The following is a 251663-nucleotide window of genomic DNA, read 5'->3' as shown; positions in this document are numbered from 1 at the left end:
TTTTTTACAACATGCCAATATTTCGCATCAGTCGTAGCTGGAGACTCAAACTGAAACCTGTATGCGTGCTTAAAGTAAGAACTCGATGGGGCTTACCTCTGGGTAGAGGCTTGCAAGGTAACTTCCAGAGTGTCACAATTTTGTGGATGGGCATGCAGCCTCTAAAGTGGATTTGGTGCTCTTGTGCAGCAAACTCACTGCCCCCACCCCCCACAAACAGCACCATGGATTTTTTTATTTTATTTATTTTCAGTAAGGAAAGTCATGGTTGCTGAATTGCAGAGTTGGAAGGGACCCTGACCGTCATCTGGTCAAATATCCTGCAAAGCATCCTGCTCACAGTTATCCCTGGGTGGGCTCGAACCACCAACCTTCTGCATAAGAGCCAGAAGCATTAACCCACGCTGCCACAGGCTCCACACATGCTTAGGTGAAGTAGTTGGATAATTTCCCCTCAAACAAATCGGAATGAGTACTTGATGAGCAGGACATATGGTAGAGCCCTAAGGTTTCACCTGTAAATTAGTGTGAGTATCTTTATTAATTAACCGACAGATTAAGGCTGCAATCCCTAACCCCATTTACCTGGGAGTAAGCCTGATTGAAATCTCATGGACTTCTGAGTAGAAATGGGGCACTTCCAGACCATCACTATTTTGGGGTGGGATTCAGACACACAGCTGCAAATTCAGGTTGTGCAGTTAGTCAACTGGGAGGTCTTCGGCATCAAACCCACTACACATAAAAAAATCCAGCGTGTGTGTAATTTGACTTTATTGGGGGGGGGAGGCTTCATGTTAGTGGGGGAAGAACCGAGTTATCTGTGATGCATTTGGTCAGTTAAGTCTTTTTATTTATTTACTTGATTTATGGGGGGAACAGGTGCCCCACCCCCACCCTCCTTGGCTACGCTCATGGGATCCAGACTTATTGCAGTAGGGATAGTGATAGAGTAAATGTACCCAAAATTTCAGGATGACACTTCCTTTGGTGCAACATCATCTAAACTCCCTGCAAGCAAATAAGGATGAATGCTCATTAATGGCTCTTCCATACTGGGCCAGTCTATACTTGGGCTTAATGTGGATCTTGAGATTCCCTACAGTGGCGTAGCGTGGGGGGTGTTGTGCCGCACCGGGCACAACATCTGGGGGTTAGGGTTAGGGGGCGCAAATTACTTGCCTTGCCCCGGGTGCTGACAACCCACGCTACGCCACTGATTCCCTATGCTCTGAAAATCCAAATAGGAGAGTTGTACTGACTGCATAGGGAATCTCTGGGTTTAGGGAGAAGAAAGTGGGGCGGCAGAACTAATAGGTAGGGGGAAACACGTTGAAAACAGTATAGCGACAGTGCCTGCCCATGTTAATTAGGCTGGGAATTCTAAAGGCTAAGGACTGAAAGACTGACACATGGTCCTTGTAAAAAGACAAGCTCAGTTTAGCAAGGGAGTTGAGATAGGCTTAGTACAGTTTACTTGAATAATTCCCCTTCTTCTGTTTCACAGCTGGGATTAGTAATGTTTGCTGAGGAAGCCAGAAGCCAAAACTTTAACTAAGCAGTCATAAACCTGTTTCTGTGCGGTCATTCATTTATTTGCAAATATTATAGTGTTCTTTGACAGTATCTTTTTAGTATCTAAATCCTGCTTGATTGCTTTATTGTTGCTTACAAGAGGTAGATGTGACTAACTGGGAAACATTTCATTAATTGCTGTGTTGTTCTAATGAGATTGATTTACTGTATATTTTCTCGTGGTTGTTTATGTTTCAATGGGATCATTTACTCTGTATTTTAATTAGGAATATTTATATTTTAATATCTGTGCACTGGTTTTCATATTTTGCTTAGAAATCTACCTTAGAATTAAGTAATATATAAATTATTATATTATGTCATTCTTACTGTACACCAAAAGCCTTTTTGCCCTTTCTGGGGCAGCTTAAGCAAGCAAATCTGACTTCACGCCGGCCCAGTATACCTGAAGGAGCGTCTCCACCCACTCCACCCACATCGTTCTGCCCGGACGCTGAGGTCCAGTGCCGAGGGCCTTCTGGTTGTTGTGAGAAGCCAAGCTACAGGGAACCAGGCAGAGGGCCTTCTCGGTAGCGGCACCCACCCTGTGGAACGCCCTCCCATCAGATGTCAAAGAGAAGAACAACTACCTGACATTCAGAAGACATCTGAAGGCAGCCCTGTTCAGGGAAGTTTTTAATATGTGACATTTTAGTGTATTTTTGGTCTTTGTTGGAAGCTGCCCAGAGTGGCTGGGGAAACCCAGCCAGATGGGTGGGGTACAAATAATAAATTATTATTATTATTATTATTATTATTATTATTATTATTATTAAGGGTCATACCTTTTTTAAAAAAAGAGGGGGGGGACTTAAGTCTTGATACGGAAGGGGGGGCATGTCTTCTTCACCTCCTTCTTCACTACAATATATCCATTTATTTCCAATTGTCAATGTCAAAAGGGACTAAAATCTATAAAATTCATAGAAAATCACATGTCTTCTTCACCTTCTTCTTCGCTACAATATATCCATTTATTTCCAATTGTCAATGTCAAAAGTGACTAAAAACTATAAAATTCATAGAAAATCAACATGCCAATTTGCTCAATTTCTCTAGGACTCCATGACACCTCCCCTGTCCTCCATAATCCCTCAAGCAAGGTGTCAAGACCCTAATCCTGTCAAATCACTCTGCCAAGCCTTTCTTCCGGGCAATGCCAGGTGGCAGACTATGCATACATGGACCATTGTCTTCTCATCACCGGTACTCAGGATGTGCTTATCTACGCATATCTCCAGCTCTGCATATTCCCCCCTCCCTCCTCCATATGTTAATCCTGTGTAACCCAACCTCTTCTTAATGTATTCATGATGTAACTGGGATATATTTTGCACTGTATTCTGGGACATGGAGGGAAGTTTCAAAAGTTCATGTCACCCCTTTCTCGCTGTTCAATCTCGCCTTGAACCTGTTGCGCAATAAACTTGGATCTTCTGCAGTTTGCTCCTGTCTCCGGCTGAGCTCCTTTTCCTCCGCAGGGACCCGCGGACTTAGTCCGACGAGCTGGGTGGCAGAGCAGCCTTGCACCCAGATTTTACCGTAACAGTCTTTAAATGAGATGTTTGTTTGTTTGTTTAATAGAGGATTTGTACTCACCATTCCATCTGCATAAACCAGCTTACTACAGAAGTAACATGCCAGTGGCCCCCAACCCTTTGGGGCCCAGGGGACACATCTGGAAAGCTAAGAAACTATTGTGGGCATCACAAGCTCCCCATTTAACAAGAGAAAAGCTAGCGATGCTCAGAATGCACCCAAAACAGGCAAAACAAGTACATGGTTTCTATGCTAGACAAATAAAACAGAGACAAACAATGCAGGCAACCTACAACCAATCAAAAGTGAAAGCTGCCAATACTCTTACTTAAAATTAAAATGGGGAGTGGCAGAGTTGAGGCAGATGCAGGGCTGCTTGCTAACTTGAAAAAAACATTGGGGGGCCCAAGTAAGCCCCACCCCGCATAATTGATCACATGGTGTGGCACACACATACTACAGTGGTGCCTCGCAAGACGAAATTAATTCGTTCCGCGAGTCTCTTTGTCTAGCCCTATTAGCGGCTTAGCGGATTAGCGCTATTAGCGGTTTAGCGGCTATTAGCGGCTATTAAAGGCTTAAGGGATTAGCGGATTAGCTGCTAAAAGGCTATTAGCGGCTTAGCACCTTAGAAAAAGGGGGTGGGGAGCGAAAAAAAATCTCAAGACTCGCAAGACATTTTCGCCTTGCGAAGCAAACCCATAGGGAAATTCGTCCTGCGAAGCGCATTGAAAAACGGAAAACCCTTTCGTCTAGCGGGTTTTCCGTCTTGCGAGGCATTCGTTTTGTGGGGCACCACTGTATTTGAATGGCAATGCCCATGAACTTTTGGGGGTCCTGACCCCCTCAAATATTTTATTGGGGCCCCCTGAAGACCATGCTGCCCATAGGCACAATGTTGTGTAGAAATTTCTCATTTTCAATCGTGCATAATCTTTGCCGCCCCTTCTCCAGAAAAGGAAAATGGATGTTCCATGCCACATTCTAGAAGGAAACTGGGCAAATGCTGTGTGAGAGAGTAAGTACAAATAAACAAATAAATAATTCATTATAATGATGAACAAAGCAAGCAAACAAACATGGAAAGTCTTAAAATTACGAAGCAGAATCTGGGGGGAGAGCATCAGCTGGTGGCCCAGATCTCCTGCCCCTGCTCCTGCCCCATTTTTTAATTATTTAGTATTTAAAAAGCTGCTTGTAGAGTAGCTGGGCACAGCACTTGTGAAACGCCAGCCACCCACCATCTTAAATTCTATGCAGAGTTGTGTGTCAGGCGGTTAGCACAGAATAGGACCATCATAAAGTAAACACTAGAACTACCCTGGTATCTGAGAGAAGGCACCAGTTACTGTGGAAATAACACTGCCACGCTGTGTGATTGCTTCCATGTCCCCCTCATGCCTGCTCAACCTGCATAAAATGAAAACCTATTCTGACAAATTCACCACAAGCCTGCAGCTCTGTGAAAGGAGCCCTTCCAGGCCAATCCTATGAAGGCAGAAAGGGAAGTTAACATCTGCCTTTGTTTACCACAGTGTGGCTTTTAATCCCGGTTGGTGATGTGGGTGTAGAAAGAAAGGGAGTCAGCTGCCTGGGAAAGGATGGAGAGGAGGAAAAGTTGCCAGGCAAGGCAAGCAAGGCAGGCAGGCAGACTGAAGCAACTTGTTCAGAAGGGGAAAGGTCACAGCTCAGGGGCAGAACAGCTGCTTTGCATGCAGAAGGTCCCAATATCAATCTCTCAATGCCTTCTCCAGGTGGGGCTGGGAGCGATGCCCTGCCTGAAATCCTGGAGACCCGCTGCCAGCCACTTTCCCCACTCATGGGGAAAAGAGGAAATCTGTTATAGAATAAAAAAAAGCAAATGTAAAATGACCAAGCAGGTGGGGTGGGTGGGAATACAGGTGAAACTCGAAAAATTAGACTATCGTGGAAAAGTTCCTTTATTTCAGTAATTCAACTTGAAAGGTGAAACTAATATATGAGATTGACTTATGACATGCAAAGCGAGACGTGCTTCTACTTCTCAGAGGTCCAATCTTGCTCGATTTGCAATCCTTGCTTTGCTGATTTCACTGAATATTCTAATTTTCTGAGATGGTTAATTTGGGGTTTTCATCAGCTGTACGCCATGTTCATCGCAATGATAACAAATCAAGGCTTGACATATCTCGCTTTGCATGTCATGAGTCGATCTCCTATATTAGCTTCACCTTTGAAGTTGAATTACTGAAATAAAGGAGCTTTTCCACGATATTCTAATATCCTAATATCTATTCCACGAGTTTCACCTGTATGGTATGAGTGGAATGTGAAAGGAGAATGGGAGAAGAAATTACTGTACAGCAGATGTGTTAACAATATTGGGCGGACACGTGGAGGCGGGAAAGAAGAATATGAAACAAACCTTCTTCTCTGTTTAGTGCCTTTAGCTCAGCAAAGAGTGCCTAAAACAGGGAGGGTGGGTCACAACACCTCCAGAGCACTTAACTTGAAGGAAGCTGAGGGAATGCTGCAAGGAAAGTGCTGTGGCAAAGAATTAAGCCATTTCCAAATACAGGTCAGATACAGGATTAGGTGCCAGATAAATATGCCAAATTCTGCCTCCATTTTGAAGCTGGTTCTGCCCCCCTGGCCCCACATTGCAAGGCCAGTGGGGTGGGCCTCAGTCTCAGTTTTTAGCAGTCTCAATGTGGGTCCTGGACTGATGCTATGATAACTTGGTATAAGGCAGCATCTTCTGTCCCTAAGGATCGGTCAGCTTGACCATGTGCCCTTCTAGGGATGCAGTGAGGCCTGACCCCAGCATGGCATCCTTTTTAAAAAAAGTGTGTTTAATCTGGACATGCTTACTTAGGAGAAAAGGCAGGTGTAGGCCCCTGAGCTGCAATGTGTTCTCTTTCCAGATTGGGGCCCTAGGCAAGTTATATGCTGAAAATCACTCCCCTGCCTGCTATTTGCTCCCAAAGAGTAGTTTGAAATACTCTTAAGAAAGAACACCAGAAAGAGGGTTGTTTTTTTTAAGTACAAAAACCTGGCGCATGGCACCAATCCATCTCATCTGGAACACCAAGTGCCTACCTATATCCAGAAGGGTGCATGAGTAACAATACATGACACACTTTGGATTTGGCAAACTTGCTAAAAAACAACAGTTGGTTACAAACGTTGTAGACATTTGTACCCGCCTATGGGCAGACACAGTGCACAATGATGCTTTGATACTAACAACAACCACATACACACACCACTCATCTGACTGGGTTACCCCAGCCACTCTGGGCGATAGCAGTATTTAAGGAAATCTGATAGCTTAGGGCGCCTTGTAAGAGGAGCAGAGAACCTGCGGCCTGTCATGTGTTGCTGGACCACAACTGGCTGGGGATGAAGCTGCGGGTCCAGCAACATCTGGCAGGCCACAGGGTCTCTATCCCTGCACTGAAAGATTATTCCGTTTTGACAGATCAGTTTTCCCGGACAACTCAGTCTCACAACCCCAAATTGAACATACCGCCTGATCTCCCAGCATTTACCAACAACTACAGTTCATGCACCTGACTTGTGACATGTTAAGTCTTTGAAGTCATTACAAGGTGCTGTTGCAAAACTGTACTGCTGTGTTTCACTCCCAGACAGGTGGCTTATTCCAGGTAGGTATTAATTGCAGAATCAGTGTTCCTCATGCCTGCAATTTTATTTTATTGCAACATCCAGATTAAGACACTGGCACCAGAAACCCAGTCGGAGTTCTCTCCCACCCTCAGTTTAATATGTAATTAAACAACATCAGCACCTTCCCCCCAACCCTGTTTGTGATATCACAATGACCCATTCACCCTTTCTGTTAAGACAAAACCCAGGAGAGCCAGTGTGGTGTAGTGGTTAAGAGCGGTGGACTCGTAATCTGGGGAACCGGGTTTGCTTCCCCGCTCCTCCACATGCAGCTGCTGGGTGACCTTGGGCCAGTCACACTTCCTTGAAGTCTCTCAGCCCCACTCACCTCACAGAGTGTTTGTTGTGGGGGAGGAAGGGAAAGGAGAATGTTAGCCGCTTTGAGACTCCTTAAAGGGAGTGAAAGGCGGGATATCAAATCCAAACTCTTCTTCTTCTTCAAAAGACTTCACAGATCTGCTGTAGCCTTAAGAATCCTATATCAGCAGCAAGATGCCAACTTATCCTCAGTGGAGAGGTAAGGATGTACAGGTTTAGAGAAGGTGGTGGTGGGAATGGGTACAAGTAGCAATAAAACGGCAAAAGCAGAAGCCCCAGATGAGCCTTCCAATAAGCATACTGGCAACTGCAGTACTTGGGAGATAATATAATCACCCCAATTTTGCAATGCTAATTAACACCTGTAATGGAAAGGGAAACCAACCAGGCCAGTATTTAAGGACATCTGGGGCAATGTTTAATCCTTTACTTTGTTGCCGACACCACATTTCTGGACTGGGAGAACATCCCCACCCACTTGCAGGACAGAAAGCAGCACATCGTATTTCAAGGCCTGGTTTTTAAAATGCAGTACATTCTCACCTCAGTTACGCTTCGGTCTACATCTTCGTATTTGCCACCAGCTTGGATGGGTTTAAAGTACAAATTAATGCTGCGTAAGGCTATCAATGGCTACTTGCCATGAGACCTGTGTAAGACCTCCCTTGTTGGAGGCAGCATGCCTCTGAGTACCAGCACTTTTGGGATCACAATTGGGCGAGGTATACAGGGCTGGAGCTGTTTAGAGCTTTAAAAGTCAGTCCCAACACTTTGAATTGAGCTCGGAAACATAATGGGAGCCAATGTAGGTCTTTCAGGACCAGTGTTATGTGGTCTCAGCAGCCACTCCCAGTCACCAGTCTACCTTTTGTATTCTGGATTAGTTGTAGTTTCTGGGTCATCTTCAAAGGTAGCCCCACATAGAGCGCATGGCAGTAGTCCAAGAGGGAGATAACCAGAGAATGCACCACTCTGGAGAGACAGCTGCAGGTCAGTAGGGTCTCAGCCTGCATACCAGATGGAGCCCTGGACACAGAACTGACCTGCACCTCCATGGACAGCTCTGAGTCCAAAATAACTCTCGGGCTGCACACCTGGTCCTTCAGGGGCACGGCTACCCCATTCAGGACCAGGGAGTCCTCCATAGTAAATCTGGCTGCAACAGCACTCTCCCCCATATGCAATTCCCAGCAACTGGTATTTAAAGGAATACTGCCATCAACCAGTGGAGGAAGAATACAGCCATACTGATTAAAACTATTGATAGCCTCTGGAGTAGTGTTGTTTAATGGTTAGAGTTTTGAACTAGGACCTAAGAGCCCAAGGTTCAAATCCCTACTCGGGCACAAAGCTCACTGTGTGACTTTGGGCCAGTCATACTCTCAGCCAAGCCTTCCTCACAGGGTTGTTGAGAGGATAAAATGTGGAGGAAAGGTTGGTTATAAATGCAATTAATCAACATATGTCAGGGTTGGGTTTTGCGCTGCAGTCTAGGCTGAGCCAGTAGTCAGGAAGAAATTGGCAGCCCAGCACCAAAGAAGAACCAAAAGATATAGTCAAGGGGCATGGTCCAAGGTTAAACTGGGAAGCCATAGCAGTCAAGGATGCAGGAATACTCTTGTACTGCAAGCAAAACCCAGCTGGAATAAGAAGTCCTTCCTGTCTAACGCAATCCATTGGCCAACGTGTGTGGCCAGTCAGGCAAGGGTCTGAAGATACTTCCATGAAACACTGCTAACCTGCAGTTCAAAGCTTCACCACATAGTACAGCTACACAGCAGTCCTGACACAAAAAGACAACTGATAACATATTGTGTGCACTGGCGATTTATTAAGGAACTTACAGATTTTGAGTCTCTTTCCAGCTGCGATGGGCAGTTATCTCAGTCCCAACTGTAGAGTTGGAAGGTGACTCTGAGGGTAATCTAGTCCAACCCCCTGCAATGCAGGAAACTCAACTGAAGCATCCAGGACAGAAGGCCAACTCTGCTCAAAAACCTCCAAGGAAGGAGAGTCCACCACCTCCCGAGGGAGACCGTTCCACTGTGGAACAGCTCTTGCCATCATAAAGTTCTTTCTAATGTTAAGTGGGAATCTTCTTTCTTGTAACTTGAATCCAGCGGCTTGGGTTCTAGCCTCCACAGCAGGAGAAAACAAGCTTGCTCCATCTTCCATGTAGCAGCCCTTGAGATATTTGAAGATGGCTATCACATCTCCTCTCAGTCTCCCCTTTTCCAGGCCAAATGTACTCAACTCCTTCAACCGTTCCTCATATGGCGAGCATGCCCAAAGTCCAATATGGGGGCCTAATCTGGCCCCTTGGCTGGTTTTACCTGGCCCCTGTGGCAGTTTATTTATTGGGGTTAAATCCCCCCCAAAAGCTCAAGAAATTCAATCCTTTAAAAAGCTCAATAACTTTGGTCGGCCCTCACGCATGTTCACTTCATCAAATCTGGCCCTCTTTGAAAAAACATTCGGGCACCCCTGTGATATATGGCTTGGTTTCCAGACCCTTGACCATCTTGGTCACCTTCCTCTGCACATATTTCAGCTTGTGCTGCTAAGAACTGGACTTGGCCTTGTGCCTCTGTCCTTGGTGGAGACAAAGTCATGGGCAGCATTCTTCATTCCTTTCACCCAAAGGCGGTTTGTAGAGAGAGATCAACCACCCTGGTAGCCCAGGAGTAGGCAAACAATAGATGGCTGGATGATTTGCAAATATCTGTAGTTCCAGCTGTATTAACCGCAGCAACAAGCCCTACTGATGTAGAGCTAGAGGTCTAATGGGAGTAAATTCCTGGATCCTGATGCAACCCATTTAAACCCCTCTTCATCCAGAATTCACCCTGAAGCCTTTGCTCAAGGGGTGGAGAATCTTAGACAAAGGAGCCGAATGTGATACCATGGCCCCCACCCCCGCTCCCTAGGCTGCACCTCACCAGCCCTGCCCTGAAACGACCTTTCAGGTTTTTACCTGACTGAAATGTGTCTTGGAACTGTGTTAACTAATGTCTCTTGCTTGCCTGGGTGGAGACATGTGAGGGGACCTATGACTTCAGTGTGGCTGGAATGCAGTGTATCTTGCAGCGGTCACATCCATCGATCCACCCACTTGCCTCTGGCGTCGCCTACACCTGGAACAGGTTGATCTTTGGCCTGCAAAAAGGTTCTCCACTGCTGCTTTAAATACACCTGGCCTCAGTTCTGCCTGTGACAGGAGTGGGGGGACGTGCCTAGTCCACTGGTCAACTGTGACCTTTTGGCACGCAGGGGCCTTTCGAAGCCCCTTTCAGAACACTATTTTACTCAGTGCTTTGAATGGGGCTTCTGAAGACCCTGCAGATGATAAAACAACCAGTCTTTAGAAGCGCCTCTCAAAGCACTATCCTGCACTGCACTGGGAAAGGGGCTTTACAGGCACTACAGATGAGCTGAAACAGGCTCTTGGTATTTCCCACGCTTATTGCACCATCTGACCCAAGGTGTCAGGAAGATGGGCCTAATCAGGACTGCAGGCAGCAAATATCCCAGCCCTGGTCTATCAAACGGGAATATGCCAAGAATCCGCCTTGCTGGGCTGCTGTGCATTTATGTACAATCCACCATTTAGCGTTTCAGGCCTCTTCTCCGCCGGAGTTTTCAGGGTTTCAAATTTCCTTCCTCCCAGTGTTTTCACTGCTGTTTAAATGACCGAGGAGGCTTTGTGTTTTAAAACACTGTCTTACCATTTTAAATCGTCTTGTTGGAGTGGCAGGAAAAATGCAGAACATGCTGCCAACTGAATTAATAAACTTTCTGGTTGGCCAAACCGTGGCTGCTCAGCTGATCCAAGGCAAGCTGTGGTTTAACTTCTGAGACCCGGAATCTACTTCATCTACTGCTTCTTCAATGCCTGCCAGTGACCTTTTCCCCAGCAGAAATTTACACCGGAATTGCCGGAGGTGGCAGAATACCGATTTCGTGGCGGAGGGAGTCCATGGTTTGCTCCCAGCGCTCCTCGTAATAGAAATTCAGGATGCAGTTGACGCTGCTTCCACTCCGAACAGCCCATGGGATGAGCTCCGTGGTCAGAACACGCAGCTTCCTGAATGGATGGAGACGGAAATCCTAAAGTTATTAGTTTGTTTTGATTCCATTCCCGAGTCACTTTCCCACAAAGTATCTTGAAGCGGAAAATAAATTACTGTAAATTCCGGCGTATTAGGTGACTGGGCGTATAAGACAACCCCCCCCCCAATGGGCAGCTGCCAATTTGGGGGGTCGTCTTATACGCCCAGTCTTATAGGCAGCTTCGCTAGGCGGCGACAGTGGGCGGCGGGCTCCGCGCCGGGAGGAAGCTGCCCAGCAATGCTAAGTCAGCTTCGCTGGGTGGCTTCCTCCCGGTGCGGAACGGAACCTGCCGCCCACTGCTGCTGCCCAGCGAACCCACACCCGGCATATTATTATACCCGGCGTATAAAATGACCCCCGACTTTTTAGAGGATTTCCCAGGGTTAAAAAGTCATCTTATACACTGGAATCTATGGTAAAGGTAAAGGTAAAGGTACCCCTGCCCGTACGGGCCAGTCTTGACAGACTCTAGGGTTGTGCGCCCATCTCACTCAAGAGGCCGGGGGCCAGCGCTGTCCGGAGACACTTCCGGGTCATGTGGTCAGTGTGACATCGCTGCTCTAGCGAGCCAGAGCCGCACACGGAAACACCGTTTACCTTCCCGCTAGTAAGCGGTCCCTATTTATCTACTTGCACCCGGGAGTGCTTTCAAACTGCTAGGTTGGCAGGCGCTGGGACCGAACAACGGGAGCGCACCCCGCCGCGGGGATTCGAACCGCTGACCTTACGATCGGCAAGCCCTAGGCGCTGAGGCTTTAACCCACAGCGCCACCCGCGTCCCTGTAGGAATCTATGGTACCCAACATAAAAAGCCAACTACAAACAATTCCATGTGGTGGTGGGGAGAGAGATTCAATTCAGAAACAGCCTGGGGCAAAGGTCTCCCCACAGAAAGGCTCTGTTGAAAAAGTAAGGTCCGTGATGGGCACCAGATGACACCTGCCTAGTAGACAGGTGGGGAGGGTACTCTGAAGGTTAGGTGCTGCCATGCTAAAGACCTGATTACAGTCATACCTCAGGTTACAGCCACTTCAGGTTGTGGTTTTTTTGGGTCGCGTACTGCGAAAACCCAGAAGTACCGGAATGGGTTACTTCCGGGTTTCGGCAGTCGCACATGTGCAGAAGAGCTAAATCGTGCTTTGCGCAAGCGCAGAAGTGCCGAATCACAACCCGTGTGTGCGCAGACACGGGTTGCAAATGCGCATCCCGCACGGATCACGTTCGCAACCTGAGCGCCCACTGTACTATATTGTACAGAACAGACTTCCTGATAAGGGGGCATCTGCAGGAAGACCTCTTTGGCTTGCTTTGACAGGTGAACTGAGGATCTGAGGAACGATGCCCCTGAATACCTCCTGTTGGGGAACAACAGTGGGAGAGAACAATGTGTCACGTCCCTAGGGGGCTTCCCATTAGAGCTCCTGGTTGGCCACTGTGGGATATGGGATGCCGGATAAGATAGGCCCAGCAGGGCTCTTCTTACATTAAAAATTGCTTAGGTAGAACGTCCTGTGTCAGTTCAAAGTAGACTCAGATTCCTTCTTTAGTTGACCTTTTCCCAAACTAGGAAGTCCCCCTGTAATTTTCACTGCCCTTTTTTGAATCTCCAAACATAAAGGAGTTGATTGATCTGAGGCGAATGTTTGAAGGACGGTCCAAGGCTTTCTGGCCTGACAGCCACACTACAGTGGTACCTTGGTTTGCATACGTCTTGGTTTGCATACGTCTTGGATGACAAACACATCAAACCCAGAAGTGCTTGCCTTGGTTTGCAACCTTTTTTTATTACTATTACAACCCATTTTGGGGGGGATTACAAACTAATTTTTTCTTTGAGGCCCCATTGGCGGAAGCACACCTTGGGTTACAACCTGTTCTGATTTACAAACGGACCTCCAGAACGGATTATGGTTGTAAACCAAGGTACCACTGTGTCTGTTTAGCAAACTAACAATGGGCAAAATGTGTGCATGGAAGTTGCATTTAAAGGCTTCAGAACATACCGGGCGTTAAGGCGGAGTGGGCCAAATGCTGCTCCCAGAATGCACATGGGCAGGCCAGTCTGGACTGCCTCAAACCACTTTACCACGACTTCCCCTGAGAAAAAGCACCAGGAGATAAAAGGAAAGAAAATCTTTGTCACAACCAAACTATAAAGCTTTTAAGTCAATGGCATGGCCTACATTTCATTGGGCTGATAGGTGAACGGAAATACCCAGGCAACTTTGGAACAGTGAAATGTCTTCCTGAATTCTAAGGCTTCAAAATTTCAGAAACAGCGATGACCTGTTCGGATACTTCTTTGTATCCGTAAGGGTCAGATATTAGTTTACAGCAGATTTCATGAATTTTGCAAAAACAACAATGATGTTTTTTAAATTACATTTTAGGAATGTTGGAAGCTGCCTTAGGGGAGAAAACATTAGAATCTGACCCGTGACCCATCTAGCTCACTGCTGTCTACACTGGCTGGCAGTGCCCCCAAACAGTGCCTTGATGCCTACCAAGGCTGGGCCATTTTTAAAAAAAATATGTTTTTGGGGTTTTTCGGGGGTGGGGAGTAGTGGCCTGTTCTTTAGAGACATGTTGCCTGCTCCCCGCTCACCCTTTTGGAGGAAACATTTGGAAACATTTGCCTGTTTCAGGGAAGCAATTCTGAGTATCCCCCGTTTTTTTGTCTGTGAAATGGGTATTTAGTGGTGCCCAAGATAGTTCCTTATGTTTCCAGGTAAGTTCTTAGGCCCCAAAAATTTGGACAGCCCCAAACAGATGCTCTAAAACACAAGCTGCTGTCCTGTCTGCTGTAGGATACCCTGTGTTGTTTCCAAAACTTACAGAAGACTGTTGTCACATCTTCAAGGCCTTGCTTAAGGCTTAAGGTCTGGAAGCTTTGAAAGTATGGAAGTAAACAGAAGCCTTTAACTAAAATAACTGGCACTATGGTTGCAGTTTCACCCCCCATAGGCTGCTGAACTCATCTGGGGTGGTAAGGGGCAGTGGTAGTCAACGTGGCAGAAAAAGCGAAGCAAAAGTGCATGAGGGATCAGGTGTCCAAGCATCCAGAGGTTTTAAAATAACTACTAGGGTGCCGTCGGGGACTTGAAGGAGTTCAAAGCCCTTCTGCAATTTCAGTCAGGCTTCTACTGATACAGTAAAGCAGATAAAAGGGCAAATCTCTGAATGACTCATGGCCTCCCTCCTATAAATCCAGAACATTTGTGTTTAATGGATCAGGGTTGATTGCACAATGCCCCCATCCTCCATAGCCCACATTTCCTAGCCCTGCTCCAGTTCTCCTCTCCCTCTAGCTCAACCACCCCAATGACTCATGACGTGGTTGGATCCTAAAAGTAGGTGAAAGGCAACTGCCACCCAACCTGTGAACACATTAATGCACGACCTATGGCTGCTATGTGCTTCTTAAACGGTGCCAGAAGGTTGTGGCGGATATTGCTTCACACATGTTCCATTTAGGCAGCAATCCTAGAGACACTTAAGCTGGGAACGAGCCCAACGGGAGTCATTTTTGAGCACGTAGATTTGTGCTGTTACTGTCTGATTTATTGCCAAGATACAAGCAGTAATTAGCTTCAACCAGAGCCAGGGCATTTTCAACACTGGCTCCGGCCTGGTGGAACGCTCTGCCTCATGAGACCAGGGCCCTGCAGGATCTGATTTCTTTCCACAGGGCCTGTAAGACAGAGTTGTTCCACCTGGCCTTTGGCTTGGAATCAACTTGATCCCCTTCCCCTCTTTCCTTTTTCCTTCTGTGATGGAACTCCTGTTTGGGGACTTCCCTGGCTTTTTTCTGGCCCATGTAGGACCAGTCTGGATAGCTGGCCTTGGTGAAGACTTGATGTTTTCATACCCAAAAAAGTTTCTGATTTGAGTTCCTACTGAAATGAGGCTGCATTTTAATGTTGTATTTTAATCTTGTTTTTGTTGTACTTTAATCAATTGTTTTTATACCGGTGTTAGCAGCTCTGAGCCCTGTCTTGGCTGGGGAGGGTGGGGTATAAATAAAATTTAATAATTAATAATAATAAGTAATGCTTCTTCTTGCAGATATGACACCCAATACTGTAAACTCTTACAACTGATAAGAACACACAATATAAAATAAACTAAACCAGGCAGAGGTTATGTTGTGACCAAACCAGTGACCAGAACTGCTTAGGAATTACATCTGACCACGAGGCCATTTGTGAAACTGGAGGAAGTGATTTAACACCTTGCTTATTAGCATTAATAGCAAAGGGGCTCCTCTCTCCTGCCTATTGCTCTCTGTCACCTTCTCCACAGATGCTGATCCCCAGATTCTACTTCACCAACTCCGTAGAGTAAAATGAATGTGCTACATCCATTGCCAAGCAATGTACATACACACAGCTTCAAGTGAGAAAATGCTTAGATCCATGTGGATAACTGACCCATATTGGGACAAAAAAAATCTTAATTTCACATATAGTTCTCGAACGGCTCCATTTTCGAACATTTCGGTTCCTGAACGCCGAAAGCCTGGAAGTAAATGCTCCGGTTTTCTAACGTTCCTCGGAATTCGAACGTCTGACGCAGCTTCCGCCTGAGTGCAAGAAGCTCTTGCAAACAATCGGAAGCCGCACCTCGGTTGCCGAACATTTCAGAAGGTGAACGGTCTTCCGGAACGGGTTATGTTTGACAGCTGAGGTTTGACTGTACACTGATGAGGGTATGAACAGGCAGTTACTGATTAGGAACGAGATATTGAGGTAGTAGCAGGTAATTTGATGAAGCCACTGACTCAGTGTGCTGCAGCTGTGAAAAAGGCGTTTTCCACGATAGGGATCATTAGGAAAGGAATTGAAAATAAAACTGCTGCTATCGTAATGTGCTTATGCAAATCTATGGTGAAGCTGCATTTGAAATATGGTGTCCGGTTCTGATCACCTCCCCTCAAAAAAGAACCCTGTGGAATTGGAAGAGGTTCAGAAAAGGAGAACCAAAATAATCAAGGGGATGAGTTGCTTCCCTATGAAGAAAGCGTACAGTGTTTGGGGCTGTTCAGTTTAGAGAAAAGGCGAGCAAAAGTGAAATGACAGAACTATGCATTAGGCATGGAGAAAGTGGGGAGGCAGAATCTGCCCCCAATAACACCAGTCGTGTACACCCAATGAAGCCAAATGTAGGTAAGATGGTTGAAAAGCTTTGCAGGAATGGTTTTAACTGCTTTTAGTACATGTGTCTTATCTTATTTTCATCTTTTTTGTGCACCGTTTTGATGACCCTAGGTTGTGAAACAGTTTCCAAACTTGTAAAATAAAGGAAAATAAAAGCGACGTAGTAATCAGGGTGACCAGATTCAACTCAGCCATAAGAAGCCTTGTCTCACCGAGCATATTGGTGGGCATGCCAAGAAGGGTGTGCATCAGATCATGGACCTCTCTATACCGCTGGACCACATAGGCCAATTCTTCATCATCTACAAACTTAGGAGGCATCCTGGTGTCTGGAGAGATTCTCTGCCAACCAGGAAAAAAGAAAAAGTAGGCTCATGTGCATCCACGACTAGGGAGAGGCTGCAGCTCAGTGGCAGAACTTTGCATGCAGAAGGTCCCAGGTTTGACCCAGGTGGCAGCAGAGCGATGGGGAAAGACCCTGGAAAGATGCTGCCAGCCAGAGCTCTGTTGGATCATTAGTGATTAACCATTGATATTTTAATATATGATCTTTGACATTCTCCCTTTGGAGGTAGTTCTAGATATGTGTACACAGGTATGCTGACAAATTTGTATTATTTTAGGACAGGGGTTGGCAACCTAAGGCCCATGGACCACAACGGGCCCACAGGGGTCATTTAACTGGCCCACGAGCCGCCCCCAAACTGAGCCACCCGCTTGGTGAGTTCCCACGCACTGCGCTAAACCAGCGTGGTGCAGGGACTTGTTTTTGCGGCGCCGGAAATAGCACCTGCACAGATGCTGGAAATTGCGCCTGTGCAGACGCAGGTGCCGAAAATCGTGTCTGCGCAGATGCCAGAAATGGCAGGCACACGAATTTGCAAACCAGCCCACGGAGGGATCTCCCTGGAATGAACTGGCCCAGGCAAGGTAAACCTTGCCAACCCCTGTTCTAGGACATTGGCACCCAGTGACTCAGAGACTGAAGACACTGAGGACATTTAATGTAACATCACAGGATCAAAAGAGTGTGGTTTTGGGTGGAGGGAGAGGAGATTTCTTATCTATGTTTTCTATGCTTGGTTGTATTTGTAATGATGATATATTATTATATTATAATTATTATATTTACACATACACACACACATATATAAAACAATAAAGATTACTTTTCTGAAAACAGAAAGAACACTAAACCACTTGACATCAAATTTGGCCTGCGAGGCTGATCCAGAGAAGGACGATGGAGCCAAAAAGGATCCCAACCCCTGCTCTGCTGGAAACCTAGCCTTAAGAACTACTATACTCACATTATCGTCCAAAAACCGGACATACTCTCGGCCAAAGGTCCCGTCCGGAAGCCCCCGAAGTCCACGGATATCTAATGTGGAGAGGCGTATCCGAGGCCGTTCTCTGCAAAGGAAGGCAAATTGGACGATGGTTGGCTTAGCCTGTGAAATCCAGAGGGTTAGCTGACCTTTTTACAGCCCTATAGTTCTATTAAGGCACTGAAGCATGTAATGAGGGCAAATTGCCATACCTTTCTGTTAGGAATCTGTGGCCTGCCAGATGTTGCTGGAGTCCCTCTTCCCAAGCACCCCAGCCAGCATGAGAAATGGTCAGGGATGAGGGGAGTTGCAGTCCACTGGTATCTGAAGGACCACAGGATCTCCCATCCCAGCTTCAAATAGTTCAGAAATACTGAGCTTGAGCACAATCCAACTGCATCTAAATCCCACCAACATCGATGGCAAGAGCTGAGAGTGCAACCCTTCAGGGCTGAGCGTTTAAAGTAATGTCTTATTGTTACTTTCTGTACTGGATCAGATTATAATAAGACGTGTGTTCTTTGCTGTATATTTTATCGCTGTAAACCACCTTTTGCATAGCAATATAGAAAGGGGGTATACAAACTGAAAGTGAAATGAAAGTGAAATGGCTGGATCCATTGCACAAGTACAAAAAGCCCCATGGAACTGACTCACAAGTTAGGTGCATGCACAGGTTTGCCGTGTAAAATGGAGTAAAAGTAGCTATTAAAACAAAATAAAAATCCAAAATCCATTTCATGGCAATACGTTTATTAACTTAGATGTCGCAAGCCAGTGTGCAGTTACTGTTAGCATATGAAGCCCTTAACAACTTGGAACCAGCTTATCTGAGAGATCGCCTTACCCCACCCAACTCTTAGATTGGCAGAACTGGCACTACTAAGGGTGCCACATAATACCCACTCCACATTTGTAAGAATTCAAATGCTCTGTTTATCCATCCATTTATCAATCTATCACCAATCAGTAGATATTAGAAAGACACTTGATCATTTAGTGTGGCAGCACCTACACTTTGGAACTCCCTGCCTATTGATATCAAGCAGGTATCTTCACTAAACTCTTTTTGGCCCCTGCTTACCTATCTGGAGGCTTACAAAGTCCAGGTAATTTTAATCGGTTTTAGTATTTTAACTTTTGCATGATTGTGATTTTTTTCTTGTTTTATCTTTTGTAAAAAGCTTTGAATTTTATTTTTTATTTTTACAATCAAGTGGCGTATAAATTCTATGAAAATAAATAAATAAATTCCATTCCCCACCCCCCAACAGTTGTACAGCAATTCTGCAGCAACTGAGCACAGCGCTCACTAGGCTATCTCTTTTTAAAAGCATAAACACTACAAATGAGGAGTGTATTTTAGGATTGCAGACATAAAATCCCAAGTTATAAATGTGTGCTTAATGTATGCTGAAGGCGAGTTACTAATCCTCATGTGTGAACTCGAATAGATGTCCCCAAAGAGTACTAATCCCTGTAACTTAGGGGTGGAGAGCTTGTGGCCCTCCAAATATTTGCTGGAGTCCAATTCCCATCATCCCTAACCATTAGTCATGCTGGCTGGAGCTTATGGGAATTGCAGTTCTGCAAGAACTGGAGAGTTGCATGTCCACGAACCCAGCTGCGACAGAATCTCTTCCCAGCTACAGACTAAAAACAAACCGAAACAAACACACATTCACATACTGCAGGATCCGGTATCCCTCTGGGTCATTCCTCATCCTCTCCCTGAGGTTTCTCAGAGCTAGGTACCCTGTTGTCTCCCCGAGGACGGCCACCATATCTGTAAATGGAACCAAACAAGAGAGGAAGACAGTGAGTTAGCGTGAACAGAGCTCAGGACAAGTCACAAAACTCACCGGGATGAAAACTGGCAGAGCAAATGAATGAATTTGGTATAGCAATGGCATTCATCAACGCAACAGCCTTCAAAAAGCCACCACTTTTAAAAGAGATTCAGTGAGCATGTGTGCAATAATGGGACCCAGGAAGCCCTTCCTGGCCAGCCAACAGAAGAGGAATAGTGGCAAATTTGTGTATGCGATGGAGTCATGGCTGTTATTCCACAGGGACCGCCAAGGGCAGGGATTTCACTGAGAACCTGGCAGAGCAGTCTTTGCCAGCCAAGTTCTCTCCATATGTTTTAGACTGGAACTCCCATTAGGCCCAGCCAGCATGGCCAAGGGAGTTGTCGTCCAAAATAACTGCATGGGGGGTCAGGTTGGCATAGAGTTTGACTGTGAGAAAGAGCTATGTTTGATAAGAGATAAAATAGAAGTTTAGCCAGCAAGTGCTGGAGAATTTTTTTGGTACTGCTAGGGAGGCATTTGCAGACCCCATGCCCATCAAAGCTCTTACGTGGCTTTTGGGCAAGATGTTGATTCCTCTGTTCCCAAGTTGCTTAAATCCATTAGGGTTCCCAGGAGCTGACAGCTCACCAAAGTACCTCACCAAAGACTCTTGAGTAAGCTTAGCAGTCAAGGATTAAGAGGAGAGATCCTCTTGTGGATGAGGAACTGGTTAAGTTGCAGCAAGCAAAGGGCAGGAATAAATAGAGTTCTCCAAATTAAGAGACGTAGAATGTGGAGTCTCCTAAATATCAGTATTGGGACCAGTGCTTTTAAACTTGATCATATATGTTCTGCAGTTAGGGGTGAGTAGTGAGGTGGCCAAGTCTGCTCATGATGCTAAATTGTTCAGGGTTGTTAAAACAGGTAGAGATTGTAAAGAGCGCCAAAAGGCCCTCTCCAAACTGTGTGAATGAGCAGTAAAATGGCAAATGTAATTCAGTGCAAACAAGTATAAAGTGATGCATGTTGGGGCAAAAAAAACACCCCTTAATTTCACACAGACGCTCATGCAGTCTGAACTGGTAGTGACTGACCAGGAATGAGACCTTGAGGTTGTCATGGCCAGCTCAGTGAAGAGGTTGACCCAGTGTGCAGCAGCTGCGAAAAATGCAAAGTTCTATGCTGGAGATCATTATGAAAGCAACTGAAAATAAAACTGTCAATAACATAACGCCCTCAAAGAAATCTATGGCATGACCACATCTGGAATACTGTCAGCTCAGCGGGTGGGATTCTAAGGTTTTGCAGAAGTACAAAAACCCCACGACAACACAAAAACCGCTCAACGATGACTGAATGCTCAGCTGGCATGGAATGTGGGCTGCCAGACGGAGTGGGGGGGAAACCCAGAAAACTGGGGCTATTGAGGGGGACTGGAAAGGAGTATCCTGGGGGAAAGTATGACTGTCTGGCATCCAGAACAGGAGCACTCAACATTGTTTAGTTATTGGGCCCCCCTCTCCATCCATGTATACCTGTCAACTGAGGTTAGCACTTCCTGTTTCCCCCAGAAAGTACACAAGATACGTGTTCAGTGGTACCTCAGGTTACATACGCTTCAGGTTACATATGCTTCAGGTTACAGACTCCGCTAAGCCAGAAATAGTACCTCGGGTTAAGAACTTTGCTTCAGGATGAGAACAGAAATTGCGCGGTGGCGGCAGCGGGAGGCCCTATTAGCTAAAGTGGTGCTTCAGGTTAAGAACAGTTTCAGGTTAAGAACGGACCTCCGGAACGAATTAAATACTTAACCCGAGGTACCACTGTACTTCGCTTGCTAGCAAAACTAAATGCACACCTTGCACAAAATGACAGGCCCCAGCTCACCATGCCGGTAGGGATTGTAGAGAGCCATGAATGCTGAGCCAGCTGCCAGCAGGCCTTTCTGCAGAGGACTGGTGGGGATGTGTCCTGGATATAATGGGTAATACTTTTCTTCTCCTGTGGGGCTGTCAGTGGCTGATGGCTGGTCAGTATGGCAGAGGACACGTCCTGTACCTGAGGAAAAACAGCCCATTCAAAGGCAGGGAGGAAGAAGGATGAGCAAGGTGAACAGCTGACCTTCCTTTGCCCTATTTACTGATGCTAGTGGCAAGAAGCTAGTGTGACCTCTCAGGTATCACCAGAAAATGAGGATAAAAGCAAGCACAGATTGTTAGAAGAGCTTGCAGCTTGGGTAAATTAGACTGAATTTCAGTTTCTGGAGTTAAAAGGCTGTATTCATGCAGGAGCTACTTATACACTGAGATAAAAAAAGAGAAAATAGCAGACATCTTATCTCAACACATTGGGAGAGAGAAAATAGGCTCTGCAATCTAGGGATAGATTTAACCTAGACAGAGAGGCTACTAGCAAGGAGTGGCTGGATCACTGGACAAACAGTAATATTGAATTTATTCTGTGTTTGCCAAATTGTTGGAATTTCTGTCATTTTTTTGAATTTTACTGATGTGCTCTGTATTTTGGTATATTGGTATGCTGATGTTTAGAATATTTGCTGCAAGACTCTTTGGGCGCAGTTCATTGTGGAAAAGTGGCACAAAAGTTAGCACAATCAACCAATCAACCTCAAAATGTCATCCCCAATGTACAGTTGGCCTTGGTGAAAATTTTGATGTTTTCATCCCCAAAAAGTTTTTGATTTGAGTTTCTACTGAAATGAGGTTGCATTTTAATGTTGTACTTTAATCTTGTTTTTAAGTTGTATTTTAATCAATTGTTTTTATACCTGGCGTTAGCTGCTCTTGGCTGGGGAGGGCAGGGGTATAAATAAAATTTATTATTATATTATTATTATATGTAAAAGGAAACAACAGCAGCTTCAACATCCACATAAGAAGAGCCTGCTGGATTAGGCCAATGGCCCATGTAGTCCAACATCCTGTCCTCATAGTGGCTAGCCAGATACCTCAGTGAGAAACCCACTATCAGGACTCAAACACAAGAGCTCTCTCCCCTCCTGTGATTTCCAACTACTGGTATTCGGAAGCATTCCTGTCTCCAACCGCATCACTAGAGCATAGCCATGATGGCTGGTAGCCATCTATAGCCTTATCTTCCTCCATGAATTAATTCAGTCCTCTTAAATCCATCAAAGTTAGCCACTGCCACCTCCTGTGAGAGCAAATTCCACGGTTCAACTATGTGCCATGTAAAGAAGGCTTTCCTTTTACTGGTCCTGAATCTTCCATTTAGCTTCGTTCTGGAGTTACGAGAGGGAGAAGTTTTCCACTTTCCACTTTCCCTACACCTAAAGCAGTCTCATAAACTTCTGTCATCTCTCACTCGCCTTTTCTCAGAACTGAAAAGCCCCAAATGCTGCAGCCTTTTCCTCCTGTGGAGTCGTTTCCTCCCTCCCTTGACCTTCCCTAACTCCATAGCAGGATGTGATCTTAGCAGGGACCAGAAAACAGGGACAGCTATGTATGAAATGAGCTGGGGGTGAGTGGGAAAGGGAAGAGGCTGAGGACTACAATACCTCAAGGACCGTCTTTCCACAAATAAACGCTAATCATCATGTGAAGCCCTTCTTAATGTACTCTCCTTGAGAGATCCGGAGAACAGCAATATGAGAATGAACCCTTTCGTTTGTGGAATGCTCTCCCCAGAGATTCACCTGGTGCCTTTGTTACATAGGTTTGGGAGCGAGGTGAAAATATTCTGCTATAACCATATATCTGGCCAATTAAACAATCTTTTTAAAACTGTTTGTAGGAGGGATTATTGTTATTGTTTGTTGCTGTAGTGTGCATTTTTGTTTTTACACTGTAAACCGCCCTGTGATCCTCGGATGAAGGGCCGTAGAGAATCCTAACAAATAATAATAATAGAGGAATAAACTGCAAGTGCACTTGCCTCTGATCATGCAGAGATCAACGGCTCCTCTCAGGTCCCCTGCAAGGGGCAGGAAACTTCGGCTTCTCCTGGGTAGCAGCCGCAGCAGCGCCAGAGCCATAGCTAGTTTTGCTTTATTCCCTTTTTCAACAAAAACTAAGTCAAGAATCCCAAAACGAAACACGCATTACCTTCTGCGGCCAGCAGGAGCTACCCGAATACTGCTCCTCGCAACCACCCACCCCTTTCCGCCTTACTCCCTGGTCTTTTGCGCTGCGCCTCCTCTCCCCACTCGCCCCTTGATTCCTCCAAAACTCTCCTTTTTCTGCGCCTTTCCTAGCTTCGCAGCAGCTCTTGTTTCCGGGAGGGCTGCATTTCGTGACGGACTCACGAGAGCGGCGCCCACCGTGAGCGACGGGCGGAGGTTTCTGCGTTTCCCCTCCCTAGTTCCGCAGCGGCGCTCGTTTCCGAGAGCGACGGCTGCGTTTCGCGAGGCGCCTTTGCGAAACACGGTGGGCAGGCGTTCTTTCCGCTTAGCGTCGGCGGCGCTTGTTTCATGAGGCCCCCAAGATGGCGGCTCCGGGGGACGTGGTTGGAGGTTACGCCTCTTGCCCTCTGCGCATTCCGCTTTCCGGCCTTGGCGGCAGCGCTTGTTTCCAAGCCGGGCTGCCTTTCGTGACGGACGCAAGATGGCGGCGCCCACTTTGGGGGACCACTGAGAGTGCTACGCCCGTAAGCAGCGCCGGCGGCAGCGGGAGACGCTACAATGCGGTTGGCGAGGGTTGGTTTGCATGGGGTCTTCGCCGTCTACAAGCCCCCCGGCGTGGCGTGGATGGCCGTGCGGAACTCCGTGGAGACCCACCTGCTGAGAGGTGAGCCTTGGAAGAGGTTCGGCCCCGTTTCCTTGCTTCATGCTGCCTCCGAGTCCCGCTCCTTACCATGCAATACAGAGTGTTCCGTAATAAATGTGCTCTTAACCAGGGTTAAATAACCAGGGTTAAATAACCAGGATTATTTAAATCGAATTTTTAAAATAATATGCTTTTGGAGGAAAAATATTTCTAAAGTTAGTTTTCTGTTTAAGTTACATAATAGCCCAGAGCCTATTCATCTGGAAATAAGGATTTAAGTTTTTCATGTGTGCAAAAACTCAGTCTTAAGTTGTTGTTTTTAATCGTCTAACCGCATCAGTTAACAAGCGTGGATACATATGGTATCATGTTATTGTTTTAGTTAAATAAGTTGTTTAAATTGTTATTAAGGAAATTATTATTTTTCTCCTTCCAATAAAGTACAGCAGAAAAGTTGTCCAAATATAAACAATAATTTCATAATTATCTATGTATTTCTAATAGTATAACCAAATCAGTAATTTTTGATATAATTGTAAAAACTACTCTGAAAATTCATTATTCCAAAAATTAAACCTTTATCTGGTTGTCAGTCCCTTCTCCCTCCTCGGGGAAAAGCCCCCAAGAGCCGCCACACACCCTTTAAAGAGCGCGCAGCTCTTGCAGGCTTTTGCTGGAGGTGGGGGAAGGGACAGAGGGCAGCCCCTCATTCCCTTCCCCCACCTCCCAGAAAAGCCCCCAAGAGCCGCACTCCCTTTCACGAGCCGTGTGGAGCGTGTGTGCGGCGCTTGGGGGCTTCTCCCTCCTGGGGAAAAGCATACAGGCTCTGCTCAGCACTTAAAAAAATATTTTTTTTCTTGCATTCCCCTTCTAAAAACTATGGTCTTATGGTCAGGTGCGTCTTATGGAGCGAAAAATACGGTAAATCAAGACTTACTGACTTATGATTTAAATCACGATTAAAATCAATTTGATTTAAATCACGATTGAAATCAATTTGATTTAAATCACGACTGAAATCAATTTGATTTAAATCACGATTGAAATCAATTTGATTTAAATCACGATTGAAATCAATTTGATTTAAATCTGGCGAACCAGAGCAGCGCACAGAAACACTGTTTACCTTCCTGCTGGAGTGCAAGTAGACCTATTTATCTACTTGCACTGACGTGCTTTCGAACTGCTAGGTTGGCAGAAGCAGGGACTGAGCAACGGGAGCTCACCCCGTTGCGGGGATTCGAACTGCCAATCTTCTGATCGGCAAGTCCTAGGCTCTGTGCTTTAACCCACAGCACCACCCGCGTGCCCTATTAATTAGTTAGCTATACCTTAAAAAAATAAATAACCAGTTTTCTTCATTATTTTTTTTCTTTAGAGTTGAACTCATTCAAGGGACCAGCACCACGACGGCTTGTACGTTTCCTGCCTAGCATGGTGGAAGGAAAGGATGGGAAGGAATTGACTCTGACAGTTACGCAGCTCCCAGCTATGGCTGACCATCCTCTAGGTGAGATTTGAGCAGGGATGTAGGGTGGAGAAGCTGGTATCCTGGGCCTGATGATATCAGGACTAACTTACTCTTTTCAGGGACAGTGAACATAGTGGCCTCCGGATGCTCCAACCCCAATCAGCATGGCTAATGGGTAGAGATTATGTGAATTGTAGTCCAGCATCTGGAGGGCATCACTTTGCCTATGCCTGATTTGTATCTACCCAAGACTCTGCTTTTGAGTCTTGCCAATGTATGAATTGTGGCAGTGTTTCTTAAACTTTGGTCTCCTGCTGTTGTTGGACTACAACTCCCATCATCCCTGAGCACAGGTCCTGCTAGCTAGGGAAGATGGGATGTGTAGTCCAACAACAGCAAGGAAGTCCAAGTTTGAGAAACAATGGATTAAGGTAACAGACACTCACTGATGGGGCATTCTCAGGTGTGACACCTCTCTTGCCAATCCTTGGATGTGGGCAAAGGTGGGATGGGCAGAAAGCCTTCAGGAATCTCTTCAGTTCTGCTTATTCTTGGTTTGCTACATCTGATATCACTTTCTTATTGTGTTCTGCTATTTATTGTGTTTTTGGTTTGAATTGTTGTTAGCTTTTGCATAGCGTTTTTGTTTGATTGTTTTTAATTCCTAATCACCCCATAAATCAAGGGGTAGCCAACATAATGCTCTCCAGATGCTCTGGACTAGAATTCCCAGTTGCTGGAAACTTCAGGAGGGGGAGAATGCTCTTGTGCACAGGTCTTGCTTGTAGGCTTTCTACAGTGGGCATCTGATTGGCCACTGTGAGAACAGGATGCTGGACAACATGGACCACTGGCCTGACCCAACAGGCTCTTCTTAGGCTCCATATACAGCCAATAGGGCCTGGTGATTTATTGATCTGTCATCCAAAACCAGTTTAAAGTCCACATCATGATAATTGTTTAAAAATATTTGACCTGGTGATATTTTGCAAATCACATTGTTGGAAAAACTGCAAAGCCAATGGATGCTTTTCTCATGATTCCTGCAACAGTGCAACCCATACTCAGCTCTCTCCTGCCTCCTGCAGGGGGCAGCAAACCACAGAGCAGGCACAGAGGAAAGCTGCCTTGCAGGAGCTTTTTTCAGGCAACGCCATGAGCTTCTTGCTTTAAGTGTAGGCACTAGGCAGACAGGTAGGTAGGTGGTTGAGGGAGATGTCAGTCTGAGTTGTCTCTAGGCTTTGTGCTACGAGCCCCTTTCCTGCTTCCTTTCTCCAATAGGGTTGTTTACTTCTGAATTTTTAAAAAAGCCTTGCCCTGTTGTTTAAGCCTATTTTCTACCCACCCCCACGTGTGTTTCTCTCTTGTCAATGCTCTTTGTTTCTCCTCTTCTGCATGTGTGTGTTTGCCTGTGTCCCCCCCTCATTATGTTCCCCATTTTCTCCTTACCCTTGAAATCTCCCCAATTATCTCCTCTCCCCTTTGCTTTCTCACACATTTGTTTCCCCAACCCTATACTTCCTAATGTGCTGCTTCTTTCTTTTTCTTCTCGGCTGTCCACCAAGTCCCACTGGCAGAAAAAAGTGGGCGGGGAAGTGTTTTTATTTTCATTTTCTGGTGCTTACATTGTTGTTTCCCCCCAAATTAGCTTCCCTCCATATTACAAAGGAAGGGATTTTCTTTTTTAAAGAACTTACCTCTTTGCTTGCTTGCCCTGTCTGCCTCCCTTTGATAAAAAGTGAGAGATTGGTGGGATGAAGGCTTTTGTGGAGGCCTTCTGTGTCAGGGGGAAATGGAGAGGAGAAGATTTAACTGGTTGCCTTCTGCTGAAATAGGAGATTGGGTAGTTGTGAGGTGAGAAGGATGGGCTGTTTGTCAGTAAGCAGTCCAAGCAAATGTGTGTCTACTCACAAGTACACCTTACTGAATTCAATGGGGCTTACTCCCAGGAAAGTAGAAGTAGGTTTAGTTGAACACATTGGGGCTTACACCTGTACTTGGCCCTCTGAGTAGAGAAGCAGATGCAACTTGACACTTGTAAATAATTTACTCTTCGATTAGTTGAAAATAGATTAAATTGTTTAATAAATCTTTATTCTGTAAAATTTCAGCTTTCCCTACTCTAGATCTTTTTAGAACAGCGATTGGGAATCTGTGACCTAGGTGTTAGATGTAGCTGATGGGAGTTGAGACTCCAGAAACACCTGGAAGGGTCATAGGTTTCCCCATCACTGTTTTAGACAGAAACACTGGGTACAAGGTTTCCCCCTCCAATAAAAACGAAGTCCCAATCTCCAGCTTGCCTAGCCCTTTAAATGGGAACAGTGGATTCTGGTGGTGCCATCTAACAGTCTGGAGTTACTCTCTGAGGATGATTCCAGATTGGGATAAAATGTGGCTGCCCAATTCCATTCTCCTCTGGAGATGAATTTGATGGTTGTCTGGAAACTCCTTCTGTTTATCCCCTGCTATGGTCTGTTCCAGCATCTGTGGCTCCTCAGTCTCAAAGTTTGCAGTTGACCCGCAATCTTGATTCAGATTCAGAGGCTGCGTTAGAATGTCTTGTTTTTCTCTGGCCTTTAAGTTTGGTTTTCATTTTGTGCCAGATTTTCTGCTCCCTGCTGAAATTTGTTGTTGGATTTTTATTAGTTACTCATTTTAATTCCACTTATGAATTGCTTTGTTGAAAACATCTCAAAATTATTTATTTATATATAAAAAAGCTTTCTTTGTGTTTTGTTTGAATCATTTACTGTATTGGTGAGATGAAGTTTTGTGCATGCCTTAAAAAATTGATCTTGATTTTCCTTTACAGTTTCTGGACCGATATTCAGACACCTGAAAGTTGGAGTAGGCCACCATCTGGATCCAATGTCCTCTGGAGTGTTTGGTAAGTAAAAGATGCCTTAGCTAGTCATTGCTATTATATGGTGCTCCCAGAAGCATTATTTTTTTTTTTTATAAATAATTTTTTATTAATTTACAACAAAATAAAACAAACAAAACATACATTATTTTCACATTTCACATTTTGATTTCTTAGTCTTTGATTTTTGGACTTCCTTCAGCTTTTCCGTAAATCTTTCATAGCCATTGTTAATTTCCGCATTTCTTTTTTTAACCATTGTCATTGTCTATAAGTTCACCTCATCTTCCTTTTGACAATGTCTCTCATATATTCACAGTGCTCTTTTAAAACCTTCTAGCGTTATTTGGCCATCACTTATGTTCTCCAGATACTTAGCGAACTTCCCCCAGTTTTCTGTAAACTTTTGGTCCCTTAAATATCTGATCTTTCCAGTCATTTTATCCAATTCAGCATAGTCTAACAACCCCAGAAGCATTATTACACTGTGGCTAAGGTACATGTGGCCAATAAATTGGATTGCATCCCAAAGCAGTTGCTAATCTGAGCCAAATTCAAAGGGCTGGTTTTGAGCTATAAAGACTTAAATACCTCAGGACCACAATACCTCAAGGGCCGCCTCTCTCTGTATGAACCTACCCAGATCCTGCAATAATCCTCTGAGGCCCTTCTTCATGTGCCTCCTCCATGAGAGGTCCAGAGGGTGGCAACATGAGAATGGGCCTTCTCTGCAGTGCTTCCCCTCCTCTTTGTGGAATGCTCTCCCCAGGGAGGTTTGTCTGATACCTTCAGGGGAAAACGTTCCTTTTTAACCAGGCCTTTGAACTGATTAACATATTAAACCCCTTTTAAATGTGTTTGTAGGGGGAATGTTTTTTTTTTGTTCTTGTTTATATCTTGTACTTTTATATTGTATTTTTATGTTGTGCACTGCCCTGAGATCCACAGGTGAAGGGTGGTATGCAAATTTAATTAATTATCATCATCTATAGTTCTGCAGGGGGGGTGTCTAAATAATCCCCCCCCCTCTCTCATTTCCCCCTAATGTTGAAATCCAAAGCCATGTACAAATTCTTTCTTCCCAGTCAGACTTAAGGCTTGCCATGACCCAGGTGTATCTGTTTACCTGTCCCTGGATTTGCAGTCAGAAAAAGTGACCTTTTTAACTTTGCCTGCCTAACTCTCCCACCCCTTCCTTTTTATATTTCAGTGCTTGGGGTGGGTCATGGCAACAAGTTGCTTCAAGCCTTGCACGATGCTCAACTCACCAGGGTAAGTATTTATTTTAATACAGTTATAAGTAGGGAATTATACATTATTATTAGACCTTAGAGATGGAAGGTACATTGGGGTCCAGCCCCCTGCCTAGTGTGGAGTGTGCAGGATGTACCATGCATGATGCAGCTACAGAATCCCTTATGGATGCCTGCCTGGCCTCTGGTTAAATGCCTTCTACAAAGGAGAGCCCACCATCTTCCACCACTTTCCTTCTCACAGTTAGACTGCTCTTGTCATTGGGAAGTTTCTCCTGATGTTTAGCTGAAATCTGCTGCCCTTCCAGTTCAACCAATCCATTCTGGTCCTGCCCTTTGGAGCAACAGAGAGCAAGTCTGCTTTCTGTTGCTCCAGAAAGCAACTAGTTGAAGACAACAATTGAGTCTTTCATTAAATGCTGCTTCTCCAGACTGAACATCCCCAACTCCTTCATCTGTTCCTTTTGGTACTTAGTAGCCAGACTCTGAGGGGACGCGGGTGGCACTGTGGGTAAAACCTCAGCGCCTAGGACCTGCCGATCGTCAGGTCGGCGGTTCGAATCCCCGCGGCGGGGTGAGCTCCCGGCGTTCAATCCCAGCTCCTGCCCACCTAGCAGTTCAAAAGCACCCTTAAGTGCAATTAGATAAATAGGGACCGCTTACTAGCGGGAAGGTAAACGGCTTTTCCATGTGCAGCTTGTCACGCTGGCCACGTGACCCGGAATGTCTTCGGACAGCGCTGGCCCCCGGCCTCTTAAGCGAGATGGGCGCACAACCCCAGAGTCGGACATGACTGGCCCGCACGGGCAGGGGTACCTTACCTTACCTTACTAGCCAGACTCTGCACTATCCTAAAGGTAAAGGGACTTCTCTCACCATGCATTTCTTCTCTTCAAAGACTTACACAGTTAGCGGCTTGTTTGGCAAAGCCACAGACGACTTCTCGGACACAGGCAAACTGATCGAGAAGGCAACATTTGGTAAGTTTATCCACAGGGATAGGTGTGGGGAACCTGTGGTGGTTCAATCTTACCTAGGTACAGCTGTGGGCAGGTTTCCTGCATTTTAGGGGGTTGTACTAGATTACCCTGGGGTGTCCCTTCCAACTCTACAATTCTATGATTCTCCCCTGTCTCTCTGAAGCGCAGCACTCAGTCAGCCGGTCCTGAAAGCCCCGCTAGCTCAGCCTTCAGCAGGAGAGAGTTTGCTTTCTTTTCCACTGCCCAGAAACCAACTTGAGTTGGATTCCAGGTGCATGTTTTCCTCTTAGGAGGATAAAAGGTGAGCCCATCCCCCGGCAATGTTTTGAAACGGTGGAGTTTTAAAGCATCATATAAGTATCTTGATTTTGCTTTATATTTTATTGTGTGGTTGCCCCTTTCTCATCCTGACCCCCCAAACCACTGGGGCTCCTTTTCATATTGTTTTCACCTGCGAATTTGCTTAGGAGGCAGCAACATGTTTGTGTTTGAAATACATATATTTAGCTCCAGGCTGTTGGATCACCTGGCCCATCCCTCTCAGTACTGTTTTCCCCCTTTCTTTGTCTGCAGACCACATCACCAGGGAGCAGCTGGAGAGGATCCTTTCTGTTATCCAGGGGTCCCATCACAAGGCTTTACTGCAGTAAGTATCCCAAACGTGGGGGCTGTACCAGAGCACAGGGGCAGAGCTTTGCATGCAGAAGGTCCCAGGTTTGATCCCTGATAGCATCTGTTCAGATAGCAAGCCCCAGGAAAGACCTTTCCCTGAGAAACCCCTGCCAGTCAAAGCTGACTGTAGATTGGCAGATAAATGCTTCCACCTGTCAAAGCTGGCATGGACAATACCCTGTTCTGGTGCAATAAGGTAGCTTTTCGTTCTCCCAAATCTCAAGGTTTCAGGTGATGCTTTTGCTGTCACTTGGGGACCAATGGGAGATGCTTGCTGCTTCTGCTGCAATGAGACATCTTCTACAAGATTTAAGGGAAAGGGAGGGTGTGGGGACTTTCACACCTTCTCTGTTTCTTATGCTGACCATTCCCCAAAGAGCACCCACTCCGCTCCCCATGAAGAAGGTTATTGGTATTGGCAGGCCTGGGCAGACTGCTGAGCTTTGCTGATCTTCCTTTGCCTGTCGTTGACCTTCAGGTAGCTGTTGCTGGACTCACAATTCCCGTCATCCCAGGCCATTGGCCTTGCCATCGGGCTGGGGATGACTTCTGCAGATCAGTAGGCATGGCTGTGCCTTCTCTCTTTGCTCTTATATCCCAGAACATCCCAGCCTGCAACCCTCTTGCACCTTGCAAAACAACACACATACTGAAGGCACAATACACGAAATACTATTATTATTAATTAGTAAAATGATTAGTCATTCTTTGTGATGGCAACTCAAAATTTTGTAAGCAAAAGACAAACACATACATAACTGCATTAAAATCAACACACACAGTCCCATTCTACCCATGCAAAAGGGCAATAGCTAGTTAAAAGCCAAAGACCTGATTAGAAAGTATGTTTTCATCTGACATCTAAAGATAAGAGGAGGCTTGTTTCTCAGTGGCTCCTGACCAGGATGAACAGGCTGCAATGCAGTTTGTAGAGAACTCATGTTCTCTAGACCTCCTCCTTTCCACTCATGGCATCCCCAGGAGCCCCTTGTTTACTTTGTCCATAGAAGCAAAGTCTGCTCTGGTTTGAGGGATACCCTGCCCATGCAAAATATCCCCTGGTGGAGCCCCTCTTATGTTAGCAGTGGGGTGGGGGCAGCAGCAGCAGCAGCTGTACTTCAAGGTGGCTGTAAAGTTGGCATTTATAATTTCATACATTGTTCCAGAGCACCCTAAGTCATGCTCCGGAAGTGTAAATAGTGGATTGCAGGCCCTTCCAGCTGTGGGGTGTGGGGAGGCTAGCACAACAGGCAACTCAATGCTGGTAGGCCCTGGCAGCTGCTGCTTTCAGACCTACACAGAAATGAATGGTTCTTTTCGTTCCTTTTGTAAAAAATGAAAGTTGTGATTTTCACGTTACTAAATAAGCATCCTAAATAGTTTGTGTGGTAGAATGATGGACATGAGCTAATAGAGGGAGTGTGGTGCAACTCAGGAATGGTTTGAATGTTGCCTAGCTGGCCTTAGGTGGGCCCTTGTTTTTTTAGCTCCTTCCCAGCTATTTGCAATGTGTGCATATTAACGCTGACCTGTCTTACAGGGGTGTTGTAAAGATTAGTGAGTTGTGATATGTAATGTGCTTTGAATGCTTCTATGCGCCTAATTGACAGCTAAGTATTAATTGCTATTCCTATAACTATTTCACTAGAATTCCCATTACTAAATAAATGACTTGGTGTTTTATCTCTCCCACCTTCTGAGGTGCCATACATGATTCTGCACTCACATCCCAGTGGGATTCATGGCTGAGTGTGGTTTCCCCATTCCAAATTTGCCACACTAGCCACTACACCTGCCTTCCCCAACCTTGTGCCTTCCAAATGTTGCTGGAAGGCAACTCCCATGTTCCCTGATGGTTAACTGTGCTACCTGGGAGTTGGGAGTTTGGCTTCTACCAGCCAAAGCTCTCTGAGCTTCCCCCAAAATAGAGGCTGCGCTCATAGAGGAGGAGGATGGAAGAGTTGATAGCCGGAAGTTGATAGAGACAAAGGGGTTTTTCTGGGCTGAAGCAACAGCACCTTTCCTCCAAGACGTTCATTGGGATGGGAACTTTGCATGGTGCTCTTTAGATTAATCATCCTGGAGTTGGAAGGTGAAAACTGTTTGCCGCAGGTGGGGCTTGCTCTGCTTCCAGGCCCTTCCATAACTAGGGAAGTCCAAAGGCCCTTACGCCGAAGGTGAGCAGGAGTGCTAGGGTGGGGTGGGAGGTCAGTCAGCCAGGAGCCTTGCTGTCCTCCTCACCCCACGTCTTGTTTCCTTCTCTCCCTCAGGCCGCCTCCGTCCCTTTCCTTCCTTCCGCTGCGTCATTACTGCCTGCCCAGAGAGCATGAGGAGCTGAAGAGCTCCCAGCCTCTAAGCTTCCGGAGCAGCCGTGCCCACCCTCGGAAATGGAGTGTGGCGCAGTCCATGGGCAGCGACCATCAGAAGCCAGTGTGGCGGGTGGTGCTGATTTGTGTCTCAGGAGTGGCATTTCTAGCGTGGTGTGTGCTGCGCCGCAAGACTGACATTGACAGGCTTCTAGAGGATGCCATGGAGGAGGACTCCCCAGAGCAGGATTCCCAAACGCTTCCATCCGAACAGGGGAAGCCTTGATGCAGGGGTGGTGGGCAAGGACCTCTTGCCACTCTGGATTCCTGATTCCACCCCCCACCCCCCAGGCTGGGTCCCTGAAACTGCTGGTTCTATGGTATGGGTGTGCATTAAAGCAAAGAAGACTGCCACAGAGGACGCCAAAAGACATTTCCTGAACATGGACAGCATAGTTCTGTTCCCAGTAGAAAGCGACACAGAAAGTTCTTTTTCAAAGCAAGAGAAGCCATATGGTGGAGCTCAATTGGTCAAAGAGGGACGCTATTCTGTGTTGCAGGCACACTCCCTTTTATGTGTGAAGAGAAGGAAATTTGTCTCAACATTGTGCACCTGCTGATTCTGTTGGCTCTTAATGCTTGGTTGTAGTTGGTTTAAGATAATAAAATAATAATTGCCTAGATCCAGGTTTGAGGCAAATACTCTCTTGGTGAGAGAGCCCAGGAGGGGTTTTAAATCACAAAACATGCAACAAAGAAAAGCGTGGAAATATAGGCTGTTAGACCCCTCCGAGTTTCTTCCAAAGCTCTCCTTTACTTCTCCTTTAGCATGGAGTGAGCAGCCCAGAAGTCCTTTCTGGTCAGTCTCACATGATGGAAGGGGGTAAACAAAAGGCTTGGTAACCCTTCCTCTTGAGGTGAGGGGGCGTGACCTAGTTAAATCTGGCAGAATTGCTTACTCCAAACTGTCGAGACATGTTAGTGTGTTAACTGCAATGTGTGGGTGCAAGCGCTCCCCGTGCTCTTCCTGAGGCTGGAAAGGGGTTTACTGAGTAAAACTGAATTACTGTGTTGCAAAATGATGCATGTCTAAGAAGTTTATCACCAACATGAAAAGTTTGCGAAGCTCTGGCTTACTCTATGGTCTTAACCTCTTCATGCATTAACTACAGCAGGGTGGCCCAACTTTTCATACCAATGGGCCACAAGCGTACTTTGACATGAAACCTACAGGCTGCCTTGTCACATGGGGGTGGGTGGGCCAAGGCTAAAATTTGAAGGCCCCGCCCCCATCCCTCATGCTGCCTTCCCAAAGCCAGCTGTGGGAAGGAGGTGTGAGGCTCAGGCAAAGTCCCAGAGTGCCTTCCCAAAGCTGGAAAAGTCCTAACTAGGCTTTGGGAACTGTGAGGACTGTGGGGTGTGTTGGTGGGTATGTCAGAATGCTGCTGAGGGCCGGCCATGTGTTGGATCACCCTGAACTACAGCTAAGCATGCTGTGTCATCCCTGACCATTTGCCATGCTGGATGAAGCTGATGGGGATTGGGAGTCCAGCAGCTGCATCTGGAGGACCACAGGTTCCCCAACCCTGGACTACTCCTCTCATGGAGTAGTGAGACTTCTTCCCACCTACTCCCCACCTAATGATAAAATTGGAGAAAACATGAACAGAAGTGAATGGCCTGTTAGCTATTTAAGGATGCAAATCCCATATGCATGACTTGTCTATTCCAAACTATATCTTGTATACATCTGAATGCTTCAGAATAAGTATTATGAAAATTCAGATAAGAAACCACACAAAAGTTTAATAGCTACATAGCACAATCAAGACTTGAATGAATGAATTGCACCAGCCAGGCTGTTTGGACCATCCATTAATTTTAAAATATGTAACAGAGGTTATTACTCAGTACGGTAGTAACCCTTGATGTGGACTGCACCTCTTTAGACTGAAGGTGGGAGCTCACATGATTGTTCCTTGATACAAAAAAAAATCCCTGCACATAGAAGAAGACGAAGAGTTTGGATTTGATATCCCGCTTTATCACTACCCGAAGGAGTCTCAAAGCGGCTAACAATCTCATTTTCCCTTCCTCCCCACAACAAACACTCTGTGAGGTGAGTGGGGCTGAGAGACTTCAGAGAAGTGTGACTAGCCCAAGGTCACCCAGCAGCTGCATGTGGAGGAGCAGGGAATCGAACCCAGTTCACCAGATTACGAACTAGTCAGGCTAGCCTTGCTTTGGAGATTCTCTTTTGCACACAGGAACACTCAGTCATGTGAGTCCCCCATCTACAGTCTGAAGTAGTATGGTCCAGATGAAGGGCTGCTACCTCAGAGAGAACTACCTGATGCTTCTGCAGTTGTTAGCTTGTTGCTTCAGCATATGACAGGATATCACTTCGGGAAAAGCTAATATTGATTAGCAAAGTGGTTATGAAGAAAGCTGGCAAAAAAGTGTGGCCTCTCCCTTTGCTGCCACTGTTTTTATGTATTAAGGTTTAATTAAAATGCAGACTGTGGACATGAGTTAAAGTGACAGCCTTTGTGCACAACCTGCACAATAACTTTGGGGTGTGTTGAATAATCATTTGTTGGTCTGTTTGAAAGATCAGCTTGGCAGATTATATCCTTTCCAATGAAGAGGTCCTATAGGGGGTGTGGGGGTGGAGAGGATATGAAGTTGGAGACATCTGTAATGCAGATTTGGGAAGCAGTGGCTGCATCCAACTGGAAACCTTAAGAGCAAGTGTATCTGCTTCAACTTTCCACAAAAAAGTGTGTGATGTACATAAGTCAGCCTTGTGTTTAAGCACTGGCCTAGTAGCCACAGGCAACCACGAATTACATGCAGATAAGTGAACTGGAAGAGGAGACACATCATGTTCCATCCCTCCTCTGTATCTAACAAAGAAACCAGGTGGGCTGTACTTAGAGTAGAAACACAGCAGCCTGCTCCAAGAAGGGCAGAACTCCCAATCCCTCCTAAGTAGCTATTTTGTGGGTTTATTTACTGTGTTGACTGTTTCTTAGCCTAAGTCATTCACTGAGGTTGTTAACCTCTGCATGTACCCCACTGCCAATGTGAGCTCACATGATTGAAATGGTCCTTCATACAAAAAACTAAGAACATTGCACACAGAAAACTAGCCAGTATGGGTAGAAAAGATATTTCCCCTGACAAACTAGTTCTATCTGCAGGGTCTTTTGTTTGTATGAAGGCGCATTCAGTCATGTGAACCCCCACCGTCAATGTCTTAAGGGCTTAGACACAGCCTAACCACCTAAGCAACCATGAGGTCTTAAAAGTTGAATGACTGGAGAGACCTGTCAGGAGTAAGCATGGACCAATGGTACCAAATAGTATGGGAAACAGCCCTACTAGAAACATTAACCAATAAACTGAAACTGACACGGGGACAAACAGAAGAAAATGCCTTCACCCCGGTATGGCTCCCCTTTATCACGTACACAGCCCAACAAGACAATGATATAAATCCACCAACAGCATATAAATCAGTATGGCTACCCTGATCCAAAACACCCACCCACCCCACTCACACACAAAAACAAAGATCACCACAGCCAATCACAAACAAACAACCACACCCTAGGCCAACCCCAAACTCTCTCTCCACCAATGGAACACAAGTGAACAGCAGAGAACCGGCATGAGTAACGCTGACACCAAACCGTACACACATTAAGCAAAATAGAAACATCGCCACCCGACCCCACCCATCTTCCCCCCCTCCACCCCTTTTCTTCCTAATGTCTCAACAAATGAAACTGATTTGTAAAAATGTTACATGGAAAAAAATACGAGAGACATTACACATACTTCTGTAAAACAAGAAAATCTTTTTTTTAAAAAAGCTGAATGACTAAAACCACCATTTATGTCAGAATCTGGCAATTTCATCTCCATATTGTGATACAAAGGGTCACTGCACAAATTTTCCATTTTTACTGGCTGCTTAAGCATTTTTGATAGCTTTCAGGTGTTTATGCATTGTGTGAAGTTGACAATCAGAAATGCAATTTCCATGAGTCTTATGACATTCCCCATCCCCTATAATTTGGGGAAATGACTATTGAGTGTACCTGATTATAGGAGAGTCATCCTTGGAGATAACAGGCTGTGTTCGGGTGGGCAAAATGTATTGCAGAAACCAGTCAGACAGTAGCTGTGCAAATCCAGCAGCAGGAGAGTTCAACCTCCCTTCCCTGATCTATTCTCTCCCTTTGCCTCCATCCAGGTATGCTAATATTGACTTGAAAACCCAAGAGGCCTACGAGCTGGCAGTGAAAGGATTAATTCGTCCCATGGAGAAAACCCCACCCTTAATCACAGCAGTGCGAAGCCTCCAGTTTGCACCACCAGAATTCCAGCTAGGTATGGCTAGGGATGTATTTCAAATCCCACGGCAGATTTCCAATTATTATTATTTTTTTAATTGATAACATTTACAACTTTAGGGGTACGAAGGACCAAGAAGAAAGTACTAAGAGAGATGTTTGCCCAAGAGAAAGCAGCTGACAGTTCACAGCAGAGAATACTAGCCCACATGGACAAATGCTGCAGGAGCTTCTCACAGCAACCCCCCACTCCTAAGGAGAATCCCATAATAGAGCCAGCTGTGTTGATCCATAGTCTTTGACTGTGTTCACACTCTTACCTGCTGAGTTCACTCATCTAGGCAGTTATTATCTGGGCGTAGGGTTATTATGAAGATAAAATGGGACAGCCCTCAGATCCGGATTTTGGCATGAGCCACAGAGTTCTGACCATTTAGCGCTAAAATAAATCTTCGTTGCATCCTCCTTGTCCTTTTGGTTCCCTTCCTTTGCGGAAGATTGTGACCTCCATCCAAGGGAAGAACTTTCAGGGCAATATTTTTGCAACATCACTGGGTATAAGACACCTTCCTAGGTTTTCAATGGCTGGGAGACCAGAATGGATTTTCATTGGGACTTCTAGTGACAACCGGTTGAATTCAATGCACTAAAGTTTTTAGCTTTGTCTATTAAATGCAAGTAAAACCAACATGCCAAGTTAGATCATGCTCCAGTGTTTAAGATATCAGAAAATTTTCTAGTGCTAATTACCCTGATTTCTGTAGTATCCTTCCCCTAACTGGAAAGTTTTCGATTTCAAACTTTTTTGGGAAACCCCACCTCACTGCCTGCTTGTATTGACAATTATTTCTGTCCCCTTAGAAATCCACTGTTTGCATGAGACCCAGCAATACCTTCGGAAGATAGTTCACGAGATCGGTTTGGAGTTGAAGTCAGTTGCTGTCTGCACGCAAGTGAGGCGGGTACGAGACGGCATTTTCACTCTGGACGATGCCCTCTTGAGAACACAGTGGAACTTGCATAACATCCGAAATGCCATCCTGAAGTCCAAGCTTAGAGTAGAAACTGAGATACAAAAAAGCCTTGCTTATGAGGGAGAGGAAGAAACTACAGCCTCTCCAGTTGCAGGTGACACACAGCTGAGCGAGAGGGAAGATGCCTTGCCACCAAGCTCAGTGATAAAATTGTGAATATCTTGTACTACATGGAAAATGGTTAAGTGCGGATGTGGAAAGCACCCTGGAATTTTTATCCTTCACCACTTTGCTGCTGAAGCTTGCTGCCCTGTTTCAAGCTGTTCTAAAACTCATCACTCTCAAAACTCTCCCGCGATGAAACATTTGCAGTATCTGATCCTGCACGTGTGGAAAAATCAGAAGCTGTTTCTGAACCATATGAAAACACAGCTTTTTACCTTCTGTCGAAGCTTGGATGTTTCAGCCAAAGGATTTGTAGAGCCGGTTAATTTGCTGCATAAAACAACCTGACTGTTACTTAAATGTATTTTTAAAAAACAAATCCACCTGTGAATTCCGACTGCAGTATGATGCTTTGATTTATTCATATTGCCATGATTAAAATTCTGAAACTCATTTATGAGCTTATTGTTAAATTCAAGCCTGAAAATGTGTGAGAGGGGTGGGTGGCAGTAACTTCTGGTATCACTCCAAACGAGTTAAGGAAATTTTACTATAACTTGGTATGATTATTACTTGACAGAACCTTGGTTTGCAGTCATCCTGCAAATCAGAATTAGAAACTAGCTTGAAGTAGGATTGTAAACCATTATTTAAGCTAACTATGGTTTGGTGTGTTGCCTGAATTGGCAAAGTTACTGCTGTCACAGAGGACACGGGCTCTGCGATAAATAGCCATATCGTTGAATACCAATATTGAAATAACATTGTGATAAATGTTTCAATAAGGCACTATTGTTGTTTAGTTGTTTAGTCGTGTCCGACCCTTCGTGACCTCATGGACCAGAGCACGCCAGGCACTCCTGTCTTCCACTGCCTCCCGCAGCTTGGTCAAACTCGGTTAGTAGCTTTGAGAACACTGTCCAACCATCTTGTCCTCTGTCGTCCCCTTCTCCTTGTGCCCTCCATATTTCCCAACATCAGGGTCTTTTCCAGGGAGTCTTCTCTTCTCATGAGGTGGCCAAAGTACTGGAGCCTCAGCTTCACGATCTGTCCTTCCAGTGAGCACTCAGGGCTGATTTCCTTTAGAATGGATAGGTTTGATCTTCTTGCAGTCCATGGGACCCTCAAGAGTTTCCTCCAGCACCATAATTCAAAAGCATCAATTCTTCGGTGATCAGCCTTTTTTATGGTCCAGCTCTCACTTCCATACATCACTACCAGGAAAACCATGGCTTTAACTATACGGACCTTTGTTGGCAAGGTGATGTCACTATACCTGTGAACAAATGGTGGAGATATGACAGCTTCCCAGTGGGTAGCTAAGCCCTCACACAAACCAGCAACACAGGTATCTTTCCACTTAAGGCTTGGTTAATTATGCAGGGCTTGCTAACAATCCAGGAGGAACCCCCGACGGCTAGACAATCAAAGTTCCAGTGGCAAAGTAAAAAAAGAACAAAGAACATAAACAAACAACTGGAAAGCATTCTTTCTTCCATCACACTCACTGGTGAAAAAACAGGCGGAAGAGTTTTTATTTTTATTTTCTGGAGGTGTTTATGTTGTTAGTTCCCCCTAAATAGCTTTCCTCCATATTGAAAAGCATTTTAAAAATTTATTTAAAGCAGACTATCTTTTTGCTTGCCCTCCCTCCCAGGATTTTAACAATTGGATATCCCCAGTTTCCCCTTGTTTCTGAGGATAGCTATATTGCTGTGAGATGCATCGAGTACATTGCACTGAGTACGTTATTAGTTTACTCTTATTGTTGTATATGTACGGTATTTTTCGCACCATAGGACGCCCCGGACAATAGGACGCACTTTGTTTTAGAGGAGGGAGAACAAGAAAAAAAAATTCTCCCTCTCTCTGCCCGGCGCCCCTTCAGCGAAGCGGCAGGAGGCGCTGCGCAGAGAGGGGGAGAACTTTCCCCCTCTTGTTTTCCCGCTCTAAAACAAGGTGCCGTTTAAGGTGCGTTCAGGCAGCTACCTTGGAAGCCTGGAGAGCGAGAGGGGGGTCGGTGTGCACTGACCCCTCTCGCTCTCCAGGCTTCAGGTTCCTTTCGACCTGCTTTTTGGGGCTGGCGGGGGGAAGTCCACCACCAGCCCCAAAGAGCAGGTCAGGGAGTAGCGGAAAGGCGCAGCGGAGAGGCTCCTGCCATAGCCGCGCATCACCTCTCCAGCCGGGAGAGGGTCGCAGGGCTATGGCGTCTTCGCTCCATAGGACGCACACACATTTCCCCTTCATTTTTGAAGGGGGGAAAGTGTGTCCTATAGAGCGAAAAATATGGTAATTAATTATTTGTTTTCTTTCTGTTACTGATGTTATGTTTTGACTGATTTTGTATCTAATTTCAAAACAACAATAATAAAAACAAAACAAAAAATCCAGTGCTTCAAAAGAGCATATTAAAATTAAATAACACAAATTACTCCAATGTGTTACTGTACGTTGATTGGGACAAAAAAGGAGCCCACCTGTAAAACACATTTGGTTTACTTGTGATATGCTTTGTCCAATGTGTGGTATTTGTATTTTAGGGTACTTTTTGTGAGCAGACGGAAAACTGTAAATGATATGTGGCTCAAATTTGGGGACGTTTACTGTTGTGCAGGTGGCAATATCCTAGGAGGACTATATTGTGAAAACCCTACAAGAAAAAGTGCACTAGGGAGGTCTGGATTTGCACACTATGATTTTCTATTCATTTTTTAAAAAATGTATACCCTACCTTGTTTACCAACAAAACCCAAAATGGCTAACAAAATTCAACAACGATATAAGACAAACAACATTCTAAACTCAAACCAAATGCAGAAGTTAACATTAAAATAAACAAAGCCTTGCCCATAAAGTTCAGGTGATAAAAGGACAAAGGGAGACAAACCAATTTGTTGCTCTTTGGTATCCATTTATTGAATATATCAACATACAGGAACATGGTAGATCAGTACCAATTATACACAGGTCTAGGATTGTTTTAAAGTTTGGAGAGGGTGCCTTTCAGGGAAACCCAGGAATATGTACACATACAACAACTTACTGTTCTTTCGCAAGTTTGATGTGGCTGTGACAGCCTATTTTTGTATCTATTTTGGAATACCAGTGTGTCTGTACCACTATTTGTGTTGTTGTAAACAAAAATTGCCCTTTTCCCCTTATGGGATATCCAAGAGCCCATACAGAGTCCTTATATAGGTTCCCTATTGGTAGGAGAAGATAACAGAGGCCAACCAGAGAATATTGAGAAGCAAAGCAGCTAGTAAGCTTGATCTTTATTGATCTGTTGCAACAGGGTGCTCCCCTCACCCGCAGGAGAGGAGGAGGAACCTAGAAAAATGGCGCACAAGGCCTTATAAAGACTTTTGAAATTGCCACCCTGTAGATCAAGACCACCCCCAGAAACATCATACATACATCACAGAAGGGGTGTAACCTAAGACCACCCCTCAGATACATCATACCTACCGTACATCACAGAAAACGCAGTCTTAAAACAGAAATTTGAATGTTGTTTTTCTCCTGTCATTGTTTATCTCCTGTCTGGCAGGTTACTTGATTGGATACTCTGCTTACTTGATTGGATTGCCTGGGGAGCCTGGCCATTCTTTTGTAATGATAAATATTTAGTTCCTAGGCCAGGTCGCAGGCTCACACCCTATTCATATCTTAAATGTGCCCTTAAGACAGGATTTGTGAGGAAAGAGACAATGGGGAGGTTTCCCACTTTGATCTTGAAGAGAAAACATTTGCTCAGTTTAGGAATCAAAATGGTTCCAGGTCGGTCTTCCTGCGCTGATCTATGTACGTGCTTGGTTGGTATGCTTATTAACATAACCATATATCTAAGACCTCAAAAATCCTATCACAGTGTATAGAAATGTAAGCAAGTAATGAGTTCAATCTGGATTGATTAAGAGCTAAAATATTATGTGGAGATAAGGGATTTATTAATGGATTGGTTACAGTTTCACCAATTAAATTATATTTTTTAAATACAGTGGTACCTCAGGTTCCATACACTTCAGGTTCCCTACACTTCAGGTTACAGACTCCGCTAACCCAGAAATAGTACCTTGGGTTAAGAACTTTGCTTCAGGATGAGAACAGAAATTGTGCTTTGGCAGCGCGGCGGCAGCAGGAGGCCCCATTAGCTAAAGTGGTGCTTCAGGTTAAGAACAGTTTCCCGTTGCAGTCGTGAAATATCAAGATTTCAAAAAGATCTGCTAGAAAATAATGTTAAATTACTGTCCAAAATGTATAGCTTACTTTTAGAGTGGCATACAAAAGATGAACAGGTCAAGTCAGTAATGATACACTGGGCAAAGGATCTGGGACATAATATTCAGATAGTAGATTGGGAAAGGTTATGGAAAACAGATTTGAAATTTACGGAATGTTATGAAATTGATGTACCGGTGCTATTTAACCCCTACCAAGTTAGCAAAAATGTATAGGACAACTACAAATACTTGTTGGAAATGTAAAGAAAAAGAAGGTACTTTTTATCATATGTGGTGGACCTGTAAGGTAATAAAAGCTTTCTGGGAGATGATATACAATGAAAATGTTTAAAATAGCTTTTGTTAAGAAACCAGAATGATTTCTATTAGGAATTACAGATACTAATATTCCAAAGGAAAAGAAGCGACTCTTTATGTATGGAACAACAGCTGCCCAGATGTTAATAGCTGGATGGAAAGAAGACAAGGTCCTTACCAGAGAGAAGTGGCAAACCAAGCTGATGGACTATGCCAAGATGGCAAAACTGAATGGAAAACTCAGAAACCAAGAGGACAAAAACTTTATGAAAGAAGGGGGGGATTATAAGTTATTTAGGAGACCACTGTAAGCAGATGGAAACATTAGCAGGATTTTAATCTCACTTGTAGTTTAAAAATTACCATGGATAATATGGTTTGATATAAAAATTGAAGTATGAAAGAATATACAGTATTAAATGTTCAAAATGGGACCCCATGGAAGGGATGGGAGGATGTCCTGAGATTCGGAGGAATCCATATGAATATACTTTTTTGTTTGTTTGTTTATAACTTTGTATTTGAAAAAAACAATAAAAATGATTTCAAAAAAAGAGAGAGAAAGAGCTGCTCTGTGGGGTGGGGTGGGAGAGCAGGTTAGGGGTATTGCTTTGTTCCTCCTTTGTACCTGAGCTGACTGTTGTACAAAACTCAGTGGAAATTATCTGAAAAAAATAAAAACAAAAATGCAGTCTCAGTCAGCACAAAAAGTTACTTCAACAGCTGAAAGGCATGTCTTCTCCAGGCTTTTAAATAATATATCACTGATGCAGCAAATGTTGAAATAACAGAAATACTGATTTATTGTGAATTAAATATGAAAATGAAAAATGAATGGAAAGAGGGATGTTTCGGTATAAGTATGATCAGCTCCACAGGAGAAAATGTCATGCATGAACTGTATAATAAATACTGTAGGGTCACTAGAAATGTATTAATCAGGTGGGGAAATTCAGGACTGGAGGCCAGATGTGGCCCTCTGTGCCCCTCTACCTGGCCCTCAGGACTCTTGCCACTCCCATTCTCACCCTCTTCTGCACCCTCTTGAATGTCTCTGCCTGAACAGAATTGGTGTCCCTGAACTCTTGCTTGTCTGGATGCCTGTGAGTAGTGTTGTAAACAAATATTGCCCTTTTCCCGTATGGGGTATCCAAGAGCCCATATAGAGTCCTTACGTTAGGTTCTCTATTGGTAGGAGAAAATAACAGAGGCCAACCAGAGAAGATTGAGAAGCAAAACAGCTAGTAAGCCTGATCTTTATTAAAGCTGTTGCAACAGGGTGTTCCCCTCACCCACAGGAAAGGAGGAGGAACCCAGAACAATGGTGCGCAAAGCCTTATACTTTTGAAATTGCCATCCTGTAGATCAAGACCACCCCCAGATACATCATACCTACATCACAGAAATGGGACGCGGGTGGCGCTGTGGGTTAAAGCCTCAGTGCCTAGGGCTTGCCGATCGTAAGGTCGGCGGTTCGAATCCCCGCGACGGGGTGCGCTCCCGTTGTTCGGTCCCAGCGCCTGCCAACCTAGCAGTTCGAAAGCACCCCTGGGTGCAAGCAGATAAATAGGGACCGCTTACTAGCGGGAAGGTAAACGGCGTTTCCGTGTGCGGCTCTGGCTCACCAGAGCAGCGATGTCACGCTGGCCACGTGACCCGGAAGTGTCTCCGGACAGCGCTGGCCCCTGCGTCTTGAGTGAGATGGGCGCACAACCCTAGAGTTTGTCAAGACTGGCCCGTATGGGCAGGGGTACCTTTACCTTTACCTTTTACATCACAGAAAAGATGGTCTAAAACAGAAATTTGAATGTTGTTTTTCTCCTGTCGTTTATCTCCTGTCTGGTAGGTTACTTGATTGGATACCCTGCTTACTTGATTGGATTGCCTGGGGAGCCTGGCCAGTCTTTTGTAATGACAAATACTTAGTTCCTGGGCCAGGTCTCAGGCTCACACCCTATTCATATCTTAAATGTGCCCTTAAGACAGGATTTGTGAGGAAAGAGACAATGGGGAGGTTTCCCACTTTGACCTTGAAGAGAAAACATTTGGCCAGTTTAGGAATCAAAATGGTTCCAGGTTGGTCTTCCTGTGCTGATCTATGTACGTGCTTGGTTGGTACACTTATGAAAATTACCATATATCTAAGACTTCAAAATTCCTATCACAGTAGGAACCAGCCTATAGTGCAGTTAAAAATTTGCATTTATTACCTCACCTACTTTTGCTTCTGACCCCATGCACTGCATGTGACCCTCATAAGGTTGCCCACAGGAGAATGTAGCCCCCATTCTGATTAAGTCTCCTCCCTTGCTATAAATCATAAATTTATGAGGTAATCTAAAATATAGTAAACAGCAGCAGCATTTTGGGAAAATGTATTGTGTGAATATTGTTTCTAAAATGTGTTAATATTGTTTCTAACTTCTTTTTACTATTTTATTGAGTGATTTTAAATCTTCTTAATGCTGTAAACCGATTTTATATATTTGTGGCATATAAATAATTCTTTTACAAATAGACAAACAAGCAAAAACCCCAGGTTGGGGTTTTCGCGGCTGTTTGTTGTTCAGAACGCAAGTTATAAAAGACATTTTGAAGTAATTTTATTAATAAACAAGCTGTTTGTTTCGAGGGCAAGTTACAAACGACGCTTCAAGATAAAAAGGCTCTTCTTCCCTCTGAGGGAAAAGCCAACAGGTGGAGAAAAGAATCGTTGGGAGAACGGGGGACGAAAACGGCGGGAAGAGCCGTGCGCATGCGCCTTCCCTCCCTCCTTCCCTTCGCCGGCTGAGCATCAAGAGCTGCCACGGCCGCGCTTGCGCAGTGCGGCGTTCCCTCCCTCCTTCCGTCCTCGCGCGACTGAGACGGCAGGGCACGGGCGGGGCCTGCCGTCCCTGTGTCTCTCGCTCTCGTCGCTCTTTCTCCACCCACCTTCGTACCACACCGGGCTGACGTGGCCCGGGCCCGGTTCAGACATGGCGGACGGCAGCAGGCAGAGCAAGCTGGCGTCGGCCAAGAAGAAGGTAGGGCGAGGCCGGAGCGCTGAGGGGAGAGGTGGGGGTGGCGGCGTTTCCCCCTCAGGCGGCAACTAACAGCAGCAGGAGGGGGAAGTAGGCGACAGCTGACGGGGCCTTCTTCGCCGGGGGGGGGGACTGTCTCCAGCTCCAGACACTCCCCGCTCTCCCCCTCCCCAGCTACGGAGCTGCCTGATACCCCCGCCCCGCCTCAGTATAGGCTTAGTGAGGAATCCGCCTCAGATGCGGCCCCTGAGCGCCTGGGAGAGGACCCCGCCCCCTTTGATAGGTTTAATGGGGGAGATCCCTGCTTATTAGAGCACCCCTTGAAGTCATGGGAAGCGGGGGTCCTCCACGTGAGAGGTGTGTGTGTACGTATGTGTAGGAGTGAAAGACACTCACGTCTTACATGGGAGATCGCTCCCCCCTTTAAAATACCTCTTGAGTGCCTGAAAGATAACCCCTTCTGTAATAGGATGAAATAGGGAAGGGAGATCCCGTTCCTCTTATTAAAACACTCCTTGAAGTCATGGGGAATTGGGTCCTCCATGCGTGTTGGGGAGACCTTGCATGGGAGACTGCCCCCCCCCCCGTGTTAAATTAAAATGCACTACTTCAGATATAGCTCTTGAGTGCCTGGAAGAGATCCCCTCCCCCTCTTATTAAAACACCCCTTAAAGTCATGGGAATGGGTCCCCATGGAAAAGTTTAGGGTTTGTGGTGGAGAGGCCATTATTCATATCTTGGACACAACTATTGCATGAGAAATGCCCCCCCCCCCCCTTAAATACCTCAACTTTAGCTCTTGAGTGCCTGAAAGAGGACATCCCTCTAATAGGTTTAATGGAGGAGGGAGACCCCCCTCCCTTATTAAAATCACCTTCAATTCATGAGAGGGGCATCCTTCATGTATGTCAGGGGGGCAGAAGACCCTCTGTTATTCATACCTTAGACACACCCTATGCATAGGAGACAGCTCCCACTTTAACTAAACACCTAAGGTATAAGTAGTCCTGGAATGCCTGAAAGAAGCTCCCCTGCAAAGGGTTAGGCAGCACTCCTAACCTCACTTACCTGAATGTAAACCCCATTGAATTAAATAGGATTTACATCTGATTGGGCATTGCTTGGATTGTACTGTCAGTGTGAGTGTGTTTGTTACACACACACATGCTGCATATATTACTTACTTCAGACTTACTCTTTGAAGCCATAGAAGGGGTCTGTCCACCTGTGTTTGCATTACCTTTTTACTTTTACATGCTTAGGGTGTGTGTGATAGACTTCTCTTATTATATAGGTATGCTGTTCCCCTTGAATATAATTTTTGTAGGGTTGAAAACTCTAATATTAAATACCTTAGAGACACACTGCTTGAATTCCTGGAAAAAGATGTACCAGTAGGTTTAGAGAGAGTGGAGTGTAGACCTCTTTATTACACACCTTTGAAGACATGGGAGGGTGTCCTCTGTAATGATTCATTGAGGAAGATCTTCCTCTTAGACACAAAGTAGACACATCCCACTTGAATGCCTGAAAGAAATGGTGGGCCCCTCTTTTATTAATAACTTGGATATGTCTCCTACATGCATGGAAGGATATCTCTCTATAGGTTTAGTGGGGGTGTGAAGACCCCTCTTTATTAAGCACCCTCCCCCACATATCTTGAATGTTTAAGAAGGAAATCCCTCCCTTGCTAAACATCTTTGACACATCCTTTGAAGGCATGGAAGGGGATTCTCCCTTACAGATTCAGAGAAACATACTTTTTGGGTTTAATCAATGTATGTATATGTGTATTGGAGTGGTGGGAGAGATTATCACCTGTTAAATGTCTAGGTCACATAAGTGATCACCAAAGAAGAAGAAATTTAAAGCACTTTTCTACAACTTTTAACAGTCAAGCCTTCCTCCAAAGAATCCTAGGAAGTACAGTTTGCTAAGTGTGCTGACTGCACAGAGCTACAGTTTCAAGTACTGTTAAGACACTATAGTTCCCAATATCCTCCATGACTGTCAAAGTGGATTAAGATTTCTTTAAATGTGTGGTGTGGGTGTGATCCTAGACATACCACTTGAAAGCCTGGGGAAGGATTTGTTCTTGCCATCATTCTTTCCTCCTCATTCTTTTTTTATTAATATAATTTCACAGTTTCAGAAAGTGTTTTTCCTCAAACTTCTTAAATAGTTATTCTTATAATAATCAAAATTGCAAAATATACTATGATATTATGTGGGCTGTAGTGATTGATATATTGGAAAAACAAAGTAATGATTAATAAAAGAGAAGCAAAACGGAAAATCTAACAATAGCCATTTCTCCCCAGTACCTCAGTTTTATTGTGAATGCTAACCTAATTTAAAAAATGCTTTTATTCCACCTTTCCCTCCATGGAGAATTATTTTGCTCTTCTCTGGAAAATGACCTTCTAGTGTCTTTGAGAAGTATCAGAGTACAGTGGTACCTCGGGTTACAAACACTTCGGATTACAGACTCCGCTAACCCGGAAATAGTACCTCGGGTTAAAAACTTTACCTCAGGATGAGAACAGAAATCGTGCCGTGGCGGCACAGCAGCAGCAGTGGGAGGCCCCATTAGCTAAAGTGGTGCTTCAGGTTAAGAACAGTTTCAGGTTAAGAACGGACCTCTGGAACAAATTAAGTACTTAACCAGAGGTACCACTGCATCCACTTTTATAGCAGGGAGGTCAATCTGTGGCTTAAAATCTGTTCCCAGATTCCCTAACTCTTGTGTTATTTGGGATGAGAATCTAGATAGCATACACATTCTGCAATACATTCACCTTCCACTTTGCCAATTATTATTATTATTATTATTATTATTATTATTATTATGCCAATTATTTTTATTGATTTTCCATAATTTTTAACAAATTGTCACTAAATTAATACAAATTCAATACAATTTAAAAGCTGACTTCCCACCCACCCCAAATGTCCCCTCTATTTTCCTCCCTCCTTTGCTGCTCCCCATAAAATAACTTTCCAACTATCATTTCAAAATATATTCATCCCTTCTCCCTACACATCACCTGTTCAATTACCAATTTCTGCTATGGCTTTTATACATTGTTATAACCTGTCCTCAGAATAATTGTCTACTCTACTCTAATCACCCTCCACTTTGTAGATGTTTAGCTGTCGTTGTTCCACATACCTGTATATAAGATAATCAGAAGTTGAAAATAGGTGATCTCCCTAGCTTTGCACCTGGTTGGAGGGGGACTGCATCCATTTAGTGAGGGCAGTAAAGAGCACCTACCCTTACTGCAAAAGCAGTTACAGCCATACCATGAATCACTGTGAAGCTGCTGCCTCAGGTAGGAAAGTTGGGCGCAGTTTGCAGAATATTCTAGGCAGCTGTCCAAACATTTAGGCAAAATGCACATCCATGTACGGCATGCACTAATTTCTAGCGATGGAATGGTTGTGATGATGCCTCTAAACACATGCCAGTTGTGCAAATACTGTATATCCAGGTTAGTCACATGAACTTAAGAGTCATATTTGATACATGGTAGCCCTTCTGTCAGAAGCAGCTTTTAAAATTTGTCATTGAAAAGCTGATTGTTTCAAAGCTGCAGTAGTGACATCCTTAAGCGGCCAAATGTAGATGGTTAGCATTCAGCTTGGGAGGAAACAACTTGTTCAGAGCTACTCTGATATTTTTTTATGATGGCCTTAGTGGGTATTTATAAAAGACTGCTGGGAAGTCATAATTTGGTGGTTCAGGGGGTGGGGCTTGTGAATTTCATTATGAGCTCCCTCTACCTTTTCCCTATCACAAAGTGATAAATTTGTAGGAAAGCTGGGGAGGTGGAAGAAAATGACCAGCTAGCAGAAGGTGCATGAAAGAGTGTTCCAGAAAGGCTTAGCTGACATCACTTCCAGCAAGTGATTTTTGAGGCCTGATTTAACCATAACAGTGGATCTACGGTGTAGTGATTTCTGCTTTCTATCTTGAAGAAAAGTGTACCTTTTACATTGATACCAGTTGCCAGCAGATCTCCCATCTTTTAATCTCAGTAGTACAATAATTTTCTCCCATGTTATCAAAATGACCACACTGGATAGATACATGAGTAGAAAGCAGTTAAAATTGAGTTGATGAATATAAGGGAATAGAGGACTTAGTCTTCTGAATATGGTTTGGCGGTATGTTCAAGAGCAGTGATTGCCAACTTATACATGATTTAGGCCTTCAGAAATTCCATTTTTGAATGCCAAATAGATTTGTCATGATTTTGTGGATTGTATTTTTTGGCTTAGCAGTGGGAGATTTGAGTATACGTTGCGCTCATATTTTGAGGCATGTTTTGGGCAAGTAACCTGCCTCAATTTCTGTTGTGTTAATACAGGTGATTCTTCATAACACAGATATTGTATGGATAAAAATAGTGAGCAAATTTTATTCACATCCTGAGCCTTGGGATATGAACAACAATATGTTTATCTTCATAAACCAGAACACTGAATAATAATTAAATACGCAAGTTGTATCATGTTTTTAACATCTGGCACTATAGCTTAAATGTATTGAAGAAATAAATGTGTTAAAGTTATATATATAACCAGGTTTAGAAATGCCACAGACAGCCAAACCAGCATAATTAGTTCATCATGGGCTACAGAGAAATTGTTCTTAACAGCCTAGTTGTCAACATGACTGGGCTCGTACAAGTAGCTTCTCTGTAGCAAGTAAGCACCTTGACGTACAGATGGTTAAAAGTAAGCTGTAATACATTGTGGGATTTTTAACCTTCCCTTGTGGGTGTGTCTGGAAACTCCCAGGTGCCTTTTTGCCCAGGCACCTAGCAATTTGAAATATTTTTTTCAATTTTGCTTGTGTACTTTCTCCATAGCTTAAGATGCTTATGCTTAAGAAATGGAAAATATTCTTTTTAAAATTGAACTATTCCTGGTAACAATCCTGTGCCCATCACCACCAGATTCTTGTTATGTGACCATTTGAACTGTCAGTAATTACTGGTTACGTATACTGTAAGCTAGTTATATTGCAAGTGTTTGCAAGGTTTGAAACTTGAACCTGGTGGTATTGCCACAGACTCAGAAGTTGCAGAATGCTTTATGAAGTTCCATGTTGACCACTCTAATACTCTGAAAATTATTTATTGACTCAAGATGGGGTTTGCATTCTGCCACTTTTGCAAGGTTTAGTTGAGATGAAATAGGAAATGGGAGTTTCTGAAAGTTTTAACTAGATCAGTGAAACTGAACCCTCTGGCACATAACACAAAAAAGGACTAACATGCCAAGGGCTTTTTCATTCTATTCTATTCATTCTGGTTGTATTTAGCTTGCAGTTGCTCTAGAAAACAAACAGGTTTGTGTTTTCTATAGTTGAACTATAGTTTAAAGCAAACTATTGTTTCGTGTGAACCAGTAGTGTGCTGTTGCAGGCTGCTCATTCACACAGCCCCCCCCCCCCCCGACTGCTGCTGTATTACAGCTGAAACAATCCAGAGTCTGACTTGTTGTGTTGTCAAAACCTGGGATTCTGGTTTGTTGGTCTCCAAATAGACCATGAGCAATAACCAAGGCTTGTTCTTAGCTTACCATTATCGTCTGTTTGGAGAAAGCAAACCATGAATGCAGTTTCAGATGATATGAGAAGCCAGACTTTTTGCCTTTTTCATTTGTAGAGCAGTAGCAGCAGGTGCATAGAAGGAGCACTGTGGGAACTTCTAAGCAGCATGCTGCTTAATCACTGCAAACCATTGTTTGTTTTAAACTATAGTTTAATGTGGTTTGTAAACCATTCTGTACACCAGCAAGTTCAATAATCACTCTGGGTCTTTTTCTTCATCAGTTTTTACTGTGTTTTTTGTTCCAGCTCTTTCTGTTTTACTTCTTAGCTATAAGTGTAGAAGGTTTAATTAGTTAGACTTCAGGTTTTTCTTCTTTTTCTTAGCTGAAGGAATATCAACAGAAGAATAGCCCTGGGTCAGCAGCTGGAGCAAAGAAGAAACGTAAAGGCAAAGAAGGAAGTAGACCAGAGACACCAACTAATGATGGCAGAGAGTCTCCTGAAAACGTGAGTGGCTTACTTAACTATTTTAAATGCTCCAAAATATTTTGCTTCTACTTCTGTTTGAAGATAGTTTTAACACTGTAAAAAAATTGAAGAAGGTTGTGTGTTTTTCTTTAGTATTACAAACACCTTGAACTCATTGGACAGAAATGGGGGGGGGGGTGTAAATACAATAATCAGTTGATAACAGATAAGTAAGGATGGGAAATTCAGTAGAAAGAAATATTTGGCTCCTTGGTTGTTGTGAGGGAATAGTCTTTTTTTTGTATATGCTGCTGGAGTGAAGGAGTTAGTTGCATCTTTATCCTAAACAGATTGCGTGCAAGCAAGTTACTACCATCTTGTTGGTATTAGGATCTCTGCCATTTTCCTTTTTCTTGTTCCTTTGGCTTCAGGAACCCGCTGAACAATGTTCTCATTCTGTCCCTTTTCTCAGCTGTTTCTCTTTCCACTTTTCTTTCACCCCCTTTAGATTCAGAACATTCTGAAGGTGTTGGTGTCAGACCTTAACCGCTCCAATGGGGTAGCCATACCTTCATTGGACAAGAGGAAGGTGAGGCAGCATTCAGAATCTGTCCAACTGGCTTGCTGTCCATACTGCATGATTCAGTTCCTATTTACAAATTAGGGTTTCTTGGGTGGGTGGAACAGATTTTGGGATACTTGTCATACTTGTTAGCTGCGTGAATGTTGTTGGCTATCATTAACATTGAACTATTTTTAACCTGCTCCCCCACTGTTGTTCTTGTGTGCACTTCCCTTAATGTGGCTCAAATTACAATTGTGAAGAAGGGTTGCTTCTTGGATTTTTAAGATTGCTTTGCTTAAAGCAGCTGTTTTGGAATGTCAAGCATAACTGAAGGGATTGCCACCCCCAATACTACTGTTTCCAAGGTGATAGTGAATGAATGCATAAGTAGCGTTGTTCACTGTGGACTGCAGGTTGGGCTTGACTTCCATTTCGCTTGTGATCTTTTCCCCATGTTAGTGGGTTTTGTTTGTATGTTGTAGAAGCACCTCATCTCAGAAATGCATGTTCTTGCTCATCTATATTCAGACTGTTGCCCTGGAGGATAAGCTATGTGGGTTAATCATGTCAACTCATGATTTGACAGGCAATGAAATTTGAACACATGATACAGTCTGAGGAGTAATAAACATTTAGATTTACCTAGGCAGAAAGAGTCTTCCTATTCCTTGTATTACAAAGGACTGTTAGGAAAACTGGGTTTTGCATACTTTGCTAACCCAGGTTGAATTCAATTAAAATAAAGAGCTGGGTCTAATAGAAACCAGTCTGCTTGAGTTGGCTGCATCTGAGTATTTTTAAAGCACACACTTGCCATGTTTTAGAAAGCAGAGAGCCAGTAATGGTGTAGTAGTTAAGAGTCTTGGACCAGGCCCTGGGAGACCAGGACTCAAATCTTACACTCAGCCATGAAGTTCACTGGGTGACCTTGAGCCAGTCACTGTCTCTCATCCTAACCTACCTCAAAAAGTTGCTGCGGGGATTAAATAAGGAAAGAGAGAACCATGTGTGCCACCTTGAGTATTTGGAGAAAAATGTGATAGATAAATGCAATAAATTAAAAATAATAAACATAATTAGCTTTCCCCCCTGAAAAATATATAAATATCAAAATAAGTTGTGAATAAACAACTGCCTGCAAGCTGTTTTTTCATGTTTTATTACCATTGCTTAGTGATATAGCATTTGCTTTTTATTCAGAAGAAACGAGGTTCGGTCCCCACCATCTCCAGGGAGTCCCTTTTCTGAATTCCTGAAGAGCTGCTGCCAGTCAGTGTGGGCAATGTTGAGCTAGGTGTACCAATGATCTGACTAGGTAAAGGGCAGCTTCCTATCTTCCTTTAAACCTTTAGCTTTATCTTTGGTGTTGGCAGATGCCCACCAAACATTTACATTAACTTTGTGGGTGCCATTTCAACTTACTATTGCATTTGAATTCAGGCATCAACATAACCATATTGTATTGGTTACAAGATCAGGGGTGGAAAGTAAAGGGATGTGTTATCTTCAAAATCCTATTATGAGCAAAATACTGTATGTGGATTTTTTAGATGGAAAGCTGCACATTCCTGCAGGAAATGCAACAGTTGTAAAAGTTACAAGGCCTATTTCCTATGAAGCTGGATGGCCTATGAGGATGTTAGGCTGGTAGCTGGTGTTGTTGTTTGTATTGTATAGGGCAAGGATATGAAATCTGTGGCCCTTCAGGTGTTGTTGGATTCCAGCTCCTATCACCTCTGATATGAATTAGGAGTCCAATATCTCATTCCCCATGTCTGGTATAAAGTCAATCTTTCAGTTATTTCTGAGGATGATATTTCATGAGGGCATGTGCTTCATGAAGAAAGTGTTGGACGTCAGCATGGAAACCCGAGTCTAGGTCTGTCTTAACCATTGAAAGTCAATCGGTCTCAGTTCTCCAGCTGTAACTATAAAATAATAGAGTTCTGTATTCAGTATATCCTGGCTTTTTGAGCAGAATATATTCAAGGCGAATTGTAATAAATAGGCTATAAACGTCTCTGGAGAGGCTATTCCATCATTTGGCTACCACTATGGAAAAGGCTTCATCTTTCAGGATACCTACATTATCCTAAGCAGATTGACTGTTACACAGTAAAAGGAATATTGGCCCTAATCTTTGTTGTTGTTGTTGTTTAGTCGTTTAGTCATGTCCGACTCTTCGTGACCCCATGGACCAGAAAACGCCAGGCACTTCTGTCTTCCACTGTCTCCCGCAGTTTGGTCAAACTCAGGGCTGATTTCCTTTAGAATGGATAGGTTTGATCTTCTTGCAGTCCATGGGACACTCAACAGTCTCTTCTTGCATTTCTTTTTCATTGGGATGGTTTTCGTTGCTGCCTCCTTTATAATGTTGCGAGCCTCCATCCATAGTTCTTCAGGCACTCTGTTCAGCAAATCTAAATCCTTAAACCTGTTCTTCACTTCCACTGTGTATTCATAAGGGATTTGGTTTAGATTGTATCTTATCGGCCCAGTGGTTTTTCCTACTTTCTTCAGTTTAAGCTTGAATTTTGCTATAAGAAGCTGATGATTGAGCCACAGTCAGCTCCAGGTCTTGTTTTTGCTGACTGTATAGAGCTTCTCCATCTTTGGCTGCAGAGAATATAAACAATCTGATTTCGATGCTGCCCATCTGGTGATGTCCATGTGTAGAGTCGTCTCTTGTGTTGTTGGAAAAGCGTGTTTGTGGTGACCAGCTTGTTCTCTTGACAGAAGTCTATTAGTCTTTGCCCTGCTTAGTTTTGATCTCCAAGGCCAAACTTGCCAGTTGTTCCTTTTATCTCTTGATTCCTTACTTTAGCATTCCAATCCCCTATAATGAGAAGAACATCCTTCTTTGGTGTCACTTCTATAAGGTCTTGTAAGTCTTCATAGAATTGGTCAATTTCAGTTTCTTCAGCACCAGTAGTTGGTGCATAAACTTGGATTACTGTGATGTTAAAAGGTCTGCCTTGGATTCGTATCGAGATCATTCTATCATTTTTGAGATTGCATCCCAGTACAGCTTTCGACACTCTTTTGTTGACTATGAGGGCCACTCCATTTCTTTTTCGGGTTTCTTGCCCACAGTAGTAGATATGATAGTCATCCGAACTGAATTCGCCCATTACCGTCCATTTTAGTTCACTGATGCCCAGGATATCAATATTTATTCTTGCCATCTCATTTTTGACCACATCCAACTTACCCAGGTTCATTGTTCTTACATTCCAGGTTCCTATGCAATATTTTTCTTTACAGCATTGGACTTTCCTTTCGCTTCCAGGCGTATCCGCAACTGAGCGTCCTTTCGGCTTTGGCCCAGCCGCTTCATCAGCTCTGGATCTACTTGTACTTGTCCTCCGCTCTTCCCCAGTAGCATGTTGGATGCCTTCCGACCTGAGGGGCTCATCTTCCAGCGTCATAACTTTTATATGCCTGTTGTCTTTGTCCATGGAGTTTTCTTGGCAGGGATACTGGAGTGGCTTGCCGGTTCCTCCTCCAGGTGGATCACGTTTGGTCAAAACTCTCCACTATGAGCTGTTCATCTTGGGTGCCCTGCTCGGCATAGTTCATAGCTTCTCTGAGTTATTCAAGCCCCTTCGCCACGGCAAGGCAGTGATCCATGAAGGGGACCTAATATTTAGGATAAGCCAAATGGTGGTTAAAAAAAGAAAAGAAATGCTGTTCCCTTGAGATGAAACAGTGTTTGTTCAGTGAAAATGTCCCTTGGGATAGTGGCCAGATTGAAGCTTTTTGCTTTCACCCTAGGCCAACCCCAACCTCTCTCACCACCAAAGGAACACAAGTGAACAACACAAGCAACGCTGACACCAAACTCTACATACATTAAACATAATAGAAACACCGCCACCCGACCCCACCCCCATCCATCTTCCCTCTCTCCACCCCCCTTTCTTTTTTCTTTTTTTTCTTCTCCCCCTAATGCCTCAACAAAAGAAACGGATTTTTAAAAATGTTACATGGGAAAAAAAAATACGAGGCATTACACTTACTTCTGTAAAACAAGAAAATCCTTAATAAAATATTATTTTAAAAAAAGAAATGGAGAAATACTCTTTTAGGTAGAAGTGAGTTGTCTTCAGTGATATGCTACCACAGAATGACATGTTTCAATCCAGTTATATAGCCAGTGAGTTCCAAATTTTGGTTCATGAATTATCTGGGGAGCTGAGAACAAGCTTTCCTTTCTTTCACTTGGGAAATGGGGAATGTATTAGTTATTTGCTTTTCTATATTGCCCATCCTCCAAATAGCTCAGAGGAGCACACATGGTTCTCCACCCACCCTTTTAACCTTGCAGCAATCCTAAAAGAGACTGACTGGCCGAGAGTCACTCAGTAAAGATTTGAATTCAGGTCTCCCAGTCTTAGTCTGACACCATGCTGATTCTCTGCACTAATTTATATCACAGTTTGTGACAATATATGAGATCAGTGTAAAACTTTCTGCCCATGTGATTAACAATCCAGTGAAAGGTAAAGATAAAGCTAAAGAACTGCTATGCCTGCTGGCCCTGCCCTTGTATCACCACTTCTTCCTCTGCTGTCTGCACACTGTTGTGTGTACAGGCATATGTGTAGAAGAGAAATTGCCCTATGTGTGTAGGCTCCAACTGCAGTGTGTGATGGTACATGATCAGGGTCCATTGCTCTAAAGACATGAACCCTTAATACGTACATGGCAGCAGTAGGTGAATGCCTGAATATGGCTAGTGTTTGATACAGTAGGTCCTTTAAGGGTGTTACACTCCTAACTCACACACATTCTTTATTTCGGTCCAAAGACCCACAAAAACATTTTCAGAAGCAAAATAAAACAGAAATACAAGAAAAGGATTCTAAGGCGGTCACTATGTTTTATCCAGACCATGTTGGTTTCTATTTCTTATTACTTCTGAGAGGAACTTGGCCATGCCCAGGGTAGTATCATTTGACATATATCCAAGGAGGTACTTGAGATGGAAAGATTCGGGTTTTCCAGTTAAGTTTACCAATAAGGGTTTACTTAATTGATCCCTGGTATGTTGGACTGGAAAAGACCCTGATGTTGGGAAAGATGGAGGGCACAAGGAGAAGGGGACAACAGAGGACGAGATGGTTGGACAGTGTTCTTGAAGCTACCAGCATGAGTTTGACCAAACTGCGGGAGGCAGTGGAAGACAGGAGTGCCTGGCGTGCTCTGGTCCATGGGGTCAGGAAGAGTCGGACACGACTAAACAACAACAACAACATGTTGGACTGCTCACTGTGCAGTAGAATCGACACCCTGAGAGTACTCTTAACTAGAAGGAGGGTTCCTGAACTCTTTTTCGTAGAATGTCAGATTTAGTGAAATGCTACCTTGGAATACGTATTTGACTCTACTGGGCAGAAAAGATGAATACTGGCAACCGAGATAATATTGTTATTTGTGCTTGCACAACCTCTGTTGCTGGGCCTAGGCAGAACAGAAATCTTTCAGTATAGTTCCTGAAGGAAAATCATGTACCTTCAGAAGTGTTGGGGTGCTTGGAACCTTCACACTGTCCAAGTCATCAATGTGTGATCTATTTTCTTGAGGCTACCACATGTTATAGGCTTCAGAGATTTTTGTCTGAGAATGAGCTTTTATCACTTTGGGAGGCTGATTGCATTAACAGTTGTACAATGTGTCAAAGGACAAAGTGCGTATTTGAAGATCTAACAAATGTGTCTCTTTGTCCCCTGTATGTGTTCTTGGGAACAAAAGTGCCAGGATAAAATGAAGGTTTAGAGATGTTTGCGTTGGGAAGGGTGGGTGGGTACCAGCCATTCTAGCAATGCTTAAAATTTCCATGGTAATAAAAACATATAGGAAGAGCCCTACTGGGTTCGGCTGGAGGCCCATGTGGTCCAGCATCCTCTTCTCACAGTGGCCAATCATGCCTTAGCATGGATAAGCAAACATTTAGGTTCCAGGAGAGTTGATAGTTGCTTTATTCTTCATTTGATCTTGCTGCTGCTAGTTTGACTTAGTATTATGCCCAAACCCAGATTCATGATTTATTTTACTGCAGACAGTAAGCTGTAGCCCAAGTATGTTATATGATGTGACAAACCATTTGTGGTTTGTCTGGAGCAAGATAAACCATGAATCTGGGTTCAGACATGTTGCTCACAGGAGTGTGGCAGCAGCAGGACCAGAGGAGTAGCAAAACAACTCTGGATCTTCTCCCTAAAAATGAGCGTAATGCTTGAATGGTGTTATATCTGAACTGAGTCACTTTATTTCTTTCTCCCTCCCAGCCCTGTTGGCCGCTTTTTCAAATTTGCTGCCTCTTCCCTTTATCTAATGCTTAGAACAGAGGTCGGCAAACTTTTCTGCCCGCGGGCCAGAGCGCGCACGCACCCGCGCACATGCCCGCCACTCTTTGCCCATTGGCTTTCGGAGCCATGGTAGCAGAGGAGGAGGCATCTGCGGCTTCCTATTGATTGCAGGAGCTTCCTGCAGCCGATAGGAAGCTGTGGCTGTGTCCTGGAAGGCAGTCCCCACACAGAGCTAAACCAGCGCTGCACCTGTTTAGCTCCGTGCGGGGACTGACTGAGCAGGCAGCAAGGGCCAGGGGCTGGTTTAACTTCGGCTTAACTACCCCCTTTTCCAGGGAGTCTTCTCTTCTCTGGAAAAGACCCTGATCATGAGAAGAGAAGACTCCCTGGAAAAGACCCTGATGTTGGGAAAGATGGAGGGCACAAGGAGAAGGGGACGACAGAGGACGAGCTGGTTGGACAGTGTTCTCGAAGCCACAAACATGAGTCTGACCAAACTGCGGGAGGCAGTGGAAGACAGGAGTGCCTGGCGTGCTCTGGTCCATGGGGTCACGAAGAGTCGGACAGGACTGAACGACTAAACAACAACAACAACAACAACAACAACAACACCCCCTTGGGCTGTAGTTTGCCAACCCCTGGCTTAGAACTTCGTCCATGAGCTGTTTGCGGGCTTGGGATATATCTCTTTGGATATTTAATAACTTGAACCTAGGGTTAGTGTGCAGCAGTTCACTGAGGTCTAACAGACAATATTCCTCTTTACATTCAGTTTAAATTTGGTCCCTGGTTGCCAGTCTCTAACTTCGGTGTCTTGGAAACCACGGACAACACTTTGGGAGAAACGTTTTCCCCACTCCCACTATACAATCTAGGTGTGTATAGTGACTCATTCTGTTCCATCCCTATCTGATTAGCTGTCTTCCCAGGAATATGCACTTTGCAAAAGTAAAGGATCAATGTAACATGAACCATGTTGAGGTTGGCATTGCCCACCATGTTTGCATCACACCAAAAACATTGAACTGATTTCTGCAAGAAGTTCCAGCAGATAGTGACAGTTCACAGAATTAGCTTTTTTTTGGTACATGTACATTTTTTTGTACATTGTTCTGAGAAGAGCATTCCTCCACTGATCTGCCTCTAGGTTTGACAGGTTCTTCTAGAAATGGTGCATGCTTGTATTCATCTGGGTTCCCCCTCACCTGCATGGTGCTTGTAATCTTTATGGTATGTTTTGTGACAGGCATACTGTGATGGTGATGTTTCCGCTCACAATGCTGAACAACTCGCTGCTGGTGTCCACATGCTGTCTAACAGCAACAGTTTGCCTAGCTCTGCCGCTCCAAGTCCTGGTAGCATGCAGCTGTTGCAGGTTTGTCAATGTTTGCATCCCACACACTGAACACCCTAGATAACTTTGTGTGTGTGTGCGTGTGCGTGTGCATGTGTGTATTTGAAATATAGAGCAAAGCATACTTCCCAAAAGAGCGGGGAGGTGATGGTAACACAGACATTTCAGTTACCAACACTGGCCTGTCAGTCTCCAACTATAGGAGGAATTGGCTATACAGAACACTTAGATTTAGGTTGCACAATACATTCCTTCCTCATCTCTCAGTCTTCACCCATTGATTGAATGTACAGTGGTGCCCCGCAAGACGGAAAACCCGCTAGACGAAAGGGTTTTCCGTTTTGGAGGTGCTTCGCAAAACGAATTTCCTATGGGCTTGCTTCGCAAGATGAAAATGTCTTGCGAGTTCCTGCAATTTTTTTCCGCTCCCCACCCCCTTTTTCTAAGGCACTAAGCTGCTAATAGCCTTTTAGCAGCTAATCCCTTAAGCCTTTAATAGCGCTAATCCGCTAATAGGGTTGCTTCGCAAGACGAAAAAACCGCTAGACGAAGAGACTCGCGGAACGGATTCTTTTCGTCTTGCGAGGCACCACTGTAGTTTCATTGGAAGGGTAAGATGAGTACAGTTGGGCACCGTGTTGGGCACTGTGGCCCCCTAAGCTCTCTCCTGTAGCCTATAGATTAGCTTTCACATCTTAACATTTATTTGTACGTCTCTTCTAGATGGTTGAAATGTAAGGGCAATAGTAAAGCCAAATATTTGTCTACTCTGTTTCCATATCTGCCAAGCCCTGAGGCTGACTTCTAATTTCCTTCTTCTTAGGTAATAAATTCAAGATAGGAATAACTTGATGGTGTCAACCAACTGGTTTAGCACCTTCTGCCTGTCTGTTCAGCTTATATGCAATTTATATTAATGTGTGTGAGCTGTGGCCCTCTGACTCATGATACATATCCTCTGTGGTTCCTTGTGTACTGAAGTTGTCCATTCCTGATCTAAAGTAATGAATATTTCTATATTTTTAAAAAAGTAAGTGTTAATTGAAACATTCCTAACAAAACAAAGTGATAGGCAACCAGCCTGACCCTTTGCTTGAGCATTAAATATGTGAAGCTTATTAAGTATTTTTTCTTGAATTGTGCTATGGCAGGGGTCAGCAAACATTTTCAGCAGGGGGCTGTTCCACTGTCCCTCAGACCTTGTGGGGGGCCGGACTATATTTTGAAGGGGGGGGGAATGAAAAAATTTCTATGCCCCACAAATAAAACACGCTGATTCCCGGACTGTCCATAGGCCGGATTTAGAAGGCAATTTGGCCTGATCTGGCCCCCGGGCCTTAGTTTGCCTACCCATGTGCTATGGTATAGAAGTCTAGGTGTGCTGTGTTTTGTGCATCCTGTGTTGAAGCAGTCCTCAGGCCTGTGGCCTTCCAGATGTTGTTTAACTCCAGCTCCCATTAGTCCTAGCTGATGGGCAGGGATGATGGGAGCTGGAATCCAACAACATGTGGAGGGCTGCAGGTCCTTCATTCTTGCGTTGGGGAATAAAGCAATGGTAGATGTTGTGAGGTGTCACTCAGAAGGAGAGGAGTGTATCCAGTCTTTTGTTGGAGTTACATATATCTGTGCATGTGCATGCTTGTACATATCCATATATTTGTGTTTCTGCTTTCTACTACAGTAATGTATCTTTTTTATTTCACAGATCTGTGACACTGATCATAAAAATGCCTTGGAAGAAAATAGGTGAGAGGTTTCTCTCTGTATTCTCTCCTGCTCTCTCCATCATATTCCAGTCACTAAAAATGAGGATTGTTCTTAATGTCTACTTTATTACAGATGTTTGTTGTGTGTCATGTTCCTTTTTTAGGTCCCTCTCATTGGCAGATAGTCTCCGCCAGCTGTCTGAACAGCTTAATGGCATGGTCAATCAGGTAAAAGCCAAGTTCTTCTGATCTGTCTATCTTAGAATCATAGACCTAGAAGAGATCTTAAAGGACATCTAGTCCATCCTTCTGCTGATGCAGGAAATCTGCAACTACAACACCCCTGATTATAAACTTCTGTAGTAAAAGCGAGTCCATCACCTTCTAAGGCAATCTGTTTCACTGTTGAACACCTATCATACTGTCAGGAAGTTCTTCCTAATATTTAGTCTTTTTCTTTCTTTTTTGGTGATTCGAGTCCATTGGTCTGGGTCCTACCCTCTGGAATAAAGAGAGCAAATTTGCTCCATCATCTGTGACAGCCCTTCAAATATCTGAAGATGGTTATTAGATTGCCTCTTAATCATTTCTTATTTTTATATGGCCAGCTCTTGAATTTTCAGTTATTGTATGGTTCCTTGCAGCCAGACAATAAAACCTGAAGATGCTTTCAGACTGAAAGCCAGAATTGGTGTGTGTCATGTGACCTGTGGGAAGTGTGTGTGAATGAGATATACTCAAGGGTTATACACTGGTAACACATGAAAGGGCTGCTCGCCTTCTCTTAAAGAAGCTGTTTTCTGTCTACAGTCATACCTTGGATCCCGATCACCTTGTGAGTTGACTGTTTAGGCTCCCGAATGCCGCAAACCGGAAGTGAGTGTTCCGGTTTGCACACGTTCTTTGGAACCCGAACGTCCGGCACGGCATCCTATTGGCTGCAAGAGATTCCTGCAGCCAATCGGAAGCTGTGCCTTGGTTTCTGAACTTTTTGGAAGTTGAACAGACTTCCGGAACAGATTCCATTTGACTTCTGAGGTACCACTGTATTTCTTATCAGAGGTTCAAATTCCATAGATGTAGCCTTGTTAGCCTGTTAATCTTGTGACATCTTAAAAGTGGCATATTTATATTCAAGGAACTATATAGTTCACCACTGGAAGCATCCTGGAATAATCCAGTTTAAATACAGCTAGACAAGAAGCAGTTAAAAGCATCTCAGAACTAAAACAACAGGAGTAGTAATAATTGGCCATATTAGCCAAGGTTTTTTCCATCTATATGTAAATCTGCTAGTGGCCCAGTTTGCGCATAATGCTAAGTGTGAATGACCATGGTTGCAAGTACTTAGCAAAAATTGCACCCTCTTTTCTCCTCCCCTGGTCCTGCTGGTGCTGTGCTACCTGGGGGGTAAGCCATTGTTTAGCTTAGCATTGCATATTAACTCATATATGTGGTTTCCCTTGAGTCCAAACCATGAACAGTGAGCCAAACAGCTCACTGCAAGCTTGCTCTGAGTGCCCATGTGTTTCCTCTTTATATATAACCATTATGTGCAAATGAAGTTTGTTTAAGCGATGGTTTAACAAACTATGAGCTAATGAGAGGTTGTCTCACAGACAAATCAAATTGTGGTTTGTTTTCTGGAGATTCGTACCTAACACCTTATATTTTAGAGTGTGGTGGTCAAGCAAACATAGTCAAGGAAGAGTGCTGCTTTCACATATAAAATTAAGCCATAGGTAAAACAAACTTAGATTTATAAGCCAACAGCAAAGCATTGCTTCTAATTGTGGATTGTTTGTAGTAAACCATATTTAAGCTGCTGGACTGAGTTTGCACATAATGCTAAGCCATGGTTTAATAAACCAGAATTTTGTGTTATCTGTGATCCAGGACAGCAGAGAGGTGGTGGGGTAGAAACACATTTTTAAAAATAGCCTCTCTGTGGGTAAAAAGCTAGCATGCCAGGAAGAAAGATACTAGCCCAGTCTGTTGTTCTAGTTTTCTACCTATAGTTCAGGTGTCTTTATTTTTAGTGCAAGAGAACATTTTGAAAACGTGAACATCCGTTTATGATCTAAAGTGTTACACTGAATTTTGCTACCTCAATACTTTACTGCTTCGTGTTGGCTGCACGTGTAAATCAAACCTAAAAGATCCTCTGATCTATTATCAGTATATTATCAGTATATTATGAGGGACATTTAGCTTACCTGAACCATGTACAGTGGTACCTCTGGTTACGAATTTAATTTGTTTCGGGTTGCCGTGTGCACCCCAAAAAATCCGTAACTAGAGGGGCCTCTTCTGTGCACACACGGCACAATAGAGCGCTTTAGCCATAACCTGAAGATTCTGTAACCTGGAGGTTACACAACACGAGGTAGCACTGTATGGGGTATTTTACTTGTAGAACTTCCAACACAATCTACCTTAGCATTAATCATAGGAGGGGGAAGAGTGCCTGTAATATAGGTGGGTGTTTGAAGGAACCTCTTGCCGTAGTGGGTACACTAAGTTAACTTTCTGTTTACTCTCCAGTTTCAAAATTTTCTTATTCTGTAGGAGTGTTGTCATCCTACTAAGGGAAATATTTAACTGAAATTCATGTTCACATTTTCCAAGTTAACTAGTTATGATTTCAAATATCTTTATTTTACAGCCCACGGCCTATGTGAATGGGGAAAATGCCACATCTTCAACAGATATGAAAGAGATGGCAGTAAGTGCAGTGCTCCTGGCTCTTTGTCAGTTTGCATTTCTTTGAACAATATAGTAACGAATCTAGTGTGTGTACTAGTAATAAGAACTTAACTTGAGTGCAAGAAATGACAACAACATTGCATGTTAAAGTTTTACTTGTTTAGACGAAGGCTCCTGCAGTGGCTTTTAGACTGGGTTATGGAAGTGTAAAGATCCATCCTGATGTTCTTTTGAAAGGAGATTAAGCTTTTGGTGGTTTAGTATGTATTTGGTAGTGGTGGGGGATGATGTGTTTGTGTAAGAATGGGCACCACAAATTAGTTCAACTGTGATGCTGATTATTATTTTCTCTCCCTTTTTTTTAATAATTTGCCTTTTCTCCCCTTTTCTACTCCCTTCCTCTTCCTCCTCCTCCTCCTCCTCCTCCTCCTGCTATCTGCATGTGCCCATCAGACACGTTACCAGGAGCTGGCAGTAGCCCTAGACTCCAGCAATCTAACAAACAAACAACTCAGTACAAAGATAGAGGAATTGGTAAGAAATAACCAGACCAAAATGTTTGGCCTTGTCTTGCTGCTCCTCTGTGCTCTCTGGGTGTCTGCAAGGATTTGGGTTCTTTCACAGTGCCACAAAGAAAAGTGCCGTGTGCTTCATGGTTCAAAGGGGTGCGGAGGGAGTGAGGGATCAAACTAATCTAAATAAAAATAGAGAAAAGGGGTAAAAAGAAGAGAGGGGAAAAAACAAAAAGACAGAATAGGAGGGGAGAGAGAGAGAGAGAGAGAATACAGAGCCCTCAAAGGGGAGGATACCCTCCCAGCTCTCACCTGGGTTCTTCCGTTTCTACTCCCAGCCTGAAAGTTCTTCCCTTCTCTGCTTCTCATGCAGAGTCCTTCATCAGTCCTTCATCATCTTCATCTGATTATCCTCATCAGCTGAAGATAGAGGACATCAAAAGACGAAATAAAACATGAACAAAAATAGAATTAACCAAAAAAGGGACAAAAGCTAAATATCATTAAAAAGGAAAAGGAAAATAGAGATCAAGGCAATAGAGGACTTCTTATTCTCCATTTGCCCATTATGTATATTCAGATTATTCAAAGTATTCAAAACATTCACTCCACAATAGCTCCACTAGGACAATGTCCAACTGTTCCTCAATCTGCTAGGTGTTGTTTTTTCAATCTTCAGTCCCAGACACCTGAAGTTCATTTATTTTCCTTTCTACACAAAAAGACCAAAAGGGGCTGTTTCAGTTGCTATTATTACTAGATAGCAAGATTATTCTTCCTCCGTTCCAGTATAACAATTTTATTTCCAAGAGGTTTCCTTATAATAATCCACAGTTATTTATTTATTGCATGTTTATTAATTGGTACCCAATTCCGTATCTTTCAATCCCATTTCCTGTTGGCCATGATTAAAGGGACTCTTGAAGGTGATCCAGTAGTGGCTGTCACAGATGGAAGTTCAGGGTCCAAGAGTAAAATATTGGTCTGAGCCTATCACCTTAAGCACACTCATGTCTGTGCATTGATGTGACCTCTTTCTGTCTCCTTACTATGAACAGGTGTGTTTATCTTTTACGCTGTGCCTGCATAACTACCTTGTGGGAGGATGTGGCAGAGAAAGAGGTTCCTTGCTTTCATTTCCCATAGAGAAATGGGAGGCAAACCAAAATCACAGAGGATTTTGATAGCCAAGAGCTTGCCCACTTGCAAGAGAAGTGGGTTGCAAGACATAAGTAGAGATTAAATTTAGTAATTAAGTAAGTCAATTGCCAAGGTGGTTTATACCCAGGTTTAGTCTTTTTTGGGAAGGAGAAAATTGTTTGGAAAATAGCTGAGTTCCAAACTCTCTCCTATTCATAAATGTAAGTGCTAATTGTATTGGTTTTCAGCACCTGTTGAGAGTTCAGGAATGCACACAAATAGAGACTTTAAAAGTAGGGCTTGCTTTGATTCTACTTTGCAATTGCATGATGAGCTGCTGCTGAACTTCTCCCAACTGGAACAGCGTTGACTCTATTGAATCTGTTTCAACAAAGATTGGGGCTTAGCTTTCTAGACTTAAAACATGGGGATAGTGAGTGACCATCTTTTGAGCAACAGTGGCACTGTGAGTGAGCCTGTTTGTCTTTAGCTTGCATGGGTGGCTTCTGCTACTGTTACTTTACTCACTGCCTTTTAAAATACAGCTAGAAATATGTGAGGCCTGTTTTCAGTCAGCAAAGAGTCCTGCATTGTTTGGAATATCCCTCCACCCCATTTCACCCTCCCCAGCTTGTTGCATGGCTTCTCTTAGTTTTTGCTGCATTGTTCTTTTCTTTGTGTCCCCTACCCCCTCCCTCCTCCACACCCGCTGTAGCATTTCAATCGGCAACTGAAATGCCTTGTGTTTGAGCACTGCTTACAAATGGCTTTTGCCATTTGCAGGCTGACAGGAACATGAAGTGCTCTTTTATTGGGTGTTGAGAATTCTCGGGGCGAGGGTAGCCCAAACAGTGTATTAATTGGGGGGGTGGGGAAGGAGTGAACTTTAAAAAGAAAAGAAAAGCAGACTTTGCAGACATGCTTACTTCATTTGTTTTTGTAAGGGACTACATAGAACAATTGATGTAACAAAATTTGTATTGGGCAAAGAAGACTTCTCGCTCAACCTTTGTACCCTCCCTATGTCTTTCTGGATTCTAAGGCCCAGTTCAGACCAAAAAAATGTACAAAGGCTTATGTGTGTAAGCCTTGGATCAGGGGTCGGCAAACTTTTTCAGCAGGGGGCCGGTCCACTGTCCCTCAGACCTTGTGGGGGGCCGGACTATATTTTGGAAAAAAAATATATGAACGAATTCCTATGCACACTACAACATAATGTATTTGTAGTGCACAAAAAACAGGAAAAGCTAAACAGTATTTAAAATGAAGAATGAGTTTAATCAACATAAACTTATAACAATACAATATTTAAAATGAAGAAGGATTTTAATCAACATAAACTTATAAGTATTTCAATGGGAAGTATGGGCCTGCTTTTGGCTAATGGCATGGTCGATATCCGGTTCCATATTTGTCACAGCTAGTCGTAGCAAGTGATGCAAGTGTTCATCAGTTAATCTGGATCTGGTTGGAGATTTCATTCAGGAAAAAGTCTGTTCACAGACATAGGTGCTGCCAAAGATGGTTGCAAATCTGAGTGCATGGTTCCTGAGATTCAGATATGTCACAGAGGGGAGAGAAGCATAGAAATTTGTGAGGCTGCTTGATTTGAAAGCGTCTTTCAGAGAGTCACAATTCTGTAATTCGACCAATTCCATTTGGTAAATTGGATCAGCAGTTTCAATGTCAACAGAAAATGGGTTCCAGAAAAGCTGTATGTCTTGCTCATGGATGTGAAGCTCTTTAAATCGAGTTTGAAACTCCTTTTGCAAGATTTCCAGTAAATCCACATGTTTCGTTGGGGAATGCAACTGCTGGTTTTCCCGCCGACATGTTTTGAGTTGTGGGGAGATGCCAGAAGTTTTCCTCCTTCCCTTGTTTAATGAGGAGGTCTAATTTTGCTTGAAATTGAATATTGAAAGGGTTGAGTATTTCTGTTACGTCTGTCAGAAAGGCAAGCAGCCACTTCCATTCTGCATCTTTGAGCTCTGGTACTTCTTTGTTTTTCATAAGCATAAAATCAGAAACATGCAGAAGTAAGTAATAAAAACGTTTCAGAACTCTCCCTCGACTCACCAACAGACTTCTGTGTGGTACGGAATATCTTCATGGTCAACATGTAACTCAGACAGAAATTCCTGAAACTGTCTGTGGTTTAGTGCATGAGCTCTAATGAAGTTAACACAAGATACCACAGTTTTCATGACATCCAACTTCAGGGATTTTTTTACAACACAGTGCTTGTTGGTGGATGAGGCAGTGTATGGCTATTGGATGTGAATGGTTGTGTTTGTCCATCTCTTGGTTAATGTGTGCAACCACTCCTCTCATAGACCCCATCATGCTAGGAGCACCATCAGTTGTGACACCGGCTAGTTTAGCCCAGTCCAGCTCCAAATCATGCACAGTTTGGCAAACTTTTTCAAAGATACCCTCTCCTATTGTTGTTCCCTTGATGCTTTGCAGTGCAATAATCTCCTCTGTGACGTTGAAATTACCATTTGTCCCACAAATGAAAATTAGAAGTTGTGCAGAATCACGAACATCAGTGATTTCTTTGAGTGTCAATGAAAAATAATGAAGTTTTCTCAAGGAGTTTTGCAAATGTTGATGCAAATTTCCCCCCGTTTCTTCAATCCTACATGTAACTATACACCCTGAAAGGCTCAATGTACTAAATAAATCAGTCTTCTCTGGACACATCTCTTTGGGAGCAGAAAGAATGCATTCTTTAACAATTTCTCCCTCTACGAAGGGTCTGCTAGTGTGCGCTATGAACTTGGCAATGTGAAAACTTGCTCGCAAAATGAAATATTTTGCTGCTTTTGCTTCACAAAAATATTTTGCTGAGTTGTCAATCCACTTTTCAGTTTTAATATTTCATCTTTTCTCACATGTCCAACCAAACAATCATATTTTCCTTTATGGTGAGTATTGTAGTGTCGAAGCAAATTGTATTCCTTGAACAGAGACACTGAATTCTGGCATATCAGACAAACAGCTCTTTCTTTGTACTGCGTGAAAAAGTAATCAAAAGTCCACTGTTCGTTGAAAACCCTGCACTCAGAGTCAACTTTTCTTTCTTTCTTTTTTGATTCACCGTAATTTCCTAGGGATGGAAAATTGCTATTAGTCAAATACCAATAAATACAGAGCTACAAAAACAATATACCAGCAGTAGTGACTACTGAACTAAAATAAAAAACTCAGCGCTCAGAAATAGTGCGAATGCTCAACGCTCACATATACCCATTTTTCTGTACATTGGACGACCCCATGGATAAGGAGACCAGGCAGGCCCCACAAATAACCCAGAGATGCATTTTAAATAAAAGGACACATTCTACTCAGGTAAGCCACCCCCCCCAAGACTCCCCTCCCTTCTCCACAGCACCGGACGAGCCGCGGGGGCTGCTTACCTGTGTCTTGCGGGTGGCAGAGGGACTATGAGCAGTGCGCGAAAGGGCTCCAGAGAGGGGATGCTTTAAATGGCGGCCACTTGAGAGGGGCACTTAGCTCCTGTATCTTGCGAGTGGCAGGAGCTGGCGGCCGCTCGAGCGATCGCACTGCTGCTGCTGCTAGCACCAACCAAGAGGCACCAATGAGAGGAAAATAATTCTGCTGGCACCAATCAAAGGCCAGGCCCCTCCCAACGCAGGGCAGGGAGAAGCCAGGAGGAGGCGCTGTCGTGGTGGTGGGGGGGAATAGCGCAGCCTGAACGATCAGAATCAGATCCATGTGGCGATTCCTGGACCGTCCGTGGCCCGGATCCGGAGGCAGTTGGGCCGGATCCAGCCCCCGGGCCTTAGTTTGCCGACCCATTCCTTGGATTTATGCACTCCTCCTCTCTGATGTGGCTGCAAGAAAGAGATTGAAATTGAAATTGGAAGTAAAAGATTACAATTAAGCACAGTTCAGCATGGCATCCAAACTCTAATGAGTATTCTTAGCTGTGTTTTGTTGAAACAAACCGGCCTCCTTGTTACGGTTTGAAGTTGGCTTGTTTCAACAAGCCATAGTTAAGACTAAGTCCAGGTTCAGATATAATGCTTAACTGTGGTTAGTGTACAGTGGAAGCAAAAGTTTGGAACTCCTCCTAGTCATGCCAGAGAAGGGGGGGGGGACTCGCAAGACTCACTGCAGCTTGTTCCCATAATAATAAACCATTTTTTCATGAACAGGGCCAGTGTATTGAACAGAAACACTCTGATTTGGGGTTGCAAATATATACTAAATTCCTTCATTTCAGAATTGGATTTTTTGGAGAAAGTATTGCCTTTTAAGAAGTATGACATGAGTCTTGTGGAGAAATTGGTGGGTGAGGGAAATAAATTCACAGCACACAAAATAGACATTCCTGTGCTTTTTTTCAACTTTTCCTTAATCTTTCCTCACTAAACTTAAGGACATGAAATTTGGTAATTTTATAAAATGAGGTTCTGCAGGGAATTAAATGTATTATTGCTTCTGGGTTGTATTGCAGCCACCTATTTACCTAAGAAATTTATGAGCCACCTTTCAATGTAAACTCTCCAGGTGGTGTTCAGTTAAAACAACAATACAACAACAACCATCAGTGTCTATCCAGTAAACTAGACTGAACTGTAAAACTCTCAGTTAAACTATTCAACATAGTGGAATGTTTGGGCTACGGCCTTTTCAGTGCCAGGCTTTTAAAAAAAATGTTCTGAGTGGCAGCTGGGTGAGTTACAAATGTGAGGCCATGTGTCTGAGGAGGTCCTCTTGCTGGTCACTGCCCCCTGCATTTCTTATTCACAGAGGTGAATTCATCATACCTGTTACACATTTTAAGAGAGCTCTGGGGTCTAGATACTGTTGGGAAGGAGATTGATCTGCAAAGTTGGGTTAACTGAGCAAAAAGAAATGTGTGCTGGGGAAAGGAGTTCCAAAAGGGTGTTATGGGAATCCTACCAGTGCCTTCCAGACAGCCTACCTGAGTCAAGGCCACGTATTTTCTCAATAGAAAGATAACCTGAAGTCACTTCTGCAATTGTCTGGTCACTGTCTAAGATAGCTGTGGGACTCCAGGGAATCCATGAATGTTCGTAAATCCCCCTCCTTACAGAGCTGCTCTTTGAATTAATAACACAGGAGTCACTTTGCCTTTTCAGAGGAACACTTTCCCTACTATTACTTAGATCTCAGCCAACTGTGTGTTTCCCTTCTTTTTATAACCAGGAAGGGGGAACAGACAAACTCAAGGCTCACTGTGGCTTGCTGCCATAACACTAAATGTGATTTAGCCATGCATCTAAAGCCTGCTGTTGTGTCTTGTGTCCAGCACCACAGGTCTCACTTGCCTTTTTGTGTATGTTTTGCTCCCCTGCTGCATTACTCCCTGGCAAAATTAAAAAGCACTTCCACCAGTACTCAGCATATTATTTTTGTGTTCTTTTTCTGCATTTTATCTCATATTCTGCAGCTTTACATGTGTTTACAGAAAGGCAGGGTGGGGGGAACAGGGAAGTTGCTTTTTTGATGGTTTTCATATACAGTGGTGCCTTGGTTTACGAACTTAATCTGTTCCAGAAGTCCGTTCGTAAACCAAACCATTCTTAAACCAAGGCGTGCTTTCCCATAGCAGTGGCGGACTCAATTTATAAATGGAACACACTCAACAGGAAGCGAAACATGTTCTTATTCCAAGGCAAACCAAGCACCTACTTCCAGGTTTGCAGCGTTCTTAATCCAAACTGTTCACAAACTAATCACCAAGGTACCACTGTATGGTCAGTTGAAAGGGAAGTACTTCCCTAAGTATCTGAGGGGTCTATTGCTACCTCACAGGGCTCAATTGTTCCAAGAACCATTTTGTATACTACATTTATTGGACCAACTGTTTGCTATGTTTTGATCTGTCCAAAAGTGCCTATCTACAGAAAGGTTCTGCACGGCTTAAAAACTTACTGTCCCACACAACAGCCCATTCAAAAAGGTGGTATTCGAACAATGGTGGATTCTCTCTCTTATCATTAAACATTTCATTAACCCATCTTTTGCTAACCTGCGGTCCTCCTGCTGATTGGCTATGCTGACTGAGGCTGATGGGAGCTAGAGTACAACAACATCTGCAGAACATAATATTGGCAACCCCTGCATTAAACAAACCTTAGAAAACTTTTGTGGCAGCATTTAAGAAAGCAATGGGAAACCGTATTTATTTATTTATTTTGTTTTTGTGTTTTTGTTGTGAAAAATAAATGCAATAGTTGCTTCTTGCATTTATCTCAGGAGTTTGGGGTTTGTTGATTCTAATAACTTGTTCCAAACATCCAGTAGCCTTGGAAGTATACTTGGTAGTATAGCTTAGCATACTCACACCTAGAAGCCCAAGTGACTTGCTGTTAATGTTGATGCCTTCATTTTGCTCTTTTTGCAGAAGCAGCAGAACCAAGAGATTATGAACCAGCTGGAGAAGGTAATATGCACTGCTTGAGAGACATGCGCAGCTAATTCATTAATCACACCAGGAGCAGGAAGCATAGTATACTGTTGGAATGGGTGGCACTGATTCAAGCCAACACTGAAAAAAAAAATTTATGGAAATGGTTCCATTTAGCAACACCTAACGAACAATATCATCTCACCTTGTTGCTTTCCCCTGCTGCTTGGATAGCTCCATCACCAGTGGCACATAATCCTGGAAGCAGCTGGCTGTTGGTTGGAAACACGCCATGAAATAAGAGCAGTCCTCCTAGTGAGCAGCTCATGTGTGTATTGGCTGACGTGTGGAGCCACTGACACCTAGAAACGTTTGTAGGAGCTTTACAACCAAGGTGTAGTTAAGATGCATCTTGGTCTGGATGTTTAGACAGTGAGTCAGCATAGCATAGCATAACCATCAGCATTTATTCACTTTTCACTCGAGTTTGATTTTTGTTAATGGTAAAAGGAAAATAATCTGAAGTATCTTCCATTTTTGTTGTTTTGGGGTTCACAATGCTGGCTCTAACATCCAACCCTGTAAAAAGCAGTTGTTGTTGTTTAGTCATTTAGTCGTGTCCGACTCTTCGTAGACTGAGCTAATTTACAGTGCAGTCCTACATCTGTCTACTCAGAAGCTCCATTCATGTTTTTTTTTTAAAATTGCTTACTCAGAGGCTTTATCCCTTTCCAGCTGAATGTCAGGAACCCAACTCTCAACTGATTTTTCTTTTTACCTCACAAAGTACTTTTTCCACACCCCCCCCCCCTCTGGCTAGGTGTACTCACAGCCAAACAGAGTGAGTATCCAGCCCAGCTACACCACTCTTGTGGAATTCTGTGGCACATCACCACCAGACTCTGGTAACCTGAGCTTTTTATCACATCCAGCCAGGCCATTTTGGCCAAGCCACGCCCATGTGCCCTATGCCTGACTTTATATACAACTTCAAGTGTAGGGTAGGTAGAGATCTGGCTGAGACAAAAAGAGCTTGGGACAATCATTGGATAATTGTTGCTGGCCAGCTGACTGTCAGGGATGCGAGTGGCGCTGTGGGTTAAACCACAGAGCCTAGGACTTGCCGATCAGAAGGTCGGCGGTTTGAATCCCCGCAAAGGGGTGAGCTCCCATTGCTCGGTCCCAGCTCCTGCCCACCTAGCAGTTTGAAAGCACGTCAAAGTGCAAGTAGATAAATAGGTACTGCTCCGGCAGGAAGGTAAACGGCATTTCCATGCGCTGCTCTGGTTCGCCAGAAGCGGCTTAGTCATGCTGGCCACATGACCCGGAAGCTGTACGCCGGCTCCCTCGGCCAATAAAGCAAGATGAGCGCCGCAACCCCAGAGTCGGCCACGACTGGACCTAATGGTCACGGGTCCCTTTACCTTTACCTTTAGCTGACTGTCAGGGCATCAAAGCACCTCACACTACATGCAGGGGAACAAGTCACCTGATATCAGGTGGCAGGTGGGTGATCCCATCCACTTGTCAGTCTTGGGCTGCAGGGGTGGGGGAAGAATCTGGCCCACTGGCTGAATCTAGTTCTATACTCCTGCACTAGGGCTTATGTGCAGCTGCAGTGGGTAGACAGTACGCCTGAGACCTTAATGTTTAGAATGAATATTGGTCATATAAGAGGAAGATTGTAAATCTAATATGGTTTTGATGTTGCTATTTCTATGTCATGTTTTCACAGGAAAAGAAGGGGTTTGAGCAGAAATTTTCAAAGGAACAAGCAGCATTGCGAGAACAGTTACAGGTAAACTCTATATTGTACATGAGCCCCCAATTAACATTTTCTGGCTGCACACTGAAGTTCATGTGTGGCAGTTTGTCTATTTCTGCTTCTAGTTACTTATCCTTTCAGTGGTTGTTATGACATAGGAATTCAAGGCAGGAAGTTCTCCTTTAATCGAGTTGTTCTGTGCTTTGAAGGTCCACATTCAGACGATAGGAATCCTAGTTTCTGAGAAATCTGAGCTGCAGACAGCCCTTGCACATACGCAGCAGGCCGCTCGTCAGAAATCAGGTAGGCAACACCCTAAGCCTTCTGGCTAACAAATTAGGTGATATTCTTGAATATTGCACCAGTTGACTTAAATAAAACATTTTTGGTAAGCTTTGGACTCAGGAGGCAGTTATGCCGTTGATTCAGTGACACAGCAAAACGATTTCGTCATTTGGCCTGTGGTTTGGCTGTGGCGGTAGGTGCTCTAGGCATTGGGAGAAGTGGGCATATAAGCTTCTGTAGACTTCCTGGAAATAGACTGAAACCTTCCTCAGTAATCCTTTGGAAACAATAAAATAATAAAACAGACGGAGATAGGTCAAAGACAAGAAAGTAAAAATATTAGTATACTGGACCTAGCATTATGAAAATTATAAAATGAGTTAAGTTCTGACCCTTTCACAATTCTCTTATATTCCAAAATGCTTCTGTAAAAAAGCCTATACAAGGGTATGTATTAATTATGGATACATTAGCATAGCAAATTCTGACATAATAAAGGAGATACAAATCTGATTGTGTTTTGAAAAATGGGGGCAAGTTATCACATATTTGGAATCTGACCCATTGAAATGAGTCAAGCCAAATAAGCAGAAAACTATGTTTGTACTAACTGCCTTAGAATCTGTTGCTCTCATGTTTATTTGCTGTTTTTATGCTAAGTAAAGTTTTTATGTTAACCGAAATAAAAGTGAGCAACTGGTGAGGGTAATTGTACATTTACTTATTTTTCTTGTTTGTGGGGAGGGACGGAGAGTTATATTTCAGTATTTTATGTAGCTATTCTGCTGCATTTTGCACCACTTGCTGTTTTCCAGACAGCTTCTAAAACATCTAATCCAGCAATAGCCAGGGATGGGTAACCCTGAGAAATACTGGAGCATGATAAATCTTGGGCAGATTCAGTTGATGGCTGATTGGCATTGGGGGTTGGAGCATAAAGTGATGGTCCACTCCTGCCACTTTGCTTGTTGGGTTCCATTGCATCATAACCTTGTTTTACTTGGGCAGGAGAAGCAGAGGACCTTGCTACACGGGTTCAGTCTTCTCGTCAGAGGATATCTGAGCTGGAGCACACCCTTTCCTCCCTCTCTACACAGCAGAAGCAGACTGACAAAGTAAAAATTCCCTATATGTCATTCTTTCTATTATCTCTTACATTTGGTGCTTCCTCCTTTGGGAGGCTGGACTACATTCCGCCCCCAGGTGTTCACAGAATTCCAGTAGACACCTCAGGTGGGTGGGTGGGTGGATGGGTGTGGAATGAAATGAGAGTGCCTGTTGGTTTTGTTTGGATTAATACGCTTGGCACTTCGTTAGCTTTGCCAAATGGCCTGTCTGTCAGTGAGACCCAGGGGCATTGTTCTCATTCAGTGGTTCATTTTGGCATTGTCAACCATCCCACTGTCTCCATCTCAGTCTCAAGTCTAATTACTGATGTCAAGTATAGAGTCTCTCTGTGCAGATAGAACCAAAACTTTGTGTCAGATGCTATTTTGGGTCATAGGCAGACATATCCTATGGTTTCGTTTGGTATACAGGTGATAGTGCTGCAGAGAGGTGGTCTTGGCAGTCTGCATTTTGCTTCAAAAGAACTCAAACCTGCAAATTATTGTTTTTAGCTTCCTGTGGTTTATGTTTGGTGGATGGAGAGATCTCTGCTAAAAATAACCCGAACATGTGACTAGAATAACAATATAGTCTACAAGTCTGTTTTAGAGCAATGGCGCAACTTGAGTGGGTTGCAAACTTAACGTATTTTTGGAGATATTGGCAGGTGGGGAGGGTTGCACTGGGGGACCATTTGTCTATGAAGGACAACTGTATGGATGTATGACATGCTCACTTATTCTTAGTTTTTGGAAACAAACAAATCTTCATTCCTCATGGTTGCAGAGGTATGTTTGAAAGTGCAGTCACCAACAAACAGACAAAATGCTTAAAGGGTTCAAAATAAAAAAGTAGAAAGATTATGAGTCTTCATGCCATTGTGGGATTTGCACCCTATTTCCTAAGGCTATAGGTTTAGGTCTTTTTCAGAGACTGGCTCTCACTTAATTGCCTTTAACGTGTAATATTTATTCGTGGTATCTCTTAATAAGCTATTAATAGTATCTGGCTGAATTATGTAAGTCCACTGAAGGCTTCAGGGACTGTTCCGGGTTTGAGGGAGCCCTTAACAATGGGCTTCCTGGGGGGGGGGTGTTCTCCCTAAACAGTGGTTGCTAAAAAGCTAGTGATTCTGAACTGCACTGCGTAATTCCAAGATCCAAGAACCCTAAGCTCCCTCATTGATTTCTGTGTTTGTTGTTGTTGGCAGCATAATAAAGAGCTGGCAAAGGAACGAGATGCCCTGAAACTGGAAGTCTACAAGCAAAGGTGTGGTTTGTTATTTTCCCCGCAACATTATTATCCAGTTTTTCTACTTCCGAAAGTGGATGACTTCCATAGCACTTCCCTCTCTTCTATTAACCCACTAGCCTAACCTACTTCACAGGGTGGTTGTGAGAGTGAATGTGGGGATGGGTATGAAGGAGCCATGAGCCTAAGTGCCTTGGCGTAAGGGCAGAAGAAATACTGTAAAATAGTTTAAGGACTGATTTAGATGAATATATGGCAAATGTGAGATTTGAGCTAGGGTCTCCTAGCACACCCCATTAGTTCCTATGCTGCATCAGATTTCTCAGCAAGCTGCTCTCTCATAGCCTCGACACAAGTGTGATGATGCTGGCCAAACGTAAGGATTGGAACACAGCCATGCCCACGACATGCTTTCCTCGCAGAAGACCCCTAGTTAAAAGGGTTGGGGGGTAGGAAAGATCCTTTACTTAAATCTCTGGAGAGCTGCTGCTTATCAGAGAAGATACTAGTGGGCTAGCTGGACCCAATGGTCTACACTGGGATAAGGCAACTTTCCCTCTGCTGCCTCTGATGGAGTTTCCATGAGTAAGTGGGGCTTTTTTATTTGTAATAGTTGTGTTGTAGAAGATATTTCGGTAGCTGTGGCTTTTTCAGCCTTTCACGAAAAGCTGCACCTGGGGAATGCATACCAACTTTAAATGACTATTAAAATGTGGGAGGCAACTGGCAACCAGTGCAGCTGTTTCAGAATTGGAGTTATATAGGATTGGCCCACTGAAACCCTTGCTACTGCATTCTGCACTTGTTGCAACTTTTGGATCACTAGCAAGGGCAGCCCCACATAAAACGTATTAGTAGTCCATCCTGAAGGATAACTACTTGTTTTTTCCCCCCCTCCTGTAGTAAAAACAGTGAAGAATTCAAGCAGCAAAACTCTGAACTGTCTGAGAAGCTGCGCACCTTGATCTCTGAAAACTCAGCGATGAAACTGGACGTGGAGGATTTGCACAAGAAACTGGAGATGGCGGAACTGATGATTCAGCAGGTGATGGTTAGGTCGCTGGGAATACTGCTGTCTCTTGCAGCGCAGCATGTCATACAGTTGTGGAAGGGTTCTGAATAAAGCTACTCCTCACTCCCAGCACTTAGCATGGTATTCTTTTAAATTTGAGGAATGGTCTTTAAGAAGCACTTCTGAGCATTGAAAGGAAGCCTGGCATTTGACTAGCTTTTTATTCTACTAGGGCTTCTTGACCCATTAATGCCTCAGCTCACATGACCAATAGGTATGATGTGTGTTGTAGTCCAGCAACATCTGGAGGGCCACAGTTTCCCTATCCTTGCCTAGAGGTTGTGTTCCTTGAAGGTTCTGAGGGAAGCGACTGCTCTTGTGAGAAATTATTCTTATTTCAAGCTGATATGGATGTACATCTTAAGTGGAGTTCTTTCTACTCTGCACCCCCAAATGGAGAGCTTTACTCAGCATATTTATCCACTTTTTCTCTTTCTCTTTTTTTAATAATACTTTTATTAGTTTTCAATTACAATAATCTAATAATAGCCTCATTATAACAATGCCAAATTATAATACAATTACTAATCCCAATCATTCAGATGCCAAATCGTATAATTTAAGTGGCCTCCTGCATGCTAGAATTGATGGTTTGACGATTTACTTTATTTCTGCATTCCAAAATCTTATTCATCTCATTTACACTCCAGTCAAAATAGCAATCCCTTATACAACAACTGCAATATTAACATCCATTCATATTGACACTTCAAAGGACTATAAATCTATAGGTAAAGCATTCAATCTATATCCTTATTCCTCCTGTGCGTGACAATTATTCTGCCCGTGGTGTTCCTTCCTGTCCTTATAAAATATAATGTCTATCTTTTCCCAGCCATTGCTGCTCTCCATCATGCTTTGGGCAGAGCTTGTATCACATTGTTGCTATTTATCCACTTTTTCAAAGCATTTGCACTTGTGGGTACTGGATTGCAGAGAGAAGGGAGGGCATGTGGATTAAAATGTAGATTTGAGGGAGAGGGTAGTAGCCAAGGATGAAAGAGCTATGATGACCTTTGAAGTTGCAATCCATGGCATTCAATCCCAGCATCTGTTCTATAGCCATGAGTGCTAGAAACTTGGAAGCTTGAAAAAGGAAAGCTAATTTTAACTAATTTCCTTATGAAGATTTTCCCTTGTGCTTAAGTAGGGGGGGGGAATGCAATTCTGGCTATTCTCTCCCCCTCCCCCCCAAAAAATAGACATGTTAACCCTTTGTCTATAATCCATGAGCTAGATTAAAAGGCACTGTAGAAGCATCCTCTTGTGGACTTCTGGGGTGGGGAGGAATGAATGAATGAATGAAAAGTGGCAAGGGATTTCAATGTTTACCATAACCATTTGTTTGATTCTCTTGCCAGTTTGCAAACCAGCCAGGAATCCCAGATGCCACTCAACAGCTGCAAATGGCACTGGAAGAAAGAGCAAACCTAGAAACACAAATTGCCCAGGTAGGCCCCTCTGCCATGGGTTTTGGGATGTGGCCTTCATAGAAGAGTGCCTTAGCTTCATTCCCAGGAAGCGTGTTTTCTTTATTTACAATATTTGGCTTATGCTTTCTTTTTTCTCTTTGCTTGCTGAGCAGATGTCTGAGTCAATCCAGCAACTGCAGACTGAACGGGATCAGTATGTGAACAAGCTGAAAGAGGAAGGGGGAATCTGGCAGCAACGAGTACAGCTGCTTTCTGACCAGGTAAGGACAGGTTCTCCTGCACTAAATAGCAGGCAGATATCTCTCTGGTAATATAACAACGGAGACATTTACTTTCTGCATGAAAGACATGGAAGGTTAGCAACACCAGTCTTCCCTTTCCAATTCCTGTGGTGTAGGTCCAGGCTCTGACAGAAGAAAAGGACCTGAGTACAACACGAATTCAGGAGCTGGAAGCCAATCTGTCAGAGTTGATCAGCAGTCAGTCCGGTAAGGTTCAGTGTTCAGAAACTGCAGCTTAAAGCAAGACCTTCTTGCATAGTTTGTCATTACCTTTGCCCCCTAAACATACTCTGTTCCACACAAGCTCACCTGTTCAATCCCCTGTCTTTTTACTCTGTGCTGTAGCACAGTGATATGCAAAAGTTCCAACGATTAATTCCTGGGTACTCCTTTAAACATACTTGTACAGTGGTACCTTGGTTTTCGAACATAATCCGTTCTGGAAGACCGTTCGAGTTCCAAAACGTTCCAAAACCGAAGTGTAAAGGGTGGTCTGCAAATTTAATAGAGAAAATTAAGAAAAATAACATATACACTCAGCGGAAGCCATTCGACTTCTGAGGCACGTTCAAAAACCAAAATGTTTATCAATGGAGAAGTTTGAAAACCAAGGTACCACTGTATATGGATCTGGTTGCAGGTGGTAGGAAAGACTGCATTAGTTGCCTGGTTCAGTTTTCCCCATCTTATCAATAGAGGCTCTCCTCTTAATCCTTTTGCAGAGGATTGACCAACATTTCTCTCCCCCACATTCCATTCTTAAGTGTACACCTTCAGATGTCAAGTGTTCCTGCAGCAGATGTGTTTACACCTGCATGTATCCTGTAGACACACATGTGTTAGAGCACCTTGATTTGTCCCTGCTTCCTGTGGAGTGAACACTCCATGGCAGATTTGGGCTTGCCTTTTGTTTAAGGCTGTGATGGCCAAACTTGGCCCTCCAGCTGTTTTTGGACTACAGCTCCCATCATCCCTAGCTAACAGGACCAGTGGGCAGGAATGATGGGAACTGTAGTCCCAAAACAGCTGGAGGGCCAAGTTTGGCCATCACTGGTTTAAGGCAACAAAAGGGACCTTTTGGTCAAGCTAATTCTCCACCCTTTTATGGTTTTTCTTGCACAACAACATGGCCAGACAAGTTTGTGTGTGTTAAATTTGAATGTGTCACAATCACATAGAAAGCTGAGGTCCAATTGAAGGGGCAAAGGGAGCTGAGGGGGGGGGGGGGAGTGCCTGAGTTGTGTGTGCTTGGGGGGGGGGGAGTAAGCCATGGAAGAGGGCTCTGTACTCCTCACCTAGGCACTGCTTTTGTTCCTTAAGTTGGCCATGAACAGTCTGCCTCTCTAACTTGACCTTCTAGTAGTGAAGCCCCTGGAAAGTGATCCTGCCCCCCATTCGGGGCCCACAGAAGCTGAGCTGCGCTTGCAAGAAGAGCTCACTCGGTTGCAGGAGGAGAAGGAGGAGCTTCGTGGGCAGTGCCAAGCCCAGATGCGGGACAATGAGCAGCTGAGCCGCCTCAATCAGGAGCAGGAGGAGCAGCTGCAGGAGTTGGAAAAGACAGTGCAGCGCTACAGTGAGGAGGCTGTGGACAGGCAGCAGATCCTGGAGAACATGCAGAGTGACAAGGCAACCATCAGCCGAGCCATGACTCAGAACCGGGAGCTCAAGGAGCAGCTGGCAGAGCTGCAGAATGGCTTTGTCAAACTGGTATGTTCCTCCTTGTGGTGAGAGGCAATAGACCCCTTTGCCATCCAGCCAGAAACTTCCAGTGCTAGGGATGTTTAAACTCTAAAAGGAAGCCATCAAGCACCCAGGGAACCCTTGTAGATTGCTGCAAAGGTTCTCTTTCCTCCACTGTTTCACTACTCCCTTCGTTGTTTCTGTTCCCTATTTGTCTTGAGCAGGGGTTGGCAAGGTTTATCTTGCCTGGGCCAGATCAGTCCCGCAGAGATCCCTCCGTGGGCTGGATTGTGAGTGCTCACACCTGTGATTGCCGGCATCTGCGTAGATGCGATTTCCGGCACCTTGCTGGTTTAGTGCAGCGCGAGAGCAGGCAGCTCATTTCAGGGGAAGCTCGTGGGCTGGTCAAACGACTTCCACGGGCCACTTCTGGCCCACAGGCCTTAGGTTGCTGATGCCTGGTCTTGAGGAACCAGTGTCTTTTCCTTGGTCCCGTAATGGTCAACAATTTCAGTCTCCTTTTGTTTCTAACTAGTGCTGACTGCCTACATCTGCCTGAAATCTGTGATCTTACTTTATGCTGTATCTAAAAACCAATCTTATTGCCCTAATGGCTACAGAGGGAGACTTGAAACGACTTGCTCGCAAACCTGTGTATTTATGCATTAAGTGAAGTAGCCTTCTGTTTGGAGAGCAGTGGTTGCCCCCTGTTCTGAGTACGGCACGCCTAAACCTGCAAGTCTTCTGAAATTTTTCCTATGTATGTTGCTAAATGTGTATGCTTTAACTTTGAAGCCCAATCAAGTATGCTAAAACATTTTAGCTAGCTGTACACGGGTTTCATAATAAGTCATACATGAGTGCAGTTTTAATATAGGAAATATTAAGTTTGCAGGCGAAGTATCTGAACCTTAAAGTTTCAGAGAGAGAGGGAGGAGCTTGAACATTAGAAATTTAAAGGCTCAGAAAGCAGAGGAGTTATGGGTGGTACTTCTGTTAACCAGGGGTGAAACTTGTGCACAACTTCCTGGCCTAAAAACCCCCTGTTAAAATACTTTTATCCTTAGTCTAATGCTCTTAAGGCTCTTTGCCTTTCCCCCATGGTTTCCTTCTCCTTCATCCCCTACCCCCTATTTTAGGTTGCTCCCAAGCTATTATGATTTCTGACAGGGATGCAGAAGGTTCCATAACAATAGGTTCCATAACAATACGTACTTCACCACTACTAGGGAGATTTGTGGCACTGCCTCATTTGGCTGCCTTATGTCTTCACAGACCAATGAGAACATGGAGGTGACGAGTGCCTTGCAGTCAGAGCAGCATGTGAAGAAGGAGTTGGCCAAGAAGATTGGAGAGCTGCAAGAGAAGCTGGCAGAGCTCAAGGAAACGGTAATGCTCTGGCTGGGGTACCACTGTGAATGAAGGGAGCCAGCAATAGGGCACGTGGGGCCAGGGGCAGTGGGCTATAGGTGGCACAAAGCAGTGTGGTGAGGTCTTCTCCTTGCATACAAGGAGCTGTTTTCCTTGAGACTGTCTTAGGAAATTACTCTTGCAGTTCCTGAAGTTAGGCTACATAGTTTAGCCATCTGACTGAAATGAAGAATAGTGTTGGAAGAGCTTCTCTACCCAGCATAATTCAGAGCGGCCTGGCTTGAGTGGAAGAGAGATGTTCATTCCTCTTGAAGTAACTTTGGTTTTTCAAATCCAGTCTGTGGTGTCTGAAGGATTCCCCCCAAAAAAAATCCCACATCGTGATTTTTGCATCGCACATGCATGCATTTTGATTCACGATATATCACCACATCAAATATTATGAAACCATTACCACGAGGTGGACTTTGGACTGGTTTTGGACAATATTGATACATTGCCAAGACTACTGAGGTGGGGGAGAGAAGGGGGATTGTGTGTTATATGTGTGGAGAGAGAAGAGTGCACCAACTCTGGACTGCTGATTTGGTAACCAACTTATTTCCCTCCCCATCCTAGGAGGCTCAGAAAACACAGGAGGCTCAGGCCCTTCAGGAGCAGCGGGATCAGTATTATGCCCACCTCCAGCAGTACACTGCAGCATACCAGCAGCTAGCCACAGAGAAAGAGGAGTTGCACAAGCAATACCTTCTTCAGATGCAGCTCATGGATCGGCTGCAGCATGAAGAGGTCCAGGGCAAGGTGACTGTGGAGATGCATTTCAAGGAGCTGCAGGAAGCCAAGGTAAGAGTTGGAGCTTGGGAGGACTGGTAAGCAGGGCTGTGGAGGTTAAAACTAAGTAGGTCCAGGAGGATTCGGTTCTGCTTGGTCCTGGGCTGCAGCTGCCCAGGTCATCTGAATTATGCACCAAGTGAAAAACAATTCAATGTTAGGAATAATTAATGCTGACATATGTACAGTTGTGTGGTATTGCATAATTCTAATTGTGCAATTGGGCCTTTGCCAGCTTTGAGTGAGAGCTTGGGTGTGGGATGCAAGGTGACAAGTGCCTGAGGTAGGAGCTGACATACTGGAAATCCCAACTCTGGTGGTTGGATGTTGGAATGAGAAGGGCTTTCCAAATGTTTCTTTTTCCGGTTCTGGGTCAGTAGTTGTAGAAAGGAATCACATGAAGCCTTTGTGTTGTGTTGTGTTGGGTCAGTGTACTTTTGTGGAAGAAGCAGCCAAAACATCTGTTGCCTCTTTCTTGAAGGAAAGCCTGGAGATGATTTCCAAAGAAAACAAGGAGCTGCAGGCTCAGGTCAGCCAGCTCATGGCAGAACTAGATGCAAGGATGCTTCCCAGGGCACAAGGTGAGTTGTCTTTTCCATTAGCAGGAACACAGGGGGGCTGATCCTAGCAGGATGTTCTAACTCCTCTCTGCTGTCTTCCTTTGCTCACAGGGGATGGAGTGGAAACCGAAGAGACTGTCGAAGAGCTGAAGACTCCTGCCCTTACCATCCCAGATAATTTTGAAAGTAGAGAGGAAATGGTGAGTGCCTGGCAAGTCTTTGTGGTTTTACATGAGTGCTTCAGGAGGTGAGGGGAATAGAAAGGGTGGGCAGGGAATAACTTGGAAGCTCAGAGATGCAGCAGCCCTGAAGTTCTGTTCAAAGACTTTCAGCTGAATACTTCTAGCTTCCTAGAAATGTGTTGCATTTCTGGATTTATCTTCACTTGATATTAAACGTAGATTAACTTCCCCATGCTTTTAAATTGGATTATTTTTCAGCCTATGCTTGTGTCTCCCTCTCTGTTCTCCCCACCCCCTTGTATGCCTCCAAGCAAGCCAGAGCAAGTAAACATTGGATTCCCAACTAGTTTCCCACTTCAGTACTGGATGGTTCCAGACAGGTTAGCTTCAGAGACAAGAAGGGCCTCTGTAGACTATTTTCACATGTAATATGTCTCAGCAGGCTTGCAGAACGGTTGATCAATTGGGTGTGTTTTTTGACTGTCAACTTGGCAAAGTCCCTAAAGCAAGAGATGCTGAATTTACTGAAATCGTTCTGAATGCAAATGCAGACAGGCACATCCAGGGGGCTCTAGTTTTGGGGCTTAGGACAATGCCTCAGCATTACCAATCCTTACAACCCAGGCACTTCCATTTTTGCTGGCCCACCTGGATGACAAAGACCAGTGCAGACGTTCCAGTCTCTGCAGCCAGCTTCTCACAGTATCTTATTGAATATGTCCCTGCCTCTTTCCCCAACATACAGCCAGTACACTCTGCATTACAGAGCCAACCTAAGAATGTGCTGAATTCTTGGAAAGAGTAGCCCTGGAGTTTCAGAATTGGGTAGCATTATGAAGCGAACAGTTTCTTAGTATATGTAATGTATCTTAGTATAGTGATTTTTGTGCTTTCAAAAGACCCTCTCCACCTCAAGAAAAGGCCTGGAGCATATTTTTTCCAACACTAAGCCAAAGTTTTAGAGCATAGGTATAATGAAGCATAAATGTGCCTACAGAGCTGTGGAAATACGAGAATGACTCTGATGAAATGAGCTACAGATAAAAATGAACCTTCTTAAATTCTTTCTAACCCCCTTGCAACATGCTATCATTGGTTTGATTGTACACTTATTTCTCTTATTTAAAACAGCTATAATTCTTCAAATGGTCCCCAGGATATATTTTTATTTTTTACATTTAACAACACCCTTATGCTAAACTTCAGCATATGGAATTGCATCTTAGGTGGCTTTCTTGACATCTGTTATGTCCCAAGCGGAAACTGAGCGAGAGGAGATGAGGCAGCAGCTGTCTGAGGAGAGGAGGCAATGCAGAGGCCTCCTGAAGCAGATTGCCATACTGAGGAAGGAGCAGCAGCTGCATGTTGCATCTGGGGGAGGTAAGCATGCTCCTGTGTGTGGATGTGCATATCCAGGTGTCTATTTGGGTTCCAGCCAGGTTGGACCACAAGGCCATTCCTTCTGCAGTCGCTTAATCAAATTACTTGACCCTTTTCAGATTCTGCCGCAGATTCCGTTCCAGGTGAGGTTCACGAAGCCTTAAAAAGTGCCATGGAGAAGCTGCAGGTACGTGTCTAATGCTTTTGGCTACAAACCCAGACAAATAGCACATGTGCTAGTTAATGCAATACATCTTTCAGCACTTTATGAGCATGTTCATGTGAAGGTCCCATCACTGATGAAGAGCCTTTGCAATCCTGCCTTTGCCTATTGAGCTGTGTGATGTTGGATGGACTGTTACTGGCTTAGCTGTCTTTGTACTGTAAGACTTCCAAACAGCTATAGTAGTTCCTCCATTCCCCAAGATCACTATAATAATTAGCACTTAATCAGATTTTCACCATGTAGGTTCTCTTCTCTCTCTTCTTTGTTTATTGTTGGTACACCTCACTACATTTTGAGTATATATGTTCTTAAGGGATCTGATCTGAAAAATCTTTAGTGTTCTAGTGACTTTTTCACTTGGAAAGCAGCCGCAGGCTTTCCCTCCTAAGCAGTCAGACCTGCTTGGGCAGAAGGCTTCTGCTGCTTTCTTTTCTAGAAATAAGATCATTTTACCTTCCAAGGGATGGTGCCTATCTGCTGCCTATCTGTGAGAAGCTGCCCTTGTGCTGATTATTGCTGTGGTAGTGCTGGCTGCTGCGCCAGGAGGGTTTGGGTTTCTTCTTCCACATGGTCTCCCCAACATCTTCAATGATGCCTGGCTGTTGTGCTTTCTAGTCTCGATTCACAGACCTGATGCATGAGAGGGCAGAGCTGAAGGACCGGGTGGAAGAACTGGAACATCGTTGTATACAGTTGTCTGGAGAAACGGACACTATAGGTGAGATGAATTCAGTGCCCCTCTCCACGTTTCACTGAGATGTCTGGGGAAGTGTGACTAACACTTTGAAATAGATTATGTGGCAATTCTCCCATAGGATCCCGAAGACCTTTTGTTTACATTTTAAAATCTCAGTTCTCATGAAGACAAAGGAAAATGCAGGCAGCCTCCAGTGGTTAGGAATTACTACTCATCACCCACCTTTCTAAACCATTTTACCTTCTGTGTGTCCCCACGCAGAAACAACCAAATAAAGGTCTTGGGAGCAGACCTACAGAGTATGTAGGAAGCAGCTGGTATGCACCATCCTAGTCCCTGTCTGGTCTGCTCTCTCAGCCAGCAAAAGTGGGTGCTGTTTGCCTGTGTCAGTTTGCTTATCCTGTAAGATACCTGCCTGCATGTCAGAAAGTGTGCTGATTACAGTGTAGGGTTGGCTGAGTGAAAACACCTGGACTGTGGATGTGGTCCAGAGCCTGCCTTATTATAACAGCAGGCCCTGTCACAGGCAGGTGGGGTTATCCCCAAAGGGGACAACACCTAAGGGTATTGCCGCTTTGGGGAGCCACAGGGGAAGAGGAGCTCACCAGGGTCAGTCAGGATATGTAGGGCAAAGACTGTGGGACACGGCATGGGCCTTAAGTTTACTATCTTTGGCCTGAATCTCTCAGTTGTGATAGATGATGGGTGTCTGGATGTGCAGGTAGCCAGGAGTTGTTAAAATGCTGTCCAGTCTCAGTGGTCATGGGCAAAGGAAGATGCCATTCAAGTACCAAGGCCTAGATGTTTAATCTGTGTTCCTCATTCGAGTCCTCTCCTTTGGAAAGTACTAGTAGCGTATCCACTGAGCCCTCTGGTTTTGTGATGCTGTTACTGAATGCCAGATTGCTCTGTAATAAGACTATGTTCATCCATCATAGATGAACAAGCTGATCTGACCTGCATTACTGAGACTTGGGTGAGTGAACTGGGTGGACCTGACCTTACCCAGCTATGCCCACCTGGGTACATGATACAACACTAGGCTATACTACCAGGAGGTTGAGGGGGAGGTGTTGATATTGTCCATAAAAACATTATCTCATTGACCAGAAAACCTCTTGATGTTGGAACAGGCTTAGATGGTCTGTCCCTGGTGTTGTTTAGATTCAACTTACTGCTGGTCTGCTGGCCACCCAGTTGCCCAGTAGCATCCCTGATCGGGCTGGCCAAGGTGATCTCTGGGGTGATGGAGAACATTAAGGCGGTTGTCCTGGGTGTCTCCAGTAACCATGTGTAGCTACCATTGGGCCAGCTATGGATCTATCTCCAGTAGTCTTTGGTCTGACACACCATGCAGAGCATACTCATGATACAGTCTTTGCCCCAAGTGATACGAGAGACGGAGAATAAGGGGGAGTGCAGTCTACTTCCTTGTCATGGTGAGATCTTTATCCCATTATGTTTGGACTGACATTGGCCACCCCTCGCTTAAGACTAATGAGCCCACTTGGATGGAAACTGATGTGTTCCTGAAAGCTCTGGGGGATCTTCCAGTGGAGAAAGCCCAGGTCCTGCTATGAAACAGATAGCTGACATGATTGCTTCTGCATGTCCTTTCTGGCATTATTGAGCTTGTGAGGTCTCTTGGTCTTCTGAGGAGCTCCAGGCTATGAATCAAGCCAGACAAAGACTGGCATGCAAGTGGTACAATCCCACTCCGAAGCCAACCAAACACTGCTTGGAGCACATAATTATGCTCACTAAGTGGCAGTGCAGGCTGCAAAAAAGGCTTATTTTGCAGCTTGCATTGCATCGTGTAGTAGCAGGCAGGCAGAGTTATTTATGTGCATCCCTCCTCCTCTTCCTTTTAGTTTCTACCAAAATAAAACATGTAAATAAGGAAATAGTGGAAAATCTTTAAACTTCAGAATTCTTGAGCTGATTTGTTTCATATGGCATTTTCTAGCTGAAAGTAAAAGGCAGAATACATACATTTAGCTGCATTATGGTTTTTCCATCTTTGTTCAATGTTTATAAAACTTCAGTAAGTTGCTGGTAACTGTTCCCTTCTTCCAAAAGTCCTATTGCAACATGTGGATTCTGCTAGATTTCAGAACGTACCAGAAGCTTTGCCTACCTTGTTTTCTTTTTCAAGGAGAAGAGGAGGTGGGGGCAACCCCATTTCATGGTTGCTGGTATAGTAAGCATGTACAGAGGTACCTCGGGTTACATAAGCTTCAGGTTACATACACTTCAGGTCACAGACTCTGCTAACCCAGAAATAGTGCTTCAGGTTAAGAACTTTGCTTCAGGATGAGAACAGAAATCATGCTCCGACGGCGCGGCAGCAGCGGGAGGCCCTATTAGCTAAAGTGGTGTTTCAGGTTAAGAACAGTTTCAGGTTAAGAATGGACCTCCGGAACGAATTAAGTACTTAACCCGAGGTACCACTGTACATGTAAGGGTGAAAGTGGAGCTTTCAGCACCACCCTTTGAACAGACCTGCTAAGACTCACTTGTGTCTCCTGTGTTTCAGGTGAGTACATTGCCTTGTACCAGAGTCAGAGGGCTATCCTAAAGCAGCGCCACCGGGAGAAAGAGGAGTACATCAGCCGACTGGCCCAGGACAAGGAGGAAATGAAGGTGAGCAAGGGATCTCCTCCCTTCCCACCAAGGGCTCTTTCTGACACAGTTCAGGAAGGGAGTGAATCGGGTTGGTTGGGGTATTGTGAGTTTCACACTGTTAATGAGGGCACCAGCCACCCTTGGCTCCTGCACCTGGACTGCAGTGCTTACTGAGGCAGATCTCTGATTGAAGGACAGGCCACTGTCTTTATTGACAGTCCCTGGCACACTGGAAGAAGACCCTCAGGCAGAGTCTGGCTCACCCCATTTAAAGGAGTAAACTGGTCTCTTGTTGAGCTCTGGGCACCTGTTGTTGTTGTTGTTTGTTGTTGTAATCTGTGACCTTCCTGAACACCTCTGTCCTCCTGCATGCACAAAGCCACTTCCACTGCTTACAAAAAGGTTTCTTAAATTACTTGGAGAGCTTTAAAAGAGGAGTAGACAAATTCATGGAGGACAAGACTATCAGTTGCCTCCACAGTTGGAGGTGGTATGCTCCTAAGTGACAGTTGTTGGGAATTGCAAGTGGGGAGGAAACTGTTCCACTCAGGTCCTACTTTGGTCCTTCCCATGGGCATCTGGCTGGCCACTGTGAGAACAGGACCCATCCAGCAGTCCCTTATTATGTTTTTATATGTGTCCTGTACATAGATAACAGGAGACAAAGGGGAAGGAGAGGTTTGGGCTTGATAAGAAGGGTGATTCAGAATCGTGCACCTCAGATGAAAATAAAACATAGTTGACTTTGCTTGGTCAGTTGCACAGTAAATTAAGGTAGAACGAAGAAGTAGTGATGGTACAAGCCTGGATCAAAGGGGAAGAACACACCTCCAATGTTTCTGCTTTAGCTCTAAAGAAAGTAATGTATGTGGAAACTTGCTTCTGGGAGCACCAAGGTTAAAAGTCTTTGCAAATCAATGTTCATGCCTCTGTGCTCCTGGTGGTGCTAACCCACTTGGGTCCATTATGCCAACACAGGTGAGGGTGATGTTGGAAGAAAACAAAGGAGAACAGTGACAGTGAGCATGTGCAAAGCAGAGGCGATATAGATGAGCAGAAAAATTAAGGGCCTTGAGAACTAGAAGCTTGAATGCTTTAAAAGCTGTCAGGAACCAATTCCAGGGACATTGGAAGAAGAAAACCTATTCATTGTAATGCGAGGTGGTATGGTGCATGTGGGACACACAGGTGGCTCTTACTGATTCCGTTTCCCTCTTTATACTGCTCCATTGCAGATGAAGTTACTGGAGCTCCAGGAGTTGGTGATGCGCTTGGTTGGGGAGAAGAACGAATGGTATATAAAATACATGGAGATGGCTCAAAATGTGGATCACCAGTCTGACCCCAAGAGTGAAGCTGCTCTTACAGCAGTGAGGCACGTTGAGCTGAATGCTACCGATGGTGAAGGTGAGCAATGGTGACAACCAGTGGGGGAAATAGCTGCTGTATCTTCATGGGGAGTTCTAAGCTTAATTTCAGTGTCTTGGTTTAGCCCCAGAATTTGAGAAGTATCAGTAAAGGTCTCTGTCTTTGAACTTGGGCAGAACTACTTTCTGCTCTCCACAAGCAACAGAAACCATTTACCACACACTAGGGTTGAGGAGAGAGTTTTATAGGTTTTGTGTGTGAGACTTCCAGGAAAACCTGAGACCAAACATTTCTCTCTAGAAGTTAAACAGTGTCTGCTATCTTGCCTCCCAGGGTTGCGAGAAGTGAGTTTGGCAGATGAGCCAGAACTGGAATCCACAGCTTCACAATCCCACCCATCACACACTGACAACAAAGCTCCCCAGCCTGCTTCACAAGATCCCACCGCCAAGCAGATCATGCATCTTCTACGTGAAATTCAAAACCCCCGGGACAGGCTGGGCTCCCTCTTGCAGAACCCCTGCATTCCCTTCTTCTATCGAGCTGATGAGAATGACGAAGTCAAGATCATGGTGGTGTAACTTGGCATGGAATCTGCAAGGACGTAAAGTGCCCCGTGTTTTCTGTCCTGTAATCTTCGGTTGCAGCAAGTGTCACACATGGTGGTTGAGCTCAGTGGAATTTGAGTGCCAGGCATCCTGAGCTAGTCTTCCCCTTTTGCTCTTCCCGAGCAGATAATGTAGGGTTGTCATGGGAAGTTCAGGAGAAGACTTTGGTTCTCCTGGCTTCTGCTTCAGGCAGCCAGTCAGCTTCCTCAGTCAGTGACTTTTGTTCCATTTGTCATTGTAGCCATCAGCTCAGCACCTTTCTGTTAATTTATTCCAGGTTTAGATGGTTTGGATCCTCTTTGTCCCTTACCATAGATCTCTGTCTTTTTGCTTTATTGCACAGTTGGCCTCCTGCCCAAATTTAACAGCCATCTTAATCTCTAGCCCTCCTTAAAACGGAGAGCTCTGCAAAACATTTTCCTTTTTGTCTAATGACTTGGGACAGGCAGCTCAGGGGGAGAATCTGTCTCCTGTTACCATATTGGCGTTGGCTTCTGGCTTTTTGGTGCAGATGATCTGAGGATGGGATGGAAATGTGGCTGCGCTTTTGAAGGTGACATAGTTTGCTGTCTCTGTTGGATGGTTTTAATTTTTTTTAAGATGGGGAAACCTTTCTCCCCTCTTCTTTTTTAAAGGAAATCACTGAAAAAGCATACTTTTATATTGATCTCTGGAATTTCAACTACCTTTAATTGAATCTCCTTTCTTCCTGGTTGGGCAGTGGATTATTTTAACAGTGAGCAGGGTTGTTTGAAATATTTTTTTTATCTCCTGTGGTTCTAATACAGAACCAGGCCAGAGATTTCTATGCAGGAGGGTGTGTATCATATGTTGAGTGAAAAAGGCATTCAGAGCAGGTGCATAAGGGAGGGACAAAGATTTGCCCCATGTCTAGCTTGAATCCTACCTAGGAGGCCATCTATGCGAGATAACTGTGTACATTTGCATACAGGCAGCAGAAGTAGCTGGCTGGTGACATAGCTGCTTGTTTGTGACCAGGGTCCTTCCTGGAGGTGAAAAGTGCTAACAAGGTGGATGGGTATTGCTGCTGCATTGCACCTCCTTGTAAGTCATTTTGCCAGTCGCTTACATAATAGATCGTTGTATCTTCATCAGAGCCTTTCTTTCCAGTAGAACCTGCTAGAAAAAGTCCATCCAAAGGAAAAGCACACAGGGAAGCTTCTTAAAATGTAAGCTTCATCCTTCGCTAGTTTTTCAGGAGAGCACGATTGTAGACTTAAATCACTGCACTCTTCCAGGAGATTGGCACAGCTGTGATGTCAGTGTTACTCCCTCAGTGCATTGTGTTGGCACTACAAAGTGGGCTTGCGAGCTCCTGTTTGCACGAATGTACATAGTGTATCTGTGTAACATTTTGTATATACCTTGAATAAAGAGGAGAAAAGTCTTTGGGCAGAATTTCGGGCTGCCAGAAGTCATCTTGTAATCTTGTATTTAAAATAAAAAAGAAATTCAGTGGCGGGAGCCAGGAATGTGATTTAATATGGAACATTGTGAAATATTTATTGGGTGTCTGGTTTCTGGGAATGTGAAAGGAAAACCTTTATTAGAGAGAACTTGCATTCTATTGCAAAGATAATTTAATCCTGTTACAAATTTGTTCTTTCTGAATAAACCTGTTCCACCTATAGCACACTGTGTGTGGTTCTTAAGTTCTACAAAAGATGAACAGTTTCCCTTATTGTGCAGACATGATTGAGTTGTATGCATGTTGCATTCTGTTTGTCCTTGCTGAAATGGACAGCCTTCACCATTAAACTATGCTTTTCTCCCAGGAATGGGAAGAGAAAAAATCTAGTTGCTGCTAGGGCTGGGCAATGTACAGTGGTACCTCGGGTTACAGATGCTTCAGGTTACAGGCTCCGCTAACCCAGAAATAGTACCTTGGGTTAAGAACTTTGCTTCAGGATGAAGTGGCAGCAGGAGGCCCCATTAGCTAAAGTGGTACCTCAGGGTAAGAACAGTTTCAGGTTAAGAATGGATCTCCAGAACAAATTAAGTTCTTAACCCAAGGTACCACTGTATCAATATTGCCCAGAACCAGTCTGAAGTCCACCTCCTGGTAATGGTTTCATAGTATTTGATGGGGTGATATATCGTGAATCACAATGCATGCATGTGCTGCAAAAATCACAATGTGGGGAAAACCGTGGGTTTGGTCATTACTCCTCTCCTCATTCCTGCTGCCCCTCAACTCTCCTCTGCCTCTTGCAGCGAATCCCAAGAGCAGGAGCTGAAGAAAGCAGCCTACCTGGGAACTTTCCTCATGAGCTTCTTGTTTTAAGCGCAGGTGCCAGGCTGGTAGGCGGTTGAGGGAGATGCAGCTCCAAGCTTCTTGCTGGGAGTCCCTTTTCCCTTCCTTCCTCTTTCTTTGGGCTATCTCTGCTTGCCCACAAGACCTTGACACCCAAGCCATACTGGGGTCCTCACAAGAGCAGGAAGCCCTTTCGGCCTCGCCTCCCCAGACCCCCCCCCCCAAGTTGTTGCCCAACCCTACTGCTAGTCCCGTGGAAAAATAAACTGGGTTATTTACTTCTGAGTTAAAGAAAATAAAAATAAACCTTGCCCTCTTGTTTAAGTATCCTTCATCCCTTCTCCCCTTCTGTGTTTGTGTCTCCCTCGTGTCTATTAGGGAACATTTTCTCACCTTACCTTTGATATCTATGCTACGAATTACTCCTACAGCTTTAATTTTTTTGAAAATGTGCTAATTTACAAATTACCTGTACAATAAAATAACAGTCGTAGCAATGTGTTAAAGGGAAGTTAAATTTTGTAAGTTTTAGACCCCTAAGTAGTAGCAGTTGCCAGGGAATTACCCAGTTTGCCTCTACAGAGTTCCATCCTTATTTCAGACATCGTTCTGTATCGGTATATCGCAATGTTTAGCTGTTGATATATCACGATCCTGAAACCAGACATCGCCCAGCCCTCATGCAGCCCTTTTCATTTCTGGCCTCTGTGTATGTCAGATGCTCATTTCAGTCTGTCGCTCTCCACACCATTTCAAGTAGCAGAACCTTCTCTTGTTATCTAGGAGAGTGCATACAAGCCCTGCTTTTCCTGTCCAGGTACTTAATGCTTTTTCCAGTCCACCATTCTGTTCTCATTTTTACATAGCGCTATGCTGTTTCATCCGCCCAAAAATCCTAACTGCACCTCTAGTGGTGGAGCCCCAGAATTGTACAAAAAGGTACAATGGAACTACTGCGCTTTATTGTGGTTCTTCTAAAGATGGTTTCTGAGAAGCGAAGGTGTCCTTCAGCTGTGGGCTTTTAGGGGCTTCTGTTTTGTTACCTCAGGAGAGCCATCCCTTATCTCACTTTAACTGACACATGTCTCTCATGTGGAAGGGGTTTGTGAAGACGGAACAATCCTTACTCCCTGGACAGAAGCAGCGAGAGGGGAGGGTGTCTGCATGCATTTCACTCTGCTATTTTGCTGCAAGTGTATTGCGTCTCCTAAGGATGGACGGAGGGCTCTGGGACCCTGCAGCTTCCTTCCCAAAGCCAGGCGCCTTGCTTAGCCGCAGTGCGGGATTTGGAGTACTGGATATTTCTCTGCACAAGGTGCTGACGTAAGGTGGTGTGAAGTTGAGACGCTCCAGTTGGGGGCGCCAAATATTGGCCTCCACAGGCGCCATTTTATGAAGATTCCAAAGGCCCTTCCATTTTGTTTGGCCTTGGGAAGAAGGCGTGACAGAGGGAAGGGCTCTAGGACCCTGCCAGAGCCTTCTTTCCAGAGCCAGGCACCTTGCTCAGCTGATTAAGAGTGGCGGCAGCAGTTTTCCACAGGGCTCTGATCTGAGGTGGTGTAAAATTGAGAAGATCCGTTTTGTCTGGCTTTGAGCCCTGACACTGCCTTCCCAAGGTGAGAAGTAGTGCTCAGGTGCTGCAGGTCGCTATTTTATGGAACTTTACAAAGTCCGTTTTGTCGGCTTGGGGAGTGTGGCTGGACAGAGGGAAGGACTCTAGGACCCTGCTGGAGTCCTGGAGCCCCCTTCCCAAGTCAGGTGCCTTGCTTACCCGCATGTGGGACCAGCAGTTTCCTGCAGTGCTTAGCCGAGATGGCGCAATATGAAAAATCTATTTTGTCTGGCTTTGGCAGGTCTGCACAAGGGGACTAGGATGCTCCCAGAACCCTGGCACTGCCTTCCAAAAGTCTGCCCTGCCTTCCCAGAGCTTTGCTTAGTTGATTAAGCGTGGTGCTGGCAGTATTCCTGCACACAGCTTTGATCTGAGATGGTGCAAAATTAAGAAGATCTACTTGGGGACTTCAAATATTACAAAGTCCCATCCGTTTTGTCTGACTTTGGGAGCGCTCGCCTTCCCAAACCGGAAGCCTAGGAAGTACTTGCCCTGGTCTGGTACGAAGAGAAGGGCTATTGGACCCTGCCAGAGCCCTGGAGCCTCCTTCGCAGAGCCAGGCACCTTGCTCAGCTGCAGTGCAGGATCTGGGATCGGGCAGTTTTCTTGCACAGGGCACCAGCTGAGATGCAGCGTTATTGAGAAGATCCATTTGGGAGTCCCAAATATTGACCTCAAAAGATTACTAAAGTAATTTTATCCATCTTTGGGACAGCAGCACAAGTGCTCTGGAGCTCTGGCACTGCCTTCCCAAAGCTGGGTAAACTTTATAGATTGCAGCTTTGCACAGGTAGGGGTATGTGTGTGTGAATTAATAAAGGACGTGTGGGTTTTCTTCACTCTCCATTTATTTACTTCCCACTGCCCTGCCCACACAAAACTGTGATCTTACACATTCAGTTTGGAAAGCTCTGCAGTAGAGCCTGAGACTAAATCTCAGGGTTTGGGGTTTAAGCTCCACATTGTGCAAAAAATTCATGCATTGCAGGGGCCAGATGATCCTTGCAGTCACTTCCAACTCTACAGTTCTATGATTATGGGATATTGGTGGCACAGTTTGAATCCGCACAACAGGGTGCTTTGTCCCAGCTCCTGCCAATCTAGCAGTTCGAAAGCATACCAGGACAAGTAGATAAATAGGTACTGCTGCAAGCCGGAAGGTAAACTGTGTTTTTGTGTGCTCTGGCACTTGTCATAGTCCTTTGTTGTGCCAGAAGCGGTTTAGTCATGCTGGCCACATGACCTGGAAAGCTGTGTATAAACGCCAGCTCCCTTGGCCTGAAAAGCAAGATGAACGCCACACCCTAGTCACCTTTGACTGGACTTCCATGGAACCTTAATATTGACATATGATTTTATGATCTGAGTAGATTTTCAATGTGATCCACCCTGCTATATAGGAAGACATTGCAACTTAAGCATAATGCACAAGTTTGGGTTCTGTGTTGATCTCATTGTGGGCCAGGCAGGGCTGGACAATGGGCTCTGTAGTGTGTTGAATGCTTCCACCTGTGAGAGAGAATTCCCTGAAGGAGGCAGTTATCAAACCACTTTATTTAAAAAAAAACAACAAAAAACCTTTGGACTCAGCCACTATGACCAGTCTCAAACTTTCCATTCCTGGGCAAAGTGAGTGAGCCTGTGGCACATCTGGAGGACCATGGTCATGCTGGTCAGTGATTTCCAGCTAGGGACAGAGGTGAAAGCTGTTTCCTTCCCTCCCTCCTGGGCCATGTCCAGAAAGTGGTGATGAAGAATGACTGTTTGGCCCCCTGGCCTCTCACTTTTGGGGTGCCTCAGGGCTCCATCCTCTCCCCCATGCTTTTTAACATCTATATGAAGCAGCTGAGAGAGATCATTGGGGGTTTGGGCTGGGTGTTCATCAGTATGCAGATGATACCCAGCTCTACCTCTCTTAAATTGGAACCAGTGATGGTGGTGAAGGTCCTGTGTGGCTGGAGGATGGATGGCAAATAATGGACTGAAGTTGAATCCAGACAATAAAGTGTTGTTTCTGGTGGGCAGGAGGCAGGCGGGGGGGGGGGGGACTCCATGAATGGGGTAACTCTGCCCCTGAAGGACCAGGTACGGAGCATGGGGGTCATTCTGGACTCACAGCTGTCCATGGAGGCGCAGGTCAATTCTGTGGCCAGGGCGGCTGTCTACCAGCTTCATCTGGTATGCAGTCTGATCCCCTATCTGCCCATGCACTGTCTCCTGCTGATTATCTCCTGTAGAGCAATGTGCTCTATGTGGGGCTACATTTGAAGGTGACCCAGAAACTACCACTAATCCAGAATGCGACAGCCAGATTGGTGATTGGAGGCGGCCGCCGAGACCATATAACACCGGTCCTGAAATACCTACATTGGCTCCCAGTACTTTTCTGAGCACAATTCAAAGTGTTGGTGCTGACCTTTAAAACCTAAACGGCCTCGGACCAGTATACCTGAAGGAGCGTCTCCACCCCCATCGTTCTGCCCGGACACTGAGATCCAGCACCGAGGGCCTTCTGGCGGTTCCCTCATTGCAAGAAGTACAGTTACAGGGAACTAGGCAGAGGGCCTTCCTGGTAGTGGCACCCACCCTGTGGAAAGCCCTCCCTTCAGATGTCAAGGAGATAAATAACCCTACAACTTTTCGAAGACATCTAAAGGCAGCCCTATACAGGGAAGTGTTTAATGTTTGATTATGCTTTTATATTTATTGGAAGCCACCTAGAGTGGGCAGGGTACTACTACTACAACTAATAATAATAATAATAATAATAAAATAATGTGTTGGCTGCCAAAATCACCTGTCAAGGAAAACAGCTGAGTTTTTCTTTTTTAAGAATCGTGGAATGTACTCCGATTAAAGTTGTTTGGAGTTTTTGTATAGAACCTTTTCTTGGTATGTGTAAATAATACCCCAGTGAGATGATGCACTTTCAGTGGATGGTGATGCTTCCTTTTAAAAACCCCATACAGAATATGTGTGTGTGTGTGTGTGTGTGTGTGTGTGTGTTTAACTGTAAAACCAGTATGTCAACCTATTGCTCCTGACACTGCCATCATGTGTGCAGCCCTCCATTTGTCTTGCCACAAATAACTTGACAGCATTAAGTAGAAGAGCCTGGAAGCACTGAGAGAGTGTTTTATTCTAGACATGGAGTACTCAGTTATACAGAAATAATAGTTTATTTTTCAGCCAATAAACAAGAGTTGACAGATCACAGACAGCATCACAGATACTAGCAGCACTGCGAAGATTCACCACAATTTTGGGGCAACAATAACCCAACCGTGTACAGCAGGGAGTTGACAATCTCAGACTTCTGGGTGTGGGTTATATTTTGTTGGGTGCACATGTGTACATTATATATAATCTCCTTACTCAAGTATTTGCTAAACTCAAACATCAGAAGCATTAAAGGCTTAAAACATCTGGACACCATATATATTTAGATCTTTATATTTATAGATATTTATAGATATTTATATAACAGTAAAGATATGTTTCTCATTACTACAATATAGCTCATTTTTTTTGTTTAAATTCCTTTAAAGCAACTGGGAGGAAGAAAAGCCAGTTTCACTAGAGTCACATCTGATATGTGCAAGCCACAAGCTACAACAGAACAAAGCTGTGTTTTTAACATGTGCGTTGGACCATTCCAGGACAGAACAGCTAAGAGGCAGATAAAGGATGGATCTCAAGAAGGGAGCAGGGTTACATGTCAAATGGTGGTTTTGGACTCTCCGGGCGGGAGGGACTAGCTTTGCCAGGACGGCTGGAATTCAAGGAAAGAGAGACAAGAACACAAAAGAAAAAACAAGGGGGGAGAGAGAAAGGGAGAGGGACAAAAATGTAAAACAACAGTTAAAATATGGAAAGGATTGGACATAAGAAGTTGACGTCGAGGATCTTCAACGGAAAATCAAAAGTAACAGCACTGGGGTAAAAGGAACAAAAATTGTAAGTGGGGATGGCTGAAATTTTCCAAGGAGGATGTCTAAAGCTGGCTTTCAAAAAGACAGGATGTTGCAGCTCTTTTCCCCCACCCCACTTTAAATATTTCTATATTTACCCCTCAACATATACATAAAGAAGCCAGAGAAGAGGATGTCAAGACTAGCAGTTACACACATTTCCCCCCACATTACATATTTGTACCATCAGCATGCAAGAAGTGAAGGTTGGAAGAATCAACAGAATCATCATGACATCAAACGAGTAGTGTTTTTGTTTGTTTGTCTGAAGCAATGGTAGTTGCACTAAAACACACAGCCCACTCCTGGAAATATTAGATAGTCCATTTCTGTGGAGAGGAAGGCTATCAACCTCTCTCCTGCTTTGTGGAAAGTCAGTTGTAAGTAGTAATACAAGCCAGCTGCCTGGAAACACCAGCCTCTCTTAACCTTCCTTTGCTACTTCAAAAAATAGAGGGTAGCACATTGTGTTGGTTCCTTCCACCTCGAGATAGTGAGAGAATTCTTGGTCTGCAAGACGGCATTATTCAGTAAGCCCTCCTGTCCCCAGCTTGAGAGAAGACTGTGTCAACTGTTCCCTAAAGCTTGCACTTTGACTCTCAAACCCACATACCAGACGTTACCAAGAGTGTTCAAGAATGTTAAAACGTTTTTGTTAACATTATCTTCATGTGTTATCCTCTTCCAGAATGTTCATCTTAACTATAGTAGGGGGGGGAATTGTTACGTAGCTATAGATTAGAGCTAGATGCTACAGCTAACCATCGCAGGCAGGATGCTATGCGCAGACCAGGCAGGTTGTCCACAACTGCCGTTTTGGTGCACAGCAATGCTCCTGTAAAAACAATGCTCCAAAGATCTTATGTCCTTCCAAGTTCCCCATGCCACTTAACTAGGACTACTCTACGCTCACAAAGCAATACAGGATGCACGAGAGAAGACGAAGAAGAGCTCAATCACTAACGAGCATTTTACGACATGGGGGAAGGAGGGGAGTGAAGGTGCCTGTGGGAGGAACAAGGGGTCGGGTTGCTGGGGCGGGGAGAACCCCGGGCACAGAACTTGTTGCCAGCTTTCTACAGGCCTCGGGTTATAAATCTAAGAGGGACGGTTCAGCTGGTCGGATTATGGTGGGTCGAGTAGGTGAGGCAGGGCCCTTCCGGCTGTGAGAGCAGAGAGAAGAAGAGAGAAAGAAAGACGAGAAGAGAACACACACACAGAGGTTAGCCATGGCGGTCAGTCACAATCCCTACATGCTTCTCCACCTCATCTAGACCAGGACCTTGGCCTTCACATAGACCAGAGAGGGCAATGCTGTTATTCATAGCCTTTTAAAAATGGATCAATTTCATCGTTGCTGCTTTAAAAAGGAAGACTAGAAACCACCCTTGACACAGATCTATGAATTCCCCATGGATTACTGGTGTTCATTTAGAATCTCATTGAAGGATCTCTAGAAACCAGATTCCAATTTCCAGAAAGGAGGTCCTGGCACCCAGGTAAGTGTTGAGAAGCATGCAGCACAACCTTTGCGATGCTACTATACCAAGCGAGTGAGGAGCAATGTTACACAGAATGGGTGGTGTCCTCTGGGAGGTGCTGTTTCAGAAGTTGCCGGCCAGTCTGGATCAGGCACCCCCTGCTCTGAGAGTAAAGGGCACCTTTTTGAGCTTGACCACTAGCTGAGTCCAGCTTTTTCAAACACTTCTTTATAACCCTAGAACAAATTTAGTCAGAAATTAGGTTGCAGCATGCCTCCCTCCACCCCCCTCCAATTGACAGCTCCCAGACTTTTTGAACCTCTCCAGCAACAACCAAGGGCTGCTTCATAGACTGTCAAACTGGTGTGGTCAGAAGTTGGCCTTGAGCTGCTAGATGCTGAAGGTGAAGCACCTCTTAGGTATGTCCTTCAGCTCTAGTAACAGCTTCACCCTTGTTTATGTCACCCCAAACTGCTTCAGCATGAGACAGGCAGGCGCCAGCCTCTGCCAATTTCCATGTGATGTTAGCTTGTTTTTTATTTTATTGCTGCCTGTTTTAATTTATGCTTTTTAATTTTGTTACTATCTCGTTATATTTGTTTTATTTTTATTGTGTGAACTGCCTTGAGAAAAGACTGAAGTGTGGCCTAATTTTTGCAAAGCAAATTCATATCCTGGCGCATCCATTTTTAGGTAAACCTTGGCAGCACTCATTTTTCCAGTGCTGATTCATTTCCGGGAACTTACCTTAAGTTACTGGATAGTGTCAGTATTATAGACAAGTCTGCCACATAACCTTTCTGATGATGGGGTGGTGGGGTGTTGCCACTGTGTATGGATGTCACAAGGCTTGATCAGGTTGGGGGTCTGGGAACAGATTGGGAGTATCCCAGAGAGGGGCTCTCCATCTCCCTGGCCATAGCCCAGTCTAGGATAAACATATCTGTGGGCTCTTGCACAATAAATATAACTTAACAGAGAAGTTAAATCATCTGTGTGACAGTCCTACATGCATGTAAACCACTGTGAGCAGAAGTTGTCACCAGGGCTTGCCCTTTACCATGGAAGAGTTTGCTTTGGTCTACCATTTTCCTCTCTCAAACCTACATTTGTATCCACCCCCCTTTATGAGCTCCAACCAGAACAAGGCTCCATTTTGTAGCGGTCTAAAGTCAGCACTGCCTTGAGGATGCAGAGCTTCCCAGCATGTATACTGTGTGGCTATTTAGAGGTGTGAAGGATCATAATACGTCATGCTCTATGCACAAAAGCATTTCCTACAAGGGAGTTGCATAGGAACTTTGTAATGCACGAAGGCTGCAAATCCAGCTCTTCTCTCAAAACTGGAGGAGAAATGATTGTTTGTGACTTCTTTGGTGCTCTTTGTAAAATCCAGGCTCTGGGCAGGCAAAGTTTCCCAACAGCGAGTCCCAGAAGGATGAACGGGCAACAGCCAAGCCTCCTCAAAAAGACCAGCTCCTGCAACCAAACAGCCTGACAAGAACTGAATGGCAACCGGAGCTGCTGTTGAGGAGGGCTGACAGGAAGCAGGAAAGAGATGATGTTCTGGAAGCAAGTCAGTTACTGCAAAACTGCCGTGATGATGGAACACCGAGTTACAGTCCCCCTGAGCTGCATGGTATACCTCTCACACTCCACAGCTACAGGTTCACTGGGGATGATACAGAGATGTGCCAAGGAGAAATCACCATCTCCACCTGAACGCCACTGCTCTCCGCTCACTCTCTTTCTCCACACCAATGGCCTTGATCAAACTTAGAAGGGCAGGGGCTGAAGTCTTACTATGATTGAAGGCAGGCAATGCTGTACTTACGCCACTGTCCAAAACAGGCCTTGAAAATTCATTCTAGTATTATGTAAGGATAATGCATCTACAATTAATTTTAGCACAACAAAGTTCATGGTCTTTTCTAGATGCAGATTTATAAGTAAGAGGAGAATAGGGGGTCGGCGTATAGACACAAATCAAGAAGTTTAGATACTTGGGGCGTTATGTTTTCCTCCACACTTTCTTGGACTACCCCGACACAGATGGGCAGTAGAAGCTGCTCAAAGTATAATTAAGTGGCACTCCATTTTTTTCTATAATAAGGGAGCACAATTTATCCCTGCTGCAGTGAAAGTATATAAGGTTTACATCTTGTCTCAGCTGCTGTATGTCGTTCTGATATGGATTCAGGATTTTAGTTCAACAGTTGAGAGTGTTCTTTCAAACTTTTTGCATTCCCTTTTTGGAATCCCATAGTGTGTGTTAACCACTGGTCAATGGCCAGAGACAGGCCTTGCATCTATAGAATAGAAACAAGGCCAGATTTAACTGCCTCCCTTCTGCAACAGACTACTTTGCCCCCTTGCGAGTAAATATCCCAGAAGGACACAGGAATGGCACCTGGAATATTTCTTGGCTGATACAAAATAATAACAACAGAATTAGTGGCCAAGTTCCTGTTCTAGGCTCAAAGGTAAGAAGATTCATGCTAATTTCCATTTGTATCTCATGCTTTTATCTTTTGTAATTGTATGTTAAGTAAGTATATGTTTTAATACTTATGGCTTTTATTCTGTGTATATTCTGTCTTAGTATGTCGGTGACTAAAAAAAATGATTGATTGATTGATTGCTTAAATTTACAGGAGATACTCCTCACAATGGGACATTTTTCAAGATTTTACATTCATGTACAAAGACAAGTATGTACAAAAGGTTTTCTATCTCTGCCTATTTCATGTGACTGCAATTCCACAGCTTGCTGCCTTTGCCCACCCCCCCCACACTCACTTTTCGTCACACACACATTATTCCTTAACAACACATTCATAATGCAGTCTTTCCCTTCCAGAATTCTGGGTGCTGTAGTTTGTTATGGTTTGCTGGGAACTGAAACTACAGTGCCCAGAATTCTGGAAGGGAAAGACTGCACTACAAATATGCTTAAAAGCTATAGTGTGTACACAACGTCAGCCTCTCAGGTCACAAATAACAATAAGACCGATTTTCTAGCTCAGTGTGATTTATTATACTGCCAAATTGCTCCTGCTTCACTGCTCCCCTGGCAACAAACAACCCCCAGGACAGGGGGCTTCCTAATTGGAGCTTGCTAGAGAGCAAGAAACCATTGTCCCTGCTTTGGATATACCAAAAGCCAAGGCTTTCCCCCTTCTCTCTCATAACTGCTGTGGAACAGGCTGTATGAGCCACCAGAACACTGGTTTGCTGTGCCAGAAAGGCACCTGTCACCTGGCCCAGGCCACACCATTTTTATAATCACGCTTCAAAAAACAAAACCAATTTGTTTGGTCCTCATGTTTATGAAGGGGAAAAAAGCCTTTTGCTTGTGTAACTGTTCTTGCACGCACACGCAAACATGCACACGAAGCAGGGGAGGGGAACTGAATTACTGAATGTGTAATAAATCCTGTGAATCTAAGTAGAGTTATGTAATGCACATTATTATTATTATCTCTGTTACTCTTAGAACCTGTCTTTCTCAGCTGCAGAATCTACAATTGGGTTTCTTTACCGCCCACCGGGCCCTATTAATACTCAGTTCCTCATTGCCAAAGTATCTCTTTTGCTGCCCTACCTTTTGCTGTGAATTCTCTTCCTACCTTAACTGGAAACCCCAAAGAAAATAACGCTTGCCAAGGCCCTTCTCTGGTGTTCAACAAATATGCTGCTGCAAAGTTTTGGAAGAGAGAAAGGAAAATAGAAGCAGAGAAGGCAAGAAAGGCTTAGAAAGGCTCTCTTGTTGCAATGAAGAAGAAAAATGGGTGCAGGGATCAGAAGGTGGAATAAAGTTTACAGCACGAAGTTCAAGTGAGATGCTTGGCTCCTACAGTCCTTACACATTTACAGGTTCAATGTGGAACAAGCTGACTGAATCTCAAGGCAGTAGGGGTATAATGGTTAGAGTGCCGCACTGAAGACTAGGGAGACTTGGGCTCAAATCCCCATTCAGCCACAAAGCTTTCTGAGCCAGTCGCTGTCACACAACCAAACTTTATCTTGTGAAGATAAAGGCAGGGAACCATGTACATTATCCTGAACATCTTATAGAATGGGAGGGATAAAGTGAAATTAGATATCAAGATAGATCAAAGAACTTACTGAGACTTGGTCACCTTGTTAAGGAACAAATAAAGCAGCGTTCCATGGCAGGGGTGTGGCCATGAAATTTGTGCATCCCTGAGTGTCAGTGTGTGAGGCTTGCGAGTCACAACACACCAAATAAAACAGTACCAAGGGATATGGAACCAGAACCCCAAAGGAGTTAGTTTAAGCACATTCAGTGGGAAGTTTGAGACCCAGCAACTTTTATTGCAAGCTGCTGCTGTGTTTCACAAGGAGGGTGCTGTGTGGCAGTGGTGGGGGTTGGGGTGGGGTTGGGATGTTTCTTAAGTCACAGAGCATGGAATGAACTAGTCCAGCGGAACAAAGTTCACTGAACTGGTTCACAAACCTCTGGACTACACCTGAAAGTAGTTCCCATAATTGTCAGGTAAAATAAAGGTGAATTAAAGTTCATTTTGGGATAGAATTTTGAATGTGTTTGGGGTCTTTCATGTCCATTCCCTCCTGGACTAGCTTTCATTTTTTAAAAAAGTAAATCAAACAGGAAGTTAGTAAGCAAAACATTGATGCAATGTCCTAAGGCTTGTTAGGCAGATACTACGCCCTGGTGTTGCTGAGTACCGTATTTTTCGCTCTATAAGATGCACCAGACCACAAGACGCACCTAGTTTTTGGAGGAGGAAAACAAGGAAAAAAATATTCTGAATCTCAGAAGCCAGAACAGCAAGAGGGATCGCTGCGCAATGAAAGCAGCAATCCCTCTTGCTGTTCTGGCTTCTGGGATAGCTGTGCAGCCTGCATTCGCTCCATAAGACGCACACACATTTCCCCTTACTTTTTAGGAGGGAAAAAGTGAGTCTTATAGAGCAAAAAATACGGTATGTTGTGTCACTTAATCACTGTTGCTAAGCTCTCAGAAGGAGGGGATGTGAGGTATCTCCTATATCCTGCTGAAGAGAGTCATTCTTCCAACAGGAGCAACTTGCTGTGAGAAGTGTGTATGGTTCCAGGAACAAAACAGATGATGCCTTGTGCCTTTAACAACTGTGTTGCTGGCACAACTTAAACAGGGCAAGCCTTTTCTAGTATAGGTGCAGGTGCCACCCCCTTGATGGGTGATCAACTGTGCAACCGTGTATATGCATGGCGTCGGGAAATTATTAAATGATTCATTTCAAACCCAGCGGAAGAGAGCTGGAAAGTCTTCGTGGTTTGCAAGGAGACCCTACCCGGAGACCCAAGCGGATGTCAGTGAGAGTGGAGAAAGCCCCCAAGAGACTTGGTCTTGCTCTGGTGCCAGCCCAATTGAAATGTACGGGATGAAAAAAAGCTCACCAGGCCCTAATTTCTCCTGCTGAATCTGAAGGGAAGCAATGCTAGGGACATAGCTCGAGACATAGGGATGGGCACGAGGAACACAAGTTTTTTAAGCAGCTGAAGGACCTTGGGTAGCAGAAGGTGATGGGAGAGGCCTCTCTCTGTTCCTGAGTCCAGTCAGAGGAGAGGATCCTGGGATGGAAGGACCAGTGGTCTGCTTTGGCCAATGTTTGTGGCAGAAAGCTTGGGGAGAAAAGACCTTTAATAATGGTGCAGCCTTCACAAACTCACTCTCTTCCTCCCTCCCTCTCAAAATCATGTTCCAAACTGTCCAATTCTATGGGACTTAATAGGACTATTAGGGATGGTGGCGGTGGGGAAATTATTTTCTTTTCACATGATTTAAATTAATTGCAGCAAAAGAATTACCACCACATTTCCACTACAACGCTCTAACGAGCAGGAATTTGCAGGGCCTGCTTCTGAAGACCAGGATATCTATAAGAACTACCTAGGAGAGGCAGGTGGCAGGACAGGGGAATGGGAAGGCATGGCTGGGTGGGATAAGACTAACACTGAGTCATGCATCACTAGAGGCTGAGGGAGGCAGGGGTGAGTGGGAGTGAAGAACGTACCGTAGCTGCCAATCTTCAAGGGTCACTGATAGTGATTCTGAAAGACAACACGAGAGCAACATGGCTGTTCAGACAATTTGAGGCAAGAGGCCACGCAAGTCTGGAAAATGAGTCACACTCGTGTGCACATGCACACGTGCGTGCACACAGAAAAAGCACAATGACCAATACTGCATACATGTGCAAGGACAATGAAAGGAAGATGGAAATCTGCAGCTGCACCCACCCACCCACACACACAAGGATGTCTGCATCCTCGCATACCACAATTCCATTGCAAGGTACAAAACTGTGCCTGCACCAGCATGTACAACAGACACATACGACACACGCCAGGACACTTGCACCCCATGCACACTCACACAGCTGCAGCCATGCACACCTGTGCAAGAGCTGACATTTTCAGCCATCCACAGATATGTGGCCGCTGGCACTTTAAGGGCAGTGGCACACAAAAGGACTGGCAGGTTGTGTACAAACTTACCTGCCTCCAGAAGTGGGTGCAGGGTATTCTCTCCTCCACTGCCAGGGCCAGCCCTATCACTAGATGAAATGAGGCAGCTGCCTTGGGCAGCAGATGCTTGGGGGTGGGCGTGCACGTGCAGGGCTGTGGCGAAGGTGTTGAAGGACAGAGCTGAGCCTGTGCCCTTGGGTGCAGCAGAGGGCCTTGCTCTGGACCCAGGCTGGGGTACATGATGTGTAAAAGGTATGAAGTAAAATAATATTTTGAATGTTTTAATGAGTCGTGTTTTTTGTTTTGTTTACCCTGTTTTATTGTTTTAGTCTGTTTGTAAACTACTCTGAGGTTTATCTGTTTCTTGTTTTTTACAATCAAGGTTGTATAAATTTTATGAATTAAAAATAATAAATAAGACTTAACTAGCAGCCTGACTGACTTCCATACATGGAGGGCAAATGGGAGGGGGAGGGAGTCATCTGGTTCTTCACCAGAGGCAGCAAAATGTGCTGGACGGCCTTGGCAAGCAGACTCCAGCAAATACTTCTGCCCCTCCCTCCACATTTCAGGAAGGCTTTTAAAAACCCACACCACTCCCCCCCCCCCCCCCCCGCAGGTACCTAACTCACTTGTCCAGTTAAAATGTTTATTCCACGCCTTAAAAACCAAACAGTGAATTTGTTTGTTTTTAAGTGGAAATGTTGTTCGGGTGGCCGGAGACTGACTTTGGAAGTGCCACAAGAGTCAGCCAATCAGCACTCTGCACAGCCACAAGAGTCAGCCAATCAGCACTCTGCACAGCCAGCTGGCTAAAGAGGAAAAGAGACACTCCAGGATTGGTACAAAGGACGGCCAATCCTGGAAACAGGCAAAACTGGTTACTCCCAAACTCAATCCAGGTTGGAAGTCTGCACGTCTTTCCAAATAAGAGTGAATGCATATCCACAGACAGAATTGCATCGTTCAAGGTATGAATGTCTATTTGAAAGGTACACCTTCCGTGTCCTCCTGAAGATCTTTGTACTTCCTTGATCACTGGCTGTGGCTGATGGGAGCTGGAGTCCATCAACATCTGAAGGGTCAACTGTTCTTTTCCGTAAAGTTAGCACCCCAGTATCTTGCTAGTGCAGGAAACTGATTCCCTTGTCTTGCTCAGATGGGGTACTTCCCAGAAGACAGCTGTCTGGCAGCAATGCACTTCAGGAAGAATATAAGCTTTCTCCCACAGGTCACGCATAAAGTGTTTTAAGGTACTTACAATGCAAATGACTTCCTTTCTCAATCAAACGCAGAAGCTGCATTCTCACGCATTCAGAACTAAAACTACACACGCACATGCCCAAACAGGGACTATTCTCATTATATTTTTGTGAAAATTCCCCTTGTCAAAGCTGCCCTCTTCAGATTACTGGACCATCTCACTAAACCAGAGGTGGCTAGATTGAAGCCTCTCCCCCCGTTGCATATGGACTCCAACTCCCATCATTCCTGGCTGTTGGCCATGCTGGCTGAGGCTAATGGGAGTTGCAGTCCAGGAACAAGGTCGCAGGTTCCCCCATCGCTGCACCAAACAGTTGTCAGGTGTAAGGTTATATTCAACAGCATCTTACACTTGGGTAACAGCAAGGTCACAGCTTCAGGGCTACACAAGCAAACATATGCACCTCAGCCCTCCTCATAGACCTTGTAAATTAATTTGCTAAAAAGACCTTTACAGTGCAATTCTACACATATCTACTTAGAAGTATTTCACTGGTGCATATTCCCAGGTAAGTGGGTATAGGATTGCAGCCTTAACCTACTATCTGTCCCCAGTTAATATGGCAGCCGATAATTCTAAACATATGCAAGCACTTATAAAAACTGCAAACAGAAAGTGCCATCTTTAAAAATATATGCCTCCCCTTTCTCTCTATCTTGTAGGACTGACTCTTCTAAGATGATGTCCGCTACAACCTATGGATCATCTAAAATTAAAAAGAGGGGATGTTTCTTGCTTCAGAAACAATATGTAAATTTATGTGCACTTAATCAACAAGTAACCAATTCAAAAGTCCTATGTCTTATTAGAATTCATTTCTTTACGTGTGCTCAACCCTTTACCACCTGGCATTGGTATAAATATTCATCTACCCCAAAATACTCCACACAGAAAACAAGGTGCAGGGCTTTACATTCTTGTGCACACGCTTTCACTATCATGCACACATCTCAAAGAAAGCAAACAAAGATTTGACACCCATTGATGAAGTGCACGCACGCACGCACACGCACACACACACACACACACACTCAAACGTGTGTAGCTCAAAGGCTGAAATGCTGGGCCCCCCTTCAGTATTCCCCGCGCAACATGGGAAGGCCAAATTTGTGTTAAAAGAAGAAAAACAAAGAAGAAGAAGAAACAGAACAGCAACAAATGAAGATGGTTGTCTGTTCACTTGTGGCCAGCAAACTCAAGCCCAACTGCCAACGTGAACTCTCTTATTCTATATACAAGAGATGGAGCAAGGAGGACTGACTTGCCATCTGGGGGCTGTTGACCAGTGGAGTAGGAGTGGGCCAAGGACGGGGTGGAATAGAAGAGTTGGGAGGGGAGAGAAAGAGGGAGAGAGAATCTGGAAACACTTGGAGATCATTCGAGCTGAGCCACTCAAGTATTATCAACACCTCAGCACCTTGAAGACTAACAAGTATTGCTGTAGCATAAACATTTGTGGACATTTGAGTCCCCTTGTGGTCCAGAAAAAGTTTGTGTTAGGTCTCTAATGTATTATAAGACTGTCTTTAAAATGCAGCAGCCTAACAGATCTACTTTTCTGGACGCTGTCAGAATTTCATACCGTATATATCTTTCTCTGAGACATGAATGGTTGCAGAGGCGTAGCAAGGTCAGGTGGTACCTGGTGTGAATTTTTTTTTGTCACACCCCCCACATGGCAATTTTTGGAGAGGGCACCCCAAAATTGTTGAGCTGTTTTTAGGGTACCCCAAAGTGGGTGACCCTTTTTTAGGGAGGGTTGGCCACGAAACTGCTACGCCCGCCAATATCGCAAAAATCTGACCGCCGATCGCATAAAACCACTCGGGGGTGCCACCCGCCAGAAGGTGCCAGGCTGATCACAGGGCTTATTTGCGCTATCAACGGGTGGATTTTCACGATGAAATCCGTCCGCTGGGGGTGCGAGCACCACCACACCAATCCACTAAGGGGGATTTTGTCATACACCCCGGCATGACACCCAGGGCACCCCGGCATGACCGCATTCCCCACACCCCCTTGCGATGCCCCAGAATGGTTGTATCCAATAGGGGCTAAATGTATCCTAAAGCATCTAAATGTTCTACACTTGCTCACGGTACATTTCCAGGCACAATTCAGAGTGTTGGTGCTGACCTGTAGAGCCCTAAATGGCCTCAACCCAATATACCTGAAGGAGCATCTCCACTCCATCATTCAGTCTAGTTTTGAGGGCCTTCTGGCAGTTCCTTCCCTGCGAGAAGCGAAGTTACAGGGAACCAGGAAGAGGGCCTTCTTGGTAGTGGCACCCGCCCTGTAGAACGCCCTCCCATCAGATGTCAAGGAAATAAACAACTATCTGACTTTTAGAAGACATCTGTAGGCAGCCCTGTATAGAGAAGTTTTTAATGTTTGATGTTTTCTTGTGTTTTTAATATTCTGTTGGGAGCTGCCCAGAGTGGTTGGGGCAACCCAGCCAAATGGGTGGGGTACAAATAATAAAATTACTGCATTTGCTTAAGTCTAATGCACCATCAAATCTTATATGCATCTCAATGTTCAGAACATTGAAAGCAAAAAAAAAGGATTTTCTGGCAAATGTAAATGTGCCGTCGAATCTAATGCCCACCTTAATTTTCACAATGTAATTTGGCCAAAAAAGGTAAACATTAGATTCGAGTTAATATGGTATAATTATTATTATTGGTCCTACTCAAAACAGACCCACTGAAATTGATGGGCAGGACTAACTTAGGTGCACTGTTTTAAATGGGCTTGCTCTGAGTAGGACTTCACTGGATACAACCTGATCTGACTGGTCACTTTCATGTTTCAGCTGAACAATGCAAACAACAAGCTCCCACCCCCTTCCTTGACCCACCCAGTTCTGGCAGCCCCTAGACATTTTGCCAGAGGTTCAGGAAGAGACATGCAGGCAAAACCCACTTCTGTGCAATTGTGGAAATGGCCCCCTCTCTCTCTAAGGCAGGCTTCCTCAACCCTGGCCCTCCAGATGTTTTGAGACTACAATTCCCATCATCCCTGACCAATGGTCCTGCTAGCTAGGGATCATGGGAGTTGTAGTCTCAAAACAGGTGGAGGGCCAAGGTTGAGGAAGCCTGCTCTAAGTCATGGGCATAGCCAGGATTTATTGGGGAGGGCAGGCTTTATGTTGCGGGGGGGGGGGGATGTTATCTGCAACGCAATTAGTTATTTTTATTTATTTACTTGATTTCTTGAGGGCAGCTGCCCTTCCACCCCCACCCCCACTACGCCCATGCTCTAAGTGTCCACAAAGCAGCTTCTGATGATATTAAAAGGTGAAGCGTTTCAGGGCAGGGAAGGAATAGGGACCCCAAAAGCCAGCTGACTGGATCACATGGCCTGGGCCACAATGTCTCCCATTCGCTGTCAGATGGACAGGCGATCAGAGGTGTGGTTCTTAGGAGTCAGGTGTGTGCAAACACACACACTTTCCTTACACTATTTTTTGCTGCTGCCTGGCAGTGCCCCTCGGCCCAGAAACCAAACATTCACAAGGGGGAAATGTGGCGTTGTGTAGGAGATAAAAGTCAGAGAGGAGATGAAGTAGAGAGCAAAACCTCATTCATTTCAGCCTGCCTGTATATAGAATATATAATCCATGAGGATGAGAGAGAGAGAGAGAGAGAGAGAGAGAGAGAATGGAAATGGAGAAATGTGTTGGGGAAACTGCACACAGAGGTAAAGCAGCAGAAAGTAAAGCAGATTATAACTGAATTCAAAAAAAGGAAAAGGAAGAAGAAAATGGCAGAGAGAAGCAAGGAGAGAGAGAAGCAAGAACAGGCAACAATACAGACAGCAGCAGCAGCAGCACATGGTGACAGGCCCTGGCCAAAGGATGCTGTAAACAAGGAACTGGACCTGCGGAGAAGACCCTGCGCATCTAGAAAGCAGGTCGGTATAGCTAACCATTTGCATGCCAAAGTGTTGCTTTTTCTTCTTCATTATTATTATTATTATTATTACCAACACATAAGCCAGTGTCCTGCACCTTCTCCAGGCTTGTCCATGCCTGATCCTAATCTAGATCTGTGGTGTGTTTGCAGAGCAAATATCTGGTTGGAACAAGGCCCCACTCAGCCAGGCAAGGTCATTATCAGCAAGCACCGTCCTGTACCCAAGTGGCCGTCGGAGGCAGTGACCAGTCTATAAACCCTTACAATCAGATATCGATATGAGAGACAGGCCCTCCCCAGAAAGGACGCCTTCCCACACACAGCAGCATCCATGAACTTACACAGCAAATTGTCACAGACAGCAGAGTCCTTAAGGATATGCTGCAGCTGCACGTGTCAGCTGTTTTTACGACACACTCACGGGCACCCACAAACCTCTGGGTGAGCGATGCCTGCGTGAGAGCTGCAGGCAGAAAGTGTGGAGTTTTCCTCTCGGCACTGCAAAGCTGAGATTTCCCTCTGGACTTACCTCTGACTCCATCCTGTAACAAGTATGCCCACACAAGTAAGAGTGGTACAGCTGAACAGCCCAGAGCTGGGATTGGGGAAATTATAATTTTCTAGGTTTTGTGCTTTACTTCAAACGATAATGTGAAGGTACAGCAAATGGAACCTGGTGGGCTGCCTGAATCATCAAGCAGAATGAACACAGCTAAATCTTGTATTGCTGCTGGTGAAGGGGGAGCATCTCCTACTCCAAAGGGCAGGGAGCTGGCTTAAGGGGCCCAGGGCAGGCTACATGGAGTTTTCCACTCCAACATCTCTCTACTTCCCAGCACCTGCCACCTGAGGAATCCACCTCACTTTGCCTCATGGCAGAGTGTAGCTGCACCACAGACTTAAACTGGTTAAACAGCCATTCCTTCTTCCGAGGAAACTGCCCTGGGACGTATAGTTGAGGAGGTGGGTGATGGGGGAATCCCCAGCAGAGTATTCTCAGCAAACTGCAACTCCTGAGATTTGTTAAACCAATATTGCTCAGTTTGTAGGTCAGGTGAATTGCTAATGACTTAAGTCTTCTCACTGTTCAAGGGGTGCAAAAAAACAGGAGCATAGTAAAAGTTAATGTGATCAAACAGCCTCATGTTCAGTGACAGAAAAGTCCTGATCCATGTTTTCAACTCAGGTCAAGGGCTTTGCCAGGAAATTCTGCTAATTAAGAAGATAAGGCAAGTCCCGGCCAACTCCTTTAAGACACCCTGAGCAGCCTTTCTCAGTAGGAAGCAACACTGAAATAAAAGCTTTATCAACAACCTTCCCACAGCAGTTTCTCTATTTGAAATGAAGCATTTATACCTAGTTCCCTACTCACACGTAAAAAAACCCCCAATACCAGCTCTGGACAGCTACTTGCTATTTAAACAAACAAACAAACAAACAAACAATGAACAAACAAACAAATAAATAAAAGACAGCCTTCTTTTGCTTAAGATCAGCAGTTAAATATCAGCAACAAAACTCTTCCCAAATGTTTCTGTATCATTTGCAAAACAAAGATTTCCAGACACACAAAACCACGTGCAGCAGCCTGGTCTTTTACATGTCTGTTTGTTATCAAGGCCCACCGCATTCCACAGGTCATGCTCCCATTGTATGACTTAGCAGTGCAAGTCTCCCAACCATATTTACCCAGAAGTAAGTCTTATTGAAGTCAATGGGGCTTACTCCCAGGCAGGTGGGTCAGGACTGCAGCTTAAGTTCTTGGTAAACATGCATAGAATTATGCGTATTTACTTGGGAGTACCTCCACCGAACTCGTTTGGACTTATCTTCACGTAGAAGTCCGTGGCGCTGTTCTATAGGAAACAAGTTTTGCTATCATTCTCAGTTGTAGTCTTCTGCATGCCAGGTCCAAAGTGCAACATCTTATTCTGGCTAAACTTTCTTCATGTTATAGAAAGAGAAGTTGGCAGAACTATGTTTTCCCCAGGGAGGACCTGGTTGCTCTGGCGGGAGTGGGGGTCTGTTTCTATGGGGCTCTCTACCTTGGAAATTAATCACAAAAGGGGTGGAATGCAGTTCTCCTCCCCAATCAATAACATAACACTTTCTTTCTTGCAAGAACCACTGGGAAGCTGGGGTGGTGTCACACAAGAAAGCCCTAAGACTCTAGACTGATGTGACTTCCTACTCTGATTGAAAGCCCTGCATCAGAAAAGGATTGAAAATGCTTAGTAAGAAATTCTCTAGAATTCTCTCACTTACATCTTGCGCTCCCAGGTGCTCAAAGGTCTGGGGGCAGTGGCTCATGAGACAGATTTACATGAAATCTGCATAAGTAGTTCCTGTTTGTACTGAACTTGGCCTCTCCTAAATTTCGGAACGTGCTTCCTTATAACCATGCCCACATTTCCCTGGCTGCCAGGATGGGCAAACTCTTTCTAAGCAAAGTTTTAAAAATGGTGGAAGGAGGTGATTTGAGGCCTACTATAGGAGCCAGGACTGTCCTAGGCTTTCTCCCTTGCACCTAGCCATTACGACAGATCTTCTTCAACACCAGCACACCACTCCAAGCAGTGCTGCTGCCTCCAGTGATCTCCCAAACCACCTTTTCCTCAGATCCACCAAAGGATAAAAAAGATCCCAATATCTTCTCCCAAAGGGAAACTCAGCATGCAAAGAATGAGCAGGTTCTCATGAGCAGCAGTTGGGGAATCCAGTTACTACCTTGAGAGGCACTTAATGGCACAACCCTAAGCATATTTACTCTGGAGGAATCCTCGCTGTGTTCAGTGGGCCTGACTCCCTAGGAAGTGGGCTGAGGTTCATGAGGTTCTAGTGCAGCTGGTGGCCAGAGCCTGTTTTCCCCTTCCCGCCCACCCACTGCACAGCCAGACTTACCTGGGGACACCGGGAGGTGCACGGTTGGGCCGAGATGGAACCTGAGGGGGAGGCCCAAAAGGATCAGGGGAGGCCCCAGGCCTAGAGGGCACAGGAGGAGCACCACCCAGAGTGGGACCACCAGCAGGCGGTGGTCCAGGAGCCGGGCCTCGCGATCCAGGTCTGGCTGGGGGGACTGCAGGAGCTCTCCTCTGGGGTGTAGGGCTGGATGTGGGAGACCTATTGAACAGAGAGAGGGTTTCACTGCCGTGGCAGGCCCGCAGGACGACAAGGTGCTCTGGCACATTTAAAGAACCCTTCAGGCTAGAGACAAAACCACTTTCAAGGGAGATGGCAGCATTCTGAGGGAGGGAGGCGCCCATGCTTTTGGTGAATATGTCTTTTGCCTCATGGTCTCTTGCCTAGTAAGTGCAAATCCTGCAGTAGTGTTTACAGGATTTGCAACACTGCCACAGCCTACTTGTTTACCTGAGGCAAAGGTGTGAGGATCGTGTACACACCATGCGTAGCAATCCCTCCTAGGGACCGAGATCTCTTCGGGGGCCCCAATAAAATATTTGAAGGGGCCCCACAAAGTGGATGAACATTGCCATTCAAATCGTGTATGTACAGCATGTCTTGAGATCAATTGTGCGGGGCGGGACTTACCTCCCCCCGCCATTTTATTCAAGTTTGTGCCACTGGCCGCCATCCACCTCCATCCTCCACAAGCCTTTTGTGCGCTGGGTGAGCACCAAGGTCCCAGCGACCCCTGCGATGCTTTGTGAGCACAAATGCGGCTGCTTTGCTGAACTGCAATGCTGCAGTGCCCAAGCTTCCCATTCCAGCAGGGGGGCCCACCTAAGTTGCTAAAAGAGGCCTCAGGAAGGTCTGCAGGGGCCTCCCCCTGAGCCTCGGGTACCTGCGTCCGGACGGTATGTTCTGCACCTGCAGCCAGGAGTCGTCCACCGGCGGAGGCAAGGGAGTGCTGATGGTGGTGGTGTTGATGTCCCCGATGATGTGGTGCGCCTCCTTCAAGGCATGGTACATGCGCAGCATCTCGTCACGCCGCTGGGCTTGCTCGACTGATTCTTCCATCAGTGTGTTTTGGTCTCCACAGGAATACAGGTTTGCCAGCAGCTCCGAGTGGATAAAGTCCTTTGTCTACCAAAGGGGGAAACAGAGGCAGTCGCCATTCAGAGTACATCTGCAATATAAACATTTAAACTGCTATCTGCCTAGGCCACTTTTTAGGTAGCCCCTACCCTCATATTCCTAGCAGTTCAACCTAGCAGTTTGAAAGCACGTCAAAGTGCAAGTAGATAAATAGGTACCGCTCCGGAGGGAAGGTAAACGGCGTTTCCGTGCGCTGCTCTGCTTTGCCAGACGTGGCTTAGTCCTGCTGGCCACATGACCTGGAAGCTGTACACTGGTTCCCTCGGCCAATAAAGCGAGATGAGCGCCACAACCCCAGGGTCGGTCACGACTGGACCTAATGGTCAGGGGTCCCTTTACCTTTACCTTACCCTGATATTCCAGGCCCCTTTGTCTAATATTAAGCATCTATTTTTGCTACTCTAAGCTTACTTAACAGGAAGTAAACCCCATTGAATGCAGCTGGACCCACTTTTGAGGAAGCATTTATAGAAGACTGTTTTTCCTAATAAAATATGCATGCCAACAGCCCAGTCTTCCTAGTCTTAGTCTCCCATTCTAGCTGTTACCTCACATGGGATACATACATTGTTTATCATAAGGTGCATGATGGTCTTAGGCATGAGGTCACGGATGGTCTTGTTGACAATGGCCATGTAGGAGTCTACAAGGTTCCTGATGGTTTCCACCTGTCTCTCCAGCTGAGGGTCCATGGAATGCATCAAGCTGTCAGATCCATTCTCTTCCGACTCACTGGCCTATGTAGGATGTTGAAGAAACAGGTTGTGTCTTTAGCAAGGCAAACACACGCCACACCTCCAGGGGCAAAAAAAGGGAAGGGCTGAGGAACTGATGAAACACTATGAGAAGACATGGGGCTTGTCACTTCAGAGCTGATGGTCTCATTCTTACCTAATTTCCCAATATATCCAAATCACACACAAACACCCCGGAAATTTTGGATCCTCACTCTGGTTCTTCTCAATTCCAGCCCTGGGAGGGGGATGGGAGGATGCTGAGCTGCTAGATACAATTACTGAGCTTGACCAATCAGGTGCCCCCTTTCCAAAGCAGGAGCAAGAGAGCTTGGAGAATCTCCTACAATACGATACCCCTTAGTTATTTTATTACATATAGATGCATGAGAGGATGCTTTCTGGTTAATGAATGAGCTTTATGTTGGCTTGCCTTGCCTATAAAACACTATACAGATTAGAAGCCACCTACACCAATTTCTGTGAATTTGCCCAAAGTGTTAAATGGTTAGATAGCTAGATTAGATAAACTGAAATTAGTATTCTCAAGAAGCCATGAAAGGGAAGAGACAATTTTGTGGCATTTCTATACGAAGCCTAGACATATACAAGATAAGCCCACGGGAAGCCCACAGCAGCAGTCATTGGCAATAATGCAATCTTCAGCAATGCTCATTTAAAACATCTGTACTGGGAGAGAAGTCAGTGGTCTTGATTGAGTCCTAAACAAATCAGGAATCAACGTTTGCTGACAAATTCTAGTTCAGCAGTTTACCCATATACAACTGCCAGATGAGGACACACTTTATGCACATGATGAAGTAGGGTCTAATCCAGGGAAGAGGAACCTGTGGCTCTCCAGATGTTGTTGGACTCCAGTTCCCATCAGCCCCAGCCAGCATGGCCAATGCTCAAGGAGGATGGGAGCTGGATCCCAACAACATCTAAAAGACCACAGGTTCTTCGCCCCACTATAGCCCATGACAGGAACAGAGCTAGGGCTCTAGTCCCATGGAAGGAAGGTACCCAGAAGTGCAAGGTGGTCAGGCACGAGGCCAGTCCAGTGGCAAGTAGTCCCACAGGTGGGACAGGTACTACAGGGGTATACTATGCGTATGACAACTGCATGATTACTTCACTTACTGCCGTGTTAGCCTATGCAGCATCGGTTACCTGAAATGGGGGAGGATGTTAGTATTTCACGCCTCCGATGCTGCAGGTGAGATTGGTGTAAATCACATGCCTGTCTGGGAAGAGTGTGGGAACGGAAGACAGTCTTATCTCTTCCGTTGTATGTACTATTGTACTGTACTTTTGCTTTTACTTGTTCCTCTGTTTCCCTCTTGGAGCTGGAGAGAGAGGACGCCATGACTCCTTTGTCTGTACATAGCGAGTAAATAAATACGTAGATTAGCTCTACGATGTCTCATGCTTCTTTGCTGTGTTTTGCTAGAAGATTAGTGTGCATATATCATTTGATATATGCCGCTGAAGCGCACTGGAGAAGAAGGGAAATGCCTTTTCCAGAGCTGCACATACCGGAGGACGCTCAGAGTTTGGGGGCTGCAGAAGGGGCACCTCCAGGGTGTTTTTCCAACAGCTGTGTGGCACAATGCTTGTTTCCATACTTAGGGTGCCCACCTACTCCTTTTGACCATTCATTTTATTTTCTTCCCTAGAACACCGGGGCATCAAGTGAAGACAGATTTTTGGGGGGCGGCAACAGTCTCTCACAGAGGAAGGTTCTTTCAGCTCAGGTCTCTTTCTCCACCCCCAACCCAACTTTCTTCCTTTGTGGTTTTGTCACAAATGGTTGATGAAAGCATCACTGCGGTTTTGGGAACGGAAGATGAAGGGGACTGGAAATCAGGACAATGAGGAAGCGGAGAGACTCTGAAAACAAGAACCCAAGATGGGGCAAAGGCTCATTTGGATGCAACTCAGAAATTGGGCAATCAAATTCCAAAGACAAGGACACTCAAGACGAGTAAAAGGAAAACAGAAGCAAGAAGAATGGAAAGAAATTAAACAGGCAAATGTGGCAGGAAGTGCAGAGAGGAGGGAGGGAGGAATGCATGTCTTTTGGGACATGGAGACAGAAGGGTGTTTTGGTATTTTTAAAAAAGAAAGTAAAAAAATAAAAATAAATAAATTCAAAAAGAGCAATTCAGAAATAGATGATGAGATTCCCACTATAGGGCAGAGCAGGCAAAGGTGGGCCGTCACTTACTTTGTCTTTGTCCTGGAGGGCCATTTGAGCACAAAAAGCAAAAAGGGAAAACAAAAACAAGGGAAAAAATGTGACTTTTTTTTTAATCCATGTATTTTACTTTGCATCATCTGGTGCACATCTGGTGTATCTAGTAGTATGGCCTTGAAAATATGGCAAACCTCACCAAAAAAATGTATGTTTAAAGGAACTCAAAGATAAGGCAGATAGTTAACCAAATAAAATTAACTGGAACGGAATATCTGCAAAGCAACAGAATAAAAATAAAAATAAAAAAGTAAAACTGGCTCAATAAGTATAGTTTCCTAGAGAAAATTACTTACCAGTAGTGACAAGGGTTTGTGCCCCCAGAACTTACATTGGATCTAGTTTAAGAATATTGGACAAGGAAGCAGGGCCCATGGAGAGCCCATCCACAAAATATATCAAAGGACAGGGGAATGCAAAGCGAAGGAGGGGAAGCACGTTGATTAAAATGGGGTAAAGCACGACAAGGGCAGAATGGGTTTTAAAGAGTTTAGAAGGACAACACAGCATATGACGGACTCAGAGCCAGAATCATTCCACTGTATCACCAACAAGGTGGTACCACAGTCACTTAGCAAGTCATACAATATGGCGGCCTGGTGGGTTGTAATCCAATGTAGACCAAGTATCTGCTCCGTGCATGGAGGACATGGTGTGTGTGTGGAGCCTGTGAGAAGGAAGAGGAAGTGGGGAATAATGAGTGGGCAAAGCAGGGAATGGGGGCTGTGAGTGGTACAATAAATGGGATATCTTAGAAGAGATGGGGATGAAGAGGGCTGCCACCTCTTCTCCAGACACTACATGTTGTCCTTTAAAACGTCTTGTTGGAGTGGGAGCTGCTTCTCCTCACCCACCCATCCCCCTCATGGTCCTGTCCTCAATCCCCCTCCTATGGAGAAACGCCATCTTGCTCCAAGTGGTGATTTCAAGGGCCAACTGGGACGAGAGATAAGCAGCCTTATGACAGGGAATGGTGTTGGTGGTGCCTGAAATGCAGGGAAGGGCCTGTGGACAAAGTTATGATTGGACTTCACTGGTGATCCACTGCTAAAAAATGAACATAAAAACTCCTGTGGGTGGATGTGGGGAGAACCTCACTCTGCCAACAAGCCAAGGAGTCTTAATAGTGAGAATTTTGGCCACTGTTACAGGTTCTAATGAAAACAACAACCCACACCACAAGACACACCACCTAAGTAATCCTATCAATTTCGAACCTCCTTCTTTGCAGCATGAGTCTGTGACTCACCATTACACGAAACACAAGACCTCACATCAGTTGAAAGCCATTGGTCATTGGCCATGCTTGCTAGGGTAATGGGAGCTGTAATTCAGCAACCTGGGGGGGGGGGAGGGAGAGGTTCCCCACACTTGGTTTGAAGCCAGTCAAGAGCCCCTCATAGTTACGCCATTTACATTTCCCCCTTTTTGTTTCATGTCTTAAAGAGGCACAAGTTTGTTTTGAAATACATCTGCTTCTTCTCTAATATGATAGGGAATCTCAGATAAGTAAAGAGACCTTGAAAAGGAATACTGTCGAAACAATTCATCTGTGAGATCCAGCTGCCCAGGAAGTTGTTAATTCTAAGGGAAGATGGTCCCTTATCAGAAGATAAATGATCTGTATATACGAAAGCAGAGTGACACAAGATTACATTCTGCCTCTTTTTTTTAATGAAGGCCAGTTGTCGACACTGTCCTCTCCAAGGACAGTCAGCACCAAACATATTTTAGTTGTATTCCACTTTTTAAATTAAAAATCCTAATGGAACAACTAATAACAATGATATTTGAAAGAAATCTAGATGGTGGGAATGCCCTCTGGCTCCAACATTTGGACTGATGCTTTGTGTTTTTTGCTGCTTTTATTTCCCCCCTCTAAATCATATGCTCTTTATTTATTTAGAAAATACAAGCTCTGTTTTGCTCCTAAATTTATAACTTTGATTGTCTTGTCCTTATTTACTTCTTCTTTCACCCTAACCCTAACCCTTCCTTGATTTTACATTAATTAAAATACTTTATAAATATATGGAAATCTGGAAGTGAAGTACTTCTACTATCCTAATGTTCACATTCACTGACATTAGTTCTAAGCAGTGCCTGCTGTTCTTCCTCTATTGGTCACTGCTGTAGCATTCAGGCAAACAGAAACTACCTTGTGAGTAATCACAAAAGTATATTTTATTTATCCGTTTTTGAAATCATTATAACCCAGCCCAATTCAAGATAGCAGTGCGGGCTACAAAATACAAAATAAAAGTAACCAACCAAACCATAAAAATAATAGAACCATTAGAACCAAACAAAACATAATGTCAGCTGCCATGTTTGCTGTTCACATCTCTACCCCACCTGCGTATAAAGCAGGGCTGGGTGTCCTATTTTAACATCCCCCACCCCACATTCCTTCTCAACTGAGGGGAGCAGAACCTTTCTCCTCTCTTGCCTTGCTTAGGGCCCTTCCAGACTAGTAGGTTTTTTTGTGTGGCTAGCATGCCACTGACACAATAATGGTGTATTAGTGCTAGATCACCACACACCCGCACATCATTCTGCATTCCTGCAATGTGTCCCTTGTCTTGCTGCAGAATTGCCACCTGAACAGGTACGGTTGCACTTCAGCACAAAAAAGGGGAACGAAAAGATAAATCAGAACATTTGTGGCATAAAAAGGTACAGGATTTTCAGCAGGAAGCTACAGGCAGACATGGAAAACCTAAGAGAGGCAGAGAGGTTGGTGGGTGAAGTCTTCAGGGATGTTAAAGATGCACCCCACTCTCCCGAAGACAGCGCCTCTGCTGTCAGGGGAGATGGGGGGGGGGGCTTGAGGAAGAAGAGTGTCACTCTGAGGCAGATGGGAATGTTTCTTTTGAATGGACCATTTCCTTGGAGGAAGAAGAGCTATCCTTTTGTGTCAAGGAAAGCTCTCTTGGGGGGTGGAGGGATCCTGGCAGCAGCTGATTCAATAGTTAAAAACATAGATTGTTTGGTGCAGGATGGACAAGCAGACCACAGAGGAAACTGCCTGCCTGCCTGGTGTGAAGGTTGTTGGTGTTGCTCATCACCTTGAGAGCCTGGTTGATAGTGCAAGGGAGGAATCAGTGGTTGTGGGGAACATTGACACCACTGACATGGGAAAACCCAGTCATCAGGTCCCAGGATCCAAATTTAGGTTGCTAGGTAGGATGCTGTAAGCCAGGACTTCCAATGCCTTGGCTTCCATGGGCAGGGACAGCTGGAGAGGCACAGCTTTGTGGCCTCAATGTGTGGAAGAGACGATGGTGTCAGGAAGAGGGCTCTGGATTTGTGAGGCAATGGGGAGCATTTTGGGGCGAGCTAGGCATGTACAAAAGGCACAGGCTCCACTTGAACCAGGTTGGAACCAGACCATTGGCGCTTGAAATGAAAACAGTGGCAGAGTAGCTATACAATCGATTGTGGCGGGAGCTGAAGGGAGCCAAATAGGGTCCAGTTCAGAACAAATTTTCTCCCTGAGGTGAAGGGGATGAAACTTAGGAAAATTTAAATGGGGTGTGTGCAAAGCAAGGCATTATATGTGCAAGGGGACAAGGCAGCAATTCAGAGAGGCCACTGCTCTGCAGCTCAAAAGGCAAGTGTCAAAGACACATGAAGAGAGAGACTGTATTCAAGTCTCCGAGCCAAGATGGCCCTAGAAGACACATTGATATAGTGGACATGAAGGAAACTGGGTGGGAGAGAACCAGCAGGGCACGGTTATCTCTGGTGAAAAACTCAATGGGAAGGACGTATCAGAGGTGGTGGTGCTTGGCACGTCAAAGAGGGCATTGAGCCCAGCATGTCAGAAATCCCCCAAGCAGCAGACTCTTCCACTGTGGTGATACTGGGCCCCAAGAGCAATCTAAATACAGACGTACCTTGTAAGTCGAACAGAATCCATTCCGGAAGTCTGTTCAACTTCCAAAATGTTCAACTTCCAAGGCGCGGCTTCCGATTGGCTGCAGGAGCGTCCTGCAGCCAATTGGAAGCTGCGTGGGACATTTGGCTTCCAAAAATCGTTCAAAAACTGGAACAATCACTTCCAGTTTTTTGTAGTTTGGGAGCCGAAACGTTTGCGTTTACAGGCATTCGGCTTCTGAGGTTCCACTGTATTGGGAACGTGCTATTGTGTCCCAATCAAAATGTTCAGGGAGATCTTGAGATGAGCAGAAATTGAAGGCACAACAAGAAGGACGCGCAGGGTTCCACTGCTACAGGTAATACTACCTTTGACTCAACTCTGATGCTGGGAGCTGAGGCAATGGGCTGTGTGTGAGAACCTGGGGGGAAAGTTCAGATTCCCACATCCATCACTCAATCCCTCTTTGCTTTGTACATGAACAGAGTAGATCATATGAACAAACAAACATGGCTGCCCCTACCAGGGAGGCTGGTGTCCTTCGTAGGCATGGTTTGCTCTAAGATGCTCTCACCCCCACACTCCTTTGCCCTTCTGTCGCTGCTTTGGATCAACTCACCCCAACACGCTCTGGGTAAACTCCTGCGCGCAAGAAGGAGGCCTTCCAGCTATCCACCTCCTCCTGGGTCTCACAGGCCAGCTCCAGCTGCCGGTAATCTTTGTACACATTCCTGGGGCAAAAGAAAACAAAAAAATTAACTAATATAAAACACATTTTAAAAGTTATTTTCACACATATATTCATTTTTAAAAAGCACGCTTTATCCTAGTATACGTATTTTCTACATATACTCAGCTGGGAAACTTTATTGCAAAATTCTGAGAAGTGAGAATTTCAAAGGAGGACCGTGTTTCAGTTTGTGGATTGGTCCTGAAAATATGAATTAGGTAGATTTGGCTTTAACTGAGAACTGAGTTGAGTTTCTCTCCCATCTGTGGTCACAAGTTAGCCAACAACTAAGGAAAAGGGGCCAAAAGGAAGTAATCAGTCTATATGCTGCTTGTTGTGAGACTGCCAGCTGACGAACAGTTCCATTTCCAAACAAAGTTTGCAAAGCCTCTTCAAACCACAGTTTCAAAAAATGACTTGGAGGTTATCCCTGGCCATATTCGCCCAGTCTGGACATCAAGCAAACCATGGCTCCAGTAGGGATGCTTCGTTAACTTGTTTTCTGTTAATCCTGCCATAAAGGGTCCAGATTTGCACCCACCAGACTAATGTGAGAATTTGCACTTCTCTGAATTTTGCAATACAGTGCTCAGCTGAAAAAAATGGACCAAAAGGGGTTTTACAAAGGTATATTTTAGGATAAAATATATTTAGAAATGAGATAGAGCTCATCTTTAAATATAAATTTCCATACAGATTTTTTTTTTAATGGCAGATTACTGCACAAGGAGTGGTGGAACTTACATAAGAAATAACTCATCTGAAACTGACTGAGCTGGAAATATGCTGATGCATCCATCTGTAGGTTGAAATCAACAGAGCAATGGAGGAGGGTGCAACCCCCAGTTTTCCAAATAATAATTTGGAGGATCATCTGAACCGAGTTTTATTTGTCAGACAGAGGGTGCAATTTCGTATCATACACTGAGGGAGAGAAGGGTACAGAGAGGCTCCCATTCAGCCTTAGCCTCGCTTGCAACACCAGCTGCATCAATGTGAGGCATAAACCACTTCTTTTCTGTGCAATTCAGCTGGGTTAGTCATTTGCAGCCAGGGATCTTCTGCATCTCTCCACCATTGCATTCTGTTGCTGGCTCTTCTTACACAGGCAGCCACCAGCCTTGTATCAGGAAAGTCACAGAGCCCAGTAGTTGCTTTGTACTTTAAAAACAAAATGTGATATATCCTGATCACAGATATCCCATACCTGTATCCTGCTTGGTCCTTAGAAAGCAGGGCTTTCAGGAAACAGCGCTTTTACACTTTCCTATAGCATCATCCCCCCTTGTCCTTTATACACCTAATTATCCCAAGAGTAAACACATCTGCCATCCTCTGCCTTTACTGATGCCTTTACTAATTGTCACCTTCTGCCACCATGGGGCCAACACCTGCCTCTTACACTCCCACCTTCCTAACACTTGCCATCCCATGACCTCACTTGCCTCACACTTGCCATTCTCTGTCCTTCTAAAACCCCAAAATGTGCAGATGGAATGGTATTACTGGAATTTCAGATAAAGGGCAGCACCTCTGCTCAGTGTTGAAGAGGGCAAAGATGTGCTTGCTGGACATGAAGCCCTTCTCGACATCCCGCACCTTCAGATTATCCACTGGCAACATGTATTTCTTCTCTTTTTCCTGAAAGGCACAAGAGCACCCGCCAGTTATTTCCCAGCCCTGATAAGCATTCAACACCGTTGTGGAGTGTGCTGCTTTCTATTTAAGTAAAGGGGCTAATAGCATTAGCAACCGTCATATTTATTTAGCTATAAGTCGTAACAGAGAGAAGAAGAAAGATGTTCAGAGTTGAGCCACAAAACCGGCTCTTGATTTCCAGAAGCATGCACGGTAATGTGATTTCCCTTGTCCGACAGCAAAAAGCACACAATCTCACTTGATGTAATAAAATTATCCCTGTGGACCATTGATCCCCTGCTGGTGAGGCTCGCTGACCTCCTGGAAAAGCAAAAATTTGACCCTCTTCTGTCAGGCAAAGATCATAAGACGACCCGGATGGTCGCCAGATTCTGTGAACAGATCTGTAGGCGCAGACCACCCCCCAACCCAAACTAGTTCGTTAAGAAAATCCCCAAACTCGGTTCCATGGGTGTCTATAAGCTTAAGTGTCTATACGCTTATCACATTTATAAATTTTAAATTTATTGTTGTACATTGTTTTAAATGTTTGTTTTCCTTCTGGGATTGTACCCCCAAGTGAGTTTTATAAGCTGGTCTCCGAATGTAATAAATTATCTATCTATCTATCTATCTATCTATCTATCTATCTATCTATCTATCCCTGTGGATAAACTCAGATATTTCCCCACATAATCTTTAAATAGAGGACACCGGGTAATGTAGTGAACAACGTCCTCTATTTTCCAAAACACACAGGAATGCTGTTCCAAAGGTGATTTCTTAAAGCAGCTACCCAGAAGGTCAGAGGACACAGCACCAACCCTCAATTCTATATATAAAAAAAACAAAACAGTTCTGCACAGAGCAAAGGGAAAGTCCTATTCACAATTAGGAGAATGGTGGGGAAATACAAGGAAAAGTGTGGGATAAAGATCAATTGATTGGAAGACATAATCTCCCCAACAAACGAATCTGAACAGATGTTCAATAAAGACGGGGCATTGCACAGCCCCCCCCCACATAAACTCTGTGCACAGTGGCCACCAAGATGTCTCTGGGAAGCACGAAAGCAGGACCTGAGCACAAGAGCCCTCTCCCCAGCAACTGCAGTTCAGAAGCTATCTCCAGCCATCAAGGCTGGAGAGTCCATGAAGAAGGCTGATGCAATTTGTCCTGGGCAGCAGCTGCGGGGTGGCCTTGGGTAGTCATACTCCTCTGAAGTCTCTCAGCCCCTCTCACCTCACAGAGTGTTTGTTGTGGGGGAGGAAGGGAAAGGAGATTGTTAGCTGCTTTGAGACTCCTTAGGGTAGTGATAAAGCGGGATCAAATCCAAACTCCTTTTCTTCTTCTACTGATAGTGTCATCCTCCATAAATTTGTCTAATTCTCTTTAAAAGCCTCCCAAGTTTAGCTATTTATTTGTTTATATCCTACTTTTCGTCCCAAAGGACTGCTGGGCAGCTAACAACAAATGATTTTTCTAAAACCTCTATGTGTTCTGAGTAGAGGACTTTCTTCCATCTGTCCTGAATACTCCAACATTCAGCTACATAAGATGTCCAGTGAGAGAGTGTTATGCTGTTCTAGTGTTACCGGGATGGTCAATAAGCAGCTCACCCAGTCTAAACCATAGCTGTCAACCTTCCCCTTTTTTTGCAGGAAATTCCCTTATTCCAGCGCCGCTTCCCGCTGCTATCCCGGATTGTTAGCTATCCCGTAGACTGTCCCCGGGACAGGTGAGGCTGCTGATCCCTTATTTTTGAGGCTGCTGATCCCTTATTTTCAAATCTGAAAGTTGACAGCTATGGTTTAAACCCATAAATGCATCTTTCTGTGACCACGTTGCAAATCAGAAGAAAACACTGGTATATTTAAAATGACCTACAGGGGGAACCATTAAACCAGGAAGAGGGACAAACGTTTCCGTCAGCCCAGAAGCCTCTCCTGCTTTCAACTGCGGCTGCTTTATTGGAAAACTGAAGCAACATGATCTCTTACAGCAAGACAGAAAATGGAAAAGGCAGGCTGGCTGGCAATTCTCAGGCGCCAAAATCTAAGTAGAAACCGCAAAAGCAAAGAAGGGGATGGTGTGTGCATTGTTGTTTGAATTCTGACTGCTGTCCTGACTATACCAAACAGGGTTGCTGGGCTTTCTCCTTGCTGTTTGAAAAGAACAGACGGCGTGTCTCACAAACACTGTAGCCACAGGAGATTTTAAAAAGTGAGCAGAAATCACTCATTCGCCCCGGGGTGAGAACCTCAGGCCCAGGGACCTGCTATGTCCACACACTTCCTCTCAATATTGGACCTGCCTAGGGTGCAAGTGCAGAGACAGCCTCACTATTCTCCGTTCCATCCATACTTGCTTTTTTAAAGGGATCGCTAGACACATTCCTGAAAGTAGGAGGAAAGGTTGCAGCATCCGGTATGTTTTCATTTAGAGAAAAGGCAAGCAACAGGCGACGTCATAGAAGATTATAAGATGATGGATGTGCCCGCAAGGAACCATAGTTCTGGAAATGCATTTTACTCCACGATCCCATTCAGTTGTTTCAGAGACATGGAAATGGGTGGCCCCTTTCAATTCTATGAATCACATTCGGGTCAGGTCATGTTACTAGTCATTTCCTTTGCTTTTCCCAGCACGAAAAAGTGTGTTGTTTGTTTGTTTAAACAAATTGCAGCACAACAACTGTGAGCTTTAAGTCAGGCTAAAACTTGACCAAGGCCACCCAGTGAGTTCTTGTGTTCAGGTCCTCTTGCTGGTTTACCACAAGTATCTGGCTGACCACTGTGAGAACAGGATGCTGGATCCGAAGTGCCCTTGGCCTGATCCAGCACCTTCTGTTATGTTGCTACAGCACCTAAGTTCCTGAGAGCTCTGCTGCATCAAACCAAGGTTCCACTTAACCCAACCCCAGAGTTCAACAGTGACCACCAGATGGTTTTGGGAATCCCACATGCAAGATATGAAGGCAGAAGTCCACCCACCAGGTTACTAGTATTCAGAAAGACAAAGCAAATTATTGGTTCTCCTAGCTCACCACTGCCTATGCTCAATGGTTGTGAGGGTTGCAGGGGGGGTGTCTCCAAGCTCTACTGGAAGATGATGGGAGCCAAGCCCTGGACCTTCTTAATGCAAAGCAGGTACCATTGAGCTACTGTCTGCCAAAAAATTAAAATAAGATTCTAGTTCTCGTGGTTCTCTATGGGCTGCATTAAAAAGGAACATAGGAATCTGCCTTATACTGAGCCAGAGCATCTGGTACATCGAGCTCAGTGTCATCCATACTGGCTAAGGGCTTATCCTCATTTACCTGCACTTAAAAGCCCTATATCTGAGCATTTTTGCCTTTGCTCTCCTGGTGAAAATCCACTCTTTAGTGCTCAATCAAAGCAAGCATCAGTTCAGGTTTTCCATGGATTGCCATTGCCTCTGATTCAGCTTTAAAAAGCGGGTTTTTGGGGAGAAATCTCTGGGAGGGAGGTGCTCAGACATGCCTAGAAAGAACAGAGGAAAGGTAAGTGTGGGTCAGAGGTGCCAGCTTCTCAAGATGATTGAGGGGGTCCGATGTGAGGGGGGGCCCAGCCCCAGGGGGGGCCCAGCCCCCTCCAAAAAAAACTATGGAGGGGGGGAATGCACCAGCCCCCAGGAGCTGGTGCTTATGACATGGGTCAGTGGCTCCCTGGGCCTTCTGACAAGGATTTCCCCCAGTCCTACCCAAAGCCCTACCCAGATGCCAGGGAACACAACTGCAATATTTCTAATGCAAAGCATGTGCTCTAGCACTGACTTTTTAGCTAATAAGCACAGGCAGAACCCTCAAGGTGTATAATTCTGGAAAATTCTGTGAGTTGAAGCAGGCGAACAGTGATAGCTTTCCTGGATCAGTTGTTCTAGTGTCATCATGTCCTTGCAGCAAACTCACAAGGGTGTTCATTGGCACCATAAAGGCCTTTCCCATCTGATGATTACAGGCTGAGGTGCTTATGAATACCAGTTGCTGGAAATAACGGGGGGGGGGGGGGGAGAATGTACATGTTCAGGTCCCACAGGAGGCCAGAATAGATGGACCATTGGCTTCTTCTTAGGTTCTTATGTTGCTGCTATGGGAGAAAGCCAGGGTGTGTCTGGCTCACAGTCCATTGCTCCGCAATCCTTTGCTGCTACTTACAATTACTGCTCAAAAATTTCTACCCATTTAAAATCCTGAAGCCATAGGATATGGTGTCTCACCACCAGAAAGATGTCACTGGGAGAAACACAACTACAATAATTTGCTTTCCTGTTCTTCTGGATGTACTTCAACGCTAACATTCATTCAATTTTCACTGCTAATATGTGCTAAATGCAAGAACATTAAGGGCAGCTTCACAACTTAGCTATATGCTGCAGGGAAATCATACGGTGCAGCTCTTGCTGAGATGGACAACAGTGGCCAGCCAGCAATGGGTTTCTTATCTGAGTGTCCTTCTACATTTAAAATTCCTTGCCCATGGAAACATAGCATGTCAGGGATAAATAACCTAGGCTAGGCTTCTTCCTGGTACACTGGTTTCTAAGTGCCTGTTGTTGCTGTTTATCCTGGGGAACATTCAAGCTTGTCATCTGGAGTCCAACAAGAACCGCATGATTCTTGCTGGTCACATTGTTTGGCTATGACACAGCCCCTTCCCAAACTTTGGTGTGACACATGCATGCTTCTCGTTGCAATAATAACCACATCCAATTATATTATGTACGGTATGTTGTTGTTACATGCATACATGGTAGAAGGTCAAGATTATAAGGTCGTGTAGGAATTTCCTAATGTAGGATGCAGTCCTGTAGGCTATATGTTCCTACAGCTGCTCTGCATGTTCTGGTGTTGACTTGCAACTGACCTCCCACAGTACCCAAAAGCTACTGAGCTCTTCAAAGGAATTCTGCTCTGAACTAGCAACTCAGCTCTTGGAAAGCACACATTGCCCCTTGCCAGTTATGTGGCTCAGTTAGGAAACACCAGTGAAGCAAGCTCAAACTTTTGCAGCAGTCCTGGATGCAATAAACTAGGCTAGCAACAAGCAAACCACCCTAGGATTCAAAGTACCAGCTAGGGTTGCAATCTGGCATATCTGGATGTGACTGAACTGCCGGTAGGACTTGCAGTGCGATGCAAGAGACCTTCTTGGACCCCCCAGTATCATGACCCTTCTCTTGCACACATGATATGCTGTGCCATTGGCCCCCCACTCTAAATTCCTGGCCTCAGCCTCTCAAGTATTTCCATCTTCTCCCCTTTCAGCCCAGCCTGTTTTATATCAATGCTCTGACTTCATTTCCTGAATATAGAGACAGGAAAATGTGTAACGAGCTGCCGAGGGCCGAGACCTTCAAAGTGTTGGATGGGAGCCTCCAGCCCATGTGTTAGCAATCAAGCTGTGGGTATGTGTGTGTGTGTGTGCAGTGGCTGAAACGACCCAGAAGCATCCCAGCCAAAGGAGTAGGATGGGGCGAGCAGGCGGGGGCTGACTGGCAGGAGGAGTAGGTGCCTGCCTGCCTTGGGGTTGGGATGCAGCTTTGGGCTCAGGACCAAGACATCTGCAGCCTGCATCTCTCATTCTCTTATTTAAAATTAATTATAAATTTTATTAGTATTTTCCACACAACAACAACAACACAAAAAATATCAAAAGATAACAATACAGTCGTACATCGGGTTGAAGTTGCTTCAGGTTAAGCCTTTTCGGGTTGCGCTCCGCGGAGACCCGGAAGTAACGGAGCACGTTACTTAAGGGTTTTGCCGCTCGTGCATGTGAAGACGCTCAAAATGACGTCATGTGCATGCACGGAAGCGGCGAATCGTGACCCGCGCACACGCAGACGCGGGGTGCGTTCGCTTCAGGATGCGAACGGGGCTCCGGAACGGATCCCGTTCGCATCCAGAGGTACCACTGTTCACAAAACACAAAAACCGACATTCAAAAAACAAACAAAAAATCCAAATCCATATCTTACAAGTTAATAATATAAACACTAAAAAGAAAAACAAACGTTGACATCCACCAATCCCACAGCACCTCCTTTACCTCTCATTGTTTCTTCCTGTTTTCCTTATCACCTCTATCCTAGCATCTAGATATAAATCCCTCTTTCTTATCCTTTCACTTCACAAGGTTATTCCAGACTCAGCCAGATTTCTGCCCTCGAACCTTGGCTTTTAAGGTATTCATTTAGACACTCCCATTCCCTTTTCACTTCACTTTTTGTATCTGCCTTATTATTGACTGCATCTCTCATTCTCAGGCATCTCTCCTTGAGCCTGAGGCTGGAAAGGGAGAAGAAACTTCAGAGTTAACGCAGACTCAGATGATTTGTGGGTAGTCGTGTTTTTTCTCGGACACAGAGCACAGGGAGGTGGTAACATGAGTTCAGTGTTTTAATAGAGGTATAAAACAGAGGTGGGGGGGGCACCTATCACGTTCTCCCCCCTCTGCAGCCCCCCTCTTCCTCTCACTCACTCACCCACCCACCAGTCCCATCCACGTGCAAGGGTGACTCAGTGGTGAGAGAAAGCAGACTCTGGTCGTAACTCAGATGCACTCCCTTCAAGGATCTACAGACACCCAGGGATCCGGGGGGGGGGCGGTGGGGGGGGGGAGGAGACGCAGGGCATCTTCTATCTGTGCCTGTTTAGTAGGTATGGATAGGCAGGAGTTATATTCTCATCCTCTCCCACACACTCCAGCTGTCCTTATTTGTGTTAACTTGTACCACCCTAATAAATCACCATCCTGATTTTTGTCTTTTGAGAAATCCCTCATCAAAATGTCACTGTGGTGAGTTGCTACAGCAAGGCGTGTCATTTGGGTGGGCTGGGGGGTAACTTCATTTTGCAAATTTATTTCAAAAAATATATACTTTTGGATGTGAGGAATTCAAATCCGCTGTTATTTTTGTGTTTTGACAACATTTCACTTGGTAAGTCTCTGTTTGATGGACAAGCACATAAACTGCTTTTGGAAAACCAAAGAATCTTTATTTTACCGTCTGAAAATGTCGGGTAATGCTAAACAACAACTATGTATAAGTGCAAGTACCTGGCAATCATTTTAAATGATACCAGTGCAATTTTACACACATTCTATTTACAAAGCAAAACTAAATTATATTAATTTAACCAAAATATCTTTTGAATTCCCAAGTCGTGTTACAAAATTTTAGCATCCCGCATTTTGGGAATTTGAAAGTTGAAAATTCAACATGCCCTATAATGCTACTGTGCTCATTGTGCAGGGTCCAGGCCCCCATGCCATACCCTCTGTCTCCAGAAATAAAATCTCTGGATGAGAGGGTAGGTGTGTCTAACGTACTCTAATGCACACGTGCATTACACTTAGGTACCATATAGGGATGGGAAGCCCGTGACCAGCCCCCATACTGTTAGACTACAATTCCCATTGTTCCTGGCCACTAGCCACACTTGTTTTGTGCTCATGGGAGTTGGAGTCTGGGAACATTCAGAGGGGACCATGTTTGCAAGCCCTGGCTTACAACCCTCTACCTGCAAGCGGGGAGGCGCACGTACGAGAGAGAGAGAGAGTGTGTGTGTGTGTGTCTCCCTCCTCCCTCCCTCCAGCATCCTCTATGGGAGGTTGTGAAATAAAGATAACAACAACAACAACAACAACAACAACAACAACAACAAGTTCACACCCTCCCCACACCCACCCCTTGGATGCTGGGGTATTCAGCTTTGGAGGGAAATGAAAGTGGATGGATCTCCCTGCCTCTCTATATGTTTCTGTTGCTCACGTGACAAAGATGCTTCACGCCTTAGAGCCAGGGTTGGTACCTGCAGCCCTCCAAGTGATGGAAGGACCACTAGCTCAGTGGTGGGACATCCATTTTGCATGACATTCAACTCTAGAATTTCCATTTAGGGCTGGGAAAGCCTCTTGCCTGAAATCCTGGAGAGCTAGCTGCTGCCGGCCAGTGTAGACAATGCCAAGTTGGATAGACAACAGATCTGCATTGATAGAAAGGCAGCCAGCGATGCTCCTATTCTGAACTACTACAACTCCACCACCCCTGGTCATTGGCCATGCTGGCTGGAGCTGATAGCAGTTGGAGTCCAACAGCCTTAACTGGACCGAAGCCTCTCCACCACTGCCTTAGATTGGCTTGAGAGATGAGCTTTGCAAGATGCCTTTCACAAATGCCTTCCTGTAAAAGTCCAAAGGGTGTCCTAAATTGGTTGATGCACTTAAAGCAGAGGCTCAAATGCCTGCTCCACCCCGGAGCACGTGCATGACCAATTCTACTATTTTGCTTTCCACCTATTGTCTTTATGTGACTGCAGTTCAGCCCCTTGCTGGGAACAAGAGGGAGAAGAAAGAAAGAGACTGTGACTGACTAGCATCTGAGCTGGACGGGTGATAAAAGTGAGACAGCAAGGGCAGGTGCGCTGGCTGATGTCAGATTCCCATTATAAGCCAATGATGCTCTTTTCAAAGCAAACCTTAAAGCAGTGCTTGAGTCTCCAGCTGTTGTTGGACTATGCCTCCCATCATCCCTAGTTAGCCGCACCAAGTGGTCAGGAATGATGAGAGTTGTAGTCCAACAACAGCGGGGGACCCAAGTTTGAGAAGTGCTGCCCTACAAGAAAGCCTTCCACAGCTTGCTGCCCTCCAGATGTTTTGGGCTGTAACTCTCACCAGTGCTTTTTTTAAAGGGGGGTACTCAAGGATACGCAGTACCGGCACTTCTATTTTTGTTGAAAACAAAAGTGTGCCCTATTTTTCTAGGGGGAGAAAACACTGATTCCCATCAGCCCGAGCCAAAACATATGGAGGGCACCAGACTAGAGAAAGCTGCCTTGTAGTATCTGAATGAGGGAAAGTTGATATACAGTACTCTTGAGCAGATGACCCAGCTCTGCAAGTGATCGTTGTTGCTCACTTCCCCTGAACAGATCATACTTGCGTAATTGCGCCAAATGCCTTGCATCCCACACTCCATAAGTTAAGGAACGTGAGTATAATGGAAGAATGGTCATGGCGGGCCTCCGAAAAGCAAGGGGAGTGACCTGGGTCCTCCAGATCGGTTGCTAGTTTTGTTTCATCCCTGCTAAACCATGGATTCCAAATCTCCCTTTCTTCTGCTTCCCCTCCACCCCCATCTTGTGTGTGCTGGTGGGTTTGCATATTGTGCATAAAGCAGCCTTTATCCCTGCAGCAATGGAGAGGAAATAGAGCACATGGCCCTTGGAACATCTGGAATCGCTACACGGGAGCCGCGCACCAGAGGGAAGACAACATTCCTTGAGTTTCCATCCAAGGTATGGAGCCTTCTTTTCCCCTCCCTCGCAACCTTATCCACCAGGCGGCTCAGTTCCTGTCGAACTTTGACCTTCCCAGCAGCTGGCAAGCTCCTCCTTCAAGCCTCGTTAGTTTTGCACTGCCACGTCAATTGAGGCAGAAGTGCAGGAGAGAAGCAGGAGAAGGAAGGGAGGCGCAAAGACCAGAATGACGGAGCCACAATGAGTGCCAGATGCTGGGTGGGGACTGGAGGCCACAAAGGAGGTGTGGGAGGGAGCTAGATCACTCTCCTGGTAGCCAGAGGCTAACTGCAAAGGCAAGTGGCCAACGTGGGAGCAAAGAAGCTTTGTGGCGGACCTGATCACAAATGCCGCACTCCCTGGACATTTGCTCTGGAAGCCAAAGCAGAGTTGGAGTTCCTTTGGGGCAACAACAGCAGCAGCAGCAACCACAAAAACCAACAAAGCGTTTCACGGAAGCGTTGTGTGGATACTTCAGGCCCAAGCGATCTTCTACCAAGAACTGACCAGATGTGGGGGTTCCCTAAAAGGAGTTGAGGACCCATAACTACTCCGCCTCCAGCACACAGCTGCATCTTCAAGAGACTCTTCTCCCAATTTTTCAGTTGGTGACAACTGTTTGCTTTCTTCACTTATTTAATTTTGTTTCTATTTTCCCTCCCCCTAAGGAACCTGTGATGTGGCCGAAGGGATTTGGGTGGTTTTCCGTATGAAGAAGCCTGGAGAAGAAAGGGGCAGGACGGTTGAATGGATTCTGCGGATGCGGGGATCACCGAAGCTGGCGCCGATGTTTCTTCCCTGGCAGCTGGTAAAGTAAGCTGCTTCTTCTAACAGGACTTGGTCTTCCCATTGCCTGTCCCCCCCCCCCTCTGTCTCTCTGTCTTTCTCTCCCCTGCAAACGGTCAGCCCGGAGGCAGGAGCCCGGGAAAGAAGTACGTGCACCACCTGCTTGCCGGCTTTTTGGACTCAGAGGCTCCACTCCGTCTGCCCAGTGTTCGGACTACCTGTTCAGGATTACAAGATTGTACAGTAGTCTGCACATTGGTTAGGCTGTGCTGGGATATACATCGTATGCTGCTGGCACTGTGCAGGGAAAGAGGTGCTTGCCTGGCCAAAGGAAAACGATGCCTGATTTCAATCCCCATCCCAGTTTTCATCTCTGAACTTCACCTTTTCTTAGCTGTCTTGCTTCCTTCCATGTCCCACCTCCCTCCCCTTGCAGGCAGATAGGGTGCTCTCTTCTTGGGTTTCCAGTGGGGGGTGCAGACCACAGAAAGTGAGACGGCAGGAGATTTTTGGCTGGTGCAGGTTTGCAATGCAAGTTTTAGGGGGTCACAGCGAAGCATCGTTAGCTGTCTACTAAGTACTAGAGATGCTTGCCATGAAGGGTTTGAATAGTACAGTGGTACCTCGGGTTACAGACTCTTCAGGTTACAGACTCCGCTAACCCAGAAATAGTACCTCAGGTTAAGAACTTTGCTCCTGGGTGAGAACAGAAATTGCGCCACTGCGGCACAGCGGCAGCGGGAGGCCCCATTAGCTAAAGTGGTACCTCCGATTAAGAACAGTTTCAGGTTAAGAACGGATCTCCAGAATGAATTAAGTTCTTAACCCAAGATACCACTGTAGTGAGACTGGAGAAGTCAGTATAAGTTGCATCTTCAGCTGAAAGCATTCGTTGTGTTGAGCTATTTCAATTGCTTTTGTTGGCTCTGCTCACTGTACACAACCCCTCAGTTAGTTAAGAACTCTTCTGGGGGCTTCCTAGGATGGGAAGCTGAAAGCTGGCAAAAATGCTGCTCATTTTTAAAAACCATCAAAGGATTCTCAGAGATCTCAAATATTGTTTCAATATTTACTCTGGCACCTTTCTGCAACTTCAGGACGAATGTGGAAGAAAAGGGCTTATCCACACTTCCATTTGGTCCACATTTTATTCTGTTTGCCCCATGCTTTCCAGGCATGGTTCCGATAGGCTTTCTGTTTGCCCTGCTGCTTTCCCCAGGAAAATCCACTCTTTGGTGCTGAACGTCAGTCTGCAGAAAGCCCTATTTACATATGCGACAATTCAGCATTAAACAGTGGGTTTTCCCTTGGAAAGGACAAATGGAAGTGTGAATGAACCGAGAGAGAGAGAGAGAGAGAGAGAGAGAGAGAGAGAGAGAGAGAGAGAATCATAGAAGATGGGAATAAGATGCAGGGAAAGTCACGAGTGCCAATGAATATGAATTGCTGCCATGTTATCTGCAAGGGGTTGAGAGTCAGAAAACAAAAGTGTGCTCTAGTACCTCAGAGGCACTGGGTTTTCATGGTGTGGGCTTTCCCAAACATCAGGCTCTTTCATCGGATGCCTGGAATCTGGGGGAAGAGGCTGCTGCTCCTTCTGAGACCATTACACAAGAAATAAATCAGAGCCCTGAGAAGCCGCAGCAGTTTCCTCCCCTTTTTGCCTCTTATCTGGGATGAGTTTTTAAGGCAGAAATTGAAAGCAGGGAAGGAAACTGTGATAACATTCGCTTCATCCACTAAACTCGCTGGAGTTACTTCTGTCTTAATGACTGATGAAGAAGTTCAAGAGGCAAAAGGGAGACAAACTGAGGAAATGAGAAAGCATTTCATGCTGGCTGTGGAGTGTGTGTTCCCCCCTTAAGTGGCTCTTGCAATAAACAAGAGGTTTATTTTAGCCAGCTGTCATATTTGGATCCCTGCCCCTGGGATCCCTTTTAATCTTGCAAAAAGTGCAGAACTCTTTTTTAATGTCTATGGTGAACGATGAAAGTTTAAATTAGCTTGTGTTCACTGTGCTTAAGTCCTGTCACCTGAAAGAAAAATGGATGGGAGGCAAGATCCATTCCACGTTTTTCACTAACTGGAGCACCAAGTGAAATATACGGCGTGGTTTTGATTTTCACTCGATGGAGGCAAGGTATAATTTGGGACAGGGTAATCTAAGTCAGTTTTCAGCATCAAGGCCAGGGCCTGGTACCCAAGCAGCTTTGGGCATCTACAGAGAGCTTTCCGTATACAGTGGTACCTCTAGTTATGAACTTAATTCGTTCTGGAGGTCCGTTCTTAACCTGAGACTGTTCTTAACTACCGGCATGCTTTTGCTAATGGGGCCTCTTGCTGCTGCTGTGTCGCCAGCACACAATTTCTGTTCTCATCCTGAGGCAAAGTCCTCAACTTGAGGTAACTCTTCCAAGTTAGTGGAGTTTGTAACCTGAAGCGTTTGTAACTCGACGTACCACTGTACTGCTTGGTAGTCACACAAGACCTTCAAACATCCAGCAGCTGCATTTTAAATTGCATTTTAATCTGTATTTTAAATTGGTTTCCCCCCCATTATGTTTTTACTGTAATTTTTACTGTTGCTAGGCACCCTGAGCCCAGCTCTGGCCAGGGAGGGTGGGGTATAAATAAAATTTATTATTATTATTATTATTATTATTATTATTATTATTATTATGAGTTTCCAATGCAGAGGGGCTGGCTTCAGCTGCAGCATTTCCTGAAGAAATTAAGCCCCAGGAGAAAGTCACAAAACAGAGATTCCTACAAAAATATGCCTAACCCCACCCCACCTCAGAGGGCTTCAGTGATGGCGGGCCAAGGCACAGATGCATACTGACTCAATGCAGAGACAAGGAATAGGTTAAAATCCCTGAAAATCAAACAGATGCTTGATGAATGTGGCTATTATGCAGAAGGGTAAAATGTCCACCCTTCTTAGTCATTCACACATCATCTTCTTAAACCCATTTAATATGGATTAGCAACTGCCCATTAAAATGCCTTAAGCACCAGTCAAAAAAGGTTAGAGAGTAGGAAAAAGGACGGATCAGTGCCTACTCCCTTCCAGCCATGTGCTGGAAGTAGTGGACTGTCTATTATAGTATTCCTAAAACAGTGCAACCCTATGCACTCAGAAGTAAGTCCCATTTAATTCAATGTGGTTTGCCCCCCGGTTAAGTGGGGCAACTTAGACTGGAGACAACGTTGGTAATGGGCTTAAAATAGTAATAATAATTGTGCACATCTATGGAAGATTCATCAGTGGCAACTAGCTCTGCTGTTCAATGGACGCTGAAGATTAATAACAAGCAAAAGGCTGAGTCAGAGAGGTCACTGGGATGAATCAGCTAGCATATCCCTCTTCTTCTCTGCCCATCAACCTCTCCGCCTATCATCACTAGGCAGGCACCCTGACTGTACAGGCATCTTCCCCATTTACGTGCGTTCAATATGTGCACAACTCTGTATACGCACATTGTGCTGAACTTGGAAGTGACCCAGAGACATCATAAAGGCGTCACTGAAACGTCACTAAAAGGGCGGAACAGGGGCAGGGGCGAAATGGGGTGTTTGCAGGCTTTTTCAATGGGTTTCAACTGTACACGATTTCATTGGTGCCTGGGAATGTGACCCCCGCATAAATTGGGGGCTACCTGTACTGTTTAAATGCGAGTTGAATACTTTTTTATTTTAGCATATAATTTTGTTACGCACAGCTGTTTTTAAAGTTTTCCTGTTTTTATTATTGATAATTATTTTGTATTATTTTGCAGGCACTGCATTTTTTAAGCAGTATACAATTTTACCCCCTACATAAAATAAATACACTTTACAAATGTTTTGTCCCCACCGACAAACACACACATTTTCTGAGCAGTGGGATAATTAGGGCAGCCCTTCCAGCTGAGTTAGGGTCCAGTTGTTAGCTTTTTGCCTCCCATTACGGTCAGTGGTCAGGGATGATGGGAGCTGTAGTCCAACAACATCTAAAGAGCTGCACCCCACTGTCTATTACTCAGAAGCAAACTGCCCCTAAACCAAAAGCAAGCTGGTAGCCGTTACCACTTCTTGCGGCAGTGTGTGCTATCAACATGTTGTGTGAAGGAATACTGCCCCGATTTTCAATCCAACTGATTTACTTATGTCTGGCAGGGATGCGGGAGAGTGGCTGCTCGCAGACTCTGGAACTCCCTCCCTGGAGAAGCCAGACTGGCTCCCTCCTTGCTGTCCTTCTGCCAGCAGGTAAAGGTGGCTTTATTCTGGCAGGAATGTGGGACCTGACTGCTTTTAAATGTGTTGCTCTATTTTTACGATCTGTATTTTAATAGATTTGTTTTTAAATGATTTTAATTCCATTATAGTTTAATTGTTTTCTAACAATTATATTTTAGCTTTCTATGTTTTATCTGTGTTTGTTTTAACTTTTGTAAGCATGCCTTGAGTCCTGGCTCTGGGGAAATGTGGAGTATAAAATAAAACAACAACAACAAATTATTTGTTAAATTTATATGAATGGAATGCTCTTTAAAAAATTATATCCCACTTTTCCATGCAAAATGCCAGATTTTCACTGGGCCCCAAGTTCTAGTGATATGAGAGAGGGAGAAAATTTTCACTTTATCCATACCATACACTGTGTCACAAACAAAATCTTGCAAACTTTTCTCCCAGGTGAGTTGTTTTGGCCCCGTGACCATATCTGGTTGCCCTGTTCTGCATCTTCTCCTGCTCTGCAGCCCCCTGCTTGAGACACAGCAACCAGAACAGTGTGCAGTATTGCAACCCTGGCCTCCCCATAAGTTTCTTTAAAGGCACTGTGATACAGGCAGTTTTATTTTCAATTCCTTTCGCAATAATCTCTACAACAAAACTCCCATACAGCTCTTGCAAAAGTTCCTGCCCTCTACTAGCAGCTTGTTGCATTGTTTCAGGAAGCCTTGAGGAAGAGAGAACAGTCTGGTAGCATTTCAAATGGATTTGCCTTGAAAGAGGAGCGGAGTATCATAACACGTGGTGCACTGCAATCCTATGCAAGTTTTCTTGGAAGTAAATCCATCTAGGTCCAATTGGGCCAGGTTGGTCTGCATAGGACTGAGACCTTGGGTCACACTGCAGAGACCTGGCGTTAAGCTGTCTCCTTTTACAACGTGCTGCTGCTGGCAGGATTGGTCTAAGAGCCTCATATAAAACAGCACCACTGGATACAGGGGGCATCTCATGAAGAGAAACAACTGGGCAGGTGAGATCACCGCCCAGCAACCCACTGGAAGCAATCGGTTCGTAGCTGAAACTATTGCTTCAGCGAATCTATTGCACAATGGCTCTCTACAGATCAGGGAACCAGCCCGTTGGGAGGCTGACAAAGGAAAAGAAAACAGCCAAGAGAATCCATAAATAAGAGGGGCTCTTGGACGTAGGGCAGTGTAAAGAGTCGGCTTTCTGCCCCCGCTTGGCAAGTCTAACCCCATCCATTTCCCCATAACACACCACCAGGCACTCCCTTCACAGCAGGCAAGAACCCCATCTATGCTAAGACTTTCGCCCCTTTAAGACCCTTTTACATTCCAACCATTTCCTTCAGCGGGGGTGGGGGGGGGGAGAGAGAGAACAAGGCAGCTTTTGCGGGAAAAGGCCGGGTATTTTGCTAATGGGGCCCAGATGTTTTCACCACCTAGTCTGGTTGCCCAGCTCCACTGCAAAGGGGTGGGAATAGGCTGGGCTACTCTCAAATAGCAGAGGTACCTTGCTTGACTCAATGGCCAAACTTGCTCTGCTTCTCTCATATAGAAAAAAGCAGCCTTTTGGTTTAGCCGTCGCAGAGAGGTTGGGACAAAAAAAGCACAACATAACCTTACGAAAGAGGGGGTGTGGGAGGGGGGTTCAAGCCCCCTATTGTGCGTGTGTGCACACACACATACAAATGCACATAGCCCTCAAGAGATAATTAATTGAATCCTCAATATGTTAATTTAAAAAACAATAAGGAAAAGCCTTTGATCTCCATTAGGCTAGGTATTAAATTGGGTGGAGGGGGATTCCAAAACAAACTAACCTGATATTATTATTATTATTATTATTATTATTATTAAAAAGGTAAAGGGACCCCTGACCGTTAGGTCCAGTCGCAGACGACTCTTGAGGTTGCACACTCATCTCGCTCTATAGGCCAAGGGAGCCAGCGTTTGTCCGCAGACAGCTTCTAGGTCATGTGGCCAGCATGACTAAGCCACTTCTGGCAAACCAGAGCAGCACACTGAAGCGCCGTTTACCTTCCCACCGGAATGGTACCTATTTATTTACTTGCACTTTGATGTGCTTTCGAACTGCTAGGTGGGCAGGAGCAGGGACCGAGCAACGGGAGCTCACCCTGTCGCAGGGATTCGAACCGCCAACCTTCTGATCGGCAAGCCCTACGCTCTGTGGTTTAGACCACAGCGCCACCCGCATCCCTATTATTATTATTATTATTATTATTATTATTATTATTATTATTTCAATGCCACTCTTCCTCTGAAGATCACAGGGCGGCTTACAATATAAAAACACAAAAATGCATACCATAATAACAATCAATAACAACAGCACACCCCCACACAGTTTAAAAGGCTATAGATTGTTTAATTAACCAAAGTCCTGTGAGAAGATGTTTATGACTGGTGCCTAAGGATATGCCTGTCTTCCTGCCTTCCTGGGGACAGTATTCCACAAACAAGGAGCCACTGCAGAAAAGGCCCGTTCTTATGTTGCCGCCCTACAGACCTCTTGCAGAGGAGGCACACGAAGAAGGGCCTCAGATTATAATTGCAGGGTCTGGGTCATATGTGGAGACTGCCCTTGTGGTATTGCATTCCTAAGCCATTTAAGGCTTTATAGGCCCAGAAACTAATGGGCAGCCAGGGTTGGCATTATATGCTCAAACTGTCTTGCCCCAGTGAGAAACCTGGCTGCTGAATTCTGCACCAGTTGAAGTTTCTGAACTGTCTCCAGAGGCAACCCCACATAGAATGCATTGCAGTAATTTAACCTAGAGGTTAGATCTATACCTCCTGGGCTAATGTACAGATCAAGACACAGTTATCTTTCAGAATTTGCAGTTCACCGAATTTTGCAATATTGTTCTCAGCTCAAAGAAAAATATCAAATTCCATTTTTTAAAAAAATCTTATTTTGGAATTTAGAAATGCATGCACCAAGATTAAATATATATTTTGTGATAAAATACATATCTATAGATGAATTTAATTTTTCTGCAGATTTTTTTAAAATTACATATTAATATAGAGGCTGGACTGAACAGTTTTATGAATGAACACATGTGAAACTGACACAGACCAAAACCTATCTATCAATTTATTATACTGCCCTATACCCATTGATCTCAGGGTGTTTCATGTGTACATGAAAATGCATAGTTAGGAACCCTAATGTACTCCCTGGCAGTGCACAGACTGCCATTTTACACCCTGAAGATCCAGGGTTATACAGTGGAACCTCGGTTGTCAAACACTTCGGAAGCCGAACAATTCGGAACCCAAACGCCAGCAACCTGGAAGTGAATGTTTCTGTTTTCGAACGTGCCTCGGAAGTCGAATGGCTTCCAAGGCGCGTTTATCAATTTTCACCATTCACTTTGCTGACAGCCCTTTGATCCTTGGTTGTTGAACATTTAAGACAGAGGTCAGCAAACTTTTCCAGCAGGGGGCCAGTCTACTGTCCCTCAGACGTTGTGGGGGAGCCCGACTATATATATATATATTTTTGGGTGGGGGGGGGAATGAATTCGTATGCCCCACAAATAACCCAGAGATGCATTTCAAATAAAAGGACACATTCTACTCATGTAAAAAACACGCTGATTCCTGGACCGTCTGTGGGCCAGATTTAGAAGGCGATTGGGTTGGATCTGGCCCCTGGCCTTAGTTTGCCTACGCATGGTTGAACGGTCTTCCGGAACGGATTACATTTGACAACCAAGGTTCCACTGTATTTCAAACAGTTGACCACATATTGTAGGTCATACAGCCTTTTCTGGTAATTCTTTAACTCATCACCCTGGCTTTTAAATCAGTGGGGACCAGACAACTATATTGGAGAGTAACTGAACACAGCAAGAGCGTAAGGAGAGCCAGCTGGATTGTGCCAATGGCCAGTGCTTTTTTAAAAGAAAGAAAGAAAGAAAGAAAGAAAGAAAGAAAGAAAGAAAGAAAGAAAGAAAGAAAGAAAGAAAAATGGTGCTGGTACTAACCATGAAGTGGTCACAGTAAGTGCCATCCTTTAAACATAGGTTGGGGGGAAGTTGCTAGTACCCCCTTGGAAAAAAAAGCACTGCCAATGGCCCTTCTAGTCCAGCACAGTTGACTGTGGTCAGCTAGATACCTGTGGGGAACCTGCAAGCCGAGCCCAAGCACAAGAACACTCCCCACCCCCCTGGGGTTTCCAGCAGCACTATTCAGAAGCACTTCCTGCCTCCAACTGGGGAAGCAGAGCACAGCCATTGTGGCCAGTGGCCACTGATAGCCTTCTCCTCCCTGAAATTTGTCCAATCCTCTTTTAAAGCCATCTAATTTGTGAACATAGTTCAATCATGCACTATGTGAAGGACATCTGTCCTCAGCCTTTCAACCTTCAGTTTCATCTGATGCCCACAAGTTCTCCCCCTTACAAGAGGTGGAGAAATACTTTTCTCTCTCCATTTTCTCCATACTGTGCATAATTTGGCAAACTTCTATCATGTTGACTCTTCCTCACCTTTTCTCTAAACTAAAACGTCCGAAATGCTGCCACCTTTCCTCCTAAGGGAGTCTCTCATCTCCTTGATCATTTTGCTTGGCCTTTTCTGAACTCTACAACAGCAGACTGAGTAGGGAGCCTTCGGCGATGCGACGGTGGTGGCAAGTCCTTGGGCAATGGTAATAAGATCAGGCAGGGGTGTTACAAGTGTGTTCTGCTTTCATCTGTGAAATGCCAGAGGTTATGGCACTCTCCATGAACACTGGAGACAGCTGGCACCCAGGAGCACCCTTCATTGCAAAGCCAACAAGCTGAAAGACATGATCTGCAAAAAAATAATAATCCTAGGGCTCTCTATAAATTCCTACTAAAATATACTGCTTTGCTTCCAAGTGGAGTTCAGCTACAGACTTCCAAGTGAAAACTGCTTATGTTTCCCTCCAAAGAGGCCAAGGAGTGGAACCTATGAAAGAGGAGGGGTGTGTGGGTGTAGGGATATGGTGCTGAAGTGGAGCAGGAGGGGCGGAAATAAAAACATGTTCCCCCTTTCCCTTCCACTCTGGTTGAAACAAAGGCCCCTTTCTTCTGCTCAACTCCTGCCCCATCAGCACTGCATTTATTCAAGGGATGGTGGCTGGCAGGTAGCTGCCTTAATTGGGCAATGCTGCCTCTCGCCATCCATCCAGAAGGGAAACAATACAAATCTGCAGCTGGTATTCAGCCCGAGGGCTGCCCTCACCCAAGGATTAAAAGGAACTGCTATCCCCACACACTTCAGCCCCAACCCCTGCAGCTGGAACTAGTTAAAATAGCTTATGTTTCTGAACTGCAGTCATTCCCATCACCTCTGAGTAACTGGGGGATTCTGGACACCTCTGGAATCCAGATGCAGAGGCCAATTCGACATCTAAACCCAAAATTTGTGTCTCTCACGCTCTCCTGCCTTCACGCCTAACTCTGAGGGGGATGGACAGCAATGCCATATCAATTTGACAGAGATATGCTGTCTTGGAAGTTTTGTGTCGGCAGCTTCCAAGGGTTGAGTGATTGATACTGCAATACCTTTGATAACCAAAGTGCTACTAATTCATGCTTGCCCGTCTGATGGATGGGTGAAGATCTCAGAAGGAAGGGGTGCTGTCTCAGGAGCTGCCTAACCAGAAATAAGGGCCATTCATTGTGTACAATAGCACACTAGCATACTGTTGGTCTGAAATGCAGCTATCCTTTATGATAAATCCATGTGGTTTGAAATAAGGAACATCTGGAAACATAGTACTCAGGTTACAAGGGAGAGGCCACTCTCCCCATTGCTCCCTTTTCATCAGGCAGAACTGGAAAGGTAGCTAGGGGCCATTTCATACATGATGTTTTATTTACCTAAATGGATTTGGGGGAGGGGGCAGGAGGCAGGAATAAGTACACCATCATGTGTGAAGACAGTGCACTCATCTATTTCAATTCCTTGGAGGGTCCTGCAATGGGAACAGGTGCATTTTTACTTGGCAAAAGAAGCTAAGAGGATTGCACCATGTTAAAGATCAACAGCAGTTTTACCGGGTGAAATTTACAGACTTTTCAGTAGTTTGCAATGAGCAAAACAAAGAAAAGCCATTGAAATAGCTCAACACAACAGGTGCTTCAAGTGGTTCCCCCAAATTCAGCTGAAATTGCAACTTATACTGGCTTCTCCGGTCTCACTATTATTCAACCCCTGGAATGGAATCCTTGTAAATTTTGATAATAAACCTGATTTGCCATGGGAGTCGAATAATTTCGATTGCAACTGTACATGCTTGCTGAATATGCACATTTTCTGCAAACAAACAAACAAACAAACAAACAATCTCTATAATCATACATATGTATGCCACTCTCTCTCAAAGGCCCACTTTGTTGGGGTATGCACATTTCTGTGCCTGTTACTTGGTTGGAGAAGTTCAGGAAAGTGCAAATCTTGGATGGCTGTGTTTTAATTCTCATAACGTGCAGATTAGGCAGCTTTAAAATGCAAACCAAATCTAGTTTCTCCCCCAACCCTACTATAGAACCATCAACATATCTCCCAGCCTTTATCTTCTTTTCTCCCTAAAACTGCCATTGCCACCCTTTCAGCTGCCCTCAAACCCCTTCCTCAATGGTTGGGTGGCATTTCCTTGAACTCTGACGCCCAGATCCTGACAGATGAGAGACTCAAGTAGGTAGGTAACCTATCTGAAGGGCTGCTATTTGATCGCTTTATAGTAAAACGAAACCTTTGTATAAAAGGAACCCTCAGTCTGATTTCAAACCCCCAAACCTACAAACCTAAGCTAGACAGAGGAAATCCTTGTTAGAGTCTGATTTATTTTCTACACATTCCAATCTGATTTATTAGACAGGTTTTGGCTAGGGAATTTGCCTTGCAGAAGCAGACATTATTGCTCATTCAAAACAATACTTTTCTCTCTCACTCGCTAAAGACTCGCTATACATTTTGAAATCATGATATGCACTAGCTACTTCAAACCATTGCATAGTCCATTTGTGGCTGAATTTCCCTCCCTCCCTCTCTCCCATGTGTGTGCAAATATATCTGTATTTTGTTTATTTTACCTTATTAAAAATAAAATAAAAAATCTAGCCCTCTGATCATCTACTGAGGGGATGCAATAACATAAAACTTAAACAAGTGAAAATAGCACAATTCACAAAACAACTGAAAGAGGTTAAATATATTACAGTTAACATACAATCATAAAGCTGCTCTAAAGCTACGGAACATCTCTCTCCCATGGACTGGGGGGGAAATAGAACCCCACAAGTGCCTGGGTAAATAAATATGTTTTAAGCTGGTGCCAAAATGAGATAAATGTCACTACCAGAGGGGAAAGCATTCCGAAAAGGAAGACCCTGCTTTCCCAATTGCACAATGAACCTTTTGCCCAGCGATGAATTCTGAGGAGGGTTACCTCTGACAATTTTAAAATGGGCCTGCTAAGCACCCCCTAGGGCAATTAGGAATTTGACCCTATTTTTTAAATAATTCAGAAATGGCAATAAACATTTTTTTTAAAAAACAACAACAGCGTACGTATAATGCAAAAATGTTTTCAAAACTTACCCGCAAGAATGTCTAGAAGTCAAGTTTAAAGGAAGGGAGAGATGAAGATGTGAGCACACTAGTGAGAGTGAGATAATGCTGCCCTCTTCAAAAATGCAGTTGCCAGACCCAATAATTTTAGGTGCCAGTGGATTCTTCCACCTATCCTGATATGATTGACACCTCCCTTTTCAACTCATTCCTGTTGTGCTGAAGTCGGTTAGTTCACTTTACTGTGTGCTGAGCATGTCACATAACTATTTTAACACAATTTCCAATTCCAAGTTGGTAACTCCTCACAGCACTTCCAGAAGTAGGTTAGAGAGAGGAAGTTCAGAGGCATGGCAATTCACACAACCAGCCCACAACATTGTACATTCAAGCAGAAATTGACTTCACCATGTAATGTCAAAGTAGTGAGTTCAAGATTATCACAACTGACCCACAGACTGATTTGGGGTGAAATGGAAGAGGGAGAACCCAGCATCAGTCCGTAAGACCTGAAGTGTCTGATAAGCTACAACAGTATGTGGTGCTGCTGCTGAATTTTGTGGACTCCAAAAGTGGATCCAATGAGCCGTCAAGATTCTTTATTTTAAAATGTGTAACCCCTCTTTTTGAGGAACTTCCTCCACAAAGCTGCTTACAATAGCCAGTAAAAACCAACTCCACTTGACAATAAAATGTATTTCTTAAAAATACAAAATACAGTACAACTTAACAATTAACCAGCATAAGTCCCCTTGATGGCAATTCAGAAGGAACAGAAAACACCAACAGAGAGTTCTTACCTCATCATCCTTGTACCATGAGAGGTTCTCAGCCGTCAGGACGAACCAGTACTCTTTGGAGCCACCCTTCATGATGCCAATGTTGTTGATGGTGAGCCAGCCCTTGCGGATCACCTGTGTTATAAAAACGTATCATTGTTACGCATGCCAGCAGCTGACTCAGTGGATAAGAAGAGAAGGGCATCACACACACAAACATAGCAGCATATCAAACAGCACGGCTGGTCCAACAGCTGCTTGGATATCCTCTATGAAGGATGAACCTACGGCAGCAAACAGAGACCTGCTTAAAAACAGGAGAAAGAGCCAGACCAAGAAGGCAAGAATTTGCTTATCTTAGCTCATATATCCCCTGCCAAGAACACATGAGGAAGGCTCTAGGGCAGAGAGCAATAGGGCTGCAGTGAAGAGCATCAAAACCTCTGATGCCTTTGCCAGACATCAGAAAACAAATCATAGTAAGAGGTCCAAGTCTGAAGTCAGGAAGGTACACACCATTCAGAAAGACTTGGAAGGGGAAGTCTTATTGGGTTGCAAGGTGAGTATTAAAAAGACATTTCAAAAGACCAGAATCAAGGGCTATGGTGTTCCAGAATAAAATAAGAGGAACAGCTCCACAACAACAGACATCTGGGAGCCCCAGTTTTTCCATTCTTGATGGTGGGGATAAACAGGGCTCTGTGTACTCTGTAATTCAGTGAAAGTGCAGGGAACCCCCAACCTCACAACTCAGTTTTCATTTTGTCAAAGGAAATTTCTGCCTCATATGACTACCAAAATAGATTTGAAAATGTGTTGGCAATATCCAGCAAAATCTCAGAGGAGTTATATCAGCATTTCCTGTGCTCATCGAATGCGGTTTCAGGACCACATGCCACTATCTTTACACGAATTAAGTATGCAGAAATTGTCATCCCCTGACATATGCCACACAGGCTAAAAAGTTCAGCTTATCTTTGCATGGTACCCGTATTGCTTTGGTACAGTTTTTTAAAAAATCTGCAGTACACACAACCGTGTTTAGACCCCACTCCGTAGCAAAGACTGAGTAGATCAAACAAAAAAAAGAGGATTGCAATCAACAAACAATTGAGTTAATAGCATTTTAAAAAACAACAGTGAGTATCTGGAAGCAAAGGTGCATCTGGAATTAATATCCTGGATTTAATATGTTTGTGTGTGAGAGAGAGACAGAGACAGAGAGAATGAGAGTGCTGTACTTGGGAGGTGCATTGTCACTACACCAAGAAACAATCAGCCTGCAGCAAACTACAGTCTGAAAAATCTTTTAGCATGAACCATCTGTGTTCCACGAGGAAAACGGAGTACTACAAAGACCAAGACAACTGCTAAACTGACCAATTTTCTTTCTTTCTTTCTTTCTTTCTTTCTTTCTTTCTTTCTTTCTTTCTTTCTTGTGAAGACAATTGCACAACTACTGCCTCTCATTCTGCAACAGCAACACCACCATCAACATGTCTAGCTACATGAGTCTATGACACTCTTTGCAAGTTGTGGTAATGCTACAGCTAGTGGTTTGCCATGACCATGCCAATGGCCCCTGCATCCTCTCTTAGCACGAGGAGGGGGAAATAAGCCATAGTCCCTGAATTAACATTTGGTCTCAACTGAGGACTGTGGCTTGTTTCCCACCACATAGCCGAGGGCTTCTCCACCCTTTGTCCATTCTTTTCCAGGCATAGGTCTGCGCTTTGAAGCTCCATGTCTGGGTGCTCTTTCAGGTTTTCTGTGAGTTGCTGGATTCAGCTTTAAAGAGTGGCTTTTTATGGGGGCAAAAAAGGGCACTCATATATGGAGTTGTAAAGCACAGACTGCCTGGAAAGCATAGAGGAAAAGTATGGATAAGCCCCAAGACGTAAAGCCAAGGTTTGGTCTTGGTTTATTTGAGCAAAACAAATCATAGTCCCTGGACAAAAAGGCTTGTGGTTTGTTGTCCCTGATTGCACTAGAGAGGAAGTGAAGGGGAAGAGGAACCAATTTGCACATTGACAATAAACCTTTAACTGCAGCTTACTATGATGTGTGCACTGGGCTGTTCATAAGGTAACCATGTGTCCTACTTTGCAATGACAGGTTTCTATTTTGAAAGGCAGTCCTCTATTTGAAAGTATTCTCTATCTGAGGGTTGTCAAGTCCAAGTCTGGTTTAAAGATAAAGGAACCATAAAAAGGGAGAGGAACTTTGAAGTTGCCGACAATGGCTAGTTAGTAGAACCTGGTCAGCAGACTGAGCAGGTGCAGAAATCACCTAGTGTCTTCTCTACTATGGTAAGAGGTATCCTGTTTCTATTTAAATTATAGTAATTATTTCTAAATTTGCATTTGTACATATGAATTGCCACATGCCAGCTTCTGTAATTCTTGAAGATTCTGTATTCTTGGATACCAGGCACTGTATTCATCCCCTTAATGCTTGATAAAACTTTATAATAAAGTTTTAGTGCAGGTATGAGCGCTCAAAACTCAAAGACAGCCTGAACATTTAATTGCCAAATTTCTTCTGCAAACCAGGTTTTTTTTCCTCCAAAAAATGGAACCATCACACTTTTTAGCACACCTGGATTAAAATTTAGAAGAGTTGCAAGGGAATAGGGAGGTGGGATAAACTTCTTTGGCGAGGCCACTCTGGTCCCTGGGTTATCATAGCTGTTATAAAGAATAGCTGCTCTGAAAACACATGGAAGAAAAATCTGGAAGCCAAGAAAATTCCACTTGTTAAACAAAATAAATTCATCCAAGTATGCATGTGTGCCTCCTAAAGGCCCTGAATAAAGAGGGGTTTTTTTGTGGGGAGGGTTATATTCGGATTCTTTCTTTCTTTAACTCATGGGCTGTATTTGATCATCTCTCAGCTTAACAACAAGATAGCATATGAAGCTATAATTTGATGTTGGCTTAAGATCCTGGCTTGTTTTGAAGCCATTAGCCACAGTTTTCTGGTTCAGATAAAATGGAAAACTATGGTTAATTAAAGATTTTCCCCTGATTCAATGACTCCTGGTGCAAAAGTAGGAGTGAAGGTCCAGAATGCACAAACCATACCCCTCTTATCTGGACTTTCTTTCTTCTTACTCCTCTTTCTTTATTATTTATTTCATCTTGGAGAGACCTACTTCTGCTCCCACTACAGCCTCCTGGCTTTAATCTTCTTATTAATTACAGCTAATCCCCCCCCCCCCCAGTTACACTCAGAAACAGACTAATTATTAACACATGAAGGGAAGCAACATTACAGAAAAGTAAACTTCACTGGAAGGAAAGCTGTATGAAGATGTATAAGATATTACGGCATTACAATCACTTATTTAAATAAAGATTGTTTATTTGTTTACAAAGATAGTCAACTTGAACTCAAAAGCTTTACACTGCCTCCCTTCCCTTAACTCTTCAATCTTCATTCGCTTTGCTACCTCTGTGACTTTGATGTCAGAGAGCGAGATCTCGGATCCCCCATTCCTGTTGCCATGGAAACATCTGGGGAGGCCTGGGAAAGAGCTCAGATCCAAAGAACCCAAAGCCAACACGCCCCCAAACCAGGAAGAGATTTAGAGCAGCTCCCAAGATAGTCTGAATTTCCCTTGACAAAAGAAAAAGGGCAGAGGAGTTGAAGGGCGATCCTTTGACCTCACGTCTGTCCTGCCAGTGAGACCTCAGCAGGGCTTTGGATGGGCAGTTAAACCAACTTCAGATTCCACACACCCGAAACATATACCGTATTTTTCGCTCTATAAGACGCACCAGATCACAAGACGCACCTAGTTTTTGGAGGAGGAAAACAAGAAAAAAAATATTCTGAATCTCAGAAGCCAGAACAGCAAGAGGGATCACTGCGCAGTGAAAGCAGCAATCCCTCTTGCTGTTCTGGCTTCTGGGATAGCTGCGCAGCCTGCATTCGCTCCATAAGACGCACACACATTTCCCCTTACTTTTTAGGAGGGAAAAAGTGAGTCTTATAGAGCAAAAAATACGGTAATTTAGGATTGCACAGTCATTGGATGAAAATATATTTCATAGTTAATCTTTAATTTAGCAATGCACAAATCAAATGTAACGCCACAATTTATCTTCCCAGTTTTTCCATTGTCTATTTAACCTACACGTGGAATAAGGTATCAGCAAAACGCATGTGTTTGTACTGGTTCCCTTTAAGGCCAACACAGGAGGATTCCACCATATCTTTTGCAAACCTTTGGACCTAGATGTCATCCTTCCACATTTTAAAGTGAAACTATTTCCTGCCCTAACTTCTAGTTCTAATAAAATGTAAGGGACTCCTTTGTTGCCTTGGAATAATTTCAAATCCAGGTCACAGTGGTTCTTATTTCTGGTTGAAATAAAATCCCTTAATGGGGAATATTGAAATAAATGGAACAGACTCATGATTCATTTGAAGCCTTAGTTCATCTAGGCATCCAGTTCTTCCCTGCTCCACTTCAACAAGTATTGTCAAGCCATGTGCACTCAAATTTAATTTATTCCCAGGCAAGTCTGCTTTTTCCTATTTATAACTCCACTGGTGTTTTAAATACACAGTGTATTTGTATGCTAGTCTACATTAAAATATGGTTGCATCTTTTAGTGGTGAGCTGCTCTACACTTGCAGCTTGTGGTGTGACTTTAAACAAGCATGCCTAGCATCTTTGCCTAAAATCCCTTCACACAGCCACAGATTGCACTTCAGCGATTGGATTTTCAGTGCTTACAGCCTAGTGCATTACTGCGAAACCAGCTTCCCATTTGTTGCATTAATACTGCAAGTCCTTTAGGAAGCAGGCTCCTTCCTCCAGGCAGAATGAGCCATCCTGGCTGCCCCAACTATTGCTCTCTCCAGCCATGTAAACTGTGGAACGAAGGACGCAGTTGCCGTCCAAGTGCATATAAAGAGTTAGGTGAACAGGAAACAATGGGACACAGTCCTTTCCACCAAACTACAGGAAGTAATGGCCACAATAATTCTGGAATTCTCTAAGCAGAAAACACAAATTCTGCAACCGGAATTAAGTATCTCTCCAGCCGCCCCATGGCACAGCCTATAGCAGACCTAAGCAACTTAAGACTGAACACAGCTTCACTAGCCATGTATTGCAGCCTGCTATCTGATTGACAGCTGTCACATTTATTTTCCCGCCCACGGCAGCCAGCAACAGAAAGAGGGTTACAGAGCCACCAGACGGGGCTAGTGTGTACTGCTGGCTGAGTTGTAGAAGCCAAACTTATAGGAACAGCATCCTAACCATCCAGAGGATATCTCTGGCTTACCTAATAGCAGACTACATGCGATAGCAGCAAATCTATAATTTTGGACAGAACCTTATTGCTAATCACGTATAAAGGAGGCAGGTGTCGGGGGGTTAGTTTAAACCCCAAAGGGGTACAAATGTAAGGGAGGCAGAATCCTCTTCCCCATCTACTAGTTTTCTTCAGCCCACCAGGGGTCCTGTGTCCAGTTTTGGGCACCACAGTTAAAGGAGGATATTGATAATCAGTGCTGCATAATGGTTAGAGTGTTGGACTAGGAGCTGGGAGACCAGGGTTCAAATCCCCACCCAACCATGAAACTCATTGGGTGACCTTGGGCATAACCTAACCTCACAGGGTTGTAGTGAGGATGAAATGGGGAGGAGGAGAACCATGTACACCACCTTGAGATCATTGAAAGGTATAAGTGGTATATAAATGTAATAAATAAATAAAATAAATGTGCAGAGGAGGGCAACCAAGATGATCAAGGGTCTGGAAACCAAGCCTATTCTTCTATGGCTCTATGACTGCCTGAAGTCCACTTTCCTTGCACCCATGACCTGATACCAGAAGTGAGCTCAAGTGGGAGAAAAATGCTTGGGAATTCAGTAACCCATGCCTAGAAACCCTATGGCTTTAAATCACACCATCTCCCTGTTAGACATGATTGATAACAGCCTTGCGTTTCTGTAGTTTGGACCTGAAGGTGACACCATATATTATGCAGCAGACATGACTGCTGTGGCAACAATGGCATTATAATGGTTTCCCTCCTGCAAACACTGTTGACAGGTGAGTGACATACCTGTGACTTTAAGCCAGAGGGGAGAGGAGGAAGATCAGGATCTACTGGCAAATCACTGAACTGCAGGAGATTGGTAAGGTTTTCTAACTTGCAGTTGTGTTGTAACAGCAACAGCAAAAATCCTCTTTTGCGCCCCTGCCCCCAAAATAGGCTGCTAGGATCACTGATCTGTATTCACTCAGATGTAAATCTATATTTTAATATGTAGGCTATCCTAATTTATGGCTCACTGGATGGAAAGGATCCTTGGGCAACAAGTCTGCAATCCAGTTATGGGTGGTGGACCTTAAGGGTCCTGGGTTAAAAAAATAAAATAGGCATGAAGTCTACCCATTGCTGTTTCAAACTCCTGCATATGCGTCTATGGGATTACAAACTGGAAGGGGTCCTCAAAGCTGTTTGAAGATGCAGGTATGTTGTCCATGCTGTATTTGTTTGCTGCAGGAAACATGGTTCAACCCACAGCCATCACATCTGCCATGGAAGAAGCAGAGTCACCTCAATTACTTTTTATTTCCTTTGGAGCAGGATTTCTACCTCTTAGTTCCAGATCTCCCCGCAAATCTTTTCTAAATAAAAAAAATACAACCAGGCCTTTGGCTGATTAATATTCTACAGACTTTTAAATGTGTTTGTGGGAGGGGGAGTTATTGTTTAGCTGTTTCTGTTTCAACTATTTAATTGTGCTTTTATCTCATGTTTTTATCTTGTGAACCATCCTAAGATTTTTACTATAATAATAATTTTATTATTTGTGTTCCACCAATCTGACTGGGTCGCCCCAGCCACTCTGGGTGGCTTTCAATATATACAGAAACATAATAGAACATCAAGTGTTAAAAACCTCCCGATACAAGGCTGCCTTCAGATGTCGTCTAAAAGTTTTGTAGTTCTTTATCTCCTTGACATATGAAGGGAGGGAGTTCCACAAGGTGGGTGCCACTCAGTGCTTTTTTTCTGTGGGTACGCATGCCCCTAAACATTTTGTGAATCTAAGTTTGGCCTCATTGAGGGGCAGTATTTCAATATGAGTAGGAAAATGAGAGTACCCTTACACATTTTTTGGGGGGGGGGGAGCACTGGTGCCACTACTGAGAAGGCCCTCTGCCTGGTTCCCTGTAACTTTGCTTCTCGCAGGGAGGGAACTGCCAGAAGGCCCTCGGAGCTGGACCTCAGTGTCCGGGCAGAATGATGGGGGTGGAGACGCTCCTTCAGGTATACTGGGCCGAGGCCGTTTAGGGCTTTAAAAGTCAACACCAACACTCTGAATTGTGTTCGGAAGCGTACTGGGAGCCTATGTAGGTCTTTCAGGACTGGTGTTATATGGTCTTGGCCACCACTCCCAGTCACCAATCTAGCTGCCGCATTCTGGATTAGTTGTACCTGGATTAGGTAGCCCCACGTAGAGCGCATGGCAGTAGTCCAAGCGGGAGATAATCAGGGCATGAACCACTATGGCGAGACAGTCCACGGGCAGGGAGGGTCTCAGCCTGAGTACCAGATGGAGCTGGTAGACAGCTGCCCTGGACACAGAATTGACCTGCGCCTCCATGGACAGCTGTGAGTCCAAAATGACTCCCAGGCTGCGCACCTGGTCCTTCAGGGGCACAGTTACCCCATTCAGGACCAGGGAGTCCCCCACCCCCGCCCACCCCCTGTCCCCCAAAACAGTACTTCTGCCTTGTCAGGATTCAACCTCAATCTATTAACATCCATCCTCCAACCGCCTCTAGACCCTCACACAGGACCTTAACCATCCTCACTGATCTCGGATTTAAAAGAGAGGTAGAGCTGGGTATCATCCGCAGACTGATGAACACCCAACCCAAACCCCCTGACGATCTCTCCCAGCGGCTTCATGTAGATGCATGGGGAGAGGACGGAGCCCTGAGGCACCCCACACAAGTGAGAGCCCAGAGGTCTGAACACTCATCCCCTACCACCACTTTCTGAACACGGCCCAGGAGGAAGGAGCGGAACCACTGTATAAAAGTGCTCCCAGCTCCTCTAGACAGTCGAGAAGGATACCATGGTCAACAGTATCAAATGCCTTTTGATGAAGGACATTATATAAATCTAATGAATAAATCTAATAAATAATAATAATGAATACCCATTTTCACTCTGTTCACCAACTAGTGACTTTTGCTCCCTCGTTTTCTGTCCTGCCGGACATAGTATTAGGGTTTTACTGTACTTTGTCTCCCTGCCCCGTCTGAATCCAACGGAGGCATCCCAGCTTTTCCCCAGATGCACCTAAATTAGTACTTGTTAGCACTGCACATTGAGTGGCCTTTTTTACTCACCAGGATCTCATCCTGCAAAAAGAGGGCCATAGCAACAACAGCAGCAGCAGCAAAGACGGGAGCAAAGAAAGGAGAAATCATTACTCAAGAAAGCGGGAGGAGGAGGAAGAAACTAGGCTCCAAAAATAAAAGGGGGAGGGGGAAAATATAAATATATAACAAAACCAAACATTTATCACTAGAACCTTTTGCTAAATCAGCACTCTAGTTGCAAAAACAGCAAAAAGACCACATCACAAAACAAAATCTGCTTAGGTAAAAGGGGGGGGGGAGTTTTGTTCTGGTTTTAAAGCACCTAAAAGTGAAACAGACTGAACAGGTCTCCAGGGCCTCCTCCTCTCCCACTTGGGTGGTACAAAGTGGCTGGCCTTGCCTGAGAAGCACTGAAGAAGTAGCCTTTTCAGAAAGGGCCTTGGGCCTAAGTCCACCTAGTGGTAGGTCTGAGGTTACATTCATGCTACACATTTATATTTATTTTATACCACTTTAATTGTCACGGCTTCCTTTAAAGAACAGCAAGAATTGTAATCTGGCAACTGTGTGCTGAAGCTTCTTCCAGCAGAAAGCGGAACCCCTGATCACAGGGTTGATCCGTCAGCAATAGGGGGAAACAATTCTGTGCTTTAAACACGCCGTAAATGGATGTTTTGTCCATAGCTGTCAACTTTTCCCTTTTCTTGTGAGGAATCCTATTCGGAATAAGGGAATTTCCTTTAAAAAAGGGAAATGTTGACAGCTGTGGTTTTGTCTCATGGTGACACAGGGGCTGCGGTGTAGGAAGTTCTTTACCCCACCCAAACGGGGCCTGAAAATTTCCCAACTTGTAAGAACTTTAGAAGATTGAATAACACCCCAGATGTTTCCTTAAAAATGCAACCTTTTCAGCTTTGGATATCTTGTTCTCACGTAATTCTTTCGATAATAAAGGTTGTATACAATGCTAAATGTACGCAGAGAAGGCCCACTGAAACTGAGAGACATGACATAGGCTGTGTTCACATGGCTGTTTATTCAATTTCAATGACGTTTCTCAACTGTTCCACATTACATTTGAACTTTCACAACATGTAAAATCCACTTCCAAAACTAGTGGAATATAGTGGAACTATAATGGAATACAGTGCATGTTTAACACTCAGTTCCATATTATTTGCAAAAGGATTATTTTCTGGAATCAAATAACATGGAAACGAGCACTAAATTTGTACTAAAATCGGCTTTTGTTCCAGAAGTGGCTTTTGAGTCATGTGTAAGCTCAAGTATTAATGCAGAACTTAACAGTTAGAGAAAAGTCATGGAAATGGAATAAACTGTCATGTGAATGCAGCCTAGCTTAGGTCCATTAATTTTAATGGATCAACTCTACAAAATAGTTGTATTTTGCTACAACTCTAAGCCTGTGAGAAAGGACCATGCTGTTCTTAATTTTTGTAAAGTGCAGAGCAACTTTAGAAATTCAGTAATAAAAACCAAAACCACAATGAGCACAACTGTTATTCTATTATTACTATTAATATTATGCTCTTTGGCCACATTGAAGTCAATCTGAAAAGATAGTAATGGCAAAATTCAGTCCTACTCATTTCAGTAATACTTATTCCCAGGTGGGTGGAAAGAATTAAAGCCTAACTTTGTTTGGATCCTATCAATTACCATTATTATTATTATTATTATTATTATTATTATTACTGCCACTATCACCATCCACGAGGTTATCCCTCCATACACCATGCAGAGACAAGTATACAACTACCAGTGAGGTATAAGACTGTAACAAAAGTAGGTTGTTTTCTTTAAAAAAACCAAAAACCATTAGGAAATGTGTATCCAACGATTAATTCAAGAAACTTATTTCGGGCCAACCAGTGGAGCTAGCAGGCAACAATACAATTAAAGCTTTATCTGATTACTAATGAATATTAAAGCTCTAATGAAGATTACCCTCCAGGACCCCCCTACCACCCTGGGTATGGAATATTTTGCTTCAGTGAAATGGGTTCGATGAGTTGACATTTTGGTTCCTCCTGCCTTCCAAGATGTGTTAATGAAACTTCCATTGCCTCCTGCAAAGCAAAGTGAACATCCATCTCAAGGCTTTAAAATGTGGCCCAAGATAGCCACGAAAGGGGCTTACCTGATTCCCAGCTGTTTTCTTCTTGCTCATCTGGCTACTCCTTTGCTGAGCACTGCATGAGAAATAAAAAAAAAAAAAGGCTGAAGACGTTTTTCTTTTCTTTTCCAGTTTTGACTCTCTTGGGATGGCTCATGTGAATCCAGATTTATTGGCCTCTGCTTGAAATCCACGCTTAGCCTGAATTGCTCTCTCTGGAGGGGGAAGTTTAATTTTTATCCCCTCCTCCCAACTCCTGTGATCCTGATGAAAATACCCCCCCAACACACACATACACACTGTAGGAATTATTCCCAGGAAAGAAGTTCTCATTGCCAACAATAAGAGAACTCAGATATTGCAATGCTCTTTCTTAAGTGGGTAACTGCTACTAATTCTCAGCACACAAGGTTCTCTGCTTGTGAAATTTAGGATATAAAGTGCTGTGCAGTATTATAACTGCTATTTCATGGGACTTCTAAAAATAATAATGGAAGAAAGGATATATTTACACATCCCAGGTGTCCTGTGCAGATGAGACTGTCACTTTTTACCAAACGTGCAAAGGAGCAGAAAAAGATGGGGATTACATTGGTAAAACTACAGGCAAAATACATCACCCAGCTCACCACAAAGAACAAAACCTGGTAGAATATTGTATGGAGTTCTAGAAAAACATGAACAAGGGCTCATCCTCACTTCCTGTGCCTAGAAAGCATGGGTATGAACAGTTTTACACATGATCTGTGGTTTCTAGGCATGGATTCGAGTGGTTTTGCCTTTGTCCTGCCACTTCCCCTTGAAAAACCTGCTCTTTGATGCTAAATCAGAACAAACAGCAATTAGCAGGAAACCTGCTTGCCATTCATTCCGATTCAGCCCTAAACCATGGGTTTCCCCAGGGGAAAGCAGAAGGCAAATGGAAGTGTAGATGAGCCCAAGTCTTGTGGCACCTTAAAGTTGTTTAAGCGCTCATGGGTTAGGATCTACTTCATCAGATGCATGAAGTGTATTCCTGAGCTGATGGCAGAAAAACTTGTGGGAAATGCAATGCAGAAGATAAAAACCATAATTAAAGGTCCCTCCAGAATCTTGTTTTCTTGCAGGGCTAATTGTGCAACATGTCACTGATGCAAAAATAGTGCATTAGTAATGGATTTAGTCTGGATTGTCCACACATCCTTCTGCTTTATTAGTTCTGTCATTGTATGATTGCCATCTGTAGGGGTGGCCCTCTTGCACGACAGCAGAACGAAAGTGGGACAACACAGTCTGCCCAGAACCTTTTAGTCTTTAAGGTACCACAATATTCTTTTATCCTTTTTGCTGCAACTGATGAACACAACTGCTACTCCTCCAGGGAAAAAAAAAACCATGTCATCTCCTCATTGCTGGTACTTACTTGGCAAATCCAATAAAATCTTCATGGTTTGTGTTCATGTAGGCTAGTTCAATATCTATCAGGAGCATGACCTGGGGAGAGAAGATAAGAAAGAGAGGAATGAAAAAGGTGAACCAGTTACTTGCTGGATTACTGCAATGTGCTCCACGTGGGGCTGCCCTTGGGCCTGGTTCGGAAGCTCCAGCTGGTGCAAAGTATTGATGGGGATATTTGGCTGACAACATGTGACACCCTTGTTAGAGCATCTTCACTGACTACCCACCAAGCCAGGTTCAAGGTCCTTGTATTTACTAAAGCCCTGAACAACTTAGGTACTGGTACTTCAGGGACTGCCTGAACCCTTCTATCCCAGCTCCATCACTGAGATCATCTGCAGTAGCATTGCTGGTCGTCCCCCAGATTGGCAAGTCTCATTTGACAACAAGAAACCCAGCCTTTAGTGGCATCAGCCCAGGATTGTGGAATGCTCTGCCAATAGAGACCTAGCGGGCACCTTCTGCCTCAATTTTTAGACACTTACTGAACACCTTTCTATCCCATCAGCCCCAGGCTTTGCAGAGCACCACCGGCTATTGCTCTTCCTCACCACTCCTGCCACCTCCTTGTTTGAGAGGCGGGCAGGCAGTGACATCCTCTGGTTGTCTTTCTCAGCATCACCAGTATTAAGTGGGTGAAAAAACAGTTTGTGACACTGAAGAAGAGGAGCAGACCTGTTTGTGAGAGAGGGTGGGGGAGAGAAGGGGGCCCTTTCAAGATCTTAGCCCATGGCAGATTCCCATCTGTGCTCGAGGCTGGGTGTGTGTGTGTGTGTGTGTGTGTGAAATGAGAACCCCCTCCACACACACCTGGTCTTTGGTTCTGCTCTCTCGGTCGCGGATGTGGGTTGTAACAATTCGTTCCATTTCCTCCCGTAGGTGTGGGTATTGGCTGAGCTGCACAGGAAGAGAAGGGGGGGAAGAACATGTGCATATGGGGAAATATAGGGTGGAAAGAGGCCAGGAAATTACTGCTGCTACCACCACTGTTCAGTCCTCATCAGAAGATCTGGTAGTTGGGATGGGGTGGGAGAGGGGAGGTATAGAAAAGAAAAGTAGCGGAGAGATTTTCCAAGTTCCAGCCATGATACAACATTTGCTCTTCTTTACATCTTAGTCAGCATCTTGGTCTGGTTTGGTATGTTTGAGAGGCAGCTTTGCTGGAACTAAATCCCTCTATTCTCACCAGCAGGGAACGTTTAGCAGAACAGCCATCTGTCAATGTGTCTTCTTAGATTATTCTTTTGGCCTCCAGATCTTAATTCATTTTATTTGAGGGATGTTTGGAATCTGGGCTACATGGCCAAGATTCAACCTCCTGCAGGGGTAGCCAACATGGTGCTCTCCAGATGTAGCCAAAATGGCACCCTCCACCTCCCAACAGCCCTAACCAGCAGGGCCAATATCAGGGATGACCAGTGTTTCAGTCCAACAACATCCAGAGGTTACCACATTGGTTACCCCTGCCCTACTGTGTAAAGCACATAGTAGATTCTCTGCGGAAACTAAGTATGAAGATACAAAATCTTAAGAAACGGCATCTGATGCTTGACCTCATCTCAGGATGCTACAAGCAGTGGTTGGTACAATTTAGTCAGTACAGTAATCATTAACCTGGACCACTCAGTTAATTCCTAAATTAAAGGCACCAGGATTGAAGACTACCTGGAAGTTATACACTATTGACCTGTAGCTGTCTATACCAACAATCCTTAACCCAGAATCTTCCAGATGTTTGGACTTCAGATGTGCTGGCTGGGACTAATGGGAATTGTAGCCCAGTACATCTGGACAGCAGTAGCATTCCGTTCAACAGCCCCAGTTCTGCTGGGACACCCATGGAATTAGTAAAGCCACCACAAGAGACGGAGGCATGGACATGTAGCCTGCATCTCGAAATAAGTTTATTCTGCTCTCTCTTTCCGTTGTCCTTCTCCAACCCTGATAAGCAGTGGTGTTTTGGTGTGCAGTCCTGCACGAGTCACCTGACTTGCACAGAATGTGGCATCAAAAGACATCATCTCAGTTTTCATCTCGGGAATGCTGGAAGATATGCAGTAGGTTGGTGCAAGCTGTTTTACACTCTGATTGTAAGTGTAAGGAGAGGAATGGCTAGTTGTGATTGCCAGTGGTGAGATACAGGCATTATGCACGTGCTGAAAACACTCTCCCTTATCATTACTAAAGCCTAGCACTGGAAATAGTTTTTGCATAGTTCTTTTGGAGACAGAGACCTAAAGAGTTGCACCTGATATTAATGTCTGGGTAGATTCTTGGAGAGGGAAACAGCATCTAAGCTGCTAAAATCATAAGAAATACTTTTGCTCACAATAAGGCCCGAAGCACCTCTGCACATGTCAAAACATGGATATTTATACCAAGGGTAATATAAGATGTGTAGTGTATCAGAAGAATTTTTCCATTTTGACAGGTATTTCTTTAAAAGACATTTTATAGCCCCTCTTGTTTTAGTTTAATGATTAATAATTTAAATAATTCGTGAGCTTAATTAGGATTAATAAGGACTGTGTTTTGCCATATGCATCTTTTCAAACTGCAAACTGCTTTGAAATTTTGGAACACAGGATAGACTATAAATACAGTATGTAGAAACATGCTATGTCACTTTGGCTGAAATTAAAATAGCAGATATGCCTCCTTGACAATGGTAACTGTGAAGTTGAAATTAGGAGTGGCAATTATAGCTAATTTTGCGTGGCCTGGTACATAGCAAAAATGGATGCATTGAGAATACTGGGTATCAGAAGGCTGAACAGCATGGGCTAATATTGCTTCTCTGTACTGAAGCATTTTGGTCTTCTTTACAAGTTGTGTTACTGTTTTCTGTGAAACAATAAAATCTAGACTCATTGGAAAGAATTTGGTTACATTGTTAAGCAATCCGTATTTTTGGTTCCAGAAGCACGTTGTATTACATTGCAAATATAAAGGCAAATACTAAGGAAAGAAATTATGAACCGAACATCTCATTGCTTACTTAAATTTAAGCTGATAGGCAAGATTATAATAGAACATGAAATGGTTACGGTCCTGTGCACACTTACCTGGAAGTAAGCCCCATTGAAAAGAATGAGATATGTAAATGATATGTTTAAAGTAGACGAGAAAAAAGGATTTAGTACAGAATTTGAAAAGGAATTATTGGGAAACAATGAGAAGTTATTATCTAGAATGTATAAACTGTTGCTAGAATGGCACACAAAACACGAAGAAATAAAATAGGTAATGATAAAATGGGCACAAGATATTGGGCATAATATCCAACTTCTGTTTTGGGGGAAATTATGGAAGGAAGATCTAAAATTCACAGCATGCTGTTCATTGAATGAAAACTGTATGAAAATGCTTTTATAGGTGGTATTTAACACCAGTAAAATTAGCTAAAATGTATAGAATGTATGTTGGAAATGTAAAGAAAAAGAAGGCACGTTCTACATATGTGGTGCAAGATAACTAAAGCATTCTGGGAAATGATATATAATGAATTGAAGAAATAACTTTTGTGGAAAAAACAGAGGCTTTTTTGTTAGGCATTTTAGGTACAGAGATTCTGACAACAGTAGCAAGAATATTACTGGCCCAGAGTTGGAAAGAAGATAAGCTTCCAACCAGAGAAGAATGGCTAATGAAGATGATGGACTATGCTGAAATGGTAAAATTGACGGGGAGAATGAGAGACCAGGATGAGAAGAAGTTTAAGAAAAAATGGGAAAAATACATAATTTATTTAAGAGAACACTGTAAACAACTAAAAACTTTGCCAGGATTAGAGTAATACTTGTAATGTACGAAACACAACAGAAAAAGGTAATAATATTGTTAACAAATTAGATAAAAAATGGATAAGCTGAAAGAAAAAGGGATTGACATTGAAAACCAGAGAAGGGCAGGGGAAGTCCGGGGATTCTGAGAATCCTAAATGTGAAGGCGAACGATATGTTTAAATTGAAATATGTTCCGTAAAACTCAATAAAACATATTTATAAAAAAGAAAAATGAGACTTCTGAGAAAATGTGCATAGGAAGCTGTAAAGCAGTCAGACAAGGACTGGACAGCGTATATAAAGCATATTCCATTGTGAATCTTCTAACTGAAGTCATTTTTAAGGGCAGCCACAACTGCAACATTTGACATTACCAAGACTGGATTGTCTGAATATTTAGCTGCTTATTGCTTTAGATCAGGAAAGGGCAAGCTGCAGCCCTCCATAAGAGCATAAGAGCCTGCTGGATCACGACAATGGCCCACCCAGTCCAGCATCCTGTCCTCAAGGGGCCAACCAGATGCCTCTGGGAAACCTACATGGAAGATTCAAACACAAGAGCGCTCCAACTTTGTTGAATATCCATGAGTTCCAGTGTTATGAGAGTGGGAGAAAATCATTTCTCCTTGCACTTTCTTCATGCTATGCATAATGAACTTCTGTCATGTCACTTCTTACTTGCAGTCTCTCTAAACTAAAAATCTCATAATGCTTCAACCTTTCTTTATAGGAGAGTCATCCATCCCCCTTTATCGTTGCCGTTTTCCGAACCTTCTCCAACTCTACAATCTCCTTTTTGAGGTGAGGCAACCAGAAATGCACACAGTAACAACTCTAGGTGTTGCTGTGCTTTTATCATCCCTTTTGACTGACCACGTTGACTAGGGCTGATGGGAATAGGGTGTCCCCAAACCTGCTTCAGACAGAGGGAGAAACATCCTTACTTCTTGCTGGTTAAGACAGAAGGCACCGTGCCAGAAAAAAACCCCAGGAAATTGGAAAATCTTTCTCAGCTTTTTTGTTGTTGGAAAAATAGAAAAGCAATAACCATCTTGGTGACACAAAACAAACTACCCCAATCTGTGAAATGCTCTCAGTTTATTCAAAACTTTTGACTATTTGATAAAATTTTCAAACAAAGCAGAAGGAAAGGAAAACTGTCATAGCCATGTTCACCAGAACTCATGCGGGGGAAACACCACACCTAGCGCATGCATGGGGTCAAGCGATGCAGGGGAAGAGCAGGCCACAGGCACACCACGGGACACCAAGCCCACAAGGGATCATGCGTCAGGATGCAAAGGGGCAAGGTGGGGAGGCAGTAGCACGACGAAGCACCCAGAAATGCCATGATCCTGAACAGGAGAGCAGGTGAAACCTAAGAAAGGGGGCTGGCTTGGAAATTGGTTCTCAAATATTTGCCAAGTGCGCATTTCCTTCTCCTGGACTTTCAGCATCGTGTCCTTTATTCCAGAACGTGACAGCTGCATCTACAGGTGTCTCCCTAACTTAGGAACTTGCTTCCACGCTATGGAACTCGCAGTGGACAACCTCAGACCACATCTCCAATCAAGTCTCTGCTTCTTCCTCTCACCTCCCTCTGCCCTCGCTTCTTCCTCTACTGTTCTGACGGCTGCCTCGCTCAGGTCCTAGCTGCCATGTTTCTTACAAAGCTACATATGGGCTGGTACAACCTGCTGAAATGGTTATCCTAGGCCTGGCCTAGAGCTAGTAATTACTACTTTGCAAGTGGAAGGTTGGTGGCCACCTTCTGGGGCAGAGCCCCTGCACTTTTAACAGCAGCCTGGCTCAACACAGAAAATAAACAGGTGAAAAGCACTATAGCTCATTGGTATAACATTTGTTCGGCCTGCTGACAGCTCCAGTTTCAACCCTTGATGTCTTCAGGTAGGCCTGGCAGGGCCAGACTAGGGATGAGTGAATCTGCTAATTTCAGCTTCTCATTTTCCCAATTCTCCACATTTTCACATTGTCATTGTCCACCCAGTGACGGCTGTGGCCAGGATTCCTGCAATTCAGGGGGTTAGACCAGATGACCCTAACTCTATTCCAACTATGATTCTATGATACACATTAGTTTATATATAAAAAATAAAGTCTGTGTGAGAATTCATAACTATTATAGTGCAAATGTCTCCTAATGTGTACATTTGTGTAAGCATTATTGTACACTACTTTAGCTAGGGGCTCATTTATCCACACACATCCTTCCTCCAGCTTTCCAGGCACAGTCCATGTTTTAAAGCTTCATGTCTGAAAGCTTTGTTGCCCTGGAGCTTTCAACACGAAAACCTGCTCTTTAGCACCAAACTGGAGCAATCCATGGAAAACCCAAATGGCTGTTTGTTGTGCTTCAGCTTTAAAGAGCACTCAGACACAGTGTTTTGAAGTGCAGAGTTGTGCCTGGAAAGAGTGGGGCAAAAGTAAGTGTGGATCACACCTATTGTATTGATTTTTATGCATGTTTATTTACCTTACTATATGCACTTTTTGCATCTTACTAGGTGGATAACTTCATTGCATTTCAGCTCACACAATGTTCTGTAAAGTGTGAAATACCGTATTTTTTGCTCTATAAGACACACCAGACCACAAGACGCACCTAATTTTTGGAGGAGGAAAACAAGAAAAAAAAAATATTCTGAATCTCGGAAGCCAGAACAGCAAGAGGGATTGCTGCGCCGTGAAAGCAGCAATCCCTCTTGCTGTTCTGGCTTCTGGGATAGCTGCGCAGCCTGCATTCGCTCCATAAGATGCACACACATTTCCCCTTACTTTTTAGGAGGTGAAAAGTGAGTCTTATAGAGCAAAAAATACGGTAGGTAATTTTGCCCATCAATGCAAATTGTGTCAAACTCCTGCCCCATGTCTTTGCTGGACTAAGACATTTTGCCGCCTGAAAGAAGGAACAAGATCGCGCGCATTCCCTGGTACAGAAGCTGCCCAGGCAGCTGAATCTCACTTAAACACAGGCTCTGGGCCACCATTATCCACCGTTCCTGGGGGCAAAAGGCCAGTTTGGAGTGAGGGTTTGCAGACCAGGCTACGTGGCAGGCGCAGCCCTGCCCTTTAACATCCTGGTCCCCTCACCCTGCCTGATGGAAGGGCTGGTGGCCCTTGCTTGAAAAGATTCCTGTCTTAAACCTGAATTTCCCATCTTTCTATCTCCCTGTCGGAAAAGTGGCAGCTGCTTGATTTCTCAGGGTCAGGCTCTCAAGAAAAGGCAGAGGAACAGAGCCGTTAAAAAAAAGGGGGGGTGGCCTATTGAGGTGATGTAACAACAGCAGCGTGTTCAGGCTGTGAAGAGTCTTGTCATGTGTAAAATGAAATGTCAGAGCCAGGCCTGCTAGGCCTAACCGAAGGAATCATTTGTTTCCCTACACTTTCACCTCTTCCTCCAGCTTTTCGTTCTTTTTTCAGCACCAGCTAAGTTTTTCCATCTTTTCTTGTGGCTCAGTTATATGCACCCACACATCCATCCACACCCACACAGCCTGCTCAGAAAAACAGATGGATTCATTTCCCGTGCAATTTGCAACGATTAGTAACGATCTTTCGCTGATGGACGGGGATGGGGTTTTATAACTCAGGTCTGCCTTTCCTTGCGGCTTATATCAAGTCACACTGGGGGTGAGATGGAATATTCAGAACAGAAATTCACTCATGGAACCAGGAAGGTCCGGTGAGCACACACACACACACACAAACAAACAAACAAGCAAACTCACCTAACATGTAGGCCTCAAGACACCTAGATTAGCATTTCTCTTAGAACTCCAAAGAAATTCCCTGAGCAGAGGCTTGTGTAAGACTAATAGCCAGCATTACAAAAGGCATGTCTTGTATTCATAGCTGATTCAGAGGGAAGGATTCCACCTACTGAAGCAGAAACACCAACTCTTCTAGCAGTTCCCCCTTCCCACTCAATCCAGGTCTAGGACCAGGACCTTCTGGGTTCTGGGATTTGAGTTTTCAAGATATATCTGCTAAGCATGTGACACTGTCTGTGACAGTGAGGGCAAGAGAGGTGGACCTGACTCCTCTACCAGCAATTAAGAGGAAAGAGCCCAAAGTGGAGCATTGCCTTATTCAGTGGGAGAAAACAAGTCACAAAGAGAGGGGGAGCTGCAGGGCAAGAATTCAAGTGCTGAAGGAAAGTGGGGTATAAAACGTCTCTTGAAAAGAGGTGCAGGAACTAAGAAAATGTTGCTTGATTGTCTTGGCACACTCTTCTCCCAAGCTGTCACTTCAGAGAAGAGATTTTGCTCAGGAGCACAGCACAGAAGGAAAGGGTTAAATCTCCCTTTCCCACCCATTTGATGCAACCCCAGTAATTTTCAGGGTGCTATTTGCATTTTTTTAAAAAAATAATAATACATGCACGTTAAAGATTCATTTAACGTCGCCTCTTATGTAGCCCTGACATTTTCGCAATTGACTGTTATGGTGCAAGCCACACATCCAGTCAGAAGTAAGTCCCACTGAATTCAATGGGACTTAACCCCAGGATAATGGAGTATAGGATTGCAGCCTTAAATTGCTTTTGCATTTCTCATTTTGGACTGCTGTGTGCAGGCATTCTTCCTACGTCTACTCTCAAACCTGGGAATATCTCTTTGAGATTGCCGGATCCAGTCCTGGAATACAGGAGAGAAACGGAGTGGTTTTTAGTACAGCACTTGCAACTTTACCTGAGCAGGGAGAGTGAATTGTTAGGACTCTAAACCAGCTGTAATCAATGAATGTATTAACTAAAGGGCAAGCTGGCCTCTTTAAAGAGGTGTGTGGTGCCCCCTGATGGAGTCCACAGGTTCAGGAAAACAGCACTGATCTGGCAGATGTGAGATGGCATCGTCTGGAAGAGATCTGGAATATCAATCCCAATTTATTTATTTATTTGGTTGTTGTTTTTTTAAATATCCACAATCTCTTTCTCTGCTTCCTTGTTCTCAAAAGTTCGGCTTTCCAGATGGGGAAAAGCAAATAAAACAGGTTTTCAACATGCAAATCAGGGACAGTTTGAAATTGGGGCCGGGGTGTGTGTGTGTGTGTGTGTGTGTGTGTTGCAACAAGACTATTCTGAAACAAAGGGAGAGTAAAACAAGAAAGGGCTTGCAAATAAGCAATCACCCTTTTTATCCAGCTGACTTCTGAATTCCTATCTTAAGAAATTTATAGCAGTTGGCTCTGAGTGGTGGCAGACACAATATTACATTGTAAGTGGGTCGTTTATTAATTTGGGCCCCTCTTCCCCCTAAAGAGCTTGAGAACAACACTACCATCACCAACACCACTTTAACGTCTGAAAGAGCAAGATGGTTAATTTGCTTAATTATACCATCTGGAATTACGTAACAAGGCAAAAGGGGATTCATCTGGTCTTGCATACTGTCCTCAAAGTGGCCAACCAGATGCCTGAATGGGAAACCTGCAAACAAGACCCAAACCCAAGAACCCTCTCTCATCCCGTGGTTTCCTGTAACCGTTGAGGCAAAGCATAGCCACCGTGGTTAGTAGCCATTTGTAAATGAATGCATTACTAGGCACTTAGGAAGCAGGTAGATGGCTGTGTCATGGTAGATGTTATGGTGTTGATTGGGCCAGTTTGCAATCACAAACACTGCTTGGGGTTACTTATTATTGGCTGTGCAAATGGCTTGTTCACAGTTCCTTCACTCATATAACCAAGAATGAGGTTGAATCAGGTCTTCACTGAGAGGCTGTTATCCCTTTTACTGGAAACAGTAGGGTATAAACCTTGTATGCTAATTGCTCCAGCTCCCATCAACTCCAGCCAGTAGGGCCAATGGTCAGAGATGGTGGGAGCTGTAGTCCAGCAACATCTGGAAGGCACCAGGTTATCTAACCTTGTTCCAGATACTGGACAGATATAAAGCAATGAGATTGTACCCTTCTGTGGCCCAGTGGCATTCCAGACTTTGTACGAAGCCAATTGGCATGGTCATACTGTAGGATTTGCCACCACCTGCAAATCCTCGTTATCAATATTACTTTAATTCTGTTCTGTGATTTTTAGTGATACGATTTATTTATTCTTACGTAAACTGCTTTGAGGTCGCTTGGTGATGAAAAGCTTCACATCAACACACTAAATAATAATAAAAAACCAACAACTGTTTTAAAGAACTCAATGCCTATTGCCTACTAACAAACCAAGAGCCAAACTCTGGCACACGTCCCTAATTTTCCTCTTTTTGCTGGCAGGGATCGCTGCGCTCGGTGTACCAAGAAATTAGCTCCTGTGTCTCTGTCCCTGGATGGATGGGTATGCCTGGGTGCAAAGTGGCATTGTGCCAAGGTTCCCTCTCTTTGGGGGCGTACGGGTTCTTTACCTTTTCGCTACACTTTCTGATGGTGGACGTGAGCTCACTCACTACCATGTCCACACACTTCAGACATGGCTCATTCAGTTTCTGCACCTGCTTTTTCACTATGGCTTCAAAAGCGAGGTCAGGCGTGAAGAGACCCGTTCTGCGTGGCGAAAGGAGCAGGGAAGGAGAGAAGCAACAACAAGAAGAAGAAAGGAGTGCGAAGCAGACGGAGGAGGAAAGAAAGAGATCAGACAGAGGGGAGGGAGGAGAAGAAAGGAAGAAAGAGAAAGAGAAAGGGAGAAGAGAAAAACACAAGGCAAAAATGAGATTTTGGTTCACTCCACAGGCCAGGGGTAGCCAATGTGGTGCCATCCAGGTGTTGCTGGACTCCCAGCTCCCACCACCCCTGACCCTTGGTCAAGCTGGCTGGAGCTGAAGGGTGCTAAAGTCCAGCAGCATCTGGAAGGAACAAGGTTGTTTACCTCCGCCTTAGGCAAATGTAACCCAAGTGAGCGTCACTAAAGGACCCAAAGTGCTGCCAAGCATCAGGTGGATTCTACAGGAGGAAGAAAAGATGGAATGAAAAACTGCAAGCCAGGGTGTGGCCAGTGAAATGGACAGATGGGTAAATGCAGGGAACCCTTCCTCTCCAACCCTACCACTCTCTCTGACTCCTGAAAAAATGAAGCCTTCATCTCCCTATTGAGAGTCTCACTGGGGCCTCGGGTCATCTCTCATCCACCCTCAAGGTTGCTTTCTATGTGGACACCTAAAAAGCACAAACATGCAGCTTAAGGTCCTTGAAGAAGTAACCCTGAAAACGCTAACACGTGTGTCAGAGGGAAGACCTACAGCAGCGGTGGAGAACCTGCAGCCTGCCAGATGTTGCTGGACTACAACGTGCATAATCCCTGACCACTGGCCATGCCAGCTGAGGCTGATAGGAATCAAGATTCAATACATGGGGCATCACAGACTCCCTGGCTCTGATCTACAGGCTCTCTTCTGCAGCTGTTACTATGTGTGACTTTTCTCTTGAAAATGAGCATGTTAAAATTTACCCGTGTATGTTGGCACATAACATGTGTATGCACTCTGCTAGACTTTTTAAAACTCAGAATCATGTATAGTATTCTGTAACCTGCATAATAAAGCTTCTGTACTATAAAGCTGGATTCTGCGTAAATCAGGTGCCAACTGTTTCCCCCTCCCTGTGTGCTTTCATAAGGGAACAGCTGCCAAACAGCTACAAGGGTGTTTCTTACCTTTTGAGTCTGAGTATAAAAATATTGGTGTCAGGAGACAAGGCATGTAGTCAGGTGCTAATGCCACCAGCTTTGGCCTCACTTTAGAATATACTGTTAATTGTCTTACTGCATGCTTACTTTTGATATATTTCAAATGAATTGCTATTTGATGACTTGCTAGCATTATGTTGTAGTGATATCCTTTTCGTTGGTTATTGTACTACTGTACAATCTTGAATTCCTGGCTGCATCTGCAAAACCTACCAGTGGCCAATTAAGCACAGTTCCCTCCCCTCAAAAAACACCCCAATGTAAATTTGCATGTGCTACTTTCTGTTTATAGATAACATGCGTAGAGGCCGGTGACCAAGATGATAAAAGGTCTGGGAACTCAACCTTATGAGGAACAGTTTGGGGAGCTGGGTATGTATTGCTTAGATGAGAGGTGATATGATAGTCATCTTCAAATACCTTAAGGGCTTCCACATGAAAGATGAAGCAAGCTTGTTTTCTCCTGCTCCATAGGGTAGGACCCGAACCAGTGAATTTAAAAAACAAGAAATGAGGTTCCGACTAATCCAAAGAATGGACTGCATTAGAAGATGGTGGACTTTCCTTTACTGGAGGCTATTGAGAAGAGGCTGGATGGTCACCTGCCAGGAAACCTTTAGCTGCGATTCCTGCATTGCAAGGAATCAGACTAGAAAACCCTTAGGGTCCCTTCCAATGCTACAGATCTATGATTCTATTATTCTAAGTTGGTCAACTGCCTGCCCTGCACAGAACTGCCCCTGAAGGAGCAGGTACACAGCTGAAGAATGTTTCTGGGACCAACATTGTCCTAGAGGCCCGCATAACCTGAGTGGCTAGAAGTGCTTTTTCCCAGCTGCAGTTAGGATGGCAGTTCTGACAGGTGAGGAGGGATGAAATGGAAAAGGGAATGGCTGGCTGTCTCCCTGAACAACAGCACCTTATGCTGCACCATTTTGGTACAGTTTCCACTTGTACAGGGTATTACTTGGCTAAACAACGCTCTGTCCTCTCTCTCTCATTCTCTCTCTCTCTCTCACACACACACAGCGCCAAGGGCCTCAGTCACAGGCGAATTCAAACTGCAAGTGTTGATTCTGTAGGAACCATTGATAACAATCTCTATCTGTCTGCATTCTTTCCAACGTTTCCATTCTTACTTGCTTCCTAATTGCTTAGAACAATTGTGGGGAACCTTCAGCCCTCCAGATATTATTTGACTACAACTCCCATCAGCCCAATCAAGCATTGCCAATGACTAGGGATGGTGGGAATTGTATTTCAGCAACACTTGGAGGGCCAAAGGATCCTCACACTTCTGGATACCCAGTCCTCACTAGAAAGAAGGAAACTGTTCTTCATGACCGTTTTAGAAAGGGTTTCACTACAGATACAGATTTGCTCTTGTTGGGGGAGGGCGAGAGAAATAAGATAAAGAGGAAAGAATGTGAATAGCACAAACAAACAGAAAAGGAGATTTGTAGAAAAGCAGGGAATGGTGATTAACCAATGGGAAAATTAACAGAGAAGGTACAAGTGGAGTGGGCAGGGGCATGAAAAATTGGCCCTTCCAATCCAGTTATTCAGATGACACTGCATACTTGGCAGCCTACCGGCTTGTGTTTAATCAGGCACTAATGGCAAGATTTCTGGGTGCTCCCCACAGCCACAGACCCCCCCAACACCCCCATAAGGAGAGCAGGGTAAAAAAACAAAAGTCCTCCCAGCATTCTAGAACTTCAAGGAACCTATGACAGATGCGCTCACTTTTGTTTGCTCCCAATCTGAGCCCAAGAATGATGACAACCGGTCACTGTGGCCTCTTGCCAAAGCACCAGGCATCTCCTCATTTGCCTGGACTCAGTCTTTGCCACAAATAACATTCTAGAATACTCCATCTTTCACCCTGCCCAGTTACCTGTTCCCAAATGGCCACCAGTTCGTCCAACATGCCAAGGGTTCCAAGCGCTCACACTCTAGAGAGTCAAAAGCCTTTTTAAAATTAAATAAATAAATTCCAGTACCTGGGTGTCTGCCTGAAAGGAGCAGAGAATGACTAAGAGAAGGAACACCTGTCTCTCCTGTATTTCTCTGCACCTGCAGTCATTTGGAATAAAATGGGGTGAGGTTATGGTACCTCTCCCATGACAGCCAATCATAGCCTAAGCAAATGAAAGATGGAAACTTCCAAGGCAACTCATTCCAAGAGACTGAGGAGAGAGTGGTGGGCAATCAAGAGAGGAGAGATGTTTTTAGTTTAGTTCTCTTCAGCCAGTTGCTGCTCTTCCAGGACAGGACACAAACCAAGCCAATCAGAAAATGTACCAAGCTGCAGAGGTTTTACAACAGACCCATGTGGCTTTGGAGCCCTCAGAAATTGAAAACCCAAGATATAAAGATACATTTATTAATGGTGGAGACAGACCAAGTGCTTTGATAGTATTGTCATTGGTCTTCAAAAATGTCAGATGTTTTTCTTTCTTGAGATGAGCTCTGCTGGTGGTGGTGGTGTTGAGGGGAAAGTATTATGCAGGTTTCTAGTATGGCTCTACCTGAACTGGGGAGAAGCAGATGTGAAAACTCATTGGCTAGCTTCCAGGACATCACCAACACACTTTTTGGTAAGATGAAGGATAACATATATATTTACAAAAATATTATGTGCTACTCTAAAAAAGAAAAAAAAGTCTGATGTTTGAAGGCACTGGGTGTTCCAGCCACTGGTGTGCATGTCTCTAAGAGATGTTGTGAAGCCAAGGCAAAGAGCCAGCTGTAATCCCTCTGGGAATGCTAAATCTGTTTTCACCCTAGGCATCATTTCCTATCTATATCCCATTCTGAAGACCTGAAATCTCCAAAGGAAGCACTAATGGAGAAATCAGAAGCAAATGGAGAAATCAGGTAGGATTCTGGTGAAGCTGTGGGAGGTGGGGACAAGACTGCAGCCTGATCTTGTTGGGTTCTTTTTTTTTTAAGTATAAAATTTTCCTCCTGTTTGAGGGCCAGCTGAATGCATTTGTTGCATTTATTGCACCATTGTTCACGGTGCAATAAGTTGTAGTGGGACCCAGGATTCTAGAGCTCATGAAGAAATGGCTGCGCTTTGTTTGACGGAAGGAAAGCTAGCCACACCCCTTAAGCTTCCCCATCTCTTTCTGATTGGCGAGGAAACTCCAGCCTGGATTCGCTCAGTTCTAGTCATGCTGTTAAGGACGGTAGTTAGAAAATACAACAAAACGTCACTGCCAGGCAGGTTTGTCACCCAGATCACAAATGCTGTGCTTCAGCCAGAGGGGATGTGGGCAAGAGCATGTTGGGACTCCATGCTCCCTTTCGGGGTTACCTTCTTGGTGCACTGTCTAACGGTATTGATTAACTCCGAAATCACCATATCCACGCATTTCAGGCAAGGCTCTTTAATCTTCTTCACCTGCTTTTTCACAATGGTCTCAAAGGCCATGTCGGGCGTGAAGAGACCGGTTCTAAACAGCCCGGTAGGGAGGGGACAAGACAAAGTGGGAGGAAGACAGGGCAAGAGGAGTGACACAGCATTACAGATCAACTTCAGAGCAGTCGCTCATACCACAGAGAAGCAGCTTGGGGTGTGCTGGGTGAGACTTGAAAAATCAGGAAGGAAGATAAGAGCTCTCTGAGGGCTACACAACCCACTTCCCCACATGGACAAGGCCAGGGGTGAAGGAAACTGTGGCTCTCCCAGCTACCATCAGCCCCAGCTGATGTAGTCAGGGATGTAGGGAGCTGATGTGATGGGCCAACCTCTGGCTTAGATGGAGAGGAGATGGCCTTCCTGTCCCAGCAGGCTTTGGGCCTCCCAAGCTGACCCTTCTTCTGCCCTGCTGCACTGTTCTTTGAGCATTGCTTACAGCAGGAGTGGGGAACCTTTGGCCCTCCAAATCAGGGGTGAGGACCCTTTGGCTCACACTCTCATACAGGCAACCTTTCCAGGGCTGCATGCTGCCAGAGGCTGAACAATGACCTTTGTACAGTACTTTATATCCCAGCCATGCAAAAGTCAGGTGTTTCTACACAAACACACACACTACCAATCCATCCACCATCAAAGCAAGTGAGAAGGATTCTCTCAGTTCAACAGCACATTCAAACCAATCAAAAGCCTTTGAGGAGGGCCCAGAGCAGGGCCTGGCAGCGGCTAGATTAAGAGGCTTAGGGGGGTGCATTTGGCTCCCTTGCCTGCACAAAACCTTGTTGGACTCCAATTCCCACCCGTCTTGACCAGCTTGGCCAATGGCCAGGGATGATGGGAGTTGTAGTCCTACAAGACGTACAGGGCCACTGGTTCCCCACTTTTTCATTAGGGTTTTAGCTAGCTACTGTTTTTAATTTGTTCCCTTTGTAGCTTGGCATGTGCTACTTTATGGGGTTCTACTGCTGTGCTGGCTGGGGATGATGGGACTTGTAGTACTAAATTTTCCCAGGGCACCAGGTTGGTGAAGGCTGCCCTTGTCATTGCAAGGAAGGAGGAAGAGAAGAGGCTCAAGTAGCGGGAGCAGTTCTGCCGCCACCACCACACCTAGTTAGTCCCTTAGATTGTATATCTTTTCTAATGACACACTTCCAGTGAGGGCAGAGGGAGCAGAGCATCAGATGAGAACAGAGCCAAGAGAACTTTGAGGCTGATTATCACTGCATACAGAAGCAGCAACAAACGTGTATCCCGACTCAACCTTTACGATGTGGGCCTTAGGCAGGATGAACACCCCATCATGAGTTGCTCATCGTGGAAAACTTAAAGTGCTGAGAACTCATGGGAAGTGAGAGGAGCAAAATGCACCTCAGGGCTGATCTGTCCCAGCTGGCATGCTAAGAACCTCCCCCCTGTCTTAATCAGGCCAAACTACAGCCAGCCCCTGGGCTTGGTGCAACATCAAAGCCATACGCCTGAAGCTGGTGCTATCCAGATGTTTTGGTCTACAGCCCTCATAATGCCAACCAGTGACCACATGAGCCAAGGCTGAAGAAACATCTGGAAGGCATCAGGTGGGGGAGGCAGTCTAAATGGGTCCTGCAAGTATGACAGGCCTGTTTTACACCAGTGCAGGTTGCAGACAGAAGTGGCCTCACCACCAAAATGGAAAACCGAGCCATTGTAGATATTCGAGGGGGGAAAGCAACATGAAACAATAGCCAGGGTGGGATTACTTCCTGGGGTACTTATTCTTGCAGATGACATCACTTCCCCTTCCACAGTGAATGGAAAGGCAGCTTTATTTTACATGATCCTGCCTCAGGGAAACTGGAAGCAAGCCAACAGGGATCAATAGTGGAACCTACCCACAGGCTTCAAAGCCGACCACCTCGGCAGGCACTTCTGCCCGTCTGCCAACCTACCATACCTCTGACGTCTTCAGGACAAAAGTTCTAGAAATACTGTCAAAGAAACGGCGCAGAGGCAGCCTGCCTCCATTGCATTGATACATGCCTGATTCCATGGATGTTCTTGATGGCGTAGCTGATCTCTCTTCGCAGCTCCTTCTCATCAAATTCCATCTGCATGGGGAGAAAGAGCCATCAGCACAGCCATTGCAGCATGTTGCTACAAGTCTGGACTACCTCAATGTGCTCTATGAGGGGCTTCCCTTGTACTTGATCAAGAAGCTCCTATTGCTGCAGAATGACAGGTGAGGATCTGGGAGGCCAGGGTTCAAACCCCTACTTGGTCGTGAAGCTCTATGGGTGACCTTGGGCCAGTCACTCACTCTCAGCCTAAACCTACCTCATGGGGTTGTTGTGAGGATAAAATGGGGAAGAGGGGAACTATGTACGGCAGCCTGAGCTCCTCAGGGCAGGATATAAATGCAATAAATTAAGAAGGTGGGATATACCGTTGCCTTAGGAAAGTGAGGAAAATTCTCAGGGATGATTCACACCCTGGCCGGCAATTTTTGGTCTCCTGCCCTCAGGCAGAAGATACAGTCGCACCAACAGGGTAAAGAACAGCTTCTCTCTGTGGGCTGTTAGGCTGTTGAATGAAAAGATAACAACAGGGCAACTGACTTTTGGGTTTGGTGGGTGTGCGTCAGTAAATGAGGGGAATTAAGACTAAGAGAGCTGAGTGGGGGGGGGGGTGCGTGTAATCTCACTGTATACAAGTTGGACAAGTGACAATAAAATACTTCAATATACATGCAATAAATTAAGTAAATCATAAATAAGCTCAAGGGCAAATGACCTCTTGTTATTCACCTCAGCTCTACAACAGTTCTCTCAAAAAGGTTGTCCCTCAGGAAACTGAAACTTACACCCCTGTTCTTATAGGTTTTCAGGGCCTCACAGAAAGAAGACGGGGAGCACCACCCCAGCTGCTCCAGAGGGTGGGACCCAAACCAATGGATTCAAATGACAAGGGAGGAGATTCTGACGAAACTTTGTGGTGTCAAGAGCCGTTTGACAGTGAAACAGGCTCCCTAAAGAAGACGGTGGACTCTTTGCGGAAGGTTTTTAAACAGAGGATAGCTGTCTGTCAGGGATGCTTCAGCTGCAATTCCTGCACTGAGGGGGTTGGACTAGAAGATCTCAGGGTCCCTTCCTACTGTACAGTTCTATGATTAGCAAAAAGAAGGGAAATGGAAGGAAATGAAAATGAAGAAAGCAGCATGTTACCCTGAAGGAAACCAGTTGAGAAGAAGAAGCAGAAGAAAGAGGACAGGGAGCAAAAAAGGAAATGCCAATGCCAGCCTATGCCAGCAGCCTCAGAATTCATTCCAGTCGGCACAGCTGTTCAACAACCCAGCAGGACACAGAAGGGCTGACTGGGGCTGGTGGAAGTTGTCGGCCAAAATATCTGCAGGGAACTGGATTGCAGAAGGCTGGCCTAGGCAAATGCTAATGAGGGATCCGTTTTACCTTCACCAACTCAAAGGGGAATCTCTCGTGGAATATGCGGTTGATCCTGGCACCTCCAGACAGCTCATAGGTATCGATCTGATCGCCAGAGCCTTCAATGCGCTTCTCAAAGTCGACAGCAAACTGCTGGACCATTCTATGCAGGGGATTAAAGAAGGGAGGAAGAGATTTCATAAATGTAGAACACCCATCCAATTAAAGTTCACTGAAGCCATCAGATGTTTTACCATCAGCTTGTGAGCTGGCTGTGATTGGCTCTTTCTATTGCACACTCCAAAAAATAGGTCTAAATCATTTGCTACAACATACATGACACAAGCTTAAGAATGGATAGAGAGCCTAGCAGACAGCACTGGCGAGGGCTCAGAAGCCAGTGCGGAGTAGTGATTATAGAGTGCTAGACCAGGACTTGGGAGACTGGAGTTCGAATCCCCACTCAGCCAGTAAGCTCACTGGGTGACGTTGGGCCAGTCACCATCTCCTAGCCTAATCTCACAAGGTTGTTGTGAGGATTAAATGAGGAGGGAGAACTGTGTATGCCACCTTGAGCTCCCTGTAGAAACAGGTGGGATATAAATATAATAAATCAATAACATAAATGTACTTATGAGGTCCCAGGAACCAAATTTAGGTTGCTAGGTAGGTGTAAGCCAGGAACTCCAATGCCTTGGCTTCAAGTGTTTGCTTGCTACTGCTAGAAGCCTCCAAGCCAAGATGGCCTTAGAAGACAGAATTGATATAGTGGACATGAAGGAAACTGGGTGGGAGAGAACCAGCAGGGCACGGTTATCTCTGGTGAAAAACTCAATGGGAAGGACAGGGGAGGACGCATCAGAGGTGCTGGCGCTTGGCACGTCAAAGAGTGCATTGAGCCAAGCATGTCAGAAATCCCCCAAGCAGAAGACTCTTCCATTGTGGTGATACTGAGCCCCAAGAGCAATCTAAGTTTGGGTTACCAGACCTCCCCGATTCCCAGGGACAGTCCCCAGATTTGCAAATCTGTCCCCAGACAAATTCTGTCCCTGAAATGTCCCCAGATCTGCAAATCTGCTCCCGGGAAATGTGGCAGCAGCAGCCTCAGCAGCCCGGAGCCAGCCTGTTAGTATAGTTGGCTCTGGCTGGCTTCAGGAGCTGCTTGCTGCTGTGGCGCCCGCCATTTTTCCTCTCCGGAAGTCCCGATATGATGTGTCTTGTGCGCAACCCATCATACAGGGACTTCCAGAGAGGAAAAATGGCGGGCGCCACGGCAGCAAGCAGCTCCTGAAGCCAGCCAGAACCAACTGCCAGAGCCAACTGCACTACCAGGCTGGCTCCAGGCTGCTGACTGCCTCTGCCACCACCACTGCCAAAGGGGAACCAGGGACGTCCGGTGGTACAGATCTCGTGCCCCCTTCCCCCTTTGTTTTGACTGACTGGGGGAGGCTCGGAAGTCACGGGCAGTCAGATGTTGCCTGTTTTTTTAAAGATCTGCGCATTTATGTTTCACAGCACGCAAAATAAGGGCTTTGCACCTTTATACAATATACCTGTGTGCTTGGGCCCAGGGTCTTTTGCCTCACCATCCCCACTACTGACTCCCTGTTGCTACTCAGCTTAAAAAAAAGGGGGGGGGGTGTCCTTGGATTCATTGAAAAAAATCTGGTAACCATAATTTAAGTGCTCTTAATTAATAGGTCACTCACTGAAGCAGAGCTTTGGTCTTGCGGGCAGGGTCATCAGGGCGGAAGTTCTTGTATTCTTCCACTTCTTTCTCAATGGAGAGAAGCTGGCTCTGGAGTTTGTTTCGCAGGCCTGGCAATGTGTCTCGGATATGATTGGTCAGTTGCTGCACAAGGAAAGGAGACCATTGACAAAAATGAGCTAAAATCCCATCAGGCTGGTTGGCGCATATGCAAAAACAAGCTTTGTACTTCAGGATGATGCTTCAGGATTGGATATGCTTTCATCTCCCCTCCCTGCTTCTTGGGTTTTGTTCTCATGCCTTGATAGTTTGTTTTTATGCCTTGATCAGTCAAACTGTGGGTTTGCACAACCATAGCTTGCCAGAATTTGAAACCTACTTCAGATTATGCTTTTCCTATTCTTGGTTAGGTAAACTGTTGTTTGCACAGGTTAGGAAATAAGAGAGGGAACTAGACCATAAATTAGGGAGGAAGAATACATGAGCTTGGTAAAGTCATAGTAGCCAAACCACTGTTTAGCCATTAAGTATGAACCAAGTCTATGAAGACAAAAATTAATTGTACTCTTAAATTAGTTTTGTCATTTTTATTTGATGGTCAGCACACAACATTGTACAAGGCAGCATATTTTTTTATGATGCACACGTCTGTCAGTTGGCATCATCTCAGAACAGACTTTGTCAACCTGGTGCCCTCCAGATGTTTAGTACTATTGCTCCAGCCATTTAGAGGGCACCAGGTTGGTGAAGGCTGTCTTAGAAAAAAAAATCCTCCTGTGTGGAAGAGAAGACAGAATGCCTGTTTGAAGATGGTTCTTGCCACCTGTAGATTTTATAAACAACTGCTTTGAATAATAATCATAATAATAATAATAATAATAATATATCTGCTGCCTTATTAATTAGGGGCACATTTTTCATCTACTAAAGGTAAAGGTAAAGGGACCCCTGACCATTAGATCCAGTCGTGGCCGACTCTGGGGTTACGGCGCTCATCTCGCTTTATTGGCCGAGGGAGCCGGCATACAGCTTCCAGGTCATGTGGCCAGCATGACTAAGCCGCTTCTGGCGAACCAGAGCAGCGCACGGAAACGCCGTTTACCTTCCCGCCGGAGCGGTACCTATTTATCTACTTGCACTTTGAGGTGCTTTCAAACTGCTAGGTTGGCAGGAGCAGGGACCAAGCAACAGTTTTAATCAATTAATCTAATGGATTTATCCAGAAGAGCATGACTAGGATTGATAAAGGATCATCTACTTTGCTTTTTGTTTTTCCAGCTTAACACTTGCAGCTTTCTAAACCATTCCTCATAGAAGTAGAAACACAAAAGCAGTTTTTAAGTCTTTGAAGGTCTGCCAAGGAGACTTGTTCTCTGTTGCTTCAGAGAGAGGGACTAGAGCCAGTGGGTGGGAAATGCAGGGAACCAAATTTCAGCCAAACATTAAGGCAACCTTCCTAGTGGTATGATCTGTTCAGCCATGGGAATAATAGTGGCTGGTGGCACTTACCTGACCTCCTGACAGCTGGGTTTCTGCTGTTGCTTTACCAGCATGGGGCGTGGGGTGGGGAAGGTGGTGGGAAAGCCCATGCAGTACACTGGCAGGGCCAATCCAACACTCCTGCTAGTATGTTTGTGCCAATCTCCCTGCTGCCTTTTTTACGTGTGGGTAATTAAGCAGAGGCCGGCTGGTCATCAGTCAATACAGTGGTATCTCTGGATGCAAACGGGATCTGTTCTGGAGCCCCGTTCACATCCTGAGTAGAATGCAACCTGCAACTGTGCATCTGCGCATGCACTGATCACGATTTGCTGTGTCTGCACATGCGTGTGACGTCATTTTGAGCGTCTGCGCGTGTGCGAGCGGCAAAACCCGGAAGAAACGCGTTCCGTAACTTCCGGGTCGCCACGGAACGTAACCTGAAAACGCTCAACCTGAAGCATATTTAATCTGAGGTATGACTGTAGCTGAATTCTGGATTGTGCATTGTGCAGAGCAGGGAGCTGAGCTAGCTGCTTTCCAGCCCTCTGATCCCTGCACAATCTCAATGTGTTTTGTATTATTCTTTTGGTGGTACCCCAGGCAGAAGTCCCAGCCAAGTCAGCCCCGTGTGCATAAGCCTTTACCTGGTTCAGTACTTTCTGCAGGTAGGGCGTACCCATACGATCGGCCATGTGCCTATACGCTGGGTGGGTGAGAAAGAACTTCCTCTCTGCAGCCAACGCAGCCTGAATATCCTTCTTTCCATCAATATCCTTCTGGCTTCTGTTGACCACACCAATGTAGCCTAGGAAAGAACGGATCAGAAAGTGCAGGTATCAGAGAGTGATAGACACAAACTACATGACAAGGATCTGGATGCAACGAGGAACTGAACTGTGTTCAGTAACAAGTTTGAGGGACCTGTGGCCCTCCAGATTTTGCTGGACTGCAGCTTATAAGAACATAAGAAGAGCCAGCAGGATCAGGCCAATTGCCAATCTAGCCTTTCTGAATTCTTTATGGAAAAAATAAGGAAAACTTTTGGGTTGCAAACTCATACTTGGAAAAGCCAGCCTGTCTAGCATCACAGTCGTATGAGTGCTTGATTTATTTGACATGAAATTCTGCAATAAATTTTTTTTTTTGCAACTAAGAAGTCACTATGTGAATCAGGGTTCTCTGCCTATGTGGCTATTAAAACAAAATACAGATCCCGCATCAATGCAGAGCCAGATATTCCATTGCAGCTGTCCTAAATTCAACCAGATATAGCCACATTGTGCAAATCAAAACAGTCCCATCTCTCTCATTAGAATCTAAGTTCCTGAGCTATGTTTTATTGTTCTTTTTCAATGCCAAGTGACATTTTTGGTTTTGCAACTGCAAAAATTGTTTTTAATACCATCTCTATTTGGGTAACATATTGTGGATTTACAATGCCTGCTTTGAATTCATTCTCAAATGTTTTGTCTTACTTTATTTCTTTGTTGTTGCTTTTCATTTATGTAGTTTAGTGAAGAAAACAACATTTTGAATGATATAAAACTTTATAACATGCCCAAATGCTTAAAAATACCCTCCATCGTCAATACAGCTGTCATTTGGTTTAGTACCTATATAGGTGCTAGGTGAAAATATTGTCACCTTTAGGCCATGCATTCGAAGATCCATTTTTCAATGACTTTCAATGAGAAAAAATAAGTTTAGATCAAAATTTAAGCTATTTAGAATTTGAAAAATATTTTGTGCTGTTGCTATATAATAAAATACCGACGAAAAAACATAAAAAATAGAGTTAGGTAAAAAAAGTAAAAAATGCACATCCATGCCTTTGGCTTAAGGACAATGATATTGTTCCATGACAAATTTCTCTCCAGAAAACTGCTTCATGACTCAGAAAAGTTTGGGAACCGCTAGGCTATGTCAGAAAAATAAGACTATGTAGTGGAAGGGACTTGTAGAAACCTGCTGAAGATCAAAGCATATGGGTGGCTTCAGAAATGAAGAGATGGTCTTTAAGGTATCCCAGGTCCAAATCGTTGAAAGGCCACCTCCAACAATCAATTAGAAATCCAAAGTCAATTGTTGAAGTTCAGGAGTAGCGTCATGACGTCCTTTAGATGTTATTCAACTACAGCTCTCATTACCTCTGACCACTGGCCATGCTGACTGAGGTTAGCAGGAGTTGTAGTAGGAAGCAGCTAGAGGGCACTACATTGGCTACCCCTACTCTGGAGTGTGAGAAGTTTAACCCATTTAGAATTCTCAATGTATTTTCACCCAGACCTGGTGGTTCATCTTGAGCCTGGGAAAACATTTCCTTTCTCTTTGTTTTGAAAGAGTAAGGCCAATGTTGGCAAGAGACATAAATTGTCAGAATGCAAAGAAGGACTAGGAGCTGAAGTAGGCCCTGATATTAAGAGGAGAAAGTCCTTGCCTCTCCGTAGTGGAAGCAGCTTGTTCTCTAGGACATCACGAGCATCAGTTCCTTCATCCATCAGGTCCAATTTGGTGATAACTCCAATGGTACGCTGACCTGTTAGATAATAAGCAAACAATGAGAGTTATGGGGTAGTACATTGACCTATTTCATTCCAGTACATATCCTGGACCTTTCCCACATATGAAGAGGGGACCTGAATTCATGGTTAGTGAGAAAAAACCGATATATATATAGATATATAGATATATAGATATATGGATGGAATGAGTTCTCAATGGGATACCTCATTGCTTGTGGGGAAGAGGGGAGTAGAATAAGCATACACCTGTTTCCAGAAGGGTAGTCATATTAGCCTATTGAAGCAAAAACAATGAAAGACCTTGTGGCATCTTAATGACCAGCACATTTATGATGGCGTTGCTACAAAGATCTGGGAGTTAGATAAACAGGATGCAGATTGTGGATGGGAGGTGAAGCTGTAGGAGTTCTTGGTGCTGTTGTTTGGGATCTCATACAGGAGTAGCAATGGTGCCACCTGCTTTAGATTCTGCTTGCTTACAACATGATCTACCTGTACATTTGTAAATAAACTGGACTTAACTGTCAGGGGTCCTTTACCTTTAAATAAACTGTTATTACAAAAACATTCTAAGTCTCCAGCACTCACTCTCATTACAAGGAAAATACAAATGTAAAAAACTGGCACCCCTGGAACTTTGTGCTGCTTGGAGTGAACCTTTTTTGGTGATATTTGCAATAGCCAGTGGTCAAGGGAAGAAAAGGAGACCATTGGGGTAGGAAAGGGACAAGCTATGAGAAAAATATAAACACAAGAGCTGAGTTTACCTTGAGGATCGACTTCTTTAGCAATCTTGAGAGCATCAGAGTTGGCCAGGTCTGAATTTGCTGGGGATACTGCAAGGATGAGGCAGTTCTCTTTGGTGACAAACTGCATTAGCATTTCACGGATCTGGAACTCAATGTCAGCAGGCTGGTCTCCAACTGGAACCTTAGTCATCCCGGGAAGATCCACCAGGGTCAGACTCAGGACTAGATAAAGGAAGAGAAAGAGATGCCCAGGTTGGGTGATGTTACTTTGCTATTGGGTGTCTCATAGGAACGTAAGAAGTGGGCAAAGTATTGTACAGCCTAGAGAAGAGGTGGTCAATGTGGTGTTCTCCAGATGGGATGACAACTGCCAGGGATGATGGGAGTTCTAGTCCAGAAACAGGGCCACAGATTCCCCACTCATGGTCTAGAATGCTGTTTCGCAGGGTTCAAAACCAAATGTCCATCCATAGGAGCCAATTCCAACATCCTTTCAGCCCTCCCAATAAAATATTTGAGGAGGCCAGGCCCCACAAAGTTGATGGGGATTGCTACTCAGTTGGGTTGCATGCACCCCATGTGGGATTAATTATGCAGTGTGGGGCTTACCTGACCTCTCCAATAATTTATTCAAGTTGGTACCCCTGTATCCATCTGTTCCTCTGCTTTACTTTCAAACACAGATCCAACCAGATGTCTCTGGGAAGCAGGTTGATATAAGTCAGCCTTCCCTAACCTGCTGCCCTCCAGATGTTTTGCAGCTCCCATCAGCCACCCACAGCCAGCATGGCCTTAGTGCAGGGGTCAGTGAACTTTTTCAGCAGGGGACCAGTCCATTGTCCCTCAGACCTTGTGGGGGGCTGGACTATATTTGGGGGGGTGATGCAAGAGCACTACAAGCCCCGGTGGCTGCTTACCTGTGTCTTGCGAGCAGCAAGGGCTGGTGGTGGCCGTGGAGGGACGATGAGCTGGCTCCAGAGAGGGGCTGCTTAAAATCATGGCCACTCGCTGGCACCAACAAAGCCCAGCCCCCTTCCTTCTCTAGGCAGGGTGGGGAGAAGCCAGGAGGAGGGAGGGAGGTGGCGGCGGCAGCACTGCCGTGTGAGGGAGAGGGAAAGAATGTGTACGCTGGCGATCCGCGCAGCGATTCCCAGAGCGTCTGTGGGCCGGATCCAGAAGGCAATTGGGCCTGATCCAGCCCGTGGCCCTTAATTTGCCTACACATGTCTTAGTGGGTGGGGCTAATGAGAACTGTAGTCTAAGCATCTAGAGGGCCACCAGGCTGGGGACGGTTAATTAAGTGTCTTTAATCAGCCCTATTCATATTATTATATGCCTTCATCATGGTATTACCTCACCCCAATCATCTTCTTTTATTATGTCGTGAACCACCCCTTGTTCTTTGGATGAAGGGTGATATACAAATTTAGTACATTATTATTATATCATCATCATCATCCAAACTGAAATGTTCTGGACATTTTACCCTGGAGGAGTTTCACATACAGGAGTTCCACATAATCCCAAGCCTTGGTGGCATCATACAAGATGGAGTCTGAGGCTTCCACCGCCCACACCTGGCACAAAGAGGGGACTTACCATGGGGAGAATAAACTCGCAGATTGATTGGGACAGGAGAGATGCCCTTGTTTGAGCCAGTTATCCTGTCAGTCTCAGCCTCGATCTCCTGACGTATCTCATCAAAGTCAGTGAACTTCTTTCCTTTGCAGTGTAGGAACTCGCCATATTCTAGGAAAGAGGCGGGTGGCAGGAAAGGTCAGGTTTGCATTTCTGGTACAGAAAGTATTGGTTTAAAGTGCAGGGATCTTTCCTATGCTAATTAATTCAATAAAGTTCTGGAAACTTCTCTGTGTGATACATGCTGGTGCAAGCTAGAAGTTTCTAGCTGACAAGTAAGACCATTTATCATCTTGGTCACCTCGCTCTGCACATGGTTCCACCTTGTCAAGCTCCTTCTTAAATTGTGGAGCCCAAACTGGACACTGGACTCCAAGGCAGAACAGAATGGTGCTATTACTTTCCATGATTTGGGCACTTGATGCAGCCAAGAATAGCATTAGCTTTTTTTTGCTGCTGCATCACAGTGTTGACTCATGTTAAGCTTGTGGTCTACTAAGATCCTTTTCATATGTACTTCTGTCAAGCCAGGTGTCCTCCATCTTATATTTGTGCATCTTATTATTCCTGCCTAAGTGCAGTACAAGGGTGAGATGCATTTCTACTTTAATTATCATCATTATTACAAAATATGCATCTTATAGGAATATGCAATTCAATGCAAATCTCAATCTTCCTTTATTATCTTTTTTTGTGATGTATTCCCTTCTTTCCTGAAATTACATCTTGCATATATGAACACTGTGCATGGGAACAACAACAGAAAAGAAGTGTTGAGTTTTCCCTATTGGTATGAAGAACAGAAAGAATTATGTGGAACTTTATAATAATAGTAATAATAATTTTTTATTTATACCCCGCCCTCCCAGTTCAGAAAACCGGGCTCAGGGCTGCTAACAACAAATTTAAAACACTTAATTGATGCAACAAAAAAGAGCATAAAATACAGTAGAAAACATGAATAACAATAAATTCAGAATTCAAAAATCTATTTAGGGGGGAAATCCATCCAATAAACATTAGATGATCACCAGGGCTAGCTGGCTAAATTAGTCCTATTTGGGCCAGCAAGGAGACTAGGGGAGAATTAACTGTGGGATCCCACTGAGCGGGAACTTTGGGAGACAATTTTGCATTTACACCACTCTAAGTAGCATATAAATTTTTTGAAACAAAAATAGAATACTGAAACGAAAGAGGAGAGAGAGGGGCTGGTGTACCTGTGGGGGAGTTGACCAGTTGCAGGACCAAGGGACGCCTGGTGACAATGCCAGATCCACGGGGCAAGAAGTCCCTGAAAAGCAAAAGGAGAAGAGTTCTGATGAAGGGCAGCTTCCCAAAAACAGACTGCATCATTGGATCACTGCAGTCCAGTGGCGTAACGTGGGGGGGGGGGGGCGTGGCGCTACAGGACAGGGATGGCTGCCCTGGGCACAAAATTGTTAGCAGTACAAATTTTCAACTCTCGGTGCTGCCTCAATACAGCTGCACCCGTCCATCACTGGGCTCCATTAAAAACAGCTTCTCCATGCTAACCAGGAAGTGACCTCTCCAGACAACAGAGTGACTCTTCTTTTATTATCTCTGTGGCTAGGATCTCCTGGGTGATGCAGTTGAATGTGCATGCATACTCCATCCGTTTCCCTCCATCAAACACACCCTCCACGTGGTCCCGGGCACTGGCAACCTATGTCATGCCACTGCTGCAGTCTCTGGGTTCTGCATAACCAAACAAGTGGAATGTGCTTCCCCTTCCCCTTTTCTTTGGTATGATGCATGCTTTGTTCAAAGATCACAACATTACTGCATCAGCCTTAATGGAGGGAGGACAACTTTGGGGGGTCTGACTCTGATTTGCATAGAGAAATGCATATCCAGCTGTTAAGTTTTATACGTAGTCACCCACATGGCATCAAAACAAACTTGGAAAATCTTCTACACATCCACATTAAGCTCACATCCACAGGATTATGCTTCAATCTGAAGCGTTAAGATAATGTCTCCATAGTGGCTCCTGCCACTGAGGTGGAAGAGGCTCTCCACTGCAAACACACACTTATCTGGCAAAAACTCCCACTAAACTTAATGGGACTTACTTTTGAGAAGAAAATGCAGGAGATTTCAGCCTAAAGCTGGCACTGGGGTAATTCAGAGATTATTAATAACAAATACTCCACCCACATTCCCCAGCCCATACCCATCAGAAATAAATTAGGATGAAGCTGCAAGGAATAAGCTTGTAATGAACACTGCAGAGTATCTTTGCTAAACAGGACTTACTTAACATAACCTAGGAGGGTCTATGCAAGGAAGACATGGCCAGATAACATAGTAATGCAATAGTTAAGTGTTCACAGGGAATCTCTGCTTTAATGCTGCTTTTAGCTAATTGTGGAAAAGCCATGGCCGCAGCTCTGAAGGCCCCCAGGGTGAGAGCAACCAAACTGCCGCTTAAGTTGGTTCCATGAATCAATGAGATCCTGTCAGCTGAGTTCTAGCACACTGCTGAAGCCCACAGAGGGCAAACAATCCCTCTGCAACAAAATCAGTTGCAGCCAAGCATTTGCTTCTCGTTTGGATTCCTCCTCACTGCTCAGAAAGAGGCTTGCACTTTCAAATCGAGAGCAGCAGGGAACATGGTGGCAAAAACAATGCGGCAAATGTTGCAAAATGTGCACCGGGAATCTTATGGGAAGGGAGTTCATCAAATTCTCCTTAAGATTGCTGATTTAGCAGCCACAACCCACAAGTACCCCCCTCCCCGAGTAATTCTGAAATGACTCTCTCTTCCGTAAAGCTCTGCAGTGAACACACCACAAAGCGAGATGTGCTGCCCTCTCTCTGACACTTGCAAGTCCCACTAGAGTTGCATCAGCCATTTTTGGCTTCTGCTCTGGATTTCCTTGATTCCTCTCTTTGCAGAGTTCTGATCACAAAGGATGCTTCCATGTGTGGACAACTTAACACAGCCTTCTCCAAGCTGGTGCCCTCTAGATGATTTGGACTACAATTCCCTTTGGCCCGAGTCAGCAGTAAAGATGTCCCATAGAGAAGGAGCTGGCCAGAAAGAGGCCACAACAAGACAGAAAATGTCTTGAACGGCAGTGAGTGCAACAAGCCATTTTTACACTATTCCGCACCTCCTAGTGGTGCAACAATAAAACAACTAGCACATTTGCAAAGCTAAGCAGGGTCCAGTGTGGTTTCAGATTGGATGAGCAACTGCATGCTGAGATTCCTGAAGCTAGAGTTCCCTTCCAACTCTACAACAATGAAATCTATGAAAAATTGTGCAGATAGTCTATCATGTGTTAAAAGGGGTAGATTTTCTGAGCACATGTTTCCCACTCTACTTGCACAAAAATGGGGCAAGCAATTAAACAGCACAAGGTGCACAGGTGTTTTTGCTATTGATGCTGGAGTGGGGAACCTGTGGCCCTGCTGCTGTTGCTGGATGAAAAATCACATCTTTCTCCCTGACCACGCTGACTGGGGTTAGTGAAAATTGGAAGTCCAGTAACTTCTGTAGGGCCACAGATGCTCCACTCCTGTCCTACATGGTGCTGTAGCAGAGGTTCAGTGTGTGTGTGTGTGTTTGTGTGTGTGTGTAATGCGTCTACATCTCAACTTTCTCCCCAATTTGGATACCAGGTGGGCCCTCAATCAATCTTTTGAGGAGGCAGGTAAGCCGCACTTAAGCCAATAACGGTAATTTCAGGCTTGCAAAAATGGAATCACGGGGTGCCAGCTATTTCAATAATCATGCATTTTAAAGGCCCGTTTCAAAGTAATGCTTCATGCAGCAAGAACGTTCCAAATGCTATGGGAATAAATGCAGCATTTTTATGTGCCAGCCATAAAACATTATTTGTATGAATGAATAGTAAGTGCTGGCATTCTGTGAAGATCCCAGTTAGCTTACAAGTTAAAAGAATCAATATTAGTGCATTAGTACCCCCAGAGAGCGCTAAAAAGTTTTGTCTAGCTTGTTGCATCCCATTCAGACTGAATAAAAATGCACACTTCTTGCCACAAACATAATGAAATATCATTTGGACAAGAGTTCTACATCCTGTTTATCACAGTGATCAGCCAGGTCAGGTTGCCAGGTCAGGAACCTCCCAGATCCTGAGACTGAGTTGTGGGCCCCAGTGACACCCATAAGCATGACGAATAAAGCATCAACCACAGTCACTGAGAGCATGTCATTCAAATAAAAAACACAAAGCCCAATTAATGGGCAAACATGTCCCTGCTTGGAAGTTAAGACAGTAACCTTAGCTAAAGGTTACTATGATAGGGAGGGGAGGAGGGCAGACCCCACTACCACCACCAGAGTGTCTTACCGTATTTTTTGCTCTATAAGAATCACTTTTTCCCTCCTAAAAAGTAAGGGGGGGTCTGTGTGCGTCTTATGGAGCGAATGCAGGCTGCGCACCTATCCCAGAAGCCAGAACAGTAAGAGGGATTGCTGCTTTCACTGCGTAGTGATCTCTCTTGCTGTTCTGGGTTCTGAGATTCAGAATATTTTCCCCCCTGTTTTCCTCCTCCAAAAACTAGGTGCATCTTGTGGTCTGGTGCGTCTTATAGAGCGAAAAATACGGTAATTTGCAGAGATGGAGGTTAACTGGGAAGGGGAAGGAGGGGAGGAGGCAGACCCCATGGAGAGTTCATTCAATAATTTGCAGCCTGCTACTGCAAGGCTGAAGCTTGCAAGCTCTATGCATAGAAGACATCATGATGATGATGATGATCACCATCATTTAAGGGCACTCTTGCTCACTTGGAGATTCAAGCACTCCACCTGCCATCTGGAGTGGGGAAGGCAAACCTAGAGCCCTGGAGTGTCTGCATTTGGTCTGGATGGTGCAACCAAAATTGGGGGTCCCACAGCATGCCGCCTCCAAACGACCGCCAGAGACAGTGAAGGGGAAGCAGGCAGAGCATAAGCACCAGGCATGGGCACTTGGTGGGGTTGAATTCAGTCAATGTCATACCTTTAAAGCACTATGATCCCACTTTAAACAGTCATGGATACTGTGCCTGCCCCCCCCCAAAAATTTCTGGAAGCTGTAATTTGTTGAGGGTGCTGAGATTTGTTAGGACATCCTTATTCCCCTCCCACAAATATAAGTCCCAGAATTACCCGTGATTGTTAAACCACTCTGGAAAAATTGTATCCTATAATACTGTTTTAAATATATAATACAAGAAGGGAGCTCGACTGAATGACCTCCAAAGACCCCCTCTAGCTTTTAGATTTCATGGGCTCCTCCAGACCATCTATTTACTGAGCATACACCCAATGCTTACTTGGAGGTCAGGGTCATGCATTTTAAAGCACACTTATAGTCATAGTTGAGGAGATTTCACCCCTCCCATATCCAAGAATCTCCTGAGGAGTCTGCTGATTTTGCAGAGAGGAGGAGGCGTGTTCTGCTCTCTACTTATTCTGCTCCAGCACCACATCAAAGAGTTGGTCAGTGAGTGTGTGGGTCAGTCAGTCAGTCAGTCAGTCAGTCAGAGAGAGAGAGAGAGAGAGACTGAGTGTTAGAGATTGTGTGTTTAGATAAGGTTGCTGCTAAGAGCAGCTGCAGACACTCAGTGCGGTTTAGCATTCATTTATGCTTAGACTCATTTAGCTCTGTATATAGTTGTATAATAGTTGTAGATAGAATAAAGAAGATATTCTACAGAGCTGCTCTCCGAGTTGTTTATATACTCTGCTAGACTCTGCTGTACTCTGCTGTGCGGACGAGTGTCTACTTGTGGAAGTGAATCCGGTGCTCACAACTCTAAGCTGTGAGTCCACAGCACTTTGACCTGTTCCTGTGCTGAAGGTGGTCTCTGGAAGTGCTACCCAGCTCACCTAGCCCAGTCGGGGCTGAATTGGATGAGTCCAGTTAGTGGCACTGGCTCAAGGGCGATGCTGACAATAGTCCCCCCCCCCCAATAACCCTGGGAACTGCAGTTCACCCATCACAGATCAGGTTCCCAAGATACTTTCGTGGGAGCCAAGTGCTTTAAATATACTTTGAATGTATAGTGTGGATTTGACTCTATTTTCTGGTTTTTAATTGAGGATTCTTAAATACATGCTGTCAAGCTGCATGCTAGAAGATTCAACACAGACAAGAGAAATTATTTATTAATGCAGCACATACTTAAATTGTGGAACTCCCTCCCACAGGAGGCAGTGATGGGCACCAACTTGGATGGCTTTTAAAGGGGACTGCACAAATTTGTGGAGAAGGCTATCAATGGCCACTAGCCATGATGCTACACTCTGCAGCAATGATTTTGAATACCAGTTGCTGGAGACCAGAGAAGAGGAGACAACTCTTGTGCTTGGGTCCTGCTTGCCATGTTCCCACACATATCTGGTTTGCCGTTGTGGGAACAGGATGCTGGGACTTGATGGGCCATTGGCTTCATCCATCAGGCTCTTCTTAGGTTCTTATTTGCTTGCAGAAAGCTTATGTGGAGGTTTATTGAGCTTTCATTCTGAATTGTTTGCAGCGTGTTTACATGCCTTCAGGTTACAAATTGGGTCATCACACACTTTTCAATGCAGTTCTCCATCACTTTCCTAACCCCAAATGTAAAGGGTTTTGTTTTTATATCAGTAGATTTGTGGTGCCAAGATGACGGAGTGCTTTAATACCATGGGTAGGCAAACTAAGGCCCGGGGGCCAGATCCGGCCCAATTGCCTTCTCAATCTGGCCCGCGGACGTTCCAGGAATCAGTGTGTTTTTACATGCGTAGAATATGTCATTTTATTTAAATTGCATCTCTGGGTTATTTGTGGGGCCTGCCTGGTGTTTTTACATGAGTAGAATGTGTGCTTTTATTTAAAATGCATCTCTGGGTTGTTTGTGGGGTATAGGAATTTGTTCATTTCCACCCAAAAAATATAGTGCAGCCCCCCACAAGCTCTGAGGGACAGTGGACCGGCCCCGTGCCGAAAAAGTTTGCTGACCTCTGTTTAATACACTTTAATCACAAAAACAAAAAATTCTGGTAAATGCTTGAATCCCTCCTACAAAATACTGACAATCTAGACATCCCCTATGACACTCCCTCCCCCACTACACACCCACAAACTTATATTTATCATAGAGCTCCTATTTGTTCATTATCTGAGATAAAGGGACCACAGCTTTTTTTGGCATGTAATATGACAACTCTTGACACAACTTGGGAGACAATGGTACTCTTCTGTGTTTGGGTGTAAAGCACACATTGTACTGCCCTGGCAATGCTGCATTGATAGACTGTGAATACACTCGTTCTTTTGAACCACAATTGTGCAAATGGTGCTTGAAATAAAACCAGACAAAAACTGCTCACACGCACCAGTTCGGAAGTCTGACAATGGAAGATACAGAAGGTGCAGCAATCCAGAATTTAAGCTCTCCAGACAGAAGTTGCGAGTGGGCTCAATAATGACATAAAACTGTGAAAGATGTCAAGACGCAAGACGTGGGATAGAGGAGCTTGTGGGGAAATCCTGATAATGTCAGTTTAAAAAAACACAACACAACTAAGCAAGATTTGTAGCAGGCCAGAGACAAAGAATGCTGGAAATGGACCATATAATGCAGCAATCCAAAACAATAAGCATCCATTTTTGTTTCAGATAGAATACCTGGAATGGGAAATGACAGAACTGCTTATCTCAGGAGTGCAGGCTCACCATTTGTCTGCAGAAGGTACCCAGCAGCAGCAGTAGTTAAGCAGGAATGAGGAATTTCCAGATACTGTTGGACTTGAGGTCCCATCATCCCTGGCTATTAGTGATGCTGGCTGGGGCTGGGTGGAGTCCAGCAACATCCCTGAGTCAAAGAGCCCTAGGTAGCAGGTGGGACTAGCCCTACTGTTAGGCAGAGGGAGGCAATTGCCTCAGGTGGCAGATGCTGAGTGGCAGCCCCAGCTTCTCCTCCAAAGTCTCCTGGCCATAACCTTCTGTTGGAGGGCAGCCCCATAGTTACCCTATTGACCTCAGGGGCAGTGGAGGATGAAATTTCATTGCTAGACTTAAAGGAAGAATCAACTGCCAGACCAACTGACTTTTGTGTATGGAATCAGTCAGTCTGTCAAATTTATTTGTTAGAAAGCACTGGTCATCACAAAAATACAAACAGTAAGTTCCTACATTTCAGCATAGGTGGTCCCCAGTCCAAGGGGGAACCCCTGCACCCAGAATGTACAATAAAATGTTGTCTGACCCGATAAGCTACTAAAACAGACATGGAGGATTGTAGCCTATGTTAGTCCTACTCAGAGTAGACCCACTGAAATTGATGAACATGATTGAGGCCACTGAAATCAGTAGGTCTGCTCCAAGTATTTTTCCGTCAAATACAACCCAAAATCTTTATGTGCAGTGTCTTAATCCCAATCTATCCACAGATAACAGATTTTCTGTCTATTGCTCAAAAAAGTCTTGGGGCAATTCCTTTAAGAAACCTTTCCCAGGGAGAATTATGCCAGAAGCAAGACCTTGAATAATGAATGATCCCTGGAGGCAGATTCACAGATGAGGTTTTACAGGTATTATGGCATCTCTCCTATCCAAAGATGCTTTAGGAATAGTTTGAAATCTCAGAGCTGTAAATGCCTTCCTCAGCACACCAACCAATAATTTTTAAAAATGTGATCCGGGAGACTATATAATCACATTTCGCAGAATAATGGTGATAATTGCATAGCTTGGAGATGACATATTGCGAACAAAAGGTCCCCACAAAGGGGCTGAGAGATGTGACAGAAAAGTTTGTTTTCTGAGCAGGTTGAGTCATCAAGTGTTTTTTTCCCCCTGCCAGCAAACAATTAACTAACAACAGTGCCTGACTGGCCAGAGTCCAGGGGAGGCAGTTGTGGAGTGGAGGGAGGAGTGTGTGTGAGGGGGATTCTGTCAGGAGGCTCCTTCTGACAGGGGCAAAGCTGAGGAGATGCTCTCAGGTTCTGAAAATACAGTCCCACACTTGCCTATAGGAAAAAGGGTCCCAGAGGGGATATTCTGACAGGAAAGGGCAGTACAGTGGTACCTCGGATTACATACGCTTCAGGTTACGGACTCCGCTAACCCAGATATAGTACCTCAGGTTAAGAACTTTACTTCAGGATGAGAACAGAAATCGCGCGGCAGCAGCAGTAGGCCCCATTAGCTAAAGTAGTACCTCAGGTTAAGAACAGTTTTAGGTTAAGAACGGACCTCCAGAACGAATTAAGTTCTTAACCCGAGGTACCACTGTAGTGATTCTGAGGCCAGGGAGGATTTGGGGGTATGTAAGGGAAACAGTAAAAAAAACAGTAAAAGGGACACGGGTGGCGCTGTGGGTTAAACCACAGAGCCTAGGACTTGCCGATCAGAAGGTTGGCGGTTCGAATCCCCACGATGAGGTGAGCTCCCGTTGCTCGGTCCCTGCTCCTGCCAACCTAGCAGTTCGAAAGCACGTCAAAGTACAAGTAGATAAATAGGTACCGCTCCGGCGGGAAGGTAAACGGCGTTTCCGTGCGTTGCTCTGGTTCGCCAGAAGCGGCTTAGTCATGCTGGCCACATGACTTGGAAGCTGTACGCCGGCTCCCTTGGCCAATAAAGCAAGATGAGTGCCACAACCCCAGAGTTGGTCATGACTGGACCTAATGGTCAGGGGTCCCTTTACCTTTACCTTTAAGGGAAATAGTCCAGTTAAAATCCTAAGTTCCTGAAGTGTGTGTGGAGAAGTCTGATCTATGGAAGATGTGTAAAAGAAGGTAAACTTAAGCCTGAACAGCATACAGCCTATAACCTGAAACAGTATATGTTTTAATAAAAAACAACAGCACCGTTTCTTACATTTCTGTGGAAGAAGAAGAACCTAAACTCCTTGTTTACATCTGTTATAATAAAGTTTGTTTGCAACCTGTTTTCCCAAAAGGAAAACCCACTGTCGCTCGTGATTCATTCTCCATTGGAGGAATTCACCTGAGGGAAAGGGAAACTGAGGGCTGGCACAGCGGCGCCAGGGAGAGAGAAGGCCATTGCACCGTTGCAACAGACACCCCTATCTTACACGCTGTAAGGTGCTACCTGAACCCACTCTAAGTCCAGTCTGTGAATAAAGTTTTGAATTAAAATGAATAGGCTTGTCAACATTTTTATTGAGCAATTTAAGCCAAAATCTCTCTCTCTCTGTTTATCAAAACACTGATCTATTCCTGAATTTACAAAATACAGCTTGCTCTTCCACTGTAATATTCTAGTTGTCTGCCCAGGTCTCCAATTTTAGTAACAAGGAAGTAGCGGGTATAAATTTTAGATACCATACCCAACAAACATATAATATTTCATGCCATTGATCTTAGAACCCCTTCTTATGAATGGGTGTAATAAGAGATGGGATCTTGCAAGAATCATTGAGTAAAAAGCTTCTCAAATAGAAGAATACTTGCACCAGTCAATATTTTATTTATACCTTTTGTGGGGGCATTGCATAGTCACTGTATATTATTAGAAAGACTTAAACATATTTATTCTGTATCAAAGACCCACAGACCTTACTCTCTGATATATTTTGGCATAACTTTTTAATTCTCCAGATATGCTAGTTATCTGGATAATTTGACTATGCCCAAGTATTGCCATGTCGTTTCTAAGGCCAGAGTCAACTGTCTCCCTCCTGCAATATTGTAAGGGTGTTATCAAGGTGTCCCAAATGAAGATTGCTTGCGTCCCTGTAGAGACGAAGTAGCTGATACTTTGGGTATTTATTAATTTATTAATGTAGTCTTCATAGTGAGGAAAGTAGTAGACTATTTAGCCCTGGCCCCTCTTCCTTGTGAGAAAACATCCTGGAAGGACTATGGGGTGGTATTTGAAATATTTATTGGCTAATAAAGACAATTAATGACAGTTAGTGGCCAAGTTTCTTTTCTCAACTCAAAGATGTTCATAAGATAATACTCTCATTTTAATTGCCCGTTGTATCTTCTCTTCTTATCCTTGTTTCATATTTCATTTTCTGTAAGTGAATGTTTCAATGATCACTTTTTTCTTTCTGTTGGCTCTTGTTTTGAAGGGTCTGTGACTGTACAATAAATTATTGATTGACAGATAAAGAGTCTCTTCCCACTGTGTGATTGACACTTGTGCTTTGATAGATTTTTGGTCTCCCTCATTACATGCAGTGCAATGGATCAAATACCTAGCTGAGTTTTTCTCCTTCTCTGGACAACCCAACTCTGTCCAGAAATGGAAGGGGAAATCCTTTGTTCCCCCTTTGTGAATATGTTATTATCATTTCTACATTCTGTAATTAGGGCTGCAGAACTGTATGTCATAGCTGTCAACTTTTCACTTTTCTTGCGAGGAATCCTATTGGGAATAAGGGAATTTCCCTTTAAAAAAGGGAAACGTTGACAGCTATGCTGTATGTGGAGCTGTGGGGTGCTATTTTGTCCTTTGTTTCAGGCAGCATATTGTGTTGGGCCAACCCAGGTAGCAGGGCCTGGCTTGAAAAGTCATTGGGCTGAGGCTGCCAATCAGAGCAGACAACACTGAGTTAGGGTGGGCATATGGTCTGCCTCAATATAACGCATCTTCATAGCAGTGTTGGCCTCATGTATCATTACAAAACCAGATTTGTAAAAGGAGAATGATGACATATTTGTATTGCCACCTAACACCATACTCCCAAAATATTGTTACTGGCCACTCCAATCTCTGCTGAGCGGTGCATGAGATTCCATGGGGTCTTGGCACTCAACCAGGTTCTGGGTATCTTTGGGGAAAATGAGGCTCGGTGGTGTCTGCAATGTCTTTGAAGTATGATTTGTTTACACCAGAAGCTTTCAATGGAAAGAGGTTCCACAGCATTCGCATCTGGGAAGCAGCCTGCCTTTCACAGGAGCCCAGCATTGGATTCCCAGACATCTCTGTGCCCCTTGCATGTGCCATGCAAATCCCCAAAGCAGAACTTAGCTCAAGGTTTGCAGATGAGCTGCAGCAGCTTTGGAAGGGCAGCGATGACAAAAACAGTGCTGCATCATTCACCCATATTGCAGAGACAGCATCACTGCATGGCAGAGCAGCACTTAAATAGAAACATAATTCCCTTTGGAAAGCTGCAGAGGGGCTGCTGCTGCCCACAGGGATTTCTGACTCGACACTGCCCCTGTGCAATGTGGAAGACTTACGCTTCTGATGAGTCACAGTTCCAAGCACCAGCCATGAACCTGTGCCAGTTCCAAGGTTTTTTGGAGAGTGGGGCATGTGTTGGCCCTGAATGCACCCAATTCCTCCTCCTTGGCCCCTCCAGAGGTTGCAGAACCACAACTCTAATCACACCTGGCCATTGGCCATGCTACATGGGGCTGCTAAGAGTCATAGTTCAGGGACACTTTGAGGGCCAAAGGTTCCCAACATCTGAAGCAGAGAATGCCTTAAAAGAGAGGATTGTCCTCTGACAACAGCTCTTGAGAGGGGACTCTTCTCACTAAGCTGGACACTTGGCCACCCTAGTGCCGCCACAACTGATCCTCGGACATTAGCTAATAGGTACTATGTGACATTCTATGCTCTTTTAAAATGGGGGGGGGGGACTTATTGGGTTGTTTTTATTTTGATTATATATTTTGTGGTTTTGTGTTCTGGTTTTGTTCTGTGAAATACCCTGAGACCTCCAAGTATAGGGTGGAGTATACAATAAATAAATAAATAAAATATTCCTTAATCTGTGTATCTGCAGAAAGATTATGACGGATTGGCAGCATGCACGACAGCACATGCAGCTTCCTCTAACACGGAGATTATGAGAGGAACTCTGTAATAATCTTAAAGTGAAACTAATGAGAACTGAGCATGCTCAGCAGCCGCAGAATGCTGGCTGACAGTGAAGGGTGAAGGGATGGAAAACCAGAGAGGGCAGGAGGAAATTGCAACAGAGAGACTGGAACACTCAAGAAATGCTCTAGGCTTCAGCATTTTGTTGCAGCTCCCACTTGTGTTTAAATGCTGCATTTGAATCCTGTCCTTCTAATAAGGAGTGCAGGTCAGGGAGCCATTTTTCCACCTCTCCTTTACCCCTTTTTGTAACAACCCCTTCTAAGTGGAATATCCACCCTGTGACCCACTTTGGAGTTAACACTGAGAGTGATACCCAGCATTACACATAGATCAATTGAAATTAATAGACTTGATTTGGATGCCTATTCTGGATATGTCTTAGTAGGATACAGCTCAAAAACAGCCTTCACCAACCTTGTGCCCTCCAGATGTTTTGGGCTACAACTTCCAACAAGCTGTTGGAAGTGATAATCCAAAACTTCTCAAGAGCACCAGGCTGGCAAAGTCTGATCTGAAGGAGGCTACCATTACTAGATGTGACTATGAAGAACATGATACCAGGATATTTTTGGTGCATGGTTTCATGTTGCACCTCAGCAGAAATACCAATAGTTTGATCAATTTCTTTGGCAACCAAATCATGCTGCAGTAATTATTAACAGTAGCAGAGACAGATCACAGTTCAGGGATAAAAACACATGATGCAGAAGGTCTAAAGTACATTCTCTGGCATCTCCAGTTTAAAGGATCAGGTGGCAAGACTGCAAGAATTTTCATTTCCAATAAAATATTTTTTTATTTCACAACAATATAAATGTACATATGTGAATAATCATCCGTTGCAAAATTACTCACTTACAGTCCAAACATCTTAATCATATATATCCATTTACAATTCTTACAATAAATTATCCATAATCAATCCTCTCTTCTTACAACTAAATAATTTAAAGAACTCAAGCTAGCTCACAATAAATACTCCAATGGTTTCTTAACTATTTATTAATTTTGTCTAATTAGCTATTCCTAAGGCAGGAACATTAGTATTATTTTTTAATTTTTAATTTACCGTATTTTTCGCCCCATAGGACGCACTTTTTCCCCTCCAAAAATGAAGGGGAAATGTGTGTGCGTACTATGGGGCGAATGCAGGCTTTCGCTGAAGCCGGGAGAGCGATAGGCATCGGAGCGCACCGACCCCTCTCGCTCTCCAGGCTTCAGGAAGCTATCCGCAAGCCTTGCAAGCCCTGTGGGAGTTCCCACAGGCTCACAAGGCTTGCGGGCAGCAGCCTGCCGCCCGAAGCACGGGGAGCCCTCCGGAGGACTCCCCGTGCTTCGGGGGCGTGTCCGCAAGCCTTGCGTGCCCGACGGGAGGTCCCGCCGAGCGCGCGAGGCTTGGGGCGGCAGCCTCCCGCCCGAAGCACGGGGAGCCCTCCGGAGGACTCCCCGTGCTTCGGGGGCGTGTCCGCAAGCCTTGCGCGCCCGACGGGAGGTCCCGCTGAGCGCGCGAGGCTTGGGGCAGCAGCTTGCCGCCCAAAGCACGGGGAGCCCTCCGGAGGACTCCCCGTGCTTCGGGGGCGTGTCCGCAAGCCTTGCGCGCCCGACGGGAGGTCCCGCCGAGCGCGCCAGGCTTGGGGCGGCAGCCTCCCGCCCCGAAGCACGGGGAGCCCTCCGGAGGACTCCCCATGCTTCGGGGGCGTGTCCGCAAGCCTTGCGCGCCCGACGGGAGGTCCCGCCGAGCGCGCCAGGCTTGGGGCGGCAGCCTCCCGCCCCGAAGCACGGGGAGCCCTCCGGAGGACTCCCCGTGCTTCGGGCGAGTGTCCGCAAGGCTTGGGGCGGCAGCCACAGCTGAGGGGGGGAAATAAATTTTTTTTATTCATTTCCCCCCCAAAAAAACGAGGTGCGTCCTATGGGCCGGTGCGCCCTATAGGACGAAAAATACGGTAATTTAAAAATGATCCAAACATGCATTTTAACACCCTCCCCTCCTATTTCCCTGTTCTTCATCCAATAAGTTAACAGATTTAATTGAAGCTCAACAGTTCATTTCTCATTCCATCACTTTTGGCACTTCCAGTTGGAGGAATTTTCCATGTGTACATGCCCTGGTAGCCAGCCTTGATGGTGGCCAACAAGGCAAGGAGTGCAAAATGCAAACCATGCTTCAAGGCAAAGTGGATGGGCTGCAGCCCAGCTCTTCCAAAACCTTTCTCTCTTCTGCAGAAGGACATCCTATTCATATTCATCAGCATCTGCAAAACACTGTTCTAACGCAGGCCTTTATCTGCCCACAAGAGCAGTATAAGGAAGCTTTTATCCCACACTCTTCAGATGGCAAAACAAAACAAAACAAAGCCCACCCAGAATTCCTTTACATTATCATCATTATTATTAAATTTGTTTACCACCCTGTACCCACAGGCCTCAGGGTAAAATTCACAGGGTAAATCACAATATAAAAACACAAAATATATAATAAAAACAAGAATAACCCAATAACACCACTCCCAGTGCCCCTGGAGATGAGAAAACCTTTGGGGGCAAAACCTCAAAGTCCTCAAATTTGGTTTTATGTCCTTTGTATTTTTATAGAGGCAAGCCTCTCTCTCTATTCCCCCCCCCCTCTCTCTCTCTCGTGTGTGTTTTCTACTGACTAAGCAACTTAGCATCTGGCCATATGTTCCCAAGCTGAGAAAGCACACAGGCCAAGTTTCAGTTTAAAATATTTCTCCCACCCAGCCTCTTAGGACTGATTCATGCAAAGCACAAATGATGATGGTTGGCTTCCCACTGAAGTATTATGACCATGTGAGTTAAAAACAAGGCAGAAATCACAGTGATCGTATAAAACAACGCCCCCACTGAAAATTTTTGCATTTGTATTCCAGCCCAGCCTTCAATATTTTGCTGCCCTGCCCTCATCCCATCTCAGTGATCAAACCCACACTGGGTGCAAGCTCCCATTACTAGATGTGAAATTCTACTACTTCAACAGCAATCCCTAGTTTGCTCATTTTCTTTGGCAACCAACTCATGCTGCAATAACAGCTAACAGTAGTAGAGGGACCACAGTTCAGTGGTAAAGCACATGCTTTGCATGCAGAAGGTCCTGGGTTCAATTCTTGGCATCTGCAGTTAAAAGGAAACAGGTAGCAAGCAACAGGAAGCAATGGAGAGTTAGATGGGGAAATGATCTGATCCGCTTTAAGGCATCTTCCAGGGGAAGGGCCACATTTGCCTGCTTTTCATGCAGAAGGTCCCTGGCTCAGTCTCCAGCATCTCCAGGTAGAGGAAATACCCAATTGAAACCCTGGAGAACTGCTGTGAGCCAGTGTAGAAAGCACTGGGCTAGGTGGACCAAACAGGAGGTACTCCAGACTTTTGTGGAGGTAGTAAAATGGGCATACATTTTGCAATGTTTACTAATGTCACAGAAGCGTGTTGGTCAGTAACGAAACAGTTCAAAGTTGAAAACTCTTTATTAGCAAAAGCACAATTTCCACACAGTTGGCTGAGCACCAGGCCTAGTGAGCATAGCAGCTCATTCCCAGTGGTCTTACTCCATGAAAATCAGTTGCCGAGACTGAAGGTCCCTGCCTCCCCGCAGCTGCCTAAGTCTCCTCCTCTCCACGGATTTTCCTAAGCAATTTGAGGCTGCACCTGTGAGAAGCCCGCTTCTCTTCTGCCCTCTTCATGCCTCTCCTGGTTCTGGGAGACCAGGGTGGAGGAGAGCTTGTTGCAACTGGAGGGGGAGACACTTGTGCCTCTTCACCGGCCAGACTCATCTCTGCCTCTTGGCCTCTCTCCTCTCCTGCTTCAGCTTCTGCCTCTGATTCTGCACTGCTCTCTGCTGCACACTCTCCCTTCTCACTGAAGCCTGTTACCTCTTCTGCTTCTGACACCTCCTCCAGTCTTTCTCTGACCACTCACTGTCTTCCCACCACCAGTCCCTGGGCAAGGAATCTGAGCCTTCTTCCCGTGGTGGTTCCCTAGTTGGTTCCTCCCACCATTCCTCTGAGTCCAACCAGTCCATGACAACTTGATGCAATAATAGTGCTTTAGTGGTGAATTTATCCTGGACTGCCCACACGTTATTCCACTTCAGTATTTATTGTCTTCCCCAGTGTTACCCTATCACAACAACAACCCCCAAACATTTGTAGTACAAAAGGTTACGGTATTTCAGCCAGAAGCTGCAGGTGATGTAGTAACTGGAAACGAAGCAGTATGTCTGCCATGTAGCTTTTGCAGGCACAAGTCGGTCTTGGAAGTGGGAGGGCCTAAAAGTGGGAGGGCCTGATGCCATCATAAGCACAAATCAGCATGAACATACAGTACAATATAAAGGATGTTTAGGGAGCCTCCGATGTTCCAATATGGGTCATATGAAATGTCTACATGGAACTGATCCAGGGCAAGGGCCACAGCCCAGCAAGTGAGCAAATGCTCTGCATGTAAAATAAATAAATTGTCCCAGATTTATTCCCTAGCAGGGTTGGAGAATACACTCACATCTGAAGCACAATATGCTGGCTAGGAATGATGAGAGATTTCGTCAACAACATCTGGAGGGTGCCAGGTTAGCAAAGGCTGGTTGAGACAATACTGAGCAGGTCTGTCTCAGCATAAGGTAGTTTTCTACTTCTCCATGCTCACTGCCCCCCCCCCCCGAGAGAGAGAGGTGCTTCTATTAAAAGTAAAAACACAATCAGCTTAACTAAATAGGCAGAGATTACCAAAGAGATCACAGAAGCCAGGGAGAGAGAGAGAGAGAGAGAGAGAGGCATATTCATTAGAATTTGACCTCACTTCCACTACGGAAGACTGGAAGCATTTGACCAGGGAAATGTTTACTCTTTTCTGAGTGATAGGAAGTTCAGGCTGAGCTCAGGTATGAAGATTGAAGTGTTGGGTTTTTTTGCATGGCTGCAGCAGTAAATTTGCAGTAGCTAGTGTAGAGGGCTGTTGTTTTTTAAACCACCCAGCTCTCTTGTGCATTAATGACATGTACACAAATAGCATCAGATCAGCTTAAAGTTGCTTTTAGTGTGGAAAAAGCTCTCTGGGTGACTTTTGCAGAGAAAACAGTGGAGACTTAAAGAATTGTGTAGTGATGAAGAACATGAGCTATAGGCACACAATCCAATCTTAAATCAGAAGAACCTGAGAGGAACCTTGAGGCTCCATTGGGCCAAAGTCCCAGTCCAGCATCCTGTTCTCTAGTGGCCAACCAAATGACTGTGGGAAGCACACAAGGAGAACCCAAGGACAAGAGACCTTTCCCCTCGTGTGGCTTCCAGCAACTGGCATTCTGAAGCAGTGCTGCCTCTGGCCTACAGCTTCAATAGTCCTCTTCTCCATGAATTTGTCCAGTCCCCTTTTAAAGCCACCCAAGTTGGTGTCCATAACGGCCTCCTGTGGGAGGGAGTTCCACAGTTTCACTATGCGCTGAGTGAAGAAGTAATTCCATTTACCTGCTCTGAATCTTCCAACATTCAGCTTCATTGGAGGTCCACGAATTCTAGTGTTACATGAGGGAGGAAAACCTTCCTCCACCCAGGCATATTTTATAAACTCCTATCATGTCTCTTCTTACTCGCCTTTTTTCTAAACTAAAAAGTCTCAAATGCTGCAACCTTTCCTCTTGGGGAATCGGTCCACCCCCTTGACCATTTTGACTGCCCTTTTCTGAACCTTTCCCAACTCTACAACATTATTTTTGAAACGAAGTGAGCAATCTTTGTCAGTGTTTGGACACTGGGTCTGGAAGTGTCCCCAGTCTGAAATCCTGGAGAAGCCCTTACGGAGTTTACACAAACACACATACCCCACACAAACCTCACAGGGGTGGCAGTGGGGCAATTCGCCTCAGGTGTCAAAATGCCTCAGGCAGCCCCTGACAAAACAGGTCCAAAGACCACCAGTTTCAAATGCAGCACAAAGGCTCCTGGGGTGTTTGGCATAACCTAGCCCATTCTTTGACATAGGTTTGGCCGCCTCTCAATATATCATATCCAAACTTGACATGGGAGTTTCATTGGGGCATCTGGTTGGCCAATGTCAAAACAGGATGATGCGCTGGCTGGCACGGAATTTGACTTGATCCAAGAGGGCTGCTCTTACGTTCTTAAATGAACCTCTTGGGGAAAGTGATTCCACAATTTAGATATGGTCACAGAAACAAAACCATTCCCTAGTCATTTTCAACCAAGTCTCCAATAGAGATGGGATAAAGGAAAATAGGAAGCTTCCTTATGCTGAATCCGACCATTGGTTCATTGAGCGCAGTACTGTCTATGCTGACAGACAGCAACTCTCTAGGATTTCAGACAGGGAACAACCCCAGCCCCATCTGAAAATGTCAGGGATTGAATCTGGAACCTTCAGCATGCAAAGCAGATACTCTTCCACTGAGTTATAGTCAAAACCACCACTTTAAAGTCGGCTTGGAAACGAACTGAGAGTCAATGCATTTAGTGAAGCACAAGATGAAATAATTATTAAATAGTTCTAGGCTGCCTTTTAGACCCAGAGGTCTCTCCATCATATCTCCGGGTGCAGGCTGTGCTGGAAGCAAACAGTCCCTAAGGAATCTTTGACTTAAGCCATTTCAGGCTTTAGAGGTTATCGTCAACACTTTGAACGGTGTCTGGAAAGAAACTGGTGGCCATTGCAGTCCTTGCCCCAGTAAATGCTTCAACCCATTTGAAGTCAGAACCAGCTGTTTCATCTTTCCTTACTTCTGAAGTTATCACAGCTGCCACACTTTATGTGTGGCTTCAAAAGTGTAGGGGCAGGATTTCAAACCTGCGCTCAGTGCTGTGCATCAGGACTGCAGAAGATAAATATTATTCTCCCTTTAAGGTGAAAAATTGTCAGATTTATTTTCTGCTGGTGCCCCTAAAGCTGCTGCGATGTTTGCAAAGTGCTGTGTCCTCTTTCCAAGGCCCAGAGCTCTGACGAAGCTGGAGGTACAAGATCTCAGAGCGGCTGTCTCCAAGGGTAACTAACAACGTCTTTGCCACCACAGGATGATCTTAATTGCATCTGAAACTGCAGAGGCTCAATGTCCCTGGCAGACTTGCGCTCTTCCTCTATCTCCTTCCAAGCAGATGGAGCCTGCGTACTGAATTAAATCCTTAAGGCCTGATCCTATGCAGTCTCACTCACAAGAGAGGGGCCCCAGCAGTATACCTAAACAACTTTACGGTCTTACTGTGAAAAGCAGAGGAGGGGCACTACGGGTAGCTATTTTATTTTGGTTGTAAATCATTAGCATACAATTCCTGCCCCCACCCCATGCTTTAGAACTGCTTCTACATTCCTATATGTTTGAGAGGGACTTTGCCAATTCAGATAAACAAAACTACTCTAAGCACGTGCAGTTTAAATCATAGCAACATTATGGCTACAAGAATCAAGTGGAATTTGTTTCTGCGTGCTAACACTAAATGCTTTAATTTTGCAGCAAGCAATATTTTTGAAATATACTCAGAGTCGAGAGTGGATTTCATGCTCTTTATTCAGCTCCTAGTGGTGAGGAGGAATGGAAGTTCCCCCAGAATGTCTGCTTTATATACATTATTTACACAATGGGCCCCACCTGATTGGCTAATTCTGGGATTCTCCTGTAGGCCAATCAGACTTCCACTTCCACCTGGAGTTGGATTGAGTAGCTCCTGCAGACCAATCAGACTGCTGCATTCTGGATCCTGTTGTTCTAGGACCAATCAGACTGCTGCATTTTGGATCCTATTCAACTCAGTACATAACAATTTTGTTGTAGAAAAATATATTTTAAAGAAATAATAATGATGAAATGATCATCTGTAACCATATACTTGACTGGCCAGCTCCCCTGACTATAGAATAGCTTTCAAAAATAAGAGGAATGGGCCCTGGCATGCCTGTGCCTCCTTAGATGCTGGCTCAGGGCGTTTTTGCTGCTGCCTGTACACTGGGTGATAAGATGACATTGGCTACTTAATTAACATTCATTCTGATTTGTTTCTGGGGAGGTTAGATGATGTCGCAGCAAAGTGAGAATTGGCCTTATTTCACCATCACTATATTCATCAGTTGCTGAAAGTCCAGTCTTTGGGGGAAGTGGGAGTGTTGCACAAGAGCTCCAAATCAGTTTTATTTATTTTTTATAATAATTTTTATTGAAAATTTAATTATACATTTTCCACGATGAGAAATCCACCATTAAAATAATGCATTCATTGACTTCCCATCTTCTCTTTCCATGGTTCTTATAATTTTCCCATTATTACTGCATATTCTGTTTCAACCATTCAGCTCCCCTCCCCTTCTCATGTCACCTCATCTTACTTTACACTGTTGAATTTACCTTAATCCTGCAGGTGCTTTCACTTGTTTACAATTATTTTCCAAATATTCCACACACAAAATGCATTCCTCTTTATAGGCTCGGTCTTCTTGTTCTCTTATTCTGCCAAGTTACTGCATATTCGTTTTAAGTTGCCATTCCTCCTCATTGTACATGATTTCTCTATGCTTGGGTTTCTTGCCAGTGAGGTCACAAGGATCCAGAAAGTTCACTGATTGACTCACTAGGGAGCTGGGTTGCAATAATAGTAATAAGGTGAAGTGATTGGCAAATGAAAGCATCCAAAATCTCCTCCAGAGTAAAGCTTTATCTATCAACCAGACATTCTAAACAAATGTAGATACAGACCGGGGAGAACAGAAACAGCTGCAGGTAAGACAGCCTGACTCACCAGGAATCTTCTTGCCAGAGTCACTGTTCCTGACCCAATCCACCCAGGAGGACCATCCACAAGGGAAACCTTCCAGGTGAGTCATTAAGGGGGTTATCCACACTTACATTTTGCTCCATTCTTTCTTTCCAGGCACAAGTCCACGTTTAAAAGCGCTTTGTCCAAGCATTTCCCCCACTCCAAAAACCTGCTCGTTATAGCTGAATCAGAACATACGTCAATTCAGGTTTTCCTTTCATTGGCATTGAGCACTAAAGGGAGGGTTTTTGTGGGGGAAATTCTGCAGCAAAAAAAGGGCATTTGGACATGGAGCTGTAAATAGTGGACCGTGCCTGGAAAGGGGGGTGGGCAGGTAAGTGTGGATAAGCCCCCAATTTGTTTACATGCATCAAACTATGTCTAACCAGAACCTTCCCCATTACATTGTTGGGGACTTCTCCTCTTGAAGCCCTTCCCCTGTGCACAAACACACGTACCTGGAAATTACTCTGTCTCATCTCATTCCCTCATTTTGACCACTTTTCATGAGTCATCACCCTGTCAACTCACGAGACACCCTTTGGATCCTCTACAAGGCTATTTAAGGCCAGGTTTCAGCATTGCTCATCTCTCCCTGGGAAACCCCAAAAAAGACTCTCTAAAGACCCTCTCTACTCTTTCTCCCTCTCTGTGTGCCCCAAGAACATCTCCATATTTGCCACTGGACTTCAAACCTTATGCCTGGTGAAGGGTCCATGCCTGTGATCCTGATTTGCTAATGAAGATCAGAAATCACTTTGGGCATAGACTCCTGAACTCAACACCTGGGTCCCTGACTCTTTTAACACAATCCACACAAACGCAGTTTCAGGAGTGCTTTAGACAGCTTTACCTAAGAGAGGTAAATCTTCGCAGCTACAGTGGTACCTCGGGTTAAGTACTTAATTCGTTCCGGAGGTCCGTTCTTAACCTGAAACTGTTCTTAATCTGAAGCACCACTTTAGCTAATGGGGCCTCCTGCTGCCACCGTGCTGCCGGAGCACGATTTCTGTTCTTATCCTGAAGCAAAGTTCTTAACCTGAAGCACTATTTCTGGGTTAGCGGAGTGTGTAGCCTGAAGCGTATGTAACCCGAGGTACCACTGTATATTCGTCTTCAGTGCCATTTCCCCCTTTCAGTTTAGAATCCCTGATTTCTTTAAGTTACAAGTGCGCTTGTGTAAAATTATTCTTTTTATGTGTGCCCAGTGCTGTAGATGTACGCCGCTGTGTTTTATAGTTCCATAAAGCATTAAAGGTACGGTAATTTTGATAAATGCCTTCATAAATTAAAAGAGGCCCACTTTTATTTCACTTGCAACAAAGAAAGAAAATGTCTATAAACCACCAAAGAAACACAGGAACCTATGTAACAACACTTTTAAAATTGGCAGCTATTGAATTAATGTTTTATTTTATTACTATTAATACAACTGGAAGTTGTTTGTGTTGTTATGGGAGGAACAGGGGGGACTGTAATTGATTGTATATTTGTTTTTAAATTCAAGAATAATTTTAAATAAATAAATAAATACTTTATTTCCCCATATTTTTTTGGACACATTCCTAACTTAGGAGGGTTCCAGATATACACACAGAACAGCACTCACTTTGACTCCAGCTAGGAATCCCCCATATAAACAAGTTTGTCAGCCCCTGTGTTAACAGATGCACTGCCCTCTGGCCCTCCAGATCAGGGTGGCCCACTCATGAGGCAAGGTGAGACAACTGCCTCAGGCAGCAGGATTCACAAGGGCAGCAAATCCTGACGTACATATTTATTTTCTCCCACACCATTGTTCATCACTCACCCCTTCTTCCCTCAGGGGAAAGGTGGACCATTTTGTGGTTCATCTCAGGTGCCAAAATATATTGGGCTAGCCCTGGTCCAGATGTTGTTGAGTTACAACTCCCATCATTCCTGACCATTGGTTATGCTGGCTGGGGTTGCTGGGAGTCCTGCAACATCTGGAGGGCCACAGATGTTTCCCATCCTTGCCTCATATCCTGGCTTCAGACTTGCATTTGGGGTACCGCTCCACATGATGATAACCTTGATTTCTGGCATTGGCTTGAAACGTTATCTCAGCACATACCAACCTAGACCCTCCAGGATATATATTGTTATTTCCTCCATTTATAAATCACTTCTACAAAGCAACCTGAAGCAATTTTGCAGTGTAGTAAAAGCATGTAATTTTTAAAACTTCATGTATTAAAACTGCTAGAACTGCACCTCTCATCAAGGGCAGCCGCTCGCTCCTGGGCTGGTCTTCAGGGCTGCTCCACTCCCAGGTCAGGCCAGCAGAAGTGTCGGAGAGGTGGCAGCGCTGCCCCTCTGCTGGCCCCACGCAGCCTACAAAAGCAGTGTGGGGCGGATGCATGCGGAAGGCCCTCTTCTACAGAGATCAGAGATCAATTGGATAGATAAGCTGCCTTCAACCCTGGCCAGCACAGCTATGGTGGAGTAGTCAATACAGCTGTGCTGTCTGGAGTTCATGAGCGTTGTTTAAAACACCAGGAGGGCAATAGGTTGGCAACGGCTACTGTGAGCCAAGGTAAAAATATATGTTTCTCAAAGACCAGATCTAAACTGTGAAAACAGCACAATAAATTTGCTTTAAAGGCACAGAAGCTGGGTAATTCCATATGTGAGTTTTTACACTGGCAGGAGGCTGATTCAGATGTCCATCTCGTTTTGCTGCTTTAGTAAACTGATTTCTCTTTCCAAATTCTAGAAATGAGCCTTGTAAGGGGGGAACAGAGTGAGTGGGTTTGACTCTTGTCTGGAAATAAATTCTCTGCCCAACACAGCATGACAAATTCAGCCCCTGCAGCTAAGGGAATTAAGAGCTGCATCTTCTCCAGATCATTAACTTGCAGCATGGAGGATTTGCAATTTTCCTCAATCAAGGGCCTTATCCTGGCAAAGAACTGAGTCACCCATTTTGGTTCAAAGGCCAGACCAAAGTACGCCCTCTGTACTAAGTCAAGGCATATAATTAGTAGAGTGGCAGAGAAGAAGAAGAAGAAGAGTTTGGATTTGATATCCCAGAGCAACTCCTTTGTTTGCAGAAGGTCCTAAGTTCAGTTCCCGGCTGGACTGTCCCTGGACAGCTACTGCCCATCAGTGTAGACCAGGGGTCCTCAAACTTTTAAAACAGGGGGCCAGTTCACTGCCCCTCAAAAACTGTTGGGGGCCGAACTATAGTTTTTTAAAAATGCATATTTACGCAGAAGTCGCTCCCCTATTTTTTACTCAAGAGTAGACCTGTAGACATGAGTGGCCATGCCTAACCCGGGCCCATTCATTCCAGTGGGCCTGCTCTCTGCGTAAAAGTTAAGTTGACATCACATCCCACCAGAGCACAACAATTCCTGGGTATGTGCGCACCATGCAACGGTCACAATATTGTGGCAAGGTTTCTGTGCGCGTATGTAATCACTGACTCCATGCAAGCGCCACACAAATCTTCTTGCAATGATCATCCCCTCTGCTTTGCATGCTCCTATTCGCCGTGGGGAGACAGAGAACAGTCCCCCGCCTGAGGCCCAAGCCCGGCTACCTGCAACAGTGCCGGCGCCTCTTTCTCTTCCTCGTATCCCGCCCGCCCGGAAAGGGGCCGCAGCCAGCACAGCAGCAGCAGGGAGGAGAAGCAGCAGCAGCAGGAGCAGCAATGGCAGAGGAGGAGGAAGAGGCGTTGGAGGAGGAGGTCGAGGGAAAGCCAGGGGCCCTTGCCAAACGCACACCATCGCCATGGGGAAAGCCCCACTCAGGTGCTGGGGGCCGCAACACCGCCTCCGCTCTGCTCCACGCCATTGCTTCCCCTGCGCGCAAATCCAAACGTCGCGGCTTCGGATTGGCTGCAGGAGCTTCCTGCAGCCAATCTGTAGCCGCGCCAGCGTCGCCGCCTGCACAGAAGCCATGCCAGCGTCGTTCAAGTCAGTCCCCGCATGGCGAGGTGTCTGCAGCACACAGGGACTGACGAAGCAGGCAGCAGGGTCCGTGGGTGGTATTTGTGAGCCTGGGGGGCCGAATCTGGCCCCTGGGCCGTAGTTTGCCGACCCCTGGTGTAGACAATACTCAGCTAGGGGGACCAGTGGTCCAGCTTTCTATGATCCTAGTAACTAAGTCAGCCACAGTTATTTTGAGGCAAGAAATCCCACAAGTATCTCTTCCTACTCCTCCCTGGCAGTAAAAGCACAACACCGATAAATTAAATAACCAGCAGCTCATTGATCTTTCATGACCCTTGCCCCAAAATCTGCATACTGAGGCGATTGCCCCACTGGTGCTGTTTGGTTCCACAATTAGATTGCTTTTTTTATATACGCCACGACCAGTGCAGCTTGCTAAAATGATACCCCATTGAATGCAGATGCTCCAGCTGTTTACCTTGGACACTCCATGTCTTGCAATTCCTAGCAAATCACAGTTCCTACGTTGTCTCTGATTTTGACCCCTGGAAATGCATCTTTCCATTTTCCTTAGTGTGAAGTGTTATTTATGTTTCCTTCAGGGCTCACTCCTCATCCTCTCCAAGGTCTCCAGAAATTCAGTCTCTTATGGATGTACCTTCTCTAGTACATACAGTGGCACCTCGGGTTACATACGCTTCAGGTTACAGACTCCGCTAACCCAGAAATAGTGCTTCAGGTTAAGAACTTTGCTTCATGATGAGAACAGAAATCGTGCAGCGGCGGCACGGCGGCAGCAGGAGGCCCCATTAGCTAAAGTGGTACTTCAGGTTAGGAACAGACCTCCGGAATGAATTAAGTTGTGCTAGGATCATGTGACTCCCCATTTACATTGATTGATTGATTGATTGATTGATTGATTATCCCACCTTTCCTCTAAGGAGCTCATGCTGGCATATACAACCCCACCCATATTTTATCCTCACAACAATCCTCAGATGTAGGTCAGGCTGAAAGACTACAACTGGTCCAAGGTCACCCTGTGAGCTTCCTGGCTGAGTGAGGATTCAAACTCTGGTCTCCCAGGTCCTATTCCAACACTCTAACCACTACGCCAGATTCACTCTCAATGAATGACATAGGAGTCCTCATTGGAATATTTATTCTTTTAGAGTACAACCCCCATCAGCCATGCTAGGTGGGCTAGTGGTGATTGTACCCCGAAGCATCTGGAAAGTGCCAGCTTAGCAAAGGCCGCTTTTACAGTTCATCCCCACTAGGCTGATCTGTCCCCATGTCTTCTGCTTTCCCTTCCAGCTTTCAGACCCTCCAGGCTGGTGGGGTTTTTGCCACTGTATTCTGCAATATGCCACTGTCGTTATAGTAACGTTTTAGTGGTGGATTTCCACTGGACTGTCCACACATTACTCCACTTTGTTCTCTGATGCCCCTCCGCTGTTACTGCATCTTGCCATCTGGAGGGGCACAGAATCAGAGGCATAGTGAGGGGAGGAGAGGGGGGCACTGGGCCCCACACTGTGGCGGGTGGCACTTACAGTGGGGTCTGCAGCATACCTGAGTGACGTGGTGGCTCAGGGCGCCTGCAGGCTTCGCGGTGCCCGAAATGGCAGCGTGGGGCTTGCATCTGCCTGCTGCCTCCTCCTCAGCCACTCTACAACAGCTGAGGGGGAGGCAGCGGGCAGATTCCTTGGAGGCTCCACAGTGCTCTCTGCCCCGGCTCGCCGTGCCCCGTGGGCGGCCTGCCTTGCCCCCATGGGCAGCTCTCCCTGGGCACAGGGCAGGTGTGCCACCCCAGGCGCCAGCGGCCAGCTAGGCCACTGCACAGGATTACAGGATGCCAGCAGGAAGTTCTGGGACTTTGGCAATTCTACGTAAAGCTTCACAGAAGCACAGTGGTCAGCAGGAATTGGTGAAAACCCAGTCCTCCTAGTAATGCTAGGACTTGGACAGGGCATTTATCTGCAGACTCATAACTGCTGCCTCCCATGTTATCCTTGCTGTGCTAATAGCACTGAGGTGACCTCCCTTCAGTGTGTATGGAGGTCCTGGGCTGATAAGATGGCCTCCTCTTAGCCTCACCGATGTGGTCCAAAGGGAAGCAGAGCAAGACTTTGGCACCTGCTTGGCTGCAGGAGTCTTCAAACAAACAAACAGAATTGGAAAGTCCAGCACCTGCCAAGGTAGTCTGTCCAGTCTGGTCAGGGATGCTGGGGTGGGGGTGGAGTCTGACCACACCAGGGCAGAGGGAGGTAAACAGTGGTGCCAAAATGGCAAAGAAACTGAAAGTGTACAGCCAGGATGGGCTTCTGGGTGAAAATGGTGATGAGCTAGGCTGCTTGTCTTTGAGCTCTGCAGCCTGTTCTAGTTTTCATTTGTTCTGATTGGCAGTGAATCAGTGTGTCTGCCCCCACAACAGTATTGAAAGTGGGATTAGTCCCCAATAGTATCATTGAGCTCAAATGCTCTCCTGAATTGCTCTCCTGAAGGGACCCTTTGAAAGCAAACAGTAAAAGGACATTTCTGACCCAGGACTTTTCTTTCCCATCTCCTTCCATTCCACTCAAATTAGGAGTGTCTCCATCCACATGCACCCCTAAAGCTGCTGAGAAGCTCAACCCTTCTCTTTTAAAATTCCTCCCCCACCCATTCGGTCCTTCTCCACCAGACTGAGAGGCGGGCTTCAGTGTTCCTGGGATGTGGAGTGCCAGCTGTCCTCCTTCCTCAGGTTCATCCCACGCTGCCAGTTAGTGGCCTTTATCACCATAATCTGGTGTTGCAAGCACCACACTGCGTCCTTAGCAAACTGGCACATGCACCCAGGAAGACACACACACACACAAACAAACACAAACACACCAGCTCCCTGGACATCTGCTATTATAAATATAGGCTTTGCATGGTTGAGTAATCCATTAACAGACCAGTAAGTGATACCAGGAGAATAATTAGGAGTGACTAGCACTGGGGATCCACTCTACTCTAAAGAAGAAAAGGAGCTTCTGTGAAATATCTCACGCAGATTTTAGAGTGGGTTGAAGTTCTGTCTCCCTATTTTCACACTGATTAATTTTTCTTCTTCTTCTTCGCCAAACCTTTATTGGGCATTACAAGTATAGGCCATCATTAAACATCCATATATAATTTTATAAAAAATATGTATAAACAAACAGCCCTGTAAAGGTTTGTTTTAGCCTGCTATTCAGTTCTAACGCATGAAATGAGTTTTGGCAATTTGTTTTATGAATTTTATGGACATTTCAGTAAGCCACTTTGAATTTATTCTAAACAGAGAAGTGCAGTACAGTATATTAATAAATTACACTAGGGGAAGCATTGCACCCTGCTTCATCTGCTTGCCACCCCCCCCCCCAAAAAAAAGACTTTACTTGCTGAATTGTATGCTCAATCAAATCATCCCGGTTTTTCCTTCTGCACCCGCTTTCATCTTCACTCCCATGCCCATGCCTCCTCCTTCTCCCACCTCCCACAACCTCCTGCATCTTCCTCCCACACACTGGAACTCGGAAGCAAAGCAGCCTTTTCACCTTCCACCCAGTTATAAAGCCACCATCACCTCATATACTGGAGCCCCTTTCATATCCCTGCTTTCTTCTTCACCCCCATTGCCATGCCTAATACTCCTTTTTGGGAACCCCCTTTGCACTTCACCATTTTCACCCTCACCCCCTTTCTCCTACCTATTTTCAACTCCTCCTCGCACTAAAACCACCCCTTTCCCACGCCTCCCCCCCCCCTTATTCTGCATCCCTTCTACTTCTGCAAATATATGCTATTATATATTTAAGATGAATAGGCTCATAAGAGCAAGCCTGCCTTCAGAGAGAGTTCAGTGATGGATGCTGCACATATACGAGGGTGTGCTGGTTAATAAAAAATACCTGCTATATGTTACTACAGTGAATCTGGAACTTCATGTAGAAGACAGCGCATGGTACCAGGAGAGAAATAATATATATAAGGCAGCTGAGGAATGGAAGACAGAGAGGTTTGAGCAAAGCAGGGGCGGAAATGCACTGAGAAGAAAAAAAAGCAGCAATTTTAAATAATATCAGATGTTTGACTAAAGAAGAAATGGGAAAAGACTACGAGGAAAAAAGTGGTAGTTTTGCGTGTTCAGATCCAGAAACCTCCCCCCTAAATAAATTCACACTTGACTCAAATTTTGGTTTTTGGCAGAATTAAGGCCACAACTTTAAGCAACAGGACTGATTTGAGTGAAGCAAGCTGGATGGGAACGAAGCAAAGAGAGTTGAAAAAGGCTTTGGTGTGTTAGCTTTTTGGTGTTTGCTTCTGTGTTGTACCCATTGCCGCTATTTCTCCTTTTCGATATTTAAAAGAAATAAAAAAGGAGAAATAGTGGCAATGGGTACAATACAGAAGCCTACACTGAACAACAAACCGTTAGCATTCCTCCCTTCCCAAGCGTCTTGGACCTCTCCCATTGCTTTAAATCCCCACTTTTCCATGCTCTGTTTTTCCTCCCTTCTTGCTCCTACGCCATAGCCGCTGCTGTTGTGCAACTTGACTTTCCTTTTGCTTCCCTAACCAGCCCTGACTTCGTGGAAATCCAGAGATGTGATGAGGTATTCCAAATCCTCCAGTGGGGGCTACATGGTGACAGACTAGTGCAAATATAGTGTAGAGAGATATCACATACACACAAGCCTTTGCATTACATTGAGCTTGTGGGTTGGCAACAAAACTCTCAGAGATGGTTTATATATTCGGCATAAAGCTTTTCTTGGACTGTACCACTTCAGAAAAGTGGAAGAGCAGGTATCCGAATGCTTTCCTAGGCAATGGAGAAGGAAATAGAAAGGAAAATTTGATTGGTTTATGATGATGATGATGATGATACTGCCATCAATGTGCATGGTGGTGTACAGTCCTAGTGGACTTGCAATCAAAACAACAAAGGACATCCTATTTAGGAAGCTTGCAGGCTTACAAGATAAGACACAACACAACAGGAAAAAAACAGAACCGTGATGGAAGTGGGTGGGAAGCAAATTCTTAAAAGTTACATAGCAGTCCTTATAATGACCAGCTTGAATGGAAGCAGTTCAAGGGCACAGTTTGATGGAGGTGGGCTTTCAGCAGAGCTGATGGAGTAAGTCCTGGTGTAATGAGTCCTGCTGATTCCCATCCCTCCCACTGAGGTAGCCTGCTGGAATGACTGCTCCCAGCTGACAGTTGTGGGAGAGGAGGCTCCTGATAAATCTGGCCTGTCAGCAGAGCTGAATTAGGGGTCTGAATTCCCTGTAGGGTAGTTTTCTATACGCAAGCAGTTTTGCTTGTTTTTGCACAAGAGAGAAGACAGACACTATGCTTGATGAAGCCCAGGTACAGCTCTTTCCACGAGATTTTTTTCTGAATGGATAAGTTTTCCTTCAGTGGCCAGGTGTGCGGCTATAAATCTACACCTACTTTCCTCAGAGCAGGAAACAACAATCTTGGGGCAATTCTGGACAGTCGGTTTATTGCACATTCATCCTGACTGTTTGCGGGGAAAGTACATGACACTGGGGCAAGCAAGCTGTCAGGTTGGACACATGCTGCTTAACATCTACATGAAACTGCTGAGTGGGGTCATCCAGAGTTTTAGAGGACGTTGTCAGCAATACACTGAGGACACACACAGCTTTACTTCTCCTCTACATCTGCTGGCGAGGCAGTGGATGTGCTGGACCATTGTCTTGCCTCGGTAATGGACTGGATGAGAGCCAACAAACTGAAACTCAATCCAGACAATACTGAGACACTGTTGGTGGGTGGTTCCCTAGACCGGCTGGGTGGGAGGTGGCCTGCTCTTGATGGGGTTACACTCCCTCTGAAGGAGCAGGTATGTAGCTTGGGGTTATTCCTGGATCCTCTGCTGTTGCTTGAAGCTCAGGTGACCTCAGTAGCCCGGAGTGCCTTCCATCAGCTTTGGCTGGTGGCCCAGCTACGCCTCTATCTGGACAGGGATAGCCTAACTATGATGGTCTATGCTCTGGTAACCTCAAGGTTGGATTACGGCAATGCATTATACATACGGCTGCCTCTGAAAATAGTTTGGAAAGTTCAGCTAGTGCAGAATTCAGTGGCCAAGTGCTCACCAGGGCTAATTCAAAGTGCTGGTTTTTACTTATGCAGCCTTAAACATCTCAGGACCACAATACCTCCAGCACTGCCTCTCTCCATATGAACCTCTCTAGTCTCTGATATCATCTCATGAGGCCCTTCTTTGTGTGCCTCCTCCACAAGAGGTCCAGGAGGTAGCAACACAAGAATGGGCCTTTTCTGCAGTGGCTCCCCATTTGTGGAATGCTCTCCCCAGGGAGGCCCACCTAGAGCCTTCTTTACATTTATTTAGGCACCAGATGAAAACGTTTCTCTTCAACCAAGCATTTGGCTGGTTAACACTCTATGGTCTTTTAATTGTGTTGTAGAAACAAAGATTATTGGTTTCTGTTTGTAATTTTTACTATGTATTTTGCGTTTTTAATATTTTAATTTTATGTAGTGAACTGCCCTGAGATCTACAGGTGTAGGGCGGTATAAAAAACTTAATCAATAAACGAATAAATGAAGCAGACCAAGGGGAGCTCGTGAGGAGATACAGAATCTTCTCCCTCAACCAATATGACTCAGCAGCTAAAAGGCTAGATGACCCTCGCTTGCTACAGACCTGCTGTGTCACCTTAGGCAAGTCACACCACCTCTCGGCCTCTGACAGGAGCTGTCAGCAGGAACACCGCAAACAGCCGACTTTTGGTGGACACAAACTCAGTCTGTGATGCACTGTGAGGCAGATGTGTGGGTACCTTTTTCAACTTGAGGGCCACTGTCACATCTAGGCAACCTTCCAAGAGCCACACACCAGTGATGAACTGAATGGCAAATGTAAATGTTACGTTTGTACAGTAGAGTTATTTATACGCACCCATCTCTAACCTCCACCCAGGCAGGGGAAAGGCATGTACAGAGCTTAAGACACGGCAAAAATGCTTGGGCCACATTCACACCATACATTTAGAATGCTAAGATGCCACTGCAGACACTCATGGGAGGTGTAGCTTGTTAAAGATGCTAAGAATTCTTAACTGACACCTATTCCCCTCCCATAGCTACAATTTCCCTGAGTGGTTTAACAATCCCTCTTCACCGGGAATTCTGGGAATTGGGAATAGGGACCTCCTGAGAAATCTCAGCACCCTGAACAAACTACAGCTCCCAGAATTCTTTGGGGGAACAATGCCTGCTTAAAGTGGTGCTATTAGCACTCTAGATGTATAGTGTGAATGTGGCCAGACAGAGAGCCTTGGAGGCTAGCAGTAAGGTGAGGGTGGCTGCTTACACATCACCAACAGAGAGGGAAAGCAGGGGTGTGGGACAGCAGCAGCCGCTGGCCACTCCTCCTGAGCCCCTGGCCATTCTCCCTTATTGGAGGTCAGAGGAGTATGTTCCATACATGGCCTGCCCTCCATCCTCTAAATTAGCCACAGGTGCAGTGCAGGATGCTCTCCCATTGCCAGTGTGGGATGCAATGAGAGTCAACTACCTGTCCAGTTTGCTTTTCTAAATAGAATAGGGATGCGGGTGGCGCTGTGGTCTAAACCACTGAGCCTCTTGGGCTTGCTGATCGGAAGGTCAGCGGTTCGAATCCCTGCAACGGGGTGAGCTCCTGCTGCTCTGTCCCAGCTCCTGCCAACCTAGCAGTTCGGAAGCACGCCAGTGCAAGTAGATAAACAGATACTGCTGTGGCAGGAAGGTAAACGGCATTTCCGTGCAATGCTCTGGTTTCTGTCATGGTCCTCCGTGCACCAGAAGCAATTTAGTTATGCTGGCCACATGACACGGAAAGATGTCTGTGGACAAACGCCGGCTCCCTCAGCCTGAAAACGAGATGAGTGCCGCAAACCCATAGTTGCCTTTGACTGGACTTAACTGTCCAAGGGTCCTTTACCTTTTACCTTACCTCTAAATGGAATGGGGGAACAGACAGACACACGCCATCTTGTCCTCTGCATCAGGCAGCACAGTGTCTTGGCCTTGTCCTGTTTATGTAGTCTTGCCCTAGAGCAGGGTGGGGCATCTGTTGCTGGATTCTAGCTCCCATTGTCCATGACCGCTGGCCACGCTGCCTGGGACTGAGGGGAGTCCAACAATATTTTGGGGGGTCGCAGGTTCACTGCCTTTGCCCTGAGCCACCTTACACACGGTGCTTGGTGCAGAGGTTAAAGTGTTGGCCATGAAGCTCACTGGTTTGACCCACCACTATTCTACATGAGAAAGGAAGCTGAATTTTCCAAGGAAAGGATTTCAAAGGCACCCTTAGCATGGTGAATTAAAACTCGTCGGTCAGTTCTATCTATTTAGGTTTGATCCAAGATAAATGACCCATCGAAGTCATAGCATTACTAGGAGGACTGGGTTTTCACCAATTCCTGCTGGCCACTGTGCTTCTATGAAGCTTTACGTAGAATTGCCACTGGCTATATGCTTTCAGTTTCTTTGCCATTTTGGCACCACTGTTTACCTCCCTCCGCCCTGGTGTTGTCAGACTCCACCCCCATCCCAGCATCCCTGACCAGACTGGACAGACTACCGTGGCAGGTGCTGGACTCTCCAATTCTGTTTGTTTGTTTGTTTGTTTGTTTGTTTGAAGACTCCTGCAGCCAAGCAGGTGCCAAAGTCTTGCTCTGCTTCCCTTTGGACCACATTGGTGAAGCTAAGAGGAGGCCATCTTATCAGCCCAGGACTTCCATACACACTGAAGGGAGGTCACCTCAGTGCTATTAGCACAGCAAGGATAACATGGGAGGCAGCAGTTATGAGTCTCTGCAGTCACAGAAAGCGCTGTGATTCTCCAGTGGTTTGACTTGACCCCCAGAGGCACACTCCATTCTCTCTCAAGACAGACGGATGCCAAAAACAAAGTTTGTTTGAGGTTGGCACCCAAAATGGCTCAGTACTCATTTCAAGGCATGAGTTCTGTTGCCTCATTTTTTACCAAACGCGCCCCCCAATAAAAATGAAAACCACAGGCTACTTGAAGGAAAAGCACTTTTTACTTACTTACTTACTTACTTACTGCATTTATTGCCACCTTTTTCCTCCAAGGAGCACATTACACAGTTCTCCCCCTCCCCATTTTATCCTCACAACAACAACCCTTCGAGATAGGTTAGGCCTAGAGGCAGTAACTGGCCCGAGGTCTCCTTGACTGAGTGGGGACCTGCACCCTCGTCTCCCAGGTACCACCACTCTATATTTGAGCAGAAATGTTTAAAGATGTAAAAGTATTCATGGTGAGGTGGGAACCTTGGTTCTGAGCATGTTCTGGGTGGATGCTAAATGCATGCTCAGTGTTAAAAGGGATTGAGACCCATGAACATCCTAATCAAGGAATTTAGTGAAACGCCTTTGGTGCCTGAGGCAAAACGTGCCACCAACACTCCCCCTCCCGAAAAATATCCAGACCCACCCCCTGGTGGGGTGGAAGCAACATGCTACCCAAAGCAGGTTGCCTCACGGGTGCACCAGCCATGCTAGGGCAGCAAGCTAGCTTAGGGGCTGCAGGGCAGAACATATGACACACATTTCTAGCCAATTTCCACCCTTCAGAATTTACTACCTGGGACAGCAGCCTCACTCTGCCTTGTGGTGGGGCTGGGCCTGCCCAGAAGCCTCATGGGGCTGATCTACACTCATGGTTTTTAACGTTAAGGAAGGGTTTAGGAATGGTTTTGATAATGTAGACGGACACATGATGTCCTACTTTTGAGTTCATAATGCATTATTACATTGTCTTTGTTATCGCTTAATTTTTAATCGTTTTATGCTACTATATCGGTGAAACACTGCCCATATGTCCCTATACAGTGATACCTCGGGTTAAGAATTTATTTCGTTCTGGAGGTCCATTCTTAACCTGAAACTATTCTTAACCTGAGGCACCACTTTAGCTAATGGGGCCTCCCGCTGCCGCTGCGCCGTCGGAGCACGATTTCTGTTCTCATCCTGAATCAAAGTTCTTAACCTGAGGTAATATTTCTGGGTTAGCAGAGTCTGTAACCTGAAGCGTCTGTAACCTGAAGCGTCTGTAACCCGAGGTACCACTGTATAGCATTTTACCTTTTTTCACTGCATTAAAACTGTGAACCCCCTCCAATGGTATTCAAGGGGCAGATAACAAAGGAAAAGGGGGGGGGGGAGAGAGGATTAAAATTTTACACCAGAGGGCGGAACAGAGCAACCAGCAACCAGCAGCAGGGAGAGAAACAGCATTTTGGAAAATGGTGTCGCCGGGTATTGCTTACATTTGACAGAAAAAACCAAGGGAGAAAATTTTTTAATTAGCAAGTGTGCCCTGGGTTGTTTTAGAACGCGATATCTGATATCGTTCTAATAGGGGGATATAATGTTAAACGGGTCAGTGTAGATCCAGCCATGGTCTTGGAAGAACCAATGCCATTGTGGTTCTAGCTTAAAGCTCCTTGGTCTGCTTAACACCCTCATTTGGGCTCACTGGCTGTAGCCTGTAGTCTACAGGTTTCTGCTTGCTCCAGGCACCTTCCACCGTCAGTGGTGCAGTTAGGGACTAGTGCAATGTGATATAGTGGTAGCAGCACTAGCTGTAGACCTGGGAGACCAGGTTGCTAATCCCCACTCAGCCATGTAGTTCACTTGGCCAGAAACTCTCTCTCAGCCCAACCTACCTTGCCGGGTGGTTGTGAGGAAAAATGGCAGTTGGATAATCGCGTGTCCACCTTGCGGGAGAATACGAGGCATTACCAGAAGTGGCGAGAAGGGTATGGCTGGGCTGACGTCCTTCATCAACTATGAACAATTGATCGCTGCACACTTAGAACTGTATTGCAAGATTTAGATTAGATTTGTATGTGAGAGATATTATATGATTTGAGATCATCTCTATAATGGCTTTGTGGTTACAGGTTGTACAGTGGTACCTCGGGTTAAGAACTTAATTAGTTCCAAAGGTTTGTTCTTAAGCTGAAACTGTTCTTAACCTTAGGTACCACTTTAGGTAATGGGGCCTCCCGCTGCCACCACACTGCCATCGTGCGATTTCTGTTCTCATCCTGAAGCAAAGTTCTTAACCCGAAGTACTATTTCTGGATTAGCAGAGTCTGTAACCTGAAGTGTCTGTAACCTGAAGCGTCTGTAACCCGAGGTACCACTGCACTTTGTATTTCATTTGTAGACCTTGCGATTTGTATTTATGTTTACTGTCACTGCTATCCTCATGCAAGAAAATAATATACATAAATACATAAAATGTGTGCACTTTGTGCTCCTTGGAGGAAAGATGGGTTATAAATGGTTGTTGTTGTTTTTAAGGGACTTAAACCTCTTGGGATAAAATGTGGCTGTGTTGGGGGACCATTCCTGCTCATTCAGATGAGGGCCCCAGACTTTTGCCTTCAAGCCTTAACAGAACCACTTTCCATTCCTTAAAAAATGGCCCCCGCTCTGCCAGGTCTGCAAATGGCAGACTAGAGGTCTTCATGAAAGAATTCTAAGATTTGCTTAAAGAACAACAATTTTAAAATTTGAGGTTTCAGTGCATAGAGTCAATGTGTGTGTAAAGTACATATTGAAGTACTTAGCCTGATTGTCATGATTTCAGACTCGGAAAAGACTCAGTTATTCCCCTGCTACTCATCAGGTCAGCAAAAGGCCTGTGCATCCTTCTGACCCTGTTTGAAGCCAATCTACACTATGTTGTTTTGTGCTTCCTTTTATTCAGGGTTTGTGTGTGTGTGTGTGTGTGTGTGTGTGTAACTGCAGCCCCAGACCGTTCAGAAGCCAGTATTCAAAAGACACACTTATTCAGCAGGATTATAGAATGGTTTTGTAGGGGTTTTTTTAAGCTATCAGACACAGCCAAAGGGTTGTGTTATCAAAACACAGCTGCCTGCTGCCATCCTCACAATTTATTGCTGTAATGTAAAACAACCTACATAGCATCTCGAATGCAGTTACAATAGGCTACACGTACCACACTCCCCAACCCAGTCTTCTAAGCCACTTAGCCCTCTGACGGCATTTGGTATCAGGAGATGGCATCTTAGCGCCTTTCCCCTCAATAATTTATCTGGAAGGATTTAACTTTTCCTCTGCCCTCGCACTCAACAGCTCTGCTTGAACCCTTCAAGATCTAAAGAAACTGCAGCACTGTGAATCTGCTGCCATGGAGACAACTGGAGGAAATCTAGTGAGGTCACATCCCCATAGGCTCTCTTGGAGAAAAGACCCATCAAAAGAGGGCAAAATGCAGAAATCCATTCATTCACCTGCCCTCCATCCACCAGGCACTCAAGTAAACAACAGAAATATGAATGCATTGCTCATCTCATGGCCAAAGGATATTTCCAGTCTGTCACTATTTTGGAGGTGGGATTCAAGCTCGTACCAGCAAATCCAGGTTGCATGATTCCCCAAAACCTGTTTCCCTAAAAGATTATGGACTTTTTGCAATAAGGACATTTTTTTTTAATCAGCCCACATTACAGCTGACGAATAAAAGGTCTAGCCAACTCCCCCACCCCACCTCAGCTGCAGGCCCCCATTTTTTTCAGCTGATTTGATGACAACAATAAGTGTCTTTGCAAGGTGGGGATTGACTGACTCCACCTACAATCAACCTGGTCATGCAAACAAAAACCTCAGGACATTCCAAATGTGCACCCAGTGAAGGCTTTTCAATCCTATAATAAACAGACCCCTTGGATGTCTGTTGTTTTAGGTTTTTGCTGTGGAAGCAGCAGCTTTGCAGCTTGGGCTGTCTCTTAACAGTGCTGATCCGAAATGAAATTCAACAGCTCTCAGGTCGTTTTGGTTAAGAATGGAGCTGGAAGCAGCCATTTGAGATGCAAAGGTATCAGTGCTATTTTAAAAAGACACACACACAAATTTTCATTGTGGACATGAAGAGAGGGAAGGGTGACACAAATATATTGTATAGAAAATTGAAACACGGCTTGTTTCCAGAAGCCCCTCTTCTCTTAGTGGGAATCACAAGGTACCAATCTCCTAGCCTTAGTGAAGTCTTCCCAATTGAAAAGGGTTAAAATAAGCATCAAAACGCTACCAGCCAGCTCATAAGTGTCCCGCAGGAACAGCCTGTGTGAGCCACCTTTCCTGATCGCCTGCTATTTGCAGAGGTTTCTGGAGGTTGGCTTGAAGGTCACATGAAAGGAAACCCTCAGCAGTATTTTAATACAAAAAGGGAGCACCCAAAATGCTGATTTTCCTTATCGAGGAGCAAACATTTCATCTTCCCTTCTGGATCCTCAACATGGCATCACCCAGGATACGCAGAGAAGAGTATACCTAAGAGATGCTAAGCCATATTGCTAGATGGCCTAGTCAATAACCACCTCCCATCTTTTATCTGTTGGGTAACTAATTCCCTGTGAAACTAGGCAAATGTATGCAAGCAAAAGGTGTGCTGCATTTGATAATACCTCCCCCCCCCCCAGTCCTTCCTGGAATTTCACCTGGTGCAGGATTGTGTCCGAGGCGAGGCTTATAAACAGAGGAGGCAAATACCTCCTTAGGGGAAAGGCACTGTCCTTAGCACATCTTGGCAGTGAGTGTGTGGTGCATCGCTAATACATTTCTTGACAAGGAGTGCATTTCATATGTGACCAGCAGAACTGCTACACTTGGCTCTTCTCTCCACCCCTATAAGCAGCCTCAGAAATTGTAATGTGGAAAAACACACATTGATGCATAAATTGCATCATTTTGCAAGAGAGGGAGGGAGGGAGAGAATGCTGAATCCAAAGGCAGAAAATCCAAAAAATATGGCTAAGCTCCCTACCATGATATTTCTTTACCATCTTGAGATTACATAACATAAGAGAGGCTTTTGTCCGGGTTTTGAAAATCTCCAGAAGACTGGAGATGGCAAACACTCTCCTTGAAGCAACCTCCTCTTCCTTCCTATCTGCCCACCCCCCCCCTCACCGCAGCCCTGCAATTGCCCTCTGGCAACATAATGAAAAAGCGGGGGGGGGGGGGGAGGAAGAAACAGAGGAAGAGACGGACTCTCCCCCCAGCCTCACCAGGAGCAATTCTGCCTTCCTACATGGAGCTTCCCCCCGCCTCTCTAAATAAATAAATGATTTAGGATTAAAAGCGCCAAATCTCCCCCTGCGCGGTGATGTGGACACAGCACAGCACCAGACGTCGGATTGCTTCCTTTCGCTCTTCCTCTTACAACTCGCCCCCCCCGACCCCAAATGGCTGCTTTTGTGCAGTAAATCGCTCCTAGGAGCAGCGGAGGTGGCGGCGGGTGATGTTGCTAAAACGCGCCCTTCAAATTTTGTGCACACACTGATAATCACCTCCACCCTTCCCTTCAGATGTACACGGCAAGCTTCTTTTCACTGAAACCGATCGTGATCTCTTTCTCAGGGCAGGGATTGCATTTCATACCCACCCAAACAGAAGGAGACAGAGGTGTACACACACACACACACACACACATTCATACATCTATAGATTTCCCCCTAGTTTTAGCGTATGTGAAACGCAAACGCGCCGCTCGTGGAGGCTTGCCAGTAAACAGGGACATTATCTTATCCCTCCGGGGAGGGAGAAGGATGCGGAGCCTCCCCTCATCCTGATGAAGGTGATGGCTCGTGGAATGTCACCTGCCAATCACGGGGGCTTCCTGTTTTTCTGCAACATCCTCGGCGCGGAGGGCGCATCCGCAGTGCTGAGGAATGGCGGCGTGAGAGGGGGGAGAGCTTTTCCCGCTCCCCCATCGCAAGGAGCCAAAGCGGCTCCGGATCCTTCCCCTCCCCTTCCCCAGCCTCCGTTTCCCCGCTATTTCGGATTTCCACTGGGCAAGGGCGGCAGGAGGGGGACTTCCGCGCATTAAGCCGGATGTCTGCTCTGCACGAGCATCCACAGAAGCCCAGGACTAATTAAGGCGCGGGCGCGGGGGATGGTATAAAATAAAATAGATGGTTTAAATAAATACCACCGGCTCCCTTACCTTCCGACGAAATTCTCCAGGACGGAGCTCTTCCCGGCGCTCTGCCCTCCGACCACAGCGATCTGGGGCAGGTCCAGGTTGGCATTCTGGCCGATGGCAGCGAAGGCATCCTGGAGCTGGTTGACCAGCGGGATGAGATCCTCCATTCCTCGGTTCCCCATGGCTGCTGCACGCGGCGGGGAGAGATCTCACGTCTCCAGCGGCTTGCAAAGCGTCTCTCTCGGAGGGCTTTTTATTTTTGGAGGGTGGGGGGCTCTCGTCTCAAAGGCTCGTCGACGGCTCGTCTGTGGCCCCCCAAGTCCTCATCGGTGCGTGTCTCCTTTTTTTGCGCGCGCGCAGATGGGAGTCCTGCCCACCTTCCCAGCCCTGGGACTTGGAGGTGCCCGAGGGGGCTGCTACTGCAGCGCCCTCCCTTTCCTCTCAGCAGCCCCGCACCCCGCTCCGCCTAAATCAGGCTCCTCGCCGGGTCTCTGCAGCAGCGCTGCCTACCACGAATGAAGCTCCCTTTGGCCACCTGGTCCTAAGCCGGATCGAGAACGTATTTGCTCACAATCGCCGCCAGAGGGGGATCCGCAGCAGCCACTCGGCTCAGAGAGCTTCATGGGAGTCGTAGTTCTTTCCTTCCCTTTGGTTTCCCTCGGTCTCCCGTCCCCTTCCCCAATTCAAGTTCAGTTCATATACTGGGGGGGAGGGGATGCGGAGGTGTCCTTGCTCCTCAGCTCCCACCGTCCTTGACCACTGCTGGTACGGGTCGCAGCTGGAGAGGCACAGATGCCCCCATCCTTTGCTGTAAGCAAGAGATAGAATGATAGATGTCAACATTTAGCTCCTTTTTCTGATTATCAGGCTTCTTATAGATAGGGATACATATACATATAGATCAATTTTTAATGCAAATATTTGTCCTTTTGTGAGGATGGTGCCTTTTCTGTTTTTGGGTGGTGCGTAAGTAAAACAATGGACTCCGTACTCAATGAGGTTGAAGGGAGCAGAACTGTAGATCAATGAGCTCAAAAAGGAGCTAGGTCAGCAAAGGTTGAGAGAGACTTGTAGTCATTGGCAGTTCTCTTCTACCAGGTCCGCTGCTTCATGCTGAACCCTTGCCTGCAGTTGGGTCTTCTCTCTCCTCCCAAGTTGTCTGGCAGCCAAATGGATGCTTTCCTGGGAGCTCTGGGCTTTCCACAGGGTCACCTGCCACCTGCCACCTTCACTCACAAGGCCTGGAGCACAGGGCTTGATTTCTGGGGGTACTCAGGGGGTACGCAGTACTGGCACCTCCCCCCACCCCCAAATGTTAAAAGTGAGGCACAGTGAGTATAGGCACCTTTATTTTCTTTTCTTTTAAAGCACTGGGGCCTGAGATGGTCCTTGAAGGATCCAGGCAAGGCATCCCTGATATGTGACTTTTCAGAAAGCCTTTGGACTATTGAGAGTTGCATGCAGGTTTTCGATTGGGGGGAGCAGCATTCTCTGCAGAGTCCCAGGCCTCTTCCTCTGAAGAGGTCTCCCCTGGACTGGGTTGGGAATAATCTCCGCAGTTGCACCCACAGGTTCCCTCTTTCCTTTGGAAGAAAGGAACCTCTGGAAGAAATGTGTTCAAGAAATAGCGAATCCCCTGGCAGCTCTCCTGCAACATCACCTATCCTTCTTTTGCCCCTTCCTCTCCTTTGTGTGAACCCTCCTCTCCTCATTTATGGAGTTAACCGTATATAACATGGGTAGGCAAACTAAGGCCCAGGGGCCAGATCCAGCCCAATCGCCCACGGACAGTCTGGGAATCAGTGTGTTTTTACATGAGTAGAATGTGTCCTTTTATTTAAAATGCATCTCTGGGTTATTTGTGTAGCCAGCCTGGTGTTTTTACAGTGGTACCTCGGGTTACATACACTTCAGGTTACAGACGCTTCAGGTTACAGACTCCGCTAACCCAGAAACAGTACTTCAGGTTAAGAACTTTGCTTCAGAAATTTTGCTCCGGCAGTGCGGCAGCAGCAGGAGGCCCCATTAGCTAAAATGGTGCTTCAGGTTAAGAACAGTTTCAGGTTAAGAATGGACCTCCGGAACGAATTAAGTACTTAACCCGAGGTACCACTGTACATTAATAGAATGTGTGCTTTTATTTAAAATGCATCTCTGAGTTATTTGTGGGGCATAGGAATTCGTTCATTCCCCCCCCCCAAAAAAAATATATAGTCCGGCCCCCCCACAAGGTCTGAGGGACAGTGGAGTGGCCCCCTGCTGAAAAGGTTTGCTGACCCCTGGTATAGAGCATCTGCACTGCCCTTTTCACTAACTATGGCCAGACCTGGACCACAGCTTGCAACCATGGTCAGAAGCGGGTTTGCAAGATGGTTTGAGTTAATCATGGTTAGGAGAACACGTGGATGGAGATGTACAAGTGCACTGCAGTTTGCTCCAAACAAAAAGGGGAGGGATGATTCACTTGAAAAAATGAGGGGGAAAGTGAGTGCACAAGCTCAATCCGGGTGCAGCAGCAAGGAAACCTGAAAACAGTATCGGGAAGAATGTCCTCACCAGTGCTATTTTTCTAGAAAAAGAGGTGCCAGAACTCACCTTGAATTCCTCCCTTGTTCTCTTATAATGGCAATGGCGCTCACCTGAGAGGTGCAGGAACTGGGTTCCAGTGAGTTCTGGCTGGGGGGGGGATGCCCTGGTCCTCATATAGCACGTAGCTGAACTATGACCTTCACTCTCACAAGACCGAGTGATGGCCACCAACTTAGATGGCTTCAAAAGAGAATCATGCCAAACCCATGGAGGATAAGGCTCCAAATGGCTACTAGCCACAAGCTGTGTTCTAACGCCACTGTTGGGGGCAGTATGCCTCTGAATAACAGTTTCGGGGAGTCACAAGAGGAGAGGAGAGCACTGCTGCACTCAGGTTTTGCTTGTGGTTTCCCCAGAGATACCTGGCTGGCCAATGTGAGCAAAGGATGCAAGCCAACATGGACCTTTGGTCTGATCCAGGAGGTCTCTTATGTTATCAACAGTAGTCTAATGACTTGCCTATTAATGTGCATGATGCGGTTTTATTGCTTCCTAAATTCTCAGAGAGGGAGAGGACACAGGAACCTGTTAAATTACCTTAAAATGACAGAAGGATCCAGTGCACCATATACACCTCCACCTAGAATACAGTCTAAAATAATACCTTGGCCAACATCTACCATGCTGCCCAAACTGCAGCTTGCCTCATTTTGCAACAGCTTTCGAAAGGGAGGACACAAATATATGTTGACATGGCAACTGTTCTCTCTCTCTCTCGGCCCTGTTAATTTGTCCCTGCATCATCTGGCAGCAAGCGGCAAATTCCAGGCTCGTGCGTAAATCAGAGTGGGTGCTGAGCACCTCCACCTCATTTTGATGCCAGAGAGAGCTGCAGGTGCCCAGTGAGATGCTAAATAAAGCATATTAACTTGATTTGATCCTACAGGAAAATAGTTCTTGACAAATATAAACTGCTGAATCTCAAGGTGTAAGAACAGAGCAAGCCTTGTGACACCCCCACCAGTCTTCCCTTGCTGGAGGAACTTGGTGGGGGGAGAACTGTAGCTCTGTAGCAAAGCATCCACTTTGCATGCAGAAGGTCCCAGTTTCAACCCCAGCATCTCCAAATAGGGATGGGGATACGTATTCCCAATATGAACCATCAGAGAGCTGCTGCCAGTCAGTGTAGGTGGCACTGTGATAGATGGGCCAAGGATCTGAATCAGTATAAAGTAGCTTCCTATATCACCTTGCCAACAAAGGTCTGTATAGTAAAAGCTATGGTTTTCCCAGTAGTGATGTATGGAAGTGAGAGCTGGACCATAAAGAAGAATTGATGCTTTTGAATTATGGTGCTGGAGGAGACTCTTGAGAGTCCCATGGACTGCAAGAAGATCAAACCTCTCCATTCTGAAGGAAATCAGCCTTGAGTGCTCACTGGAAGAACAGATCCTGAAGCTGAGACTCCAAAACTTTGGCCACCTCATGAGAAGAGAAGACTCCCTAGAAAATACCCTGATGCTGGGAAAGATGGAGGGCACAAGGAGAAGGGGACGACAGAGGACGAGATGGCTGGACAGTGTTCTCGAAGCTACCAGCATGACTTTGACCAAGCTGCGGGAGGCAGTGGAAGACAGAAGTGCCTGGCGTGCTCTGATCCAGGGGGTCACGAAGAGTTGGACACGACTAGACGACTAAACAACAACAACAGCTTCCTATATCCCTCTAGCTCCTACAAGTCATAGCTCAGTGACTGAGCACTTGTTCTGCATGCAGAATGTCCCAGATTCTGTCCCCAGCAGTTCTACTTAGGACTGGGAAATGTAATTTGCTTGAAACCATGGAGAGCCACTGCCAGCTGGTGTCAACAACATTGAGCTAGATGGACTGGGGAAAATTGTGGAAAGTAAAGTTGAAATTTACAGATTGTTCTCTCTTGAAAGAAAATTGTATGAAAATGATGTACAGATGGTATATTACACCAGTACAGATAGCAAAAATGTACAAAACCGGGTCAAATACATGTTGGAAATGTAAAGAAAAAGAAGGGACTTTTTATCGTATGTGATGGGAATGCAGAAAAGTTAATTTTTTGGGGAAATTATATATAATGAATTGAAAAAAAATGTTTAAAATGACATTTGTAAAAAAACCAGAAGCATTTTTGCTGGGATTGTAAGACAAGACCTGCCAAGAAAAATAAAGAACATATTTATGTATGCTACAACAGCAGCAAGAGTCCTGATAGTACAAGGATGGAAGAATGAGGAAATCCCAACAAAAGAAGAGTGGCAAGAAAAATTGATGAGCTACGCAGAGCTGGCTAAATTGACATACAAATTGCAGGACAAGGACAACTGTGACTTCAAGGAAGAATGGGAGCTTTTCACAACTTATCTAAAAAGACAACAAAATGAATTGGACTCCTTGGCAGGTTTTGAATAAACATACACAAATTTATTAGTTGGTAACATGGTAGATAGATAATGTAAGAATATGTATAATTTTATAACATGCAGAGAATAATAGGTGCTGAGAAATCAGAGAGAGGAGCTGAGGGGGGGGAGGGAGGGTTTGAAGGGGGGGAATAATATGATATGTTTTGATAATTTGTTATGTTGAAATTGTTAATAAAAACATTTTTTTTAAACAAACAAACAAACAAACACTGAGCTAGATGGAACAGATGAAGATCAAGCTGGCTTTTTTCCAGGACAACAAATGAAAGATAACATAAGGAACATAGTTGATATAACTGAGTATTTGATGGTCAGGAATGATAAGCAAGCGGCATTGATATTTGTAAATGCAGAAAAGGCCTTTGATAATATTTCTTGGGAATTTATGATAAAGAATTTGGAATTTATGGAAATGGGACAATCTTTTGTAAGAGGCATATTCAGATCTAAAAGCTAAATTTATAGTAAACAATGTATTAACGGGGGGAAATGAAATTACGAAAGGTACAAGACAGGGTTGTCCTTTATCCCCCATTATTATTCATTACGGTCCTACAGGTCTTCTTCAATAATATGAGAAAAGCAGAAAAATCAAGGGAATTTCTGTCGGTCGGAAAGAATATAAATTAAAGGCCTTTGCAGACGACTTGGTTATAACAGTGGAAGAACCATTAACTTGTGCTAGAGAAGCACTAGAAAGAATTGAACAGTTTGGACAAGTAGCAGGTTTTAAATGAAATAAAAAGAAAAGAAAAATGTTAGTTAAGAATATGAATCAAGATCTGATAGATATCTTGCAACGACAGAGTAGGATAGAAGTAGTTAAAAAAGTATTTAGGAATTGGTTAACATCAAAAAATATTAATTTATTTAAATATAACTACACACCAGTGTGGAATGGTATCAAAAGGAACTTAGAAGTGTGGGGAAGGAGGAAACTATCCCTATGGGGTAGAATTTCTGGTATTAAAATGAACGTGCTACCAAAGATGTTATTTTTATTTCAATCAATCCCAATTATCAGTGGTGTAGGTATCTTTAGAGAATGGCAAAAAATAATTTCAAGATATATCTGGCAAGGGAAGAAGCCAATAATTAAATTTAAACTACTTACAGATACAAAAGAAAGAGGTGGCTTCTCCTTGCCAGATTTGAAATTGTATTATGAAGCTTCTTGCCTTTGTTGATTAAGGGATTGGATTTTGTTGGAGGATACAGATCTATTATAGAATCATAGAATCATAGAGTTGGAAGAGACCACAAGGGCCATCGAGTCCAACCCCCTGCCAAGCAGGAAACACCATCACAGCACTCCTGACATATGGTTGTCAAGCCTCTGCTTAAAGACCTCCAAAGAAGGAGACTCCACCACACTCCTTGGCAGCAAATTCCACTGTCGAACAGCTCTTACTGTCAGGAAGTTCTTCCTAATGTTTAGGTGGAATCTTCTTTCTTGTAGTTTGGATCCATTGCTCCGTGTCCGCTTCTCTGGAGCAGCAGAAAACAACCTTTCTCCCTCCTCTATGTGACATCCTTTTATATATTTGAATATGGCTATCATATCACCCCCTAACCTCCTCTTCTCCAGGCTAAACATGCCCAGCTCCCTTAGCCGTTCCTCATAAGGCATTGTTTCCAGGACTTTGACCATTTTGGTTGCCCTCCTCTGGACACGTTCCAGTTTGTCAGTTTGTCAGTGTATTAGATCTGGAAGGATTTGATAACAGATTCTGATGGCATGCATATTTATGGTACGATAAGGTAAAAGTTCATAAAGGATTTGGGAACCACATATGTCAAAAAGCATGAGGTGTGGGATACATATAAGAATTAGAACGTAAGATGCCATGGTGGCTATTGCCTCTCAAGGCAATGAGTGTGAAAAAGATAAATGTGAGTAAAAATTGGACCACCTATGAACAATTAGTGAAGGAGATGGATAACCAATGGAAATCAAATCCATATGAGGAGGTTAAAGGTTTTGTGAATGATTGGTTGCATTATTTTAAAATTAATGAAATGTTTAAAGATGATAAAAAGAAAAATGGATTTGGATATACAAAATCGAGATTGGAATTAGAATTGTTACATAATAAAGTTAAAATATTATCTAAAATATATAAATTATTGGAATGGCATTTGAAAGATGAGGAAATTAAATCAGTTATGATACACTGGGCTAAAGATATTGGTCATAATATACAATTAGAAGATTGGGAAAATTATGGAAAGACGGAATAAATTTCACTGCCTGCAGTGCTTTAAAGGAAAATATAATGAAAATGATGTACAGATAATATATAACACCAGTGAAATTAACTAAAATGTATAAAACAAATAATAAATGTTAGAAATGTAAGGGGAAAAAAGGTATTTTTTACCATATTTGGTGGGAATGCAAGAAAGTGAAGGACTTCTGGGAACTGATTTATAATGAGATTTTTAAAATGTTGAAATATACATTTGTAAAAAAACAAAAACCAGAAGCCATTTTACTTGGTATTGTAGGTACAGAGATTCATAAGCATGATAAAAAATTGTTTTTATATGCGGCAACTGCAGCAAGAATACTATTAGCCCAACAATGGAAACAGGAAGAATTACCAACAAAAGAAGAGTGGCAGATGAAATTGATGGATTATGCTGAGTTGGCGAAATTAACTGGAGAAATTCGGAACCAGCAAGACCAGACTTTCCTGAAGGACTGGAAGAAATTCATGATATATCTGAAAGACAATTGTAATCATTTGACATCGCTTGTAAGCTTACAATAAGTTTTGTAAGGAGAACTATATTAATTATTGCAAAGGAGGACTAAGAAGGAGGGTTTTTTTAGATTTGGATTTTATAGCAATAACTATTAAAATAAAATGCAGAATTAGAAAGGAAGTTAAAAAACCATCAGTCAAGGTTGATGGAAATCCTAGGCGGTGATAGCCAAAGGTCTGTTATGTTGTCTAAGATGGGATGTTATGTTTGGAAAATGTGTAAAAACCAATAAAAATTTAAAAAAATTAAGGAACAGAGCAGCTCACAAATATCAAGGAGAAGACAGCCCATGCCCCCAGGCTCATGATCTAAGGGACACAGCACAAAAGGAAAAAGGCTGCTAAGGGAGGAGAATAAAGGCAAACCCAGGTTCTTAGTTAGAGAGTCCTTGTTATGAAGACCAGGAATGGGAAAAGTTGGAGGGGAGTGAAAAGTTTCTGGCCCTCCAGTTCCACCTTTCTCCACCTGTCCGTCTCTTTCTCTCTTCCGTAGTCTGAGGAAAGGGCTGCTATATGAATATGGCCAAAACCATATGATGAAAATGTTTGATGCAGGGAGTTCCACAATTTAGAGACTGCCACAGAGAAAGATTTGGGGCGTGACATGGCAGGACAGTTTTAAACAAAGATGTGTTTTCTAAGATGTGCTGCATTCCCAGCGTGTTGGTACTCCTGTCTCAGCGACGTCTACTGTGACTGGTTTGGTCACAGTGCTGGATTTACGTATAAACTAAACAAGCTATAGCTTAGGGCCCCACTCTCTGGGGGGGGGGGAGGGCAAAACAACTTGAAGGGGAAAAAACTGGATGTACATTTCCAAAATATAAGATAAAAAACAAATAAAATAAAACTTACATACAGCAACAGTGTTTTGTGTTGTGTAGGCTCCTATGATGTAAGTAATGGGCCCAATACCAATGTGCTTGCATTATTAAGTTTGTTATGAATAAAAATTCATTTTAAGTTAGGGCTTAATAATTATTTCACTATTAATATACTTCTTAACTGTATTTCAGTTCAACAATTACTTTGATAAAATACATATTTTGTTACGTGCAAACGGCTTGAGATACCTATTAGGTCCATCAATTACCATATAGCATATATTCAACACCAAAAACAGTGGCCATTTGTTGTTGACAAAGGACAGCTGGACATATAAAGGGCCTCATTACCTTCAGTAGCTTAGGGCCTCATCAAACCTAAATCCGACCCTGCTAGGCTAAATGGGTTTTCACCAGTTCCTGCAGCTGGAAATAATCTTGTTGGCATCTATCACGTCCACAGATTGGAGGGTGGCAGATCCCCAAAGATGTGCTGGCTTCAGGCACCAGGACTATTGGTAGACCAACTCTGTGGTACAAATATGTCTGCAAAAGTGTCGTGAAGGCTGACAAAATTAACTGTGCCATATGGAAATCTGTTATGTACTGAGTTGAATGGGATCCAAAATGCAGCAGTCTGATTGGTCCTAGAACAATGGGATTCAGAATGCAGCAGTCTGATTGGTCCTAGAACTATGCAGCAGTATGATTGGTCCGCAGGAGCCACCCAATCCAGCTCCAGGTGGAAGTGAATCCACAACCTGACCAACCACATTGTCTGGAGACAGACTGTCAGGTCTGACCAGAGGAAGAATGACCGTTGAGAGGACTGCAGAAAGAAAGAAAAAAATGCTTTCATCTGCCCCAGCTGTACAACCCCAGCAGGTGCTGTAACTCACCAAACGTTTGGCTTCCCTCCTCCTCCGTGGTCTCCTGAGAGAGATAGATGCCAACAAGATCATTTCCAGCTGCAGGAACTGGTGAAAACCCATTTAGCCTAGCATTGCCATTAGCTGTTTTGTGACGAAACACGTGCTTTGCAATAAGAAGGTCTCAATTTCAATCTTGAATTAAAGAAGAGGTGAGGAAACTGTGGCCCTCTCCCAGCAGCCCCTGCCAGGATAGCCAATTATGGGAGTTTTAGTCCAGCAAAATCTGCAAGGCAGCAGGGTTTCATTCCTGAACTGAAAGATCCTAGTTAGCAGTCACTGGGAGACTCTGACTAGAGAGCCCCCACCAATCAAAGCGGACAGTTCTGGGCTAGGTAGACAAATGGTCTGACTCAACATGATAAGGCAAGTTCATCAGTTGATTCAGAAGCAACCAGCTAACATCACTTGTTGGTCATCTTTACATATGATGGCAGGAATCGTTGTTGACTTGTTTTCCTGCTGGGTTTCACTGCCAGCCTGAGGCAGGGGGCACTTTAGAATGAGGTGGTTTAAATAAACAAACACAGTCCCTGGAAAGAAGCCAGAACTGCAGGATGCTGCAAACAGCTCCCTGCTCAGGCAGCAGCTCAGACTCTCTTAACAGATTGCCTCAAATGGTAGGTGGGTGGACCAATCATCTGAACAAAGGACTCTTGACCTATTTGGTTGCCACAGCAAATAATTGATTCCCCTCCCGCATCCTGCCTGCCCTCCATCCCTGTTCTTGATTCATACAGGATTTGGTGGATTTTTACAGCCAGCAAGAAAAAAAAAATGATGGTAAGGCTATGCTCTAACCATCCCTTTATATAAGGGGCAAGTCTCTATTTTCAGCATTGTTATATCACCAACCATCTATGTGTTATAGAATAACAACAACTACTGTGGTCAGGCTTTCCCAGTCCAGGAATGGCCACAGCAGTCAAATCAGCCGCAGTTGGTTAAAGGTACTACTAGCCCCTGAGGCTACCTGAGCTTCTAGTGACCAAGGTGGACCCAGTAGCACCTTCAAACTGTGAACCTGCTCCTTGAGGTAGCTTGCAACCCTATCCAGGGTAGGTAACTGACCAATTTATTGGACACAGGAACTACTCACCCACAGTGCCTCCATCTTGCCACGACCGAAGCTCAGCTTGTTTTTCCTCATCCATTTCACTACTGTGTCCAGGCAACAGCCCAGGAACTGTGGGGTAACCAGCCTCATACAACCCATATGCTTAAGGCTAATAAATGCATGAAGGGGTTAAGACCATGGTGTAAGCTGTCCTGCTCTGTCTTACAAGCCACTCTTGAATTCCTGTATGAATAATTTAGGAATTTTCACTGCTGTAACTAAGTTTTACAGCTTGTGCCACTTTTTCTGAATGCTGTATGGAAAAGCACATGAATATGACCTTTGGAGAGCTTGTAAGCAAACCATTTTTAACTTACCAAACGTGTGGTCTTTTTCTCTGCTAGGGGAGGAGGGAAGTTTTGGAACTCACAAGGGTATAAAGGTCTAACAGCCTATTATTTCCACACTTTACTTTGCTGTGTTTTTTTTTGTCTTAAATCTCTGCTGGCGTTCTCTCACCAAGGAGTACTTGCCCCAAAACTTGGATCTTGGCATCCTGAACTCTCCTTTTTACCTTTAGGTATTTTTTCCTTACACTAACAGGGACTGTACAACCTCTTCTGATTCAGATATAACGGAGAAATAGAGCTGAGTGTCATCAGCATAGTGAGGGTACCTCACCCCCTAACTCCTAATGATCTCTCCCAGAAGCTTCATGTAGATATTAAATAGCACTGGAGATCCTTGACCATTATTATTAATAATATTAGTAAAGTTAATTCACTTTGATATTAAATCAAAACAATTATAGCAATACAATTGCAATACTAAGAATTACAGAATAAAATACAGATTCTCGTTAACAGCAACTAAATCAATCTCTCTTAACATTACCAGTTTTTGCAGGCGCAAACAGTATTGATAGCCCCGGTAGCATTATGAGCACAAATAGTCATGAATGTGCAGTGAAATGGATGTCTGGAGGGGTCCAAGGACCAGTTTAAAGATCAAGAACCTTAAGAAAGGAGAGCAGGGAGGGCCTTAAAGCTGTCGACCCAAAACCTTGCACCTGGACTGCAGAATGAGCTGGCAAACAGACTCACTTGTTCAGTCCTGTTCCCTGCTATGGTGAGGCATGTTGAATTCCATTTAAAAGATAGGAATTATTCCTAAATTTGCATGTAACTGGAGGCTCCACTTCTGTGCACGCGTACAGTGTGCAGAGCACTTCTGCGCATGTGTGCGACAGGTTTGCTGCATTCGCAACCCGAAAGTTATGTATCCAGAGCGGCAAGTAACTCAATTGTCCACTGTATTTCCAATACAGGTAGGTAACCATGGTGGTCTGCCGTAAAGGTAAAGGGACCCCTGACCATTAGGTCCAGTCACAAACGACTCTGGGGTTGCGGTGCTCATCTCGCTTTACAGGCCAAGGGAGCCAGCGTTTGTCCACAGACAGTTTTTCCGGGTCATGTGGCCCGTATGACTAAGCCGCTTCTGGCAAATCAGAGCAGCGCACGGAAACGCTGTTTACCTTCCCGCTGGAGCAGCACCTATTTATCTACTTGCACTTTGACGTGCTTTTGAACTGCTAGGTGGGCAGGAGCAGGGACCAAGCTACGGGAGCTCACCCCCATCACGGGGATTCGAACCGGCGACCATTTGATCGGCAAGTCCTAGGCTCTGTGGTTTAACCCACAGTGCCACCCGCATCCCTTCTCCTCATTTAATCCCCACAACAACCCTGTGAGGTAGGTTAGGCTGAGAGGCGGCAACTGGCCCAAGGTCACCTGATGAGCTTTATGGGCATTGTGCAATTATATTTTTGTATTTTTGTATTTATTGGTTTTCACATATTACATTACAATACAGAAGTACCAAAACCATTTCCTCCCCATCCCCCCATACATTTACTTGAGGAATATAAATTTCCTCAATCCGTCATATTATTCTTTTCTCCTTCCTCCCACTTCCCTCCGCCCCCACTCGATTTCCTCCACATTATACGATTTACAATAATCTTTGCATTCTACAATCTTCTCAAATCATCTATATATTCTTATTATCTTTCCTTACTATTTTTTCTACCATTCAGTACTTCACATTTGAATCCAGGCATATTAGAGTATCTTTTTCTGAGCAATATTTTGCCATATATTCATCAAAACATTTCCACTCCTTTTTAAATTTTTGATTCGACTGATTTCTTATTATACCAGTTAATTTTGCAAAAATTAAATATTCATTTAGTTTACAAATCCATTCCTCCTTTGTAGGTATAGTTTGTGACTTCCACTCAGCAGCAATCACTATTCTAGCAGTTGTACTTGCATATAGAAAAATTCTTGTGCAATTATAGTTGATTGGGTGGTCTTGCACAATGAACCCACTCCCAACCACAACCTGACGTTTTACAATAAGAAAAATGACAGAGAAATGTGCAGGAAAGTACAGGATAACGATTTGATTTGACACAACTTGGTTTCACCTTCCTGTGAACAAATCAGAGTGAAAGCTCAGCATGTGGCTACCACAAGGGAAGACCCACACCATCGGATTCATATTACTGTTTGACAGTGGAATGGACTCCCTTCGAAAGTGGTGGGCTCCCCTTCGTTGGAAAGGTTTTAAGCAGAGGTTGGATGGTCCTCCTCTGTCAGGGATTCTTCAGCTGTGATTCCTGCATTGCAGGGCGTTGGACTAGATGACCCCTAGGGTCCCTTATATTAATGTTTGGTCTCCCTGCAAGCACACCAGGATGAATGCTGAACAAACAGGTCATCTGGAAGTGCTCTGCACCTCAGTCCCACTGTGGACATGAAAGGGCAGAACAAAGATTCACATAACATTTGAAGGTGTGGTCTAAATCAGAGGCTAGGACTCGCCAATCAGAAGGTCAGCGGTTCGAATCCCTGCGACGGGGTGAGTTTCCGTGCGCTGCTCTGGTTTGCCAGAAGTGGCTTAGTCATGCTGGCCACATGACCCGGAAGCTGTATGCCGGCTCCCTCAGCCAGTAAAGAGAGATGTGCGCCGCAACCCCATAGTTGGCCACGACTGGACCTAATGGTCAGGGGTCCTTTTACCTTTTTAGGACCATGTATGCCACAATGAGATCCCTGGAGAAAAAGGTAGGATGGAAATGCAACAAACAAACAAAACAACCTAAATTTCCCGACGGGTGACTGAATTCCACCCAAATCATGACTCTCCGAAAATGCCTTTAATCTGCTTTAACTTTTTGCTAAGTGAAACGTATGCTGTCACTGCATATTGTGCAATTGCAATTAAAGCCTTTTTTTTTTTTTTTTTTTGCTTTTAACATAAAATAAGCTTATTGCTGATAGAAGCCGTATCAATATTTCTCTGGGGGCAGGTGCTGGTAAAACTATGTCAAGATTTCAGGCTATTATAGCATGTTAACTCTTCCTTTTAGAGAGAACACTTTGTACAACTCAGTTGCACACACTTCCTAAAGGTTTGGGGCTGCTCTGCTGGCAGTAAGGAGATCAGATTGTGTGCCTTTCTTATGTCAGTAACAAGCATCCCAAGATCCCTGATGGTTCCCTTCCCCTCGTGGAAATTACCATCTGCAGTAGGTACTTAGGGTTCATTCCAAATTATTCCAAAAAACAACAACACAAAGCTCTGGTTACCATCTGGTCTCTCTTCAACACATCATGCTTTAGCCATTTATTATACGGTACTCCTGCGGTCCCCACCCTGAACATATGGTCACTCACCCCACTGATAACCCTGCTCAGATGTAGGTGCATAAAAAGGCCTATTGGTTTGCAGACAGAAGGATCAGTAATTAGGGTGAGATTCCAGGCCAGGGGGGATCAGCAAACTTTTTCCACTGTCCCTCAGACCTCATGGGGGCCAGACTAGATTTTGAAGGGGGGGGAAATGAATGAATTCCTATGCCCCACAAATACCCCAGAGGTGCATTTTTAATAAAAGGACACATTCTACTCATGTAAAAACACACTGATTCCCAGACTGTCCACGGGCCAGATTGAGAAGGCAGCCCTGTTTAGGGAAGTTTTTAATATTTAATGCTGTATTGTTTTAACACTTGATTGGAAGCCGCCCAGAGTGGCTGGGGAAACTCAGCCAGATGGGCGGGGTATAAATAATAAATTATTATTATTATTATTATTATTATTTATTAAATGCGATTGGGCCAGATCCAGCCCCCGGCCTTAGTTTGCCTACCCATGTTCCAGACTGATGGGCAGGGAAGGTGTTTAAAACACAAGAAGCTGCCCTTAATTCAAAGGTGTGAAAAAGGAAATCCCAGGGGAGAGAGGGCCTTCTTGTTCCCTATAAAGTAAGATGCAAATGCCACCAACTTGGTTCCTCCATTAGAGATGCAGGCCTAGTTCCCTCCACACACCCACAGTCACATTTCCCTGGGTGTTTTAGTTTAGAGTTTCTGGGCTAAACAGACAGGCTGAGTCAGAAAACAGCCCACCAGCCAGAATTGTTATTTGTAATACGATCGAAATCATATTGAGAAATGGTGCCTGAAACACCACTCTTGTTATGTGCAAGGCTGGCCCTACCATTAAACAATCGCATTAGGTGGGCCCTGACCGACTCCAGCTGTTAACAACCTTGGGTCTAGCTTACCTATGAGATTACCACATGTAAGCTCTCTTGACCGCTTCGATTGCTGGAATTTGCTTCGATTGCTGGAATTTGCTCTAGTGCAGGTGCCACGTAACGCCCACTCCACATTTGTAAGAATTTCACTGCTTAGTGTGGCAGCATCTACCCTTTGGAACTCCCTGCCTCTTGAGATCAAGCAGGCGCCTTCACTTTACTCTTTTCAATGCCACTGGAGAGCCAGTGTGGTGTAGTGGTTAAGAGCAGTAGTCTCGTAATCTGGTGAACCGGGTTCGCTTCTCCGCTCCTCCAGATGCAGCTGCTGGGTGACCTTAGGCTAGTCACACTTCTCTGAAGTCTCTCAGCCCCACTCACCTCACAGAGTGTTTGTTGTGGGGAAGGAAGGGAAAGGAGATTGTTAGCTGCTTTGAGACTCCTTAGGGTAGTGATAAAGCGGGATATCAAATCCAAACTCTTCTAGACAAGCCTACCCAAATGCTTCTAAATTTGAGGTAATTTTAATCCATTCTAAACTTTTCTACTGTGAATTTTCTTTCATATTTTTGTAAACCCACTCTGAGGTTTTTACAACCCAGCAATGTATAAATTTTTATGAAATAAATAGGTGAAAGCTAGGCCTGGTGAACAGACCCTTGGGCTGAGGCATTGTTCGGGATTTCTTTAGATCATATTATGACTTTTGTGGAAATTGTTTGATCCGGTTGTGTACTTTTTGATCTTTTGTTATTTATGACTACCTCCATTATGTTTGTAATTATGCAAATCTTATGTTGGAAGCCACCTTTAGCATGGAAAGGCAGCATACAAATACCGTAAATACCCTGAACTCCATAAATTAGTCTTAAGGAAGGAACTGACCATCACTTAGCACGATTTTATAATGAATGGTCTTGCAGATAATGTGTATTACCTTATTAACTTCAAAATGTGGCAAGCCAGCTCTGCTCTCTTTGAGAACTATCTTATTCATCCTGCTGAGTGAGGCCCTGGACTTCTGCCCAAAGTCAGGGCCGGCCCAAGACATTTTGGCACCTGATGTAGGGTTCCCGGGGACAGTCCCCAGATCTGTCCCCGGACAAATTCCATCCCCAAAATGTCCCCAGATTTGCAAATCTGTTCCCAGGAAACATGGCAGTGGCAGCCTCAGCAGCCCGGAGCCAGCCTGGTAGTGCAGTTGGCTCTGGCTGGCTTCAGGAGCTGCTTGCTGCCGTGGCGCCCGCCATTTTTCCTCTCCAGAAGTCCCCATATGGTGTATCTTGTGCGCAACCCATCATATGGATGTAGGGGGACAACTTGGAGCAAAGAACCATCACCACAAAATAGCCTTGAAAGTTAGCTATCATGACATCAAATCAGCTAAACCCCCTTCTTTTAACTACAGTCACACTTCATGTTATGTTTGCTTCAGGTTGCACGTTTTCAGCTTGCGTCCCGCGGTGACCCGGAAAGGGTTACAAAATGATGTCACGTGCATGCGCAGAAGCGGTGAATTGTGACCCATGCACGCGCACACACACAGACATGGGCTGCGTTCTTTTCAGGTTGCAAACGGGCCTCCAGAACGGATCCCGTTCGCAACCAGAGGTACCACTGTACCTTTGCTAGAGGGCTTTGTATTTTCTTTCTTTCTTTGTTTGTTTTCGTTTGTTTCATCCTTTTATTTAGATTAGTTTTTTATTGTATGTTGAAAAGTTTCAATAAAAAAAGTTTTATATTATTTTATTGCCTTGTGGTCGGTAATTTTGTTTTGGTGGGTGCTGTCTTTTATTAAATTAGATTTTTATTAGATTAATTTTCATGCTTTTAGGATGCCACCACAGAATCTGCTGGATGGATGGCACAGAGATATACATTCTGTTTTGTGTCCCATGCAGAGCAGCTTAACAACAGTTTTTCTAAATGTTAATTTAGACTCCCAGAGGGACTCACAATCGAAGAAGACCAAATGATTTATTTCATTTTATTTTTAAAGACCCTGCAAACACAAAACAAAAAAAATGAAATAAAAATGCTTGGAACCAATCAGTAGTACCTCACCTGCCTTGCATACAATAGATGGTATTTGCAGAAAGCTCTGGGAAAACTCCCATATTAAAACTGCTGCCAGTCCGTGCAGACAGGTTGTACCAGTGCTGCCTGTCAGAGCTGTGAGCTAGATGTACCAATGCTATGGCTCACTGTAAACCACCCTACTATGTTCCTCTGCTGATGAAAAAAGAAAGAACTACCCTGCAGCTTTTAACTGCATGTTTGTTAAAAAGCTACTTCAGAGTGCAGACATGAGTGATTATATATTGCATTTAATATTTTTAATATTTTTTCTGCTATTGAATTTTGTTTACTTTTCCATGCGCATTTCAGAATATTCACCTTATGAAGAAAACAAAGCTGCTGCCGCCGCCGCGGCCGCCTCCTCCTCACCGCCCACCCCGTTTGCAAAAGGATGCATTAAATAAACTTTTTTAAAAAAAATCTCTCTTGCATATTTCAGACCATTAACTGTTACAGGAAAAATAAATAAGTACGGTACTGAAGCCTTTTGCATTTGCGAAAGGATGCGCTGGAGCGCGTGCGTGGTTACCATCACTGCTCTCCGGTACGTGCAAGGGGTGGGGACACCTCCCCGCCCCCCACCCCAAACACACCCACAAGGTGTCCCGTGATCGCGATGGTGGAAACCCACGCACCCGCACGCGAGCCGCCGGCTCGAAAGCAATGAATGGGTCTCCCGCTGCAGAGCAGCACGTTTAGCTCCGCTCCCATTCTCGAACGGGAGCCTCCTGCTCCGGTTTTACCCCGGGGTCTCGGAGCGGGGGGCCGCTTTTTTTTTTAACCCCACCCCCAGCCATGTTCAACCAGCAACAGCAGCAGCTCCAGCAGCAACTGTTGCAGCTCCAGCACCTCCTTCAGCACCAGCCTCAGCACCAGCCTCAGCAGCAGCAAGCAAGCCGGTAAGACCCTCTACCCGAGGCCGGGGATCGTGGGCCTGGCTCCAAGGGAAAGGCGCCTGCTCCACACCCCTTCTTCCCTTGCAAACCTCCTCCGCCCTCCGCGCAGTTTTTGCTGGCGTGACTGCATCTGCTTTGCACCTTGCTCCTGAAGCGTTCCTGCCTCGAAATTCAGTTGCATTTCAGATCTGGCCCTTTTAACATGTGTTTTAAATGTAAATACAGTACATATGTATTTAAAATGTATCCTCAAGCGAGCCTTGCTGCACTTCAGGGACTAAGGCTACAGTGGACCTACTCAGAAGTAAGCCCCATTGCACTCCATGGGACTTGCTCCCAGCTACGTGAGCGGGCCTAACAATTTTTGTATGGACTCAAGCTACAGCACATGCAGGAAGATTGTGTGTGTTTGTGTGTGTGTTTGCGCGCTTGCTTTGTATAATAACATATTTTTAGATTTGGTGCAAGATCTCACAACAACTGCTGGCATATATTGCTGAGGTCCAAGAATCTGCACATGCATAATTACCTGTGGCCTAGCAGTGTTCATGGTGCAAAAAATATATTTAGCTATTTCGTTACCCTCCATCCCCACCACACACAATGTAAGGAAGAAATATTTCCAGTATTCTTCTTCCAATATTCCAAGCTTCTTCTAGCGTAAGCCCCCTCCTGGTTCAGCTCCCCACCTGCAAACAAAGCAGCTTGTTCTTTACTCCACATAAAAACAAACCCTCCCACTACCCAACTGAAAAGGGTTGGCTGGCATACTGTTAACAGTTCTAGGACACAATCCACTGGGGAGCTCTCCTGTGCAAGAGCCAGGCTATATTGTTGTTTGTCAAGTGTTTTGTTGGTGTGCAGGTCGCACTAATTTCATGGAGCCTCCTCGGCCACATCTTGGTATTGAATGGCAGCTTTTGGACAATTAGGATGAAAAAAAGTCCCTTGTAGGGCATGGTAAGAACAGGTTCTGAAAGGAATTAGGCCCACCCAAGTGCTTGTATTTTGTAAGTCTTTCTAGGTAACATGGACTGTGTGTGGACCTGCCTTCTTAAGCATCTCCATGTCAACACTGTCCCATAATAATGTTGCGCACACATCCGTCTGTTTAAATATACCCCTATAAAATATAAAAACGCTGCTCGCTCTTCCTAAGCAAAGGTTTTGGTATGAGCTGTAGTCCTGCAAAATTGATAAGTTTGTCCCTAAGCTTGCAGAAAGGCATGTTTCTTACACACATTCATTCACTCACACTCACACTTTACAACATGGGTTCATTATGTACATAATAATGACATAATTAGGATGCTGAATTGAAGAAAACTTGGGGTAGCTAAGCGTGGACAAGAGTGAAAGGGCTGTTGAGAGTCAGTTCAGTTCTGGAATGCAAAACAAATTCCTAGACTGATAATGTGCTCAGAGGCACCTTATTCTTTAATTTTACCGCATTCCTTTCTTACCTGGTTCTGGAGCTTTTGGACTCTTAATAGAAAACGAAATAGATCCAACTAGCCAGAAGTCCACCTGCCTGTGCCATATGACAACCAGAGGAGTTGTTCAACTAGTGCCAAGTACCTGAGCTGTTTCCAGATGTGTTTCTCCTAAAGTAGAGTCTCTCGCCTCACCCCCCACCCCCCCCCCAAATCTATCCACATGCTCCTTGGTAACATTTGAAGCTGTCTTTTAAAAGGGGTATATAATGTCCTATGGGGTGCCCTCTTTTTTCAAGGAGGGAAAAAATAGCAAAATAATAATAACAAAAACCAAGCCTTCCAGCATCTGTCAGGCACCCTCTGAATCCAGTTTCCTTATACTTTGTTGAATGAAATTATTCTGAACCTGTTTAATCCTGCCATTGAAAGGCGGTTTAAAACAGTGTCAGTGGTGCTTCCAAAACGATGCAAAGGTTGTGAGAGAGCTCCTGGACACCCCTTTATTACTTAGGGCAGATGCACACATAGAGAGTTGTATCCAGTGTCAGTCCTGCTTAGAGTAGACCCAAGACTATAACGGGCATAACTAACTTAGTTCTATCCATTTCAGTGTGTCTACCTTGAGTACAACTTAACCGGATGCAACACATAGTACCAAAAATGTGCTCATTAACTCTATTCGTGCAGTTAACATTCCATAAATTGGCTGGGTCACACTTCAAGGCAATTGTTTTTGGGCAAAAGCATCTTAAGTAGTTGCCTAATGTTGCCTTAGGTTTCTTGCAAGCCGCTCTCTGTCCTGGGATTTCTGCTGATCTGATTCCCCCTCCTTCCTTCCCAGGTGTGTGATACCATCCCAACAGCAGCAGCAGCAGATGTTGAACCTGCGAGCTACTAGTCAAGCCTCGCTCCTCAACGCCAACCCCATGCTCCAGCGGGCCCTGCTCATCCAGCAGATGCAAGGTATAGCATTTGTCCTCTGCTTTGGGATGGGAACCCTGCAGGATTGATGCAGAAGAGGCTGAGCAATGCATGCTGGGATACTTGGGAAACTGTCACACTGGATGGTTTTTATTTACTTGGGTATCTCTGTTATTTGGGGGGGGACAGTGACTCCCAAGGCAGTTTAAGACATTAAAATTACCCAGGTAGGACCTGCAGCAAAATGGCCATTGTTCCAGCCACTCTATTCCACGTCTCACCACTCCTTTCAATAGCTTGTCTGCATTTTGCTGCTGCCAAGCATGCTCAGTTTTCATCAGCCACCCAAATGTTCTTTGTTCTTTCACAAATATTGGGGTTCCCCACAAAGCTGCTGGTGCCTCCCTGTTGTGGGTGGTGGGTGCTGTTCTGGATACATAAGTAATGGCACTCAGCACCTGAACATTGGAAATACAAATTAAAAAAAAACTGCTTCCAGTAGCACCTTAGAGACCAACTAAGTTTGTTATTGGTATGAGCTTTCGTGTGCATGCACACTTCAGATATCTTCTTTTGGTATCTGAAGAAGTGTGCATGCACACGAAAGCTCATACCAATAACTAACTTAGATGGTCTCAAAGGTGCTACTGGAAGGAGTTTTTTAAATTTTGTTTCAACTACAGCAGACCAACAAGGGACGTGGGTGGCACTGTGGGTTACACCACAGAGCCTAGGGCTTGCCGATCAGAAGGTCGGCGGTTCGAATCCGCACAACGGGGTGAGCTCCCGTTGCTCAGTCCCTGCTCCTGCCAACCTAGCAGTTTAAAAGCACGTCAAAGTGCAAGTAGATAAACCCGGAAGCTGTACACCGGCTCCCTTGGCCAGTAAAGCGAGATGAGCGCTGCAACCCCAGAGTCATCCACGACTGGACCTAACAGTCAGGGGTCCCTTTACCTCTACGGCAGACCAACACGGCTACCTACCTGTATTGGAGTTATGTATTCGAGTTATGTACCGCTCTGGATACGTAACTTTCAGATTGTGAACTCAGCAAACCCGTCACACGCATGCGGAGAAGCACTCTGCGCACCGTGCGCATGCCTGGAAGCGGCGCTTCCATTTATGGACTTTTCGGGTTAAGTATGGACCCCCGGAATGAATTTAATTCATATCCGGAGGGTCCACTGTAGAGGGAATGAACTGATTGCGTTCAGTAATGGGCAGGAGAGTAGTGATTGTTTTGAGGAGGTTCTTCCTTGATCTCCCAGCAGGTGAGTAACTTCTGTTTATTGGGGACAGGGAAGAGTGAGGCAGTGGTGGGGAGGGCACCAAGATGCAAATACACAGGTAGGATGGCTGGATTGTTTCCATTGCTATGTTTGCACTGTGCTGACCTCCCAACCACTTTCCCCACCTGCTCTTGATAAGCAGCAGCAACACCTGCTGGAAGGTTAGGTAAATATTAAGCATGTCTACAGACTCAGTGAGATGTGTGAGCTTGCTTTTCCCAGGTAATCCCATTTAGACTAGGTCTAATTTGAGAAAGGGACACAGGTGGCGCTGTGAGTTATACCACAGAGCCTAGGACTTGCCGATCAGAAGGTTAGCGGTTTGAATCTCTGCAACGGGGTGAGCTCTCGTTGCTCGGTCCCTGCTCCTGCCAACCTAGCAGTTCGAAAGCACGTCAAAGTGCAAGTAGATAAATAGGTACCACTCTGGCGGGAAGGTAAACAGCATTTCCGTGTGCTGCTCTGGTTCGCCAGAAGTGGCTTGGCCATGCTGGCTTCATGACCTGGAAGCTGCATGCCGGCTCCCTCGGCCCGTAAAGCGAGATGAGCACCGCAACCCCAGAGTCGGCCACGACTGGACCTAATGGTCAGGGGTCCCTTTACCTTTACCTTTAATTTGAGAGAGACTCATCTCCTCTTTAACACAAAGAAGCCTTTCTATTTTTTTCATCTTTCATATTTGTTCACAACAATATATCAAGGAGATCTGTAGAAGAATAGCCAGTGTTCTTGAAGAGATATGTGGAGTTTATGGTTGTATATCCACACACACAAAAAATTATGCTATGCTATTCTGATACTCATACTTGACTGAAGTGTTTAAATGTTTCTTTGGTTATAATAATAATAATAAATTTTATTTATATCCCGCCCTCCCCAGCCGAAGCTGGGCTCAGGGCGGCTAACAACAATTAAATAATCAAACAATCAAATAATCAAACATTCTAAAAACATTCCATTATAAAAATTAATTAAAGTCAAATTAATGGCAACCGTTAAGCAAAATTCTGTGCAGGTTGCCAGAGGAGGGAGTCAGGCTGGGCCCTGACCAAAGGCCTGGTGGAACAACTCTGTCTTGCAGGCTCTGCGGAAAGATGTCAGGTCCTGCAGGGCCCTAGTCTCTTGTGACAGAGCGTTCCACCAGATTGGAGCCGCAGCCGAGAAAGCCCTGGCTCTAGTTGAGGCCATCCTTGAATCTTCCTGCCACGTTTGCCACCCTCTCCTGCTACACCAATGTGGCACACCCTTTGAGAGACTGCTTTAAGGTGCTCAGGCATGCAAGTGTGATTTCCTCCCCTACCCCATTTTATTCTTGAGGTAGGGTCAGAGTAGGGAGAGGAAACCTATCTCCCTCCAAAAGTTGCTGGACTCAGCAGCCAGCATGGCCAGTGGTTGGGGATATTGGCAGTCGCAGTCCAGGAACAGTTGGGAGTGCCACATGTTCCTCATCTGGTTTAGTAGTTGACAGCACAATTCTATGCATGTTGTCCCAAAAGTAAGTCCCGTTGAGTTCTCTGGGATTTGTTCCTGTACTGAGAGAGGTGGTGGGTTTCCTATAGGCACCTGGCTGGCTGCTGTGAGAGCAGGAATATTGTACTAGGAGGGTCATTGGCCTGGGATAGATATAAGATATATGTCAAAAATACAGTAAAGGTTCGCTATCTGTGCTAGCATTCGATTGACGTTGGAGAGAAATTGAGTTGAGAAATAAGATT

The 251663-nt window shown here is 44.8% G+C and overlaps 5 protein-coding genes and 1 long non-coding RNA gene across 29 annotated transcripts in view; 3 read left to right on the top strand and 3 right to left on the bottom strand.

Annotated features, from left to right (window-relative positions):
• Positions 1 to 8912: 8912 nt before the first annotated feature.
• COQ4 (coenzyme Q4) lies at positions 8913 to 23963 on the bottom strand. The gene is made up of 7 exons (XM_083423203.1): positions 23404 to 23963; positions 21376 to 21546; positions 19385 to 19481; positions 17678 to 17780; positions 16580 to 16709; positions 13215 to 13308; positions 8913 to 11185 (listed from the first exon to the last, which is right to left on the bottom strand). The coding sequence occupies exons 1-7, from the start codon at positions 23501 to 23503 to the stop codon at positions 11023 to 11025; spliced, it is 858 nt and encodes a 285-aa protein (XP_083279329.1). The 5' UTR covers positions 23504 to 23963; the 3' UTR covers positions 8913 to 11022.
• Positions 23964 to 24137: 174 nt separating this feature from the next.
• TRUB2 (TruB pseudouridine synthase family member 2) lies at positions 24138 to 39734 on the top strand. Of its 2 annotated transcripts, XM_083423173.1 has the most exons (8): positions 24138 to 24254; positions 25612 to 25743; positions 28520 to 28594; positions 29781 to 29842; positions 30722 to 30803; positions 31377 to 31449; positions 38043 to 38179; positions 39004 to 39734. In XM_083423173.1, exons 1-8 carry the CDS (start codon positions 24149 to 24151, stop codon positions 39330 to 39332), a joined length of 996 nt encoding a protein of 331 aa, XP_083279299.1. In that variant the 5' UTR covers positions 24138 to 24148; the 3' UTR covers positions 39333 to 39734. The 2 variants fall into 2 exon arrangements, with proteins under 2 accessions (XP_083279299.1, XP_083279300.1); XM_083423174.1 differs by lacking the exons at positions 38043 to 38179; positions 39004 to 39734 and adding an exon at positions 33746 to 34464.
• LOC310669369 lies at positions 26881 to 28553 on the bottom strand. The gene is made up of 3 exons (XR_014507146.1): positions 28458 to 28553; positions 28067 to 28169; positions 26881 to 26994 (listed from the first exon to the last, which is right to left on the bottom strand). It is a non-coding gene; the product is annotated as an uncharacterized lncRNA (long non-coding RNA).
• Positions 39735 to 46587: 6853 nt separating the features above from the next.
• Positions 46588 to 93943, top strand: GOLGA2 (golgin A2). Of its 8 annotated transcripts, XM_083422953.1 has the most exons (28): positions 46588 to 46845; positions 52790 to 52912; positions 53382 to 53462; positions 60996 to 61124; positions 62809 to 62849; positions 62974 to 63037; positions 65475 to 65534; positions 65969 to 66049; positions 73568 to 73606; positions 75306 to 75368; positions 75545 to 75638; positions 76629 to 76735; positions 77938 to 77996; positions 78882 to 79023; positions 80412 to 80501; positions 80636 to 80743; positions 80881 to 80971; positions 82125 to 82471; positions 83720 to 83833; positions 84434 to 84658; positions 85128 to 85227; positions 85318 to 85406; positions 86615 to 86768; positions 86888 to 86955; positions 87610 to 87712; positions 90228 to 90334; positions 91552 to 91723; positions 92018 to 93943. In XM_083422953.1, exons 1-28 carry the CDS (start codon positions 46798 to 46800, stop codon positions 92263 to 92265), a joined length of 3147 nt encoding a protein of 1048 aa, XP_083279079.1. In that variant the 5' UTR covers positions 46588 to 46797; the 3' UTR covers positions 92266 to 93943. The 8 variants fall into 8 exon arrangements, with proteins under 8 accessions (XP_083279079.1, XP_083279082.1, XP_083279081.1 ...); XM_083422956.1 differs by lacking the exon at positions 60996 to 61124 and having other exon boundaries at positions 46649 to 46845; XM_083422955.1 differs by lacking the exon at positions 65969 to 66049 and having other exon boundaries at positions 46649 to 46845.
• A 5357-nt stretch (positions 93944 to 99300) lies between these two features.
• Positions 99301 to 228962, bottom strand: DNM1 (dynamin 1). 16 transcript variants are annotated; one of them, XR_014507080.1, is made up of 22 exons: positions 228181 to 228962; positions 188834 to 188907; positions 187575 to 187724; positions 185994 to 186197; positions 185142 to 185240; positions 183349 to 183509; positions 181224 to 181366; positions 179542 to 179677; positions 178118 to 178185; positions 176000 to 176138; positions 162052 to 162138; positions 161207 to 161277; positions 159829 to 159880; positions 157695 to 157706; positions 149323 to 149436; positions 126499 to 126608; positions 124857 to 124968; positions 117933 to 118103; positions 117139 to 117354; positions 116212 to 116430; positions 107676 to 107712; positions 99301 to 101313 (listed from the first exon to the last, which is right to left on the bottom strand). XR_014507080.1 is itself a non-coding variant. In XM_083422975.1 (22 exons), the coding sequence occupies exons 1-21, from the start codon at positions 228339 to 228341 to the stop codon at positions 115142 to 115144; spliced, it is 2550 nt and encodes an 849-aa protein (XP_083279101.1). In that variant the 5' UTR covers positions 228342 to 228962; the 3' UTR covers positions 99301 to 101313; positions 115115 to 115141. The 16 variants fall into 16 exon arrangements, 12 of the variants coding, with proteins under 12 accessions (XP_083279101.1, XP_083279102.1, XP_083279103.1 ...); XR_014507081.1 differs by having other exon boundaries at positions 99301 to 99951; XM_083422975.1 differs by lacking the exon at positions 107676 to 107712 and adding an exon at positions 115115 to 115166 and having other exon boundaries at positions 117113 to 117354.
• A 16894-nt stretch (positions 228963 to 245856) lies between these two features.
• CIZ1 (CDKN1A interacting zinc finger protein 1) overlaps positions 245857 to 251663 on the top strand; it is a 38564-nt gene continuing 32757 nt past the window's right edge. Inside the window, exons 1-2 of the mRNA XM_083423070.1 lie at positions 245857 to 246305; positions 248580 to 248701. Of these exons, the coding sequence (XP_083279196.1) occupies positions 246202 to 246305; positions 248580 to 248701 (226 nt within the window). The 5' untranslated portion in view covers positions 245857 to 246201. The remainder of the gene's footprint in view (positions 246306 to 248579; positions 248702 to 251663) is intronic.

Source organism: Podarcis tiliguerta (assembly GCF_965153285.1).
Source record: "Podarcis tiliguerta genome assembly, chromosome: Z".
Classification (NCBI taxonomy): Eukaryota; Metazoa; Chordata; class Lepidosauria; order Squamata; family Lacertidae; genus Podarcis; species Podarcis tiliguerta.
The sequence above is the reverse complement of the archived record's forward strand: the minus strand, read 5'-3'. Positions and strand labels throughout refer to the sequence as shown.

Bases quoted from the DNA above. Each gene is read 5' to 3' on its own strand.
- COQ4 (XM_083423203.1), bottom strand. From the start codon at position 23,503: ATGGCTCTGGCGCTGCTGCGGCTGCTACCCAGGAGAAGCCGAAGTTTC. The intron at 21,547-23,403 runs GCAAGTGCACTT...GTTTTTCCTCAG, and splicing joins TGATCTCTGCATGATCAGAG to GTACAGGACGTGTCCTCTGC. The intron at 19,482-21,375 runs GTGAGCTGGGGC...TTCCATTTACAG, and splicing joins CTACAATCCCTACCGGCATG to ATATGGTGGCCGTCCTCGGG.
- TRUB2 (XM_083423173.1), top strand. From the start codon at position 24,149: ATGCGGTTGGCGAGGGTTGGTTTGCATGGGGTCTTCGCCGTCTACAAG. The intron at 29,843-30,721 runs GTAAGTATTTAT...TTCTCTTCAAAG, and splicing joins ACGATGCTCAACTCACCAGG to ACTTACACAGTTAGCGGCTT. The intron at 38,180-39,003 runs GTATGGCTAGGG...CTGTCCCCTTAG, and splicing joins ACCACCAGAATTCCAGCTAG to AAATCCACTGTTTGCATGAG.
- GOLGA2 (XM_083422953.1), top strand. From the start codon at position 46,798: ATGGCGGACGGCAGCAGGCAGAGCAAGCTGGCGTCGGCCAAGAAGAAG. The intron at 46,846-52,789 runs GTAGGGCGAGGC...TCTTTTTCTTAG, and splicing joins TGGCGTCGGCCAAGAAGAAG to CTGAAGGAATATCAACAGAA. The intron at 80,972-82,124 runs GTAAGGTTCAGT...TTGACCTTCTAG, and splicing joins GTTGATCAGCAGTCAGTCCG to TAGTGAAGCCCCTGGAAAGT.
- DNM1 (XM_083422966.1), bottom strand. From the start codon at position 228,341: ATGGGGAACCGAGGAATGGAGGATCTCATCCCGCTGGTCAACCAGCTC. The intron at 188,908-228,180 runs GTAAGGGAGCCG...TTTGCTTTTCAG, and splicing joins CTGGAGAATTTCGTCGGAAG to GGACTTCTTGCCCCGTGGAT. The intron at 116,431-117,112 runs GTACCCGAGGCT...TCTGTTCAATAG, and splicing joins AACATACCGTCCGGACGCAG to GTCTCCCACATCCAGCCCTA.